This window comes from Anas platyrhynchos, chromosome 28 (genome assembly GCF_047663525.1).
Source record: "Anas platyrhynchos isolate ZD024472 breed Pekin duck chromosome 28, IASCAAS_PekinDuck_T2T, whole genome shotgun sequence".
Taxonomy (NCBI): Eukaryota; Metazoa; Chordata; class Aves; order Anseriformes; family Anatidae; genus Anas; species Anas platyrhynchos.
In genome coordinates this window covers 5,534,053-5,748,090 of record NC_092614.1, presented here as the reverse complement: position 1 = coordinate 5,748,090, position 214,038 = coordinate 5,534,053, and the positions used below count along the sequence as shown (strand labels likewise).

Here is a 214,038-nt window from a genome sequence, read left to right as displayed (position 1 = left end):
CTCCAGCTGTTTCTGTGCAATCTAGGGATGCTGTTTTTGCTGCCGTAATTGCACGGTGACTCTTTTTGGATAGAGGCACGGATGTTTTCTTATGACTCGATGACTTGTTTTGATGCATCCTTCCCATCCCTGCCCAGCCCGCCTCCAGCGCTCCCCTCAGCGCACCACAGCCCGGTGCAGGTTCACTGGCAGATCACTGGGACAAGCCTGGCTGCTGCAAAATGCTCTGTGCTGGGCCCGATCCTGCCCCCTGTGCCTCCCTAAGCTCACCAGGGACTGGGACCACCCTGCCTGCCCTGGGATTCTGCCCACAGGTGTTTGCCTGACCGAGAGGTTTTGCCTGGGGAGACCACAGGGTGAGCGGTGAAGGTGTTGGTTCTGTAACATTCACGGCTCTACAGCATCATCACCCCTCACTCCCTGCCCCACAGAAATCCAAGAGAAAGTTGTGCGGCCATAGTGTTTGGTTTGGGAAGATTTGCTTTTTTTTTTTTTTTTTTCCCCTAAAAATAAAGGTGAAATATGGGGACACTGAGGCCAAGTGACAGACTTGACATCCTACCCTTGCCATTCCCTCATGTGCCCTCTTGTTCCCCAGATCCCAGCCTGAAGCCCAAGCAGCCACAGCCCTCAGCAGCCTCCAGGCCTCCCTCCTTATGCAATCTATCTCCATGCAGTCTCCCCTCTGCATTGAGATTGGAGCTCGAGCTGGAGCAGGATCCTTCCTCCCCAACCACAGGACTACACAGACAGAGGCCAGGTAGAGCCCCAGGAGCGGCAGGCCCTGCTGGGGAGGAGCTGGAGTGTGATGGAGGGAAGGGCTCCTGGTGCTGTCCCTAACACACCAAGAATGATCCTGGCGATTCCTGCCTCCCTGTGCACTCATCCACCTCCAGCCCTCTCTTGCTTTCTTCTCAGTTCAAGCCCTCCACCTGTTCCCCTCCCTCTACCCTTCTCTCCACATCTCCATCTACCTCCACCTTCCATTCACCCATTGCTCCATCCCTTCTTCTATCCATCCAGAGCAGTAACAATCAGTGAACCAGGCTGGCACTGGATTTCCAAGGCTTAACCCACAGGTCCCAGTGCCACGAGCATTCTTCTACCATTTGCTGGAGCTGGGGGCTCTGTAGTAGTGCCCAGGCCTGATTCCGGAGGAGCTGGGCCACAAAGGCTGCCCCGATGGATTCGTTAGTGGCTGTGTAAGGGCAAAGCAGGGACTCAACAGGTATTACTTGCCAGCAGCTAGATTTTACATGACTGAACCAGCGTTTTCTGTCTTGGAGACTGCAAATTTTCTACTAAGTTAATAATAGTGCATTAAAATGGGTTGCGCACACTGCAGAATCATTTATCAGGAGCCATAAGCACATTCAGTTAAAGTAGGAAGAGTTGCTGCAAATCGAAATCTGCCCAGCAGCCTGGACTTCGGCTGGGGTCTTAGGTGTTACGAGACCATACTGTAAGTTGGCTGTGAGCTGTTGAGAGGTCCATAACAGGACTATCTCCCTGCAGATGCAGAGGTCATATTTCCTGTGCTTGTTTCTGTAAAAGACTTTTCAAGGCCATAGGGCAGAGAGCTTTGGGAAGCTCAGAGTGATGAGAAAATCCCCCCCGTTACACTGTTTAGCCAGAGTTCACAGCTCGGGGTGCAGCAGTACGGTACCTGACTCCTGCAAGGAGGACCCTTCAGGCCAGGCAGCTTTGCCAACTGCAGAGGAAAATGCTGTTTCATCTGACTGGTGTTTACATGTCAGCCTCACAGCTGGTTTTACATTTAACTGAGGCCACGAAGCAAACCCCCACCAGCAAGAACTGCCCAGCAGGTACCTGCCCTAAGCTGACAGGCTATTTGCACTACTGCAGGTGTTAGCTATACATCCAAGGCAAAATGTTTTTAGTTGTTGTTTTTATTTCCATAGTCTTGATGTGCTTGTAAAGCATCTAACTCGGCAGAGCTCATGTCCACCAACAATACACAGCAAATTGCAGCCATACCTGTCAGTTCTTAGTTGGAGATTCCTGGAGCACCAGCTTACAGTTGCCTGCTGAAGGGACCCTGTTTTCCCCCTGCATGAAGTCTGCATTCCCCGCTCTGTTACCACTGACATTACTACCTGTGCAAGGCAGCTAACTGGCAGTTAAATCAATATTAATATTTTATTATGTTGTCAAAGCCCTGCACAGGAAGTTGATGTAACAGGTTGCTAATGCACTAGAACTCGTGCCCAGCATTGATTTCCAGGCCATTGAGGTCAGCTTTGGAGACAGTATTGAACCTTGCTTTGGAGTCCAACTGTTTGCTGCCTTCCTCCTTCAAAGCAGTCAAGACAAAAGACCATAATTGGAATTTCATTCTCCCACGGAACATTACACTGGGGGATGCAGCTCTCTTCATCTCTCAGTGTGAGACAGTTTACCCGATATGATTTGTTCTTAAGAGAGAAGCACTGCTTCAGCCAAATCCCAGGATGGGGGGGCCCCATGCAGATCCATATCCAGAAGTCTGGTTGCCAAGATTCAGTGAGTACTCAAATTGGACCAGACTACGCCAGCTGCCTGTAGAAGCAAGACTTGCATGGGCTGAAAACAGCCATGTCAGGAGCGAAGGCCAAGCAACTTGCTTTACAAGCCCCTGGCCCTCCCTGCCAAAGAATGGGCGTGATTCCAGGCTCCAGCACACTGGTCGAGACTGGAGTAGTAGTGCTAAACTCCTCTTACCTGGCTTTCTGTTTGCACCCAGCTGTAATTTTTAGCACAAACCACAGCATGGCAAGATGCTGTTAGTATAAGCCATATGCAATTGAATGGAAAGGCAGTTCAAGAAAAGGTAAGTAATTGGATTTACCAATTATTGGAGAATGCCACAGCATCCCATTTAAAGTATTATCTGCTGCTAAATGATGCACTGCCTCCTAGCAGCAATTTGAAAGATTAAAGTCCCTCTTATTCCACAAAGAATTGTGAAACTGCTTATTGAAAGCTCTGTAAAACTCCTTGTCCAGGGGCCTGGAGATGTGAAGGGTCTCTGAGCCCTGCCTGACCCCTGCTGCAGCCAGCTGACCTCCTGCCGCACCCTGCCAGCCCCCAGTGCTGCTCTCTCACTCCCCCACTTCAAAGGAAGAGAAAGGAAAATCTGATGTAAAGGGCTCACAGGTTGAGATAAGGTCTGGGAGATTCCTCACCAATTATTGTCACAGGCCAAACAGATTCAGCTGAGGGAGATTAATATGATTTATTGCTTAGTACTAGCAGTAGAGCAGTGAGAAACAAAAAGCAAACTTAAAAATCACCTTTGTCCTCCATCCACCTTCCTCTCTACCTCTTTCCCCTGGGCAGCACAGGGAATGTTATTTCCTGTGCTGGGGGCCGCAGACCTGGACACAGTGCTCCCAGCGGGGCCTCACAAGGGCAGAGCAGAGGGGTCCAACCGCCTCAACACGGGTCCCCCACGGGCAGCAGCTCCCCCCAGACCCCCTGCCCCTTGCGTGGGCTCCTCTCCATGAGCAGCATCTCCCGTGGGGGCTCTCCACGGACTGCAGCCTCCTCCAGACCACATCCACCTGCTCCACTGTGGAGATCTGCTCCGCTGCGGGACCCAGGGGCTGCAGCGGGACAGCCTGCCCCACCAGGGGCCTCTCCACAGGCTGCAGGGGAACTTGTGCAGCGTGCCTGGAGCACCTCTTGCATTGCCCTCGGTGCTTGTGGGCTTCTTTCTCTCTACATTTTCCCAGCGGGCTTGTTTCTCTCTACATTTTCCCACTTCCCTGCTGCTGCCCAGGGCTTTTTTACGCTCCTTCGGAGCCGTGGGCCGATTCTCCAGCCCTTAGGGACGAAAAACCTATGGGTTTTTCGGATGCCCGCAGCCCCTGGCCCACCGCCGGGCCCCGGCTGCTTGCCCGGCGCCTGCGCTGCGCCGCCCCATGGCGGCTCCGGGGCGGGCCCGGCGCTGCGGAGCGGCTGAGAGGCGGCGCTGCGGGCTGAGGGCAGCGACAAGATGGCGGGGCGGGTGAGTGAGGGGAGGAGAAGGAGGGGGGGGGGGAACGCGGCTCCTTGCCGCCTTCGGTGCGGCCCCTTCGGGTCGCTTTTCTCCTCTTTGAGCGGTTTACGGAGGGGTGGTTTCTCGCAGGGCAGTCGCTTAGTAGGGGTGGGGTGCCGGGAGGAGGTGGTGAGCCCTCTCCTCGGATAGTGGGGTTTTGGGGGTCCCTGAGGGTGCGGTGAGGCTGTGGGGGGCTCTCTGGTTTTGAGGTCCTCCAGGGGTGCTGTGAGGTCGTGGTGACCCCTTGACGAGGGGGTTTCCTCAGGGGTACCGTGAAGCCTGGTGACCCCTCTCCCTTTGGGGTGCGGGATAGGATTTAGGATCCCTCAAGGGTGAGGTGGGGTTCCTGCGGGGGAGCAGGGGGCTGTCCTAGGGTCTCCTAAGGGTGCTGTGAAACTCTGGTGATCCCTCGGTGCTGTGGGTGAGGTTCTGGGGTGACTAGGAGCACCGTGAGGCTTTGGATGTGCCCTCGCCCTACAGGGTTTGTGGCCGGATGATTGGGTCCCCTAAGAGCCCCAGTGGTACTTTGGTGCTTGGGAGCGGCTTTAAGGTTCCCTAAGGATGCTGTAAGGTTATAATGGCCCTCTGGTGCTGTGGGGAGCAGGTTTTTGGGGTGCCCCAGGTGATCCTTTTCCTGATTGTGGAGTGTGGGGTGGGATTGTTGGGTCCCCTCGGGGTGCTCTGAGGCCCTGGTGGGATATGGGGCAGGTTTTCTGTGGCCCTACTGAGTCCTCTGGCCTGTGGGTGCTGGCCAAGCACCATCCTGTGACGTGGGTCCAAGCTATGCTGTGATAAAACATAATGTTTGTGCGGGGTTTTACTGCACGCTTGTTAAAAAAAAAATAATAAAAAAAATAATAATAAATCGTTAGTGACTGACTGCTTAGGTAAAATTAACAAGTGGTCAAAAAGGCCTTAAAATATAAAAGGACAGTCTTGTCTGTTAAATTACTTTGGTATTGCCTGGTATATCCCCTCTGTTTTCAGGTCCAACCTCCAAGAGCTGCAAGCTGCAGTTAAGGTTGCTCAGCTCTGTGCTGTGAGCTCAGTCATCCTCTGCTGGACACCAGCTTGTGAAAGGCACATTTCTCGTTACTGCCTGCTTCAGGCTGAAGTCTTCTGTCTTGACCCAACAGTCTCATTGATTGGGGAATAGGTTTTCTGGTGCTTTTTTTTTTTCCTATGGTGTTTTTGTCTGGTGGAAGCAACAGCAGATGGTGCAGTGTTGTGGTATAGAGCAGTGGGGAAAAATTTGGCCCAGTGATAAGCTATGCGTCACAGGTGAGCAGATCTGCTGGAGTGCCACCTCAAAAATGCTGCTGTTAATTGAGGAAAAAAAAGTGTTAATGCAGTCTTTCTATTATGAAGAGTTTTTCTTCTGTCCTTGCTCCAGATCTGTGGTCGCACTTTCTTCCTTCCACCTTTCTTCATCATCCCAATGTTTGCTGCAGTGATCCCAGGAGCTAATCTAGGAGGAATCTGTGTTCTGTTTGACTAACGTTTTTCAGTTTTCTTGTCTTGCCAAAATCAGGAGCCCATTGCTTTCATCTGTTGTAAGATTGTTTTAGCCATAACGAATGATACTGTTCTGATACTCCTTGTAGCCTAAACTAATCTGGCTGCTGCTGTCTTGTCTTATCCCTGCTTGCTGGGTACCCTGCTCCTATTTGGCTTGCTGAGTTGACAGAGGACCATCCACATGGTTTGCTGGGTTAGTTTTCGGTTGCCCTGGTGTGCTGGAAAGGCTTCATGAATGATCTGAGTGGTGGAGACTGATGTTGCAGGGAGTAAGGAGAGGGATCATCCCCAACTTTTCCTGCTGCTGTGAGCTCTTTCTGTGCTTTTGTGCTCGCAAGAACCTGAAAAATGTGCCTTTATTTGGCTAACTCGGATGTGTTGTGGAGAAAAGGGGGGATTTATGCAAATTTAGGAGAAAGATTGGAGCTTCGTTGTCACGTAATCTTGCAGATCAAGAGGGTGATACTTTCTTTGGGTTACCAGGAAGCCTCTTGCTATTCAGTATTCTCATGAATTATCTATAAATATAATTGTTGCGGAATTATCAGATTATTTAATGCCGTGAGGAGTGTTCTTAAGCAAAGTGTTTCATACCGTTTTCTGAGCCTGGTCCAATCTTGCACTATGGTGAATGCTGTTAATGTAAATTAATAAACAAGCTGTCTGCTCCCTCCAGCTTGCATGTGGGATAGCAGCAGCTCGAAAAATGATGCAGAGGTCAGATGAGCAAGCAACAGCATACGTTTCGGATGTGATACTAGACCTGTTGTGATCCTTGTCTATGTAAGTAAGGAACAGTGGGTAGGAGGATGGAGGTGTGTGATATCTCTAGATACAGCAGGTGAGTCTGATGCTGGAACACTGATGCTGTTCTGTTGTCAACATTTTAAAAAGGTGCTTAAACCTGGAGAATGCATAGAGAAAGCTTTAGTGAGTACACATGGCCTGAAAAAATGTCCTGCAATGCAACCTAGAGCTTAGTCTATTTTATTAGACTCCGGTGATTTGACTTCTGAATGCTTACTTCTGCAGACAGAAATGAATGACTTTCTTGAGGTAGAAGAGAGACAAAATCGTCTGCTAACGTTTTAAATAATGTATACAAATGATAGAGCAAATATTATTAATGCCCAGTGCAGTTTGAGATATATTCCTCTACTCCCTTAATTGCACTGGCTTTCCTCAGTTGCAAGGCGGATACAGTAGTTAATGGTGATGGAAGCTTACAGGAAAAATAGTTTATGCTGATTAGAAATAATGGCTGCTTCTGTTCCAATTTGTCCTGTATCTCTGCATGCAGTCACGAGGTGCGCAGGCAGCCCCTTGAGCATGCAAGGACGTCGGTCAGTATCTGCGAGAGAGGAGGGAACGCATAAAGCTGTCTGGCTGCGTCTGTGGTCAGTTCCAGTTCCCTTGCACTGAGACTGGACCTCTGGAAGATGGTTGGTGCTGTAGGCTGTCGACGTGCACCTTGTTAGGAATTACTTCTCAAAGGGATGTAGAAAGGCCAGATGATTTTTTTTAGCATGTGGTGCGTTTAGAGACTTCTCAGCCTTATTCCGGCCAGTGTTGGGCTGCTGATGCAGAACGAGCTGTGTTTCTGCTTGTATCTGCAGCAGATTGAGGAGGTACGTAGATGAGAGGCGTAGGGAATGAAGCAGGGTTACATGGCTGCAGTTCTACCCTTACAACTGGCAGGATGGCTTCTTTCAGAGAGGAAGTCATGCCTGCTGAATGTTGACCGGATAGAGTGGAAGTTGGTGATGATCCCCATCAGAGACTGGTGTGTGTCTTGTGAAGGATTATTACAGTTCTATGATAGCTGCAACTTGTGTAACCCAACCTTTGTTTTTTTTTGCTGTTTGGGACTCATATATGTAAGTTAAGCATCACACGGTATTCCCGTTGGCACAGTAGTAGGAGACACTGGCCTGTTTGCCTCTCAGAAGAAATTCCGATCTGTATTTGGTTGCAGATGATTTTGGTTTCATTCAGTTAATCGTAGCCTTTACTTTATCTTGCAGAACTGTATCATAACCTCTCTAGAAGAGCGTGTGACTTGCGCGGAAGATGCATTGCAGATATCTGTTGAAATCGACTGTCAGATAGAGAAAATATAGCGGTTGTGGGAATGGCAGCGAGGGACAGGCTGTACCCCTCGGTGTAACGTCACGCTGGAGACGTTGCTGGACTAACGCATGCTCTCCTGTACTCCATGCAGTCAAAGGACAATTTTAGGTTGGGTAGTTTGGTAGAAGCTTTGAAATAACAAGGGTAGGTTTCATGTTTATTAAAGCTATGAATTCTGATTTCTTACCTCTTCTGCTTACGTATGGAACCTCACTTCATAGGTGCAGGTGTCATTAGGCAACATAAGAAATGTTTGGGAATCAGCTTGGTTCTTTCTTAGTGTGGTACTCGTTCTTCTGTCATCACTTACACTTCTGGAAATACTAAAAAGCATAGTGTAAAGAACTTTTTTTTTTTTTTTAGCAGTGTTTTAGGGAAATGGAAGAAAACAAAATCTGAATGGTTTAGATCTCTTCTGCAGCTGTGTTCTTGTGAACTCATTGCAAATGCACTTGTGTGTTCTTACAGGACTGCTGGTTTATGAAAACCCATGCTAGCTTATTTGGAGTAAAATTCTGCCAGCTGTGAGACCACACAAATGATTGTGGCCATGGGATATCTGACCTTGTCATCTTTGATTACCTTTAATTTGTTGCTTGGCGTAGCGTTATAGAAACTGTGTCCCCAAGCTTATTCTGAGTAATACAGTGCAACAGGGAGATGTCAGTGTGGCCTCTCATCCTCTGCTTTTGAAGATGTTGGTATGTCACTTCCTTTCTTGCCAAGGCAGGCCAGAATTTGCCATCTGTAGCCAAGGAGGTGAAAAAAATCTGGAAAAAATCAAAAAATCCTTTTGTGGTTTCCTTTAAGTGTGAATTTCGTAAATGCTGCTCTCTTCCATAACAAGATCTTCTCTCTTCCTATCCTTGTTTCTTAGAGCGCAGAGGTTGTTCAGGGGAGGACCCTGTGGTCTGGGAGATGCCCTTGCTGTAAATTTGGAGGAGCTCATAACTGTTACAACATCGGCTCTGCTTAAGTCTCCAGAAAAGCAGTCCTTGGAAAATAGTCGTGGTTACATTCTGCTAAATTGCCTGCCAGGCAGGACGTGGTTTTCAGTGGAATAAAATTTTTGTTTATTCATTTTTTTTATGTGAAAATGTACTAGAAATCTGAAAAGTAAAATACAGCTTTTTATGGTAGGTCTTCATTTTTTTCTGATCCAGGTGGGAGTTGGTGGCTGCTGGCCAAACGCACTCTGAGGGGACAAGCTTTAGGAGAGCTGATGCAGTGACTGTTAGCTGACCCCTGAATGCTGTGACAGATAGTGACAAGGTAGTAACTGAAATATTTCGGAGAGACCAAGTTCAGAGTGTGGTCTCTGTGATGCAGCCATTTTCCAGGCATATCCGTCAGGACGTTGTCTCAAATCCAGGCTGTTCTCTGGCAGAGACCTGATTTTGTGAAGTTTTCCTTACTGGCCATTTCCACAAGTTTCTTGACTTTCAGGAATTGGAGAGTTGTGTTGGAGAAGAGCTGTGAACAGAAAAATTCAAGCAAGGAACACTGCCACTATGGTTAATAGAAAAGCCGTCAGCACAGTATCCTGTTCCTCTGGGTTGGAGCCAACTGGTACGACTGCTTGTTAAATCAAGGCTGAATTTATCGCTCTTCTTGCACTCTCGTGCCCTGTTCCAGTGCTGGCGTGCTCTTTCGTATGTATGTAGGGCAGGTAGTTCAGAAGGGTTAAGTATTTGCAGCATAAAAAGATAGAACCTGTTTCTGCAGTCTCCTGGGCCGCAATAAGGCAGTAACCTTCTATCAGAAAAAATCTGGAGTAAGTTATGCCCTAAAGTTGTGTGAAGTTACTTGCTTTTTCTGTAGAAATGAGCTGCTTGTAATTGGGGAGCACTTGGTACGGTTGTCAGCATCCTGGAATAGGTCAGTGCTGGATACAGCGCGTCACTGACGGGCTGAGTTGGAAATAAGCAAGGGATGGCAGCATCTCAGGCTGTCACAGGGCAAATCCCAAGTTCAAGAGAATATTTTTAGTCTTGTCTTTGTTGCCATTGAGTAATTTTTCTAAATAAATGGAAGGAATTTGCACCTAGCAGGTGTCTTCCCAGCTAGCGTGTCAGTTCTCTGACGTGCATCCTAGGCTAATATCTTATGGTTGCATAAAGTTTTGTTCTTTTAAGGGTTTTTCAAAGAGGTTTAGATGAAACACGACAAGTAGCGATTCCCTGTAATTAAATAGTTGATTGCTTGGCTCTTGGAAGAAATGTGAGGCAACAACAACTCCAAAAATGGAGGTGTTAATTACAAATGCAGGTATTCTGGGTCATTATTTCTTAATTGGAAAGTGGAGCTGGTGTTTTCACGCTCAGGGAACAGCTTTCTGATTATCTGTACCCGTGCTGCTCTACCATATATATTTTCTGATAATACTGTGAAGAACTGATACGGAGAAAGACATCTTTGTGGGGCAGAACAACCCATTTAATTAGATTATAGACACTATGCTGGTATCTTGTAGTTCTCCTTTAGCACACTTTTTCTCATGTGCCTTTTGACCAGGCAAACCATTTAGTCTTGGAACTATAATTTTTGGTTTTGATAACACTGCAAAGTACTGGCAGTAGTATAGCCAAATCCCCAAAGCTACATTCAGGTTCTTAACTGCACCCAATAAAATAGCACTGGACTAACAGAGCTCCCTGCAGAACTGACATCACCTGGCTGTAAACTATGCAAACAAAAAGTAAGCAGAAGTCACCACCCTACTAAAAAAAAAATAAAAATCCCCTAATTGCTAAGATAGGTGCCTTTGTGCTAATAAAATGGCTTTCAGGTGGTAAGATGGAAGTAATCTCTGTATTGCTGCTCAGGCCTGTGAGGGAAGCAGGCATCTGCTGTTAGATGAAGCAAATGGAAAATGTGTTAAATGTGTGTGTCGTGTATCTGTATACAGAAGAAGGATCATTGGGGTCTGTATTGCTGCCGCCCCTAATGCAATCATTCCTCCTTTTAATAGGAGAAGATCGATGTTTATGAGCTTGTCACAGAGGGAGAATGCAGCTCCTTCCAGATCTGAACAAAAGCTTCCAGCCAGCTAACCTAGCAGTCACAAGGAGCAGATGGGAAGGACGGTGCTGAGCTGCCTCAGGGCTGTCTGTCCCGGGGGACCCCATGCGTGACCCGCTGGGCGCTGCAGGGCTCTTTGCGCGGCTGTAGATCAGAAAAGGAAACTGTCATGCCAAGGTGACTCTTTCCAAATGGACATTTTTAGGTGTTCGTTCTCTTCTTGTGCAAGCAGGGCTGTGGAAGTCTGGGAGCTTCTTCAGAGGATTTTTCTGGATGTCCAGAAAAACCTTAAACTAATTATTAACTCCTTTAGAGTTTTTTTTTTTTTTTTTTTTTAATTTTAGAAACACAGCATTTAGGGCATCTGTTGCTGAGTGTAATCCCTGTTGTACGCATCATATTGTCATCCCTTTCATAATTTTCACATAATTTTAGTTTTGTCTGTACTGCTTCCTGCTATAGGCTATTACAGTGCTGCCTTCCTCTGCTGGCTAGGAACCCTTTCTTAACTGCCAGTTGTTAGCAGTGGTAGCGTTGGTATCATTCTATACCTATTTCTTCTGTCCTTTAGGGTAGAGTCATTATTTGTCTGTTATTTAGCTCTGTGGTATGTGTGTATTTAGAGAGAAAGTAGTTATAATCCTCTTCCAGCCTTCTGTGCTGGAAGAGCTTAATTTGTCTCCTTCTCCCAGGCTATTGCTGACCCAGCTCTGCCTCAGCTCATCTTTCTGCATGCTAGTGCTGGTGCTCGTCATCTGCGTGCAGCAGGCTCCTGCTGTTTGCAATTTTAATGTTCATTGCTTTGTTGTTTTCTTTCCTTGGATTCTGTTGCCACTTGATGCGTTGGATCTTTTGATACAAACTGCATTGGGCGATGCCTCATGCACACCTGCTTTCCATCAGGAACATAGTCTTACATATTGCTGTAGGGTTTTACGTTGCAGCATCTCAGTTCTCTTGTTTTTCTTCAGAGCTCCTTTAGTATCTTAAGTTTCCATTTTGATATTCAACAGATTTTATTTGCAGTGGTGAGTGAGCGTTTCCCTTCCAGCCCCTCTGCCTGAGTCAGCCGTGGTCCCACACAGCCAGCAGGCAGGAGTGCACCCGCTTCTGCCCTGGTAAGTGGGCACTCGGCTTTCTTCGTCCATGCCTCTGCTCTGGACCAGAGGCTTGAAGGTACTTTGGCACCTAACAGCTGGCACGGGAGAGCTGAGATGCTTTTTGCAACAGGCAATCCCCGTTTGTACACAGATGCAGAGGAAACTTCACTTTCTATTACTCAGAGCTGTTTGACATTGCCTAGCACTTGTTTGCCAACATCTGCGTGGCAGCTATGACGTGTATGAACACACAGATATACGTGCAGACCTCTATGTGCATATGTTTTTGCACAAAAGATTTTAAACATACAATGCTTTAACAATATTTGTCGTATAAACAACTAGTGCAGAGAGCAAAACCTGCCTCAGCTTCAGAAGCTGTTTCATAATCCCCTGGTTAGGATTAGAACGTTAAATGAGTTAAGCCGTTTCAAATGAAGAGCATCTTTGCCTTAGCATTTAACGTTTTCGCCAACAACTGCCAGGTAGTAGCTCACTGCTATTGTGTACCGCCAACTTAACCTCCTGTGGGGTCTGAGTAATGGGAAACATGTTTTTCTTTAGCTTCCTCTATCATCAGCCTTAACAATTCACAAATATTAACCATATTTTTTGTGCTCTGTGCTCACCCACGCTACTCTTCTGTAATATTCCAGAGATCTTATTATTCATTCTCTTTCCCAGTTAGTGCAGTGCTTTGTTTTTGCTTAGGATGCTGGTCTTGCAATTCAGGATGAGAAGAGGCATTTTTATCTATGCATGAAAATACCCAAATAACTTCACATTGCTTTCTGGGCTGAGCTCTCCCAAAAGACAAGGACAGCTCAGTGTCACGTTTTACTCGAGGAAAACTGCAATCAGTGCAACTTTGAAAACCAGTCTCTGAAAGATCAGACATCGTGGTATTCACTTCGGTTAGAAAGCTATTTGTTCTTTGGGGTAAGTTTTACTTTGTAAAAGTAAAACATGTCAGGATCATTGAGCCTCCCAGTGCTGCATCTTCATGGCTAGCATCAGTGGCAGAGGAATAGAGGCAACATTGCTGCTGTGTCAGAAATCCGAGGGTGAGGTCCTTTGTGTCTGTCTTTCTGCATAAGATTTATCAATGCGTTGTGCAGTCACATTTTTCTCTTGGCAAACAGGGGTGTTATTGGAGTAGAGCTCTGCATAGGTACGGTTTGGCGGCCGGTACTGCAGTACCGTAGGGGGTGATGGATGCTTCAGGAAGGAGGCACCGCCTCGAACTGGAGTCACCTCCACGGAGCTTCCCTGTCCTTGGAGTCCTCTCCCTGGATAAATCAGAGCAGCAGCTGGAGGCGGAGAAGACTTCTCTTGCTCCTTTAAGCCTGATAAGTGTCTGTTGTGGGCACGGGACCTGGGAAGATGTATGTGGGTCACCTTCAAGCCAGCGTTGACAGCCGTGGCGTGCAACAGGTGCCGTTTTCTTTCTGCTGCAAGATCAGCTCTGGTGCCTTGCTGGAACTGAGATTCATGTTGTCTTGACTAGTTCCTAGCAGTAACCTACTAACTAGCTTAAAAAGGGCTTGTGTAAATATACTTGAAGGTTTCCTAAACATACTTGCAGGGATTTTGCTCCCTCTGTTTGCTGCTGGGTGGTGCTGGGGAAAGGCACGGCCTTCAGCTTGTGCTGGGGGCACCCAAACTGTGAGAGCTCCAAGTGTTCCCTGACAGCACTGCCACTATAGCACAGGGCAGCCCGCTGGGCTCCAGCAGCTCCTGTAACGCCCTGGACTCGTGCCTTTATGCCAGAAACCCTACACAGGAGCTGCCAGTACCCACATCCTTCCTCGATTGCTGGACAGGCAAGTGCCCCTGTAATGGTGCTGAGGATATGAGTGGGGAGGTACGAGGAGGCCTCTGGAACTGTGTGTTCCTCCGTCCTCTCTGGGTGCTTTTTGGTTTAGTTGTCTTCTACGTGGCCGGATTTCCTCAAATTGTCCCTTGGACACTCAGGAAAATCTGCTTCGGTTGAGCGACATCCTTTTCTTGTGCGAGCTGCGTGGTGCTAAAAACGCTTGTGTATTGATAACATAATGAAGTTTTCTGAAATCGTTTTGTAGCTTGTGGAGGGTACGAACTGCAGAGCTGGGAGCACAGCGAAGCTGCTGGGTACAGCGGGAGATGGTGGTCAGTGCTAAGGGAGAAACGGGCTTGTGGCGAGCGCAGGAGGAGGCGCTGGGATGGCTGCCATGGGCCGTGCTGGTACTGCTGCAGAAGAAGCTCGGGTTTGCCACGCATCTGTCGTGTTGTCCAGCTGGGGAAAGGAACACTTGGTGCTGGATTTGAAATGCATTCCTTTATATTTATGCAGGTCCTTAAAGCAAAGCTTGCACGTTCTGAGAGGCGGACAGAAATAACGCAGAGGAGTGGCAGCTCTGCCAGGCGCTCGTGGTTCGTGTAGGAAGCAGTTTGTCAGCCAGGATTAAAAACGCATTTGAGTACTAGTGCTGTAAAAAGGCTTAATCCAGGAGCTCTGTGGATGGTTTTCTCCAGAAATATCCTACCTAATGCATTTATCAGGGCATGCTCTTCGGAAAATAGTCCCCTCGCAAATGAAAGGTGAACTGATAAAGCAGTGAATGCTTTTGCAGGTGATGAGCCTTAACAGGCAGGATGTGTATTTCAGAAGTCCACTGATATCCACGATTTTTTATTACAAGAATATTTAATTAAAGTCTCTTACTACACTTCAGATTCTGGTAGATAAAATGATTTCAAGGCTGAAAACAGATTTATTTTCTGTTGTCACATATGTCAAGGGCAACTAGGCATTACTCAGTAAAAATAATGAATTAATTCATTTCTAAATAGCAAATGCTCTAGAAGAGTTGCATTGTTACATAAAAAGCTGATCTGTTGCAGGGTATGCTTGCTCCAATACACGTGGAGAAAAATTTTTTGTGATTCAGTTCTCAAGTGGCTCAGAGGACTGTGGGGGTGAAGGCTGAGCAGGATGGCAATGCGTGGGGAATCAGCAAGGCACGTGTGTGTGGATTTAAGGGTATCTTGAGAGAAAACCCGTTTCAGATTGCCCTTAGCAGTAAGCTGTCACTGGCAAATGGTTTCTGTTACCCTGGCTGCAAATTTGTATTTGGCAAATAGTTGGGCTTTGACTCTAATTTAAAAAAAATAAAAAAATAAAATAAAAAGACATCCTGGGCAGTCAAATTTAGGTTTGCTCTGCATTAAAAATTTCACTCTGTAGCTAACAATAGAGATCTCACTCTTTCCATCGTTTCTTCTATTTCTAGAGGCATTTTGAGCTCAATTTTGATCTTTCAGCCATTGTTCTCTGGCATATTTCTGCAGAAGCAAATGGGGCTGGGGATGTAGGAAGGGGGTGAGGTTTCTCTTTTGTGCTCCTTGGCCACCCTGCCGAGGTGCTTTCTTGGGCTGGGGCAGCAGAGTATTGGCTATCAGGTTATTTTAGCTGCTGATCCCCTTGTAAAAGTAGAGGAAAAAGCTGAACATAGTCTCTTGAAATAGGACTGCTCCTTTGACTTAAACAAAAACGGCTGGGGGGTATACACCCCCACAAAATTTGTTGCAATAATATTTAAGTAGCGATAGGCTGGAGCTGGCAGCCTAACTTAATTTTCTTCTATTTATTACTGATCTGTAATGTTTCTTATAGAGTAGGAAATATCATTTGCATCTTGATGCATTTGTAGAGGAGTTTTATGGAGATTGAGTGGAGCTGGGGAGCAGCTGGCTCAGAACTAAGCCTTCCTGCAGCCTTTCAGCGATGCCCTGTGCTGCACTAAGTGCATACATCCAGCATGGAGGTTTCAGATCTTAGTTTGCTGAGTAATGTGAGGGAAGCAGGAAAGTAGCATCTTCATTCTGCCCTCTTTTCCCCACATTGTGCACCTCTAACCCAGCACAGCAGTGTGAGATGGGGTTACCCAGGCTTGTAGGGCTCTGCCAGCAGCTGCTGTGTTGTACCAGCTTTCAGAAAGCCCCAGGGTGGTGTTACCTGGCAAGAAACATCTGCCAGAGAGCACTTCGCTACCTTCTGGCAGGCTGCAAGGTTCATGGAAGCTCCATGAACACCAGGGTTCATTAGCAAGATAACATCATTTGCCTTGCAGGCTTTCTCCTAGGTATTTTTTTTGGTATTTTTCCTGAAATATTGGGTATACTAGACTCTAATGCAAAGGTCTTGGTTACAACCCTCTTTGTCAATCAGAAGAATTTGGAGAAACCATGAAGAGAAAGAGGAACTTATCAGTGGTGGCGGACTATGCCCTCACAGTACGTCAGTACTCGTGAGACCAGTTTGTGTTTTATGGGTTTACAGAAGCTTTGACGCTTGCCTTAGTAAAGGAGAAAAATACAATGGTGATATTTACTTTATTTTTTTTCCCCTTCCCTCTCTTTCTCATAGTCTATGCAAGCAGCGAGGTGTCCCACCGATGAGCTGTCAGTAACAAACTGTGCTGTGGTGAATGAGAAGGACTTCCCATCTGGACAGTAAGTGTGCGGCGTTGCTCTTTCAACTTTTAACCAAAAAGGGATTGTTTTCATAATTTGGGTGGAGGTGAAATGGAATTTCACGTTTGGGAATTTAAATACAGTTAGTTAATTGACAAAAGTTCTGTACCTTTAGAAAACAAAACTTTGGATGTGCCTCTTTATCAGCAACGGAGATATTAAAAAATGTTATTTTCTGTGAAATGTTTCCAGCTTGGGAACTGGAGCTGCTTAAGTAACTATAAACACTTCTTAGTGAAGGAATTCAGGCCTTTGTAGACTTTTTTTTTTTTTTCTGTTGTTGCTGTTACATAGTTAGAATATTTGAGCTAATGGGTAATATTCAAATAGATTATCGTTTAATTGTGTTACTAGGGGCATCTTCCTGCTTCCCCATCATACTGGGGTACTGAGTAGTGTCAGCAGAAACCATCTCTTATTCTAGGGGTTTGCATGCACAAGAATAACAGGGCAAGACAACCAGAGTGTGGGCACAGCAATTTGGATACTTTAATTACGAGTCTGTGTGAGTGATAGAAGCTGAGTCTGGGCTTTACTTTTCTGAGAAAGGCAGAAAACACATTAATTTTTCAGCATGGAATGTACAGAAGGGCTTTGCACTGAAGGAAGCCAATTTGAATACTCAGTTCCCTTGTTTTGCTGCAGCAGCGAGGTGGCTCTCTAAAGGACTTCCGAATGCAGATTGCAGACAAGTAATTAGTATCAGCTGAAAGAGGGAGCATCACACATAGTAGGAGGCTAAAGGGCTTGGATTTTTAAAATGGGAAACGATGTTTAACAAATGATTATGATATACTTTGGGCTTTAGCATAAAATACATGGCCCAGATAAATTCTGCTAAGGGTGGAAAATGAGTGGCTGTGAACTGCAGGGAGCGCAGGGGCCCTGCGTTTGCAGCCTTGCCTCTGTGCTGTCAGTCAGCTGTGCTGCTACCCTGGAGAGCTCCTGCATTGCACGGAGCTGGCCTGGCCTCCTGCTGCTCAACAGAACTGTGGTTGCACAACCCCACCTGCAGTGTCAAATGAACACAAACCACCTCACTCCCAAAACAGCAAAACTTTTAGTTGGAAGCAGGCAAAAGTGTCTGCTTGAAGATAGCGGTGTGCTGCTCTCTTCAAATGATGTTTTTCCCCAAGTAGATTTTCTTTTTCAAAGTAATGGACTTGGAAAAATACTTGAACTGAGCATTGTACCTCGTACATTATAAAAATCATAATTTCCTGAAGTGTGGATGTCCTAGAAGGACCCAGCTTCCAGGCCTGCAGCAGCCAGCTGTTTTCCTTTCAGTCTGAGAACCCCCTCTCATTATCCAAGCGTGCAGGCAGTGGTATCCTGAGACTTGCTTGGTAAGCAGGCTGGCCGCAGTTCTGACTGAGCTGATTCTCCCCAGGAGAGCTGCCTATTTCTAGAAATTGGGGCTTATGAAGAAAGCAGCATATGTTTGGTTGTGAACAGATGCTATAAATTGTTTGGAAAAGTATAAGACTAGAGTACAGAGAAACATCTCAGCATTCAGCTACTACTGAAAGATGTAGTCATTCTGCTGCATTGCAGATATACTGGGCAAGACCATCCTTAAGATCTGCTGCAGTACTGTGCGTGCTGTCAGCAGTTTGGGTTTGTATTGCCCTAACCATGACTGGCTGCAGAGATTATTATTATTTTTTGCTAACAGCTGCACGAAAGGCTTTGTTTTCACACTTAGGTTTGGTGCTCATGGTCTAGAGACCCTGACTTTAGATCAGTGAGATGGTTTATCCCCAGGATGCCACTGTAGATATTTTCACGCTTCATTTTCCACACCCTGTGTTTTGGGGAAGTATGAATCATGATTTTATGACGCAGGAGTTCACGGGATGCAATGCATTGCTGTAGTCGCATTGCTGGTTTGGTAAGTGGCGCTGTCTGATGTTACTGTGACATACTTCTCTCCTGAGGACTCCAGAAGTATTTTGAAGAGAGAAGCAGATGCTGAAAGCAACCGGACAGTGAATGGGACAGCAGTCTGGGAGGAGGCCAGGGTGTTTTATGTGAATGGCTTTTTTTTTTTTTTTTTTTCCCATTGACAACTGACTATTCTTACTTTTATTCCTGTCTTGTATATGGGGAAACCATTCCTATTATCTCATGCCAGTTTAGTTATCTGGGTTGAAGAACCTTGCTGGATAATTTGCATGTGTTTCTGTCATCCACCGGAAAAGGATGCCTGTAACAACATTCACTTACTGAATTCTTAAGATGCTCATCGGGTTCTTTACAAAGATGTGCAAGGTATCCTCTCCTGTACAAGAGCCGTGTTCTTTCTTCACCACCATAATATTAACCTGCGTGTCCATTAGTTGTTACCTGTTACAGTTTCTGTTGGCTTGCTCAGCCTGGCCAGCAGGCTTACTGAGTGGTGGTATTCCCTGGGAGCCCTTAAGAACCTGCATTACAGTCGTGCTTTGGTGCTGATGGTTTCAGGCAAGGCTTTGCCTGAGAATTAGAGCAGCAATTTCATCCATCAGAGCTCTTGGGAAATAGCAGGCCCTGGTGACTCATTACTCCTTTTATTAGGTTATAAGCAGAAGCTGTTAAAGAGGTGTAGATTTCCCCCACGAGTCTCTGTGAGCTCTCCAGGCTTCTTCTTGGTGAACGTCAATGTTGGAAAGTGCATTTTCATTTTCCTGCTGTTGCCATATTTTGAATGTTCTTAATACTTCAGTTGTTTGCAGTCTGTGGGAAACTCTCTGCTTCTGCTGTCGCTGAGATGTGGCTGTTCTTGAAGAGTCTGTCAGGATTTGACCTTTTCTAATCTTATTATTTGGCTATAGTGTTTTTTTTTTTTTCTAGAAAGCCGATTTATTTTTCCTTTTTCTCTCTCTCTTTTTTTTTTTTTTTTTTTTTTCCCTTTCTGGACATCTGTTTGACCTCTGTCAGGCTGTGCTGTCCAGTGTGCTGGGAGAGGTTTTTGTGAGGGCCAGGGCCTCACTGCCCTCATAGGAAATAAGTTCTTCCTTATACCTAATCTGAATCTCCTCTCTTTCAGTTTAAAGCCATTCCTCCTTGTTCTATCACCACACTCCCTGAAAAGGGTCCCTCCCCAGCCCCCTTTAGGTACAGGAAGGCTGCCATAAGCTCTCCCTGGAGCCTTCCCTTCTGCAGGCTGCACACCCCCAACACCATCACCCTGTCTCTGCAGCACAAGTGCTCAGCCCTTTGCTCATCTTCATGGCCCTCCTCTGGACTCGTTCTGGTAGGTCCATGTCCTCCTTGTGCTGGAGGCCCCAGAGCTGAACGCAGTATCTATTTCGTATTACAAATTTAAAACAAAACTGCCCTTGGAGCAACATACGGAAGCATGGTCGCCCTTGGCCTGCTGGCAGCACTCTTCTACAGCAGCCCAACCTGCTGGCGGTCATCGGTGCTGCAAGGGCACGGTGCTGGCTCGTGCTCAGCCCGGGTGCCAGGATCCCAGCCCCTTGCCTGCAAAGCTGCTTCCTGGCCAGTTGGCCCCACTCCGTGATGCTGCAGGACTTTGCGTTTCCTTTGGTTGGACTCCGTGGTGTCTGTGTCAGCCCACGTCTCCAGATGAAGCCCTGCTGAGTGGGAGCACAGCCACCAGGTGGGTCAGGCTGTCCTCCTGGTTTTGTGCCATCTGCAGACCCGCTAGGGGGGATGCTCTGTCCTGTCACCCAGGTTTAAGGTAGCTTTGAGATGGTGTTGGCCCTGGTATGGGCACCTGGGGTACACGGCCAGTGCCTGGTCTGAAGCTGGTGAGGACAGATTTCCACTTTGTAAATTCATGGTGACTACACCCAGTTGCTTTCTTGCCTTTCAGTACGTTTGGTTTCCAGGATTAGTTGCCCCATCACCTTCCCAGGTGTAAGGCGAGGCTGACCAGCCTTCTAGTTCCTTGGATCCTCCTCCTTGCCCTTCTTGAGGATAGGAGCAACATCGACTTTCTTCCAGTCCTCTGAAGGCTTCCATGATCACCACGAAGCCACCTTAAATGTCTTTTTCTCCCTTGTTAAGACTTGCAAAGAACCAAACTACCTAACGGGTTTCTGGGTTTAAGCTTGGGGCAGGAGGAAATGGGGAAGGGCACACATCCCTACCGCTGGGGATGGGGCACCAGTGGGTGACTTAGGGCCAGAACCAGTAAAGAACCAAATCACTTGTCTGCCTGATGGAGCAGGCTCAAACCTACCGCTGCATTTCTAATGTTTTCTTACCCTGTTGTGCCACCAGTGCAGAAATTCCTGCAAGGTTTCGCGAGCTGCCCTGTGTGCGCACTAAAGCTAGTGATGGCTGGTCATCCTGGTCTGCAGGCCACACATTTCCTCTAGTCTCAGAGGACTGCGTACTTTCTCCACGTGGCTGAAGCTGTCGTGCATGTGCAGTGTAGCCAACGTATGTATGTGCAGATCTGCTTTTGGATGGTGCTGGAGTCACTGCGTGTGCAAATGAAGATATGTGGAGCGTGTGTGTGTGTGTGTAGCATGTTCACTGGAGGATGGGAGGATGGCTGGGAGCACAGGCTTTGGCTGTTAGCGTGATCTGTCTAGCCCTCTGCCTCTAACCGTGGATAAGATGCTCGTGGATAAGAGGGGACACCACAGGTCACAGCAGTCAGTGGCCTTGTGCCTCCTGCGGGTTGTCGAACTGCAGGTGGCTGCAAGGAACAAACCTGATTTGGCCATTGCCCCTGCTGCCAGCGCACACAAATCCCATCTTCCTTTCCTTTTGCTTTCGTGTGCCAAAAGGAAGTCTGCCTATCATATGGTAAGAGCTATCAGGCATGGGTTTTGGGTATTTCCCTTCCTGGTGGCTTAGCCTTTGAGAGTGACAGACAGGTATGTGCAGTTGTTGCCTCTGTGTCTGCTTCTGGTGGTTTGTTTGTATTGTTCTGTTTTACCAGTAGTGTTCCTGGTCTTCAGGTCCTGTGCAAGGATCTGTAGGTCCTAGCAAATGGGAGGGACAACCTCAGTGCCTATTGGATTTTACTTTAGTACAGGACTTGCTTCTATTTTTTTCAGCGTTCAAACTTCTAACCGATGTACTAAGATCCTTTTATAGGCTTTGCATCTATTTCATATGAAAATTTCAGCTGGGACATATATACATGTATTAACTTGTGTTGGGGTAAAATCTTACCGTTTTGGTGTTATATGCTTTAGATGTGAACCTGGTGTTGATTTTAAATATAACAGCCTTTGTCTTTGTGGTTATGGTTTGGTTCTATCATGTTTGTACAGAGCAATTCCTGAAGTAAAAGGCTACTGGTGGGGGAATTTAAATAGTAATTATTAGCCTTTATTTTTTTTCCTGTTACAGGACCAGGCATAAGCTGGCTCATCTCTTTTGAATTCTCCTAGCACTGGGAGAATGCACAGGGATATATATTGGAGTAAAATATTGTTCTCTCTTCTAGACATGTTGTTGTGAAGACTTCTCCCAACCACAAATACGTTTTCACGCTGAGAACCCATCCCTCTGTTGTTCCTGGCAGCATCGCGTTCAGCTTGCCCCAGGTACTGCCTGGTTTGACTTACTGTTTTCCTGGAGAATAAGCAAAATGTCTTTTGCGTTTTGGATTGAGGAGAGCTAGACTAATTGGAGGGAGATGCCTCCGTAAATGTGTACTGCAAATTTGATTTCTGAAAGCAAAAGTTCAGAGAGGCATTTACTATAGCTGAAGCGAGGTTGTTTATATTCATTTGTATGTTTAGCATATTCTGGAAAATACTGGAAAAGGTATAATTTAATCTTTTTAAAACCCACCAGAAACTTTCAAAAAGAAAAGCATAAGCAATGTCATCTATTGGTTTTGAATTATTCTCTGGTTTTCTTTTGTTTTAGAGGGTTTTCTTTGCTGTGTTTTTCTTTCAAAGACCTGCAGGAAGTTTTCTTGACTATGTTGAGTGTTAGGATTTCTAGAGGAGATATGCAATTAAATGCATAAAATAGATTTAACTATTCACCTCTTTCTTAATTAAGTCAAGTTACTGCATGTTAACTTACTGCTTAGAATAAATAATTGATACAATTAACTTCTAAGTAGAAAAATTAATCTTGTAGCCATCAACTGACTTACACAGTGAGTTGCATAATACAGAACAGCAACAAACACGGTCACTGGCTTAATGCTTTTGTATTTGTCTGCTAGTAACTAGTCTAGAAGCTGAGTCTCTGCTGAGTGTCTGTGCTGCAGACAGACTTTTTTCCTCAACAGATGACTTGGCATAGGCCCCAAAACTACTTTTTGCTTTTTGACGTGTTGTTCAAATTCAAATTTGTCCGGATGAGTGGGTGCAGAGAATGTTAAGTTACCATATGTCCAGTTAAGATTTATGATGCCAAAACTGAAAACCAGCTATCAGTAGAAGTTATTTGTATCACAGAGCTGAAATAAATGTATTTGTAGTCTAGAATTGATTTTTTTCTTAGATTCTGGTTGATATTGTTGATATGAGAAAGCTCTGCAAAGGTATGAGGTAGTTTGCTTGCCCCTAAAAAGCGCCCCTGCTAGTAGGCGTTACAGCTGCTGGTAGATGTATATTCTGCTTGAGTGTTCTTAGTGCTGGGGTTTAACTTCCAGGATTTGTTAAACCTTTGGATAACTGCAGCCAGTGTTACAGAAAATGCAAACTTAAGTCCCATCTCATGTATTCGTGGAGGGTCACGTAATGGACACTGAGGCTCTGAGAACCTTAAGGAAGTCTGGTCTGCATTTGTTACATACATGAAGTTCATGACCACCTTCAGATTGTAATAAACTGAACTCTCAAGCTGAAATAGTAAGAACTATGGAAAATTTTGTATACTGGAGAGAGCAAAAGATGAGGGGCGGTGCGGTGATGACAAACTTCCTAGCAGAAAGGTGAACACAGGGATTGAGCTGTATCTCTTGCCACAGTGACATCCAAAACAGTAATTCTATCTGAATTTAGCTTTCCTTCCTGTTCCAAAAGCTGGTGATAGCCTTAACTTGGAGGGTTCAAGCAAAGCCCAAGAATCACAGGAGTACTGGTGTGCAGTTAAACGCTGTAAAGAATGTGATTAAGTATGGAAACATAGTTTGTTTTTACTTTCTCAGGAATACCAGCACATAAAACTTCCTGTTCTATGCTTTGGTGCTAACAGGTCAATCCCTGTTAGCCAAGGGAATTATTTCCTTAAGCCTAACTCCACTTTTGAACTGTGAACATATTGGAGAGGAAGCATGGGGGAGTTTTTCTTTTTTTTTAAAGTCATTTACGCCTTCTACCGGACTTGTTCCATCCAGGATAAAAAGTCAAATGTAAATGACCATGAAGAACAACATTTTAAACGCAATTTTGGCAGAGCCTTGTATAATGATACTTACATACTTTTGTGATTCGTGCCTCTCTAAGGTTGAGATATTTAAGAGATAGTGAATACTGCGTTGTCTGGAACGTGGACTGTAAATGCACACTAGCCAGCCTGTATCACAAGAAGCATTGCAAAAATACCATTTTTGCAATTACTGAACAGTAACTTCTGGCATTGTAAAGGTCATGGATTTTCACGTCACGTAGTTACTGAACCATTTCCCAGTTCTCATGTAGTTCTGCACTGCACAAATCTTTTTAGAGGAGTTTGAAGGAAGCTAATGGTTTTGAACAGCTCCATTCTTACTAGTTCTCTGAAAAAAAAATAATTTTTTAAAGTTATAACTTCACATTGTAACAATTTCCTGCAACTACTCTTTACGTGTAAGCTTTTAAAATAATTCACAAGTAGCCTTTCTTGCCTGTTGTGCTACCTCTTCTGTGATTGATCATCAACGGAGTTTTAGTAGGAAAGAAGAAGAATGTCAAAAAAACAAACAAAACAAAAAACCAAACACCAACCAACCAAAAAAGCCCTCAACAACAACAAAAATAACCCACAAAAAACTCTAAAACATCCTATACGATAACTTTAACATCCAAGACAGTGGGGTGATTAATAATATGAAGGAAATGGGACAGGATCACCTCCCAAGATCGGAAAATAGAATTATTAGTAGAAATGATTCCTTTATTTTGACTTGTTTCCTGTTAATTTGAGGGTCTTTATAAGGTCTGGTTCTGTCCTTTTTTCTCCTTAGGGTTGTCATGGTGGGGAGGTGGGAGCTGTTTTGATAAGTAAGGATGCTGGCTTTGAGTAGATGTGTTCTATTGAAAGACAAGGTTTCTGAAGTTTGTCTTGTTCTTACAGAGAAAATGGGCTGGACTTTCCATTGGACAAGAGATAGACGGTAAGTCAGACTGCAGCGTGATCAAAATGGATTCTGTGCTTCCATACTGAAGTGAAACTGAGGTGGAAAATCCCAGACCTTCAACCTTTCTTCAAGTAACACGTGGCCCTCGTTGGTCAGAGGGAATTGCCTCTGTGTCTGCAGGCTTCCTGTCTCTTAAAATTTGCAAAACCTAGACAAGTATTTTGACTTATCTTCAAACATCTGCCAGTTTACCTCTGTATGGAACGTCAGTGTCCCCACAGATGTGAACGTTGAACATGTACGCTGGGTAGTCTGTCCTTGTGGCTTTGGAGAACGCTTACCAGCTAGCAGAAAGCTGATGATGTAGTTGAGGATATTCTTTGCACCTAAACTTTGAGAATGGGGAAGTTTTAAGAGCTGTCAAAGGCCAGCAGTCTGCTCTGGATTTGCTGGCATGATGAGATTTGTGAATAGCACTGATGTTTTCACTGATACTGACAGGAATATTGCTTAAGGGAGAGCCTCCAGATCATCAACATATGAATATAATCTCAAAAGATAATGCTGGTTTTCTTAATGTCAGTGTCAAGCATGCTGGAGTGCAGGAAACCATGACCCTGTGCAGGAAAACACCACGGTGTGCCTGTCAGGCGACTAGTAAGAGCAGTGTATTTCTCATGCAGAGTCATTTGAATGTTGGTGTTTGTACATACTCATTTACAGAGTTTCTTGCCTTCCTGTTTTACCTGAGCTCTTGCAGGAATGTGGGAGGCAAGAGTGTTTTCTGCCTGTCAGTGATGAGGGTGGCATTTACACTTCTGTGTTTTCTTCAGTGTTTCTTGATCAGGAGGCTGCAAAATTGAGACCAGTGTGCGTAGTTCCTGTATGCTTAGGCACTTTATTAAACAAATGCCTTTCAGGTCAAAGGTCCTTCACTGTACCAGAAATATAAATGACTCTGTCAGAACACATATGCAAATTCAGCTGCAGAGTGCAGCTGCTTTTTTAAAAATAAATAAAAAGAGGATGTCTCCTCGTGCAAGTTACGCTTAAGGTATGCCACCCACAGGCCAGTGCTGCAGAACAGTGCTTTTGAGAGCCCTGAGTCTTTTAATTGTTTTGTGTTTGCTTGGTGCCTGATTGGTATTGTCTGTGTGTCTGTGTTTGATGCTCAGCTCATGGACAGACCGTCCACAAGAAGGCTGAAATCTATAGCTTCTTGCTGTCACTCCCCTTTTGAACATGTTAAGCAGTAAATGCCTTTCTGCTCAAGGATGCCATGATGCCAGTTTTGACAAGAAGTGAAGGATTCTGCGTTGTGATGAAGGGAGAGGGCTGCATCTTGAGTTCATGCAAACTGAAGATGTGTATTCCGCTGCTCAGGTTTTAATGGAGCCTGATGCCTCTTTGCTAATGTTCAAAGAGGCTGATTTGTATCTCTTGCGTGCTCTGTCCTTCGCTTGCACACAGTTACCTCTGGTAAAGCTGTGGATGTGAAGCAGTTTGGGAGGCTCACCCTTGTCTGGTCAGTTTCCCAGCTCCTTTGGTCTCAGCGAGGTCATGGGGATGGATCATTACTTGGGTGAGCAGTATGAACTCTGTCAATCCCTTTCTGGAGTGACAAGCTGGAGTGGGTCTGTTTGCCCCTGTGTACAACATGCCTCATAGGTCTTGTTTTGAAGTTGTGTGGTGTTGTTTTTTTTTTGGTAGCAAAGTTGGTTTTTTTTTTTTTACACTGAAGAATCACCCCCCTTTTATTTTCTTGAGGTTGGGGGCAGACTCAGGATTAACTTCTTTCTCACCCTTGTTTGTTTGTTGATCAGTAATGTGTGCCAGCTGGCTTACAGATAAATGCTTTTTGATATGAAAATTACTTGGGAAAATGAACACTAATATTTAGCACGATCAGTTGTTAGAACAGATTTGTGATTGGACTTGTACAAGACCCTGCTAGAAACTTACAAACCCTGTGGGAATGTGTTTTGTTTTTTAAAAAACTGAAGTAATTTCAAGCAGGGTGACAATGTCACATGGCTGCCTGCTGAGTAACTGAGTGTAAAGGATCTGTAAAGCTGTTCTGCAGATAGGGAGACATTCAGGAAATGAGTGACTCCCCAGGGCTCCCTTTCTGTCTTGTTCCCCCGATGAGGTGAGAGCTGTACTTCAAGGTGCAGTCTTGTGCTTAGTGGGATGGTGCTGCTGAGCCCCCCGGGCTTCCCAGGTGAGCGGATCTCAAAACAGCGCCTTTGGGGAAAGGGGACTCGGTGCTGAGCCCCTGAGGTGGGGGCTGGCGTCTGGCTTTAGTGCAGCTCGGCTTTGCCAGCTCCTGTGTCGTGTTGGAGGTGCTGACAGGGCCGCAGCGGGGTTCTCCTCTGTCCCAGGCCTCCCCAGCACTCAGTCCTCGCTGTGAGGACTGCCCCTGGCCTGCTGACACCTTGGTTCTGGTGTGTTCTGTCCTGAAACTTTTTTTTGACGAGGCTGTGGGGTGAGGTGAGGCGGGTGAAGGGAAGTCAGCGCCCTGCAGTGACCCAAAGGGAAAGCCCCCAGTGCTCCCTCACAGGACCCACGGCTCTCCCTCTTCAGCAGTGGCTTATGTGATTGCCCTGCTGCCATATCCCTTACCAAGCTATTAAAGACACCTCAGTTCAGGAAGGGGTTTAGTGTTTCTTCTTCACCCAGTTTCCCAGAAGGTAGCTTCTTTGGTAGCTCATTCCAAGATGGCCTTGTGTGCCAGGAAGGCTGTTAAATGTGTGTGCTGTGATGACCGATGTGTCTTCTGGTTTCATCTTAAGCAAGAGGCAGGTTCTTTTCCTTGTGTGTCCTGTCTCATAGCATGGTGGGTACGGATGTTAACCTGCCATCTTCCCAGAAGTCTGCAGGATTTGACTGGAACCATTCTGTTGCTGAGAGGTATGATGGGGTACAGCAAGCCCTGCGAGAGGTGCATGTTCCTTATTCGCCTCCTACTGCTTTACTTTAGCTGTGACTTCTGTAGCAGACAGGACTTTGTTCTCCAGATTCAAAGCAAGCCTGTAATATACTTCAGTGTTCTGGAGAAACTGCTTCCGTCCTTTGTGAGTTATTAGGAGTGCCTGCTTTGTGAGATCCTGCCTTTCTAATTGCCTCTGTTGAGGCAGTAGCCCTGACGTGAGCTGTGCTCTTCTTTCCTTTTATCCTTCTTCCTCTAGCAGCAATGATCCCAAGTGTCCTCCTGGTTTTGACCTGATGTAACTTGAGAGCTGCGGGGACTGGAGGCAGTTGGCAATGGCAGCAAAGTAACTTTGTCACTTTGCTTTCTGCCTACATCCAAGGGCTGTTCAGTTGGTTCTGGATTGCCGGAGGTGTCCTGGTGAAAGCTAGGATGGGCCCAAGTGTGTCTCAGGGGCAGGAGTTGTTCCCTGTGTCAGAGAGGAAGGCTGGGTGGTGCCTCATTCTGGGCTGTAGAAGCCTGCTAATTTATCTGCAGGTTCAAGTGCAGTAATATAATTTAAATTTCTGCCACCTAGTCTGCAGACAAGATAGTCAATCTCTTGCTACTGGAAAACAATTATGACCTCTGGTTGTTGCTTTTTCAGGTAAGACACACTTCCTTTGGGCTTTCTTAAGATATCTTCCAAAGTCTTACATGCTGAGGCTATTGTGGTTCTACAGTGTGTGTGAACTTGCTTTCACTATCCTTATCCCCAAGGCTCATGTTTGAGCTGTTTCAAAGGACATTATTAGAGACTTTAAAGAAATGCAGGGATTCTCAGTAGAGATAAATTCGCTGTAGTTTTGCTCTTGTAGTAGAAGGAGGATGCAAGAGAAATGAGATTTTCTATCTGAAATGGGATATTCAATTTTATGAAATAATCATTCAGAATTGGAAAAAATCATTCAGAATGGAAGAACATAACACTGCTAAACCTATAGCATATTTAATAGATTGTGGGGAGACCTTGCTTTATGAAATGTGTTTTTAAAAATATTTTTATATATTTTTATTTTTACAGTTTCCTTATATACTTTCGACAAGGCGAAGCAGTGTATTGGTACGATGACGGTTGAGATAGATTTTCTGCAGAAGAAGAACATTGACTCCAACCCCTATGACACAGACAAGATGGCTGCAGAATTCATCCAGCAGTTCAACAGCCAAGCCTTTTCAATAGGCCAGCAGGTGTGATTTTCTTTTGGTTCTGTTCTTTCTTTTAAAGGCTAAAAAGATCTTAAGTAACATTAAGTGCTTGTATAAGCAATGGTATAAAATACTGAAGAGTATCTAAGTAATTAGACTTCAGCTGCAGAGGTCAGCTAAGAAGCAGAAATTGTTTATTGTGTAATTGGTATCTTCTTAAACGTTGAACCATCATGATTTTCACTGAAAGCAGAAGCAGAGTGGTTTAAAATCTGCCTTTTTCTTACCTAAATAAATGTATCTTTGTGAAGAAAATCGGGAGGCTTGAGAAACCTGGGTTCTCCCTGCACCTTAGCCTGGTTGGCTATAAGCATGGCAGCTCCTGGAATCTTTTGAGAAGTGACTTTTGTCTTCCTTATATACAAAATCAGAAATGAATGCCAGCTTTAATTAATTCTCCATAGCATCTTTGGTGTGCAGTGTATTTTATTGTAACGTTCATTACTGCTCTACAGCTTCCAGTGGTAAGATAGGCGTGAAACATTTGACTTAGGAACATCAGTTTTCAGAAATCCCTTTAATAGAGCCTCTCAGCTCTGTAGCAGATGGGTTTCTGCCCCTAAGAACTTCACAGAATCACAGAATTTCTAGGTTGGAAGAGACCTCAAGATCATCGAGTCCAACCTCTGACCTAACGCTAACAGTCCCCACTAAACCATATCCCTAAGCTCTACATCTAAACGTCTTTTAAAGACTTCCAGGGATGGTGACTCCACCATTTCCCTGGGCAGCCCGTTCCAATGTCTAACAACCCTTTCGGTAAAGGGTTATTCTGCGATAGCCTCTGGTTTGTCACATTCTCAGGACAGATTGAGGGCTTTCTGTGGTGGTATTTTGCAACATGCAGGGCCTGAATCTTAAATCAGTTGGAAATGTAACCTTGGAGGAAAGGAAACAGCATGCTCTTTTCGATGTGATGGGACCCCGCTTCTCGTAATGTTCATTCTGTTACTTGTCTTAAAGTTCATTCTGTCCAGTGCCACTCTAGCGTTGTTTTTGAGGTATCCTTGTCAAACTGAAAAATGAAACATCAAAAAGATTTGAGCTAATTTGTTCTTGCAGCAAAGAAAGGAAAAGAAGTTTTTTCTTGGAAGAAGGCAATTCTTTGTATTTTTCCACTTGACTTCATGGTGTGCTTTTTTTGTTCTGTAATCCGTAAGTATGGGACATGAAAAGGACATGTTCAGTATGCCCAACCTTTACAGAATAAAAAGAAGTAGAATTTGTGGGGTGGTAAGCTTTGTCCTCAAGCTTTTTTCTCTTCATATCTTAGCAGCTTTGTCAAAATCTTATTAGCATTTTAATTACTTAAAATCAACTTCTGTTTCTTCTTTCCACAGCTTGTGTTCAATTTTAATGACAAACTTTTTGGCCTGGTGGTAAAGGACATGGAAGGTATGGATCCCAGCATCCTCAAAGGAGAGTCTGGAGCAAGTAAAAAACAAAAGGTAGGGACGCAGGATTCATGTTCATTCCCTAGGGTTTGCAGAGGCTCAAGTATGGAGCAGGTGTTGCTACAATGAGGAACTGAGGTTACTCGCATGTGGAGAAGTTATTTTGGTTCCATCTGGCTGCTGCTTTTTCCTTGGAGAAGATGAGTGTCTTCAGTTTCATGCAGTCTCGTGTGCTTGTGTAGTTGGGAGCTTAGAGTTGCACCCACTAAAGTGCAGAGCTGGGTGAGATATGAGTATGTTTTGGACATTATATGCTAATTTGTGGAAACCTTCTCTCTTGAGAAGAACAACTGTTGGTTGAGTTTTGATTTTTCTTTTGTACACTGTGCACATATTTTTTTTCTCTTGCTAGATATTGCTGAAATAAAACAGTTGGTTATGAATTAAACAAACAAGTTAAAAAAGCCAACTTATACCCAATGAAGTACTGCATTCAGAGTTAAATAATTTTTAATAAAATTGCTTTTAGAGGATGTGTTGGTATTTCACATTCCTTCCAAAAACTTTTGTACTAGAGCTCTTTCAGCTGTTTCTTTCCTGCTGAGATCTGCATGGAGATACTGAAGAAGAATCTGAAGTTGAGTCTAATAGCTTAAATTTAACTATTTGTTTTTTCCCTTTTTTCAGATTGAGATTGGTTTGGTTCTTGGAAATAGTCAAGTGGCCTTTGAAAAAGCTGAGAACTCCTCTCTCAATTTGATCGGTAAGTGCATCTTTATCCAAAGAGACAAGTACTGCTTGTACTGCTTGAAGTTTGCTGCTTTTCAGGCCTCAAGGACTTGTATACCAAAAGTTTGTTTCTTCCTATTATATGAGTTGACCTAATATATTGAAAACTGCATCTTAAAATGTCTTGTAGCAGATGATTGTACTTGATCCCCTAGGAACCTTTCACAGATCCTTTAGAATGCAGTTAGTACGTGGCCAGGTGCCTATGGGAACCAACTGCGCTGAGAAGGTGCTGTCCTTCCTACAGACTGCTGCTTCTAGCAGGGGCTGTATGGAAGCCACTGTCAGCCCACTATGTAGCTCCACAGCTGGCTGAGGGGCTAGGGCAGTTCTGCAGGCCTCTTGCCATGCTTATTGCCATGGCGTATCTGAAATACACAGTGATGCAAGGAGAAAGGTGTCCATTGTTATCGTCTGTCTCTCAACAAATTACGTCAGAAGAGAGGAGGTAAGCCTGATTGCTCTGGACTCATAAGGGTGAATTAGAGAGGCATCATGGACCAGGACTTCCACTGAAATACAGCAGCTAGTTGAAATGTTTTAACTGTTTTAAACATCAAAGAATTATATTTTTAGGAACACTAACAAGCCAACACCTGTTTAACTTTAAACTGTAGAGAAAAGGGAAAGTGAGAACTTTTTTGAACGAGAAGCAAACATTTCAGAATGAGTGCAAAGCTTCTGACAGTCCCATCTCTAATGAGATCCCTTCTCCAAGGAGAACCTTAAAAAGATGCTAGAAGGTAGCTTCGGAAGAGCACTTCATTTTTCTTGACTTCTGAAAATCCTGCTCTTCAGAAATCGATGACAGCTGCAAAATAAAGCACAGCATTTTTATTATGTGAGATTTATATTAACCGCTTGCACATTAACAAAGCATAGATTAGTGTATATTAATTAAAACTATGAACTTCTTGTTTTAAGAAGCACGTTCTAAGGTCTCAGGAAAACAAATCTTTGTGTACAATTTCAGATTTTACTGGCCAACAAATAGGGAACAATTGATGCATCCTCCTTACATTCATTTAGAAAGAAACTCATGTAGAGCTAGAGAGGAGTCTGGTGCTTTCCCACAGACCCACCAGCTTGAATGTTAGGGGACCTGGACCACAGAGTGGGCAGTGAGGGCATCTTCCCTGCATGTGGCTGTGTGCACTCCCTGGGGTCATGGTAGCTGTCCTGCAGAACAGGTAGACACTATTCGTCTGGCTGTTCCTTTTCCTATCTGTGTTATGAAGTCGACAATACTTAGTAAGCCTGTAGTTATAAATGCGTCCCTTGTTGGTAAGATGGCTCTAGGCATTCCTTGCTGAGTACGATAAGAATGCCTGCCCAGTACAGGAATATATATTTTTTTTCTTATTTTCCTTTCCTCTTTATTTCCTTTTTATGGAGCCCATGAACTAAGAAATCTTTTGGTTTTGCTACTGCTCTTCCACGGATAAGTGGCAGGACGCTTGCAGCAGATGAAGGGTGCTGTGAGTGAGGACTCGGTGAACCTGGGCAGCTCAGCAACTTGCCCAATGATTAGGGTTTTTGTAGTAGGTTTGTGTTCAAAGAACAGCTCTGCTTGACTGTGAGTACTCAGTACTTTTTGGACACTTAGGACAAGAGAATTTAACTCATTCAGCATTGCGGGAGCTGTGGCAAAGGCAGTTTTGACCCTGCACTGAAGTATTATCTTTCCTCAAGTGTGAGGCTGTGACTTTGTGCTCTCTAGTTGTCTGCTTAATAAGTAAGCTACAGTTTGTTGCAGAAGGGGGAAGACATGAAGCTGTTCTGTAACCTCACATCTTACGTGGACATTTTTATCTGAAAGCACAGCCAGTTATCTATACTGGAGAAAATAAAACAAGCACTAGAGACCTGTGGGACGGGGTTGTAAATGACTAATTAAGCGTATTAACAAGGATACAAGTTCTAAGAGCACTGAATGAAGTTTGCATGAACAGCTATTTCATGCCTGCAATTACATGGTTACAGCCCATTTAGTTTTGACCATGTTTTGATTGGACAGCTGGAGGTGAATATTAACATAATGCAATTTATTACATCAGAGCAAGCAGTGGTATTTTATTTGGTCAATATTCAAAACCATAAAATGACCTGCGATCTTCTTCCTAGCCTGGATAGGTGTGAAGAGTGGTCCTGTGGGAGTGTTAATTGATTGGAAATAGGAATCCTTCACTGTGATTTTATTCCATTGCCTGCAGACAAGACAAAAGAGTTGCTTATGCCTCAATTTACTTCCTTCTGATTGCTACTTTATGTAATCTCCTCATTGATCTGAGGCAGAGCTACTTAATGTGCTTTGTTAGTCTCTGGAGAATTGTAAAGTTGTGAATAATTAAATTCTGGGAGAGGAGATAAAAATAAAATAAGTGTCATTGAGGACTGCTTTCATTAATGGCCTTTATTTTCTTCAGCAGATAAGAATTGTGATCGTTAAAAAAAATAATGCTAATTCAGTTTCCTGTATGTGGTATGAAATTGTGTTATAAAACCAACAAACGATGATGTTTTAGTTCAATCTACAAGAATTTTATTGTGATCAGATGCAGCCAGAAGGGGGGAGTGTAGGCCAAGTTCTGGAGGAAAACATCAGCCATGCCTGGCTGAGGGGTCTGGTCTGAAGACTGCAGTGGAGCAGTGAGATGGTAAATATATAGCAATCAGTGAATCAAATGATCACTGCTGTCCTACATGGTTCTGTGTGTTAGTGCTGGATGTTAGAGCTGGTAAAATGTTGTCCCTACTGTGTTAGAGGCATACTCTCGTTTATTTTGTTGAGCTAAGTGTTAGAGTGTTTCTTCTAGGTGTATTTAGACCAAGGTTATTAGTGGTCTAGTTCAGCTAACATGGAGCTTCTGCTTAGTGTGCTTACTGCACTTCTAGATGCGTAAAATTAGGGGATGCTTTGTTCCCAGAGTCAATCCTGTAAAGCACTGTGCATATCCCAGAAAATACATGACGTTCAATTTCAGCAAGAATTAAGGAATATTTTGAAAATCTTTGATTCTTCCCTGGGCTTTTAATATTGCTGTTTGCTTCTCTGGTAGCTAAGCAAAGTGATGTAGCTAAAAGCCATTCAGACATGTTGATCTCACTCATGTGAGCATCAGTGCTTGTTTATAAATTCCCCTTGCATAAATTTAAGGCAAGTCTATGTGGATCTGTCTGGTAGCATCTCAGCTGTACTCTTATTGTAGTATTTATGCTTATTGTCTACATCCTAAATTACTTTTAAGCTTCTCTGAAAAGGGAGCAGGGAGCTCTCTAAGACTAAAACTTAGGTGGATTTTGTCAGCAAAAGGGAAAGGAAGGCTGTTAGAATATTGCACAGAGATTGCTAAACCTGTGCTTAGGGAATCTGGCTCAATTTGAAGCATCTCTAGCAGAGGTAATCAAACAAATGGGGAAAATGAGCAGTGGTAATTTGCCAGGACTGGCTTTTATTCTCCTGAGTTGTACAGGAACTCAAAGGTGAAATAGTTGAACTTGTAATGGTTTTGTGTAACCTTGCTTAAAATTGCTCTGGTGTCCGAGGACTGGAAGATGGCAAGTGCTGTCAGTCATAGAATCCTAGAAAGGTTTGGCTTGGAAGGGACCTTAAAAACTGTCTAATTCCACTCCCTGCCCTGGGCAGGGACCCCTCTCGCCAGCACAGGCTGTCCCCAGCCCCATTTAGCCCGGCCTTGGGTACTGCCAGGGCTGGGGCACCCACAGCTCCTCTGGGCAGCCTGGGCCAGGGCCTCATCGCCCTCATAGTAAAGAATTTCTTCCTAATAGCTAGCCTAAATCTGCCCTCTTTTAGCTTAAAACCATTCCCCCTTGTCCTGTCACCACACAAAAAGTCCCTCTTCCACAGCTTTCTTGTAAACCCTCTTCAGGCACTGGAGGGCCCCTGTAAGCTTTCCCCAGAGTCTTCTCCTCTCCAGGCTGAACAACCCCAATGCCCTCAGCCTGGCTGCACCATGGAGCTGCTCCAGCCACTGAGCATCCTCATGGTCTTCTTTGCACCCACTCCAGCACCTCCACATCTTTCTGGGGGCCCCAGAACTAAGCACTCTGCTCCTGGTGGGGTCTCTTGAGAGCAGAGGAGAATTCAGAAGGATTCCACAAAAGGTCTGGAAAGCTACAGATCTTAAACCTGAAATCCGCACAGGAAAAAAAAAAATCAACCCAAACTGTAATAAAGAATCAAATTCCCTGGTATCTATATAAAGGTGATACCCTTGGAAGGGTCAGCCTATCTTCCTGTAAGGGAAGTCCTACCTTGTGATCCTACTGGAATTTGTTACAGGAATAGGGGCTGACATAGTCTGCTTGTTTTTCAAAACTCTTTCAGCGATTCCTTATCGACGTTTCTTTGGAAAGAAACTAAACAGAAATGGATGAACAATGAAAAGCTAGAGGTAAATAGCCAGTGCCAGTGGAGTTCAGCATGAATCTCTGCTGGGGCCTTTGCTTTTCATTATAATTATTAAATAAGCTGGAATAAAGGCTGAGTAATGAGGTGACAAAGCTTGCTCCTGTGGGGCTGAGTGACTAAGAAATAAAATGGCAGAGGAAATTCAATATAAATAAACATAAAGTGATGCGTGGGAGGAAAAACATTCCTAACTTCAGTCAAATATAATTGCTACTTAAGGCCAAGATCCCAGGTATGAAAGATTTAAGGAAATGCTGGGCCTGTGCTCGGAAGCTGCCTGGCTCTTGTTCAGAATTATTAAGCATAGATGTTAAGAAGTATTACCTCTAATAATCAAGAAATGTGAACAAAGCGTAGCATAATTTTGCATCTATATTTAAAATGCAGACAATCCCCAGTGTGCACAGTTTGGGTCTGCTTGTCTCTCAAAGGATGTAGCAGAAATAGAGAAGACTGGGAGGAGAGCAACATGGATGCTCAAGAGTGGAGCAGCAACTGTGTAAGGACTGAAGAGCGAGTTAGGACTGTTGTGTCTGGAAAAGGTACAACTGAGGAGAACACAGGACAAGTCTGATGCTACCCAAAGTAGCCTGAAAGAGGGTGAACCAAATGCTGCAGGGTGTTCAGATTTTACATAGTTTAAAGGGGGCCTAGATAAATTTGTGTCAGAGAAGTCCATTGAGGATTATTAAATGAATAGGAACAATTTCTGGCTTGAAGTCCCTGAACAGGAACAGGTAAAGGCTGGGGAAATAGTGCACCAAGCAAGCTGAGTAGCTGGTTCAGCATCCTTGTTACAAGGAGTCCTCCAAACTAATGTCTGCAAGGGAACATTAGTTTACCTGCACACGGCTCTGACCTGGTGGAGCCTTTCTGGTGTTTGTATTTTTATTTAATGTAATTCTGCTATGCCACATGTTTAAAACGGTTTCTTTTTTTTTTACAGGTAAATCAAAGACCAAGGAGAACCGCCAGTCGATCATCAACCCAGACTGGAATTTTGAGAAAATGGGAATTGGTGGCCTTGACAAAGAATTCTCAGATATTTTCCGACGAGCTTTTGCTTCACGAGTGTTTCCACCTGAAATTGTAGAGCAAATGGGTAAGTATGATAGAGAGAAATATGTCTGGGGTAGAGGATGCAGACCCGTTTCTGGTTTGGAAAGACTGGAAATCAACTAACAACCTTATGCTATAACGTGGCAGTTACTTAGAGATCTAAAAGACTAACAAAGCCTTTTCTTCCACTGTTGCTCCTGAATGTCTTTCGTACTCCTGTTACTTGTCTAAAAAAGGGGGACAAAGAAGCAACTTGAATGCTCAACACTGTACATGAAATGTCTGAGCAAATGAAATATATGGTTTAACTGAATACTTTTCTGTTGGAACCCAAACACTGCCTATTCTTCTGCATGCTTCATTTATTCATAGCAATGAGATTGAATGCTCCCATTTCTAACTTACTGGCAATGGGCTTTCTGTACAAATCAAAGGAAATTCTGTCCTTAATGATCCTGCCTTATGTATAGTATCTATTGTTCTGGCAATTGCACTATGAACTTATGTCCTTCTCACAGCGTTAGCCCAATAAACAGAGTGTCCTGTGTGATCTTGGATTGGTCTGATTTGAAATTCTGCAGAGGATGCACAGGCCATGGCACGTCTTGGAGTTTGTGAAATAAAAGCACAGATTCTTAAATATAGCCTTTTTGGGTCTAGGGTAGAAAAGGCAGTCCCATTACTTTGTAAACATGTGCTGGCAGGCAGATAAATGGTACTGATTTTAAAAGTAATTTTATTAAGCAATATGCAGCTGCAAGTATCTTATTTTGTCCCATAAAGTAGCTAGGGATGGTATAGCTAGTCTTCATTCTCTGAAAATAATCTTTGTGGGATCATATTTAAACTTGGAATTCGGAGCTACATAATTTCTAAGTATGTTTATATTTCTTGATCCACCTTCTCTCTCCCCACAAATGAAGCAATCATGATTTTGATTACAAAACAGATTTTGATCAGAAGATATGTCCTGTTTGTGTGTGGCTGTATCAAGTGTGTCCGTTTCCAGTGTTTGTGGAATTAATGTTAAAGTAAACTTCTCTGTGAGGTGTGTTAGGTCTTTTCTTAGTGGTTTAAACACTTAAGGAGAAACATTGAAGAAACCCTGTAGGCTAAATCCAGTTAGTGCATGATTCTCTCTACTGCTGTTTTTACTTCATATTGATCTGTTAAGGACTTCTGTGGGCTGATCGTGAGTTTTTTTTTTTATGGCTGTGATCAAATCATGATGTCTCTGCCACAGCTTGAAGACAGCAACAGCTTGAATTTGTTGGTATTTATCTGCTCTGCAGAGGGAAGTGGTGTTAGCTATGGAAAGAAAAGCTCTTTTACTGGGACACTGTCCTGTTCAGAAATGTTGCTGGCAGCTGGCCTTCGGGTGGACCAGCATCCCCCCACTTGAAGTATTTCGACCTTCTGAAGCAGCTACATGTATGTTCATAGTAGCAGTGCAGAATCTTTACTATACGTGGAGGTAAAGACTTGGAATTCTCATTGGTGTCATTTGACTGTAATGAGAAATGCACTACTAGACTAGAGATAATTAGAGCTTGTTTTCGTTTTGTTATAACATCCATTATTCAACTTCCATGGCTGAATGCAATCTGGCAGCATGCGAAGCAGGGATGTGTCAAGGTTTGATTGCATTTGCTTGGTATTATTGGTGGTTGAATCAGCCTGACAGCTGGGCACTGTTTGGTAATAGCACACAGCAGCTAGCTTTGCCATGAAGGACCTGCATCTCTAACAGGTACCACTTGCAAAGGTCAGAAACCTTGCTAGCTGCATGAGGTTGTGGAGCAGCTTTGCAGGGTGTGCTGCTCAGATGGTTCCTCTCATTAATTGGGGTTGCTTAATACAGGAAGAAGAAGGCTCTCTGAAGGACCACTAGTATTTTGATTACCCTGGGCAATGAATTAAAGGTGTGCCATATTATTTATATAAATACATATACCCTTACTTGTGCATGTTTACACACATACTATGCAAAGAAACATTTTTCTGGTAAGAAGTTAAACTCCAAACAGAACTCTCTAGCTCTCCGATTAACCCTAGGGCTAAAGAGCTTATCTGAAATTTGAAATAACAGAACTTTCTGACATTCATTTTCTTTGCCTTAGTTATAACTTGCTCTTAACTATATTTCAGATCTGAAATGTCAGTGTGACAGCTGTTCACCTTTGTATATAATTTATTGGGAAAGGAAAAGAAAGAATTCGCCTGCTATCTGGTGCTCTGGTGCTCACCCACTTCTGTTTTTTGCCCAGTGCTTACAGACTGCAACTTCCATGCCAAACGCAATAAATATTTCTGTCCTGTAACTACACAGAGGCAGTGTAGACCCTTCAAAAATTGCTTGCAATTTGTGTGTGGTTTATCTAACTTCCAAGGAATGTTCTGGGTTTGCAGCATATAAATCAATGTTAGTTAACCATATCATCCGAGGGTGTAAATGCTACTCTGATGCTACAATCTCTGGTTTATCCAAGAAAAGATATCCAAGATCAACCTCAGCTGGTCATTAAACATTTCCATAGCTCCCTGCTGCCCTGGAAAGGGGCAATTTCCTTTTCGCTACCCACGCCTTTCCCATGTTCATATCCATCACCTCTGTTGTGGTGGGTTTGTATGCCGCTGTAAAGAGCCAATACATTTGAAAGCAAGAAAAAAAGCGTGTGTATGTGAGCAGTCAGCATTCGGTTCCCTGGTTGGCTTGCTGGGACACAGCCACATGGATGGCAGCAGGAGGGGTAAGGGACAGCACAGTGGGACTTTCATCAGTTTAAGCTGAGTGCTTTTTTTTTTTTAAGGCTACAGTCAATTTGCTGGAGATTCTTTAGTATTATGAACATGGTGTAGTTATCTTTTCACTTAGTACTGACTCTTAATAACCTTGTGACTGCCAAATGGAAATAAATTCTTACCTGGATGAGAACCGAAAAAGTACCTTGAAACAAAAGGAATGCTCCTTTTCAGTGCCATCCTGGAGGCTTCAGTATTGTAGGGATGATGCTTTTAAGGCAGGAAACTAATATTTGCAGGGGGCTGATAGAGGTAAGGTGGAAGTCTTTGTAACAAAGGTAACTTAATGCATGAATTACTTGTGTGTTCACTTCACACATCTTGACGGGCTTTCTGTTGTGCTTATGTGCAACTGCACAAAGGATACCAAAGTTACTCAAGTCAAAACAGCATGCAGGTAGGAGAGGGGAAAAGGACAGGCCTAAAAAGCAGTATCTGTGGGGAACTGCCCCTGTTTCTCGAACCCTTTCTGGTTCTCTATGATGTTTAACTCAAAGTAAAGCCACACAACTACATTGTGAACAGTAGCCTTACAATTGATTGATCCCCATTTAGTTCCCTTGATTTTGGTTTTTCTTTTATTGCTGTTAAAAGCATCCTCTCATTCAAGATAGAGCTCCTCCTTATTATTTGATAACTATTATATTGCTGAATACATGTTATAATCATTCTTGTCTTTTTAAAACTGTAACAGAATTGTTTTTTCTTCCTTCAACTTCAAACATTTAGATAAAATTTTTGAAATGTATATCTCCAGGCACTGAATATCAACAAGACCAAAAACGTTTTCTCAGACCTGAAAGAAAATGCCAATGCTGAACTCTGTTTTCCTTTCTAAAGAGCACTCCAGTGTCTCCATGTATTTGAAGCATGGTCTTTTAACAGAGGAGTGGTTTTTATGACTTACATGGCACATCAGTGGCCCTTGAAAAATTAGATTTCAGCTGTGCAGGTTGTTACAGTTTAGTAACAGGTACAGAAATGTTTGGTGTTACAGATCGCATTCTCTGTGAGAAATTGAAATGGAACCCAAATTCTCTGTGCTCTCCTGTTACCACCTATAAATAGGTTCAATCAGACTTCTTAGAGGTGATTTCTATTTCCTGATAACCAGCTTGTGCTCTGACCCCTTAGGATCGGTCAGGCTCAGTGCTCCATGTGAAGTACAGCTTGCTATGGTAAAGTAAGGCATTAATGAAGCACTGTGACTTGGAGATGTGTCTTTTAAGGTATCTTTAAAACTAATGCACTAATGTTCTTGAAGTACTCAGATGCTATAAGAGAAAAATAGCACTGGGAAGGATTTCATCCAGTCTATTTTTAAAATAGGATATTTGTTAGGAAAAATCCCAGTCAGACAAGTCTAACCTGTAACTGGTGCTAAAAATACCCCAACTTCATAATGCACCCTATTCCACTGCTTAGGAGTATCCTTACTGTCAAAACTTTCCAATTGTTTATACTCAGCCTTGCAGCTGTTTATTATATGTGGTAGATATGAAATGTTTTTGTTAGGTTTTTGGAGGGGACTTTTACATACTTGTTCATTTCTCTTCAGTATTCTGAAGGCTAGCACCTAGATTTTGAAACCCTTTTGCATAGTCACAATCTGTAGGTCACTGATCATTGTTATTTCTGTTCCCACACTTCACTGCTTGGCAGTGTGATGACCCAAGCAGGGCTCAGTAACTGTCAGAGGTGCTCATGAATTCTGGGTGGATTGGCAGGTTTTCTCTGTGCCTTGGTGTATGTTCTTATGTATAATCCTCAGTATGATGACATGTTTCGTTTTGCAACATGCAGGTTATTATTCCTACCCAAATGTAGAAACTTGTGCATTGAGTTACATTTAAAAAGAGAAAAAAAATTAATCTTGCCTTTCAGTGTAATAAAAACATTGTATAGTAGTAAATCCAGGAGGGATCCCTTCTCTTTGTGCTACAAAGTTGTTGTTTTGTTTTTTTTATCCACTTTTCATCTACCTTTAACTTCATTCAGACAGTGTCTTTCATACACGCTTATGAAGATGTGTAAGACCTTTTTATAGCTTTATAAAGGTTTAGATCTCCCCTCATTTTGCTCTTTTTTTTTCCCTTCAAACCCTCCGCGTGTGACTTCATACACTTAACTAGAGGGAAGTTGTCTTTAGACTGATCTAATAAATTCTTTTTGGCTATTGCTCTTATCTTTGTTTCCTTCTACCTACTTAGAAGGACATCATACTAGAAATCTCCAGGAATTAAGTTATTATAGGTCTATGGGAATGAGAAAATGAGAAAATATTTGAAGTTGGAAGGGATCTCTCAAAATTGCTTAGCCCAGCCCTACGACATCTCTTCTTTCCCCAGCTCTTCTTTCCCTTTGTAGCATTAAGGATGACATTTACTCCCCCCCCCCCCCCCCCCCCCCAGGGTCTTATCCATGCTGTACAGGTTCTCAGTGACTTTAAGATGATTTCACTTGCTGCTTCACAGTGCTCCTGGGTGAAGTTCTTGCCCAGGTATAACCTGTAAGTATCCAGTGCTCCTGTGGGCATGTTCTGGTTCTCTGCCTATTTGGTGCTTAGACCCGGCCTGCCTGTCACTGACACTAGTGTCGGCTGCCATGAGACATGAAGTCGGCACCCAAGTAGGAAGTGTTTTGCAGTTTGAACTGAGCATTGTCTGTTATTGGCTTTTCTTCTCATTTGGGAGTTGGACCAACACTTTGATGCGTCTTCTCTTCCTGATGTGATTGTAAGATGAAGTGCTCACCTCACATCAAAACACGTGGCTCCATGCGGCCATCGTGGCTGAATCTGGTTAGTGGAGCTCCAAAAATAATTGCTCAAAGCTCAGTAGGGGGTCAGTCAAATCCTGCCTGAATTCGGGAATTAAGAGCAATTAAAAAAAAATTCACAACAATATAATTATGTCATGGTATAAATCCATAATTTGTTCACATTTTGAATTTCTGGATGCAGTTCTTGTCTGGGTCTCAGAATGGATGCAGTAGAACTGGAAAAATGCTGGAGCCAGGGCATCATCGGGATGCTTTGGGAATCTCAGGGTCCTACATCTGGGCTGGGGCAGTCCCAAGCACAATCACAGGCTGGGTGTTGAATGGATTGAGAGCAGCTCTGAGGAGAAGGACCTGGGGGTGCTGGTGGATGAGAAGTTCAACATAAGCCGGCAATGTGCGCTTGCTGCCCAGAAAGCCAACCGTACGCTGGCCTGCTGCACCAAAAGCAGCTTGGGCAGCAGAACAATGGAGGGGATTGTGCCCCTCTGCTCCACTCTCATGAGAGCCCCCCAAAGCTCTGCGTTCATCTCTGGACCCCCAGCACCAGCAGGACATGGAGCTGCTGGAGAGGGTCTGGGGCAGGCCGTGAGGATGCTTAGAGGCTGGGGCAGCTCCATGGTGCAGCCAGGCTGAGAGCTGGGGGGGGTCGGCCTGGGGAAGGGAAGTCCCTGGGGAGAGCTCCCAGGGGGCTGTCAGGGCCTGAAGGGGGCTGCAGGCAGCTGGGGAGGGACAACTCATCAGCGAGTGTGGTGATAAAACAAGGAGTAATGGCTTTAAATTAAAAAAGGGTAGATTTAGGTTAGATATAAGGAAGGAATTCTTCCCTCTGAGAGTGGTGAGGCCCTGGCCCAAGCTGCCCACAGGAGCTTTGGGTGCCCCATCCCTGGAGGTGCCCAAGGCCAGGCTGGATGGGGCTGGGGGCAGCCTGTGCTGGTGAGAGGGGTCCCTGCCCATGGTCGGGACTTGGAACTGGATGAGCTCTAAGGTCCCTTCCAATCCAAAACATTCTGTGATTTTGTGATTCTATGATAATGGGCTCAGAAAAGCTTGTAAACATGGAATCAGTTGGCTTGGAGATCTTCAGCCTTGCAAAGAGACCAGTGGGTGTTTGCTTTTCCAACCTGGGGATTTGGATATCTGGAATGACGCCCAGAGATGGCAGACTTGGAACAAAGGAAGGGGATGCTTCACTGAAACTGCCACAAAGAATTTATGCTATTTTGTATTGATGGACACGGTCATCCCCAGACACTGAGCTATAAGGACTCTTGCACTTACTTTGTATGGCTGCAGTTGGGGTGTCCCTCAGCACGTGTCACTGCAGCTTGGCAAGTGCAATTTTGTTCTGGCTGGAAAACCAGGCCTTGGGACATCCCAGTGACCCTGTTATGTTGCTACTTGTTTACTCAGAGGTGCTCTGTGGGTAAGTATTCCAAAAGGCATTTGCAAATTCCTTCATGTCGACTTGAAGTAGACAGAAATGATCCAGCTTTTTTCCAAAAAGTAGAAAATACCGACGAGATTTATGGCTATTAACATGCAGGTGGGATCTGACTGTAAACATTAGCTGTTGCGTTCAGCAATCTGTCCAAGGACTCTGCATAATCTTTGTCTTCAATTGACATCATTGTTGCAGCTCTGCTCTCAGAGAGACAGAGGCATTTGCTTTTATTTTTTTGGTTGCAGATATGACTTCTTTTTAAGATGGGTTTGTTTTGTACATATTCTTATCAAAATCCCTTTTTCAGAGAGTCATGGTTTTGTTTGTGTAGCCAAAGGCATTCCGTTGGAAGCTTCTCTAAAGCTGATTTATTTTCTTTTTTTATCACATTCCATCAGAAATTGATAAATGTCCTGCCATTGTTGTAAATCTAGTTATTGCCTCTTTATACATGTACGTATTAAACTTCTCACAGCCAAACAAGACATGATGAGAAAGGTGAGGGACTCCTTTCAAAGATCTAGGAAGAACTTCCTGGCTTTGTTGTCCTCTCTTTACAGTGGCAAATGACTTATGTCAAGCAACTGGTTATTGAGAGTCCACTTAAAATAAAAGCTTCTGTGTCAGGTGTAGCCCCTTGCCTGTCTCATCTTTGAAATGAAAGCAGAAACAAGTTACTTCAGTCTTGCTGCTTGACAGTAGCACGTAAATCCTGCAGGAAGATTAACTGTAGGCAATGATGTAGGCTGAAATAATGTTGGGCTTACAGGTTGAGAGGAGGGGGAAATTCCACCCAAGAGTTGGAAAATCTTGTCCATGTGGCAGGTGAAGTCTGGGGACCGTGATCTTACTCTAACCTGCCTGAAGATTAATGTACAAAGATAAGCATCTCTCCCTGATGTATTCAGGATCAGTACTTTGCTATCGATGTAGGTTTCTGATAGGTGCATCTGAATGATACAATCACACCAGAATGCTTTGATTTTAATTAAAAGGGGAATTACAGTCCCAAGTAGAAAATCCCTGTTATACTTAAACATCTCTTCTGATCTTTTAAAAGAATGAGTAGTGAGAGTCGAACTTCATCCTGTCTCCAGGTAAATGGCATTCTGGTTCAAAATAGTATTTAATTTCTCTCAGTAATGCTCTTACCAGTTTTTAAGATTTTCCCCTTATATTTTATGTGGAAGACTTCTCATATGGGTACAGTTTAGTCCCGCTTATCCTGTTTATTCAGCCTCTAACCTTATGACATTCAATCGCATAATTAAGTATCCCATTACAGGAATGACCTTTGATTTTTAAGTCCGAATGGTAAGCTTAATGAGTTAGAGATGTCTGCACTGCTAATAATTTGTGTTTATAAGATACTCATAATAGTATTGACATTTGGCTGCATTGGTGAGATCAGCAGAGTGAAGATAAACTTAATCAAAATTCTTGTGTGGGGCATAGGATCCCACTGTGATTTGAGACGTAACATTTGTAGTTTGTCATCACCTCTCTATTTTAATAAAGTCCTGCTTGTGTTTAAAGCTTCAATTTTAGCCAGGTGAACATAGCTATACAGGAACATCTTTACTGGAGTAGCTTGTGACAATTTCATTTGAAGAGGAACTAATTACTTCAGTTTCAGGAATGCTTTTCCACCTGAGCAAGACCTGGCTCTCAGAGGTCCCCAGCAGTGTGAGCACTCATTTTTATTTTTTTTTTTAACTTATCAGGTAAGAGTTAACACTTCCTCAGGATAACTAAGTTGGAATAAGAAGAGGGGAAAATCCAAGGAGGCTTTCCAAGCAAACTTGTCCAAAGGCTGTCTGGTTTCCCCAGAGTCATCCAGCTAGAGCCCTTCGCTAAGACTGTATTAGTACATGCAGACAAAGAATATTTGGGCTCTACAAGAAGTTCTTTCTTAGAAGAAGAAAGTAAAAGAAAGCTGTAGAAGAGACGCTTCTTGGAGGTTGTATGCCTTTCTAGGAGAGTTTCTTAACTGGGAGAACTAGAAAAAAAATTTAGAGCAGTCCATTCTCTGTATCTTTTTTTTTTAAAGTTATACTAGGGAAAAGTGAGATTGTACAGTACAATTTTTCTACCTTGAGTAAGGGTGCTCCCAGGACTGTTTGTGTGCACGTGCCCCAACTTGTTGGTAGCCTTCTGATGGCCTCTCCTCTTTGAGCACATCGGAGCCTTCTGAGCACCAGTGACTTTCTTTGCTTAGGATTTCCTTTAAAAGCTTCACTCATCATCAAAATCCTGCTTTGTGCTATTTGGCTACATAGGTGATCATGTTCCTCCACAAAACATGTTAACAATACCTTTCATGACATTGATTTGACAGGAATAGCTTTTAATTTATCTATGCCTCATTCATTCCTGTGTGAAACTGGTCTTTGCTGACAGTATGTGGTGTTTGTAGTTTTTGACTTCAAGATTCCCTGAAATTTGACTGATGAATTCTTCTTAACCAGATCTTTTTTTTTTCTGCCTTTTTTTTTTTTTTCTGCGCAGAGAAGCACAGAGAAATCTTTTAGCTTTATTATTGTGCTTATCTGGTGCAGCAGGGTCTCTTTTGGAGGTTTTGGTAGGGATCAGAAGCTCTTCGTAGCGATGTTCTCTTGAGGCTTTATTTTCATGTATGAACGACCTGAAAGAGTGAGTAGCGCATGCAGATAATAGAAAACATTTTGTATTGAGCAGTTATTCAGATTGAAATTAATTCTTTATCGCTCTAAGATTTGGGAGTTAATGCAATTAAATCACACTTGAGCATTGGTAAGTTAATGAAGGAGAAAAGCACTCATTCTTTAAATTCAGGATGTTGCTGTGAGGTCTGAGAAGCAGTGAGGACTTTGCTAGTGAGATATGCAGCATGGGGGGAACTTAGCATGTAATTAAGATGAGATGGAAAGCAGGAGGGAATAGTTATTCCATGTGAATGACAACTTGATGGGCCCAAGCTCGTTAAGTTTTTGATGATGCTAGAAACTGCACTCAGGTCCCCTAAGTCTGAGCTCTGGGCCATCAGTTTGCTTTTTTTTTTTTTTTTTTTTTTTGCTGTTAATGTGTATCTTAAGCACTGCAGGGCACTTGTTGCATGTTTTACATGCTTTAAAAAGTCAAATGGCAAGAATGCAATCTAAAAATTAATGCCTTATGAGTGTTGTCTGCAGTATGGAACTGTTTTCGCTAATAAGCGTGTTTTTTCCACAAACAATTAGTATTTGAAAGTTTCTAAGTTTTAGATAAATCTAATCTTCTTGAAAGGAAACATAGTTTTTTGTCTTCAAACATACTGATATCTTGTATTCCTCACTCGTTGTCCAGAACACATGTAGGGTTTTTGCACAGAAATTGGATGGAGCAAGAGCAGAGGAGAAGGTGCCACTGGATTCCTTGCCCTGTAATGAAACACTTGTGTTCAAAGTGGGGATTTCTTGCTGATGAAAGTTGCTCTGGGCAGATTCCAACCATAGGTGACAGTGGATACAGCTTCCTCCAGGTCTTTTTCCGTGGGATGTCCTGTGGGTCTGGCAGGTGAGGATGACTCTGGAGGAAGGCTCTGCCAGTGTGTTGGTGCTGTGTCTGGCTAGGGATCTAAAACACGAGAGGGTGGTCTGCAGTCAGGATATCCAGGTATCCATGAAGAATCCAGAAGTATCCCAGAATACCAGATATCCACGCAGGCTGTTTCACTCTCTGCATGCACACCTTTATCTCTTCTTTGCCCATGGGAAAGACAGTGAGGACCTAACACTTCTTCCTGTGCTAGGAAGAAATAAATCATTAAAACACTCGCTGTGTCCTGAAAGTTCAAAATAATTTTACTTGTAGTTTTGGGTAAAAATAATAAGAAAATAGAAACATAGAGGTCTATTGGAAATACTAGGATCTAGACAAAATAAGTTACATATATCTCTCTTCTTCTTCCTTATCACTCTTTGACCAGACAACATCCAAAATTGCTCTTCTACTAAATCAGTCTTCTACATGCCTTTTAATCTGGGCAACATACATGTATGGCTCCCATGTCTTCATTTCTCTAGATGGCGTCTGTTTTCCTTTTCTGTTTTCATAGTTAGATGCCTTTGCTATAAAGCTGTGGCTTTCTGTTTATTAGAGGGGTCTGGTGCTCAGTATTTAAAATATGGTGCTTGCACATCATCATTGCTCTCCTGTTTCAGGATTTTCCAGCACTAGTTAGTCCCTTTGGATTGCTTCCAGGAGGGAAAAAAAAGTTTTGTTTTGATGCATTTGTTTTTTTCTGTCTGGGTAGATCTTGACTAAATGCTGGTAGTCCCATTAAATGACTAAAAACAGTTTCATAGCAGACGTGTTGGTACCATGAACTTCTTAGCAGAAGCATAAAATACTCAACTGTAAGAATAGTATTCAGCTGTAAGAGTAGTGTAAGAATACTGGAGTTTTTCAGGTCTTCTAGTTACATGTCAAATTCTTTTTTTTTTTTTTTTTTTTTTTTTTTTTTGCGTCTAATGGTTCTAATAGTTCCTAGAAGCCTTTTTCAGTTTTCTCAATACTTGTTCTAAAAACCTGGAACCAGACCTAGACTCCTTTAAGCCCAATGCAGGGTTAAAAAGTTAGGCATTATTACATGATATCCCATGCTTTTCTGATTCATGAATCAGATTAATCTGCTTTACTTACATCTACGTTGAGAGTTCAGCATCAGTTGAGTAACTTTGATCTGATGCTTCATTTTCTTTATGTATCTGAAAATTAAACTCAGCTGAATCTCTTCTGTAAAGGAATGCTGCTCATATGTGTTGTGTGCCCCTGTAGGAGAAGAGAGAAACGAATCAGATGTCCTAAATAGTTAATTTAATTTAATTGTCCTAAATTGTTAATGCATCTTTCCTTGGTGTTCATGGTGTATAGGTGATGTTTAAAAAAAAAAAGTTTCTGCAGCCCCTCACTATCCGGGGATGATGATCGTCCTAGAACCTACTCCGGGGTTTTGTTGAACTGAGAAGTATATTATTCACCTGCTTAGCAGGCACCTGTTTATTGAGCATTCTGCTGACAAGCAGTTATAGTTCAGGCTCTCAATCTTTAGCTCTTAATTTAGCATGCTTAATATATAGGGTGAGCATTTGTGCTGTTATGAGCTTTGGGTTATTTTTTGTTGGCCGTTGCCAGATTGGTGGAATGATTTTGATCCAGTCTGTCAATTCTATGTTTGTATTTCACTGCTAAAGATGATGTGATGCAAAGCTCAGGCTAATGCACATCTCTACAAGGTCACTGTAAAAGCATCCTTATTGTAAGCAGCAATTCCCTCTTTACTGTATTGCTCTTTCCTTTGTAAGCCTGCTTTCTAAACTTCTTCCCTCTTGTTCTAGGCTGCAAGCATGTGAAAGGCATTCTGTTATATGGACCTCCAGGCTGTGGTAAAACACTTATGGCGAGACAGATTGGCAAGATGCTGAATGCCAGAGAACCAAAGGTGGTCAATGGTCCAGAAATCCTCAATAAATACGTGGGCGAGTCTGAGGCCAACATCCGCAAGCTGTTTGCTGATGCAGAAGAAGAACAAAGAAGGGTAATGCAAACATAAATAAATAGCATGGTCAGGATGAATGTGCCTTAAAGAATGACTGGAAAGGAAGTTTATAATCAGAAAATTGCTGCTTGCATTAAAAGATTGAGTCACTGCTTCACTTGTGATTATAGTTACTCCTTGCAAGTCACTGAATATTAGTATTCTACGGATTCACGCAATTTCAGTTGGAAGAAAAATAAAACCTAAACCATTCTTAGCACCTGAAAAGGTAGCTGGTCTTCCTATTAGCTATGCCGAAGATGGACAGTTTGTTTAACTTTCATGTGGAGTTGTTTTAAGATAATACAGTAGGGCCCATCCTGCTGTGTTTTGTATTATGCAATGTGTCAGCTGCTCAGAAAGTGCTTAAAAATAGGATCATAAACATTTAGCTCCATTTTTCACTTTTCTTCTGTGTCTTTTTTTTTTTTTTTGAAACAGTCCTTTTGGAGTTTTGCTAGTAGGTTCAGGTGGCGCATAAACTAGGACAAATTTCAAGTAAGTTCTCATGTCTTCAAGTTTTTGGTTTACAGGATTATAGTGTAGGTACATTATAATAATATTAAGTGTACATTTTAGTATTATAATAAGAATTATAATCAATACACCCTTAATTTTTCTCAGCAGAAAACTAATGGATAAGAATATTGTCTCAGAACCAGAGTATGGATCTTTGAAAGTGGAACTGGAGACAAAGATTCTGTTTTTTTTTCCAAACTTTTTTTTTAGTCAATTGATTGAGCTGGATATGAGAATCCTAGTCTTTGAAGGTGTAAAAACTTTTTTTCCTTTGTGCTTTAGTAATTTTTCCTGTCACTTAATTGTGATTAAGATTTTATGGTAAAGAAGCTATATTTTCAGGTAAATTGCTACTAAATAGTGAGGCCTGTTCAGAAGACATTAGCAAAGGAGACTGTATACCTTAATTTTATTTATGCCAGACAGTGCTGCAGGTTCTGAAATTACTTAATTTTCTTCTGCAAAAGATTTATTAATCTGAGCTTTACATGGGAACACATACAGATGTAAACAATCTCCTTTTCTGTGGTTGTTGCGATATAACTGAAAGCTGTGAGCTGCTTTTCCTTTGCAATAACACACCTGTTAAAATAGACTTTATATTGGCTGGAGGGGATGGTCTTGATGACAAGTTGTGAGATTAAAAAGGTCTCAAAAAGGTTGGTATTGTAATGACTTGTGTCTGGGGCAGATTGCCAGTGACAGCACATTTACCCATTATTAGCATGGTCTCCAGTGTCCACAATAGCTGTTTTAGAGGTAGAATTTGAAGGGGAAAAGCTTCATAATATGGTCACAAAAAGTATCCTGTTCTTTTACCAGCTGCAACTGCTTCACCTGTGAGTGAACCTGGGAAGAAGCAGTTCTATTCCTGATTGGCACTGAACAAATGGACTCCTTGAAAATACTAAGAACACAGTTACTGTGGCAAGATGTGTATTTCCTAACTTTGTGACCTGGGCTATTTCCAACATTGGGCGCATCCTTCCACAGATGTATTTTGTTCTTCATCTCTTTTTCAGCTGGCTTCCACAGATACCAAGTCCTGTGACCTTTGAGCTGTGTCTTCTGCCTTTTGGGCTCGTGCTTTTCATGTTCATTCTACTCCTGTCCACTGAAACACTGCTTCTCTTAGGACTGTCAGCTGTGAAATCTTGTGTTAGGACAAAGCCCACCAACAAGACAGCAAGATGATATTATGAAAAGGGGTCTGATGCATAGCATGTGATACTAAACCACTTGCAGATATCAATGTTTTGTATCTCTGTCTGATCTTATTGAGAAATTACTGTTTTGTTTGGATTACTTTCAATGGTGACATGGCATTCCTGACATGTTTTTCTCTCCAATAGCTTGGAGCAAACAGCGGTGTTCATATCATCATTTTTGATGAAATTGATGCAATCTGCAAGCAGAGAGGAAGCATGGCGGGCAGCACTGGAGTCCACGATACTGTTGTAAACCAGTTGCTGTCTAAAATTGATGGAGTAGAACAACTCAATAACATCCTAGTGATTGGTATGATAATGCTGTCTTTCTTATTATGGGGTCTGGTTGAAAAATGTTTGCTCGCTGCAGGTCAGCTAACTTACCATTGCTGGTATTGGATGTGTTTGGACTCATCTGAGTGGCCATTATTTGACAAGCAACAGTGGCATATTTAAAGGGAGATGTAATTGACTGATATTACTGTTTTAAAGAATTTTCTCATTTCACTTTTAATAGCAAGTGTTTGGTTAAGAAAACTTGCAAGGAATAATACGCACTGGTATATTGACATATGACATATAGGACTGGGGCTTTTTTAGCTATCTTTTTGAGTTGTTGTGATGCCAGGACTTGGGTAGGTTTGATCCCTATTGCCCTGACTCTACTTTAGGGCATGGCTTTTTCCAATATTTCTCAAAATGTCTGTCCTGTCTGTTTTTCTGAGACTGAGGTCTCGTGTTAGCTTTAGGGAGTATATTCAGGAGATGGAGGCCGATTTAGTTAGCTGAGTTAATGCTTATTTTGGTTTTAATTTTGCACTTAGGAATGACCAACAGACCTGACCTGATTGATGAAGCTCTGCTGAGACCAGGGAGACTTGAGGTGAAAATGGAGATTGGTAAGCAAACTAGTATATGTCAATATATAAGCTCACATTAACTTAGTCAGCAAATTAAAATACCATTTTAGATTTACCAATTGATAAGCCATTGACCTGATCATAGAATCATTTAGGTTGGAAAAGACCTCTAAGATCATCAAGGCCAACTGTTGACCTAGCAATAACAAGTCTATCACTAAACTATGGCCCTCAGAAACACATCTGTGAGTCTTTTAAATACCTCCAGGGATGGTGATTCAACTACATCCCTGGGTAGCCTGTTCCAATGCTTTACAACCCCTTTGGTGAAGAATTTTTTCCTAATATACAACCTAAGCCTCCCCAAGTGGAACTTCAGACTTTCTTCTTGTCCTAGCGTTGGGAGAAAAGACCAACCCCCAACATGCAGCAGCCTCCTTTGAGGTACTTGTAAGAGAGCGATGAGCCTCTGCTTCTCCAGGCTAAACAACCCCAGCCCCCTCAGTGACTCCTCATACGACTGTTCACCAGCTTCGTTGCCCTTCTTTAGACATATTCTAGCACCTCAATGTCCTTCTAGTGAGAGGCCCAAAACTGAACACAGTGTTTGAGGTGCAGCCTCACCAGAGTGTATGGGGGGATGATCACCTCCCTGGTCCTGCTGGCTTTACTAGTTCTGATGCAAGCTCGGATGCTGTTGGCCTTGGCCACCTGAGCTCACTGCTGAGTCGTATTCAGCTTGCTATTAAGCAGTATCAGATTCTGTCCAGCAGAATTGGGTAGGGGTGGACAGGCAGGACCCTGAATCTCTTGCACTAATGAAAGGAACAAAGAAAGCACTGGACCAGTCCTAGGTGGAAACTGCAGAACTGTTGATCTTGTAATGTATGAGAGCAGTTCTTGACTTGGAGAAACATCCTTCTATTTGTATAAAGTGATAATGGTGAATTTAACCTTAGTAACTGCAAATGTTAAATAGCATTGGCTAAACGTTTCAGACTTGCTTATTCCAGAAGGTCTAGATTGCTTGCAACAACAGAACTAAAAACATGCGAAAGAGCGCTCTTAGCCATTTATTTTAGTGATTTGGAAAAGGTTAATATCTGTTAGTAATTTAGAAGGGACTTTTTTAATTATACACATTTACTTGATACCAACTCCAAATTAATAGATTATTTATTATAACCTACGTTCGTTTTTTTTTTTTTTTTCTTCAAGAAATTAAGCCTACATCAGCTTAGATTCAGGAAAACAAGTCTTTACTTCTGATCTTACAGACAAAGTCTCATTAGTGAAGATGAAGTCTTGAAGGGCGTTTAAAGGTTGGAAGCATGGTTTTAGATTTGTGATTTGAAAGAGTCCATAAAACATTTTCCTGTGAACTTCATACACACAAATGTTATGAAATATTTTCTGTACTCTGAGCTATGCACTGAATAGTCTAAAGGTAAGAATAAATAAAATCTCAAAATGTAGTGAACCGTATGAGAATCGCAGGCAAAGAGGGCCATTAACATTGCTAAGGTGAGTTTCCTTTCATTGCGCAAAATTAGATGGAAATGTCCATGTAACCCTAAAAATCATATGATATACTACATGGGAAGATAAGAATTTGCAATTATTGGTCTAAAATGTGGGGAAACTCTTGAAATGGAACTTTCAATGTAATGTTAAGTGTTTGCTAGGGATTTTTTTTCTTATCCTTAAAGGGTAACATCACTCTTTCAAAGATCCAGAAACACAAAGAGATTTTGTGATAGCTGAAAAGTGAAGATTGTAGGCAAAAGAAGAGAAGCTGATGACTATGAAGGCAGCCGCAGAGGTAACCTAGGCAGTAAGCTGATGCCGATGCTCCAGAGTTAATGCTAATTACTCTGAAGTTGATCACTCTAGGAAATAGTTTGTATTAGGCAGTATTGTGCATATATCTCATAGGAGATGTGAGGACTAGAGAAGCAACTGGAGCACTAGGTAAGACTTAAAATCTTGTGGAGCACAGGCAGCACAGATGGTTTCTAAAATTTAGAAGGCTTATTGAGACTAAGGTATTCAGTTGGATGTGGGGAAAAAAATATTAAGAGACTTGTGCCTATTCCTGGCATAGTATGCAAAAAAGGAAAGTTGGACAAAGAAGAGTAGAGCAGTGCATGGAGTTGTTAGTGGCCAAGCTGATGAATAATAATGAGAAAGAACTAGCACTAGCAAAAATTGTCATTTACAGTCTTTACAAAATGACACAGCTACAAGGAATTGAAGGAAAGACTCAGCAAAGAAAGTGTGTTTTAGGGATGAAGAACTATATACAATAGCGGTTGCCTTTGTGCAATCTCATGCTTAAAAACAAATGTGTAGGAGCAACTGTTTTTACTAAAACCAGGTAAGAGTTTATTTATTTATTTATTGTGTTGCAGGTGTATTACTTGCAGCTTTAGCTGACAAAATTAAATTAAATAAATTGCAGTCTGAGCAAGACTTCCATAGAACATCGGATCCTTGTAATAAAGGCTCTGGAGGAAAATGAGCTGAAGTACAGCGTGATTTTACCAAGAGAATGTTGTGCCAGATGGACTTACCTTACTTTAAAAAAAAACCACTTTTTTTGTATCTTGCACTATGTTGCTAAGGTGCAATCTGGGGAATAATCACTTATATCTGAGAAAATTAAGATTTTATGAAAACTACAAGGTGGAACTGTTTAAGGATGCCAGGCTGACCAGATTGCTCTTGTGTACGGTGAATTCCTGCTATGGAAGCTTGAGAGCAATGAACTTGGAGGAAATTAAACTTAGGCTGTTTCTCTGTGTAGCGTGGGGGTGATGCCAAGGGCAAACTGCATACTTTCAAACATTTTTTTTAAATATCCTACTTATGAATGAATTGCTTATATTGAGAAAGAGCCTTTGGAAGCAGGACCATTGAAGAGAGGGGAAGGTTTTGCTGCAGCTGCTGTGCTGAGACACTGACTGGGATGCGCTCTGTTTAAAATCTCAGGTTTGCCGGACGAGAAGGGCAGATTTCAAATTCTCCATATCCACACAGTACGGATGCGGGAACATCAGCTGCTGGCTGAAGATGTGGACATTGCAGAGCTGGCAGTTGAGACTAAGAACTTCAGTGGTGCTGAATTAGAAGGCTTAGTTCGAGCTGCTCAGTCTACTGCTATGAACAGACATATCAAGGTCAGTCCTATCATCTCATGTTGAGGGGAAGGAAAAAGAGAAAATATGTGGAGTCTTTTCTGGTATGTTTACTTCCAAATGGATAATGTCATCTCAGCTCCCTCCATTCTAGAGGAAGATTGCCTTGCTTTTTTCCATCGTTTGCTGATTATGGGAGGTCAGTGTATCTTTAAGTAGAAAGAAGTTATAAGGACCATGAAATGTCAGGTTATATTAATCCAGATGAAGAACACAGTATTCGATGGTGTTGAAATATGAGATGATTAGTTCATGAAGAAAGAGGCTGAAGGATGTAACCTCGCCAGCGGCCAAGAATTGGTGTGAATTACTGCAGAAGAGAGCCTTTGACATTAGTTGCCCAGCACTGATTTTTTTTAAATAAAAAGTCTGTTCAGCCTAAGATACGAAGAAAACAAATTATGCTTTCATTTCAGCAAGAAAAATAATTTGGTTGCTTTGACATTTATATCTATTGGGAGCTCTGGTTCTTTCTGCTTATATTTTATATAGCCAAGAAAATTTGTTTGTTTCCTATAACCAAAAGCACAAACATGAACAGTTTCTCATTTTCTTGTGTTCTGTCTCAAAAAAGAAATCACCTCTGGAGGTATTTTCATCCCTTATATTTTCATCCCTTTAAAAGCAAAGTGTTTTCCTTTTAATAATTAGTTTAACTTAGAATTGATGCATTTTCTTTGCTTGAATTTTGGGTGAATTTTGGGACTATTAGCATTTTGATATGATCCCTGCGGTGCCAAATTTTGCTGTGGGAGAGGAGACAAGGGCAATACATGAATATAAAAGAGCTGTCTCCTCCTTTAGGTGTGTATGTGATTAACATCTTAGTAATGTATGTATTACTATATGTACTATGTGTACTATTACTATGTATTAATATGTGTATTCCATATGTCAAGCAACCACACTTGTTTTTCTTCTCAAACATTTTGACAGTATTTTTGGATAATCTTACTGTGTATTATGAAGACATCGTCAGCCAAACGATACGCTGAGGTCTATCATTCTCTCCTATGAGTACTGCAAAACTTAAAATATACATCACATGCCTGACCTAGATTTCAGAAGCACTTGTGTGGAAGCCACAAAACAAATAGCGTTTGAAAATCAAATGAAATTATCCTTCTGAATCATTTAAGTTCTTCTGATATCCTTTCAAAATACTTCAATGTTAAAAATTAAAATGTACAATCCATTAAAGGTTAGGAAAGAAAGGAAGCTTCCTGTTTGTATGTGTACAACTCGAGGAATATATTAGTGTTTTGAGTACATTTGCTTCCCTCTGCAAAACAGAAGAGTGATTAACCTGCACTAAAGATCCTCTATATGCTTGGCATCCTCTATTTCTGCTGGGTGAGTGTTTTTGTGAGGAGGGACTCTATCATTTCAGCTGTTCTTGGGTTACAAATATTTTTTAGGCCAGTCTGGGTTACTGAAGTTGCTGTTTAGAAGCTGCTTTTGTTACTCTACAAGATAAGCATAATATGTTTCCTTCACATGCTCAAGTGCAGTCCCTGTTCTTGTAGATCATGCTAGTCAGAAGATAATGTCTTTTAGATGTGTTTGAGAGGGAATATTATTTGACTTACCATCACCTTGGTCTTAGGAAAAGGCGATAGAGGTTTCTCTGCCTTCTGAGAAATGCCCTGAAATCCCAAGTTTTTACCTCCTGAACAGAGAACTCATGTAGGGCCATCATACTCTCAGGTAAAAGCATGTAGTGTGGAAAGATGCAGGTAAGTTTCAATGAAAGTTGTTTTGGAATCTAGAGGAATTTCTTATGGTATAGTTTGAAGTACAGAAATTATGAAAGGACTTTCAAGACTGCACTATGTCAAGTATAGGAGAATTTAGATCTTTTGCCTCATCTCTGATTTACTTTATATGATTAAAAAAAATGTTTCTGCTTTGCCACTTAGCAGTTAGATGAATTGCTTTTCTCAGACCAACTTCTGCCCTCCTTTTGTGACTAATCCTCTTTCTGATATCTGTAACTCCACTCAGGATTCTCAGCAGACTGCACCGATAGGATTAGCTGTAATAGCCAGTGTTTGTACGACACTTAGTGGAAAAGTTGCTTCAAGTCTATGTAATTCCTGATTGTTGCCCAAGGCAATCAATATACTTGGAGATCTAGAAATAATCCTAGTAAGTGGAGCTGCTCCATATTGTAGAGCTGCAGCCATAGTCAGTAATACATCCGAATGAAGCCTACAGCTTTAAAGGCTACTCTCAATATATTTTTAATTCTTGAAAACCTCTTCTAGCTCCAGTCTGAGCAGCTTTGAGCTATCTCCTCAGTCACAACTAGAGGTACTAGAAATGATTTACAAGAAAAGATTGCAGTAGTGCTTTGTCTTCTGTATGTTTGCTTCCAGTCACTAGGTTTTAAATGCTGCTGCTGTTCCCAAACTGCCCAAAAAGGAGAGCAATGTGAACTGAGCTTTGTAGCTTACTTAGTAAACAAATTAGTAAACAAATTTAGCTTGTTTATTCCAAGTAATGCTGCTGATAGTGCTGCCTTGGGAACATTCACAGCTTCGGTTGGACTGAAGCAAATAAAGACAAACTAGTAAGAAATCTAGTATTTACCAATCCCCTTAAAGACTTTCATGAAGGGAGAGGAAAGTGAATCATTTGAAGTTGTCAAAAATGGAGCAGGCAAATCTAGAGTTGGGTTTAACCAAACCTGAATTTGTCTTTCTGAAAAAAATCACAAAATGGAAGAGACTTCACCACCTTCCTAGCTAGCACCTGGACTGTGCAATAAAGAAATATTTCTATAGCCTCTAAAGGCCGGGGGGGAGTGGTTCCTTAATCTAAAGGGGAAGCTACATAACTCCTTTACATTATAGAAATCTAAATATAAGTGAGATTAGTCTCATATTGGCACTAGTGTCTGCTTCACTGACAGATGGTTTAAAGAGGTAAGGCAGCAGCAAGGATGGTGCAGAGCTTCTGTCCTGTTCATATCTGGGGTTGCTTCTCTGAGCAGTGGGATCATGGCCATGCTCTTCACTTTTCACCCAGTGGGATGTAACAATTGTTACTCAATGACTTTTGGGGACTGGCAGATGGCTGTGGATCTGAAGGTGATGATTGCTCCAGTGGTACCCAGCAGTTGTTCAACAACTTTTAAAAAGCATTTTTGTTGTTGCATACCATCTATGGGTTTGAATCCTTGGATGGAAGCTGCTAAGGGGTCAGGTGCAGTAGTGCTGCACTTCACCGTGTTTTGTTGCCCTCTTCAGGCCAGCAACAAAGTGGAAGTGGATATGGAGAAGGCAGAAAGCTTACGTGTGACAAGAGGAGACTTCTTTGCGTCTTTGGAGAACGACATAAAACCGGTGAGTAGGCAGCATGCGACTTGGGCGATAGAGTCACGCAGTACAGTTAATGATGCAAGAGAGCAACTTCCTTCTGGGATCAGACGTGCCGTAATGCACCGTGGTCTGAGGTATTGTATCCTGTGTTGTAGGAAGGAAAGCAGGGAGCTGCTCTCTGCCTGCAACAGTAAGGCTCTATTTTATACCTTTTCTTCCATGTAAGAATCTTAAAAAGCAATAGAACAAATAAAGCAGCACAGTTTCTTCTCCTTGTTGTATGTACGCTCTCCCTTTTATGCTACTTCAGTCAATTGATGTCAGCTTTCATGCGGACTGTAACAGGAGACTTAAGCCCCATTTTTGAGAATTGTCTTTAAATGACATAGATTCAAAACACATTGGTGACTTGCACTGATTAGAATATGTGCTGAAGATACATGTAAAATAAATGCTGCCTCTCTTAATATAGGCGTTTGGAACCAACCAGGAAGACTATGCGAGTTATATCATGAATGGTATTATTAAGTGGGGTGATCCAGTAACAAGGGTATTGGATGATGGGGAGCTGCTTGTTCAACAGACCAAGAACAGCGACCGTACTCCACTTGTTAGCGTTCTTCTAGAAGGTAAAGTTATAAAAAATATGTATGTAAAAAAAACCAACTTGTGTAAACTATTTTTATCTGTTGCCCACATGGTGGCTGTTATATCCTGCTACTGCATGTAGAAGTAACATATAGGAGGAAAAATAGAATTAATTTCCTTCTCTATATTGGGTGAAATTAGTTTAGATATTAACACTGGCTTCTCAGCATGAAATTTGAGGGGATGATCTAAATCCTGGTCTTGGAACAACAGAAAAGTGAGTGTATGCGGTTGATCTAAATGTGGATGTTTTACAGTTCAAACATCTTTAGCTGAGTTAGGTATCACTATTCGATTTCAAGTCATTGGAGATCTCAACAGTGTTATCAACTGAGTTCAAACAACAGTTCATCTGGCCACTTTTAGGTGTGTACTGTTAGAGGAGGATTGCCCTCCATCAACACTGTTGTTGACCATGAAGAGTCTAGGAAGCTAGTTCAATATCTCTGTTGCAGATATTAGAGTGTATGTGATTTACCACTTCCCTCTTTCTTTTTCCTGAAGTCTAAAAGTTTGGATTGCTTCTATTGCTTAGTGGTTTGTTGCTTTGAAATTAAACCCTGAATAGCTTCCCCTGAATAATTCTGTGTTTGTGGTCAGCATATTTCAGCATGTTGCTTGCATGCAATACCTTACTGTATTCCAGATTGATTTGTACTCGGTGTATAGATTCAGATGTGTTTTGGTCTTTGAATTATCCTAGTGTGAATTCAGGCAAATTATAAGTTGTCTTTGTCAATATTTACTTGGCATTCATGCTGTTTGCTTGTTTACCATGGTACCTCCAGGAAACATCTTTAAGGGGCATGAAAGTGGTTCAGAAAGATTCTGCAAAATACCAACACGTACTAATTTTGCTGCAGTGCCATCTTCTATAAAATATGTCTCATTCTCTTTTGTGTTTGTTTCATGGCAAATCAGACTGCATGTGCTCAAATAGTTGCATTAATTTCCTTCATCTGGAGGACTGGATTGCAGAAAGAGGGCGTGTTCCTTCTGCAAGTAGAAGAAAAGGGCACTTCACACTGCAAATACCTGTGAAAAAAATCATAATCATATTTAAAATATCATCCATGCTGAGCCTTACCAGAAATGTTTTCTCCTTTGATTTTTTTAATTTTGTTTTTCCTTTGGATCAGGTCCCCCCCACAGTGGGAAGACTGCTTTAGCAGCAAAAATAGCTGAGGAATCCAACTTCCCCTTTATCAAGATCTGTTCTCCTGATAAGATGATTGGATTTTCTGAAACAGCCAAGTGCCAGGCTATGAAGAAGGTACTTCTGCACCCTCCTCTTTTGTTTGATGACAATTCAATTCTGTGTGCTGTAGTAGATTGAAAAGTGAATATTCCTTGAGATTGTGCTTTCTTTCCTCTGTAGGTCCTAAATTCCTATACACATGTTTGTTTATAAAACTAAATGAATGTGTTTGGGGCACTGACACTCAGTGACTCATCCCATGACACTTAGTTTCTTTAGGAACTCTTTTGAAAAACCCAGCAAACACTGACCAGTGACTGTTAAACAAAATTACAGCAGTTCAGTAAGCTCTGTGTATCACCAAACAGATCTTGTGAAAAAATGTAAATGGATATATTGCTTTGTGTAAAAACAGTGTTGTGTTAAAGCAGTGCTATCCCCCATCTTCTGAAAGCCTTCTGTAATAATGTACTAGGCCACCCAAATACTCAGCAAGTGCACTGTGAAATTCTGGAAGAGTAAAGTCAGTTGTTGTGTGTAGTGTCCAAATGCTTTAGATTCTACACTAGTCTTCTCTTTATATTTAATTCAATAAAAGTCTCTTCAGTTGAAGCTCCATGGCAGAATCACTAGTATTATAGATTATTCTAGCTGCAGGAAAACTTTTTTTTTTGGTATTGCTTGTGGTCAGTTGTAATTCCATATGTGATCACAAAGAAATGTTCATTGTGTGTTTGGAATTTATTTTCCTAATTAATAATCTGCTAATAAATGAATGCAGAGGGTTCTGGTTAAACTCCTGCTGCTGAACAGAAAGCAAAGAAGTGGCACCTTTGAAGATGCTACCTGTGCATGTTGCTATTGAGTTAATTAGCTGCTTTGATAATTGTGTTCCAGGCACTGAAAGATCAAAGGAAGCTCTTTAGATAGAAAGAATCACATTTGTTCTGGATGTTTTCAGGGTACCTGACAGGGTAGACCTGAAAGAAGGCAAGGATCTTGCTGAAGATAGCATGTATAAATTTATAGCTCACAGGCCTTTTGCTCATGTGTCTTCAAAGAATGTTTGCTTGCTTTGTCCCAGCTGAGGAGATTTCATGTGATCACTTTGAATAAAGTCTCAGGGTGGTTAGTGCATGGATTATGTGGTTCTGGAAGGGAAAATATCAAGGTTCTGGCCCAGTTGGGTCTGATATATAGTCATAACTAAAAATGGAACAAAACATCTGAGCAGTGATGAGCAAGCCTGGAGCTTCGTCTCCAAAGATGAAGATAGGAAAGGCTCAGGGTTGCACTTGGAAGGAGCAGATCCTGTCTGAATTAAACTAGGAACAGTTTTGAGATGACAAAGTTTGTTTAAATTAGAGGTTTAACAACTTGGGGAGCAGGGGAAATGCAGACAAATTGAACAACTTAGATTGTTTCAAGTAGTCAGGTGGAAGAAAAGAAATTTCATTTACAGAAGCAATTTACTCTTCTGGCTGAATTATACCGGATTAGGCATGTAAATGAGATATGTTACTCTAAGAATAAAGAAATAACCCATTGCAAGATTGCATAGTTTTTAAGAGAAGCAGTGTGCTCACAGCTGGAAGCCCAGTTTGTAATTTAGATTCTAAAAGGATCATTCTGGATTTCACTTGAATCCAGGGTATGCTGGAGGTAGGCTTGCAATACCACTGAAGTCCTTAGTGCTACTCGTAGTTTAAATCCAATCTTTGCAGTTGCTGCTCTATAAAGGGTGATATGGAGGCTTAATCACTAGGTCTTGTTATAACCAATATCCAGCCTGTATATAAAAACTTCATAATTGCATTATGATCGTGGTGGTGTTTTTTTTGTCTGTGTGTGTGTATTGTTATATTCTCAGTATTGCCCCAGCTCCAAAAACCAAAGGAAGGGTGCTCTGTTTTGTCTATTCTTTACAATCAAATGCAGCAGCAGCTGGCTTTTTTGCAAAATGTATTGGGTAAATAAACAAAGCTCATCTCTGAATTTGAGATCGTCAGTGCTTTATTAAATGCAGGTAGAGTCTAGTCTTGTGGTACTTATGTTCTTTATTCTCTGTTTATTCTTCTAAATATTGCTGTGCTTAGTTAAAAACAAATCAACAGTTCCAATCGTGACTATTGTAGTTTTGCTGCTGAGATTTAACAGTGAGTCATTTTGCTGTTTTTATTAGATCTTTGATGATGCGTACAAGTCCCAGCTAAGCTGTGTTGTTGTGGACGACATTGAGAGACTCCTAGGTGAGTTAGGACAATGGGGAGTGTGTTGTCCGTTGTGCAGAAATACTGAAATATTTGCAGTATTGAAATATCACAAACCAGAAGTGGTTTGGAACTGTTTACTTTAGGAGCTTTGAACTGCTTTTTGTTACTGTCAAGTGGTTTATATGTGCAACTGCTTAATGGGCATTAAAATGCATTTTTCATTTCAGATTACGTTCCAATTGGACCACGGTTCTCTAATCTGGTATTGCAAGCCCTTCTTGTACTGCTAAAGAAGGCCCCCCCTCAGGTAAGAAAGTAATCGAGGAGGGAGATGCCTTATTCCTGTAATAATTTTGACAGTGGAGGGCTTTGTGTCTTGCTGATAACTGCTGTGCTGCCAGTGGTATTAGTGCTATTGTCTCTGATTCAGACAAGTTAATCCTAGCCTGCTGCTGTTCATTCAGTTAGACATTTCTAGGATAACCACAAAGGATTCATCATTAATTATCTAATTATTTAAGGGTGAATCTTATGGAGTTAGCCCTAGAAATACTAACAAAGGAAACAGGTTAAACCTTTACCATGTAAACTTCAAACATGCAAGCAGTCAGCTTTCTGATTTCACCAAGGAGCAGTACACTCCAAATTGATCCCTGGCACAAGCACGTGCTCCCTTCTTATTTAGAATTGATTTCTGAGTAATGTATGATTGGGGATGCAAGGGTTTTAATTTGTTCTTAACTTGAAATTATCAGGTGTTAATTAAAAAAAGGTGAGTAAGGCTCCAGATTTTGCATCTCTTTCTGGCCCTGTCAATTTGTACTTTCTGACTTGACGAGATTTAAGAAAATCAGAAGCAATAATGTTTCTGAAGCTTGCACTGAATGAGACGAGCATGGAGGGACGCTTCTTTTTTGTTTGCCATTTTTAATGTCATTCACTAGAATTCTGTGCTGTGTGTGAAAGTATCTGCATGAATAAGTAACATGCTAACAGGAAAACCTTGAAAGTTGGTGTCAGGTAAAAGTAGAGAAACACAGCCTGGCTGAACTCTTTTTTTTTTTTTTTTTGTCATTTTTAATATCCTGGAAACAGTTATGTATGCATGAGTATTGTTTTCATTAGATAGTTTGGTGAAAAGACCTTTCAAATCTAGAACTTTGAACTAAATTGTAATGCCACAGACCCTGAAGTTCCCCTTGTGGCTGTCAACCTGGGAGAACAAAGATTTCTCCCAGTGAGCTGTCTGTGCCATGTGAAGCCTCTGATATCAAACTTGGATTCTGTTATCATGTAAGTTGGAACAGAAAGGCTGGCTGTATGCAGCTGCACAACCCTGTTTTTGATAGCTGTAATCTCATGTAATTGTTAACCTATTGCTAGGTATTCCCATAGTACTAGGAAATGATTGTTCCCATAGATAAGCAGGAAAAAATAGAACATGATTTGACTCAGTAGTCCAAGGAATTTATAATATTAGGCTTTGCATTTTATCACTGTCCTCTGAATGTATTTTGCTGCTTAGTTGCACTTTTGTTGGCACCCAAGTCTCCCCGAAAGCAGGATGCCGGGCTTGAAGCTCTCAGATATTTGCCAAGTTTATGCATGTTGCTAGAGATTTGTACTTTGCAATGTTTGAAATGCCCTCAAGGCTGGAAGACTTTGGGTTGACAGCCAATATTATGGTGACTTAAGCCATAAATTGTTGGAGGGTAAAGAGTTTTCTGAGGAAATGTCACTGTTTGATTGATGCTTTTTTTTCTTTTCTTTTAAGTGTCCGCTATTGGCTACTGTAGAATAGGACATGAGGTTAGAAGGGCCTTTTATGCTGACCTACTTTTGCTGTTCTGATCATAGGGCTCTTTCTAGCATGTTTGTTTCTTGTGAGCTCTCTGTGATAATCATGTCATCTGGGGATTATTTCTTTCATTAAAAAAAAACAAAAAAACAAAACACCAAACACAACTGTGTATAAGATGTGGATTCATGCAGGAAAAGGCCAAGAGTTCTCTGCTGTGAACCTTTACTGTGAAAAAGATTGAATGTGGGCAAGGAGACTCTTAAGGCTTTTAAGCTCAAATGAGAAACCCACAAGGGAGATAATACTGCTGGTTAATCATTGCCCTTCGAAGTTCCCTCTGAGATCACTAGTTCCCTTGGGGAGCAATTTATTTGGAAGGAATGGCTGGTTTCAAGGGTTTTGGTTGTAATTTGAGATGCAGATAAATGCTTTAAATGTACATGAGTAGCATCAGTGGTACTAACCTGCTCCATGAGGTCAAACCGACGCAAATCTCTGTGGGATTGGGGTCATGGTTTAGGTTCATTCCTCATTCCTTGTAAAAACAGTGTCCTGGCTCATACCATACACCATACGTGTCCCAGTGCTGGGAGAAATTGTTGGCAACGTGCTGGGGAGGCAGTACCTGGCTTCCTTTTCTGTCAGTAGTTGCAGGGGCCCAAAATACGAACGCAGGTGATTTGAAAAGCTTAAGAATGGGAACGACAAAGCAGTTGAAAGTGCAAGCAAGGAATGAGTGGGAAGCAGAGAGCATTCTGGCAGTGCAGCTTTGCTGCTCCCATCTTTGTGGCCCAGATTATGTATTCACACAGTGTTGTCACATCACTTGCAGAGTATACTTAATGTGCAAGCAGCTTCCTACAATTACTGTAGGCTATGTGTGTAAGAAGAGCATTTCTGGGATGATATCTTATTAATTATGCATTGAGGTCTCTGTTAAATTGGTTTATGAAAGCTGCTTCCCAGATTTCCCTCTTCTTATTGCAACTATGTTATTTTAACGCTGTGTGTGAAGGGCACATACTCAAACCTTCTGTTTTTCTAGCTTGTTTGTACTTTGCAGAAGTTTTGGGAGTAAACATGTTAGACTTTAAAAAAAATAAATTAGAAACGTTTGTCATTTTGCTTTAAATTCCCAGTCACTGCTCATGACTGCTAGTTCCTCTGAGCAATGCTTAAATAGTGGTATCTATTACTCGTTCAAGAAGACTGAAAAACATTGCATTTTGTTTAGCATCTTTTTTTAAACCAATTAAAAAGCTTTTCTAAAATGGACTGAAGAGAAGAAAATAAACCATGTTCTCTTGGGTCTTTATTTCAATCAAGTTTCACTGTGTTGTGCAGGAGAAGAGGCTGGGGGGGATAGAAAAACTGAAAAGGACTGTCGCAGCGGGGAGCCAAGCGGGAGAAAAGGACTTCTCTGAGAACTAAGCAGCAGCAGCTCCGAAAGCCGAAGCTGCTTCATCTACATGCAGAGTCACACAAGGCATGGAGACGCTCACCAGCCCCACAGAGGTTTCACATGTGCTTCCCTGCTGGTTCCTGTGAAAAGCTAACAATTGGCTCAAAGGGTGAAAGACCATTGCAGCATCCCCGCGCTAAGCTGGACGTACAATTTGTGCAGTGTTATGAAATGTCTGGCTTAGCGAGATGCTCTCGAACACTCTTGTGGATGCCCTTCCACTGTTCCCAGAGGCCCCCAGCCCCTTTCCTCTCTGGGACACAGGAGGCTTTTGCAGATTTATGAAAGTTGATAGGGGAAAGAGGAAAATAATCTCCTTGTTTGATATAATCCCACATACATTCCCGATTCCATGTCACTTGGTATGAATTGGAAGCAACTCCAATCAATAGAGATGTTACGCTTACACCTGTAAACCTGGGGAACTGCATTTTCTCCCATTACATGTGAAGAATCTCAAAACATTTACTTAAAAATATAGAAGGGGCCAAAGTTGAGTGAGCAGCCAATGAGTATCCAACAGAGGCACTTCAGTATCCACCAGCACTTGGCTGTAGAGTATTTTAAGCTCCCTTTGCCTGGGGCTGGTGAGATGAAATGATGTAATTTGAGACTCCGCTGACACACTGGGACTTCATTTGCTTGTAGCAGTCTATGAAATTCATTTATGATCTAGTTTGTTTTAGGTAGTCAATACAATAATCTGGTGCCTGTTAGGAAGTGAGTGCTAAGAAGAATCAATCTCGTAATGCTTGAAAATGTAGTCATTGAAAACTACTCCCTTTTCTGAACTTTGAACGCGGTAGTTGTCTGGTTATGGTTATGTCCTTTAGTCAGATAAAATCTGTGTAGTAGAGAGAGGTGAAATCTGGGGTTACCCCACTTCTAGAATGCAGTGGGGGCAAGTTGCACATCTGTGTCTCCTTAGCAGTGTGGAGGGAGCCTGGGCTTCCAACTGAGGCACCTCTATTGTCTAAAAACAGGTATGAGGAATCCAGACTTCGGTGCTGTGCTTGTATCTAATCTCCGTTAGTGAAGGAACTAGTCCTAAAACTGTCCTGATAATGAGTCTGAAATAAAATGATCTTAAGCTGTTGAAAAACCAAGTTCCTTCTTACGTGGTAGCTACGCCTAATCTTTGGAGGTTCACCTCCAACCTGATCTTTTACAGGCCAAACATGGCATATGGCCTTTGCGATGGCTGTTGCAGAAATTAAGGATCAAAAAATGTTAAGTTTCTGAAAACAGGGGCAATTTAGCAGTGCATCTTAATAGCAAGAATAAATCCACTGCTACATGGTGGTGGGTTGTCACTGCAGAGTAATTGGCTGAGGTCAGCTTTTGACAGCTTGGCCTTATTATGGCTTTGCATGCTTTCGTGGCAATGCCTGGGGCAAAACATTTCTGACTTGTAGGTTTTCCAGTTGTTTGCTGAGCAAGTTGCCTGAAACTTTGGGAAGTACAAGGGACTCCTGACACTTAATTTTCTTTTAGTAATTGGTACAGCAGAGATTACACTTGTTTTACGGTAACTGGTTTTCCAGTGGTTGAAGTTCAGAGGTAGCTGGTTGAAGTGCGTGTCTTTTGAAGAAAGCAGGGAAAACGAATGCTTTGCGTGGAACACTTAAAAACTTGAAGTACGGTTTTGCAGTTCAGCCCTCTGTTCTAACGAGTTTTCTACCATTCAGTCACCTGTGGGTCTTGAGTGTGGATCCTAACAGTCATGTGAAACCTGCTGAGGGATCAGCCCTCTCCTAGCTTGTCCTGTTACTTTTGAACCTTGTTAAACTTTTGTGTTCTTAGTGTTGGTATTGTTTACATTGAACAGAACTGTATGGTGAAAGTGAGTATCCTTTTGTTTGCTTTAAAACAAATGCATGATAATTTCATGTAGTGCTGTGTAGTTTTTATGGTGAGAAAGAGCAGTTTTACTCCCTCATCTCCTCCACTGCAGCGCTGCTGATTTTACGGACCTTTCTGTTTAACCTCTTCCCATGTTAATTTACCGAGAGTCTATTTATGGAAGTTATTCCATGTTTCTGCGTATCTTCATTGCTTTCCTCTAATTTCTCCAGCTCAGTGCTGTTTGAATTGATGAGGATTGCATACTGTCTCTGCAGTTAAGAGCACTGTGGATTCACACTGTAGAATAATGACTTCTGTTTTTCTCTTTTCCCATTCTAACAGTTTTTAAGCGTTTGCACTTTGAGTAATGCTTAGCATTGAGCTGATGCTTCCACAGAACTTGCCACAATGACTGATTCCAGTGGCTTTCCTAAACTGTAATAAGTCGCTCAGAGTCATTTTTGTGTGTCCAGTAATTGTCCTCTGGCCTGGTTTACAGCAAGTTTGGGATTCATGTGAATAAATGTGGCCATAGCAAATTTGGTTTTCTACAGCTGAACTAGTTGTTTAGAAAACAGATTGCTGTGTGAGCACAGAACTGCTCTGGGAGGAGGTAAGTGTCATCTGGGCTTTGTTAACGAAAAGGAAGTATAGAAAATGAAATCATATGTAGAAACCTGGAGTTAGAGTAGGTGGAATTTGCCTCACTGATTACATTTCGTACAGAAATGTCTTCTGTTTTCTAAATGTTTGTCTTCTGGTGAGACCTTTTAGTCTCTAGTGAAATTTCTATGGAGACTCCATTTTTGGTGTTACCAAGTATGTATTTCTTCAATGTAGAAGTTGCTCAGGTAGCATCCTTCACGTAGTTAATGTGCAAGCTTGTTACTTCCTTGACCAATGTCTTATCTGCTGTGCCATGAACATTGCATGTGCTATTAGCTGTACTTTGGCAACAGAAACTGCCTTGCTGAGTGCAGCTGAGCATTTGTTGTGGTTTTTGTTTTTCAAATACAGTGCTCGTAGTCCATGTGAAACTGTTATTAATATGTCCCTTACCCAAGCTGTTCTGGATTGTAAGAGTTGTGTAGGTTTCACATGCAGTAAAAAAATTAAAAAAAAAAAACACAACAACAACAACAAGACAAACAAAAACAAAACAAAAACAACTGCTGTAGTTTGTAAAGCAGATAGTCTTGGTGGTGTAGTTTTGTAAGAGTGGGCTGGTGCATCTTTTGGAGGTCTGGGTTCTGTTCTAGAGTCTCTCTGACTTCCTTTGTATCTTGGTACCTTATCTGTATAATGAGAAGACTGTTTGAAGGTGCATAACAGCATACATATGTCTTGTTACATTTTATTTCAATAAGATAGCAAGATTTAGGCAGAAATTATTTACTGTGAGGGTGGTGAGGCCCAGGCTGCCCAGAGAAGCTGTGGGTGCCCCATCCTTGGAGGTGCTCAGGGCCAGGCTGGATGGGGCTAGGTGCAGCCTGGGCTGGTGGTGGGGGTCCCTGCCCAGGGCAGGGGTTGGAATAAGATGGGCTTTAGGGTCCTTTCCAACCCTACCCATTCTAGGATTCTATGGTTTCTCCTAATGGGGCTTATAATTTTTACTGACACGTACATCAGATATGTCAGTATTATTTATAAATTGAACAAAAACACGGAGGGTAGTGTGCTATAGAAGAGCCATGAAGGCAAAGTAAATCAGAATTGAGATGAAACTGTCTCCATCAAATCTGCTGATAAGCTCTGTTTCTGCATTCCTCTCATGGAAGATTTTAAACATGCATCAGTTCTGCTGTCACATGTGCTGTTATCCCAAGTATATCTTAGCAAGTGGAAGGCACCTTTTAACCTTTTCCTTGGGTGGTAACTTCAGAGCAAATGTCAGAGGCACTCCGTAGTGTTTGTTATCACACTTCTATGGTGCACGATCAGATGAGGATTTTAGTGTCCTTGGAGAACTCATTTCACACAGCTTCCAAGCCTGCGTTTAAAGTCTGTTTTACCAACCCCTTCCAAAGATGAAGACCACTGAAATTTTCAGTGTGTGTAAGTGAAAAGCTTGTCTGTTGCTGAGCATCATTTATTCTTCTCAGTCTAACTTTTTCAGATGAAAATAAGAACCTGGTGGGGGTTTTGTAATTCCTCAGTTTATGCTCCTTGTAGCAGCATAGATTCAAATCCCATTGCTTACTCTCCACTGAGGGCATAGTTTTGTCATCTTTGCATTCATGATCTTACTGGATTGCTCAGACCTGGCTCCAGTTTGTAAAAGTGATAAAATATTTTTCTTTAAAAATGTTTCCCTGGCTATAGAATGACCATAAAAAAGGAAACAAAACATGCAGTTTTAAAGCTTTAGACCTGCAGAACAGAGGAGAAGCAGCAGCCTGCTGAACTGTTGTACTTTGCCACGCTTTCTGTGGATGTCATATGCTCAGGGCACCCTACAGGTATTTTTGAAAACTCAGACCTTATTCTGCTTGCTCTGCTCCCCGGTTTTAAACCTGCTATTTCTCTCGTCAGCTCACAAATTGGCTGCTTTTCCCCATTAGGTTTCTCAGGTTGTTCCCGTGTGAAGAGGTGTCTGAATCGTGAGTGCGGTACCTCCTGAGGTGTAGGCAGTGATTTCTGCACAGCAGCGTTAGCGCAGTGTTCCCCTGACCGTGCCTTTGTGCAAAGCTTGTGACCTGGGGCATGCTCTGGTTTCAACCTGCCAGACATTTCTTCCTTGTGCTGTCTGAGCTAAAAAACAAACTTGAAGTGAGCGCTTGAGTTAGTTACTGGTTCTGGGGCTTTCGTATTGTCCATCACCCAAAGCAGGAGCGTAATCTGCCCAAACACAAAAGGTCAGTGACATACAATGGCAGTCAGGGAAAAAGCATTTGTCTGGCTGTGAAGATGCCTGGTCTTCATCAAAGTTGTATTAAGTTTAAACAGGTTTTCATCCTTTGTCAAAGGAATGCAAAGCAGTTTGACTGCTCTGTAGGGATAATTTTTGTTGGTGTTTTTCTGTTGTCTTTTTTTTTTTTTAACGATCGCTGAACAGATGTTTTGTGTCCTAAAGTCAAATCTAGAACTTTGCTCTTTGGGTCTGAGCACCAGCTGAACTTCTGTACAGCAAATGAGAAGGATACTGGGCCAGCCAGGCATCCTCATAGTCTGCGGGCTTTTTGTGTGCTGAGTTGGACTGATCAAAGCTGATACACTAATGAGAGCCTTCCATCAGCCATCACCAGTCAGTGTCTGAGCACTGTGTGGTAACATTCACATGGCATATGCAGGATGGACAAGCAAAAGTTGATTTTTATTGGCGGTTGATGTTTTCTGTTCTTCGTTCCCTAACTCTGTTATTTATAAACCCTGTTATTGCACAGGCCAGCGTGGAATTGGTGTGCTTTCTTGGTTTGAGCTTGGAGGCAGCCAGACATTGTACTGTCCTTTTATGCAACCACACTGGCAATGAGAAATCTTCTGAACTTATGGCAAGCTTTGCTATTAAAGTGTGAGTTGTAAAAACATTGGAACTGTCAGTACAGTGCCAGAGAATGTCACTAAACCCACAGGATTTCTTTAAAAATAAAAATGAAAAAGAGGGGGGAAAAAAGAGAGGATGATCCTCTGAGAAGTTGTCTGTAATTGAGCTTTTGGGAGTGGAGCTTTAATCATGCTTTTAAATTTAATGAGGATTCAGCTATTTATAATGACAAATTTAGCAGAAAAGGAAAGATAGGAAAGCTGTGATTATTGGCGGATTCTGTGTACTTTAATTTTTGGACTCCATTGGTGCAATTACGCCAGACTTCTGGAATCTGATCCTAGTCTTGTATGATGGATGTTGACAACTTTCACTTACTGAGAGGTGTAATGCTATTAATTTTATTTTAAGTGGTGTTTTTAAATGGTCATTTTCTATTTTTCATTTGTTGTTAGCTGAAGCTTTCCAAGGTTGGTTCCACTCTTCTTTTGTTTCTCCTTTTGTGATACTTACTCTGTTGTGTGGACAGGGTCGCAAGCTTCTCATCATTGGAACCACCAGTCGCAAAGATGTCCTGCAGGAAATGGAAATGTTGAATGCTTTCAGTACTACAATCCATGTGCCCAACATTGCAACAGGGGAACAGCTGATGGAGGCTTTGGAGGTGAGAAAAGTTAATGGGTGACAAACAATCTCAAAACTTGCTGGAAATGAATGATTTTCCAGTAGATCTGCATTTTGGAATTCTGTCCCACTTAACTGTGTCATAACAAGTATAAAACTTCTCTGAATTACTTTTTCATATGAAAAATGAAGGCAGAATGAGAGAACAGTAGATCTAGGAAAAAAGTTTGTGGAGTGGATTGAAAGATTTGAAGGATATAGAAGTGGTTAGCGAATATCTTTGGGATACTTAAAGTGGAGGGTGCTAAGCTTTCATGAACTGGAAAGTCAAATGAAGGTGATTGGTGCTGAAGATACAGATTCTTTGTAAATCTGCGCTCTAAATGGCTTATTCCATGCCATAGTGGAAATTGTAGTGAAAATTGAAGGCTGTTAAAATAAGTTTAACAGGCAAATCTTTTGTGCAACCTGTTACCACTGTGATAATATCACCAAAGCCTGACAGAAAAGCCACTCTTGCAACAGGTTTGGAAACTTACTGTGACTTGAGCCACTGTGTTGAGCCTAGACTCTAATCTGGAGAAATCCTGGAATGAATCATAAAAGCAAATAAGTAACTGGCTGATAAAAGATGCTATGAAAAGAACAATTGTGGAATAAAAGAATTTAAGTGTTTTGTCTTGTCTGAAGACATTGCAACAAATTGTCCTTCTAAGCTAGAAAATGCACGCTAGCTTCTTGTTTGCTTTGTCCTGAGTTAGGTAGCATTATTCCTAATGACGGGATCCTGACTTAATTATTTTTCCAGCTCCTGGGTAACTTCAAAGACAAGGAACGCAGCACCATTGCACAGAACGTCAAAGGGAAGCCTGTTTGGATTGGTATCAAGAAGCTGCTGATGCTGATAGAAATGTCATTACAAGTAAGAATTTTTCTGGTCCAGGAAGGAGTGGGGTAAATATAGCAGTCTCAGGGGTTCCCACTTGTCTGCAGACTCCTACTTCAGCTTTGTGGTGGTAACCTTTGGAGAAAGGTCTTTTTGGAGAAAAGACCTTCGGTGAGAAGAAATTTTCAGAACAAAGAAATCTCCAGGTCTTGGTCCATGGAGAGATCTTTAAAAACCACAGTGCCTATAGGCTGTTTAGAGCTGCATTTCAGAGGAGAGCATCTGGCAACTAGAGGGATTGGATTAACTTACCTTTTGTGAAATTTCTTCTCTACACCCAGCATGCTAAGCTTGCAGATAGCAATCACTTAGTGTTGCGTTTTTTTCTTCTTTTTTTTCTTTTTTAAGAAAAAGGTGCCTGTGCAGGTGTATGTGCTCTTTCCCTGAAGAAGATAAATCTGTCAGGCTGTTCAGCTGCTCTTCTCTTTATTTTCCACTTTCAGCACTTTAAAGAAAATAATTGCAGAGGGTAGAAATATGTAGCTCTTAACCCTCCCCCGCACCCATCATCTATGCCTGCAAGCCAGCCATCAAGCTCGTGCTCGACAGTATATGCATGCTAAAAATGAGAGGGTGTAGCATGCAGCCCTAATCCTCTGCGGCTGACATTTCAGCGCCCTTCTGAGTCCTCCCCCCCCTCACACGCTCTCTTTTCACATCAAATGGATTTAGCGCAGCTGAGTGAACTGTCCTTAGATCTTCCTAGGAGAGGCTGAGCATAAGCTAAGAGGCATGTAGTTTAGCAGCATATAAGTCATGTATCCCTCTGTTCACTATTCACAATTCTGTTAAAACTTGCACAGCACTAAGGATATGCTCTGACTAGATGTCACCTCAGGGAATAAAGTCATTTATCTAGATTACTTTTTCCTCTTCTTCCTTGGCTTTTAATTCCATACCTACAGGCAAGTCAGTAAGTCATTGCTCACATGTATTAAATGTATTTAAGGGGTGCAGGCCTCAGGGACTGCCTGGCTCTCTTGCAGTCCATTTCACTTAGCCTTGACAATGGATTCCTTCTTCTGACGCAGGACGTTTTCTTTTGCTGCTCTGACCTTAAGTGTTTGTTTTTGTCAAAAGTGAAGGTGAAGGTTATGTAAACTGTGGACAGTTGTGTGTCTGTGTGGGTGGAGATGCTTACCCCAGACTTGTTCACAGCATCGCCCTGTGGCTGCACACCTAGGACACTGTAGACAGGGAGTCTTCAGGCCCTGGGTAGTGCGGACAGGTAAACTGGTGTTGTGCATTTTTTTTAACCAGGTAACAATTTTGTAGATGAGCCTATGACCAGTCAGGATGGGAGGAGATGGGCAGAACTCCCGTGTTCATGCCACTCCTGAAACGTGGAAGAAGTACAAAAGGAAGGGCTGTTACTGCCAGCATAGATGGCTGGTGATCCACCTGTGTTTACTATACAAGGGTGGTTGGTAGTGATGTGACTTCTGTTACTACATTCAATTTGGGTGAATAGTACAAGGAGGTTAAATACAAAGACGTAAACAGTTCAGATCTTTCACAACAGAGCATGTCTCCATCTTCAGAACTGCTATTAATAAGGAAAGCGATACAGGCTGTCACTAAATAGAAGAATATTACCACGGTAATACCCGATTTGGTTTGCTTTTCCAGGAAAGGAGAACTTTATTAAATGAGATACTTAATTTTTCACTGAGCTAGAACACAGCGTTTTAGAAACAGATCAGATCAGAAACCTGAGATCCTTAATAATTCCAAGTGATGGACAATGTTTCTTAAAATGCAAGTGATTAGGTCCTATGGTGAGTGAATTATTTGCAAAAATAGTCTTCCTTCCTTCCTTCCTTCCTTCTCTGTGGTCACTGAATTTGTGTTTTTATTTTACTAGACTCGTAAACCTAACGTGTTCTATATGTAGATATTCTTACACTGTTTAAATGACTTCCAGTTTGTTTAAAAGTCAAATCTTGCTCAACTTCTCTCAGTATCAATATCTTCTCTTGGAGTATCATAAACCACTGCGTTGCTTTGATGCCTTGGGTTGCTTTGTTACCTTGTTTACAAACCTTGTAAACCCACACTTTTTGGCAGCTTAATTTCCTTCAAACTGTGCTAATGTTTTACTTCGCTGTTTACTTTAATGTTGAACTGTTTGCATTTAGTGTCATATAGTTTGGTCATCTTGTTTGTACTGTGAGTCCTGGAATGATGTTCAGTTCTTGTTCAAAAGAAGTGTTTGATCAGTGGATACACTCATGGTCTGCCATGTGAATCCAGAAAAGTTTAGTTCAGAAGTGTGCTTGGCTGCTGTACATGGACCTCTTCATAGTGCTATCGGGTGCCACTATAGCTACACTCTGGCCTAACCCTGCAACCTTACCCTGGGGTGCTGCTGCATACATGAGCCTTCATTTTCCACAGCTAGAGGACTGGTTCTGTCTGCTTATTTTGCCTGCCCATCTTGTTGCTCTTGGATTAAATTGTCAGGTCTTGCTCCGTCTCAGAGTAGCAACCTGACTGAGCCAGGCAGCTCTCCAGAAAGCCCCTTTCTGAACCTCAAACACTTCCTGATTTGGTACCTTCTGTTTAGCAGATATAAAACTTGCATTACAGACAAACAGCTTAGATGATTTTAACATACATGGGAATTTATTTTGAAAAGCATCATAAAATACAGTGTATGTTATACTAAACAATATACTGAGACCTATTAAGAGTTTGCATTTTGTGATAGCTTTACAGGAGTACTGTGCTACCCAAGGGCATGCACATCTTGCTGGAGTATCTCTTCTTCTCATGACTGAAGATTTATGAAGTCTCTCCAGTTTCCTTTTCCTCTAAGGACTCCCAGGCATGTCCTGAAAATGGTGATTTACCAAGAAGGAGCAGCTGTTTTCTTACCACCTCTTTGAGACCTCTATGGGTTGTGTCACAGAGCCGATCTCCACTCTGTTCTTCTACAATACCTTTCACCCTGTTTGATAGGAGCATTTCTCCTTTCACAGGTCACTAGAGGCTCTGTTCAAGAGTCCTGAACCTGTGTCCCCTTTGCACTCTATTGACACCATCTTCTGCTCCTCTCAGGACAGCTAAACCTTTTGCTTTCATGTCTGTGTTTTTTGAATTAGCTGTTTGATCAGGTTTGTCTTTGTTGCCTTTCAGATCCATGCCTTAGTCTTTTGGACAAGATATTGTGTAGGTAGATGGATGCTGTTCTTCCCAAAAGATTCTGTAGAAGCTGTGTTAGTGCAGATGATGGACAAAGTGTTTTACCATAGCCACTTTCTTGTGTCTGAGTGAAATGAGTTGAGGGGGCAGTATCTTTGACTAGGAAGATGGAGCAGTGGCATTGGCAAATCTGAAGCTGATGGCCTTAGCACACGTTTTCTAGTAATAAAAAGATTTGTTTTTATAGACCCATCTCAGATTATGTTGATGTGTTTTTTTAACAACTATTGGATTGGTCCTTTGTTGTCGTTTCCAGGTTTTAAGTTTTGAGGGTTCATCTGACTATTCATGGATTCCTAACTTTGCACTATCTACCTGCATCTTCTTTGCAGGTAGATAGTACTCTTGACCCCTGTGTCGGTCACTGAGATAAGTCATCTTGGATTGAGCCAGGGCCTTTGAAGGTTCTGTGTGAGGTTGTCTTTCTGTCAGCTTCGGGCTTTTTGTTTTTGGCCAAAAGTCATGCCTTGCTCCACCTCAGTGTTCACGGTTCCTCAGGTAAGGTGGAGATGTGAAAGGTTTTCTCTTTACTTCGTAAACTGTCTGGTTTTGTGGCCCCTGTAGAAAGTGTCTTGACTCTTCACACTCTGTTTTGTGCACTAGGCTGTTGGCACTGGTAGCCAAAATATTTTTGATGCTTATACAAATTTTGTCTTTGTTGCTCAGCGATGGTTCTGTATGGGGTACAGGTATCTAAGTAGAGAATTGTTCCTCCAACCATTGAAGCTGCCTTTCTCTGGTTTCACTTATTTGCAGAATACTTAAAATCACAGTATCATTCTGGTTGGAAGGGGCCTCAGGACATCATCTAGATCAAAGCAGGGTCAGCACTGAATTCAGACCTTCATGATATGTTCATCTCACCAGCCCCTATTACCTCAACACTATATGGGAACCAGGCCCTTGTGGCTCCAACATGAATGATATATATATATATATATATTTTTTTTTTTTTTGGAGTATTGCAAGCAAGGCAATTCTTCGCAGTTCATTTGCCCAGCTCTTCTAGTTTTCTCATGGATAATCTGACAGTTTAGATCATGTGAGAAGTCAAGTCTGAGGAGTTGGTGGGCTGCCACTTGAGTTACTCCTCTGAAGAAGTCCTTTCTTTTAGAAGTGGACACGTTGATGTGATCTTTTTGGACTTCAGCAAGGCTTTTGACACGGTTTCCCATAGGATCCTACTGGACAAAATGTCCAGCATACAGCTATACAAAAACATCATCCAGTGGGTGAGCAATTGGCTGACGGGCAGGGCTCAAAGGGTTGTGGTAAATGGGACGTAGGGGTAAATGGGATGTAGGTTGCCCCTGGGATGGGGCAATGCTGGCTATACTGGGCTGGCAGACTGGGTGATGAGATGCTGGAGAGCAGCCCCGCAGAGAGGGATCTGGGGGTTGTGGTTCATAGCAAGTTTAATATGAGCCAGCAGTGTGCCCTGGCAGCCAGGAGGGCTAACCATATCCTGGGGTGCATCAAACACGGCATCGCTAGTAGGTCGAGGGAGGTGATTGTCCCGCTCTACTCTGCGCTGATGCGGCCTCACCTTGAGTACTGTGTGCAGTTCTGGGCACCACAGTACAAAAAGGACGTGAAACTGTTGGACAGTGTTCAGAGGAGGGCTACGAAGATGGTGAAGGGCCTAGAGGGGAAGACATATGAGGAGTGGCTGAGGGCACTGGGCCTGTTCAGCCTGGAGGAGGCTGAGGGGAGACCTCATCGTGGCCTACAACTTCCTCGCGAGGGGGAGTGGGGAGGCAGGTGACCTATTCTCTATAAACACCAGTGATAGGACCCACGGGAATGGTGTTAAGCTGAGGCAGGGGAAGTTTAGGCTGGACATCAGGAAGAGGTTCTTCACCGAGAGGGTGGTTGCACACTGGAACAAGCTCCCCAGGGAAGTGGTCACTGCACCGAGCCTGACTGAATTTAAGAAGAGATTGGACTGTGCACTTAGTCACATGGTCTGAACTTTTGGGCAGACCTGTGTGGTGCCAGGAGTTGGACTTGATGATCCTTATGGGTCCCTTCCAACTCGGGATATTCTATTGATCCTATTGATCTTTACTGCCAGTAGCTACAAAAATGCTATAGGTCTTACCTGAGAAGGTCAGGGGTCTTTCTCACATGCACTTCTGTACTCCTGGTCAAAGATCAGATAAAATTCATCCTTCTCAAAGTATTTCCTTTTTCCATCTGTCTTTAAATTTGTTGAGAGAGTACACGTTCTCTCTCAGGTAATTCTTTTTGTTTAAGCTTGGTCTTGGCAGCTCTGGCTCTCTGGTTTGCTTTGGCTCTTTGTGTAACTTCAGGTTTCAGCCAGTTTTGATCTTCCTCTCCAGAACTTGTATCGAGTGCTTTACCAAGCTCCCAGCTATGCATCACTGTGCTGGTGCTGTCTGGTTCTCTAGGAGAGACCGTTTGTGGCCTTCTACCCTTTGAGTGGATGCTGCTGAGTGCAGTTAGGTACTAAACATCTGTGCTCTGCTAATTGAACCTGATTCCCACTATAGTGTTTTTTTCCCATCTTTGTCTAATCCAACACCCTGATGTAAGCATGATCAACTAAAATAGGGTTCTCAGGGCTGTGCCCAGTTGGGTCTTTAATATGTCCAAGGATGGGCACTCCGTAACCTCTACAGGCAGTCCCTGACAGTGCTGAATCACCCTCAAAGTAAAAAGCTTTCTCTCATGTTTACATGGAATTTCCTGTAGTTCAGTTTGTACCTGTGATACCTTGTCCCGTTAACAGGCACCACTCAGAAGAGTCTGTCTTCTCTACTCCGTCCTGCCTTATTTTTCTGAACGTTGATAAGATTCACCCTCAGGATCTCAGTCCTGAGCCTTCTTTTCTCCATGGTCACCAATCCATGCTCTCACAGCCTGTCCTTTTATGACAGATGCTCAAGTCATCCTTGTGGCCCCTTGCTGAACTCTATCCAGTATGTCCCTGTCTCTCTTGTACTAGGAAGTGCTGAACTGGGCACTGTGCTCCAGATGTTGTCTCACCAGTGCTGAGTAGGGGAAAGAACCATCTCCCTTTGGTCGGGTAGCAAGGCCCTTCCTGACATAGCCCAGGATGCTCTTGGCCGTCTTTGCAAGGACCTGTTGCTGGTTCATCTTCAACTTCCTCCAGAGCCCTCAGGGCCTTTGCTCAAAGCCACTTTCCAGCCCCTTGTCCACCAGTCTCTACTGACCCGTGGGGTTATCCTGCTCAGGAGCAGGACTTTGTGTTTCCCTCTGTTGAACTTTGTGGCATTCGTGGCAGTCGGTATCTCTATGCTGTTGAGGTCTCCCTGAATGAAAGCACCACCACCAGGTGCATCAGTCACAGCTCTCGGTTTTGCCCTCTGCAAACTTGCTGAGGGTGCACTCTGTCCCCAGATCCCCCTCACTAATAAAGAGGTTAAGTGGTATTGGATCCCACACAGATGCCTGGGATTTACCACTAGTGACTGGCTTCCAGCTGGACTTGATGCCACTGATCACAACCCTTTGAGCCCGGCAGTTTAGCCATTTTCAGCCCATCATGCTGTCCCAGTTAGTCTGTGCTTCAGCAGTAAATGGTGCTTGGTTTGGGTGGACACCTGGAGATGCGGTCACACCTCTGTCACTGTTAGCCATTCTGGAAACATCCAGAACTAAAACAAGAGAAGTGGTTCAGCTGTCACAGGATCACAAGATAGATGGGGTTGGAAGGGACCTCCGGGCGTTACATGGTGCAGCCTCCTGCTTAAGCAGGGCCAGCTACTTGGTCAGGCCAGAGTCATTTGGATGGAGATGATCTAAGGCCACTTGCCAGGTGAAAGTCAGGCTTAGTCTTACAGTCTGGGATTACACATCTGGATTCCTCCAGAGAAAGGGGATTTTGCAGGTAACCTGTGTTTGGGATGTGTGGCTCATGTGGCTCACACTTCAGTTGTCCTCAGTCTTTGTGACAGAAATGAGAGAACAGAAATAGTGACGGATGTGCTTTCCCTTTGTGGCCAAGTGTCAGCTGGGAGAGATGGCAGAGAAGAGTTAGGCCAGAAGGGATACTATAGACACCATCTTTCTGGTTATGTGGCACAACGGTACCTTTCTTAATGCCTGTGTAGCACACATTTCAAACATTGCTTTAGGTAGGAGGGCAGCCTTTCATTTCTTCTAGAATCCTGAACATTGCATGTTAAAAACCCAACTTAGTAGCTCAATGATCCTCAGTAAGTTCCATTAAATCAACTCGTTTCAGTGAATTTATTTTTCTGATCTAAAAATAATTCATAGCTGGTATTGACCTTGCTGAGATATTTCAAAATGATAGGAAGTTACAGATTTTTAGCTTTTCTTAGCAGAAAGCAGAAATTCTCCTTAGCTGTTTCTTTCCTGCCTGCATCACCGGTAATACTGCTGTTATTTTAGGATTTGTTTTCTTCCAGGTTGTTTTTAAAGATACTTGTATTGCCCTCAATTGCAGTGGTCATGGCTTTAAATAGATGGCTTATGCACATCTGGAATTGGTGGAAATTTTCCTTTAGGGATATAACGTGATGTAGGAGCTAAATTCCCCTCTTCTGCATCTTTTGTGGGAGGCCAGGGTATACACTCAAAGTGTTTGCCTGTTGTATTTTTTCCTATTTGTTTATTTTTTATTTATTTTTATTTTTCCCCAGGATAAGTCCTGCTTTTACTTTCTAGTAGAGCATTTGCTCATTTATTACCAAGTGGTAGAGTTGGAAAAGGTCATAACAAGTCAACTTGATAGTACCACTCAATGACTGTTTTAAGAATGAACCCACTTTGTTTTTGGCAGTGTATGAAAGATGCAAAGGGTTGCTGAAGATAGAATATACAAATATAAACAGAACTTGGAGCTTCTAAGCCAAATGGCCTTAGTCTTAGGCCTGGGTCTGTCCCCTCTCAGCTCCTGCTGCACCCCCAGCCTGCCTGCTGGCAGGACAGAGTGAGAAGCTGAGACGTCGTTGGCTTGGTGTAAGCACTGCTGTACAACAATTGAAACATCAGCGTTTTATCAGCACTCTTCTCATCCTAATGCAAGACATAGCACCCTACCAGCTACTCGGAGGAAAATTAACTCTATCCTAGCTGAAACCAGGACAGGGGTGTTCCTGGTTGATGCAGCCACAGCACAAAATTGGTACTGCAAGTTCTGAAAGCCTCGTGCAGTTATTCAGCTTTCCCTAACATGCTAACCCACCATGTACAGCTCCTCTCTGGTGCTTTGCTGCTGGAGCTGTAAGGAGGAAGGAAGGCAGAGGAAAAGAACGTACATCTTCAGTTCCTTCTGCTTCTGACTTTAATCTATACTGCCGCATCTCTGCCACAGGGCAGATAGAAGCAGACTTAGTGTATGCCTGGCTTGTGCTCAGCCAGGTTAGAATCCTCTGTGAGGGATCATAGAGTTATTAAGGTTGTAAAAGCCCTCCAAGATCATATGGTCCAACCATCACCCTACCACCACTGTCACCCAATAACCATGTCGTTAAACATCAGGTCCAACCTTTCCTTGAACACCCCCAGGGATGGTGACTCCACCACTTCCCTGGGCAACCCGTTCCAATGCCTGACTGCTCTTTCTGAGAAGAAATGTCTCCTAATTCCCAAACTAAACCTCCCCTGGCACAACTTGAAGCCATTCCCTCTAGTCCTGTCACTAGTTAACTGCGAGAAGTGGCTGACCCCCAGCTCCCCACACCTTCCTTTCAGGAGTAGTAGAGAGCAATAAGGTCTGCCCTGAGCCTCCTCTTTTCCAGACCAAACACCCCCAGTTTCCTCAGCCGCTCCTCACAGGATTTGTGTTCCAGGCCCTTCACCAGCTTAGTAGCCCTGCTCTGGATGTGCTCCAGAGCCTCTAAGTCTTTTCTGTAGTGAGGGGCCCAAACCTGAGCACTTGAGGTGCAGCCTCACCAGAGCAGAGTACAGGGGGATGATCGCCCTACTGGCTGCACTATTCCTGTTACAAGCCAGGATGCCATCGGCCTTCTTGACCACCTGGGCACACTGCCTGCTCATATTCAGGTGAGCATCAGTCAGCACCCCAGGATCCTTTTCTTCTGCTCAGCATGAAGCTGGGATGAAACTACTGTGAAGATTGCAATTAAAACAGAAATACCTAATAGAAATGGTCGTGTACATTTCCAGCATGACCACGCTATGCTTGTGCTGATCAGCTTTGTCTCTTGATACGGTGCTCTGTCTTGACTGCTTACCTGTAGAACTTCTGGACAAGCAGACTTTCTCTGGCCAGGATAAAGCATGGGCAACCAAACTCGTGCATGTTTGTAGTTGTCTTTGTGGCTGCCTGGGGTAGCTTGCTTCATATACTAATGAAGATCTGTCTTGTTTGGTATGTAGATGGATCCTGAGTACCGAGTGAAAAAGTTCTTGGCTCTTTTGAGAGAAGAAGGAACGTAAGTACCTTATGTTAAAGCATTGATTAAAAATCTATTCTTTGTGCAGAAACAAGGCTGCTGCTTCCTATTAAGGGTAAACTGCACAAGAGTATATCTGATACCAGTGTTGGCCCCTCCTGTATTTACAGAACTATATATCAGTTCTTCTTACTGCTGTATGCCAGTTTTTTTGGGAGAGGGAGGTTCTGAAGACTTTTTGAGAATATGAGAATGTGCATGCCTGAATTCTTCACTTTTCTTAATTTACGTGTGACTTCTAAAGTTTAAATGAGAGACTGGACAACAATTTAAGTTAAATCAAAAGAGATTCTGCTAGAATTGAAATCCATCTGTTTATCTCAAATCTGGAACTTTGTCTTCTAATGCATGTAGGGCAGTATCTGTACTGGGGAAACTTACAATAGTATCTGTCTTGGCTACATGTGAGTGAGTGGTGCTTTTATACATGTGCATGCTTTCTTGATGGATTTGGTTTCTTTTGCTAGAGTTCCCTAAAGTGAAGATGGACCAAGTGCAAGATCAACAGCTGGAAAAGTGACCAACCTGGAGAATATACACTGGGATCTTTACTCTTCTGTGTTCAACACACTGGACAAAGTGAAATGCTCCCCTGTTTACAAGAACCCAATGTGGAATTTGCATGTTTAGTGCAATACAGTATCTTTATTCTTTGTCTTTAATATACAGATGTCATGTGGAAGTGTCTTCTAGAACACTGCTTCTGTCTCTGTGCAGGCAAGGCTGCATTCTCATTTGATTTTAGCATGAGGGAAATGTTCTGTAAGTTTTGAAGTTAATGCTCACTTGTGTCCATCATCCACTTACTAAGATAGGGAAAGAAAATGTGACTTCTAGTAAAACCCAGTAGTCTGTGGTGAAGGCTTATTAAAGTACTACTCTGTTGTTCTGATTTGATGAACACTCTCTTCAGCATTTTTCTTTGTCGTTGTATGCCTCACTGAACACTGAGGCTGCTAACCCAAAGTCAATGACCACAATAATTGAGCTCTAGAATTTCCTACATGCTAATATCCATTTTTACCCATTTTCAGGCCCAGGTATTTTGTGGCCTGATGAGAGAGAGACTGGCTACTGATATTAAGGACTGGAAGATGGCAGGAAAGTATGTTGATCAGAGTAGAGGAAACTTTCAAATCCAGTATTTTAAGGCATTAAAGCTAGTTAAATCAAAAACAGTTTTAGAGATGCTGATTATAACCTGAAAGCTCATGTGTGCAGTGTAGATGGCAGTTTGGGCATTTGCAGGTCTCCTTATTATCCCACTTTTCTGCCATGTTACCAAAGGATGAAATTCCTCCTTAGAAATGAAGAGGAAGCCAAGCTCTGTGGATGCACGAGATGTGTATTGCCATGTTTTTTGCACTGAAACAAAGGAATGTATCAAACTTTGCTATGTGGTCTTTCCCCAATAGTCATCTTGCATCAATGAGGTGCTGCTGATGATGACTGCGTGAGGATACTCCCCTCTGGTTCTTTGGCTCCACACGTTTAATAAGGTTCATGGAACATACCTCAATTTGGTGGGGCATGAAATCAAAGCCATTTATGAGATCTTAGTCAGTGTAGCTTCCTTAACTTGACTAGACATGCTGCTCAGCACTAGCAGCTTGTACCCAAAGAGGTGTTCCCAGGGAAGGAGGGTGCTTTACATTCTTTCAGGCCCAAAGGTGAAGGTACTCAAGTCCTTATTGCATACTTACAGCAATCGGAGTATTTTAGTCACTCCACTCTAGTCTCTTTTCCTTTGGCAGTGCTGTTGTATTGTGATGACATTGTGAGTCCCAGTGATTATTATTCCTCTCATTTTGTGTACGATCTTGTGACTTTTTGTTCCTTTCTTTCTTCTGCTAGTTCTAGCAGAACACATTAACTTATATTTCAGAGTAAATGATGTAAACCTTATTGTGTCTATGTCCAGAATTGATGAATAAATATCTTGTTCAATTGCACATTAATGGATTCAATAAAAAAGCACAACTATTTGTGATGGTCTGGGGGACGTTTATGTCTTTGGTGTTAGTCAAACAGAGGTGTATATGTAGAGTGCTGATGAAGATAAAGTGATTCCAGGGCTGCTGCTACCAGAGGGATGCTAAAGAGTTTGTACCTGAGTATCGATGGACTGAATAGATCCCAAAGTCTGGATAGCTTGACCACAGGTAGTCCTAAAGGAGTTGGCCAAGAAGACCATTTTAAACCAATCAGTCCATTCTAGGTTTCTGAACCTTGCACTGCTGAGGAAATCCCAAAGATGCATGTATGTGTACGTGTCTGATTTATCACTTGAAGAAGGCCACGTTGGAAAACCAGGAAGAACTGATGGGCACAACCTGTTGTGTGGGTCTCCATCTAAGGAGTTTCCTGCAGGTGGCGAAAGAGAACGAGTCCTATCACATTTTGTTTTAGATGCTGTGCCTGGGCAAGAGTTGCTTTACTGTGAGAACTACATTGCTTTGAACAGTAATGGCCAAATTCTTCATTGCCTACCTTATCCTGTTGTTGTGGCTTTTTTTTTTTCCCCATGAACCTTGCAGAAATGTGACTGTCTTACAAACTGAGCTGCTAGGCAAAGGCAAAAATGTTTGGAAGTGTTGGGGTGTCTTTTTGAGAGGCAGAATGGTGTGGGGAAAGGGATGGGATGATGGACAAAGCTTCCACTCATAAAGCTGTTAAGCGCAAAAAGCCTGACAAGGGCAGACTTCTCAGTTGTGTGGATTGTAACCGTGCCTTGCTGATGCTTGTGTAATTCTGAAGGTATCACTGCTGCTGTGCTGGAGGAGGTGGCCCTCACAGAAGTGTGCTGTGTCCAGTGTGGTGCAATGAAACAGGGCTAGGAATTGGTAATCCACAAGCAGCGCTATGCAAGAAGCAAATAGCACACTGCAAGAAGGTGAATGTGTTTGGTTTGTTTATAAATTGGGGATCAGTATAGAAATACAGATTTATTATCTTTTCTTAAGCCTTAAAATAGGGAATTTAGGCCACTGCTTTTGAAAATTGCATGCACTTAAAAGCACTAATAAGGTGTGGGAGATGTTGCAGAAACACCCACACAATTATTCATTCACAGGAAAAGAAGTTTTAAGTAAGTGACAAACTGTGGGTATCAGTCTGTCCAAAAGGTGATTCAGTGACAGCCTGCAACTGCTTTAGTGGGGGGAAAATTTGAAGGTTAAAGGCTATTTTAATCTAGTAACCTAGTGGTGTATGCACATTATGGGATTATGGGAAGTCCCTCTATAAATAAAGACCTTAGTAGTCAGCTCTAAAATCTCGTCACTGGCTGTATTTTGCCATCATTGTCTTGCATTCATGTGACTGTCCCTGTGTGTAACAGGGTGAGCAGCCACCACTCCTGTGGATGTCATTGGGCAGAATTTAAAGCACCTTAAAAGGGAAACCATACGAGCTGGCAAGTGCATTTTTTTTTTAACCTTCTCTTTAATGACGTACCACAAAAAAATGCAAGTTGAAATATATTTTTCTCCAAATATATATATTTATATAATATATAATCTTAGTTAACTCAAGTATATACATTGTATAATAAATAATGCTTATAAAAAGAGAATTTTTCTGAATATAAAATAAAAAAAAATCAACCTCTACAACTTTATACAAAACTTTGGATACAGCAGATTGATGGAAAAAGATCTTCCATTCAGTGCTAGAATACCTGGCTACAGTAAAATAATTACAAGGCAATAAATGTTCTATTTAATATTAAATACCTTTTCTCGATTAAAAACAAAAACAACAACAACAAAAAACCAACACAAAAGGAGTTTTGTTTAAAGTCAGGTACTTGGAGTCTTTCCAGACGTAGAATTTAATATATACGTTAAATAGAATGCCTGTCAGAAGATGGCTGATTTCTGGAACGTGGAGGTTTCTTAGAGCTCTGCTGTGATCTTTAATTTTAGAAAACTAATGCTTATCAGGGTGTTCAAACCCAGTAGCTCTTCATCATGCTCTACAGAGGAGGGACTAAGAATTTTGGTCCGATCACAGGTGTGAGTGTCAGGGCCGTGTACTGTGCTCTCTATATGAGGGGTCTTCCATCATTTTATTGCTCTTTGCAGGACAATCTACTACTCCTTCCTGTGGACAAAGAAATGAGTGGAGTAGAAGACACAGCTATAGAGTTTTAGACATTTTTTGCAACTTCTGTGTTAAACCACTGACACATGAGAATTGGCATGGGAACATGGTTATGTGGGTCCCCTTATATTGGAAGAGCCTGCCAGGAAGAAGAGAATTTTTGTTTTGTTTTGTTTTTTAATTTCAATGTCAATACACTGAAAACATGAGCCCAAAGCAAGGGACAATGGGGTCAAGGAGCACTGGTGAGTGGGAAGAGGGACAAATGCTGGTTCTGCACTGGGATGGGTTATGGGATGTGTGCGGCCACACCTGGGGCCCAAATCCCTGCTAATGGCATGGAGCCTCTGTGCTTGATGTGGTCCCATCATGAATGAGTTGCTGATAACTTAAATCCCAAGGGAAGGAGAGGCTGTGCCTGGGATTGTGACTATTCTATGCAGATGGATAAAAGTCTCCCTTCCTCATCTGCCCTTGCCTCTCTCATGCTGGGTGAAGTGGTTTGAACAAGTCTGTCAGCTGGGAGAAGGCAAGAAGGCTTGGGCAGGCATTTCTTCTTGCTATAGCTTCTGTCTCCATCCATTGTTCATAGCAGCTAGCCTGGCAGATACCCGGTTATCAGAGAGGTGCTCTGAGCTCGCTCTGGAACATAAAAAGTCATACTAGGGAATGCCTGGTAAATGGGTGCATCAGCGGTGTGCACCTGCCCAGATCACGTCTTCAGCTGCCCTGGAAAGATGGCAGCAAAACCTTAAAAATCTTCTCAGCAGCTGCACAGCAAAGAGCACGCTGGAGCAGTGGTGTGACCCCGCGTGAGAGATTGCAGCTTTACCACACGGGCCCTGCTCTTCCCTGGGACTTGGGCCAAATGCTGGAGGAGCATCTCTGGATTCTGGTTTCCTGCTGTGCTCCTCAGGGGAATTTGGGGAGGTGGCTTTGGAGCATGGAGAGCAGAACGAGTGAAGGAGACACTGGCTGTAAGGCTGTGAATGTACTCAGGTTTGTTTCTCCAGCATAACCTAGAGCTGGAAAGAAGGGGCCTGGCTGCTGGGGGTTGGCTCCTTCCCTGCTCCTCACCACAGCTGCTGAGGCCAGGCCAGCCCATGCCAGCAGGTGGGGGAACATGGAGTTGTTCTGCTTTCACTGTGTTAAATTCATTTCCACTTGAAACCCTGTATGAACATCTAGGTGGGCCAGACCTGCAGAGGAGGTCAGAGCTGAAAGCTGTGCGTGCTGCGTTACAGCACACCGATGGCCGTGGCTGTGCGGGCCTGTTCTGTCTCTGCTCTGTCCCTGCTTCTCCCTAGACAGCCTGTCATGCCAAGCAGCATGAGGAAAGTCAGCAGATAAGTGATCTCATGTGTCTGCGGTGTCGGGCCTAGCCTCGAACTGTCTTGTGTGGGTGAGGCTGGGTGATGCTGTGAGTCCTCTCGGCAGCGCTGCGGTTGGTGGTAGGAGGGTGTCTGCTCCGACCAAATTGGCCAAGAGCACTAGGATTTTTTTGTGCCATCCTCTGAAGTGTGAGGCCACCATGTAGAGGCTGATCCCAGGGCTGGTGACTCCCTGGCCCTGCTCTGTAGCAACCTCCCAACAGTTGGAAACCTGCCTGTGTTTACTTGCAGGTGTGGACGTCGTAGACACGTATGCACTCCTGGCAACTCACGTAGCAGCACCAGTGGAAGATGCAGTGACACTTCTCCTTCCGTTTCTCAGTTCTGGTGTTATGGCCACGACCACAGCACAGCAAGTCACAGCCGTCAATCCCATGCGAGGTGACATTGCATGTTCTGTCCCTTGTCCCAAAGGATCCTGTCTCTGGGTTGGGCTCGCAAAAATTGGGGGAGTTCTCATAGTAGACCAGATCCCGCTCTGTCGGTGGCTTGAAAAGAGCATACTTGGCCCTAAGAGTTTCTACCCATCCCCGAGATTCCCGGTGCTTTTCAACCACCATCTCAGAAGCACTGTCATATTTATCCTTCAGGTAGTCACCAATGGCCCGAAAGTCAGGCTGGGCCCACCAGCAGGTCTTGACTTCGCAGCTTCCCGAGAGACCATGGCACTTGCATTTCAGGTGCATGTGGTCCAGAATGGTCTGTCCAGGGGAGAGAAAACAGGCAGTCAGCAGTGGATTACAGTGCTGTGAGCTGGTTTTGAATCACCCCCCTCTGCTACCTGGATTCAAACACCTGAGCTTGGTCTGGAAGGTGTAGGGTAGCAGTTAATGCATGGGAGCTTTGGCATGTGGCAGAAGTATCTCTAGCTGGATATGTAGCACTGGAAAAAACACTGCTAAGGTGGACAGCTTCTCTAATCCTCAATCTAACGCCAAAGTCTGATCCTTTCAAGAGAAGTGTTGGGATCCTCCCTGTCCTATATGTTGGACAATGAGAGCCCAGAGCAGCTGAGGGCTGGAGGATGTCTCTGACACCCAGATGTGGACTGACCCCCTTGTCATGGCTTTGCTAACAACCCTTCTGCACTAGAAAAGGAACGAAGTTGTGAATCTAGGGTAATTATACAATCTCTTTCCCAGAAATCTCATCCATGTGGTGCAACATGATCACTGATTTTCATTGAAATTGTTAGACCTGTTTTGTTTTGTTGGTGTTTTTTTTTTTTTTTTCTTTTTTTAATTTATTTTTTATTTTTTAAACAGGAAACTCGAATCATTTAACACAAGTTAGAGATTTGAGCTCTTGCCCTTCCACTTCTGTCTACTGTATTATGGAACAGTGATCTCGAGAGTTTCCTCTAAGCAAGGCCTCAAGCTAATGTGGTTAAAACACACTCAGTTTGCAAACGTCCCCGAGCAGACAGCGGCACAGGTGCCTGCTTACAGCCAGAGTCACCAGGCTGGGGCTGGTTGTGCTGGGCATGAGGTGTGCTTTAGCTCTCCTTAACCTCCACCTTCAGGTTAAGAAACCTGCACCTGCAGAGAGTGGAAATGCTATGCCCTGGAAACACCCCTAGAAAGCTCCTGCTTGGGCACTGTTGCGGTCCAGTTCAGGAGCCAGACTGGGCCATCCTTGCAGGCATGGATGGCCTCCACTGGGCCCGCTGAGCACTCACCGTCCTGCCGGCCTCGTTATTGTGTCTGTTCATGGCCGAGCGGGCGTCTGGCCGGTTCTCTCGAGCATCTGCGAATTCCCGGGACACCAGTACACCAAAGTCGGCATCCTCGCTGCATCCCCCCCATTTCCAGCCGTCTCCTGGAGGCCCTTTGTGGTGGGAATCACAGCCGCAGATCGTGGACGTGCCCTCGGCACAGGAGCGGGTCACAGCGAAGGCCACACCGGCTGACGCGATGGCGTGGACAAAGGCAGACTCTCGCGTGGCTGGGAATAAAGAGAGCCCATGGGATTATCTGTCATGGTAGCACATTTTTTTTTTTCCTTCCCAACATTCTTCAGTGTCTTCCAAATCTCATTAAGTCACTAAACACTATTTTACTCATTTTGCAATGAATATTTTTGAATACAGTGCTGCTGGCTGGCATTGCTTTTTGAAACACGTAGGCAGGAGCAGCAGTTAGGAGAGAAGCGTGGCTCCAGCTCTGTGTATCACAAGTGAGGTATGTGATCCAGCACAGGGGACCCTGCTTAAACAAAATGACCGTGAGAGCTTAAAGGGCCTCAGGAAAGAATTACTGGAGTAATTAATAAATACCCTGGTCTAGTGGGAGGTCTCCCTGCCACTAATAAACTGCCTAATACCAGTTCCCAGTGGGTGGGAACTTGAGCTTTAGGGTCCCTTCCAACCCAAACCATTCTGTTATTCCATTCTGGGATTGTTTCTGGTCTGGAAACCCAAAGAGGACTAAGGGACTCAGTGCCTGGAATTAGCCCAAGGGGAGATGAAGTAACTTCTCTACATGCTGAAATGGAGAAAAGGCAGATACAGATGATACAGAATAGATGAACAAAGCCTAAGCACTAGTGATTATAGTTAAATTCATCTAGACTAAACGAAGTGACTGTACAGCAGTGGATGCTATTAGCCACCAAAAAACCTTCCTGTCACCACTGAATTCCATGCACGATGGCACCAAAGCTGTCCCAGAGATGCCGCACACCAGCCCGAGCAGCTGTGAGCAAAGACAGACTGTGGGGCTGCAGACTGGGGCCCTCCTCACACACTGGCTTGGATACACTGTCCCCATTTTAAATTATATTTCAGAATTAAGCTTGGACTTTCTCACCCAGAAAATGAGTTCTTGGATGAGGTCCCTTCTGACCTTTTGCAGGCAGCAAGAGACTGTCGAGGTGTCCAGCCTGCCATGACAGTAACAGCAGAGGTTTTTTCACCTCCTGGTGGGGAACAGACAACAGGATGGGGCAGGCTGAGAGCTCAAGATGGGATGCTGGGCCTGGCTGAGTCACTTCTGCTTCAGCTTCACGTGTCAGAGTATCTTTCCAGGCTGAAATGCCCTTGTAGAGTGGTTGAGCTGTTCACCTATGCACATTTAACTCACCTGGCTCTGTAGTAGACTAAAAACAGCTGAGGGTGTGAAGAAAACCTTGCAGTTGCTCATTAATTAGTGAACAATCCTGGAGGAAATCAAAGCAGATGAAACTCAAGTGTGATGAAGCAGGCAAAATTCTGAGTCTGTAACTATTGGCATTCTCCATGTACAAAGTCACAGGGAATAAATTTTGACAGGGACAAAGCTAGAGAACTCCTGAAAGCATTGAATGCTGAATAAAAGGTTAAATAAAATGTCCAGGATGCCCGAGTGGGCTGGGAGCTAGAAAGAGGAGCATGTGTGGATTCTCTGTGCTAAGAGAGAGGAAATGTTTCAGAAGAACAAAGATATACCCAGAATCCACATGAAGATGAAGGTGCAGGGGGTTTAATGAACTGTAGCATCTCTGTCCATCACCTCTTCCAACCATTGCCACGGCAGGGGGACTTTCAAGACCTCCCCTTCTCCGGTCGTTCTGTGGGGTCTTAATCCAGAAAGGATGTGGACTTTGGATGACAGCAGCCAAAATGCACATGGGTATGGGAAAGCCACCAAAAGCCATAAAAATGTTTACATTGACTTGATATTTCAGCTTGTTGGCTCAGAACTGGACAGTGAGATTGAGCAAACCCTCAGCAAGTTTGCCAATGACACCAGTCTGTGTGGTGCGGCTGACACACTGGAGGGAAGGGATGGATGCCATCCAGAGGGACCTGGACAGGCACCACAGCCATTCCTTCTTCACCCAGTGATGGGTTCCAGAAACATGAGGACCATCTGATTACAATGAGTTGTTCTGGGCAGAAATGAGCAAAGCCCAATATTGAAGTGCACCCCTTAGATGGCAGTGTGGGTGGCTCTCCTGAATAGCACACCCAAAGCAGTAGCTGGCATGAAGCAATCAAGACAGATTTTCCTAGCTTCCTGCTACCAGACAAAACCAAAGAAACAATACTGTAAATGAATATAGCCCTGTTGAGGTTCTCTTTGGCTGTTCTTGGTCCAAACTGCAGAGCATTTTCTGGAAAAGAGATCTCACAGCTATTCAGTCAAGACCTGGTCATGGAGAACTGCAGGACTGACTTCCCTGACTTCCCTCATGCAACTGTGCTGCTGAGGCAGGGGTGAGTGCGTTGTCTGAAGAATGAATGAAGAGAACGGGGAGAGGCCACCAAAAACACTGAAGACCTAGATCTAGCTTTAGACGATGGAAAAGCGGATGCCCTTGTCTGCTCTTAAGTGTACAAATAAATGGTGGCATTTTCCTACCATGTGTTCTTTGAGTTTAATGCCACCTCATGCTGGTGCTCTGACTGATAGCCCTTTGAAAGCAGGCAAAGGTCTAACTTCTTTGAATTTTCAACCTGAATCAGTTTTTTTTTTTTAGATCCTTTGTTCCTGAGCTCACATTGGTTTTTACTTCAAGTAGCCTTTTATGGTTCTTGCATTTATTTCATGTTTTTTTTTTTTTCAGAGCAAACCTGACATTTTACTATGTTTCAACACTTGTTTAGCTTTTCCATAACATGTTGCCTGCTCACTCATCAGACTGTCTACCCATCTCTGCATTTATTCCTGTGTTTGATTCCTCTCTCCGGAATAGTGAGGAGAAGCAAATGGTTGTGCCCAGCTGAGGACTGTGACATGAAACTTTGCTCCCTGGACTTGGGAGTCTGGGGTCTTGCTTTAGTGACCTGGATGCTCAGCTACAGGGCTCTGCTTGAGATGTTTTTGCATTTTGGAAGTAATATCTCAGTCTCATTTTTTTCCTTAGTGACATTTTTTGGTCACACTGGTTCAAAGCATCTATGGTTGAACCTTACTTCCTAGTGGGTCAAAGTCTGCATAGGTACAGCACCCTGGTGAATGACACTGGCGTGCTTTAACCACCCATGGCATCTCAGAAAGATGAGAGCTTCTCCCTCTGGGATAAGGTTGTCTCAAAACATCTCCAATGGATATAGTGGAAGTGCCTTTCTCTTCCTGAGTGCTGGAATGGCCCAAGGCAAAATTCAGCAGTCCTTGATGGCCATTTTCTCTGCCTGCACTCTCTGCACAAGGCCTTTGTCTTCTTCCTCTTTGAATTTATGCAGCTAATTTAGCACTTTTTCATTAATTCTTTTTATCTCCTTCAAAGTGTCTTTCCTTCTGCTCATTTACATTTCATCTTGTCCTCAAATATGGCTTCTAGCCCTATCTTCTGCAATGTGTGGGGTAGGAAAGGGAAGCAATAGGGATGTTTGGATGCTATCTAAGCAGCTCAGAGACAGAGTAGCCCAATGTACAGGAGAGTGGAGTTGTGCTCAAGGTGGATAGTCAGTGGCTGGGATATTCCAAATACCACTTCTGGTGCATGGTGCCTTGGGTACACTGCAGGAGACATTTCCAGGTGACTCATGAGTGTAATTTGCCTAAGTTATCGGGGCAGTATTCAATGGATGTGGGATGAAAACAGAATTTTTCCCTGACTCACGACTCTGGACACCGTCCCGTCTTCCCAGAGCAGGGGTCATGCTCTTGCCTCCTGCCCTGGGGAGGTATTGGTTGTGCCAGTTTTTGCTCCTTGGCCTGTGGTTTTCACTGCTGAGGTGCAATCTAGCTCCTGGAGCATCCAAAAATCAAGCCTCTCAAGCAAATCTAATTTCACCTCTTGTAGGCACTAGAAAGAGGCAACTCATGGGTATGTGCCAACCAAAGAAACATGTCTCTGATCTGACGTTGGGAGCTCAGATCAATGATGCCAAACATAGTCCTGAATCAGGGCTGCTCAATCCTGTCTTTGCTGGTGGGATTGTGCCATAGTTTTCACTTTCTTTTACTGAAATTCTTCTCTCCTTGCCATTCCTGCCTCCAATATGCCAGTACAGGTCCAGCCTCTGTCTGTCAAGGCAAAGCCTGTTTTCCTTAGTTATTTTTTACTGCTGCTCATAGGGGGACCACTGGGGGCTGTGGGCCACAGGTTGAAAATCACTGATCTAACTCAAATTTTTCAGCCTGACAAAGGCTATTTGGGTGGCCTGTGATCTAAAGCAGATCAGATTAGATGAGCTCGTGAGCCCTTCTGGCCTCAAACCAGGACAGCTTGGGGACAGAGGGGGAGGACACCAACCACTCTGCTTGCTGACGTGGCTTTGCTTTGCACCCTGAGGGTAGGGGAAAGCAATGGGCACAGGCTGAAGAGCCACTGCATGTTTCGAAGGTCTCTCATTAAAGAGCATGTCACTGGGACAGCGGGCTGTGTGACAGTGGCTGTGTCGGTGCTGTGGACAGTCCCCATGAGCTCAGCTGGGCTGCACAGTGCTCACCGGGCAGTGGCACAGCATGCACCAGGGGCCACTCGATGGCCACCGACCCCAACCCCTCCAAGCCAGCCCCTGCAAATGGTGTTGGGGCAGGGAGGGGGTGGCAGGGAGCGAGCTGCAAACACAAATGCGTCGCCTAGAAATTCTCCCCTGGGTCTGGGCGAGGAGCCGGGAGAATTTCCCAGAGATGAAATGAGGGAGCAGAGTTCCCAGAACCAGGGGAGGGGCTCGCGAGGGAGGATTAGAGCGATCTTGACAGTGCACCACTGCGACTGTCTCCCAGCCAGGCCCGTTACCTGCTGGGACACTCAATTTGCCATTGTTCCCGCGGTGTCACACTGTATTACCAGCATAATGCAGAATGTTTCCGCCGGCCAGCGTACCCACGGCACAGAGCACTGGCATTCCCCAGGAGCACCTCGTAGCAACGGGGCAATGTTCCCCTGTCCTGCCGTCACCCTCCAATCCCGCCAGCCGGGCTGGGAAATCCCTATTGATGGCTCTCCCCAGCCCCCCGCCACCGGATCAGAATGGCTAAAGGGCGTGTGAATGGTGCAGCAATTTGAAACGACTGCAGTGCTGGGATGGTATCGCTCGCCCTGCCTCACAGTAGGGGAGGAAGCTTAGCTCTTTCTCATCAGTATAAGCTTATTTTTCTCTCTCCCTCTCTCCTTTCCCTCCCCCTCCCTTTAAGCTGTTGAGTTTATATCAAGACGGCCCCTGATCCCACACACCCCTGTTTAGATGCAAATGACTGCAAGTGTCATGGCTGAGAAAAGCCATGGGTTATCTTGGTGCGGTCTGCCTGCCTTTTCACAGCTCGTGTCAGGGGCTTAGCCGAACGCACAAGGACCCCGAAGGCAGCCCGGGCCCAGCTGCTTTTCTGCACCTGGCCTGGCCGCCGTCACGCTCCTCACGGCCGCGCACGGCAAGCGAAGGACCGGTGGAACCTGCAGCGGGCTTGAGCCTGCCTCAGGGCTGAGGAGCACCCTCTGGAGAGCTGTCGACATCCTCCTGGAGACAGAGAGCGAGCAAAGGGTGGCTGCTTCACGAGGAGATGGGGGAAGAGCGGATCCCCTGGTGTGCAAGAGGTGGAGAAGCAGGCGAGGCCGCTGAGGCTCCTGCTGAGCTTGGTCCTGCAGGCCCAGCCCTGCCCGCAGCCTCTCCTCTGTCCTGGAGATGGTCACCAGGTGCCTGCGGTGCCATCCCGCCCCTTGCGCTCACAAAAGGCTCCTTTTGGGCCCTGTGCTTCAGCCAAAATCCCAGATTTCATCACTAACACAGGGAATTGTTGCTCGCTGTCCCAGCATGGCAGTGAGTCACGTGGCTGTTGGCTCAGCCTTGGCTTTGGTGTAGGACTTGGCTGGAACAGACATTGTCTTTTAACAAAAACTGACCTTATTTTAAGAAAAAAAGTGAGAGAGAAAAGAGAGAGAAGGAATCAGGTTTTTCTTCCCTCTTTGTCCTGAAGCTGCCCCAGACTGCACACCTGCAGTATAAATCATGCTGGAGAATTTGCTTGTAAAAACATGATCTTACCATCTTACCCCAGATTCTGGGGTTCTTTTTTCTTTTTTTCTTTTCTTTTCTTTTCTTTTCTTTTCTTTTCTTTTCTTTTCTTTTCTTTTCTTTTCTTTTCTTTTCTTTTCTTTTCTTTTCTTTTCTTTTCTTTTCTTTTCTTTTCTTTTCTTTTCTTTTCTTTTTCTTTTTCTTTTTCTTTTTCTTTTTCTTTTTCTTTTTTTTGTGGCCCAGGTTAGAAAAAAAAGACATACAAAAAAGAAAACTCTAAGGAAGATAATCAGTGGCCTGAGGAAATCTAAGGCTTGCCAGCTACTGCTGCCCCTGTGAGCTGGAATTTTGGGTAGGGCAGTGGCACATGGGTGGAAACCAGGTTGTTCAAGGCAGAGCCCTCAGCAGAGGTTGGTGCTCAGCAGCCCATGAACAGGATCATTTCAGCCCCCAAGGTTTCTGCTGTGCTGTAATGGCAATGAATTTGTGTGAAACCACACAAGAGACTGCAGAAGGAGATTAGAGTCCTATGATTCAGCTGGAATGAGAAGTGAAATGGGGATGTGATGCGAGGCTGTGAGAAGACCCAGGGGTAGGAATCCCCCTGACTGTTTCAAGGATGGATGCCAGCGCTTGAATGATGTGCCCAGAGGGAGGCAAAGGCAAGAGCAACCAAGAGGAGGCTTCAACCTGTGTGCCATGAGAGGGGTCTGTGCAGCTGAGCTGCAGCACATGGCTCCCTTGTTTTCCTGCACTGTTCTGCTCTTTAGACTAAGTTTGCTCAAATGGAAGCAACTGTAATTAATATTTTTGTAGTTCCTTTAAAATGGAATTATCCCCAATTTCTTTTCAACCTGTATTAGAAATGATTTTCTGTGCTACTATAGTGAGAAATACACCTTTGAAGTTTTTTTTCTATAATACCAATTTTTTTTCAGTCTACCAAAGGGAGAAATAAATGAGATTAACCTAAATGTCACTCTGATACTTAGAAGTGATTCCATCCAGATAGTTATCATAGCTTAAATATGGGCTATTTTGGGCTTTTATTTGATGTCTATTGGTCTAGTGTGCAGTGCAAACTGCAATAATGATTGTGATCTTAGTTTGAGCTTTACTATTAATTAATGGTTCTTAATTTGTGGGGTTACACCCCTCTGTGTGTCCTGGCTAGGACTGTGGTTACCTGAAAGCCAACAAGTTGAATGTGGCAATAATCACTACAGGTGCTCAGGGTCTGGCTGGGTGTAAAACACACAGGTGGGGGTTGTATATCTTGATTCTGGGTTATGGGCTTACAGCTCTTGAGTTTGTTGTTACTGCAGCTGGGGAAGGTGGGACTACAGCCCAGGAGACAGTGATGTTATGAACAAACCAGATGTGTCCAGCAACCTCTTCCACGGCCCCCTCAGCAGGGACAAGCAGTGTTGGTCCCCAGGTTCATCACAGCCAAAGTGTTTTATTGGCAGGACAGAAACATTTTTATTGCCAACATTAGCTCTTAATTCAGCTGAGAAAAATGGCTGAAAACATTGCATTTTTCCCTACAGCTACTCATGCTGCAAACCTTGGGAATTGCTAAGTACTACTTAAGGTTACTCATTGGTACATAAATGAAACGAATCCAAACCCTTCTCTGCTCATTAATTTTCAAGGCAGCAGTGAAAAGACATTAGCACATTTTAAAAATGTAAATAATAACCACAATCAAGTGGCTTGGACTTTGATGTATCATGATTTCTGGATGATATTGTTTATTTTTAACCGTTCTACTTACATGTTAGTAAGACGTGAGAATTAATATATTTTTCAAACTAATTCCTAGCAATACAATCTAGAAGACTATTGATACATTATGGGTTGATCAGGAAAGCTGTATAGCAAATGTGCTCAATAATTTTTCTTCTGTCAGAAGAGTTTCAGAGCTATAGGTGATATTTTATTTTGTCAGCTTGGACTGCATGGAAATGTTGAGGCATGTTAGCATATGAGGTTTTGCTCTAGTCCCTGCAGCTGAAAGAATCTTAAAATATTCTTCATAAATTCAAAGTTCAGTTTGCTCATTAAAGGGAGGATGGTTCAAATCCAAATTTTTAGTGCTTTAACGATGACAGAAATGGTGGTGAGAGATTTTTCAGTGCCTGAATGCTATAATCGTTCTTTCATAACATGCTTAAAATTTTTAAGGGAAGTTAAGAATTTCTGATCCTGTAAGTGCTGAAGTTTAGGACATGTATTTATTAGGTAGCAAGTTTGAGTGTGACAAGCCTTGGTGACAAATTGTTTGATTGTTAATATAGCAGTTATCCCAAAATCATCCTGGTAAAGCACATAAAAATTGAGTCTCATGGTCCCTATTAGCACTCTAATGTGACTTCACAATCCTCATTTCAATAAAGAATCTTATTTTAATCCAGATGAGTCATTTTCTTTGAAATATGCTACTGATATTGCAGGAAACTGCACTGTTATTGGAAGGCTGAATCTTGAAAAAAAACCATAAACTATTTACATGCAGAACATTGTAAGTTTGTAGTAAAGATTCACAGTTATGTGACACTGCAGGAGGCTATTAGGAAGTAGTCTAAAGTCCTAGCTTTAAACCCTAATTTATCCATTTTCTTAAAAGGCTGTACCATGAGGTTCCCCTTTCCAAAATAGCACTGTAAGAATAATTTATTTGAATACATGAATTCTTTGAATACATGGACTTCACTGGATTGTAGTAATTCAGGGTGTATTGACACCAATGAAGCTAAGCTTTAGAAATGATTTTGGTTGTATTTACGAAGCTATGAAACCAAGCTGACAATGTTGCTTGTCCCTCAGCATGGAGTCAAGAGAAGGCATGCGATGGACATCCTGGCTTTCATACCTCCCCTCTTGCATTTGAGCAGTTGCCTTCAGAAAGACATTTCTAGCTTGGTTCTCACAACAAAGTCTTCCAGAAGTCTCCTTTCAGACTGCATTTTTCTGCAGCTAGATAGGTGCCTAGCTATCTTGGTGCCCAATATCTCACTTTTCACAGTGTAGCACCCAGACCTCACTGGGATTTCCAACCTTGTTGTGTCTCATCAACATGTTTCCAGTGTTCCCAATCTGTGCATCTGGAAAGGTGGCCTTTCAGGAGGAAATGATGAGGAGGAGCAAGCACTTGTGTTTGGAGAGAGGAGAGGGAAAATCATTTTGTTCTATAGAAGAAAGACACTGGAGAAATTAGGGTTGAAAGCTAAGACATCAGAATATTTTCCAACAGTCTCAACGTGTTCCCAGCAGGATGTTCAGGGTGTATTGTGGCTGAAAACCAAATGGAAAGGAGACAGCTCTCTCTGCCATGGCAGTTGCATCCCCCCCAAGCCCCCGACTTTGCTGTTTACCTTTGTCCAGGACAGGCCCAAAGATTGCCAGGCTGTCATCAATGGTGGTGCAGTTCCAGCGGCGGCCTCGGAACTGGTGCTGGCACTCCTGGATGCCCAGCTTCACCCCCTCGGCCACGCTGGGCATGATTTCTATGTAGTTCCGGCAGAAGCGGAGCTGCTTTGGGACGAGGCCAGGGATGGAGCCGCAGAGGATGGGCTGGGACCCCAGGGAGCTGTACTGCTGGCCTAATGCGAGGGACCTGCAAAGGAGAGAGAACAATGTGAGGGGTGGGAAACCATGTGGCATCATTCTTCCTGCCCCTGCATCGGTCCCCAGGGGAATTCGATGTGTCGGAATGAACCAATAATCCAGGGAGAGTGAGAGTCCTGAAAAAGAGGGATTTTGTAAGAAAACAAGAGACTTCCTACTGAATAGCACAGAAGGACTTTCACACCTGAAGATACCCTGGGCTGCAGAAGTGCATGCATTAATTCATCATTCTTTGTGAACACAGAGGGAGGGATTCAGCTCCCTACATGGAAGCACCTAAAGCCATTCACAGTGGTCCCAAGTATCCAAGACTTCCCCAAGGGGCTGATGGATCTGACAAGTGCCCTGCAGGGAGCTGTACCAAGGGGAGGCTGGGCTGTCAGGAGACACTGACGTGAGGGTTTCTAAAATTTGGCCAGTGTGGAAAGTGTCCTGTCTAATGCTGAGTTCATCACCATGTACTGGAGAGAGGCTGGTCTGGAGTCAGGCATGTCAATATCATGTGGTGGAGCCTCTCAATGGTCCCAGCAGATGTTGAACCACTATGGTTCCACCCTGACGGACATCAGCCTCTAGCTGCAGCTGTGAGCCAGACAGGAGGCTGGAGATGCATGGTGAAGGTGCTGGACAGCAGATTGGACCAGATATTTTCCTACTGGTCTAAGGAGCTGTCGGGTCCCAAGCAGAAAACACGTGGATCAGATTGTTTATTTGTCCAGAAATGATCAATGCAGGGTGAAGACATATTTGCTGAAAAAGATACCTGCTATTACACAAAAACAATTATAGTCCTGCAGCTACTGCTGCTCAGCATCCAAGCCCCCTTCAGTGTATATCCAGAACATGTGATGTGGTAAAACCTGTGAATGAGCAGGCGGCTCTGTAAAGGAGAAACATGAAGCACTCAGTTGCTTCCAGTACAGAAATCTCAGTCCAGATGTTATCATGGGAAAATACCAAAGAGCTTTGACTTAATATGTCCATATCTCTCTTGTATTGGGGAGTTGAGAGTTGAATAGAGGATGCCAGATGAAGTATCTTTTTCTGCACGCTGCTTTGTAGCTGGCCTGCCCTCAGCCTGCATTGCTGCATGAGGTTATTTCTCCCCAGGTTCCTTGGTTGAACTGCACAATATGCCTGTTACATGACATTCCTGTTCCATTGCCCAGTCAGTAGAGGTCCCTTTGAATGGCATCACAGTCTGGGGTATGAACCATTACTCCCAATATTTTTTTATTTCCTGCCCACTCATACCTGAAGAATGCTTGTGAGCTAATCAATCATTTTATAACCACAGTTTAATTCACGTTGGCAGAGACCTCAGGAGGTCTCCAGTCCAATCTCCTGCCCAAATCAAAGCCAGTTTTAAAGCTAGATTATGTTTCTCAGGGCCTTGTCCTTCTAGAATTTGAAAACAACCAAGGATAGAGATAGCACTGCCTTATGGGACCTGTGGTTGACTATGCTTGTCCTGAAATGCTCATGGTAAAGCAAATGTGCTTATTTCAACAACTGCCAAACATCACTTTTCAAGAGGTTGCAAATGACTCAACAGTTAGTTCCAAATTGGTCATGGCAGCCAGAGAGGCTATTTGCACAAATATATCCTGATATCCAGCTCAAATGCTGAGATTGCACTTGATCAATATGCTGTAGAATTCTCAGCCAATTCCCAGGGTTATTACTTTGGATGTTAAACAAACAGATGGAAATGGCAGAGACCCCTGCCCCAATGAGCTGAGTGTCTTCTGCTGTTTTCCTCACGCCACATCTCACTTTTCCCCAGAGGATGCCTAGGCCTGAGGCACATCACGTAGAAACATGGGGATCTTCACCAAAACTTGTTGTAGGATAAGCAGGTGCAGTAAAAGTTGGTTTGCTGGGAACAATATTGGACAATAAATGGCTCTGGGAGAGCCCTTGTTGCTGATTTGACACCCATAAGTGGTTGCATTAATTGCACCCTAAAGATTGTAGGATGAAAAGGAAATCCCAGGGTACCAGCTATGGAGAGAAGTCACTTTGGCCCATTTCTCCTGCACCTCCCCTGCTCAGCAACCCCACAGCAGGACAGTTCTGCAGCTGCCAACCCTTCAGGGCAGAGCACAGGATATAATTTTCTGACGTCATCTCCAACATGCAGCAGAAGGACACACGGCAGAGGGGCATGAAGATACCGTTGGGAGGCAGCACAGTATAATGGGCAGTGCACGAGGACTGGTTCCCAGAGCTGCTTTGTGCTTCCAGCTCCCACCAACTGAAATTTGATCAGGGAGGACAGCATTGCTGGGAAGACCTGTCAGCTCCAAGCAACAGTTGTGAATAATCTTAACCTCATCATCCATCCAGCAGGGCCAGCAACGGTGGAAACAAGCAGGGTGCTTGAGTTGCCTTCCCCCAGACATCTGCTCTCGCAGATGGATTCATCTGTTCAGAGATTCCCTGCTCTGTTTTACACAGTGTTAGAGGTGAATTCTGTATTCAGTGTCAGAGCTCACAAGGCTGTGCCCGTGGCAGAGGTTTCTTGCAGCAGTGGTGGTGGGTTGCCCTGGTGTGCTGGCCATGGGCTCCACCCTATTTCATGCATGCAGGCTACTGGTGCTGCTGCTCACCAACAAAAATTTTGTCCTAATTTCTTATCTGGATTGTAAATTTGATCTCTGGGGTGCTTTAACACCAGTCGGCAGCTCAGCTCCACCACATCGCTCTCTCACTCTCTCTCCTCAAAAGAACAGGACAAGAAAATACAATGAAAAAAGGCTCATGGGTTGAGATAAGGACAGGGAGATCACTCACCAATTATCATCATGGGCAAAACAGTCTCAGAATAGGGAGATTAATGAAATTTATTGCCAACTAATGACAGATGAGCGTAGTGAGAAACAAAAGGCAAACTAAAAACACCTTCCCCCCATCCACCCGCTTCTACATCCTCCCCATACGCGGTGCAGGGGAACGGAGAATGGGGGTTGTGGCCAGTCTATATGCTTCAACTCTGCCACGCTTCATGGTCACCCTCTGCCCCTGCTCCAACGTGGGGTCCCTCCCACAAGATTTCGTCCTTCCTGAACTGGTCTTGTGTGGGCTTCCCACAGGCAGCAGCTCTTCAAGAACAGCTCCCACATGGCTCCATACCACTGGGTCCATCCATCAGGAGCAAACTGCTCCAACCTGGGTCCCCCGTGGGTGGCAGCTCCCCCCAGATCTCCTGTTCCTGCATGGGCTCCTCTCCATGGGCTGCAGCTCTGGCCTGGGGCCTGTTCCTGCGGGGGCTCTCTGTGGGCCGCAGCCTCCTCCAGGCCACGTCCACCTGCTCCACCGGGGGCTCCTCCACGGGCTGCAGCGTGGAGATCTGCTCCATGGGGGACCCATGGGCTGCAGGGGGACAGCCTGCTCCACCAGGGGCATCTCCACACACCACAGGGGATCTTCTGCTCTGTGCATGGAGCACCTCCTGCCCTCCTGCTGCACTCACCTTGGTGGCTGTAGGTCTGGTTCTCTTGACATTTTCTCACTCCTCTCCCCCAGCTGCTGTTGTACAGCATTTATTTATTTATTTATTTTTATTATTAAATTTGCTGTCACAGAGGCACAGCCAAGAACACTCGTTGGCTTGGCTCTGGCCAGCAGCTCCCTTTGGAGCTGGCTGGAGCTGGCCGTTATCTAACATGGTGCAGCTGCTGGACTCTTCTCACAGAGGCCACCCCTGCAGCCCCCCTGCTACCAAATCCTTTCCACGTAAACTCAATGCAATCCTTCTGGGAAACAGACCCCATACTTTCCTGTCTTTCTTTCCGTGCTGGCAGCCTTCCTTGCTATCAGAGCCTACATTTCTCTAGTTCCCATTGCATCAAAGGGAAATAGCCTTGTGTATTTTCCCAGCATCAACTCACAACCCAGACATTTTGCATGCTCGAGGGCAGAAGCCATAAAAGCCAGACAGTTCTGCCTGTCCAGGGGACTCCCTTTCATCCCTTCGTGTACAAGTGTGAGTGGACAGATGTGCACATAAAGGTAGGCTTTTGTGTGTGTGCGTGTGAGCACAGTGCACAACACAAGGAGCATGAGTGCCTATGGCAAACACATGGGAAATCCCTTTTTTCTTTCTTTGCTTAATCCCTTAAATCTCTCAGGAGTCCCGACACTGTCTGTCAGGCCAGTGACTCCTTTTGTTCCCGTCCAATAGCACTAGAGTGAGCAGAGCAGTGGATCCAGCAGCCTCGAGTTGACCCTCCATGACTCCCATTGGTCAGGGATGAACTTTTGAAGCCCTGGAAGGAGATGGACTTGTGCAGACCCTTGTGGATAGGTGCGTCTTTGAAGAGGTGACTCATGTCTTTGCACTGCCTCAGTGTGGAAGATAATGTGCCCACCTCTCAGCTTCATCCTTCCTACAGAGATGACTGACAAACTCATCTGTTTGGCCACTGGTTAGACAAACACATGGTAACGAGAAAAATTTAACCTAATAGTATTTGACAGGAGCAGGATTTGATCAGATTAGAATTGCACCAAAACATATAAGTTTTTTATGTTTGCAGTGTTTGGAATTTCTATGTTATGGAATTTTTAGGATGAACACTAAGAAAGGTTTTCTGCCAGCAATAGCAAAAGCTGCTAGGACATTTCTTTTCTTTTTTTTCTCTCTGCAAGAGAGTGGAAGCTGCATTGCCCAGGGTCCTCAGGACCGCACATTGCCCCACAGGCTGCCTGTCAGAGCTGGGTTTTGCTGCTGCAATGTGCTGTAAAGGAGCTCTTTCTAGCTCCAAACTCAGCAGCTGAACACAGCTGAATCTACATAGCACTTTTTTCCATTTTTTTCCCACAATATTGTGGACCTTACCAGCCCTCTGGCCAGCTGGGCAGGAAAGCTTTGGGCCATAGAACTCCATGTCTCCAAGGGTGCGTCTTGTCCTAAGGAGCTGGACACTCCCAACATTGCAACCCTTCCTTGTCTCCTCTGATAGATCTCCCATGGAAATGTAGACATGCTCTGGGGATCCTGTACAACATTGTGACATTTCCCTTAACTAACTCAGTAAAAGGAACTTGTGTTTTCATCCTGGGAGCTCTCAGCAGACCTAAAGGGCCATGCAGAAATACATGGTTGTGAACATCGCAGATGATGCCGGTGGTGGTGATTCCAGTACTGAAGTGAGGTCACAGCAATCTCTGGGCCTATGGGACATACATTCGTAAGTGCTATGTGCTTGGAAGCTCAGACTTTATTTGGCTGCCTCCTATCCTGGAGCCTGGGCTGACCTGCACAAAGAGCCAAGTTCATGGGTCTGCTGTGTGGGTGCTGGGGGACATGGCATAGCCACCTTTTCTCTCTGTCTCAGAACTGATTAAATAACAAATGCTTTTCCTAAACTCTTTGAGATCCATGGCTAGAAACAATCCTTGAGGGCACCAAGGACCTGGTAGAAAGGAGGCTCTTTTAAACCGCCCTCCCACAGCAACTAAAGTCACTGCAGCATAACATTACAAAGCAAATGTCTTCTTGTGCCCTCTACCATCCTTTCAGTGCCCCAGTACGGATCCCTGCAATATATATAACACACTGGGAAAACTAGGAATCAGCAGGACAAAAGCAGATCACAGTTCAGGTTTCTTGTTTGCCACCTGCTGTCTAAGAGAAAACCTTTCTCTGCCTGAAGGATTTTTCTTTGTACCATTTTCAGATGTATTTTGGCATTTTCCAGTTCTGGGCCATGTTCCGCTTAAAATGGACAATAGTACAGTCTGGCATCCCACCATTTTACAGTACTCAGTGATGTCGGGATGATACATTGAAATACACACTAGGAGACAGCAGTTTTCATTCTGTCTCTCTGTATTTAGTGCTGTGTGAGCCCTTCCCAGCTGCCAATTAAGGTATTTTGCCCTTCCTAGCAGGGGCATCATCACACACTTGCTTTCCAGGTAAGAAAGGGTTGTACAAAATTAGTGCAAGCTGATGTTACAACATTGCATGTTAAACAAAAATTTTCCAGCCAGACATCCAGACCTTGTTGGTTTCATTATGGTACATTTTTAACTGTCTGACTAGCTCAGCCTAGCTCATGGGTCTCACTCCAGCAGATGACTTTGTCAGAGGTGCCCTTATATACAAAGTGCTTCCAAGCTGCTAACTCTGTTCTGCTGCCTGACCTTAGAGGGGCTATTATGTCTGGTATAATATTCAAATATTTTAATTCTTGCAGATTGCTGACTACAGCTCTTTGTGAATAGAGTAAGACACAAATTTTGGGGTTTGTCTAAAGATCAAGAGCAGCATGAGGGATATTTTTGCAAGTAAAAACATGCAATATATATATGCACATATGAGCTTGAGAAATGCCAAGTCTTGACTGAATAGGCAGATCAGATGAAAAGACAACAGAATTTGAATACGGAACGCTATATTTTACTAGAGAACTGGATATTATTAATGATCCCACATCTTTGTTCACAAATCACCTGCTACTTAATCTGTGCTGAACATGCCTTGAGTGGGCCCTTCTGCCCCTGCTATGACATACCACAATTACTGCAGACTCTCCACCAAACTTTGCAGTCATTGCTAAGCTCTAAAAAGCAGACCGAAAATTAATATGAGAGAGAGATATTCAACTGCCTAAGCATTGGAAGCTGATCCCCCAGATGAGGGCAAGTCTCATGGGCATGAGCATGGATGTAGTTTTGCTGTATTACAGCCCTTGAAATGCTCTGTAGACATTACACGGTAGTGTGATATGAACTTTTGAACACGAGGGCTTTTTTCCACTTGGTGTGTTTCCAAATTGCCTCATTAACTAGCTTGTATGAACTGCATGATCCGCACAAAATCAAGCAGCCCACAAGGCCAGTTTCTGCCCAATTAAGATTCTGCCATAATTTAGTCACACCTGAGGACCAGAAACCTTTCTAAAACCTTTACAAAAGCAAATGTTCACTTAGAGTGAACATTTTCACTCTAAGTGAATATTGAACATGAACCCAAAGCCATGGTTGCTTAGAAATAGGCTAAGTATCCATCTGGGAGCTCTCCCAAAGGAACATCCCAGGTTGTTTCAATCCCTCTAGGTCCCTCATACATGACTTTTGTTTATTGTCCATAAAACTAAGTCGTGCTCTATGAGGTCATTGTCTACTATTTACAGCTATGGAGATCCTCTTCAAGGAGGGCTTAATCCTTCCACCAAGCATTGCAGGACAGAGACTTTCCCAGTGCTGGGAAAGTGACCCATGGGAGGATTAAGCAGAAGCCAGGGGTGGCCAGCCCATGTTGTTTAGGGGCATATGTTTCATAGCACCTGCTGGTTAGAAATTTGGCAACGTGCTCCATTCACAGAGAAATGTCGATTATTTCTAGAAGAAGACAAGGGGAAAGCTCTTAATGATTATGATCCTCTGAGAGAGGTATCGTTGATGCATGTGCTTCTATTTTGAGATATCAGAATGATGATTTCTCAGGTGCTACAGAGATGCTAAAAAGAAGGCTGCTTAGGGTTTGAGAAAGTAGAAGGAAGGGCTAGTATTTTATTTTAGTTTGCCATCAACACTGATGTTGAAACTGAAACACATCACAGACTATATCTACACAAAATCAAACAAAAAGCCTTCCTCATGTTGGCCGAATACCAAATAGCCTGGTCGTCCTGGAGTGATGGTCTAATTTCCCTGTGACCTATTACTCAAAAGTATTGCAAGTAACAAAGCAGCCAAGCTCAATAAAGCCATTCTTAGAGTTGACTAACACATGACAATGGCACTAGTTTAGGGGCTTCTCTAAGTGGGGCAAAGTACCACAATTTCACTAAAGAAAGAATTGCAAGCCCTCTGGCTACTCTCCAAGAATCTTGCAGCATGAAGCACATGAGTGTGTTGTTGCTGAAGTGTGCAGAGGTTGATGCACTCTGAATTCACACCTGGGCTTGCTGTGAGCATATTTCCATCCTGCCCGTCATCTGTGTGTTTTGGAAATAATGTCCAAGATGGTGAAATATCTTTTGCAAGAGGCTAGGGGATCAGGTCCTGCTAAGTATGAAGAGCTGCCAAATCACAGAGGGGCACTAGCGAACTGTCATCTGTTGATGTTATGCCTAACAGGAAACAAGCTGGAAAAGCCTGGGCTGTGGGACACTAACTCAATCCACTGGCATCTGCTGACAGATACAAAAGAGGCCAAACTAACTGTTCTGCCTGCTCTGTGATCCTAGGAGCTACTGCCAGATCTTGGAAAGTCAAGCAGTGCACAAGAAGGAAAAGAGTGAAGAAAAAATTAAATGCTACTTATGTCACAAAACTTGCCTCAAGGTCACCAGAGGCTGGCTTCATACTGAAGAATATACCTGGGCCAGCGGCAGCCTCTGAAGAGAGTTGGAGAGTGTGATTCCTCTGACTAGATGTATGGGTCTGCCTGGCTGAAGGGGCCGAATACCAAGCCTGACTGCAGACATGTAAAATTTGGGGAGGAAGATCCCCCTGCACTCCCGAGCTTGTGGATTTGCAGCTGTTAGCAGCAGTCATCTGGGGAGTACTCCAGTGACCCAGGAGAGAGCCCAGACTAGAGCATTGCTGGGCTGAACATGAACTGCTGCATTATGTTAATGCTGATTGCTAAATTGTCTCATCCTCAAATCTGTCAGGAAAGGAAAGACCAAGGGAAGTGTGCTTTCAAAGTCCTGCATTGGAAAGGTCTGGACCACTCAAAGTTGGACGGATGGGTGAACTCAGCCCCAACACCAACACATAAAGAAGACAAATTTTTCTGATTTCTATGAGATGGGGGGGGGGGTCCCCAGCCAGTTTTCTAAGGGCTCAGAAAGCATCGGAGTAGGGTGATGGGTCTGATAAAGAGTGGGTTGACAGAAACAGTATAGCACAAAAAAAGTATATTCATGCACTAGGGAAAAGGGGCCAATTCAGGCAATATGAATGAAGTGCCAGTGAGTGGACGGATGGAAGAGAAGGCAAGAGAAGGTTCGCCATGTAGGCAGACTTCAGGATTATTTTAACCTCTGAATATTTAATCCCAGAGAGTTAAGAATGAGAAGAATGGCAATGGGTATAGCTATATTTCAAGAAGGGAAAGCCAGAGAAGGAAAAAGGTAGGATGAGACTGAAGGAAACATCAAGATGAGCATTGGAAGGAGGTAGCAGGGGAGGAGCTTGCTATGCTCTGGTAGACCTCTGTGAGTGTTCATATTCATGTTTACATTCAACATCAACCACCATTTTGTGTAGTTCCTACTGTACATTTTCAATCATTAGAAGAAATTGCCAAATGATGCCCTGTAACAATAAAGCATCCCTCCTAAAAAGCACAGTCCTGTGTTGTTTTGTTTTGTTTTGTTTTTTCTTTTTCTTTTCTTCCTCTATTCTAAAAAAAGTCACTGATGTGAGTGAGATGTGGTTTCCCTCTTGCCCCTCATAAGTTGCATCCACACTCACAGAATTAGTGAAGCTTAAGGGCATATAGGGGTGCAAGGAAGATGCTTCACTCAGAAGCCAAACATTCATTCAGGGTTTATATCATGAAATGGTTTCTTAGCTGAAAGTAAAAGTTACACATTGATTGTGTGGTCAGTCATTTCAACACTTAATCTCCAAATATATTTTCTTCAATAACCCACTGACCTACCAAATAATCTGCAGAGTATTTACCATCTCAAATGCCTGCATTTTGCAGATAATGTCCCTTGCTAAATACAAGGTAGGAATGTGCTAATCCTCAGCTTCTGTCTGCTGGATTATTTTACAGGCAGTCAGAGGATGTAAGCACGAGGACCTGGCTGAGCTCCCATGCATTGAGCAGCAACAACGTGCTCTTCCACTGACACATTTGGTTTGGGGTGAGTGTGTGGCATGTGAAAGATGACTGAATCCCACCTCTGCCAAGGAGATGCAAACTTCTGTGTGAGGTCAATGTCCTGGAGATAGGACACTAATTCTAGGAGGGGACCATCTCCTTATAAAGTAGCTTCTCAGTATGCAAGCTCTGGGAATCAGGTGTTTTCCCACTGAAGACTGGTCTGCTCTAATTTTGAGGTTGGGACTTTTTTTCACATTCATGTTCCCCCTCTCAGACAATGGAAGTCTGTTGCACATCATGGACCATCTTTGGTAGAAAAGACTGACTTACAGTCACACCACAGTCTCCATCTAGATCACCTCCAAATGTAGGAGCCAACCCCTGGTGAGCACTTGGCTGTGTAGCTCCTGGATGCAAGGCAACCTGTCCCCCCCTGCGTCTGGCTTGAACGAAATGTACTAGAGGAAGCCTTGTGCTCTGAAACTGCTAATTGGCCAACATCATTTGAGCAAGATAAAAATGCGACTGGGTGGTGTTTGGAGAGTCATGTATTCAAATGGAAATACCTGTGACCTTTTTTTTTTTTTTTTTTTTGATGCTGCTAGCCTTGCTGTAAGGACTTTTAAGACCACTAAGCAGTGTCACCAAGTAGCTGTGTGCTGGCTGGTTCACACAGCTCCACGATGTAACAGCCCATGGTGGTCCCAAAATGCCAGATGTGAACCAAAATTATTGCACATTTGATACTTACCATGAACTGCTCCTGCCATCCCACATTGTCCATTGCAGTTGGCCATAATCTGGAGGGATGGTAAAAATACCCAGGGTGGTACTGTCTGATGCCATAGGCATCACTCCTTTTTGGGCAGGGTATGGGTACAGAGTGAATTTCCTAACATGCTTGATGCACAGCACTCCGAGGAGATCCACTCTGGTGGGCCTGGGAGGAGGCAATGACTTGCAAGCAATTGGAACAGATGCAAGGAGTGGAAGAGCTCTCACTCAAAGATTGTGAATTTTGGGGTTGAATAGAAGAGCAAGTGCAGAAAAGAAGATGGTGGCATCCAGCTGAAAAAAAGTGCCTTCATCACCATGGTGGTTCAGCCATTCAAGGGTTAAAATCCTTGCAGCACTAAATCATTTTTTAAACAGTTGATTAAAAGATGTAAAGATTGTGGGAGTTGTTTGTTTCTGAGTTCACTCATAGTTCCTACCACTGAAATGGCTCAACATGTCTGGTTTGTACCCAAATCAGCGGTTGCTTGTGACACCAACAAGGCAAACCACTTACTGGGCTTTGTCAGTGTGGGTTTAACACATCGAGGGAAATTGAGGGTACTCTCTTGGTGTTGGTGACACCAGACTGGGAACTCTGCATGCAGTTTTAGGTCCTTTTAGGTGGACTAGAGAAGTAAAGAAAGTGGTAGGTCTCCAACAGATAAGATCATGATAGTCAGGGGTTGAGAGCATGTTGTGCAGCAGGAGATAAGGAGGGAACTGAGCTAGTTTAGGATGGACAAGAGAAGGCTGCAGGGTGTCTAAAAAGGCCTGCAACTGTATGTGGGGAAATTGCAAATGGGATGGAGCCAAACTCTTCCCATGGTACTGGGTGATATAACAAGCTGAGTTTTGAAGTTCAGATTGGCATTAGGAAAAATTCCCCTTGCTGGAGGGTGCTGTTACCCTGGGCGGGGGGTCTCCATCCTAAGGGGTTTGTAGGGTTCAGCTAGACAAGACCCCAGCTGCCTTGGGATGATGCTGGGGATGGCCCTGCCCCACAGAAAATTGGACTGGAGACCCTGAGGGTCCCTTCCCACCAGCACTGCTATCCTTGACCTGTAACAAGCTCAGATTTAAAGGCAGAATGGAAAGTATCTATACCCTCAAAGGCACAGCTGTTATATCTGGGAGTGAGGCAGGAGTGTGCTGGCTGAGGCTGCATGAGAAGGAAACACAGTTTGGGACTGAGAAGGAGAAGGAAGGGAGAGCACAGCTCCTGGGACAATTGTATAGGTTGCAAATCCCTATGCCTCAACAGCTGTATGAGGACACAAGATGATGAATACCTCTAAAATAACTACAGCAGAATCTCACTTTTGGTCAGCATTTCAGTGGTACCTGCCTGTTCCCTGTGTTTGCTGCCAAGGCAAACTAGTAGACTGTATTTTGACAAGGAGAAAACAACCTCAGATTTAAACACGCATGAACTCTGTTGCTAGTTGGACACAGAATTCACACACCAGTCTATTTGCAGAGATTTATATCTCATGCCTTCTGACAGGATGGAGGTGGCAGCTCTCATCTGCGAGAAGCATCCTTCTTTAGACAGCCCTGTCAAAAATGAACACCCAGCTCTGAAATATACAGGAATTAACCTGAAGATAGCTGAAATTCAGTGCTACCATTTGTGCGCTCCTTGGTTTGGTCTGGCAGGGACGGACTGTCAGGTCCATGGGCCCTTACACTGATTGCTACCAGATTTCAGAAGAGCGTAAGTTCTTTGATATGAAAGACTTTAGGGAAGCTCAAATAGTGTCAGTACGAACAGGTCTAGACTAAGACCAGAAATAATTTGGCATGTGAAGATTCATCTGGATGATGAGATGGGTGCAAGGGCCAGGACATGCTGGGTGCTGTTATGCAGGGTCAAAGTTTCACAACACATTGATTTATCTTTCTTCCTAACCTGGCTGTCGCTCACACCAAACTGATGGGACCTCCTGTTTTCTCTGTCACTGAGACCAGGTTCACTTCTGCACTTTAAACTCCAGGTGGCTGCACCCAGTCTTACTGGGTGTAGAAAAGCGGGCACCAATGGGCCACGGTTAATCTGGTGGTGTGAAGTTACTGTAGGGAAGATGAATTATACTCAACCCCACTGACTACACAGAGACTTAGGGAATGACTATTCAAATTGGGTCAAATGAAGTTGTCCTTGAGGCCCAAACAATTCAATGCCCAAGGGTTTTTCTGAGTGATGACCAGCTACAGAGGAGAATCACCAAGGGCAGACCTCCAAGGCCTGAACAAGGGCAGATCTGCAGTGAGTTTTTTGCCACAGGAACTGAGTTCAATCTTGTTTTTATACCATTTTGTTCCTAGATCCTTTTCTCCTGTGGGCATGGGATGAGCTGCACTTGCATGTATGAACTTCCCACCCAACACCCACACCCCTGCATCTCCTCTGCCAATATGTCATGCAACTTTCACTGTAGAAGTTGTAGCTGAACTGCAATAAAATAAAATAAGATGACTTACCTGCCTTGCCTACCCAGGTGTTCCCTCTGCCAATAATTTCAATTATGCTGAGTTCTGATGACTTAGGAAGTCATTTTGTTTTTGTCTTTGATCAGAAGAGAGGAGAGACCTACCACAAGTGAAAGGGTGGGAGAGTGGCTGGCAGGGAGGACCAGGTGTTGACAAAGGGGAGAGAGATGGAGCATTGGTTGTGCCCCCTTCTGAGAGGGGTAAATTGTTAGACTGACTTTGCTGTATGAGGTACCTCCTGTCTAGGTAGAAGTCAGCTGAATGAGGCTGAAGAAATGCAAAACCTCTGGAGGACACCTAATCTGAACTTCCATATTCATCTCTTAGGTAGTGCAATGATATTTGGAACATGGAAAGCTCAGAAATATCTATTGAAAGGGTAGTGGAAGGTGCCAGATATCAAGGTTCTTCAAGAATGACCCTAGTGATGGTCATCATGTGGCTGTGATTGCCCAGCTGCCTGCTGTGGCACTCTGCTTTTTCCTTGTCATGACAATACCTCTCTCCGCTACCAAGACAGGAGGTAGGATGAACTGAGATAGGAAGTGGCTGGCTCTAAGATGAGTAATGAGTCGGAAACAGGGTCTAAGGCATCATGACTTGCTGGCACTGACCAAACCTGTAGGCAGCAACCCAGGGACAGTGCAGATACAGCTGGTGCCTGATTTGCAGCTTTCACAAAAGGTCAGTCTTTCTGCTACGCCCATTGCTACAAGACCATCTACTCAAAATTGCAATGTAAATGTACTATTGATATTGTCATATCAAATGTGACATCTAACAGCAGATGGCTTGTATAGAAGTCAGTGCAGTACTTCGTTGAAGCTTGTGTAGACTGTAAGTCGTAGCCTTGTATAATGGTATCTCCACGAGAATGCAACCATCTCCTTTTACATTCAGTAAAACTAAATAAGACGTCCAAGGGGGAAGACAGCAGTGTCATGTTTATGAAATTGGATTACTCAGCTCCCAGGCTCTGAAGGTTGCCTACAGCTTCCCTCCTGGACATGCTAAGGATGGTTTTGTATTTCTGTTGCCTTCATTGAGTTCTGGCCAAGTATATGCTCTCCTATCCAGTCAAGAGCACATGAAGCTGCAGCCATTACTGCAGAAACCAGAGTGTTTTATGCCTCCTCCTTGTTCTAAATGGGATGTTAAACATGGAGAGGGGACAAAAGAGCAATAGCAGTGAGCTGAGGCAGTGGCTTATGTTGACAGTTTGATTGGTCTATTGGAAAGACTTCTGAGAGATTATTTAGTTACAGTGAGAAGAACGGGAAGATTAAGACTTTCTGTCCAGCAGAAGAGGGCAAGACAATGCCTGGTGAGTAAGAATTCAGACCAGCAAAATACAAAGGCACAAATCAAAGAAAAAGACAAATGTCCAACACTTGTTGCAGATTCTATAACTGGATGTCTTCAGATCCAGCTTGCCCTTTTCTGAAAAAAACAGTTTGAGCCAATACAAATGAGTCTCTCACCCTTGGGGTAAAAAGATCAAATTCAGTGGTTGCAGCACACAGACCTGCCTGGTTTTGCAAAAAGGATTTTTATTTTTTTTATTTATTTTTTATTTTTCTGTCTTACAACTTCATGAAAAGGGAAAGCCCAGATGGTCCGTGTTTTGGTGGGATTTATGCCATAATGGTCCTCTGTGCTGATCTATAGTGGCTGTGCTGTCAGAAGCAGCAAAATAAAGTGAATGGTCTTGGGCAGCATTAGAGAAGCTTGGATACAGACGTAGTGTGAGGGGGACTTATCCCTTATTTCCCCTCTAAACTGAAGTTAATTCCTCAATTAGCTTTTGGTAAAATGCCATTAAGTTATTACACATGGAGGGACATAGGAAATAACATGACAACTACAGACCACACATGAATCCCAGAGTCCGTAGTGCAGGGGACAGAGGATGTTGTTATGTTCCCCACAATGGCTATGCTGAATATCCTCCCAGTGCATGCCGATGGCATGTGATGCTGAAGTGTTTTCCTCAAAGAGCACTGAGGAATGTTCCTCTGTCCCCTGATTTTTATTTGTCCTACATCCTCTGCTGGATCTGTTTCATTCCTTTTATTTTTTTTTTATTTTTTATTTTTTTATCCAAACAAGCTTTGTAAAGCAGTTAGCTTTAAGCATTTTTCATGTGCTCTGCCTGGCGTGTTGCAAAAGCATCCACAGTGAGCAAACACCAGTGGAAACCGGGGTCTGCTCCCACCATGCTAGGAGGCTGGCCAGTTACCCCCATATCCTGCAGTGTCTGTCTTCTGAGCACCTTCTTTATAGTCTCAGTTGGGTTTTGAGTCATGATAGCTCAAGAGCAGAGAGCCCTGCTGCAGGGCCCAGAGCAGACCTGCATTTCAAGCTGGGCCCTGTAGCAACTTCAACATCTCTGAGAAGAGTGTCACTGGACCAAACTTGTATTGGTTAACTGATCTAGTTCAGACTTTCTGCATAGCCTTTGCATCTTTAGTTCCCCATCCTTACTGGGTATAATTTGCTTTGGAGAGCAAATGTGTGGAGAAAGCACACTTAGGCATTAGCTATAGCTGTGCTACAAGCATGGCTCATGCCCTGCACACCCAGTTTGTAAAGCAGCTTCCACACTTTTCCCATGTAGACAAAGCCCTTTTTGTTGGAGACTAAGATATTTCCTAGATTGGGACTTTGTTTGCCTCCTCTTAGCTCATGTGAACAGTTGTGTAGCATGGAGCTAGGAGTGCATGGCTGGGAGTGAGTTGACGTGACTCTACTGAGAGCAGTCCAGACATCTGTATGTGCTGACATTAGTTTCTGACAAGAAGATGAGGAACACAAGGCATTGTGGATGAGAAAGGACTGTGGCAAAGTTATGTCCTCAGCAGGAAGACCTGCAGCTTCTGCTGAACTCCTATTGCTTTTTTTTTTTTTTTTTTTTGAGTGAAAAGAGTCCAAAGTGAACAAAATAATAATAATTTATGTTCCCCAGGATCGTTTCTTATTGTACAGACACAAACACACAAACACTGTCTCTAGTTACATGGAATTAATAAGTAGCAACCATCATTTCAAGCTAACAAGTCTTCAAAAGCATTTACCTTCTTGCAGGGGCCTGGCACCAAGGTGCACCAGAGATAGTGGTGTAGATGTGGTTGGAAATCTAGTGATGATAGTTAAAAAATCAATTAAATTCAGATGCTTGTGTCAAACGGAAGGAAGATTAAGATACTGGCGGTGTTTAAATGACATGCACAGGAGTTTCAATCACACAGGCTAAGAAGAGCTCTTCACTGCCATCAGTTCTTTTTGGAGGCAGAAAAAAGTGTGTTGCTGGACATTTCATTGCCAAAAGGAGAGAGGAGAATGTGAAGCAAACTGGCTAATGGAAAAGCAAGAACTAACAATGCTGGAAGAATGTGGTTATAAAACCAGTAAGGCTACAGCAATATTAATTCATCTGTTACAGTGAGTCATTGTCAGGTTGTATCTATCTGTAAAGTAGGATTGCCAGATTATGATTGCATTTGGTAAATGGTTTAAAATAACTTCCAGTAAAGAATACTAAAACATCCAGAAAATTCTGGATTAACAGATTAGAGCAGTTTGATCACATAGTCCCACTGTTATAATGCAGCTTGATAACATCCCATAGCCCCTCAGCTTTGGGTTCTCCGAGTCATGTTTGGTTAAAACAACAAATTGGAATATTTCTTATGTTAAAAGGTGGATGCCATGTACCTGGCCATATTTGCTCTATCCATTAGTCTGGACAGGGAAATGTGTGTGAGGAGAACTGAGCTTCTGATTAATATGATGGGCAAGGAGAGCAATACCTGTTGTGAAAAAACACAACGTGATGGCAGTAACAGACTTCTGGAAGCTCTGGCCCAACCTGTGATGTGAAGCAGGATAACCACTAACACTAGGCCTCCAAGGGTGAAACTTTCCTACCACCATAGGCACCTGCCCAACAGCTGCAGCACTTGTGCATTATCCTTTCCAGGGATAATTTCCTTTCTATGGGGCCTGATGGGATTCATACTAGGGTACTGAAAGAGCTGGCTGATGTTGTTGCAAGATCTCTCAGTTGTTTTTCAACAGTCTTGGGAATCTGGAGAGGTCCCAGTCAACTGAAAGCTGGTAAATGTTGTTCCAATTTTCAAGAAGGATAAGAAAGAAGACACTGGAAATTACAGGCCTGTAGTTTCACTTCAGTGCCTGGTAAAAATATGGAGAAAATTATTCTGGGAGTTATTGAAAGACAACAGTCATTAGTCACAGCCAACATGAGTTCACAAGGGGCAAGTCCTTCTTAATGAACTCACTTTTCTTTTACAACAAGGCTACCCATTTTATTTATTTTATTTTTTTAAATTTTGGTAAGGCTTTTGATTCTATCTCTCAAAGTTTCAGTTTCCTTCTGGACAAAATGTCCATGCATACAGCTAGACAAGTACATAATATGATGAGTGAACAATTGGCTGCTGGGTCAAGTTCAAAGGGATAGAGTAAATTGAGTTACATCAGACTGGTGGCTGGTCACTAGCAGGGTTCCTCAGGGCTCTATTTTGGGGCCAGTTTTCTTCAGTGTTATAAATTACCTGAGTGCAAGACTTGAATGCATTCTAAATAAGTTTGCAGATGACACTAAATTAGGAGGAGCTGTTGACTCCCTCAAGAGTAGAGAGGCCTTGCACAGAAATTTTGGCGGACTACAGGGCTGGGAAGTCACCAGCCATACGAAGTTTAACAAGAGAAAGGACTGCATCCTGGATTCTGGGATGGGGCAACCCTGGGTGTATGTACAGACTAGGAGATGAGAGGCTAGAAAGTAGCCATGCGAAAAGGAATATGGATGTTGTGGTCAACAACAAGTTGAACATGAGTCAACAGTTCTAAATACACTTCAAGGGTCCAGCATATTTGATCAGGTCATAAACAGCCCCCTCCAAGATGTAGCTGATCCTTGGTCTTTCTGTTGGGTGATCCTAAATATGATTAATATTACATCTTGCAACCATGGAACAAAATTGGCATATCAATAGAACCATCTTCAGCAGTCACATGTGGGAAACTACAGCATAGGTTGCAGAAGATTACAGAGCAAATCTTCTTGGAATCCCTGTCCAGACGCATCACAGACAAGAATATAATTGGGAACATCCAGCATGGATCTACCATAAGCAAATTGTGCCTCACCAATCTGACAGCTCTATGATGAGGTGACTGGCTCTGTGGTGAGGGAAGAGCAGTGAATAACATTTACTGAAGCTTTATTAAGCCCTTTGAGATTATCTTCCATAGCATCTCTATTGCAAAAATGGTGAAATATGGACTAGAGAGATAGACTGTAAGGTGTCTGTGCCACTGGGTTCAAAGGCTAGTGGCTCAAAATCTAACTGGCAGCTGACTATGGTATGCTGGAGGGCAGGGCAGGTCTTTGAAAGAATATTCTCAACAGGCTGAGAAATGCGCTGATGGGAACCTTATGGGGCTTAGAGAAAGCAGATGCAAAGCCCTGCTTCCAGGGTGGGATGGCCCCATGCAACAGGACGGATTGGGTGTTGATTCACTATAACACAGCTTTTCAGAAAAGAACTTTTGTATCCCAGTGGGCAGTAAGTAGAGCAGGAGTCAACAGTGTGTCCTCCCGTGAAAAAAAGGTCACCCCACATCCTGGGCCTGCATTAGCAAGAAAGCAACTAGGAAGTCAAGGGATGTGGTTGTTTGCCTGTGCTTAGCACGTGAGTCTTATCTGGAGAAAACTTTGGGATCCCTAGAACAAGAAAGATATAGACATATAGATGGGAGTCCAGTGGAGTCCACCATGATGGTCAGGGGGCTGCTTTGTGTAGCACCTCCAGGGAAGAAACCTACAGATGATTCTTTTAACCTAAATTATTCTATGATATGATTAGTCACTGAGCACTCCAAAAGGCTGATAACACTTGCTTGTTCAGAGTGTGGCTGTGAAGTTCTTAGTGACAGACACTTGTCTCTGAACTGTAGATATCTAAATATTAGTTGTCAAAGCTGCAGCTGGTTGTGTTAGTTCCTCCTCTGGTCAATAAAGAACAGGCACCTGTGGGAGGGTGCTTTTCATTGCACTCCAAAAAAAGTACCTGTGATTGGATGGTAACTAACCTTCAGTGATGTCTCAATGATCAATTTAGACTGAATAGATGGCTGGCTGAGGGAACTAACCCTTAGGTGTCCCCATTAGGAACATCTCCATCTAAGCTAGCCACTTAGGCTCCCTTTGTAACAAATGGAGAAAATGATGTGCTTTTAGAACATGATGCACTGACCTGTTTTACCTGTTTGCTTCTGGATGAGGTTCTCTGGACCACAGTCTAGACATGTCGTCTAGACACAGGGCTTTAAATTGTGCCTACACATCTGTCTTATATGGCTTTTACTGACTTTTGATTTCCACAAACGCTGTATGAGGGTGCAAGCAAAAAACACGAAGGGTGTTTTTTAAAAGGTAAGTAGGAAAAGCCAATATGCTGTTTAAAAAGCCACAGAGATGTTTCTCACACAAGCTAGCACAGGAACACACACCTTACCCATAGCAGTGCCCTGCAAAACCAGAGCCCTGCACACTGTTTACAGAAAAATTCAGAAAAGCTGTTTTGGAATCCTTGAATGTCATGGACTTAATTTCTCATTGCTCAGGGTGGGTTTGACTGTAACAGAAATATGTGAATGCTCAATGCTCAGTGAACAGAGTCACCCATGCATGAGTTGTGTACCATTACCTGTATCACCACAGTTCCTCTATCTGCATGCACAAATGCTGTGCAGGTAAGTTATTTAGGTAAGTGAAGTGACAGTTGAGCTTCTGAGCAACAAAAGACTTTTCTATTAAGATGAGAGCAGATTCAGAGGGTGAGGCACGGAATGGATGGAGTTAAAGGAGCCCAGCAGGTGAACGCTTAGCTCTGCCTTACAGTTCTAGACATTGTGTGGGCAGGTAAGAAGAATAAGGAGCATTTAAATTATCTCCTCATTACTCTGTGTGGAACAATGAAACAACTGTGTAGCTGATGGAGGAGCAAAGGTGTTTTGGGGCCATGATGCTGGTTAATGGACTGGAGCACCTGACACATGAGGAGAGTTCGTGAGAGCTGGAACTGTGTATCTAGGGTAGAGAAGGCTCTGGGGGGTTCTTGTCAATGTATAAATACCTGGTGGCAGAGAGAAGATACAGCTGGGCTTCTCTGAGTGTCTAGTAACAGGACAAGAGACAATGAGGACAAATTGAAACACATGAAATTCTGTCTGAACAGAAGAAAACTCTTACTGTATGGGTGGTTGAACACTGGGACAGGTTACCCAGGGAGATCATGGAGTGTCCCTTCTTGGGACATATTCATTGTGTCAGCTGGACACAATCCTGGGCAACCTGCTCTGTTTTCTATTTGACTCTGCTTTGAGCAGGAGGGTTGGGCTACCTTGTCTCCAGAAGTCATTTACAACCTGAGCTGTTCTGTGATTTTGTGACTAAATATTTAGTCCAGCAGCAACACACCATGGATTTAATGCTGATGGATTGAAAGCATTGTCATGGGGCTGCTGGGACAAAACTTACTGAAAAAGTCCTGGGATTTATTACATTGTGAGGGGAGGATGGAGAGACATATGGCAGGGGAAGACAGGACAAGAAAAAGGACGTACCAAGTGGTTTGAATGCCATTGCCACAATGGCAATGACTCTTGCAAGCACTCCCACTCATTTGCCTGTTTGAATTTTCTTAGATTGCTGGAAGCAGGAACTGGCATCTGTTCTGTTTGTCCAGAGCCAGCATAACCCAACCTGCTAAGGCTTTCCTTCTCACCCTCCTCTCCATCTCTCATTTCTCCTCTTTTCTCCCTGTGTCCTCCTCAGTCTGGCACTGTCAACACAGATGGGAACTGCCAAGGCAAAATCACAAAGTTACAAAATTATGTAAGGCTGAACCAAAATTGAAATAAATCATGCTTTTTTAACACCTGTCCTAGAAATCCTCTTGTTTCCAGTTGGGGAGTTATCACCTGACATCACCTGTTGAAAATCCAACCCTAAAATCCATTCTCTTTTTAATGGGAGAGCCTCTGATTCCACAGATATCTTTCCTTTGCATACACTTCGCTCACTCACACTCAGTCCTCCTACTCCTGGAGTTGCCTCCATTCCTTTGATCTGTTACTCGTTGCAGTCCTCTTGCCTCCTACTCTTGCCTTAACTATCCCTCCTCTTCTCATGTCACCTGCACCTTTGCTTTCCTGTTTCCAACCATCCTGTTCCCCCCTTCTCTGCCTCCAAGCCCTATTCAAGGCACTGAAAGTTTTTGTTTGTGTTTGTTTATTTTTAACCTGCCTCCTGGTATTCATGCAGCTCTTGTTTGTCACCTGAGCCATGTTACCTCCCTTTAAAGCTCCCACTGTCTCCCCAGCTCTGTTTTTCTCTCCAGAAGTCAGTCGATGTACTTTATCCTCAGCTGTCCTGCCCATGTCCTTGAAGAAACAGCTTGGTCCAATGTCCTTTTCTACTACCAACCCTCTTTACAGTCTCTCAAGTTGTCTTTACTCCCTTGAAGCCAGTCTCCTTCTGCATGATCCTGACCTCCACATCTCTCATCCTTGGTGCTTCTACATTAACACCCTGCTGACCACTCTTTGTTCTTGTGGTTCTTTTTCCTTCTTGTAGGGGGACTGCAGCTTTCTCCTGAGGTTTTATAATGCTTTCTGAGCTGGTCAAGTCAGAGACCTGGCAAAGGCCAATTTGAGTCCAGTTGGTGGGACACTCAGCTTTCCTCTGCTGCTTGATCATGAGGTGAGTGAGCAAAGAGCAATAAGTACAGTTATCTGCCAAAGCTTGTGCAACCTCCAGATGTATTTCCTCAACAGACCCACATCAGCCTACATGCAAATTTGCAAATGTTTTTCATATTACCCCACTTACCAGGCTTTGGTGATGGTACCAGCACTGTTGCCTGGCCCTGGAAATACCTTCTTTACTGCAGTGTGGGAACAAGGTGGTCCCTGGTTTGGAGCCAGGAGAAGGAGGGTTTGCAGAGGGTCATTTCGGTAGCACTGCTGGCCACAGAACTTGGTCCTGGGGGCAGGACCTGAGTGCTCCTCAGGCCAGTATGGGCACAATGTCCAGCTGAAATGTCAGGGTCTCAAGTAGCCTTGTGGAGAAGTCCTCTCCTAGCTTGGACAGAGAAGGGGACTCTGGCAAACCACCACCTAAATCAGCTCATGGTGTTGCCCAGCCAAGGTACAGGGAGCAGGGTCAGACCTGAGCCCTTTGCTTGTGCCAAGCCCAGTTCCCTCTAATGTCAGAGGCTCTTTGCTGGAGGAGTCCCCACAACAAAGTGCTTCATAACAGAGCAAGCAGATCCCTTCAGATTACTATCATTTCCTCTTGTCTGAGCATGGCGTTAAGCAAATGAATCTGCAGTTGCATCCCTCGCATTATCTCTCTGCCTACTGGTGTGTGGATTAGTGTTGCTGCAGCAACAGCAGTTTTGTCAGATGAGCCCATTTTGGGAGAGCTGCTCCAGTTTGGGTGACTCAGGGCTCTGTCATGGGCTTGAAAGTGATTTGGCATCTGCCTCCACCCCTTTGTTTTGGCATCTCACAAGGTTCAGCTCTGACTTATTTGCCAGCAAATGCTAGAAGGATTGGAGGAAGGGGGGTAGGGCCTGGGAGTTAGAATCTGCTTCTCTTCCTAATGAATGCAGCCTGAATAAAGTTGCTGACAAGGGTGTGCATCCAGGAACCGGGATCCTTTATGTTCTGTGTATCAGATATAAATGTTATGTTCAGTAATGCCTGGTCAAAGCAATGTCACTCTCAGTTTAGAAAACACAATCAAGTGATTCGCCATGGGAGAGAACGTATTCTGCATGGGCTGTGATAATATTATTCACTCTGTAATTTACATAAATGCATATAATTTGCATATGCAAATCTTTGGCTTCCAGGCTGTGCCTGCAATAAACACAGCAAGATTTTTCAGCACTGCAGAATCTTTTCTCCAAAGAGTGAGATGCTGAAATTAATCTGGAGATCCACTCACTCCAAACTGCCAGGGCTGTGGCTCTGCATATGGACTGCCTGTGACTAAGACCACCTCATTTGTTGGTGCTGCTGCTGCCTCTTCCAACACTCACACTGCCAGTCCTGCCTGAAAAGCATTTGCAGCAATGGGAGAAACCACGACTCAAATTTGCCTTCCCTTCTGCATCTTCTCCCAGAATGGTGCCACTGAAAGGCTGTGTTTCCTACCAGGGAAGAGGAGGTGGTAGGACAGTCATTCCCGAAGGGAGTCTCACAGAAATCAAGGGAAGGAAAAGAGACTTCTCAAGCTAGGTCTGCAGGGATTCTGGCTATCCCCTGTTGGTCAGCCAATCCCCTCTCTGCATGCCTCCAATTGGGGCGTTGCTTTAGAGATGCCTTGGCAGTGGTTGACTTCATTAAGTGGTTAGTACCAACTCTCTGGAAATCACCCACTGTGAGGCACCAATATCAGCATCAGAAAGCATTTGCCCAATGATCAGATACTACAAGAATATCCCATTTAACACTGTGGATGGGAATTACCATATCCACCCAACTGTCCCACAGACAGGGATTGAAGATAACAGGGGTGATTGTACTCTTATGAATGGCCAGAGGTTACCCCAAGAAGGATATGCCCAGACCTACGAGAAGACAGCAAGTGCTGTGGGCTCATCCAGTGCAATATAGCTGGGACTAAGGCACCTAACTCTGTCACATCTGGATGAACTCGCTCTTAAAGTGTTTTATGTCAGATGAAGCATGGGAAAGCCCAGCTGAATCTTTTGAAAGCCAGATCTACCATTAGTCCTTGTAGTTTATTGTTGTGATAAATGAAACCTCAGCCACTCTCCTCCCATGGAGAAGACAGCAGCACTCAGAGAAGAGGGGTGCTGTTTGCTAGAAAGATGCCCTAATATTGCAGAATATATTGAACCAGTTAACACACTGGGTCTGCTTCAAAGGTCAAGCTACCAGTATCCTGTTTTCCTTACCAAGTTATCTTTGCTATTTAGGGCAACACCATGAGAAACAAGGCAGGGGTGAAAGATACCTTTGCCTAGGTATCTGAAGGTTCCGGCAGTCCTGTTTTTCTGGATTCAGGAAATCCTCGGATTTTCTGAGCTGAAGCTAATTACTGGACTATCACGTTTAAGGGCTACCAGTGATGTGATTCTCAGTAATTTTCTCTAAGTCATTTCTTACCCCTTGATATATGTAGCCCTCAAAGCACTGCCTGGGTACAAGTTCCGCAATCTAACTACACACTCCTCCCTGAAGGTTTAAACCCAAGGGCTGATAATTTCTTTAGCAAACTTTGGTTCTTGTATCCTGAGAAATAACCTTCTTTTCCTAGGCACACAATTGTCATCATTCAAGATCTGCACGGCCTGTATTGTATTCATTCATAATTGTCTTCCCCCAAGCTAAGAATCTAAGGTAAATATTGTCTCATCATCTGAAGCAATTCAACCCTTTTGCTTGCTTGTTGCTGTTGGCTTGTCTCTGTGATTTTCTCATTTCATAAACCATTTTTGGAAAATGCAATGATCAGACTGCAAACAGACCTCAGGATGCAATAATGGACTGAAATAATGACATGCTGATACTTTCTGTTTTGAGAAAAAATCCAGCAACAGCTCCTAACAGACCTGCTGTCAATTGACAAACATGTTCATAGAAAGCTGAGCAAGGAACTGAGCAGCAAGGTGCAAAGCTTGTAGATGGTTTACAACTCTGCACATTAATTATTGAGCACTGAACTAGCAATTGCAGAGAGCTGTTCATTACATAATTGCATAATAATGGACATAATTTCCAAGATGGTTGTAATAGAAAGTTCAACCTCTATCTGTGTTGTGAAGATTAGGGATCCTTATCCCAGTTTTCATTACTTCACAGTCATTGACAATTAATCTGGTATTTTATCATCCAATGAGTGCCATCCATTCCTGCCTTCTGTGGTCACCTTTATGTTGGACCATCCTGAGTAATGTGTTACATTTGCAAACTTTGTCGCATCACTGTTTACATCTTGCAATCATTTTATGGTCAGGAAACCAATGGGAAAGAATCAATCTGAAAAATGATATCTGTTCTTAAAGGTCTGATTCTTGCTGAGAAACTTCACCCAGAAACTTGTTCTTTTTAATCACTAGGGACCTGGCATTCTTTCTGGTCAAGGTCAGGTGTATTATGCTTAACTGAGTTCAGAATATCCTGGGAAACTTGGTGGAAGATAGGAACTTCTTATTTTGTTATACAGTGCATAATGTCAGGCAGAAATGGGCTGTTGATTACAACTAAGAATCCTGAAGCCTGATATTACTTAAGAAATGTCTGAATGCATGCAGTAAGAGAGAAGCACAATTAGAACACAGGTAGGGTTGGACACCAAAGACACAAAATCTGGAGGCCATAAGACAACAGATACTGTACTGATCATTGTTAAGAATGTGTCCATAAGCCTCTGACCCAGGACATGTGGGTTAGACTAAATAAAAGTAATTATTGCAGTGCAGGTAAGTGCATTAGTACTAGCAGTATGGTGGAAGACACCACCATGGCAATGCCATGTCTACCTTGCTTCTGGTAACTGTGTTTAAAGGCAGCAAAGTTAATGTAGCAAAAGTTATTTTTGAACATCTGGGAGGACTTGTTTTTTCCTCTGGATATGAAGGGTCGATTTTCAAGAACTTCAGACCTTTTAGCGTTTAGATTATAGCACTATCATCATTGTCTCTTCCGGTTGTCTAGATATTCCTACTTTACCATGTAGTTCCTTAGCACAAGATACCATGTATCTGATCATGACACAGCTGAGGCACGGGATATCTGAACTATTGGCTGAAGCTGAAACAATATCTCCTACAATAATATAAATATTTGTGTGAGGTTTGCAGGTAGGTTGGGACCCGGATACATTGCACATGCAGATGATGGGAGTCATCTGATGAACTTGCAGACATTTCAGCTGAGACCATTGTCCTGGTCTGCCACCATAGTCCAAGGAGGAAAACAAGCTCTCATTTCATTTTAGACCTCTGCAATTCAATTCACAGAATCACAGAATTGTAGCATGATATAAATGTGTCCTTGTCAGTAAGGCAGCTAAGATGTAGCTGCAGATGTCTCCAGCAGGATGACAGGGATAAGGAGTGAGGAGTTCAGTGGTACCCAATGGGACTATGATGGAGTTGTGAAATGCCCCCTGTGACAGTTTTCAAGGATCACTGCAAATTTGTTAACTACTATTCTTCACAACTGCTAGAAAATAATTGCAAGAAAACTGGATGTTTATGAGACATAGAAATGGGATCAGAACAGAAAAAAAAATCAAGAATTTATCAGCTAACACTAACCCCTTCTGTTTTAAACTTGAAGAATCTATTTGTTGAAAAGGAAGAGGAAGATCTCTGGTGTCTGAGCCAAAGCAATACTACAGTGGCTCAGGAAAAGTATTTCTCTTTCAAAAATAAAAGGTCCAAGTACTGGGAAAGATGCCAGTTAAACTTGATTACATTTGTAAGATTAATTAAAACCAGAAAGGTTCAGAGAACTGTGAAAAAGACAAATTAGCAAATCAGGAAACCTATCTTTAGAAAAGGAATTAGAAAGAGTTTCTCTCCTTTTCTATATAAAAATTTGCTTAGCAAATCATAGTTCTTTCATGTTTTCAGAGATGGCAAAGCAACTGCACTAACAGTCCTGGAGATGAACACTTTTGTTACAGGGTAAATATTCTGTTTTTTTCAAGCCCGTGTAGCTGAAGCCCTTTCAGCCAAAGGTGGCTCACAATTTTTTCTTTGGTGACAGTTGAGATAGTAAGCATTACTTTTATTATTATTAATAACAAATGTATTTTATCAACAAACGTGTAAACTCACATGCAGTCAGAGCATGTGTAGTGTTAAAGAGGCACATTAATCATAGCACAATTTTTCTTAGCCTTTGCCCCATGGTTGGTACTAGGATGTGGTTTTTACCATGTTGCACTCTGGATGTAGCCTTTAGCCTGAAAATTCCAGGAAACAGCCTTAAATAATATAGCCTGATACCCCCATATCAGAAGCATTTCATTATGTTCAGTATTACTCTAATATTAACCTCCAAACTTGAGTAATATTAAACCACTTCCATTTGTAGATATGAAATGAATTTTAGGTCATCAAAAAAATTAAATTGCATCTGCCAGCAGGAGGCTAAAATTAAATTTTGACTAAGGGACATAAGCTAATCTGTGTGTATATGGGATATGTAAATTAAACATACAGCCAACTTTCTGACTAATACTTCCCATTTCAGATCCTTTAGGAAAATCACACATAGATCCACTGAGTGATACTGGGAACTGATAATGAATGAGATTATAGACATGTGCAGTAGCTGATTTACATCAGGTTTGTCTCATCCCAGCAACAGCCAGTGGAGAATAGGTATTTAGATTGCATAAATTGAGTGGCTCTGTCCATAGACAGAGAGCAGTAAGATGATTTCATCCTTCCCAAGATCAGATCTAAAGTAGGTTAATTTGAGGTCTTCTTTATAGAGACGCAACATCTTTCCTACAGCAGCAAATTGTGCCTTGATGATTTGCATACAGTAGTATCCTATCTTTGTGGAAGATAAATCCCATTGCACTTTTGCCATAGATAAGTATTTTCACAAGTAATTTATAACTCTTCAGATCTATGCTACATTGGGCACAGTTTCCATTACAAGCTTCATTTAGAGTCATTGCCTTTAGGAAACTGAGAGTAAGAGTGTGATTATAGAATGAATGCCAGCATACAAGATTCTTATTTCCCAAGTTTGACTGTATGTCTTGAGACATGATGGTATCCATATGGACACAAATAAAATCAGCTCAGAATCCATCTTCATAAACCTTCACCATGAGTTTCATAGTGTAAAAATGATAGCAGCAATATGAAAGTATTTTTTGGATGCACAAGAAGGCCTTCACTTTTGTCAAACACTTTGCTGCCTGGCTGAACTCTGAACACAGAATTCTTTCTATTTTAATGTTCAAAAGTGTGCACTGACACACTGTCAGATATGAAAACCAGCCAAACACTTGAAGACAACAACTTGTATGAGGACAGCAACTACCAGCTGCCAGCAACCTACCAGACTAGACTGGGATGCTTCATGAAGGCCTAGCAAAAATTTCTAAACATCTTCAAGTTGAGACAAATTGCCATAAACTCTACCTTGGTTGGACAAATCAGATCTACAATACCAAGAGAGTTAGCAGCTGGACAGTAATACCACTGCTAACCCAACTGACCAGAATTTATGTACATTAAGTATGCGCTGATTAAAGCAGCTTCATTCTCACGATGCAAAAGGAATACTGCACTCTTGTTCATATTGAGATTTCTGCTGGCAAATCGACTAACAGCTTCTGCCTAAACATTAGGTGAGATGCATTTCTAGATGACTGGCCTGTCTGCTGATGATCACTAGAAATTGAGATGTATAGCACACATCAGATGAAGACATTTTTCAGTTGAATGAATTTTCCAGTTGAATACACAACAGAGATAATGGAAAGTGTTGTGCATTATTTCTACTTATTTTCATTACACATGGCAGTTCTTCATTCTTTAATATTTTATATTTAAAGTTTTCTTTAACTTTCCTCATAAGATACTGCTTGGATCTTCTCCTGCCTTTTCCTACAAAATCCAAACACTGGTTTAAGTTAAACTGTTTACTTGGCAGTGGGATGGCCCAATGAGCATCACTGAGACCCTATCACCAGTGTTAGATGGGAGATGGCTTTCTACCTGCTGGTTAGTGTCCCTGCTTTGTGGGTAGTGTTCAGTGGACCTACATGACAGCAGTGGAAATCAAGCACCTGCAGAGCAATACCTGAATTATGAAAGTGTAATGTAAAAGTCAGAAGCAATTGAGTGACCTAGAGTCAAATCCTTTGCAGGCTCTGTGTATTGTGCCTGCAGGAAGAAAGGAAGGGCTGAAGGCATTTTTGCATCTCTCCTGGTCTTACAGAGTCAGTAAAGCAGTGACTGCAGTGCAGCAGCTTGAGATCTACAGGCCCAAAATCAAACTAGTGAGAAAACATTAGCTAAAGACCTATAATGACACATACCTGGGCACAGAAGATGTGTAGTGCATAGCGGGGGTGGCATGAGTGGCCATCAGGTTTCTTCTTGACACAGGTGTTGGGCTGTATGTTGCCATTGAAAGCCTTGAGCTGTAACATGGCTGAGTTTGCTTAAATGTGTCCAGGATCCCAATGAAATCCCTCCTGCCCACCACCACATATAGTGGGGACTCCATATTACAAGAACTGTCTAATACCGCATCTTTTGTAGCACTGCTCTTATCCCTGGCAAAGGGTGTATCATAGACTGAGAAATGATGATTGGAAGAATCCCTGGAGGTCTCTAGTCATAGAATCATATAATCATAGATTGGTATGTATTGGAAGGGACCTTATATATCACCTAATTCCAACCCCTGCCATGGGCAGGGTCACCTTCCTGCCATGGTCAGGGTCACCTTCCACTAGACCAGGTTTCTCGAAGTTCCATCCAACCTGGCCTTAAACACTTCCAGGGATGGGACATACACAACTTCTCTGGGCAACCTGTTCCAACGTCTCACCATCCTCAGAGTAAATAATTTATTTTTTACATCTAATCTAAACCTACTCTCTTTTAGTTTAAAACACCTGCTTTTAGTCCAAGCATCTGCTCAGAGCAGGACCCTCCCCTGCACCAGCCCAGAGTGGTGGGGCTTGCTGCAGCCAGGTCCTGCAAATGTCCAAAGATGGAGCCTCCTCACCTCCACGATCAGCTGGCCCAGGTTTGCACCACCCTTTCAAGCAAGGAGGGTCTCCTCATGTCCAGCAATTGTCCCTTGATATATTATCTGACACTAGGGGGAAAAGACTGTCTCCATCATGTTTGTAACAGCCCTTTAAGAAACCATAGGCTGCTACTGAATAGCCCTCAGTATCCTCTTGGCCACAGTAAATGAGCCCAGATCCCACCATCTTCCCTGGTGAGCGATGTGCCCTAGATCCTCATCATCCTGGAAGCATCCACTGATCAGCCTTTAGTTTCTCTACATGCCTCTTGAACTGGGTGGCCAATTCTCTACACAGCGTTACAGGTGCAGGTCCCTCAAGTGCCAGGCAGAGGCTAACAGCTTTCCTCCACCTGCTGGCCACACTCTTCCTCCCAATGTAGCTCATCACACAGTTCATTTTGCTTGGGATAAGCAAAACTGTGAGTTCACATTGCTGCTGGTGACTGCTGGTCCTTTTCACCACTGCTCTTACTCATTTGGTTCCCTGCCTGCATGCATACAACTGTGTTGGAGAGCTGTGACATGTCTACCTGACCACATCAAGGTGAGTGGTCACATCAAGGTGAGAGCTGAGAAGACAAGACAAGAATGTAGAATGGCTGCCATGTGAATTCTACAGCGCCCCACAGGCAGCCCTGAGCTACCAGTACCAAGGAGCCAGAATTCACCCCTGAATTTCCAGTGTTTTTCCAGAGGTTCTCTTAGACAGGTGCTTAATTTTGTCATGTACTGCTTTTAATGAACGATTCAAATGAAAAGCAATCGGCTTGCAATTAAACTGCTTTTTAAATGTTATTTGTGACCATTTAAATTTACTTCTAAATTTAGTTACAAGAATGTTAAGAGATCCCTGACTTAAGGGCAGAGACACTTTTAAGTCAATATATGTGAGTCAGAGCATTTCTCCACATGTTGGAGCCATCTGGCTCCAAGCTCATGTTGGCCCTGCAGGACAGAGTGGATCCCTGGGGCTGGGATACTCCATCTGAATGGCTAATTTTCAAGAGAATGAAACTTCCTGATGTTTAGGGAAATTCATGCCTTTCCTATTGCTCCTTACTATTGTGTTCTAGTAGCATTTTGAAGCTGTTACTGTACTCAGGACTCCAGTGCACTGCACTCTGTAATATAGGTGAGACAGAAAACTGACAAGAGACACTGACCATGATAAAACTTTGCAAAGACTTTAAATGTGTTGAAGTTCACAAGGCAGTATATCCTCAGAATCTCTCTTCTGGCAACGTTTGGGGTTGCCCAAGTGTGCTGGCAGTACAGCACAGCTGGTAAGCCTGAATTTCTGCTTGAGTGTTTGGACAAAACTCAGATATATTGTCTGATTTTTGGGTGGTCCTGTGCAGACCCAGGAGTTGGACTAGTTGGACTTGATGATCCTTGCAGATACCTTCAAACTCAGGATATTCTATGATTCTGATTCTACGATCCTGGAAAGCTCTTACTATGTATAATGGACTAATCATGCTGTTTGTCTGGGTGATGATATAGATACCTCTGGGTCATGCCTGTTTGCAAAAAAATGCTGAGGAAAACCTTTAAAACCATAAGATCTTTGTCACTTGTGTCCACTTAGTTGCTTACAGCTGTTTTCATGAGCAGCCACGCATCACCCCAGTGTCTTTCCTATTAGCTCTGGCCTCACTGCAGTCCTGGGGTAGCTTCACCTGCAGCTCTGGCAGTCAAGCTTTGACACACCTAGGGGAAACAGTCTGCAGTGTTACCCACCAGCTGCCTGCCTCTCCCTGCTGGGCAGTGTTAACACAGCAGAAGGTGGCACATGGTTATGCCTCAACTCTTCCAGTTCTGAGTTTTGTGTGCTAGTGCAAGCTGCTGGTGGAGGGACTTTGGTTTCAGGTGCCAGAACAGGAGTGGGAACAGCACCGCTGGGCTTGCAGGATAAGTGCCGTCAGCTCTGTCACTGACACTTTCCATTATTACCTTATTCATTTTCCCCCAGAACTGGATGCATTTTAAGCCATGGGAAGATTATATGTGGGGGTCTTCTATTTCCTTTGTAGTGCTGCAGCAGCTGGATTTGCATCAGGAAATCCACTCTTGTAGTGGATTCTGCAATGCAATTTTAAGTATTCCTTTTGAACAAAGCTTTAAGGGCTGCATGCATATAACCCACAGGCTACAGGATATAAATGTATGAACCTTCAGAGACTGTCAAGAGTGTGAAGTCTCCCGTTCATTCCAAAAAGGTAAGACACTGAAAGCTAAAGAAGACAAGCTACATGTCACCTCAAACTGCATCTACATGCAAATGCTTTTCACATGTGTTTTTCCTAATGAGGAGCTACTGTGGGACTAGTGAGAACATGATTTTAAGTTTCTGTCTGCCTCTTTCTAGGGGCCCAAGGCCACCGGGATCCTCAGAGAGCTGCCAAAGCCTCGAGACTCTCTTGGAAACATGTCTAAAGGATGGAAATAAAATTTAATAACATATCATGGACAAAGTGATTCTGCCAATTGCCAAATGATCTACTTAGAGGCAAAAAAATACTGGATGGGAATATGTAGGTATATGTAGGTGAGAGCCACAGCTATGGGGAGTGACCAATTGATTTTGTGTCCTCAGGAGCCCTGAGAGGATTGGGGCTGATTTCTTTACCTACTGTTTTCACCACTGGCTCCAAATCTGGCTCCTTTTCCCAGGCTAGTCACATGCCAAATGTTTTGAGAATTCTTGCCCCATTCAAAGGTGAATGATGCTGATGGAAGAGGAGAGCATTTGGTGTTTTTTTTTGTTTTTCGTTTTTTTCTCTCAGTTCATGGGTGGAGTTGTCTCCCTGATTGTCTTCTTCAGCCCCTGCACACATATTAGCATTCTGGCAGCACTTTCTAGCTGTTTCTTGGGCCTCAATATCTCTGTCAGACTGCACTGACACAGCTCTGGGCAGGGGACATATTTTCCCCTTCATCTAAATTTTTCAGGGCATTACCAGAAAGCTTTTGGTACAGCTGTCATTCTGTCTATATGCTTCATTGACAAATCTGTCATACCTTGATCCTCCCCATCTCACACATATGCTGTTATCCCTGCTGTTAGCAGAGCATTTGGGATTAAAAAAACTGACTGCAAGTGTGATTGGTGTCACCATCTTCCTGTCAGCTGGTGCCTAAGAGGTCTGTTGGCATGACCCAAGGCTGCTGGCTGTGGAGCTCATGTGCCAGCCCTGGCCTCGCTGCTCACTTTTCTTCCATCTGTGCCATCACTGCATGGCCAGGAAGGACAGCAGTCCTGGCTCTCCATGGCTTCACCACATCTCTCCATCTTTTCCTTCTTTGTCTCCCTTTTAGCAGCGGTAACCCAGACAGTGTAAGCATTGGACACATATCTGTGGAAGCTTTTACTGGCTTCAGTTCCTCATGTCAGCATTCTCAAAGGTAGCACATAGACAACCTTTTCCCATCTGTGCCCCATTTGTTCCTTTTCACTGCTGTAATAGGATAAAGGCATGTGAAAAGTTGGCCCTATGGCAAAATAGCAGCCCCTGCTCACTGAAAACTACTTCTACAGTCTGTACTACCCCTGGATCTTGCTCAGGCATAGTCTGGAAGAATTCTGGTTGTTAAGGGACAGGCGACTGAACACCACGGGCTGTGAACCCCAGGCCCTGTCCCTGTTGGCTTTACAGCCCAGCAGCTCCAACATCCCGCTGCTACCAGGAGGCCTCGGCACTGCAGACCTGGGCATGCACCGCAAAGTCATTTCTTTTGCATAACACCTTTTCAGACTTCACCTACATGCTCCCCATGCCAAATCTCTCTGCCTGGCATGTAGCATTTCACCACTGAGGCCGGGAACAGAATCCACTCTCTAACATGATGGCGTGTGAGCTGAAAGGTTGCTGTTGAACTGTGCACTCTCTAGATAGTATGACCAGAGGGGACGGATCCTTTCCTGAGCACTCAGTGAAAATAAAAGTCCTCTGCAGATTCGTCTTTTTGCTTTTACCCCTTCTATCACACTGTCACTGCTCTCCTGCTTGCCTGCATCATCTGACTGCACTGTGGAGCAGTGGGATTATTACAGCCATCCCTGAGCCCATTTAGGAGGTGCCACGACCCTGTTCTTATTGCACTTCTTCTCCTTTAGCATGTTCAGACACTTCCTCCTCACTACAGGAATATTTTTTCCCCATTTATGCCCCAAAGCAGAAATTATCCATTTTGATTTTGCTGCAGAAATATTTCCCATACAGGAGAAATATACCTAGAAAGGTTGCCCTAGCATGACTGGGCACTGTCAGCAGTTTCGGGGTTCTGCAAGCAGTACAGCATTCCCGAACATCTCGGATTAAGCAGAGATGGATTTATACAAGGATAAGAAAGCATTAATGATGTCCTGTCCAGCCTGGCTTGGACAGCTGTGGGAACCCAGTGCAGGGGACTGGGCTGATCCATTCCCCATCTTTGCTTCCCTTCCTGTGTCTTGGGGCATGTTGAACCCCGCAAATGGGATTCATCCCCCAAAGGCTGCTCTATGCTTGCCTGAAGAGCGGTGGATTGAAAAGACAACCTGAAAAGCACGTGTTTTTTCACACTGTATATCACAGTATGCTAGAACACACAATACATAAAAACTCATCTCCACAGGGCAAACATTTAAACCTTTGGTGAGACTGAAGAAGACTTCTAATTTTGCATGCTGTAAGAAGCATTGTCTCTGCCTGAGCAATCAGGAAACCATGGCCCCCAGTATTTCTCTCCTGCTCCTTCAGCCTTCAAGAAACCTTGAAAACCCTTTGCTGTTTCTGATAGCCTCTCCCTTATCCTTCAGCCCTATACAGGGCATCTCACCACACCATTTTAGTGCAGTAAAAATGCTTCAGCACTTTGGATATTGCCAGAATTGCCCCAGATACGCCAGATGCAGATTTATTGAACAAAATTCTGTGAGTAGTTTGTTTGACTCCCACCTTTCCCATGGACACTGCTTGCCATGCCCTCGGTATTTCCATCCATGACCAGCAATCTTACGTGTCCTCTGTATTGTTCATTTTGGGTGAACTTCTGCGGTTTGGGGGAAGGCACATAGTGCAGACACCTGTCTGCAGTGTCTTCTCCTGAAAACAGGGAAAAGCATTTTGGTGATGGGGACATTTTCACTTCACAGGGAAAATCAGACCTTTTTGTCAAGGAGATTTGGGTTCCTCTCTCTGAGAGTCAAATTCCTCCCAATTCAGGTGTTAAATCCTAATTTGTATCTGAGCCTGAGGCAGGTCAGGGACCAGTAAAACCCTGGAGGGCTGACGCCAGTGCCAGGAACCATTGCCCCATCCAGTTTCCAGTGGCAGATTGTTGCCTTTAGATCCAGCCACGCAATTTTGACCTGTGCTACAACCCACCGCGCACCCCCACTCAGACACGCTGGTCCCCAGATTAAGGAAAAAAGAGATACCAGGAATCAAAGTGATGTGGTCTTTATTTCAGTAGGGTCCCCTGCCCCAGGCTTAAGCCTTGAAGTTAAGCAGCCACGCTCAGGGCGAGGAAATCATTTAATTCTTTGGGAAAACATGCTGTGATTTAGCCATTTCATGAACCTGCATAGCTTTTAAACGCTTCCTGAGCGAAGACTTCTCATTGTATGCTTAGTCTTTCTCTTCTGGAACTGCACATTTTCATTCTCAAAGTCCACGATAATAAGCAGATTATTTAAAAAATTAGCTTTCCTTTCACATTTCTAAATATTCCCAGATATGGCAGTCCATTTCCAAGTTCACTCCCGCCTACTTCTTGCCATCTCCATGTTGGCACTGAAACGATCTAATTCAGTAATAAAAAAAAAAAAAAAAAAAAAAAAAAAAAAAAAAGACTTTTCTGGAAAGGCGAAAATAACTGAAGAATCTCAGTAGTGCCAATTCCAACATCTCCCTCTTTGCCCTACGGATCTTTAGGCTTATAGACCCTACCTGGCACACACAAAACTTAATGAGATATATTCCAATGAGAAATCGTACATGATAAAGACAGAAATTATCTGAAATACTCTGTTATGCAACTTGCTGTCTGCTGTGTTTAAATGACCTTAAATGTTGTAGTCCCTATTTTTTTATTTTAAACTGCTCCCAATTACCTTTTGTTTATATAGTTATTTATATTGTTTTATTTATTTTTAAAATAAGCAACTCAGATAATTTAACAGCCACATTATAAGATATAACCAATTATTTTATTATTGTTATTTTTATTGTTAGTGCAAGAAAATAAGCGAAATTTCCATAATTAGAAAGAATAAAACCCATCTTTGAGGAATTTTGCTAATGAATATTTTCTCAGGTGCCATTTGTGTTCTCAGCTTATTTGCTGGACTAAATTCACATAACAGAATACAACAAAAGAAGAGAAAGAAGTCCAAAAACTGCAGCAGCCGAAAAGAAAATAGAATATTTTTTTTTTATAAACATTGATCACAGTTTAATGGAAAAGAAGAAAATACCTGCTAAACAGTCATGCAACAGACAAAATTTATATTGCACAAGAAAATAAAAACACATCCCTTAACATTTAAAACAAATGCCTATTTCTACAGTGATGAAAATGGAGAAATTAAGAGTGGTGGGGAAGACTCCATTTGAGCAAAAGGAAACGAAGACATTGCCCTTTAAAAATAATCCCCAAACTTTTCATTAATTACCAGTCAAATCTGAAGAAATTATGCTTAGAATCAAACATGCAATCATGGCCAGCTCAGCAGTGCTAAGGTTGAAAAGGAAGGAACACGCATACACAAAAATCCCATAGCTAATAATTAATTAATTCATTAATCAATCATAGAAAGAGGGAAGGGGGGAAGAAATCTTACCACCAAATTGGGTAACCGGCTAAGACCTTTGTGCCACTGAAGAGAAAAGATAAAATTAATCCAAGCAGGTGGTAATCCATTAGTCCAGGCTGGTGCAAGGGGAAAATCTCAGCGAAGTTTTCAGAAAAACATTAAGTGTGAAAATGAAGAACAGCCCCCCTTCCAGGAAAAAAAAAAAAAAAAGGAAAAAAAAAAAGAAAAAAAAGAGTTAAACAAAGTCCCTTGAAGTGCGGATGACTTTCTGGCTTGTCAGAAACACACCTCTCCAAGCCTTTTCCCTGTAGATCATCCAAAAGCGTCTATTAAAAAGTGCAGGGCTTGGGGATGTCAGCAGGCAGCCAATCAGACCGCATGGCCCAAGGTAAGGGATGAGTCTCAGCTCAGGGCTGTCAATCATGTTCTCCTCCCCCTCCACCCCACAACTTTGTTCCTAGCCCTCGCTTCCACAGACAAACCATCTTCGCAAGAGACCTTACTGAGGCAGTGAGATTGTTGGTGGGTGTTTTCCTTTTTTTAATTTTTAATTTTTTAATATATGTTTTTAAGTTCATTTAGCAACTCAGGATGCACAGACTCTGCTTCTGACTTGGCATGCCAAGACTTTGCAAGGTAAGGATGAAGGGTGATTGTGATTGCGCTTAATTTCACGGTGGGGGTGAGATAGGCAACTTATTCTTTAGATGGAGAGGGATGTGAACATTAACCCTTGCAGGAGCACCAAAGAAGCAAAATAACCCTCTGATGGCATGTCAATATGTTGATCTGAGTCACATGGACAAAACTGGTTGTAAACTTTAAATGAAATCTGCATTGCCCAGGATTTTCAAAGTGTGTGGGTGGGATGGATGGAGGAGGGAGGCAGTGGCAGCCTGGATTTCTTTTGAGAAAAAAATGCCATGTCATGATGAACAGGAGGAAACAGAAGGGAAGATGTCCCATTATTCAGTTTCCTGTGAAGTGCATCCCTGGATGCAGAAAGATGAAAATATTAACCATAAAAAATACATGCATGCGATAAAAATAAACAAAAAATAACCATAAGCAATGTCAGTTCTCTAAAGATGTTGCATGTTCCAAATAGATTCAGCAAAGATTTTCCTTGAACAACCTTGTTATTATGTAGGGAGGCTGTTTTTACAGGAGCTATTGTTTCAGGGTAGCAGATCTAGGGCTTAACTCAACAGAAACAAGGGAGAATTCAAAAAAAGGTGTTTTTGCTCACTGAGCATCCTCAGCAGTCATGTTGCAGGCAATGAAGCTGCCCAGTTTATAACCACATGTAGATTAGCTGCTTTTCTGCAAATTTTGTGCAGAGCAATGGCTGTAACAGAGGTCCAAGATCTTGGGCAGCCCAATGCATCTCATGGTTTTGAATGTTATAGAGCTTCTCCTGCTATTAAGGCTCTGAGTGCAAATGCATTGTTTGTTGCTATTTGATTACTGGGATGCACCTGCCTCATCCTACTGTGTTTCTTGATACCCACTTAGAGATTTTAGTATATTGGGACACCGAGGTAGTGCCAAGCTGTTCTCCTAAGTGGTAGTCAGTTTCTTGACCATAATTCACCCAAGAAAGGACATCCCATAGCCGTCTTCTCTCTGCTCACCTCTTCATCAGTCCCTGCATCTGCAGCAAGCACTATCAGGCCAAGCTTCTCCAGGCTCAGTACAACAGCTTTACCAGCCCTCTATGACCCCCTGTATATAGAGATGTCAAAGCAGGCTCATTCCTCTTGTGAAATTTCAAGTCCCAAATGATTTATTAGGTGTAGTTTGTCCTGGAAAATCTCTTACCCGACACCCAGCTATGTTTTACTGAATACAATCACTTGTGTTTAATTAAACAATGATTTTCAAACAGGCATTTGGAAATAGACAGGTTTAATCTACTGTCCAGGTTTTTAGATCTGAAGCATCGACCCTGGCATGGGTCTGACCTGGCCTACTACTACTGTCCTGAACAAATTTTTGTCACAGCTTTGGGGATCAGGAACTTTTCCCCAGCAGATACTTAAGATGTAGCCCACCTTTTCTGGGCTTCAAGTAAGTTCAGTGTGATCGGTGAAGGTGGTCCTGTGTTTCTGTCCCTCTGGTCCCAGTGCCAGAGAACCATCACAGACACTTCTAATTTACTGTAACTGATACAGCCATGGAGTGGGTGAATTACCACTAATGAGCCTATAAAGATTTATCTGACAACAACAGACCGTAAATTGCAGCACAAATTTGCCCCTCTATTGGTGAATTTTTTGGAGCTCCACAAACAGAATAATGATTGAAAGTACTGAATAAAAGCACTTCAGTAATTAAAATGTCAAATTGGTGAAGAGGTGGAAAAAGGAGAGACTGAAGTGATATCTCAGGTGATACTACAGGTAATTGGCATCCCATGGGGGAAAAAATCCCAAATACTGCAGACATGCAGCTGGAGAAAGCTTTTGAAATCTGAATGGAGTGACTGGTTAGAGCATGTGTGGACACTTAGAGAGACAACAGAGAAAGAGGATTTCCCTACCAACGAGGTCTTGGTGGCTGGGAAATTTCTGTCCATCAGACACTGGGAAAAAATAAAAAGGGCTTGTTATTCACTTCCTGACACTACAGTTTATAAATCAAGCAAATAACAAACCATGAAGTGATTCTATGACCCCAAACCTGGAGACTTTATTTGCTGTTTACTCAGAAAAGTTGTGCATTGGACAGAGATGTCAGTGTTGCCTCAGGCAATGCTGTATTACAACAACGGCAGAGATGGCACCCACCCACACCCCAGTAACTGCCCAGCATCACATCAATGTGGCCACAGGCTGTTTTTGAAAGACGAATAGCATATTGGTTAAGATTTGATTCCAAGTGCACTGAAGCCAAGGGAAAGCTCTCTTTAGACTCTGACAGGTATCTGGTGAAGATTCATGTGAGTTGCTGGTCCTCCCTGCCTTTTAACTTCTCCTTCCACTGCTCTCTCTCTCTCTCTCTCTCTTTTTTTAATTTTCTTTATTTATTTATTTTTTAATTCTCTCTGAAAATCTTGAACTGTTTGCTCAGCCTCAGGAGGAAATCATGATGTCCTCCCAAAAGGGAATATGTGTTTTGAGTGTGCTTTGGCTTGGAGATCCTGTGAGATTTTGAGAGTTGAAGGTCCCTGTTGGCCCCGTACCTTTACACATGTGAGTCCTATTTGCTCCTACTGAAATGAGTAGAAAAATGAAGAAAAAAAAAAAAGACGTCTACAGTTGACTACCTTAGTTCCATGAAACGTTAAAATGGCAGTCATTTCTCACCAAGGACTATGATCCATCTCACACGGGTGAAGAATATATTGTCTGTGAAGCGAACAGACTTACTTTCAGTCTTTTCTGCTGTAAAGTGAAAATCCAATATGAACATGCTAAAATTATCCCGGGGATTTTTCATACTAACCTGAACAAATACTTCTAACTTCTACATCAAACATTAATTTGAAATGTATTTTCTAAGAGTAAATGGCAGTTATCCCAAAGGGTACAATTTCAAACTTTTACTCACAGGTATCTCCATGTGCTGCTGAGTGACGGTTTTATTTTTATTGAGGTCTCTTCAATCGCATTGGTCTGTCTGGTTTGGCAATATTGATTCTTTCAGACCAGTTTTAGTATGCTCAAAAAGAAGAAAAAAGGAAAAAAAAAAGAAAAAAAAAAAAAAGAGGCATCCAGAGGTTTGTCTACTGGCATTTCTTGAGGCATTCCTCAATAAAATTCCTGTTGCCTTTATAACATCAATATGAATGGCCTTCTGTATTGTGCTAATGCTGTGGTACAACCCACTGCAAATTTGCCTGCTGTAGGTACCGAGGCACGGAAGGGGATCCTCTGGTTTCTTCTAATAACAGTCCAGAAAAGGAGTATTCTAATGGCATTGAAAACACACTTGTCTTTCCCCTTGGCATAACCCAGAATGGTGCTATAACTTTTGTAACTTTTCCTTCTCTTATCTTCTCTTCTTTTTTTCTGTCAGAATCTACCAGCAGAAAGAAATGAAGAGCCTTGGGAAGGTGACGGGACCGTGGAGTCTCCTGGCTTTGCTCTCACTATGTGTTTCAACATACCGAGCCGCTGATGAGTGTGAGACCCAGGAACTAAAACCTTTCCTGCTGTGGTGCAGCTGCCCTTGGTGGAATTACCCCATGGTCAATGTGATGTGAAGAGGCTAACTCAAACCACACATGAAGAGATGGATGACCTGTGCTTGATGCTGATGGAGGGGATTCAGATGCCTAATTCTGTGTGTTGGGGAAGGCAGAGAACATAAGAGACCTGTGATCCATGGTGCAGCACTAAGCAATGGCACCGGAGTGCTAGATTTCCATATCAGCTCTGTTTCAGTGCTGGAGGGTGCCTTACCTGGATGCTAGATGTTGAATTGCATATTTGGGCAGTTCGGGGCATAGCCAGAAATAGAAACCGAGAAGGAGTGTGCCTCAGTACCATGGACCTTTGGGGGGTCTCAGGTCCCAGAAACCTCTGAATTTGTTGTTTTGAAGACCCATATTTTGGTCTTAGTATCTAAAATGTAGGTAAAATAGCAAATTAGTTTTTTGATGGCTCTAGTCCTCAGTCCTAAAGTAAATCCTTATTGGAAAGTATGTAAAGAGCTGAAGAAATCCTTCTCCAAACCATGAATGAACCATCTGAGTCCCTTCCATTTTAAACTGCTCAAATCCTATGTGTTTCTGAGGGTAGTGTTTACTGCTGATAGGTAATATTGACTTTTTTTCTCAGTTTTCATGGCCACATTGCTTCTCTTCTAGATCCTTATGTTTCCTCAGGCTCTAACAAACTGTCTTCCTTTGCTGCTTCCAGTTCTTCATATTCACATTTAATGTTAGCTGGACACACCAAGGCAGAGTGTCCTTTCCTCAACAAGAGACAGCATCCTGAGCAGATTTGCCTAAAGAAGGACCTCCACAGATATTACATCACTTCTGGTCTTTGGACAGGAACATATTTGCCTAATTCCACGTATCTTCTCAACATATTCCATCAACCAGTGACACGGGGAACATGCTCCAGGATGCTGATACTTCATTGACCCACCTAGCATACCACTCAATCCTGTTAGGTGCCTCATCTCTCTGTTTACTCTGGCAAAGTTTAAGTCTACCTCCAAGTAAGCCTAAGGTTTATGCAGAGCTGCAGAAAGGCTGCCTTTCATGTTTGCCTGTCTGCTACATCCAACGGAGCCCTGCCTGCAGGTGATGTGTAAAGCTGTTAGGTGCCTACAAGAAAGGTAACAGGGTACTTGCATCCTCTGCAATAGGAAGATGGATCTTTACCTGTTCAGGTGAGCAGCACAATGTTGTTGCTGCTTGATGTTTTTCTGGAAAATTCTCTTTGATGAAGACACAGGTATAAAGCAGGGAAAAGCCAGACTTTAGCTGAAGGTCTGATGGCTGCTGAAAGGATGGTGATGGAAAGCACTTAATTTAGGAAAACAATTCACCATTGTTTTTAGTGCTTTAGCAATAATTTATGACTATTATTTCTGAAAATGCCCTTACCTTACTCCCTTCATTTTTTCACACTCTTCATAACCCATGTTACAGAAATACTACGTTACTTGATCAATATTTTATGTATCCCAGAGATGCTAGAAGCTCTTTTGCACCAAACTTTCACTGAGATATCCCTCAAGGTCTCATGACCCAGAGACTGAGACTTCTGTGTTGGCTTTTGTTTTGTTTTGCTTTGTTTGTTTAGAAACAAGAGATCACATGTTCAAAACACTGGTGGAATGACCTGCTGTGGTACCTGTTGTCATATCCAAACTCAAGACACTTGGGTTGTGCTCTTGGCTTTGCCAGTTACTCCTTGTATGATTTTAAATGCACAGGTTCCTTATTTGTGCGTGTATTTATTACTTGGAAAACTTGGGAAATAACTGGTCCTGTGTGTTTCCTAATTAATTCCTTCAGGAAGGAACTGTCTCACCCTTTGTTTGTGAATACCTTAGATAGAACATCAAGGAACAGCTATGAACCACAGACTTAATAATAAAAATATTTTTATTATTATTAATAGTACCGCTGTCACTAAACATATGAGCAAAATGGAAATCCCAATCCTTGTATTTGAAGGGCAGAGGGAACGACAAATGGTGCTCCTTTGTGGTTAAGTTTTTATCTACCTATTTATTATCTTGTTCTGTGCCTATAACTTGTTTTATATCTTATTCAATACCTGTAACTTGTTCTATGTATATTCACATATATCTTATTCTACTCATATATCTCCTTCTTGATCATAGGAAATTCATGAACTGCAAATATTGACTGCTGCTTCCTTCACCCCTACCAATAAGAGAGAAATCTAAGGATGTTTTTTCTCAGTGCCTGGGTGCCACTGAACCAGAGCTGTTACAGACTTTCAATATAAACATCATTCTTTCACTGTTATTTACATAAGCACCTTTTAGCACCTAACAGTTCAAAATCTAGTTAGATTTTTCAGATATTTCCTCCATTTTGCCATGGAAATGTTCAGAGAAAAAAATCACCTAATGAAGCCCTAAGTAGTAGTTTTTTTTTTTGTTGTTTTGTTTTGTTTTGTTTGTTTGTTTGTTCGTTTGTTTTTTTAGACAACTTAGAGCACAGAGAGCTAGCACGGAAACACTTCTCAAACTTCAGTAAATAGAAGGGCATAACTACTGTGTTTAATGGCATATTTTTTTCCTGAAACAGTACTGTTCCACACTGTATGACGTCCCACACTTGCTTTAGCAACAGGCTTAAAAAGAGGCGGTAGTTGTTATAAAGCTTTTAAGTCTTCTCTATTATCTTTCTATTTTTACCACAACATCTGTACTCTCTTCTGAGGTAAGGAGGCATTTTAGTCTGGTAGGGGAGGACACTTGTCCCATCAACCATCACTTGTTAGTGGGACCATTGTTTCCAGATAATTTATAGGGTTCTGTTCAGACTTCACCTGAGTGGCTCCAGGCAGACTAACACCCAGTAGGAAAGGTCTCAGGAAGACCTCTTGCACATTGTTGTGATCATTCATTGGTTTGAAGCAATAGCTCAGGATGCAGCAGTGGCATGACTATGGTGGTTGAGTGTAGCCCTGATTACCAACATGTGTGTATGCGGTCTACATGTAGCTGTGTGTGGGCAAGCATAGATGGCTGAGGGTGGATATGTAGATCCATGATCATAGGTGTCTGTGGTCTTGTTGATGGGGAAGGAGCCTCAAGACAATTCCCAGAGCTTTCTGGGGAACTGGTCCACTATAAAAAGCACTGCACGGTTAGCGCGTGTTGTGTCTCTGAAATTATGTAGTGCAGAGCAGTTTTACACCTTCTAAACACATAAGGTGTAAAACATGAGGCCAGCCTTGCTCTACAGGAGAGGCAGAGCTGCCTTTCACAACTGCAGTAAATCTGACTAATTGGACTAGCTGAGCATATGAAGAAACTATGCCGCAGGTCTTGGGCTTGTTTGAAGACAGCTCTGTCTACCCTGACATCTGGAGGAATGCATCACAGGGATGGGGGGAAGGGATGGAGAGCAAAGGGAGCAGAGTCATTCCTCTGTCTTCTTTCCTTCCCTGGGACTCCAGACAAGCAATATCCTGGAGGCTGAAGAATACATGGTGAAAAATGAGACTAGGTATTTTTGCTGCAGGCTGTGACTTTCCACAATGTTTTAGCTGGAAAGCATGAGGCCCAGTGATGCAGGCAAGTGCTGTTGGAGCAAAAGGAGCCACATGCATTTATGTCAATATTGCATATCTCCTGGGCTGTTTGGTCAGCCATGCTGTAGGGTAACAGTAGGCATGGCCACTGGAGCAATGTTGGGGCTGGAGACCTTCTCCTTACTGAGATTCTACTACCTGCCCGGGCTGCAGTACCCATCTATACTTGTACCCATATTCTCGCACACCAAATCTGAGCATTCCAGCAGGGAAGTGTCCAGCATAGACAATACAACACAAGAGAAGGTATAAGCAATATATTTTTTTTTGCTTTTATAAATGTCTTCACGGAGCTGTATCCCATCCCAGTCTGCAAATGCTAATGGTAAAGAGAAGGTAAATGTTGATGACCTTGATCTCAGTCTTTCTTGCACCTTGGGTCATCACTTGCATTCACAAAGAGGGTGTGAGATCTGTGTTGGATGTGGCATTGCTGTGCACCACCAAGAATTTGACTGCCCAAGGCACCGCAGGCCCCCAGCAGCCTTGCTGTGCCTGAATCCTTGTTGTAGGAGGAGCTCTTCACAGACTTGGCTTGCTACGTAGCATCTAGCCACATACAGGCATGAAAGCATGGGTTCCAGGTCCAGACTGACCTATGTCCCTTCTGAGGGACATGAGCTGGGCTAGGACTGAGTCTGGGTTCGATTTGCACTGGCTTTGGGATCAGCTTTGGGCTGGGACTGGCTTTGGGCTTGGTTTTGCTGGGCTGGGGCTGGCCTGGGCTGGGGGATGAGCGAGGCGAGGGCAGCTGGCTGGAGGCTGGCAGGAGGTCTGGAGCAGTGCCTGCAGAGCAGCCTGGTAGGGATTCAATCCGGGCCTTTGGCAAGGGAAGTTTTAATGACACAACAACAACAACAAAAGAGGAAAGGGGGGAAAGGAAGAAAAGGCTCCTGCAGGGCTCGTTGCCACGGAGACCCCAAGGAAGTTTGAACCAGTCCTGCTCTTTTCACAGCCGCCTTTGAGCCAAGGAGGGAATTATGGCTGGCGATAAAAGGAGACATGTGGCCCTTTGCTCACAGGGACCGGCCTCTGCAGTTACGAGTCTTCAGCTCATTTTCTCCCTTGTCTCCTCCTGCAATTATACATTCAGATCTCAGAAAAAAAAAATCTAGGGCAAGTCGTGCACCCTTTGCCCTGGGGACCCATCCCTGGAGGGCAGGCCGCTATCTCTTTCAGCCCATTCTTCCCCCTGCCACAGCACGCCACCCCCGTTTCCTCCGTAGTTATGAAAATGTTACGTGCTCAGAGCTGATAAACAGCTTGCACTGGCTGTCATAGCATCGGCCCCATCATGAAACAGCCTCCCCAAGCAAGGGGGGCTGAAGACCTTTTCCAGGGGAGCTGCAGACAGTTTTCTTGATTGCCACAGCTCTTGTTATTGGGGGAAGATCTATTTTGATTGACCCATGGGGATGCTGGAAATTAAGGTGAAAGGGATAAATTTGCCTTGGCTAAGATCTGTGCCTTCTCTAGTTTCTCTGGTGACAGTTGTAAATAAATGCAAGACACAAAGTTGTGTTGCAGCACTCAGGTGCTTGACTCTTCTTCACTGATGTCCGAGAGCTGGGTACTTGCACTTCCAGTCAATAGTATAATATGCTGCAAAAATTCCTGCTTGGGCCTGCTTGACACTATATGCAAGGGACAAAAAAGCAAAGGGATGGCAGAGGCGCCAGCAGGAGAAATGTGTCTCTGACAGGCAGAGCCCAGCACTGGAGCAAAGCACACCTCAGCTTGTAGCTGTCATCTCCTTTCCAGCTGGACTCATCTGGGATAGCAGAACCCAATTCTCCTTTTCCATGTGCTGTCAGGGTTATTTGGCTCTTCTGTCAAAGTCTTGGACCTTTGGTGTTGAAAGTCTCATGGTGAGCTATGGAAGAGCAGGTACAGCTGGGGATGGTGAATTGGTGGTGAATAAGGCTGGGTTCTGCTCTCCCTGCAAACTCTTAGGACATTGCTCCAGAGCCCATTTCTCCCTTTTTCCACAGCTGATCTGTGGTGTTGGGTGCTGTGACTGAAGACCGAGGGACAGAGAGGAGAGGCCAGACGAGGATGGGCAACCTGCTCACAGCTTCCATCCTGCAGTGGTCTTCTGCCATTGACAGCCACTCCTGGAGCCAAGCACTGAACAGGACTGGAGGTTTCAAACTGCCAATACTGGGGCTGCACTGATGGAGTTGATATGGTTGTGCAGATTTATTTTCTTTCCATAAGCTTCCTAGGTCTCCTTTTAAACCAAGAACTCTCTTTGAATGAATATTATTGCTTGTCTAGGCTGTGGGATCTCCATCCTTGGGGGTTTTAGAGAGACAGGCAGACAAAACTATGAGAAGCTTTCTGTCATTAGCCTTGCTTTCAGTAGGAGGTTGAATTAGAGACATCCAGACATCCCTTCCCACCTGTACTTCTATGAGTTGATGAGGATATTGTATTAACTGTTTAGTTTATTTTGTGTGTGCGTGCACGTTTAATAATTGTAATACCAAACATTTAAATAGTCCAGAAAAACTTCACAGGATTCATATGACTGATATGACAAAGCCAAGATCACATGTATTTACTCTCCCTGGCTTCATGCAGCATGCAAGGAGTGTGGTAGCCCATCTAAATACCATATAAGTATTATATGCAAAATGTAAGCAAAAGTTTGTCCTCTGGAAGCTGTCCTGAAAGAGGACATCACAGTATAAATTTGTATGTGAATCCTGCCCAGAAGCTGAGTGGAATCTGGTCAACTTCCCATTCCCACTTATGAACCTCTCTGCCAAGAAGAAACATTCTCTGAATGAAGCGATGTTAATATCATTAACTGAAAAGCAGCTGGAACAATTGAGAATTACTTGGACAAATGTTTGCAGACATGTTTTAGCCTGCCTTTGCCACATTTTAGCCTTCTGTGTAGCTACAACTTTCATACCCTCCTCTGCTCCCCAGACATACAATCATGCATCCCACCTTCTTAACTCCCAAATGAGCCTTTATTTCTTAGCTCCTACCATGGACCTGTTTTGCAGAGCAGCTGATAATTTCCAGGCTTTGTGCTTAGTGCTTTCACAGTGCCTGAGGACACCCTTTCCTGCTTTCTTCAGAGGAAAATAAAAGGAAATTGCACGCCTTAGAGTGTATGAGCATGATTTTTCATCATGTAGTTTGGAAAATGTGCTGCTCTTGAAGGTTGTGTGGCCAGGGGAAGCTGCTATTGGAACCTTGTTTTTGATCCCTGTAAATCCACTTCTGTTCCATAAAAAGACAGAAAAGCCCACTGGAACATCCCCCAGCCAGTGTGATCCTCTCTGTACCCACCCTGTGTTGTTTCCCAGTCCCAGACAGAGCAGCGAGGGTTTCTCAGGCTCGCCTTGGTGACTGTCCTAATTTAAATTTCTCTGTCACAGTGTTGTAATTATCCTTCTGGGCTTACCCTCTCAGCTATCCTGGTATCCTGTTTGTGGCCTATGTGATGAATCACAGCAAAGGACTACTGAACTGGTGTAAAAATACACACTGTCCCTTTTTTTGTGTGTGAATCTCTGTGTATAACAGGGTCATCTTCATATATTGCTTGCTTTGTTTTATCACATTTCACATTACCACATTAACACAAAGTGCATACAGGAATTAGTTGCTTTTCCCTGTATCAGAGTAGTGATACAGGGAACAATCTCTACAATCACAACTGTATCAGAGCTGGGATGTGCATCTTATTGTCCCTGCTTATACTTTTGCAACCAGTGACTGATACTCAGTTGCCAGTGTTTCTCAAAGACCATCTTTATTTTAAAGGAAGACTGTTAAAACATGCAGTGCAGGCAGCACAGTAATTAATGGTGACCTGCAGACCATCTGCAGCTCACGAATGCTCTCTGTGGGTTGTGATCTGGGGAATAAACATAATTGGAGGGGGGTGACTTGCCAGAAGAGAATACATGTAGGAGCATAGGACACAGTGCCATCCAGTGGACCTGCCACAGCTGACCATGTAGCATTAAGAAGTAGTGTGACCATTTGCGATGTGTGTTTAAGATCTGGGCTTTATGTGATGTTTCCCTGGTACTGCTGCAAACAAACATGGGCTTCTCAGCAAAGGTATGCACAGGTATCATATTATAACTCTGAAAACATCTTCCCCGTGGCTTTAGGTACCTAACAGTGCTGGTCATTTAAGTATGGGATATTCTGTAAGGATGCAGGAGAACAACTCTTGTGGAAAAAAACATACACAAAGGACTGGTTCATTGCATCCTGTCTCCATCACTCTGTGATGGCACTGCTCCAGGGGATGCAGGGGTAGAAAAATCCAAGTTAACACTCACCTGTGTGCTTAGTAGCACTGTGAGGGCTGAGAGATCTCCCTCTGCAAATAGACACCTACATGCCTCATCTTAGATTTGGGGAGAAAAGGACTCCAGAAATGGTACAGTGGGTGGGAGAGGCAGAGGAAAATAGCAAGAACCTTTGCAAATTGCCTGGAAAGATTTCTCCTGGAAAAGGCCCTCCAAAGGAGGCCTTGCTCCTTGTGTGATTCTTGGGGGCACAGTACCACCTGCTGGCAACGCGATGGATGGTAGCATAGAGAGGGATGGGATACAGTGAAAATAAAATCCAGCCCTGGCAGCTTGCCTTTTTTCCAGAATTAGAGCAGTCCTCACATTTGCTATTCACTCAGTCTAGTTTTAAGTATTTAAGTTGTAAACTTAGGTGTTAAAGTCAAGTTGTCTTTGTGAGGGTGATTTATCTCACAGATAGTCAGAATTGCTAATGTTCAGGCTACAACATTTTTCCATCTGCCAAAGGAAAGGAACACAAATTACAAAGCAGAGTCCAGTTCACCAAATCTCTGTGAAGAGTTTAATTTAGTAGATTTTAATTGCTTTTTACTTGGAGCTTTATTACACTGTAGTTCAAATTGTAACATTTTCAACCCTTACCCTTTTCTTCACCTGGGTGGCATTGCATCAACACTTCTACCTTCCCTCTTGGCCCGAATTTATTTCTATTCTGTCCTTTTCTATTAATCTCAGCACATTGTTTAGCCTCTAATTCTCAAAGGCTCTATCACATTTAAATTTATTTGCCTAAGAAATAGGAGATTGATTTGAGACTGAACAGCTAATAGTTCATTCCTACTCTCAGAACACTCAAGTTTAGCAGGCACGTTCACTCTTTGTTTCCTCTTAATCATTTTCTTGCTCCTGTTCATTGCTGTTTGTCTTGTCCTTGGTTATTTCACAGAACAGTTTCTATCTTCTAGAGTGTGTAGCTGATTGCAAATAAAGCTACTATCCCACACAATGTGGCCAGGAAACTGTGGCTTAAAGCAAACCCAGAGGATTTAAAACACAACTTCTGAAAACATTTATTAAGCTCTGTGGGCTCAAATATGATCTAGGACTTGGTCCCACGCTTGGAACATGGCCCCACTGGTCAAGGATAGGGAAGTGCCAGGATGCTTCATGGTTGGCTGACTCTCTGGATTTTGTTTTCTTAAACCTGACTCAGACTATCTAAGTGCACCTGACTGATGAGTTGTATGTTAAGTGCTTTGAAAACAGTGATTTGTCCATACCTGCAAAATTATCCACTTGTACCAATGCACCAACTGGCAGTTGTGGGCATACCTGGCAAAAGTGGAAAAGGGACCAAACTGAAGACTACAGAGCTGAATTTAAGATGCTTTGGGTAAGGTCCAGCTCACATAAGCTCAGAAGCTGACAGTTCAGGAATCAGTTCAAGCAGGTGGTCTAAAATATAGTTCATGCTGTGGCTGAAGGCTTTGTCTACCAGACTATATGTGAGTCTGGGGCTGGATGTTCCTGGAGAAAACTCCATGAGACATTGTGAGCCCAGCTAACTATTGACAAAAGATGACTGTTCTCCACATCTTTTGTCTCTCCACCAAGGGTTGTGCACCCACACATCCCACCAGGAGCCAGCATGATGCCCTCAGGGCCCTAAAAAGGACCAGTTCTGCTCCTTGATTTGGTAGCATATGGCAACAATAGCCTGTCCAAAGTATTGGTAAGGAACATGCTGTTGGGATCAGAAGGGGGATGGAGAAAGCAGGGGTAGAGTGATTCCTCTTTAGGCAGCAGTGAAGTGTGAGACTGGCTGTTTCTCCTTTATTGGCACCTTCAGCTTCTCCTGTTGGAGCCCAGCAACTCTACATGGACTGCTTGAATATTAATTAAGATCAATAACTATTTTTCATCCACCTGAGACAGCTCCGTTTAGACCCTTCTAAACTGCTGGTCTTTCCCTAGGACCCTGGCAAAACTGACAGTGTTTTGGCATGACTAGACCTTCCATGGACAGCAAGATGGGTGAAATCATCCTTTCCAAGTTTCTGTTGTATAACCTGTCTTCCTGGGCAGATGGTAGAGATCCCCTCTCTGAGATGGACTTTGGTCTTGGTGGGGCTTACTAAGACTTAAAAATCCTCAGCTAGGGCTGGTGGGGCTCTCCCCTACTGGGTGACCTCTCCTCTACTCTCCTCTTTCCTCAAGGAAACTTACTCTCCTTTCCTATCTTGAGCAATCACACAGAAGTGTAGGCTCTGCTGACCCCTCATTTTGGTTCTGCATGCTTCATTTTTAGACTTCAGTGTCACCAGCCATCCTAGCTGTTCCAACACACCATTTTGTCTGGACAAACAACACCCAGATGGCTCACTCCAAGCTGCATCCAAGGAACACTCCATCTCCTTATCCTGAATTGCTGCACTAATGTAGAATGGCAGGATTTTTACTGTTAAAAGGAGGGGAGGAAATCTAGGGTTTCAGTTTGTATTCAGGTCCAGACTGGAAATTAGATTGTAAAATCCAGCATAGAGTAGTGGAGGTGGGTGTGCTCACAGTACAGGTCATAGCACCTTTCACAGAGCTTCTTACTGTGGTGAGAGAAAGACTCTGGAGAACATGTACTTCAAGGCTGCAAGCCATCCTCCAGGTCCGGAGATTCCTGTTGATACTTCTCCCTTTTGCTTTATCTGCATGTATCTCAACTATTGCTTCACGGGGTCGTTGTCTTCCTTGTCAGTGTCCCCCTGCCCTGGCCAAGTTTCTGTCCATGGGTCAACCATAAGCCTGTAGCTACCCACCACTATGGGTGACTGTAGATCCAACTATTGGTCCATGGCCCTGTTGCCTGTCCAGACAAGACTACTCTAGGAAGTCTCCACCAGCTGCTTGGATGCCCTCAGGGAGTGGTGAGCATTTTCAGAGAAATTTCATCAGTTTCCCTTCTGCTTTTCCCTTGATTTCAGTTTTACAAACTTTGTAATTTGATTTTACTTTTGATATATTTCCCAATTTTCCCAATTTTCTGTTTTGATTTTCAAATTGGGCTCATGTCCAGCAGGGACAATGTGCAAAAGCAGATTCCTTGGGAAAAGTACAAGAACAGAATGTGCAAGTAGAAACACTTCCCCTGAAAAATGGCCTAGATAGTAAGAATTTGCAGCTCAGGGACTTCCCCAGCCCAAGGTGGTGTTGATGGTTTTAGTAACAGTATTTGTTCTTTTCCATAAACCTACGTGGTTTCCCTTAAACCACAAGCAAATTCTTTGCTTTTATGACACAGTATAGCCATCAGTCCCACAAATCCTGGTGACAATATCTTGGTTGTGTGAAGAACTGCATCCAGCGATTTATTTATTTATTTATTTTAAATACCAGCAGCTGCCTTAATTTGATGCCACAATAGTTACCTGTTCTTGCTCACTCTTTTTCAGCCACTGAAAGACCGCTACTCTATTCCTATCAATTGCCTTCTTTCCAAACTGAAGAATCCCAACCTACTCAGTAGCTCCTTCGACAGATGCCCTTATCTGTCTTCAATCACCCTTCCTGTAATTTTCTGAACTTTTCCTAGTCCTATTGCACCGTATTTGAGATGGAAGTGGGGGCTGACCTATGCCTGTATTTGGACTTAAAGCACCGTGAAATCAGACTGCCTACAGGCAACAGTTACTGTTTCTTCCCATTCCTTCTTACATGAACTAAGGAATGTTATAAGCCATGCAGATACATGATCAGCTGAGTGTTAGCAAAACTGCAGAGCAATGCTTAGTCAAGAAGTAAAATTCAGTTATTGCCCTAAAAGATTACCTGTGATGGGCTGAGGATTTAGTCACTCTTTAGTTGATATCTGGGGAAAAAAAGCACCATTTTTATAGGATGATGCAACAAAATGGGACATAGGATGTCTACAATTTGAACATCCATATCTGAGCTAATTCATTCATTTTTCTTTATGGACAATGAGTTTCCAGTATACAATAGGTGTTTAATTAAGTACAATCTTCTATAAAAATATCATCTCAAATCTCCAGGATGGTCATCATGCTGGGTAGAACATCAGGAATTACTGCTAGAGACCAAGACAGGAAACATAACTGGAATACATGCTCTTCTAGTCTCCCCACTGACAGTGAATAACCTGGAGAATCAGAGCATGTACTGGGAAAAATGAAGATAATCAAAAGTACTGAATAATGACATTACTAAAGGAGGACACTTCAGCTGGAAGACCTGGGATCTGTCAAAATGGTGAATACAATCCTTACTTGGTCAGTTGCCAAGTTGTCCGTGGTTGTAATTCCTAACAGCCATGGAAAAGATCACTTGGGCAGTTCAAGCACACTCTGTACATGCTGTGGCCTGGAGTTAGGAGGTTTGGTGGAGTCCAAGCATGGCTACTCACAGTATTGGTGCTGGCTCGACTCAAAGCTTCCTTCTGCTATGAAAGGAAGGGGTTTTTGTTTCACAGGTTAAGATACCTGTGCAAGCCATGGTCATTCCATGGAGTCTTAGGTACCTTCCTCAATGTATGGGACCTGCTGTCAGGCTCTTTGATCAGGAAAGGGTTAGATGGACTAATGTACAACTTAATGAAGAGTAGGGTGGGTTTTGCAAAGCCCCTGGGTGGCAAAGTGTAAGCATTGGCTTTGCCAATGTGAATGATCAATGTCTGAGTATCCTACGAAGCCAAACTCCAGCATAAAAATACTAGGAATTTTTCTTTATTTCTCATGAATAAAAATAACATTTCTCCAAAGTGTTACAATTTGTGCCTCTTTCTTCTCTGTCCATTAATATCTAGTGGCAACTGAATTTCAATTAAAAGCTCCTTAAAACTCCATAGATGAAAAAGCTATATGAATTGTGGGTATTAACTACATACTAATATCTCTACACTTGCTATGAATGGCCACAGGACTGTGAATAGAGCTCAACTCAACAGTTGATTGAATTTACAAAAACTATTTGTTTTAGAAGAAATATGGCTATTCTACCTTGGCAAATGTCATCCCTGAAACTGCTTTTCAAAACAGCACAGGTCAAATCATCTCTGAAATAAAATAATTTAACTGGACAGAGATCTACAATTACAAGTCCTGAAGATTCCTTGCTAGGAATTTACATAAAGCAACAAGCCAAGACAGAAAACAACTGTTCTTTCTCCAGTCTTCTCTGAGTTTTACTGGCTTGTCAACTCCATGACAAAAGCTAAGCATTGACCATGTATTGGGCAGGTGGAAGAAGTGGAGCAGTTAGAACAGTGTTCTCACCTATACAGATAGACATGTTCAGGCACCCTTGCTACCCTCCTACTTTTCCTCATTTTCCTTCCCCCGATGTTCTGTTGTGCCCTTCTCCTCCCAAGTCCTCAGCACACCTGACCCTGCACCCTTCCTCTCAGAAAGCCTTTTCCATTCCTTCTGTCAGCACAAAGCATTACTTGGCAGATGTGCTAAGCCACCCATGTCTCTAGTCTTGGGCTTGCATCATGCCCATCTCCACTACCAAGTTCTCCTTCACATCTGTCCTGTCCCTCCTGACTCCTTCTCTGCTTCAGACTCCAACTTACTTTTCACTTGATCCTCCATCTGACCCAGCTCTTCATTGATAAACACAAATCATGCAGGCCCACTGCATTTTGCACCACAATTATCTTTACAAATGTACTCCTCGCTCCTTGCATGAGCCACCTTCCCTCCCCATGCTGGGCTCTTTCACACCTTGTGCACTGGACAGATGTTACTGGAAGAGGCCCTGCTGCAGCAGCTCTCCAGTAAGCCAAGAAGGAAGAAAGATCTGGGGACAATGTGACCTCTCATATCATCCCCTGTGCTATCCCTTTGACATCTCCTGCTGAAGACTTCATCTGCAGTAATTCTGTCACTGTGGCTTGGAAAGCAAAAAAGCAACAGGTACACAGGTACAGGTAGGAAAAGCAACAGGTACACAGGTACAGGTAGGGTTGTCCTTCCTTAGCCCTCTTCCAGGTCTCCCTTTGCTGGCAGAATAGGGAGAGGAGGAAGAAGAGGAGGATGCCTACATGAAAGAAATGGGTACAAAAACATGCACAGCTTGTCCGTAACCTTGACTTTTCCTTCCCTCAGTTCTTCACTGTGGGCATTTTCTCAGCAGGACTATAACATGCATGATCAGCTGTGACTTCAGGGCCACAACTATAACACCATGAAGTAAGTTTGCTCCCTCCATCTGCCCTGCAGTTCCCTGCTCCTCCCCAGATGCTTATATGCAATTTGAAACTACCCCCTTCACACCAGCAAAATATCTTCTGCCTACCCCAACTCTCTCAATATAAATAACTACCATCAAAAATGTGAAAATCTGGCTGTGGTTGTAGCCTCCAAGTTGTACGGGAAGACTCATTCCTCTTATCAGAGACACTTTTCAGGAGGCACAAGACAGATGTTTGTGTCCTCCCCACAACCATTTTTTGGCTGCCTCCTGTGACAGCCCTCAGTAAGCTGGCCTTTCCTTAAGTATTTTCTGCCTAGGATCAAAAGATGTACATACCAACACATCACACTCTTCTGCTGACACTCTCTCACCTGGATCCTGTCCACTCCTTTTCATGCTTCCCCAGCAGGTTCCTGTGGGATTGCATAGTCCTATGGGTTCTATGCTTTTTTCCTCCCTATGCTAGTCTTCGCAATGTGCCTGGGGAGCTGTCCACAGGCCTTGGACATAGCAGCATTGGACTTCCAAGAACTGCCAGAATTGCTGTAAGCACCTTATTAGCTGCCATTTTCTCCAGGAGCCATCAGCCCTCCTGCCCCCTCTGATCTGCTGAAAGAGGTGCTGCATGAGATCTGCCCTGCCCACCAGCACTCACAAAGCAGACTTCCCTAAGCTAGTTCACTTGGACTGAAGCAGGTCAGGGAACACCCAGGCAGCTCCATGGGTACTCTGGGAAGCTACTGGCAGTGCTGAGCATCTAGGAAGAGGTAACAGATTCTTGTGCACCAGAGCATCCAAATTTGGAAGGCAACTCCCAGCTAAAGAGTTCTGCAGATCACCAGAGGCTGCATTGTAGATATCAAGAGTTGCTTGTGACACTGGCAACCACAGCATGGCATTCCCAATGTGTTTCCAGAATCAGACTTTGAGGTAGGCAGCTGCCTTCTTCCTGAACTGCTCCCATGATCTGGTGGTGTGTGGCTGGGAGTGTCTCTGCACTATGGCTGTGTCTGAAAAATAATCCCAAATGCCAAATTGTACTCTCTGGTGTGCTCTCAGCAAATGCTAATGTCCATGCTTCCTTGATGCTCAAGCTTCTATACTCTGCTACCATGACAGCAAGAATTGATTCAAGAAATGAGAAGACTATCAAAACATTTCCCCTGCCCCAAGTCATTCCTATACAATTTAGTGAAAAATAGCTTTGGAAGACATTCCTATACCGACGCTCCTGAACATAGTTAAGAAAATCAGTGAGTTTCTATATTGTACCTAGTGAGTCCTGAGATGAGCAGAAATGGAAAAGAGCTTCTCAGAGGGGTAGGCAAAATTGAACTGATTCACCTTGAATAATTTGGCAACAAGATTAAGATTTCAGGCTGCAGCAGAGCAGGCTCAAAGGGAAGATAATGCCAAGTCAGTGATGTCCTAGGACTACTGAGTAGTAGGTGTTTGGAACTCTGTAAGGGATGAAGCCAGTTGGGTTGTTCATCCCATTTTTCATGGTGTCTGGAACTCCCATCCTACCTCCTTTATGGGACCACAGACTTTTCTGACATGCAGCCACATATCTTCCTCTGCTTCTCTTTCCAAACAACAACCCTATTCAGCCTCCTGTTCCTCCATGCTTCAAGGGGTATGGCCCAGCTCAAGACTGAACAAGGGAGGACAGCAGGGCTTTCTTGTCTTACTGTAGCTGGTGTGTGATGGTGACTGTTGATGTTCTCCCTACTTACCTTGATCTCTCTCCTAAAACCATGAGTCATTGCAGTGGGTTGTGGGGCAGTCCATCACTGTCTTCCAGGCAGAACAGGCTAGAGTCTGCAATGCTGCAGCAGTGCTGAGGAGACAATCAGAGCACAGCATCATTCTGATATGTCACCTATGTGGCCGTAAAGCAAGACGTGGAGATATATCACCTCATGTGCTCTAGTGGTTCTACCATGCAATGTTGTCTTTTGCCCTATCAATGGGTTCTGAAATGAAAATGTCAATCTTCCACCCTCTACCAGCCTTAGGCAGAAGTATGGTTGCAGAGATGTTCTGCCCTGGGAAAATTCCATGAGCTCCTATGTAGGAAAACAAAAGGGAAAAGCCCAGGTACATACAGGAGAACACTACCCTAAGTAACAGAGGTGTCAGTAGTACACATCATGAGACATTTGAGGATATTGCTGCAGGGACAGGAGTAATTACAGATTGAGCTTGAGTTCTTTAGGTGTCAGTAGAAAGTGCTGTAGTTAAAAATCTTGCCCAAATGCTTGCTCTGTTTGCAAAGCAAACTTTACAGGCACACAGGAGGAGGGTGTGAAATGCAGCAATGCACCATCAGCTTGGACAAGTTGCTGTTCTCATTTATTGGCTGTGCAGATTGGTTGCAGCCCTCTGCATGTGGCTATATGCCCATCTAGAGCCTTGCCACGCGTGTCTGCATAGCCTTTTATTGTTACATGAAAGTTTCCAGAGCACACTGGTTGCATCTTGCTAACATTGGTCCCAATGGTGACTATTGGGTTCTGGAAATTTGTTGCTGAGGTTTTCCATGGCTGTTTGTGTAATTGCACTTAGGGATGATAAGGCTGGACATTAAACAATCTGGAGGGCTGTGTGGCCATAGAAAAAGTGCCCAGAGACATGTGAAATTCTCCATCTTTGGGGATCTGCAGGATGCAGCTGGACAAAGTTACAGCCCGCCTTATCTAGATTTGATAACAGCTTGCCTTGGGACAGGAATTTGGTCTGGAGACCTCTAAAGGGTCCTTCCCACCAACATTTCCATGAGATGTCTGCTTGTACAATGCAAGTTTGGTTATACATGTTTTTGAGTGTGTGCTCCAGGCCTTGTGCTGGAATCTATCCGCACATCCATGAACATTGGTGCCCTTGGCAGTGAGACCAAGTGGAAGCAGGAATGTGCTGTGTGAACATGGGAGCCTGGGCACAGCAGATTCCTCTTTCCTTCATCTTTTCCCGGAAACCTCAGTTTGGTCTCTTGCACAACCAGCTGCCTGCAGCCATGCTCCGTGGCCAAAGGCAGTGGTAAGGCTTGGAAGTGGGATGGTCTCCACCTGCATCCACTACAAGTATTACACTGGACACCACCAAGCATCCTCAGGCCCAGTGTAGAGGCTGCCAATGCCCTGCCACGGCCTGCCAGCACCAGGCGTGGGGACCTACAGAGCCCCAGGGGCTCGCAGGGCTGGAGAGGCTTGGTGGGAGCTCCCTGCCCCGGGGACGAGGCGAGGGGCTGGCGGGTCCCCGCGGAGTATCGGGGATGCCCGGCGCCGTCCGCCACGGTGTGCCCGGCGGCTGTGGGACGGGACGGGACGGGACGGGACGGGACGGGACGGGACGGGACGGGACGGGAGGAGGGGGCCGCCCCGCCTCTCGCTTAAAGAGCCGCGGCGCCGGGCGGCCGCTCAGCAAGCTGCGGAGCCCGGCACCATGCGCGCTGCCGCCGCCGCCTGCAGCCGCCTTCTCCTCCTCCTCCTCTTCCTCCTCCTCCTTCTGCCGCCGCCGCCGCCCGCCGCCGCCTACTTCGGGTCAGCGCCGCCCGCGGGGCTCAGCTCCTGGAGCCGCCTTCGCGGTGCGGGGAGCCCGGGGAGGGGGCGCGGAGGTTCCGCGGGTGCTTTGCCAAGGGGAGGGGGCGCACCGAGGTTCCGCGGGGGCGCTCGGTCCCTGGGGAGCGCACCTGCAGCGACAGCCGACGCTGCGGGGACACCCGGCGGGGCGTCCTGGGGGTAGAGGCGGAGGCAAGGGGCGAGAGGGCCGGGGAAGTATCAGTTTGTGCGAGAGTGGGAAGGAGGGACGGGGTGGAAGATGCTGTTAGCTGGGAGCAGTTATGCTGACTCCTTGAGCCATGCTTTGCTTCTGTTCAGGTTTTGAAATTAGTTCCGGATGGGTCGCTGGCTATAATACCTCTCCAAACTGTTACCCTGGAGGGAATAAAGTGGGAGAAGGGGGCTGGCAGAGAGAGCCAGGGCTCAGCAGGCAGGTGCGAGGGACTTGCTGGCGTTGCAGGGTCCCCAGGATGGCAGGGGATTAAGGCCAGTCCAGAGATGAAGGATGCACCTGCATGCAGAGACTTGGTGCTTCAGCCTGGGATATCACATGGGTTTGCTTCAGCACAGTTGCCCTTAGGTGTAGGTCCTTTCCTCATGTTTTACTGTTCTAAAGATAGGTTTTTAACAGGTCAGGTCAGCGCAGAATTTCCCCTGAAGAAATGTTTTGTTTTCTCAGTAAGCTGCTTCTCGGAGAGTTTTTCAGACTCTCTTATGGTAACCAGGGCTGTTAGTGCATATATCACGGTGAGCGTAGGAGAGGTGCAAACACTAATACATTCAGACCCTGCTGTGGGTGATCAGAATGCTCCAGGCAGAGCTTTGCTACTTTGCTAACTTACACATGTGGAGGATCTTGGTCCCTCTACCAATCCTTGCAAGACAATTCTTCCTAAATTTGCATGCAAGTGTCTGCTGGCTTGGCACTGCTTACCGATGACCACAGTTGGTGTTTCATTTGTGTTTCAAAGCTTCCTTAAAATACCTGTTTTAAAATTTTTCCGTTGTATCATTTAGCTTATTTCATATCTAAATGTCTGTTGACTGTGGAAGACTATAGCTTTCTTGGTCATTCAGAAAGGAGTTGGGTTGCTGTGAGTGTTTGGCTTTCCAATTACAGGGGCATGTACACATGATTGTACTCAGTGGAAGTGAGCATGTTCATGTTTTCCTTTCATATAAGTAACACAAAGCAGTTGCTATTGCTCTTGGTGGGCTTGTTTGTTAAAGAAACCTGAATGATTCTTCATTCTGTAGCAATGATCTGTTTGGTATGAATTGCTTTCTGGTCATAATAAATCTGTGAGTGCTGCCTTTTGACAATGTTTAACTCAGGATCTGAGGTTGGAGTTTTACTTTTTTTTTTTTTTTTTTTTCTTGAGGGTTTTGACACAGGTGTGTCTGGCGCATTTTCACCTTTTCATTTTCATCTGTTATTTAAAAGTTTCAAGAAGGAGCTCAAGAAAGAAAGTCAAGTCCATGAACTCAGTGAGTGTCTGGTGGTGATTAATAATGAGATATGTGGGTGCTTTCAATTACAAATTGGAATTGATAGAGTAGGGAGGAACTTGAATATCTTGGAATTTCTGATGTAAATACCTATATGACTTAGCTTGTGAAAAAAAAGTTTCTTGCATCCAAACTACTACTGAATTGGAGGGGCCCTGGGGCCCTGGTTCAATATTCTACCTCTAAACTTTGCCGAGTGCTAGAGGCATAAAGACATGAGCCTCAATTGTGCTTTCCAATATTTATTTATTTATTTTTAATTGTGGAAACCTTACAAAGATGTAATAAAAAGTGAAGGAGGCATTTGGGTGGCTAGCGACAGCAACAGGACCCGAGTCCTTTCTGTTGTGTTCAGTGGGCTTGGAAAAGGTGAAGTATTGCAAGTTGGCAGCAATGAAGGAAATACCAAATTTTGTTCTATCAGGACAGAAGTAAGGCATGAAGTATACAGAACAGTCCAGCAAAAATACGCAAAGGGCCCAGGGAAAGATGAAGGTCACCTACAAATGTACGAAGCAGAAGTTTTGCTGTGGTGAACACAGCCTTACAATGGAGTTATAATGGCAGCTGTGGGTGTATCTCAGAAGACCACATTCTTAGTATTTGGGATTGTTTGACTGCCTGGTGTCAGTACATTGGGTATCTTGAACAGACCTTGAACTGCCAGTACTGGGTCCAGAGAGGGGAAAATCACAGCCAGTTTTTAAAGGAGGACAAGTAAATAAACTGCAATGTGGTCCGGCTGTTGTTCAGGTTATATTGGGCTTGCCTGGCTCATTAGTTGCAGGAATCCAGGAGTGGCCGTCTCCCTTGCATAGACAGCGTGTACTTCTTAACTTCCTTCATGCTTGTTTGTCTTCACCTTTGCTTTACAGCCCATGCTATAGCCTCCTGTAAGTAGCCCCATTTTTTCTTTCAGGATGTACAACAACTTTAGTGGATGGGAGTATCTCTAGACCTCACTAAAAAGCTCTTGGCCTCCCCTTACCTTCTTAGAGAGCCTTTCATAAAGTGAAAAATAGTCTAGGGGGTACTGGAAGGTATTGCTTCCCACACAGTCTAAGAGGGCAGCAATTGCCCTCTTCCTAGAACTAGGTCAGGGCAGAATTCCGAAGAGACCCAGCTTGGGTAGGATGTTGTTGGGATGGCAGAAGCAACAAACTTGAGTAAAGCCTTTTCTTGGGGAGATAAACAGGAAGCGGGCTGCAGCATGTCTTATTCATTGTCCAGTTTGGCTCGTGCTCTGCGGGCAGCCAGATCCACTGGAGCATTTCCTTATAACTCAACCTGAAATACCTGTGGTAGGTACAGAGGCGCCAGGCTTCCTGGAGTTTCATGTTATGTGCTGTCTTGTTTTGCAGCTCCTCTTAACTCTGCTATCTGTGTCCTCCATTTTTTATTTTTATTTTTATCACTTTGTGTTTGGGAAAAGTCCTAGCTGTACTCCTGTCAAAATTAGTGGTACGGTTATTGTTCATTTCATGATGGAATAATATTTTTTGGCCCTTAGAGGTTAAGAGAAACATGTGAGAGAACAAAAGAACATGTGACTTGCAGGTCTGTTGAAGTATGGGCTTGCATAATTTTGAAAAGAATGTAACACATCAAATGACACTAATGAAAAAATTAGTACCTTCAAAAGCTCTGTCCTCACTTCCCCCGTGTCTTTCTAGAGATGGCAAGTGAGCTTTGTTTTTCATCCAGTTAGCTCAGCTACCTACATTCCTATGTCCTCTTTGGTAACTGTTTGCTATTGCAACTTTTCTGTGATCAGTCTAATGGACTAAATCTACAACAAAAAGAGACTCTGCTGTCCAGTTCTGAATGGTCCTGGAATGATTTGTGAAGATCTTTCTCCTCCTGTTGAGCTGTACCTCTGACAGATAAACTAAATGCCCAGAATACATATGGGTCTCACAACCATTCCTCAAAGTAAAATGTATCAGGAGGGTGTATTGCAGCATCTCTTTTGCATTGTCATTTTAAAAGAGAATATTAGCAGAAAGAGAATAAAAATGGAAAGGGAGGGCAACACTCAGCCGAGTCTTGAAGAGATGGAGTCTGTAGATGGAGTCCATAGTGACTGGCATGACAGAGAGGATGTGGGGCAACAGAGAAGATGTTGGACTACAGATGCAATGAATATGTAAGGGCTTTCCATGGGTGCTTTTTGATTATTTAAAGTTCCTGGCTTGTCTTTAGTTATTATCTCAGGGAATCATATTTTCTAAAAAACCATCCTGCTGGGTGATGAGTGTCTCATGTGGGGAACAGACGAGGGTGTGTGGCCAGTCCAGAGTTGGACTGAAAATCTCATCTCCTGTGTAATGACTGACTTCACTGCTAGCCTAGGCTGGATAGTCAGTAGCAGGAACTGCACTGCCCCTGAAATCAAGATCTAGGTAGACACAATGTTGCTTCCTAATGGTTTAAAACTATTCCACTGAGCTGCCAGGGAGAGAGGAGAGCTGTGGACCCATTGTGCACCTGAGGGGCCTTGGTTTGATCTGTCGTCATCCAGTATTCTCTTAGCCTTCCCAGAATTCTTGTTGTAGCTATCTGTGGGGTGTGGATATTTCTGTGGAACATGAAAGGCCTGTGAAATCAGATATAGAGTGCTGTTGTGGCTCCCTTTGATTTCTCTCCTTTCTGGGAAGAGAGAGAAAAGGCATATTTTTAAGGGTTTTTAAGACTTTTCAGATCCAGGGGACATTAGGCATTGCACAGGAACAGACTCTCATTAAAAGTCTCTTAAGCAGCTGGAATGTGGCTGGAAGGAGATTAAAGGAAAATGATGAATTTAGTAAAGTGCTTAGACAGAAAACTAGAGAGAAATAAAAGTTTGAGATCCTTATTGTTTTTCCAGATTGCTAGCAGGTGTGCATTAATTCAAAGATTTTACTTTTTTGTTATATGATCTGTAGATAATAAACTCTAAATCATCTAAAAATGACATGCAGTTTGCCTAACTGCAAATATCTGCGCATTTTATATTTAATTTTATGAGAATGTTCTCATACTGTGATCTTGATATGATTGTATGTTAGTTTTGCCCTAATAAAACAGTTATAGCTAATGTAGTCAGAGCCTGCAAGCTTCTGCTTACATATATATGAGTAATCTTAGTCATGTCTGTTATGACTCTGAGAGTGATGGCTTCTAATCCCAGCTGTGCCACTGGTCAACCATGTGACATTGGGTAACCCTAATTTCTCTGCCTACTTCTCTAAATTGAAAGTTATGTGAGACTAGTTTTGAGAGTTGCTTCTGTGCACCAGTCCTATGCAATGAAGCCCAATCACTGAAGAAACCTCTAAGCACAGACTATTATTTTTTCATTCACGTCTCTTAGGTAACAAGTGTGACAGTTCACATACTGAAGACTTTCACAGAAAGGTATATTCCAGATAGCTTTTGCCACGTATCTTAAATTAACCCACTTGTTGCTTGTTTTGTTTACTTCCCAATGTGTTATTTCCATCCGGTTATTTTCATCTTCCACTTTTAGAGAAAAAAACAAACAAACAAAACAACAACAACAACAAGTTATTTTGTATGTTGGAACTTTAAAATTTCACAAATCAGTAAAAAAAAAGAAGTAGCAAGAATTAAGTTTGCCTATGCTACTGGCTATTTGTGTAGGATGTTGTATTGCATCAACATGAATTTAAACTATTGCTAGGTGCAATTCTAGAAAGTGCATTTCCCACAAAGCTTTTGCTTTACATAGTGTAAAAGATAAATTATACTTGCTATCTTTGCTCTCTGTATGGTTGTGGTTTAACTCTGGTTGGCAGCTAAACCTCTCATAGCTGCTTGCTCACTCCCTTCCATTGGGATGTGGGAGAGAACTGGAAAGGTAAAAGTGAGAAAACTCATGGATTGAAATAAAGACAGTTTAATAGGTAAAGCAAAAGCTTCTCATGCAAGAAAAGCAAAATATGGAATTAATTCACTACTTCCTGTCAGTAGGCAGACATTCATACATTTCCAGAAAAGCAGTGCTTCATGATGCATAATAGTTACTTGAGAAGACAAATGCTGTAACTCCAGGTGTGCTCCCTTTTCCTCCTTCTTGTTCCCAGCTTTTATCAATGAGTGTGGCATCATATGGTATGGAATATCCCTTTGGTCAGCTGGATTCATCTGCCCTGGCTGTGTCCCCTCCCAATTTCTTGTGCACCTCCAGCCTACTCGCAGGGGGGGCAGTGTGAGAAACAGAAAAGACCTTGACTGTGCAAGCACTGTTTAACAATAACTACAACATTGGTGTGATATTAACACAGTCTTCATCACAGATCCAAACCATGTCACCATATGAGCTGTGAAGAGAATTAACTCTATCCCAGCCAAAACCAGTACAGTGGTCTCAGGTTGCAGTTGCTGTGCACTATTGAGATTGCTCTGAAAATGAAATCAAATTCTTCAAAACTTTTTATATGGTGTCTATCATTATCTTCACTAAGTTTTTCACAAATAATAACATCTAACATTATTCAGGATTTGGAGAATGGCAATATCAGCTTCTCCCAAATCTCACTGGCCACTGGCAGGTCATTGGATATCTTTGAGATAATCCCTGTCCAAGATTGCAAGAATGGCTGTCCTTCATCAGACCAAAGGTTCATGTAGCCTCACAATATGCCTGGAACAGATTTCTCCTGTTCTGTGTAGATCTTCACATCTTTCACCATTTGAATTTGCCACCTTTTCTCCCATTTACAAGTTTGTGCTTTTAGGCAATAGGTATAACACCAAGTCCTTTGTGTACTGAGTGTTTCAGCCCTGTCTGTGCAGTCTTTGCCAGACTTGGTTTTGAACTGTGCAGTCTGCATTGCATTCGGAAAATCATTAAGCTCCGTTAATTCCAGTTTCTTAGGCTGAATCTGGCCTCAGTTTTCAGTATTGCCTATTTTTCCCTTGGCTTTCACTATTAGTCTTATGTTTCTGTCCCCCATTTCAGCAATGACAACAGGTTAAGAGATTCTTCTTGGTTTCTTAAGTTTAATATTTGTTGTATGATTCATAAAGATTCCTTGTTTCTTGGTTAGTCTGCTGGTCTCTGGATGATTTCCCAGGGTTAATTAATCCTACTTTACACAGTTATGGAATGGTGAGTGTGTGGAGGTTGCAGGTTGCTGTGACAATGAGTGCAAAAGTGCACCGGGCTTAGGTCAGCTAAGTTGTACTCTTAAGTCCCATGCCTGGGTAGACTGGATTGACTACAGAGATCTAGACAACTAGCTCACAAGGAAATGTCTATAAAGTATGTGGGGAACTAAAACAGCAGCTGCAGTACTTGATTTACATCCTCTGTAAGGAAGGTTATAGTCTTCATGAGAGTTTGGACTTGCTTGAACAGTTGAGACCAGAGTGTTAGAAATGTCTGTTTTTTGTGGAGCTAGGTAAGTCTTCAGTCTGGTCTCCTCCATTGGTTAACATTCTTTGCTTGTGAACTGGAGTGTGGTAGAGAATGTGGATTTCTGTGTTTGCTGACAGACTATTGTCTTCTCTCTGCCAGTGCAGACTGGTATTTATTGTACAGAAACATACACCTGGAGACATGACCAGTCAGACCTGGTCAGATAATTCAGCTGCAAAAGAACCATGGTTTTAGAAGGAAGCCAACAATGGTGCAGTGCAGTGAATAACCTCACATCCTGCTCTGCTCTGAGGATTTGCCTTTTTTGGTGCTGTACCAAGGTCCCAACCACTGTTAGCAAGGCATCTCCATTTGTCTTGGTCTGCACAAAAGCTGAGCTGTGCTGGGAAGATGATGGAAGAGTTGCTACACCACTGGTGAGGTGCTAGCAGCAAGGTAGTCTTTGTCAATGTGCTTCAGAGATTGCTCCTGTACATCCCTCCCTATCCAGCTTTGCTTGTCCAACTCCCACACTTGCTTTGTGGAGCAGCACAGCCCAGTTTGCCTGACTGGGGAGGAGGAACAAGAACCAACTGGCTCACATATTTTTTGTCCATGTTGAGCTAGCTGTGGACTTGCAAAGAAAACAGTGGCATTTGGGGAAGTCTGCAAGTGGTAATGCCAGGGCTGAGATTGATTGAAGAATAAAGATTTTCAAAGGTTTTCATTTATCTGGATGTTTCTGGTTTTGGGGGGTATTTCTGCGATTCTTCCCTGCTTGGCAGTCAGGAGTGGCGCTGCAGATAAATGTTGTGCAAATGCATGATTCTTCCCAGTTTGTTTGCAGCCTTCAAGTTGTGCCTCAAAGTAAAATAATTCCGTCATGTTTTCAGGCATCCAAAATATGCCAAGGGAGATAAATTTGTAAAGAAAAATACTGTCTTTCCATGAGAAGTGAAACTATTTTCAGATGTAAATCCCTGTTTTTCTCTAATTCAGAATTTAACCCTAATTTCTTGTTTAAAAAAGCTACTTACCAACCAAACACAATACATTTTAGTTGACCCCTTCTTCCTTTCTGACAAAAGTTGTGCTTGCTCTAAAAAGCTGTTTGTTAATATCTCCCTATTGGTCTTTCCTAGCTACGTCTAGTAGCTACGTCTAGTGGTACCAGTGTACACAAAACCCTGAAAGGATGTGGTTAATGTTTTATGGAGCAAGCACAGTGCTGTGGCATACAGTGAATTGCAGCACCATTTAGAAAAATGTAGGCTAAGAAACAGGTCTGTGATGGTGGAAGAACTGCACAGGAAACAAAACTAGAGGTGTGAAAACACATCCTCATGGAATCAAAAGAGCTTCCCACCTGAGGTGCATTGCTGTTGCCAACACCCATGTGTTTCTTCTTTCTCCCCGCTGTGTTAGTCTGCTACTTTGCCTTGGTGTGCAGTGGAGAGGTACAAAATCTGATCAGTTTGTACTGATTAAACTTTTGAGCTGGTAAAATACCCTAACCAGGAAATTTCTGAGTATCATTTATCCTTCCCTCTGATCACCTTTCTCTTCCATGACCGCTGTCTTCCTTGATTCAATGCTCTTTTGCTTTTTTTCAGCCTGACCGGGAAAGAAGCTCTGACCCACTTTCCTTCCTTGGGACCCTCAACAAACTCTGCCCAGGGAAAAGTTCACATGAAGCAGTGTGACTTGCTGAAGCTGTCCCGCAAGCAGAAGAGGCTATGCCGGAGGGAGCCTGGCTTGGCAGAGACGTTGCGTGATGCCATCCGGCTTGGGATCATGGAGTGCCAGTACCAGTTTCGCAGTGAGCGCTGGAACTGCAGCCTGGAAGGACGGACTAGTCTGCTGAAGCGAGGTACAAGGTAGTCCTTTGTTTGCAGTATAAAATCTCACTTGGTGCTGTATTGCCTGGAATATGCATCTCACAGTCAGCAAAGGACATGGGGCATTAACTGGGTAGCTCAGAGATTATCTGGTTTGCCTAGGAATGAGAGCGGGGAATATAATGCAATTTGGGCTCTTTTGCCACAGAATAGACAAGTGCCTTATCCTCATCCTTCCTTAGTGGTTTGACATGGTTTGAAATATAAAAGGAAGTTCATACCCTTGTCTTGTGGAATTTTGTCCAAAACTGGAGTTTCCTTTGTTGATCATCTTTCTTGGCTGTCAATCAGGAATGATGCTCTGAAAAATAAGAATTAGTGCTTTATTTCAAGGGAAATTTTACGACAAGACTTTTTTTTTTTTTTTTTTTTTTTTTTTTTTTTTTTTTTTTGAGGTCTTTGGATGTAAACCTTGGCTGTTCTTGGATACAGAATTTAATCCTAATTTTCAATTTAAAAAGCCATTTATCAGCTCTAAGGCATTTCAGTGCACATTTACAGATATCTCGTAAGACTTTTTGTCATATATTTGGAGTTTCCACAAAAGTTCAGATATAGCAAACAGAAGAGTCAATGGCTTCTGCTTCACAGAAGGCTTTAGGGGAAGAAAATGTCCTGTAAGTGCTGTATTTGAGGTAGGAGTCAGCATAATAAATCTTCTAAATTAAAAGAAGTTGAGGTAAACTAAATGAGGATAGATCCTGAAAGCATTTCTTAATGTGGTTTCACAGAGCATGCATATACACTCTTCTGAATCTGTCCTCATCCAAATACTACCTGACCAACCTATTACTGAGCTTCACTTCTTCAGTAATATTTAGTAACATTATGCTGAGTTTCAGACTTCAGTATTACCCAGTTTCAGCCCCTCAATAATATTAATGTATAAAAGTTAGCAAAAAAGCAGATGAATAACTTTGATGAAATTAAAATGTTAATTAGCATTGGAATTGAAACATTATAACATTTCAATTTAAAATTATCAAATTTTATTCAATTAAATATATTAATATTTTAGTAAACTTCAGCACATACAAGATTAGATTTAGTTTATTGCAAACTTCTATTGTGAATTTTTAAGCTCATGAAAAAGCTGTTCATGATCATTTTGAGTGACTTTCTGACATGTCTGCCTCCATCAACCTCAAAGAACTTGAAAATGACAATTGAATAATCCTCATCTTCAAATAGCTGGAAAACATTTAATTATCTTGTGGTGGCATGCCTCAACATTTCCATGGACTCCAGATTGACAAAATAAAATATCACCTGTAATTTAAAACCTGTTTTGGCAGATGAGGATAAGTGTTTGAAAACTTTTATTGCACAATCTTAAGGATCAAATGATGATTTAATACAGTAAAGTATGCTGTGTACATCCCCTGTATGAGAGGACAGTTGGCTGGAAGCAATTATTAGTTCTCATTTTCCTTTAACTTGCAAACAGGTTAGTTTCACAAAGAAGACGAACATTTTCAGCTGCTGCTTTTGATGTGTTTCTCACAAATTCCTAATGCTGTTTTGTTGCTGCTTTGGAAATCATCAGTCAGAAAATGGGCTATTTTCCTTTCACCCAAGTAGTGATGAAGAGTTTTAGAAAAGATTAGATAATTTGATATTGTCATGGTTGTAGAGAAGCCATCAAGAAAAGCATTCACGTAACAGTCTTTAATGGTCCTACCAGTGAAAGAGAGGAGAAAAGATCATGTTCTGGTGAGACAGTTCATTTTTATAGTAGATGAAAAGCCACACTTAATTTGCAGTCACAACTAAAAAAATTCAGTGACTGGCTAGGATCACAGATGTTTTTCCTGCTTCTCCAGATGCCACCATCTTATTTTTTGTATTTACATATTTTTTATATATATATGTATATGTATACCATGGGTTTTCTGGTTTTTGAAATGCCAGCTTTATTTTCACCATCTGCTTCATTTGTTGCTTTATTACATAACTACAATAGTCACACAAGGATTGCAGGTTATGCAAAAGAAGTTTCCTGGTTGTATCCAGAAGACTGTCAATGTAAAGCAACAAATGAAGTAGATGGTGAAAATAAAGCTGGCATTTCAAATACATAGCATGTATATATACATATTTACATATACACACACATCATCCTTCATACCATACCTACAATCCTTCTATGACTATTGCAGTCATGTACAGTTGCTATTGCTTTCTGCTGATCCATGTAAAATTTCCCTTCATTCCTTCTCCACTTTTTAAAAAAATCAGTGAAAATAGAGGGATTTAAAATGATCCCAGAAAGACATTGAAAGCCATCTTTTTGCATGGTGGCAGTCGGTGTCTTTATGTAAAACTTGTGAAATAGTGATGAGTTTTTTGGTTTCCAAGGTATGGCATAAATGTGGTCAGTTGCTGCTGGAGGTCAGGCAGGCTATATTTCATCTCAAACAAAATGATGATTTGGGGAAAATAATACCTATAGCAAAGACAGCTCAGATCTAGACATTCAGAAAAATCCTTGAGAACTGAGCACTCCACAATCCTCTCTCCATTTCTTTGCTTCATGTTGTTCAGATTATTTGATGTTCTAACAGTGGTTTCACTGGTGTTGTGAAGAAGTTGGAATGATACAGCACAGGAGCAGTGGCTCAGAGAGGTCGTAGAGTTTCCATCCTTGGAGACTTTCAAAACTCAGTTGGACAAAGCCTTGGACAACTTGATTGGAGTTAGTCCTGCTTCAAGCAGGAGGTTGGGCTAAAGATCTTGAGAAGTCCTTTTTTTCTAAAGCTTTATACAGTTCTATACCTCTCTGGTCTTTGGTTGTTGGTGTATTTTTATATATATATATGTATTATTTTTTTTTCCCAGAGAGTTGTTTCTTCCACTTGCTCTGAAATGTTCACACTGTCTTTACTGTAGTATCTTCAAATCTTCAACCTTGAGCATCTTTCCTTTGGCAGAATCACCGTATGGCTAAACTCCTCCCATTACAGTTTTCATTGTGGTCTAGAGCACACCATACCACAGACCAGTGTCTTACCATCACAGCAAATGTCATTCTGTATTTATAGGCTGCTAAGTTAGAGAAATAATTCAAGGGAGCTCAGAGGAAGACTTGGAAATCTGCAAGGTCCTAACAAGAGTAGATGGCTTGTTTCAGCATCTTGAAATTCAACTTTGTGCTGTTTGTTTGTAATTGAACCTACTACTGCCCCCAAAAGATGTCTGTGTTTAGATGTTCCCCCTTGCACAGTGTGTTTAAGATTTTATTATAGTCACTAGCCACCTAGTGAATATAGGGGCAGGAGAGGGAGTCATCCCTTAAACAGACTCTGACAGCCAGGTTCCACTGGCTGTGGTTACAAGAATGCCATTGACATAGTGGGAGGATAGATACCCAGCACACATGTAGAAAGCTCCATTTAGATCTTCTCAATAACGTGTTTGTTGGAGTTGATTCCTGCTCATTTGTGCTATACCCTTCTGAAAATACATTTTAAACAGCTGCTCTGTTGTTTATTGTTATTCAACAAAGACTTAAGGATGCTTCATTTTCTCTTTACTCATGTGCGTGTGAATTAATTAAATGGGGATCAGTCCCTTACAATGAATGAGAAGGAATCATAGATTTTTCAGACAAGCATTTGATACTGAACCTCTGCCATAAAAGGAGATGGGAGGGAGGAGAAGAAGGACATGATTTGAAAGTATGCTCGTTATCTTCAGTTACTGCTGTCTGCAATGGTCTGACCACAAGCAATGGTCTCTGATTTCAAGAGGGTTGATATCTGGCCAGCAGTTACGTGGAATACCACAGAAAGAACCAAACCATCACTACTCAGAAATAGCAGAAGCAGTGTGGTGTTCCACAAAGTCAGATTTAGCAGAGTATGTGGAGCTGACTGGTACTTCTAGCTTTATATGGTATGAGAAAGTGTTTCTAAAATGCACTCCTCTCTTCTGGTATTAGTATCTCATATAGGATATTGGGAATCTGGTAAGGATTTGGAGATCAGCTACTGGAACTGTTTTTCAAGTTTAGGATCCCAAATATATCTCATCCTTTCTTAGCTTCTTCTTTTGAGTTAACCAGTGTTCAAAAACGTGTGAGCATTGTTTTGCTATTCAAAATCTGTAATGACTGAATCCCATATGAGTTTTTCCAAAACTTTAGATGGATTTGGTGACATTTTTCCATTATTCTTCCAGTACCCTCAAACATTTACAGAGCATTGTCAATCAGAGAGCTTAGCTGGAAGTTACTTGTCCCTTGTTACTTGTGATACAACAACTTACATGTGGAGGCAGGAAGAAGTTTGTTGATTGAACTACTTGACTTCCTCAATATTTTCTTGTCTCTCTCATGTCTGGACTGTTGCTAGATATTTCTTTTAAAATTTCTGAATTTGAACAATCGCGTATGAAGTCTGTCTTGAATTTGCAAATACAGCCTCTCCATTATGTGTATGATTAGTCAATTTGTCATTCTTCTTACTGATAGTTATCAGCAGAACTATTTGTCCTCTTCTGTGGTCAGATTTATGGTGACCTCACCCGGATCTCAACAGTCATTGGTCCGATCTGTTATTACAGCTGGATGGGAATTCTTTGAGGGAATAGAATGATGGAAAGATTTGAGGTTGGACTGGATGAATTCTAGAGGTCCCTTCCAACCTTTTAACAAAGCAGGGCTCACTGCAGACTAGATCAGATCTCTGTGGTTCTCTCTTTCATGTTTTTAGGGGAACAGATTTGTTTCCTTCTGATGTGGAAAGAAATTTGGAATTTTCCAGTGTGGAATATTTGTTTTCTTCAATATGTTTCCCTCCATGCAATGTACAAGTGTATTTTTCATAAACCAACAGTTGTCTGGTTTTGGCCAGTCTTTTCCATTCCTGCATTCTGAGATATTGATTAGTTGCCTTTCTCATCCTTGGTCTGCTTCCTAAATTATGGACTTGTTAAACAATATTCCATTCAAAATTTTCCACTGGTTTTAATTTTTGCAGATAAACTCTGGAGGAAATGTTAAGATTTTCCAATGAGTTAAACAGGAAAATAAAATATTTTGGGGTTTGGGTGAGGTATGTGCCAATCAGTGCTTTCTGGGACATCTGTGGAGCTCATGGATATCATGTCACATGGCCATTCCTATCTGATCTTATGTCATCAGGCAATTTCTGTTCAGGCATTGTATTTTCTTACATGGTTTATATATTGTGGTGTGTCATGGTCATATCTATCAGGGTGAACATAGCCTGTCTGGGAAGCCTGGTTTAAAAAGGAGAACAGCTTCAGAAAGCAGCACCACAGTCGCTGGGAGTCTCTTTACAGAGAAGTTATAAAATCCACTTATATGCTGGAGATTCTGTCCTTGCCAAAGATGTTCTTCCAACATGTAACCTTTCTCAATCAAACTACTTGTCATCTTTCAATATGAAATACCACTAGTAAGTCAAAATAGTCCCAAGTAAAAACATTTTGAAATAAATGATATGTATATTAATGTATTTTTAAAATACTTTTTTCAGTCTCTACTAAATAGTTCATGATTTTAAACTTGATTATATGAACACAATGGTTATGATTACGTGAACATATTATGATTATTATGTGAACATTATTATGAACAATAGTTTGTTCATGATTTTAAACTCTTTAAAATAATTCATGGTTTTAGACAACATGTTTTCAGTGACTGCCCCTATTCACCTATCAGCTCTGTGGTGAGGAAGGGGGACAAATAGAGTTTCATGACTGTCACTTTTTGTAGTTGCACATTTTCCCAGGACTATTTGCATATTGCCTTTCTAATTCCTTGATTCATGAGTGGTCTTCTGTCTCCATGTTGAATCAGTCTCAGTCACCAGGTGAGACTGGGATGTTAATATACCAGTTGCTTCAAACCTGATATTGGCCTTCTGTGATAGGATTTATGTGCAGGTAATGGAATAATTTTGTCTCTTTTGTCTGTAAGACAAGTACTGTGCTTGGTATTAGCTCATGGACAGACAGGAGAGCCAGTGAGGTGGATGAACACCTTATTTTGCCTTTCTTGCACCTACCTTCTCATAATCCTTCTCCTGTGCAGGTTTTAAGGAAACTGCCTTCCTATATGCAGTGTCTTCTGCAGCTCTCACCCACTCATTGGCCAGAGCATGTAGTGCTGGGCGCATGGAGCGCTGCACCTGTGATGACTCCCCAGACCTGGAGAACCGCAAGGCCTGGCAATGGGGTGTTTGTGGAGACAACCTCAAATACAGCACAAAGTTCCTGAAAAAATTCCTGGGTCAGAAGAGGATTGGCAAAGACCTACGGGCCAAGGTGGACATCCACAACACGAATGTTGGCATCAAGGTGAGGAGTTGCAGCAGCAGGCCTAAAGAGAATTTAGGGTTCAGTGCAAGTCTTCCAACCCATCCTCAGCCAAGGTTGTTTGTGAGAGGAGTATTTACTGCCCTTAGTCAGAAACCAGACCCTTGTTTACCTGTGTGTTTTGGCTCTCAGTTTTGTAGAGAGAGCTCCCTGGAAAGTCTCCTGAATTATGATATAAGGAGTTAGATGTTTGGAATAGGAGAGTAGCAAGCTATACCCTCTACCAATATCAAAGGCTGAGTGGTAGTAATATGCAGTACAGTAACAGCTGTGAAACTCACTGGCTGAATTACTGTGTTGGTTATGTAATGGCCAGAGGGAGGTTTGACAACAGGAGAGCTTCAGTGCTGGTATGAAGTATGAAGCAGATCAAGGGTTGATACTATTGAGATCATTTATGAGTCCAGAGGAGATTTGCTATGTCTGTGTGATTTGCTATGGACCTAGTCATGTTACAGTGTTGGGTTAGGGAGGCCATTAGATCAAGCATTTTGGCTTATATATTACAGGCTACTGACTTAACATTATTTCTATATATTGAGTCCAATTACTTGTTTGATTAGAGCACTGTCTTGATTTGAATATGCTAAGAGCGGGAACTGACCATGCTGGAGATACACAGTTTCATGGTTGACTACTCCTGCTGTTCCAAACGTATGCTTAGTAAGAATTTGACTAGCTTCAATATTCAGACATTTATAATTATTCAAGCTTTAACTTTCTGACCAACTCTGTAGAAATTCCTTTATTTTTTCATTTTCTTTCTGTAAAATAGGAATAATGCCAATAAAACTGAAGTACTCTCAGGCTGCCTGCAATTGAGGTGTAATCTCTACCCAGAACCAGGCTCGTGGTCCTGGCAGATAATGATTACTGCTTCTCTTCCTCATCAGGCTGTGAAAAATGGTCTCAAAACCACATGCAAGTGCCATGGCGTCTCTGGTTCATGTGCTGTCCGGACATGTTGGAAGCAGCTTTCACCTTTCCATGAGGTTGGACGACTGCTCAAGTTGCGCTATGATGATGCTGTCAAGGTCTTCAGCACCACCAATGATGCTGTGGGCCACTCAGAGCTGGCCAGCCCACAGAGACACAGCCATTCCACCAAGCACCCTGCTTCGCCCCGTGCCACTGACCTGGTGTATGTGGAGGACTCCCCCAGTTTCTGCCGGCCCAGCAAATACTCCCTGGGAACTGCTGGGAGGACCTGCTCTCGCGAGGGCAACTGTGACAGCATGTGTTGTGGACGAGGCTATAACACCCAGAGCCGGTTGGTTACCTTCTCTTGCCACTGTCAGGTGCAGTGGTGTTGCTATGTTGAGTGCCAACAGTGCATGCAGGAAGAGGTGGTCTACAGCTGCAAGCAGTAAAATCAGCTCTAGAGGGTCCAAACAAATCCTAGAGTACAAGAAAGAAGTATGGAGAATGGGACATAATTCTCTACTGTGGGGTAAGGGAAAAAGCAAGCACCAAAAATGTCTAGTGCTCCTGTTATCGCAGTGCTGAGATCCCCAAATCTGGGGACAGCCCCTATATGAGGGGTGAAAACCAGAAGTTTTGCCAGGTAACAGATCAGGAAGGAGGGAGAGAGAGAGGTAGCAATAAGGGGGCAGCAGAACCACTGAGGCAGTCAAAATCTCTCTCTTGAGCTTGTACTCACAATTGCAGGAATATTTCCCCCCCCACCATCCCTCACTTGCACAAATGTAAATGCATTGTAGTGGTCAAACTGAAATAATGAGGGCTTGCACCTTGTTTCGTGGAGACAAGAGAAGAAAGGAACTGGAGAGGCAACTGAGCAGAGACTGCATTCTGATGTAGCAGAGACAGGCATGTTCCTGCACCAAGGCAAAATGACTCTGGCAACAGGGGATTTTAAGTTATGTTCTCTGGAAGCTGGTTGAATCTTCTCTGCTTTGAACTCAAATACACTGTTGAGTAGCTTCATTTTGATGCAAGAATTGTGCCTCAGAAATACCACTTTACAAAGAAATGGAGCTCATGTCCATCATATGCACAATATGGGCATTAGACTTCAAGCACATTGTAACCATGTTTTAACCTTGCTGTACACAGGAAACTTGGAACTGTATCTGATAAAGTGCATGTATCACAGAACTCAGCTGAGGTCCGTGAAGTAATAATCCTTTGCAGCATACTGCCTCGCAGGAGGTTGTTTTGTGGTGGTGGATCCAGGGTGATGGTGCTAATTATGCATCTATTTTGGTTTTGTCGCTGTTGTTGTTTTTCCTGATCAAACTTTCATTGCCTCTTTTGTCTTAAATGTACGACTCTGCCCTGGTGCCCAGTGTGCATCACATCCCACAATTCTGCCCTTTGCAAATGAGAAGTAAAATTTCTGAAAGGGAATTAAGAACTACAGTAACCAGAGCATTTAAAAAATTTGCAAGTCATAAATGACAATCCCTGCACTGAGAAGCTAGATATATCTAGACAATAGAGGCATCTAACATGAGAGAAGGTGACCTGTGAGAAGAGCACTGTCCAGAGAAGCACAGAACCACAGACTGGTTGAGGCTGAAAGAAACAACAGTTGCAGCTCTGTCAGCCTTTCCTGAGGAGAAGATGCTCCAGTCCCTGGAGAGTTGCTCCAGTCCCTTCATCATCTTTGTGGCCTCTTTGCTGGACTGTCTCCAGTATGCCCATGTCTCGCTTGTAGTGAGGAGCCCAGAACGGGACATGTTGCTCCAGATGTGGCCTCACCAGTGCTAGGATCACCTTTTTCAACCTGCTGGCAATGCCTAATGCAGCCTAATGTTAGCCTTCTTTGTGGCAAGGGCACACTGGCTATTCATGTAATCCTATTACAGAATTGTCATACCTTCGCATCGAGTCGTGTTTTTATGGTTAACTTTAAGTTGAGCACAATGGAAGCAGCCTGTTTTGTGTCTTAGTTTGTGTCTTAAAATACAGTCTTGGGAATGGCAGTGAGGCAGTCTCTGACCTGGCCTCCATGCACACATAGAGGTGTGGAGCACAACCTGAGTGCCGAGTTTACAGTTAGTAAGAGGTTCCCAGTTTGTATGGTGAGCAGCTCTGGAGGGTCCCTGAGAAAACAAAGGTGCTGCATTTACTTATCCTTGGTAATGGTTATAAGTCGGTGAGCAGGATGCTGCTGTGGAGTTTGGATAATGCTAAAAAGAATATTTAAATACTCATCCTCAGATCAAAATTCAGAGGCAATATAATGGATGAAGATGCTGGTTTAGGTCATCTGGATCAACTGAGCCATAGGCTGAATTGGTCAGGGTTTCAATGGGATTCAGTTCTCCTAAAGTGCAGTGAGATCTCACCTGTGTGCTCCAGCTTTTGAGTGTTCATTTACACATTGAAAAATTACTTTGCAGTGGTAAATGTGTACTCACATTATCTTGACATTGTTTCTCTTTGGTTTTTACAACTATTCTTGATTTCTGCTTCATAAAAGGATGGGAGAGAACTGGCTCAAAGCAGATCTAGCCATTAACTAACTGTTTAGAGGCCATTAACACCTTTCCTTTGGCTATCTACAGGTCTCTTAATGGGCTTATTACTCTTTACCCCTTGTTCTGGCTTAAGTTGACTTGGACTGAATCAAAGTGTTTATGACAGATATAATGCTGCAAATTGGGTTAATTGGCCTTTTTAAATACCCCAGAAATTAATATTGAGCAGACCATTATTTACATGTTGCTTTAAATCTTTTTGGAGTTGAAATCTTCCCACGGGTCTCAATGTTCTTGATGAAAAAGTATCCCAATGAATTAAAATTGTTAGGAACAGGAATCATAGGTGAAGGGACAAAGGAACTAGCTCTCATCTGTACTATTTATCCCAGGCAGTTTGCTCTACTGACCTCCTGGCTTGCACAGCATCTGAGGGCAAAGAAGTACCCTGTCACTTAAGGTTTATTTGTCAATGTTATATTGACATATTTACTATGTCATTACATGGAGTGTTCTCATTTAAACAGGGACTGGGACATGGGCAGAGGGAGAAAGCACAGTTGGATACCAAAGAATGATATCCAACTGTTAGTGGATAAGGACTTGTTAGTGTTAGGTCAGAGGTTGGACTAGGTGATCTTGGAGGTCTTTTCCAACCTAGATGATTCTGTGGTTCTGTGATGCACCACTCTGTCCTTTTGCCTTAAAAAATTACATTTCTTGGTTGCCCACTGGACCAGTAAATTCTGGGCATGCACTAAATACTCTCTACACTGAGATCTCATAATCTGAGGGCAGGTAGGATGCTCCTAGGTGGTGGAAACTATTCCTGATGAACTCATTCCATTTTATTCCCTCTTTGAGCTAATGTTGACAGAGTGAACTAAGGGGATTCCATTAGACACTATACTATAGATTGGGATTCACACATTATGTAAGTCGTGCCTGTCTAATCAGCAGTCACTGCAGGCAAGAGCTCAAGATGGAACTGTTTTTCTACAACAGTACATTCTGTCTCCAGCTTTGCCATGAAATTGTTTTAATAAAAAAAATCCACTTCTTTAATCTTCTAGTAATGTTATCTGAGTCAGTGTTAGCTGCTGACAGATGGATTTCAGGAAGGGGTTGTGAATCTGCTCTCTCATTTAGGAAAAGAGTAGGCTTTTTATGTCTCAAGGAGTGTTAGGTCTTCACTTCAGAGCTTTGTGTTTAGTGAGCTCTAGGTGACCCTGCTGAGTAGCGCTGTGATTGACCCTTGCAGTAGGAACAGTTAAGCTGTGCACTGGGAGCTATGGTCAATGGAACTCTGATGCATTCCTGCCCTGCAAAACCAACAGGACCTACTGAAGAAGATCTACAGTTCATCTCACGTATAACTGAAAGTCTGCTTTCTCCCCTACCCACTTACTCCAGTCACAGAATAGAAGTTGAAAGCTGGTTGAGGTGGCTGATGGGCTACAGGCTAGATGGTAGCCTCATTGGACCTGGCTGGAGTTTGTAGGGCCCTTGAGGTCCTCCCCAGTTACCTGCAGAATGAGCTCATTTCGAAGTGAACCTTTTTGCCTTGCTCAGACTTGCTTCTCTTTTCTACTCCTGAAAAACAAACAACAACAACAAGAAAAAACGCACTGTATGCAAGTCAGTTGGTCTTCTCCAATGACCTGGTCCTGCTCTGCAATGAGCATGGAAGGAAACACTTTTCACTTTCCTGTCAAGAGCCTTTTAAATTGGTAGGCTTCTTTCACCCATCCTAAAGGCAAGTCTGGCTTTCACACAGTGAAAAGTGTTATTTTAGTAATACCCTTTTTCTGTCTCCCAAGTGTAATGCTTCAAGCAGGGGGTGAGTGCATTTCAGAGGCATGTTAGGTGTTGTGCACAACAGGCTAAAAGACAAGACCAGAAAGATGGTAAGATGATTATTTAGGCAGAGAGGAATATGGTCAGACTGGTAGAACTTGCAGCTTAGGTTATTTGTATCTTTTGTGGCTGAAACACTGATGTTAGTGGGAAACAGAGGATAGACTTGTGGCAAAAGGACTAGATGCCTGTATTTAGGCAACTAGATCAAGCCCCCTCAATGTGGATATTTTGGGCTCAGTTGGGCCTCTGACGCTTTTTCAGGCAAAGAGAATATATTCAAGGCAGGATGAATCCTTAGTATGAAAAGATCTTTTTTTTTTTTTTTTTTTTTTTTTTTAATGTATAGCTCCTGTCATATGGACATTCATGCTTTTGAGATGGTGTCACCAAGTTCCTTGTCACTGAAAATCCTGGATCTTTTGAAATGTGCAGGGATTACCTCTAGTTATTTATTTCATTTTTTTTTTTTCCAAAACATGATCTATTTTGCCATTTGACCCATGAGCTATTGTAACTGGCATCACATTGTTTTTGTCTAGTCTTGCTACCAGGGATTATGAGATGACATTGCCCTTTGTTTTGAGTATTGGGTTAACAGTCCCAAGGGGATCTCACATAAACTTTGTAGTGTTATAATCAAAGAATAATGTAAATAAAGTAAATTGAAAGGTAAGGTTGTGCCTGGAAGCCCTGGCAGCACAGGCAAAATGTTGATTAAGAGCTGGACAAAAGATACTTGAGAGGAAAATTAAGGACTGGTTTCTCATCTACCAGAGGGGACTTCTGTGTCTGCAGCTCTATATCCTGCAATGCTCAGTGCTGCTTGTTAAAGTGGTAAAGATGGAAAAGACCTGAGGAAGAGACGGTTCATTCTGTGGTATGATTGGTTTGAATTTGGCCTCAATGGAATACAGAAGATTGGCATCTGGCTGAATTAAGTTTTGGTTGTTAACTGAGCTGTCAAGCCAAGTCTGGACAAGGAAGTCTGATATCCTCCTGGCTTTGCTCTGCAAGCTCAGCTCAAAACCTATTTCAACTCTTTCCTGTCACAGTTTAAAGGCTTTTTGGTCAGCCCCGGCCAACCAGAATAGACAGCCTTTCAATGTTTGGAAACCACATGATGTGTACGGATGGGGAAATAAATAATTATTGCAAATGCCACATGAGGCCTGGGGAAAGGACTTGAGCATATTTTGTGTTTAAGGCAATGTTGATATCCCTCCTTTTGGTATCCTTGAATTCTAAGAGTGAGGAATTTTGCCTGAGGCAGATAGCTGTTTTTTCCTTTTTTTTTTTTTTTTTTTAAATATTAATTTTTATTTATTTCTCCATTCAGTTATCTGTAACTTTTTTACTGCCTAAACTTGAGATGTATTGGGTTGATGTTCAGAGGTATACTTTAGTTCAGTTAACACCAGTGAGACGCTTTATGTTGCCAGGGAGCAAAACATGGTTCTGCTTGGCGTTCACTATTCTCAGGTTTGAACTGTATTTTCTTAAAGAATCAAGACCAAGCAACATAATCTTGAGCAATGCTCTTCTGCCATCTCCTGGAGATCGGAGATGTAAAGAGCTGGGCCTCCATTTGATGTGTGTGTGAACTTTTTAATTATACTGTGCACCTTACGGTGCACTACAGATCCAACAGATGTGCTGCCTCTTCTCTTATATGTGCCAAGAAGTTCCTGAAATGACAAGCTGGAGATACAAGGGGTTCATATTTACATTAAAGTCTTTTTAGCAGCATAGGTGTATGTATGACATGGCTATAAAGCAATTATATTCCAAGCACAAATGTACCTTAGTATGGCTACTGACACTAAAAATCTGAGCTGCACATGTTTTCCTGTATAGTTTTTTTTTTTTTTAATTATTATTTAGGATGACTTCTTTTCTCTGTACCTAAGATCCAAGAACCCTGAGAAGTGACAATTCTCAGTGTTTCCTATGAGCTAGCAGGAATCCTCACTACTATGGAAGGCTACTTTGCAGTCACAGGTTACTCCCTATCCCTGTGTGCTTGCTTGTACAGTTTTTGTTGCTGGTCCTGGTGTTTTGTGGTGCTGGTTTGGGTAGAATTGTGTCCAGCATGCTTAGTGCAGGAGGGAGATAATAATCAGAAAAGGTTTAGTGAGGTGTGTTTAAGTTCTGGCGTGGATTTAACCCACTGTCTCCAAGTTAAGAATTGACCCTGCCTGGGAAGAAATCACATATCTGGAGAATGGCCAAAAAATGATTAGACACCTTAAGGATCTATGCAACACTGTTGCTGTGATGGAGGGGCAGCACAATGCTACTTTTGGGGGTGCTTTATTAGATCAATAAAAATAACGACTTAAGCCAAGAAACATTAATGAACAGGGTAACAAACCCCACTCATGCAATAACCACTTCTGTGCCCTTGGGCACCATGTGTAAGACTGGAAGGCCAATTTGCAACAATATAATGTCGTGAAAAAAAGCTGCAAATGACTCAAAAGGCAGTGGTTTAAGGGAAACAAAACATTTGACTACCTCAAGATGTTCAACTTTTGTGACAAGAAGTATAGATGTTATTTATATTTCTTTTCTATCTTCTAGAAAGAAAATGGTGCTGTGGGTTTTAAGTTGCTTTATGGTCCTGCTTGTACCCTGTCCTAGTTTTTATATAATGTGTAACTGATTTTCTTTTGATTATAAAATGCATATTTGTGTGGCTGGCTGTGTTGTCCAGTATTGCACTAGTGTCTGCTCTGCTGATGTTCTTGTCAGTCAATAAATACCAGTTGATTTCGAAAAGTGTACATTTCTTTTCAAGGAAAATCACTGGGAAATAGCTTTGAATAACTCCATTCCTCCACTGACACATTAACTTTATTCCTTTAGTTTTTCTTTACCTGTACCCTCCCCAGAACCTACCTGGAAATGTCCATTTCTACCCATCCAACACTAAGGGCTGCCCAGGCATGCTGAGTTCAGGTACGTTTGTGTTAAAAAGACGTGACTCTAGTGAGACAAATCCTGCCATAATTATGGCTGGTTCATTTCCATAAGCAGCAAAACTGTTGCTCAGTTCTGCCCTGGTGCCCCTGGTGGTTCCTTGTAGGTTGTTTGCATGTGACTGGGCAACTGGACTGACACAAATGTTGCTCAGCCTGGAAGATTATGGGTAGCCTTTGTTCCTCATACTCTTCCTGGGGCGGTTGTCTGAGGGAAGCCTGTGGATGTGTAGAGGAACACCAGATCATACCTTCTGCAGGGAGGGATGACACCAGAGCAGTAGTTATTCTTGCCCTTCAGCTTGGGCACATGGGAGCTGCTGGCACCAGTATTCCTGAGCAATGGCTGAGAGTGGGTTTACCAGATGATCCCAAATAGCTTCCCCAGACTTTGATCTGGCACCAGGCCACCGCAGCATGGAGTCACCTCATTACATCATGGTGCTCAACAGTGACCACACAAGACCAGAGGAAGGGCCGTGGCCACAGGATGCATCTGATGCATGTGCCGAGCTAAGCCCCACAGACAGCATGGATAGCTGTTGTGTCCAAGGCTCGGCACAATCCATGGCCAATGCATGTAGCTGTCTGGGCACAGGCCCAGAGGTGCCAGTCATGGGCCACAGCAGAGTCACTTCATGCTGTGCTTTGCTTTCTTGTTGGGATCTTTTTGCCCCATCCTTCCCCCACCAGCTCACTTGTCAGCTTCTGCACATAACTTCTGAGTTTCAGTTCTGGCCTGTTAGAAAGAAGGATGGCGTTGCTCAGCCCTAAAGTTCTACACAGAGTTGTCCAGCTCCTTGGTACATACTGAGCTGGGTTCTCCTAGGTAAAGCATGCCAGCGCATTGGTGAAGATAAATAATTCAAGACACTCATGGGTCCTCTCCCAACCTTTTGCTCTCCTCTGGAGGTTCCTGTTGTCTCCTAAGGTCTGCCATAGGCATGGGTTCACCAAAGTCGTGAAGTCCACATGAAAAGCAATACTTCTGTGTGGACAGGCTTGATGAGGTTAGTGACATTTTCTGGGGAACTCAATGAGACAAAGAGTAGCAGATCAAGCAAAGGCCCCCGCCTAGTCATGGCTCATGACCAGCCTATTTTCCCCAGGAATCCCCCTCCACTGTTCTCCTTCCCCCCTCAAACAAAACAAAACAAAACAAAACAACAACAAAACAAAACAAACAAACAAACAAAAAAACCAGCACAATTGTAATGAGGTAATCACTGGAAGTCTGGGGAGAGCCACGCAGTGCTTCCACAGCAGCCTCTGGCTTCTTCACTGATGGCAACATGTGGCTTCTCAGGGACATGCCTGGATGCCTTTCTTATGGCTGGTTTTGCATCCCCATTTTTTCCCACTCCTACCCCACCAAGGCAGTGGTATCTACTTAACCTGCTTCTCAGTGGAGGAGGTGCTGATCTCGGGGATTTTTGGGGTAGTCTGTGTCAACATGTGTTAAGAGCTCCTTCCTAGCTTGTCTCTGCTATCATATGAACTGCAGTGTCTGCCATACTCTTCCTAGATGCTCAGCAACACAGCACAGAGACAACAAGAAATTGACTTTCAGGCAGATGAGGAAAAGATGCTGAGGGGAAGCAGGCTTGACCTTGTGCTGTTTTGAGTCATTTGCAGCCTGAATCTCTCCCAGAATATGGCCTTAAGCATAAGTATCCTAACAGGATAGTTTTGGTGTCAGCATTTTCATGGCACCAAAAGGCAGCAAGGCTGTTAGGTCCAAGGCCAGGGACTAAATGGAAACTTCAAATTTTGCTGTGAGAGGAAATGGCTCTAGAAGAGAAGGACCACCTGTGGAGAACATGTGAGATGACATGGTCCTTCAGCAGTGCCAGGCAGCACAGTCTGGTCACACACGGGGCAAGGCAAGCCCCGAGCAGGCAGGTCATCTTCCTGGGATCATCTGTTCCTGCGCTCTGTTAGCTGGGCTAATCATGATGTGAGGTCTTTGTTTTCTCAGTCTTATCAGGCATACACACAGTGGAGCGGAGGGGTTGTTCATGTGCCACACTGGGTGGGTACAATGAAACCTCCTTGTGCTGCTTGTTCCTGTCACGGTGGGATTAAAATGTCATGGGAAAGAGCTTCTGGCAAATGAGGCAAGTAGGATGCCTGCTTGTTTGTGCGGCCATGCTGAAAATCCCCCACCTTGCTGGATGGAGAAAAGCTGGACCATTACGGCCAGACAGGACTCCTGCTTTTTGGAGGTGTGCTGTGTTTGGGGCAGACATGCTGCCGCAGGTCTTGGCCAGCCCTGCCATCTCTCCCAGTTAGTGGAGACCTTCAGCAAACTCTTTAGAGGCACAGCTCTCACTAGGCAAGAGAGCAGCAGGGGCCACAGGCACAAACAGCATGGGCTAGTATGCAAGTCACATCTTAGGTACAGACAATGACAGAAATACCTATTCTTGATAGATTTGTATCTTCTAGGTCAGATTGGCTCTCTCTGTAGCATCATGGACAATCAATGTCCCATTGCTTTGGGGGAGCAAGCAGCTCAGTGTCAGCAATTAATAAATAGCACAGATCAGGTTCCTGTTTCATGTCAAGGGGATTACCAGCACTGCATGACTCTGGCAATTCCCAGTCAAAATGCTTTCCCTCTCATCCACAACTGCATCTAAACAACTGTGCAAAGCAAACATTCAGGGACAGCTGCAAAGTGTGAGCTGTGTGTACTTAGCACAGATTTGCTAGTGTTCGCATTATCATTCCTCATGCTGAAATATGATGATGCTGTAGCTTCTTCATGCTAGTGCTCTAACATGGGGTAATGCAAGCAACCCCATAGCTGGAGGTCAGCTTAGTTACTACTAGTTACAAAACCTACTTACTACTTTTACAAAACCCCTCTTTTTGTGCTCTGGTTTCTGTAATGGCAAAGAACTTCCTCCCCAGTACTCAAGACATTCTGGAGTGTATGTTTGTACTTGCTTCAGATTCTAGTTTTATAAAGCTGAATGCTTCAGAGACTTCCAACCTAACTTTTGAGAGCTAAAAGCTTGAGCTGTAAATCTGAGTTAGTGAAAAGAAACAGACACCTCCTGGATAAGGCCATCTATAGTAAAAAAAAATAAGGCAAATGAACTCCTGTAGCTTTTCCAAGCTTATGCTAGGTGTAAGTCATGTAACTGTGCCTGAGATGGTATACCTTCTGCGGTCTGTGATATATTTGCTAGTGCCTTTCTTCTGAAATTGTCTCAAAGATTTTGTGAAAACTTTCTGCCAGGACTTGTTTTTGAAATGTAAAAGTCATTATACCTTTTGCAGGCATTTCGGGACCTAGTACGAGTTTCTTAGTTCCACACACCCATGTTGTATAACAGCTTCCATCAGAAACCTGAGCTGACAGTGTTGGATGATATTATTTCCATCAGCTCATAGAGAAACTACCTATTCCTATCAGCATTTAATATTTTGCAGCACATTTTAAATGTCAGAGCCTTTAGATAAATAGAAATTACCCATCAAAATAAACAGTTCTGAAACCTATGTGTTCCTTTTAGCTGTGGATAGAGGCACATGTCACTTGTTTTCTGTGCCTACTGATATTCCTCATTTCCCATCAAGGTGCATGGTTTTCCCCTGAACTTACATTTCTCTTACATTTCTCAAAACGTTGTCACAAAAGTTTTTCAGAGCATTTTGGAGATTCTTCCCTTTTTTGTTTTAGTAGAATATCAGGTCTGAAAATTTTGATGCCTCATTTATCTCGGATATTGAGGATATTGACAATATCTGTTGGTAAAACATTTTGGATGCAGAAATAACCCTAAGACTACATAGGAAAGGTCTCTTTCAAAGTTGTAACTGCTCAGCTGCTAACCTTGTTTTAGAGGCCTTGCAGAACCAAAATTAACTACCTACAGTGACACCTTTAACTGAATGTACAATGTGGCACTTAGATTGTCAGCTTTGCTCTATCTGCTGCTAAGTTCTTTCCTATATCATTACAGGCAGCTGGGAATTGATCTTAGATATTAGATCCTAGGTCCAGCACTGCATGTGTTGAGCTAGAAGACACTTTTACTTTAGTGCCAGGTGCGATATCATTTGTAGTGGCATGTGTGTTCTCATGTTTCTTTTGCTTTGCACCTCGATAGAGCCCTGCTTATGTAGAGATATTGTATATGTCTGTGCAAAACTCTGTGCGTAACAGTTTTGTTACATTCTTCCCTCTGCCCTCCCCCAGATCACTTCTACACCTCCAACTACCTATACTACTCTTGGAAGTTTTGCAAAGACCTGTCTGACCCTGATAGGTCAAGTGACAAAATTTTCTGTATGCATAATGCAGAAGCTAACCAAGAAAACACCTTGTGCTGCTGAAACATCTCCAGAAGGAGGTTTTCGTGGATTCAGCTCTTACACGCTAAATTAGTTATTCTTCTGACTCACACATTGGCTGTTGGAGGAGCCTTTGGAGTCCTGCTGTGATACTGCTGTACTGATATAAATCCATGGCCTGTAGATGCCTTGATACCACCTTCTTGACTGCCATTTGAGCTGATTTGCTGGCTTTGCTCCAATGTCCCTTACCTTTGCTTTTTATTGTTTGTGTTCCCTCCCTCATCCTTAATTCAACCCAATTCTTTATCGTTCCCTTGCTGCTCTGGCCCAAACCCACCTGTATCTTCCATTTCTCCATCCCCTCTTGCTTTTAGTAGGAAAGTTATTCATGGCATTGTACTGCCCCAGGCAAGCTCTAGTGCAAAAATACCTAGAGAGCATGGAGGCATGGCTGGGGTTAGCAGGGTAAGCTGGGCCAAATCCAGATATACCTTGTAAGGCTGCTCAACCATGCAGGTAAAGACATATTATATGATGAAAAGGAGAACAGTTGTTGTTGGTCCCCCAGTTTCCTGTATTTATGCTCTGGTTTATGCTCATCTGCAGGGCACCTCTGGGACTTGAGAAGAGCTGTCAGCAGGGTGTAAGCTTGAGTACTCACATAGTCACTCCAATTCCCATCAGAAAGTCACCTGGTCTCTCAGAGCAGGAAGATATATAAAGATACCTGTCTTTTTTGTGTTCCTCAGTTACAGTCCAAAATATAAGCCTGTTTTGATTTTCATCTCTCTCTCTCAATAATGGAATAATTTCTCCTAGCATTTAATCCTTTTACTCCTCCACAAATTCAGAAGATCTAGAGATGGGGAGAAAGAAACGGAGGAAAGAAAAAAGAGCAACAAGAATGTGTCTGAAAAATCGGACATAAAAACTGGCGATAAAAAATATCTATGGGCACAAGTGACCCAAAGAAGAGCATAAAACAGGAGATAAGTGTAGATAAGATGAAAAACCTTTCCACAGTTATGTTTGCCAGCAGATGTTTGCCTGTTTTCCTGGAGAAGCCCAGCAGCATGGAAGTCAGAGAAATAAAGATTAGCAGCTTGCTGTCATCCAGGTTGTAACTGCTGTGTCACTAACTTGGGAGTGGGGGAGAATGATCCCTTCCCTGCTATCCAAAAACACCCTGAGGTCATCTGAAACCAGCACATTTTTATTAAAAATCTCCTTAAACATGTTTTCCCCTCCTCTTTGCTAAGCTGCTCTCGGCTCGCCCTGCGTGCCCAGAGGCTCTGAGAGCCACAGCCTGTGCAGGTGTTGTGGAGGACAGAAGGCTCTTCTCCCACCCTGGCTTTGGAAAAGATGGGGGAATTGCTGAAGGGGAAGGGTGACACACCTCAGGAACCAGAGCTGCCAATGTTAGGCTCACATTTCCTCCTGCTCAGGCTGTGGAAAGAGATGGGTCAGGTTTGAACAGGAGGTTTAGTCTGTGGCTCATAGCCCAAGGTCATATGAGATTTCTGCAAGACAGACAGTGGCATGTTGTATTAGGTTGTTTTTACAGCAATAACCCAGCGCCCTCCCCAACCCCCAGCCCCCAGCATCTAAGCATAGGTTTTCAGGGGCACAAAGCAGCATGTCCAGCGTCTCCTCTGCCTCATGGCACAGGAGTCCAATGTCATCTTTGTAACTCCACTGTTGATATGTCTGTGACCATGGGAAGCCCCCCATTCCCACCCCCCAACTATTACTGTTTTGGGCAGCACTGTACAAAGATGCCCAGGCTGCAAGTAAACTTCCAGGTGTTGCCAAAGAGCAAATATTAATTCTCAATAACATTATTAAACAAGGGCATGCACATAGAATCCTCCTCAGCTTTCCTGTAGATCCCCATTAGGCACTGGAAGGCTGCCATAAGGTCTCCCCAGAATCTTCTCTTCTCCAGCATGAACAGCCCCAGCTCCCTCAGCCTGTCCTTGTAGGAGAGGTACTCCAGCCCCTTGATCATCTTTGTGGCCCTCCTCTGGACTCATTCTAGTACTTCCATGTTCTGTTTGTGTTGGGGGGGGAGGGGGGGCGCAAAACTAAACAGAGGGCTCCAGGCAGGGTCTGACAAGAGTGGAGCAGAAAGGGAGAATCACCACCCTCACCCTGCTGCCCATACTGCTTTTGGTGCAGCCCAGGATATGATTGGCTTTCTGGTCTGTGAGCACATATTGCCAGCTCATGTTGAGCTTCTTGTCCACAAACACCCCCAGGTCATTCTCTTCAAGGCTACTCTCAATCCATTCTCTGCCCAGCCTGTATTTGTGCTTGGGATTGCCCCAACCCAGATACAGGACTTTGTAGTTGGGGAAGTTTTGGGTGCCACAATATAAAAAGGATTGTGGGATACATTGTAAGGAAGTGTAGTGATAGGACAAAGAATAATGGCTTCAAACTAAAAAAAGGTATATTTAGATTAGCTATAAGGAAGAAATTCTTTACTGTTATGGTGATGAGGCACCGGAATAGGTTGCCCAGAGAAGTTGTGGATGCCACAACCCTGGAAGTGTTCAAGGCCAAACTTTGAGCAACCTGGTCTAGTGGAAGGTGTCCCTGTCCATGGCAGGGGAATTGGAACTAGACGATCTTTAAGGTCCCTTCCAACCCAAACCATTCTATAATTCTGTGATCCTTGTGGGTCCCTTCCAATTTGGGATATTGTATGATTCTGTGATTCTTGAGACAGAACACAGCCAGGACAGCTGAACCCAACTAACCAAATGAATAGTCTGTGCCATATGACACCATGGTAATCAATAAAAGCTGTGGGGAAAGAAGGAGGAAAGGGAGTAGGTTCAGAGTGATGTCATTTGTCTTCCCAAGAAAACGTTATATGTGATGAGCCCTGCTTTCCTGGAAATGGCTGAATATCTGCATGTTGATGGAAACTACTGAATGAATTCCATATTTTGCTTTTCCTTCACACAAAGCTTTTGCTTTACCTATTAAATTCTTTTTATCTCAACCCACAAATGTTCTCAGATTTTACCTTTTTGATTCTCTCCTGGGCAGTGAGTGAGCAGCTGTGTAGGGTTTAGCCGCCCTACTGGGGCTAAACCACATTAACAAATCTTGGGTTACTGAAAGAGTTATGGGGAGGAGGGGAAAGCTGCTGATTTGTGGACTGGTTTCACTCATGCCCAAAAAATGATTGGAAAACATACATGAAATCTAATGTAAATGTCTAGCTTTGCCTTCATAGTCCATTGCCGGTTAGAATAAACAGACATCTGTTCTTGAAAATCTCTTCCTTATAGGTCTGCCTTTTAACTCTCGCTTTGATAAATTAAGTAGGATATGATTCTCTTTACTAGTTATGAAGGACACATTCCACATCTTGAATCATTCATTTGATGCAGTGACAGAATATGTTCCGTTTAAACATTCAATATAATTACTGCCCATTCTAACTCATTGAAAATGACACTGAAAAAGCAATTATAGGGGAATTATTCTCTAATAGGGATGTTCATAAAGGCATTTATTCCTGCAACAGTGATGTTAAAAACATGCTGGTGACTTGACTAGTATAAATTATTATCAGTAAAAGCTGCAGGAGACCTAAATAATCTCACATATTAAAAACAGAAGCCAGGTGTAAAGAGTACTCTAGATCACATTGTAATAGCTTATTTGAATTACATGTTTGGGACTCATCCACTTCACATTTTGAAAAAAAGTGCCTGTGCCTCTTTTTCCTTACATCAGTGATCTGGTCAAAGCAAGGGCATTCAGACTAGTTTGGGGACTGTTCTGGCATCCTCAAGGGAAGAGGATTCGGGAGAAGGTGAGCAGGCTCAGGAGCATCAGGGAGTCAGAGAGGAAAATTGACTGGTGGAGGTGTACTCTACCCTCTCTGAGACAGACTCAGGAGCCTGCCGCAGCAGAGGTGCCTCCTGCTATGCAGAAGACAAAAGTCCCCTCATCCCACCAGGCAGTAAGAGGGGACCTAGGCCATGGGGGGAATGAAGGCAGGCTCCTGTTTGGGGTGGTATCCGAGCCCTGTCCCTGCCCACCTCACCGTCCCATCTACCCTTATATAACAGGTACGAGGCTCTAGAACACCATAGTCAGAACAATGAAGTAGATGAAAGCCCGTCCCAGTTGGAGAGGGTGCCTAAGGCAAGGCAACCTTCCCCCCACATTGCTACTTTGTCTGTCAAGAAAGACAGAAGGGTTATTGTCATGGGGGGGGCTCCCTTTTGAAAGGGACAGAGGGCCCAATATGCTGACTGGACCCAACCAACAGGGAAGTCTGTTGTCTCCCCGGGGCTTGGGTGAGAGACTTAGCTAAGAAAGTCAAGCACGTGGTACGGCCCACCAACTACTACCCCCTACTGGTCTTTCAGGCTGGTAATGATGAGGTAGCAACGAGAAGTCCGAGAGCGATCAAAACAGACTTTAGGGCTTTGGGGTGACTACTTAAAGGATCAGGGGCATAGGCTGTGTTTGCCTCTGTCCTTCCAATAGGGTGATCAATGCTGGCAAGTGGGCTCACCACATTAACACATGGTTTCGGGACTGGTGCAACTGACAGAACTTCAGGTTTTTCAATCATGGGAAGGTCTATGTGATGCCAGGCCTGATGTCACCAGATGGGATGTGCCTCTCTCAGAGAGGGGTAAGGATTTTGGCTCAGGAGTTGGCAGGGCTGATAGTTAGGATTTAAACAAGCGTTGAAGGGGGAAGGGGATAAAACCAGGCCCAGTCCCACAGCTACAACATCATTGGCATAAGCAAAACCTGGTGGGATGAGTCCTGTGGCTGGTGTGCTGCAATAGATGGTTACAGGCTCTTCAGAAGGGACAGGCAGGGTAGGCAAGGTGGCAGGGTGGTGATATATGTGAAGCATGGGCTGGACTGCATGAAACTTCAAGTTGGGGATGGCATAGTTGAGAGCCTCTGGGTAAGGATTAAGGGATGAACAAATAAAGGGGATGTCGTTATGGGAATCTATTACAGACCACCAGGCTAGGGTGACAACACCGATGAATTATTTTTTGCAGATCTAAGAGATGCCTCGAGATCAACTCCCCTTGTCCTTATGGGAGATTTCAACTTGTCAGATGCCAACTGGGATCACCACACGGCTGACATGAGCACGTCCAGGAGGTTCATAAAGCACCTAGATGATAAATTCTTGGTGCAGGTGCTAAGGGAGCCAACTAGGAAAGGTGACCTCCTAGATCTGTTGCTGGAGAACAGAGAGGCTCTTGTGGGGGACATGGCAATTGGAGGCCGTCTCAGTCATAGTGACCATGAAGTGGTTGAGTTTAGAATTTCTGGTGACAGAAGGAAAACTGCCACCAAAAATTCAGCCCTGGATATGGGGAAAGCAGACTTCAGGCTGCTCAGGGAACTAGTCAGCAAGGTCCCCTGGGAAGCTGCTTTCGAAGACATTGGCATCCATCAGTGCTGGTCGATCTTGAAGCACTGCCTCCTAAAAGCACAAGATCAGGTGATCCCAAAAGGCAGGCAGGTGGGGCAGAAGGCCAGCCTGGATGACCAGGGATCTTCTGCTGGAGCTTAGATGGAAAAAGAAAGTGTACAGCTGCTGGAAGGAGGGTCAGGCGACGAGGAAGGAATACAGGGATGCTGTTCGTGTTTGTAAGGAGAAAATTCATTGGGTCAAAGCCCAACTAGAGTTGAAGCTGGCCATGTCTGTGAGAGACAACAAAAAAGTTTTTTTTTAGATATGTTAACAGAAAAAGGAGAACCAAAGAAAACATAGGTCCGCTACTTGACGGGGAGGTCTCCTCACAGACAATAACATAGGCAAAACAGAGACGTTTAATGCCTTCTTCACGTCTGTCTTCAATGCTGATGATGGGCTTAGGGACCCTGGGTGCCCTGAGCTGGAGGACCATAATGGTGGGAATGAGAAACTCCCAACAGACCCTGAACATGTGCGGGATTTGCTGCTCCACCTGGATCCATACAAGTCCATGGGTCCAGATGGGATCCATCCCAGGGTGCTTAAAGAGCTGGCTGATGCCATCGCGGGACCTCTCTCAATTGTTTTTCAATGATCTTGGGAATCTGGAGACGACCCAATAGACTGGAAGCTGGCAGATGTACCACTTTTCAAGAAGGGCAAGAAAGTAGACCCTAATAATTACAGGTCAGTCAGTCTCACGTCAGTGCCTGGTAAAATTATGGAGAAGATTATGCTTGAAGTTATTGAAGTACACCTGGGGGACAACGCAGCCATTGGTCACAGCCAACATGGGTTCATGAGGGGTAGGTCCTGCTTAACAAATTTGATTTCCTTTTATGATAAGATCACCCATCTAGTTGACCAAGGGAAACCAGCTGATGTGATCTTTTTGGACTTCAGCAAAGCTTTTGACACGATTTCCCATAGGATCCTACTGGACAAAATGTCCAGCATACAGCTAAACAAAAACATCATCCAGTGGGTGAGCAATTGGCTGACGGGCAGGGCTCAAAGGGTTGTGGTAAATGGGGTCATGTCTGGCTGATGGATGGTCACTAGTGGGGTCCCCCAAGGCTCCATTTTAGGGCCAGCCCTCTTCAATGTTTTTATAAATGATTTGGATGTAGGACTAGAAGGTATTTTGAGCAAATTTGCCGACGACACCAAACTTGGAGGAGTTGTGGACTCGGGTGAGGGTGGAAAGGCCTTGCAGAGAGATCTGGACAGATTGGAGAGCTGGGCGATCACCAACCGCATGAAGTTTAACAAGAGCAAGTGCCGGGTCCTGCACCTGGGACAGGGCAACCCTGGCTATATGTACAGACTGGGCAACGAGATGCTGGAGAGCAGCTCTGCAGAGAGGGATCTTGGGGTTGTGGTTGACAGCAAGCTGAATATGAGCCAGCAGTGTGCCCTGGCAGCCAGGAGGGCCAACCGTATCCTGGGGTGCATCAAGCACAGCATCGCTAGTTGGCCGAGGGAGGTGATTGTCCCGCTCTACTCTGTGCTGGTGCAGCCTCACCTCGAGTACTGTGTGCAGTTCTGGGCACCACAGTACAAGAATGGCATTAAACTGTTGGAGAGTGTTCAGAGGAGGGTGACGAAGATGATGAAGGGCCTAGAGGGGAAGACGTATGAGGAGCGGCTGAGGTCACTGGCCCTGTTCAGCCTGGAGAAGAGGAGGCTGAGGGGAGACCTCATCATGGCCTACAACTTCCTCGCGAGGGGGAGTGGGGAAGCAGGTGACCTATTCTCTATAAACACCAGTGATAGGACCCACGGGAATGGTGTTAAGCTGAGGCAGGGGAAGTTTAGGCTTGACATCAGGAAGAGGTTCTTCACCGAGAGGGTGGTTGCACACTGGAACGTAGTCACTTCACCAAGCCTGTCTGAATTTAAGAAGAGATTGGACTGTGCACTTAGTCACATGGTCTAAACTTTTGGGCAGACCTGTGTGGTGCCAGGAGTTGGACTTGATGATCCTTATGGGTCCCTTCCACCTAGGATATTCTATGATTCTCATGTAGAAATTATTTCACTTAAGGGAATTTATCTTTGTTCTAGCCTCTAGGAAGCTTTTGCACTGTAACAAAAAAATCCCACATGGACATGATAGCAGTGGAATTATTCATCTCTCTTTTTAGCTCCTTCATCTCTTGATTTTTCTTTCTGATTTCTTCTTCCACAGTTAGGTTCTCACTCCCTAAGCATAGATGTCAGGCAAATTTACACCTGGAATTTTTGAGGTTATGTGTTAGTGTCTGAGTGGAGGTGAGGGGCTGTGAAGTTTAGTTTGGACCGTTGTCCTATTAGTGCAAGAGCTAGTTCCATGTTGTACAAGATGGGAATCACAGGAAGGAAGGGATCTACAGAAGCTCTGAAGGGGCTATGTGAAGGACATGCTCATTCATCCCTCCCCCATTCCTTATTACACTAGATACCTAAGAATAGCCAAATTGAGTCAGGGGAACAAGAACAGGTAGGGCAGGTCTGCTGTGCATGTGGCTTTTTCATGTGCCTGCACCCAGGAGAATGAAAGGTATTGCATGCCCCTCCATCGTAAGCTGCTGCTAATGATTCCTTCTGCCCGGAGGACACGGTCAGGATCGATGGAGGGTCAGCCATTAGACATACATTTCCCAATGCCCAGCATAGCACACGGGGTCAGGGAGCTAATCATCACTCCTATCTTGCCTGCCTGGCTGCGGTGTCCAGCCTAGGGCAATTGGAGGTGCATTAAAGATTAAACAAGAGGTGGGGGGTCTAGTAAGTGTGTTGGAGTAATTCCAGGGTGGGTGGGCAGTGGTTGGCCCAAGCAAGTGGATTTCTGCTGCAGCGGCCCCTACCTTAGATCTTTCAGCCGAACAAACTGGCGGCATCTCTGTTGAGACAAAGAATGCCTCTAGCTAAAATTCCACTATCTGACCTCAGAAGGGCTCCAGCTGTTTCTGCCACCAACATAGCAGCTAGAAGAAGAGTTTTAAAGTGGTTGGCCAAGCTGAAACAGAAGCCCACTTCTTAAGAAGGCTGGGCACAGAGCCTTCCTAGCTCACCATTTTCAACAAAAGTATGAACACAGCAAGCGTGGAATGAGTGTTGGCTCCGCTGAGTGTCTGTCACTTACCAACACCAAGTCACATAGATTTTTCTGCAGGACCTGTACCTCTCTGCAACTCCTGACCCTGTTGAAGTAAAAACATTTTAATGGGAATAGGAAAATATTTTCCATTTGAGGTGTCTTCATGGCAGAGGAGCTTATCCCATGGCTCTGAAAACTCTGGTGTCAGTTTTGGAGATGACTTAGTGTCCTTTGCAGGGCTCATCAGTGTGTTTCATGTTAGTGTCTAGTGTTAATGTGTTTATTCTGACTCCAGAGGCCATGGGAGTACATTCATATATATGCCTGGATTTCTATGAGTTGTCACCAGTAGCTGTGCTTTTAGAGGCTGACTGCAAAGCTTGGCACTCCAGGGAAATAGGAAAATGGCATGCCTTACCCTTACCTATACAGTCTGGATCTGTATGGGCTGTGGTGGCTGATAGCCATCATGCAGACCCTGCCCTTTGGTTTCCCAGAGCCATAGCTTTTCTTTGAGCCTTGAATTCACTGCCATCATTGTGTAATTAGCAAAAGAAGATCTGGGGAAGAGATGAATCTAGAATAACGTGCTGAGTGATTAAAATAGCCATGAAGAAAACACGGGACTCCTCATTCCTTCTGAATGAGAAGGCTTCAGTTCCTTCTGAATCGAAGACTTCCCATTTCAGGGATACTCAGTTTTAAGGCTTGTCATCTAGTCAAACATCTGTCTTAAGGAGTCCTGACAAAGTAGGGGCTTTTTTCCAGAGCTTCTTCGATTAGTATTTCATTGTCCCTACCTAAGCCAGTTACTCTGTGCTCCCTTTATTGTTAATGGAAGGACTGGACCCTCGAATGATAAATGGCCTCTACAAAGAGCCAAATGAATTGCCCCAGGCATTTTTTTCTTCTCTGAGCATGAACAGAACCAAAGGCCACTGACTTATACTTGACGTCTCATTTTCCAGCTCCAGAACTAAGATGAATGCCAGCTGCCTGGTCTCAGGCCCCGGATACTCACCTACCTATCTCTTCCTCCGGTTGCTGACTGAGGGTAGCATTAGGTAACATGAATTGAAGCAATTTTCACCTGTGCTGATTATGTAGGATTTCTTCTGATCTTGGGACTTCATCCTCTTCAGCTAGGCTGTGCTTTAAAGGTTTCCCCTCGGCAGCCTCCATACAGGTTTGCCATTGCCAGGAAAACAATTCAGACCATGGGCTGCAGTTGCTATTATTATGAACTGAGCATTATGTATTTTGTGTGTGTGTGTAATACAAGGTAAGTGTTATTCATTTACTGGTATTATCCTTTTATCAAGTCAGTTTCCTATTGCATTTCACCCTTCATTGCACTGGCGGTTCATTCTTTTAACAAAGCTGTTTCTATTCTTGAAAATATATTCAAGAAGTTTTGCCATTTTACTATGAAATACAGAATGCTTCATTTTCTTTTCAAAAATGCGTTCTAAGCACCCTTAAGTTCTGGAGACCTTGGAACAACAATGAACAAACATATATTGAGATTAAAAGATAATAGATGAGGCCTCACTAATTCATTTCTATATTTTCAAGCACTTTTTACTTGTCAGATTTTTGTTTTCTGTTTCTTATTTTAGCTTTTCTTTCCGAGTCTTGACTTGTGCTGGAAATCTGTTCCTGAGTCCTTTTTTAAACTTCTGACTAGACTCATGAGAGGAAATCTGGTAGTGCTGAACAAACTGTGCAATGTGCAATTCAAGGTGTTGAATCATGTGCAATTCCAAATGCAGCGTACATGGAGACTGTGTTGCTTACAAAGTAGGATAGTGTGAGGTAATTTATTAGGCAACAGGCAATGCTAGAGCAAAGAAATAAAAATCCTGTCTCTCTTTTGGGAATGAGGGTGATAGGCAGATAATGGGGACAGTGCTGAATCCATGAATTAAGTCAGGACAGGAATCAGTGAGTGGAGTTGAAACCATAAAATATATTGCAGCTTTCTAGTAGCTTATTGAGAATAGCAGCAGATGTTTGCTAATCAAGCATGGAGACAAAGTTGCAGGAACGGTAAATTTGTCCCAGTATAGGTAAGCCCACAGTTCTGCTTGCTCTGCAACACAGGTGAAGAAATTTCTTCATCACAGATGTTTTCTGGATATTTCATAGGGTCTTGTAAAACTGCTTTTGAGATTCTTAGCTCTGATGTCCCTGTCAAGTACAGATTATAACTTGTATCAGATTTTTTTTAAGGTCAGTCAAAATTTTTTTCTAGGGCCTGATCTGTCAGTGGTTTGGGTGTGTGGACAGAAGTTTATCACGCGAGCTTTTAACAAGACATGGTTAAGGTATTAGGTTAAGACATGGTTAAGGTATTAGGTTAAGACATTAGGTATATCTTCATGGAGTAACAAGATGGGATGAGCTTTTTCTTTAAGCTAAGATTTTATGATGATAGACCAACATGGTGGAGAGTACTGTGTTGGAGATTGTGTGGGTGGACTTTAGTTCTGGCTGCTAAGCCATAACTGGTAAATGCATCCTGTGGATCTTTATCTATGTATTTTTGGCAGTTCTTATTGACCCATGTCTTAAATTCCCCCAACTTTCCTGGCCTCTTAAAACATTGTACCAGATAAGCAGAAGCCAAAAAAAAAATAAAAATCCTGCTGTAGGAATATTTGAACCCACAGGTGAAAATTAAATTTGAAATAAAAATGTGGTTTGCTACACAAAGGAATCTAGAGTTATAAGAAAATTCAGCTAGTATTACTTAGCAGATAATTTAATTTGATATTCTTCTAAATTCAATTAACCCGATCCAATAGTTTTCTCTAAATTGGATGAAATGCAGTGAAATTTTGTCCCAGGGACTGGACATATGCTGCATGTGTACTTGTCTGTATGAGTCTTGTGAGTAGCAAAACAGCCTAAAGAACATAAGAGTTACCCTGGATCAAAGGTCCATCTCTGGAGTGACTGAAACTTCTTAAATAAAGAGAAAAAATAGATCCCTTTTGTCAGAAGATCAGGCATGGATATCTGGGATGAAAGTGCATAATGGAGTTAATGTTAAGAACTAAATTAAATATTTTCTGTGGTTACCATGGCTATGGAGAGGGGCAAAGTGGAAATGCAGTAAGTATGTAGTAAGTTGAGCTACCACCATGCTGCAGTTACAGATGCAGAGCAAGCAGTATGACAACCCTGGGTCAGTGAAAGTTGCAAGTCAACGAGAAAGGCTCTTCATGAGAGGAAAGTACTCAGTCAGAGGAGAGTAATGATACAATTTAAATCTTCCCAACAGTTATGTCTCCTTTGGCTCATTAATACACAGCAAATGTTGGCCAATTGCAACAGAATGTGGCAATTTTTTCCATTGAGGTGAAAAGCCACCAAAACATTTTCAGTGTTTCCACCCATGGCTGAAGGTTATGGACTTGGTTATTAACACAGTACAAAACATTTGTGCTTTCAGGAAAAAGCCTCTGGTTTACTATGTTTGATGGCTGGCTAATAAACCAAAGTGAAGTTGATCCAGGCACAGATTAGGGATGAGTGGACCTGGCCCAGATCTGGACTTGTAAACTGAAAATGCCTTATGGATATTTGTTGCTCTGTGAAGACACCAGACTATTTATTTCCTTCATTGCCTGAGTAATCTAATTTGGCAAACAGTTCAGTGGTATTTCTAACTATTCTCTGTTCTTCAGAGCAGCTCAAGGTTTATCTATTTATTATAATAATCCTAAATAAAGTTAATAAAGTTTCATAATTCACAGCCAGGTACAAATTTCTATCCTTTACTAGAATGAAAAATATTAGATCCCGAGCTGATATGTATGTGTATAAAACCACTTGTTCAGACATTTCCCCAGGTATTCCACAAAGTCTTGGTTAAACAGGGTTTAAGTCAATGCTAAGGAAGTCAAGGCATTGGAAGGAAATTTCATGAGATACTAGTTTTGTTTTGGAGGTGGCAGCTGTCAGATTAGCTTCTCATCACAAACTTACACTACATTGAGGTACTTTACCAGGAGGGGTGGCTCTGTAAGGGGTGGCAAGGCCAGCAAAGCTGGACAGTTCTTTCTTGAAACAATCACATAAAGTATGTGGGGGCTTATGATATGTCAACAGGAAATTGGATCTCAAAGCAATCATCAAGCTCTCACTGTGTTGACTCAAAGAGGACCATGTCCACTCCTATGGTGTGAAAGGATTTTGCACCACAGGATACATCACATACCTAGACATTTTTGGTTCATAACACTGGGACTGCCAGTACTTCTACTTGGGTATGTCAGGAGTGACAGGTTCCTGTACTGAGGGACAGGTGGATCTCTGCTGATACATGGATAGCCCTTTTCTGTGTTGGTTCTTTCTCAAATCCAGATTCACTGCACTTATGGAGGTTCCAGAGTCCCAGCTACCACCTGCTATGCAAGTGTCCTGGTGCTTCATTGTCTGGGCTTTATTCTCTACTCGTCCTGTTCTTGTCCACATTTCGTAGTTTTCTACTGATCACTGCCAGGGAAACAGCATTGGGCCAAATGGACTTGATTCACATTTGACAGTCCTGTGCCCTCATATCTAAATCAGCAAGCAGTGTGTATAGGGAGAGCCCTCACTGTCCATCTCTTGGGTATGTTTAGGTATATTATGCAGGCTTGATTTCATTCTGGGAAGAAATAGTCAGCTATCTTGCTGCTTAGACATGTGATGAGAATGTTTTTCAAAACATATCATTTGTGATGTGTTTCCACAACCAAAAACATTGACCAGATAAAATATATCCCACTTTGTCTAAATGAGAGTGAATAAATAGTTGGCGAGACAAGAGAAGAGCCTTCTTACAGAACTGTATAAAAAAATAAGAGCTAAATGAAAGTAGGATCTTAGACGGGAAGATAAATTGGAGATCCCACATCTACATTTCAAAGACTTTGTTGTCCCAAGGCAAGCCAAACAAAATGATATTTGCATATTCACTGACACTGGAATAGTATCCAAAGACATCAACCAAACTGAAGAGGAAAAGTGAGAGAAGGGAGTTGAAATTAGCATATGATCTATTTCCTCAGATTGAAAAATGAGTTGAAGGGAGTAGGAGGGGAAGTTCCTTATAGAGTCCTTTGATGCTTGCTTTATCCTGAAAGAGTATATGGGGAAACTGTGACTTAAAGCTGCAGTTCAGTGATACGCTAAATCTAACTTGAGGGCTTTTAGTACTGCTGTAGAAATGCCATAGCCTCACGACTCAAATAATTCATTTGGAACAAACTTTCTGTGCCGGCCCAGATCTGTTCAAATAGGGCTGATGGCTTAACTTTGTGCCAGCATGTTTTATGTCATATATGCCATCAGCATATGAACAGAAACAGCATGTTGTTGGACCTCCCTCAGCTTGTCTTTATGCCTTTTCATCAGTCCCATCTTGCTATCTTCCAGCTCATATAATCTTCAAGTCACTGCCCTACGTCTCACCACAACCTCCATGGGTAGCTTGGAGCCTTATATGTTTCTTCCATTTTGGACATTCATCATCTTTGGTCCTGACATTGCCATGGAAATTCCCATGAACTTTGCCTTATTCATTGCCCCTACACCATGTTTTACTGTCACAATTCTCTTGACCTTCTGATACTGCCGTTTATTATCTTCTCCAAGCCAGATTCACACCCCAAGCCAAGGATCTCCATGGCATGCAGTATGTCCTTCTTTTATCTCCTGCAGATATAATTCTGTTCATCGCAGTTCTGACTACATCCAGGAAATTTCATGTGGGATGGCTGCTGTGCTGCAGGATTGGAGAAGTGTGGGACCAAGGTCAAAGCCTTAGAAAAAGCCTATCGGGATGCTGCAAAACAAGGATCTAGCTGGAACTTGTGACGGGGCAGAGATTGTGTTTGGAGTGTGTGGGAGAAACCTTGCAAGAGTGTTAAAGTAAGTCCTCCTCCATAAAAGAGTGGCAACCAAAAGGAAAAATGTTTTTCCATAGGAAAAAACTCCAAGAAATTGAACTAGAGGAATTACAATAGTACTGGTGGGAAGGGATGCTTGAAAGTCTCCAAACAAACCTCCCCTGAAGCAGGATGATCCCCAGCACTAGATCAGGAAAAACAGGGCTTTATACAACTGCATCCTGTACACACCGAAGGATAAAGACTCTCTTGGCATCTGGCCAAGGGCTGCATCACCCTCTTGCGGTCAGAGTGCTTTCTAATGCCTGACCCAAACCTCCTAAGCTACAGTTAGTTGACCCTTGCTATATTGTCCGGCACCACTGAGAGAAGTTTGGCTCTGTCATCCTTGTAACTGCCCCTCAAAAACTTACACAAGCTGATGTTAGACACTTCTCAGTCTAGTTTCCACCAAGAGAAGAACTGAAGCCTTTTCTCCACTTCTCTACAGTATCAGTCCTGCTCCCTCTACCTCTCCTGACAGATCACATGCCCCAGCCTTGATTATATTTGTTGCCTTCACTGGTCTCTCTCCAGCTTCTGTACAACCTTTTTGAACTGGAGCCTCAAAACTAGATGAAGAGTTCCAGGTGCAGCTTTCCCAGAACTCAGCACGATGAATGTAACTTCCTTCTACTTTCCGACCATGCTCCTTCACATGTAGTTCAGCAAGTAGTTTGTCTTGTTTGCAGAGAGAGTGACTGCTCACTCACATTCACCTTGGCACCCACCGCCACCCCTGGTCTTTGGCAGCAGGATTGTTGCTTGGACAGTTTTCTCCCAGTCTGTAGCAATGCAAGGCATAATCATAACCCTGATACAGAATGGGTGAGAAGAAAACTAAAGGATGACAGTATAACAATGGGTGGCTCTTCCTTAATTTCCCTCATCAGGCTTTGTTTGTCCTTCTGCACTGAGATTCAGTCATTCAGCCTGTCAGCAGCTCACGTTCCTCCTGCATTCTGACCTGGGTTGGACTCATGAAACAAAGTCAAGCAACAAGAAGCTTCATACGTTCATTACAGTGACTCTGGTAGAGTGACCCTTCAAGAATTCTTTTATCCCCTCCAGTCCACTTTTGCATATCACTTGCTTTGGTTCTGGCACTTCAATGCCAGCAAATATTTCAATTCTCATGTGAGTTGAGATTATTTCTGTAGCTGGAATTTTAGAAGTCACAAGGGTTGGGTTGGCAGAGCCTGCAGGGCTGATCCAGGGGCCCGCAAGGGAAAATACCACCTGCCAATAAGAAATGTAGCAAAATCGCAAGTTTATTGTTTCTGTCCAACCATGCAAAATGTCAGGTTATATCAAGCATCCCTCAGGGAATCTCTGTAAATCAATCATGATGATTTTCCTTCTCAGTTCTCAAAGCAGAGACACCCAACAAAAGCTTCTGTCGTTACTGGTAGTTTCAGCTCACCTCCCTGACCCTAATCCTACTTCTTCTGCTAAATGTTCTGTTTATTCCCACTGTTATGTGCTGACAAACACTACTGGGTTACGAAAAGGAAGAACAACCTTAAATCTGATACTGAATGCCGTCCATCAGATGATCACTCACACTGAACAGTCATACAGAGGTGGTATGTAAGGAAGTCCAAGGCAGTGGGGCACCTGGTGGGCAGGATGACTGATGTTAAAAGAAGAGTAGTGGATCCTTGATCTAGGTGGGGTTAACAACAGTTGCTATTGGTGTGACACCCCATTTGTAAGGCCCAGTGACAAGTTCATGTTGCTTGATCTCAACAGTAGGCACTCCAAGATATGTATTAAGCTTCAATACTCTTGATTTGTTTTGCAGTTCAGTGGCACTTCAGAAAACTTGCAGAGTCTCCAAGTTTCCCAGGAAAACAGACAATAGGCAATAGGCTCATGAAACCACATACTCATACTTTAACCACAGAGACAAGGAAAAGCTAGTATTTGTGTCAGAGAGTCACCCATCAGTCAGTCATTTCCGGTTGCTGATTCAGAGGGATATATGGGATATAACCTTGTTTCAGGTCTGGGGTGAGCATTTGGGGACCTTGGACTTCAGCACCATGGGACAAGTGGGCTTAATGAGTAGCAGTTGTGTAACAAAAGGAAGAAGGATGTTTCCTGCACTTCCCTTCGTGTACATCTTTGTGAATTTCTTCATTTGGAGGTTGCAAATCTTTTGAAGAATCACTTGTGTTTAAATTGTGATCCTCTGAAACCATTCTCTAGTTCCAAAAATAGCAGGTGTTACAATGCATACAACAGAATCCACGCCTGAATTGGCCCAAGCTTGGAGCCTTTACTGTTTCTTATTCACTTTGACCAGGTTTCATCCATGATACAATGTCATGGAACATGGTGCATTCCTTCTTACTCACTTGTTGCTCATTTGACTCCTTTCTGTAAAGTATTTTTTTTTTCCTGAAATTCTCGGTAGAAGACATTGGACAAAAAGTCATGGAGACTGCTGTTATATCATTCCTCAAAGCTGGCCAGACATGGGCATTATAAATGGAGACAGCATTGCTCTGTGGACAGTAAGAATTAGGACTGGCATTGGCGGTAAAAATTAGAACTCATTTTGGATCAATGGCTTTGCCTTTGGCTATTAGAATGATTTGGGCATGTCAAAAGTCTCTTGAAAGTGCATAGATTTTTAAAAAGGGAAAAACTGAAATGCCTGACATGGAAGACTAGTAAAGAGGGCACAGAGGTATGGCTACTGTGAGCAATATTTAGTTGGGAGCTCCAGGAGCATCCAGTCTGACAGAAACTGCTTGTGGAAATTTCTGCAGTGAACATTTTTAAGGCAATCAGCACACGTGTCCATGCTGAACTTCAAGTCCTCAAGTGACAGATTCCTGGGGGAGTATAAGCCCTGGTATATCTTTAGAACATGGAAAGCAAACTGCCTCCTTTCATACTTCCTCAAAAGGCCAAGCCAGGACCTAAGCCCCAGATATTTTATTGCTTTCTAAAATTTGCCAGGAGCAGATGGAGCTTTTCACAGTGACCAGGGCTGAAACAGGTTTGTTTCCTTTGAATTATTTATTTATTTATTTATTTATCTTTAGGCATCCAGGGACATGGCATTTTCTCTGGCTCAACATCATGCTTTGGACTACGTTGATGATTGTACAGAACAAGTGCACTCCAAAGCCAGGTGTAACCCCCATTGGTATCTGCTCAGTTACCACATGACAGGCAGAAGAGCTTGCTGGAGGTTAAGCAGCAAAGCTTGACAGTTATTGTCCACTAAAGTGAGCAGCCAGCCTAATGCGTGGTCATTCATTACAGACTTTCTGAATGGTCAGCTGCAGTATTAGAGCTGGTCAAAGGTTTCTCCAAACATTTACCATCCATTAAAAGCTAACCTTTCTGTGTGTATATTTGAGCTTTGAATTCTCGAATAGCTGCGGGCTATGCATAAGATTCAGTGCTTCTCTGGGGGTCTATTACACTGTCAAACACAGATCAGCCTTCCTAAACACCCTAGCAGCATTCCTGAAGTGGACTCTCCCTCCCCGCCTCCCATCACTCCTCCAGGAGGCTGAAAGCCGTGAACAGCTCGCTGGCAGCTGGACATTCCTTATGGGCACTGTCAAGTTTGCTGGTCTTCTCCTTCCAAAAATAAACAGCAAAATGTATTTGAGATTAGAGCTTAGTAGGTTTTATTTCCTTCCTAGGGCATTTTTTCAAGATTTGGATTTTTTTTCCCCCATCATATATTGTGATCAAAGCTAAAATTGTGGATTGTCAGGGTGAGCTGACAGCCTGCTTTTTCAATGAGTTCAATCAAATTTGTCATTCTGGGGTTTTGGGAGCATTTTAAATGGAACAAAGACAACAAGTATTTTTCAAAACCTGGAGAGATGCTGTTTTTGGAACAGTGACTTTTACTAAAGGTTGTGCTTTCCAAGCTCTGAGATGACACATGACTTCTGATGCCATGTGACAAAGCCAGGCAGTTCCTCTACGTTTCTCCAAATCTGAAGTTTATTGTGAAAAAGCCAGTAGCCTCAGGTTTGCCTCCTCTCTCTCCTGCATTCTGCTTTGCATTGTTTTTTTTTTTTTTTTTTTTTTTTTTTTGTTTGTTTGTTTTTTTTTTTTAATCCTCTGTCAAAAGTCATGCTGTCCACTTTTGCTTTACAAATGGAATTTCTTTTGTCTTTCCCTTCCATCCACTTCTTTTCCACTCCCTAGTTCTTCCTCATTTAATCATCTCTTTCCTATCTTAAGATTTTAAAAATGCTCCTGGCAAACAGCTAGTATGCCTTACTTTGCAGGCAGCATTAAATCACCTGGCACTTCTTGGTGTCTAGTCTGGAGCTAGTTTGCATTTGGTGATTTTGGCTGGGAGTGTTGGCATAATGAGGCAGCATTTGCCTGAAAATAAAGCATAATGTATCTTTAGGAGTACTTAACAGCTGACAGTTGTGAGCAGCCTTGAGAAGGACCTGGGGGTATTGTCTGATGAGAATTTTGACATGAGCCAGCAATGTGCACTTGCAGCCGAGAAAGCCAACCATAACCTAGGCCACACCAAAAGCAGCATGGGCAGCAGGGCAAGGGAGGGGATTGTGCTCCTCTACTCAGCTCTCGTGAGACCCCACCTGGGGCCCTGTGTTCAGCTCTGGGGGCACCAGCAACTGCAGGACATGGAGCTGTTGGAGCAGCTCTGGAGGAAGCCACAAGGATGCTCAGAGGGTGGGGTAGCTTTTCTGTGGGGCCAGGCTGAGGGGTTTGGTGGGGTTCAGCCTGCAGAAGGGAAGGTTCCAGGGAGAGCTGATGGCGGCCTTCCTGTACCTGAAGGGGTCTACAAGACAGCTGGGGAGGGACAACTTCTCCAGGAGTGTGGTGACAGGACAAGGGGGAACAGCTTTAAGCTGAAAGAGGGGAGATTTAGTTTAGATATTTGGAAGAAATTCTTACCTATAAGGATGGTGAGGCCCTGGCCCAGGCTGCCCAGAGGAGCTGTGGGTGCCCCATCCCTGGAGGTGCCCAAGACCAGGCTGGATGGGACTGGGGGCAGCCTGGACTGGTGGTGGGGGTCCCTGCCCATGGCAGGTGATGGCACTTGATGATCTTTAAGTCCCCATCCACCTCAAACCATTCTGTGTTTCTATAATTGTACATGTAAGAAAACGGATTGCTTCCTGGCAAAACTACCTTGGCAGGGACTTGGGTACTGGGAATTCACACACTATGCAGTGATTTTCTCATCTTGATTTCTCAGACCTTTGAAGCGAATTAGGTTAGAGGTTGGACTCGATGATCTAGAGGTCTCTTCCAACCTAGAGATTCTGTGATTCTGTGTGATTCTGTGTGAATGGTTTGAGATCTGAGTCTTTGAGCTAATTAATTCTTTTTCTGGCTTTCAGAACCTTTGGAGTTAAAATAAAGCATTGCATAGATACAAAAATAATGTATTTGAGCTTCAAAGATGCTGGACTGTTCATCACACTGCTGTTACTGGTTTTATCCTCACAAGAGGAGAAAATAAATGTGCATACCAAACTCTTCATACATCTTTAATGTTAATATTGCTCTGGTTGAAGTGAGCTATAACAAGCTTAAAAGAGGAAGAACATTTTTGCACCTTGGAAAATGGCAAGTGAAAGGAACAGAAAGCTTTACACATTGTGGAATGTCCTTCCAGAGAACTAGCACCTCAGTGAATAAAGGAGGCATTAACAAACACAGGTCCAATGCCCAGAACAAGCATCTATTCAAGGTCTGGCCAGGAGAGATCAGCAGAGTTCAACTGCAGGGACAAACAAAGCAGCCACAGCATTAAAACAGGCTAGCAAAATAAGCAAAAAGTATCCCAGAATGTCCTCATCAAAGCCTAATTATCTGCTGACTTCTTAGACATGCGAGAATTTTCCTTGTCTATTTAATTTCATGCTTATCATCAAACTAGTCATTAAATGGCTGAGTATTAGGGGAAAAATTCAAGGCTTTCTGGTCTGTCCTGTTTAATCCTTCAGCTCCTCCCTTCTCTCCTCCCCATTCCACTTTCTCTCCACAATAGTCAGGCAAGGGAAAGGAGGCAGGGTGTCATGCTGGGCAGCGTGGCACAGTCTACGCAGTGTGGTCTGAAAGTGGGCAGGATGTGAGGTTGCATAATGCCAGATAAAGGCTAGGATGGACAACACTCCAGTGCCATGCCAGACCTCAGTAATGCAGCTCTGACTGCTTGCAGTATGTCCCATGATATACAGCAGAATTGCAAAGACCACCAAGAGTGGGATGAGACCTAGAGTTCTGACCATCATAATCAAAATTAATGGTCTGGGAGTCAGGTAAATTGTTAAAAACATAACCAAAATGATTAAATGATACTGTGCTTTCTCATCTCATAACATATTTTGGGGGAATATGCATGAAACTAGAAAATAAAATCCATTGAAAGACTTATGTATGTAGGACTAATCAAGGATTCAGAACTACTGCTTTGGGATATTTTTGATACTTACTTTTGAACTTAGAAATATTTAAGTAGAGATTGACTATTTAAACTGATGGGAAAACTATCTCACCGTAATGAATTACTACTTCAGGCCTCAGCTGCTCTTCAGCTGGAGTGTATGGAGGTAACAGGAATAGGATATAGCCTGTAACGTGTACTTGCAGCTTTGTCTGAAAAACTTTGTTCCGGTTGTTATAGGATTTTGAACTAAGTAGACCTGGATTCAAAACTCCTAGGTTCACAAATACTTGTGGCAATATCCCTTCTACATCTCCAATGTGATGCATTTCCTTCTGAGGGGACATCACTGCAAGAATCAGTGTCCAGTAAGACTATACAGCCCTGTCAACAGGCTACTTAATTAAATATTTTGCCTTAATGCCAGATACTGCTGCTTTCTGCAGTTTTGTTTCTAATGTCCAGGAGGGACCATTTCTCCAGTAGCAGTCTCCAAGCCTTAAACTTTTGACCTGAGCTAATTACTGAATCCACTTTATAGAAGTAATGAGGTTCTGAGCCTCTGCAATGCCTTGGAGGCTCTGGAGAGTCTGAGCCAAAACCTGAGCTCCCTAATCAGTTCTGACTCTGTTTTTCATTCATTTACTGAGTGCCCCGAGGCACTGCTGCACCTTGAGCTCTCTGGGAAGAGCTGCAGTGCAGCTCCTGCCCAGTCTGCAAGTGGGCAAAGTATCCCAGTTCAGGGCTGCAGGTCTAGCTGGCACCTTAGTAATGAGGGCAGGAGGTTACAGTGAGGATCAGTGGCCAGAGCAGCAGGGACTAGAGGGCTGTGGTCTAGACTTCCCTCAGGTTTCTTATTAGACAACTTGTGTCTAATTCTTTTGCCTCAAACTCTCCCACAAAGAGACTGATAGCACTTTGATATCTCTGGATGGTGTAATGATAAAAGAAGGCAAAGTGCTGCTGTACAGAACCCTGTGTTGACACTGGCAGCAAGAACACAGAGGTGAACAGGCTTGCACACTGCAGAAATATGTTCCTGTGCTCTGGTCAACTTGCGCAGTCACCATCTCCTTCCTTTTGATGAGCATTTCCCACCCCGTGTGGACAGGCCTTAACCAGATCTCCAGAGCAGAGCCCATCCTGTCCTGCACAAAGAACATCCAGCTGACAGCTTCTTGCCAGCAGCTGGAAAACTGTACCGAAACCCTCAGTCACTGATCCCTGGCTGTTCACAGAGCTCATGGTCCTGGCTTCCCCTCTTAAAGGCATTCTCTTGCCCCTGTGTTTACCCTGTTTGTTCTTCTCCCTCTTACACATAGTGGCACCCACAGGACTGAAACCTTGCTGACGGACAGGAAAATGTGAGTGTCAGCCAGGTAAGTATGCTGCTGACCAAGTTCTAGCCCAGCACTTAACTCCAGCAAGCAACTTCTCACTCTGGGACAGTGTCTAGATAAGAGCATCCCCACTTCCTAAGAAGTGTTTTGAGGAAAGAAATAGTCTGAGGTTCTGCAGAGCTGCCCTAGCCGTGGGCAGCATGACTAGGGAAGTAAACACCCCTGGTTAGTTTCATGAGACATTAGTTTACGAGAGTCTAATGGGATTATGTATTCCTCCCAACATGAACAATCCAAAATCACTTGAAGACTGTAATGAATATTGGTGCTTTTGTCCCAGTCTATGCCACCCACGTGCTACACTTAGTTATACCATGATCCTTGGATCACCCCAGCAGTGTTGGAAAACTTGAACAAACAGTAAGTTAAATCCATTTTATTTAAACAGCAGAGACTGCTAGATGTAATTTTGCAGACTTTATTTGTTGTTAAATAAACCTGCCTTGTACTGTGGCAAATATAATCCTATTGCCAGTGCAATCAATGAATGGAGCAGGCAAGTGAAACTGAACCTGGAAGAAAACTGAACAGTAACATAAGAGATCACAAGCCAGCCACGGCTGGCTGCGGGAGGTAGACTTTTTTGCAATTATATGAGCTAGTCTGGTCAGGAAAGGAAGATAAGCTTTAGGAAAAACAAGGCCTTCTTTGAATTTGAAATAGAAGTAGCAAACTGACAGATAGCTCAGGATAGTGAACAGAGCAGTGCAACAGGGCCAAGCTAATCACTGGAGATAAGATCTCCAACACAGTGATGCAATAGGCAGTCTAACAACTCTTGCTGTGGCACCCTCCTTCTCCCTGAAGACATCCTGGCAAGCAGGTAAATGCCTCTGCACCAGTGGGGTTACCTCACTTCCAAGAAGACATCTGCAGCTGCCTGCATCAGCACCTGGTCCATTCCTGCTGTTGAGGAGGCTGAACCAAACTGATGCAAACAATACTTCTCAGCCTTTGAGGTGTGCCTCGCTTCAAGAATATAAAAGCCAATGCAATGCAGCCTACTTTTCTTCTCTTTTCAGAAATATGTGAGAGCTTTTTAGCTCCAAAGAGAGATCTATATAGTATATATTAACCAAAACCATCTTTTGAGAAGATGGCAAAATTAAACCCCCAAAGGAGAAAGTCTGCAGAAGCACCAGGAAAGTCAGCTTTAGGGACAGATTTTCTGTAGAGCTCAACACATTGGATGATGAGTGTGGGCTTCATAGAAAGAAAACTTCCTGAAGAGACAGACCACTGTTTGTGCTGCACAGCCTGTTTGAATGCCATTCCTAAATGCCATATTTGGTGTAGCAGTCTACATTTTTTGGACTACATATAAGGAACACCTGGGAACCTACTGAGTGCCCCTAGAACATTAGTCTTACTTAGGCACTGGAAAATGACCTGAAAAACACCACACTATTGCACCTTACACTCTAACTGAGCAACACCCAGTCAGGCTGGCTACAATGGACTCTTTGGAATAGAAGTTACTGAACTGAAAACTGGGTCAGCCCTCACACTTTCTTCTGGCCTTTGTTAACAGCAAAAGACTTCGTAAGGTTTTGCCCAGACTACTGGAGTTTTTAGGAAAACTCCTCTATTATATTATTTAGAGGACTCTCCCCACACTTCCCTCACCCTTACAGACAACCCATATGTCCCTCTTGGGGGGACTCCAGCCTGGCTGGCAGAAGAATACACCTATCCCACGGGTGAATGCAGCTCCTGGGGCCTCTCTGTGTCAAGCTGTTTTAACAACAAACATGTCACAGCCCCTGGAGCACCCAGTCCAGCATATGAGAAGCAGGGAGGGGAAGTCTGGCATGCCTGTCTCTTTATGCCTTGATTACCCCGTTTATGAAATGTGGATTAAAAAAAAAATTATTGTTTTTAAATTTTGAGATCCCCCATATCAACAAAATGTGAGCATGAGCCAGATTGAATCTAAGACTTGGAAATCAGTTCAGAAGTAATTTATGAAACAAATGAAAAAAGCAGTATAGTTATCTGGTTTGGTTTGCCAAAATTTGACCTGGCACATGGGTGTTTATACATCAGAAAGGAATAGCACATAAGAGATCTGTGCCTCACATTTCCAAAATAAGTTGATAATTTTGTCTAATTCTAATGGCATTTTTAGCCTGGCCCATTTCAGAGAGATTGACTGTCAGGTACCTGACCCCAGAAAAACAAACAAACAAACAGACAAACAAAAAACAGGATAATGGTTTGGCTCACCTATTTTAATTTTTTTCTATGTAAATGTTACATTATACGTAGAGTTTAGGACTACACTGGTGCTGAAACAGACTCCTTCCTAATCCATTTATGTATCTATCAGGGCTGTCCAGTAAATAGTTCATGTTTTCAAAGCTAGAGCTTTTAAAACTTGGATCCAGAGATTGCCATTCTGAATTCTAAGGAAGCTCTTTGGGATTATAAGGGGAATGCCATGTCAGTAGAAGTTATCTGAGGCTTGTTACAGGTTCCTGGTGCTGGGCAAATTAACACAAAGTGGTACATTTCTTGGCAGGATTATAATTCATTTGTTCATTGGCTGGATAAGGCAATGTTGTTTCTTGTCCTATCTGCTTCCTTTGCTTTGTTGGAGGAGGTTCTTCTGTTCCTGTTTTCGGAATTTCATTGAAATGGTCAAACAGGTGATCAGCAGGGAGAAGGCACAGGGAACTTAGTCCTGCATGGATAACTGAGTCATGTTTAATCATTTTTATAATAATATAACACATTCTACAGTAATGGAGGCATGGAGATACCAAAGATATTCAATGTACTGCATGTACCACAAACCAATCTAGGTTAGTATTTCACCTCTAGCAATGATCTGTGTCTGACACCCAGGACAGAATTAAAGAATGAGGCAAATATGCTTGACCTGGATATTCTCTGAACCTCCGGCTCTTTGTGCCTCAAAGATCCTTAATACTGGAAGATGCTATAGTATTTCTTAACCCTGGGTGATGTTTTTATTTCCTTCTGTCATATTTTCCTGGCATCACTGTAGAAGGGAGGGAGCTAGTGAAGTGGTGGAGATGTTGCACAAGTTCTTCTTAGGCCTCATCTCCAAAACCTTGCCATATCCCTTTACCAGGTATGTTTATGAACAAGGGAATGATGATCTAAGTATCTGTGGCTTCCTGCCATGCTGTGTTATCACAGGTCTTTCACAGCAGCCACAGCTCATCTCTGCCTGTTTTTGACCTACAATATTCTTAGTGCACACACCACAACTCTCCCCACTGCTCTCCTTTCTGATCCACTGATGTCTCTTGCATGATGGCAAAGCTGTATATGTCCTGAATGCAGGCTCTGCTGGTCATGGATCAGTCTCAAAACTGACTGAGATAGAATTAGGGCTTAAATATTATTAATTTGGAAAGATAGAAGGAAGTGCAATGTGTCTTTAAAAAGTTTGCTGCTCAGGAAGATTTGAAACCAGCACATCACCCAACAGTTGAAGAAATTTGATAGATGAGTCTCCGACATTCTTGTCATGTCTTCCCTCTCTTTTTCTCCACTTCCACAGTCTCAAAATGCTGTGAGGCGTGCTGTGAGGTCTGGCTTATGTCAGAGAGTCTGTCAAAGTTCGGACATGCAGGCCCCATGGCCTGCAGCTGGACTAAGTGAGGAGTCTCCATCAAGAATTCATCTAAATGTCTTGCTCCTGCAGCATGCCCTCAGGTTCAGCACTCCTTTGTTTTTAAAGCCACAGTTATTAGTATCAAGAAAGCATGCAAAGAGCTGGGGAATACTGTGTCTGTGTGCCCGAGAGAGAGGGAGGGAGGGAGAGAGGAGGGGGAAGGAAAGAGTTTCTACACGTATTGGGAATCATGCTAAGAAAAAGAGACAGACCTACTATTAGGGTCTGGTTTTAAGCAAAATATCAGGGTCTTTCCTTCACAGAGAGAACTCCCACAGCTGTGAGGGGAAAACAGACTGCTATAGGCAGAACAAAGGAGGCTGTATAAGGATCCATCTTTCCTTTGGTGCTGCAAGGCTTTAAACTACAAGCCAAACAGAGGCTAAGAGAGAGTACACCAATGGGTGTTTAAACTCCATTGCTGAATGCACATAATACCTGTAAATTGTTTGATAGAGAAAATCCCCATAGTTGGCTGGGAGTTTTGGAGTGAGCAGTGAATATGAAATCCTGTTTCTCCAGTAGGTGCTACAGGGGAATGACCTGGGGACACATTAGACAGTGATAAGTGACTCTTTCCACCCCCCTTTTATCCTGTTTACAATACAGAGGCTTTCCTTGAACAAAACCCTTTTTTTACTCTCCATGCTTCTGGCTGTTGTGTCTAAATGAGCCAATTTGCTGAAGGACTCCTCCTGGAAGGACTTGAAGTATAACAAGAATAAACGTTTGATTGCAGCATGTTTTTTTTTTTTTTTCCTGGCAAAAATCAGATTCTTCAGAAAAGAACAGAAATTCATTCAAAAGCATTTCAGTACTTGCCACTTCATCAAAACTCCTGTGATACTTCTCAAAGTCTTGGCCAGCAGGGAAGTCCCAGCATCTACTTTCATTCAAGGTTTCTATTTGCATACAGTGTTTGAAAACAGCTTATAATAACTCAGATAAAAGAGAGCAAAGAACAAGAACTGAATGTGTTACTGCTGTAGTTAATGTTTTTATGGATACACTTTACTCTTAGACTGACGTTATTTCTGTGGCTTGAGTTACTATTAGAAATCCAGGGGTTAATCTTTTGCCAAACACCTGGCTGGCTGCATGGCAGAACAGGATGGTCCAAGAAAGTTTCATGCATCATTTGAGATACAAGGGATGCATCTTAAGCTTCTCCCCTCTTAAAATCTTTTGATTTTTCCTCCAACATTTGTCATCCTTAAGTATCTTGAATTTTTGCCATAAAGATATTTAGGCTTTGCCTAAGTGAAAAAGCAAAACAAAACAAAACAACAACAACAAAGCAAAGAATAGGGCTGAGGTGCTGAGGACTGATTATGATCCTAGATTTAAAACTTTGTATTCAACTGTATCAGAACATTTTATTCAGATGGACCCAATTTACCACATTATTCCTTGTGATACAGCAGGTTTCTTGCCATGCCACAAATGAGATGTAGCATAAATCCAGAAAAGTGTAGCATTAGCCCACCATCAGGGAGATTTAATAGTCTCAGGAACTAACATAAAAAGACGAAGTTAAGAGACAGAAGAAATAGTAGAGTAGAGCTGACTACCCTACTTGCCTGGTCTGTGAGGGCAGGGCCTACTTCTGTTAGGTAAACTGTTTTGCTGCTTTATACAAGTAGTGCTGAGATCTCTTGACTCTCAGAAGAGGGAAAACCAAAGATGGATGATTAATTACTGGGTAAGAAGTTAAAATTATGAGTTACTGACATGGCTGAAATCTTCCAGCTGTGCAATCCTTCCTCAAGCTGCATACATCCATTGCCTTCTTTGTGCTGGTAGTGGTGTTCATCTGAATCCAAAGTGAAGCAATTTAGAGTTACATTGAAAGCAAGCTTTTTGTTTTGTTCTGATTTTAGAGTGTTCAATTACTCCATGTTTCTAGACTCTAGTATCTCTCTAGTGCCAGTTCAAAGGGGGAGCATTGAACCGCATAATTAAATTATTATTTAATTAAATATAATTAAATTAAAGCTCAAGTGGCTTGAAGTCCTTCTCTTGCCCTACAGCTGCTTACCCATAACAGGTTTCCTTCCTACTCTTCATCTGTGACTTTCATATTCTTATCAGGATGAAAATTGAGTCTTCAAAAATCTCAATTTTTTTAACAGAATCCCCCTGAAAGTGGTTTTGGAGATTTGCCATCTAGCCAGTTCTCAAATAAACTAACATTTTACTGATACTGCATGTTGTTAATCTTTAAATTACTGATCTTGTGCTATTAATTTGAATGCTTTATAAAATATCTTTCCATGAGGGATTGATTGAAGAGGTTGTGGAGTCTCCTTCTCTGGAGATACTCAAAACCCGCCTGGATGTCATCCTGTGTAATGTGCTTTAGGTGATCCTTCTCAGCAGGGGGTTGGACCAGATGATCTTCAGAGGTCCCTTCCAACCTCAGCCATTCTATGATTCTGTGATTTCCAATCAAGCCCAGTCTTACTAGCATGAAGTTGTGTTTCTGGACAAGGATTATTTTCCACTGAAGTACACTGATGATAGCAAATTATAGTCCTAACTTTAGTTTAGTAATTTATGTATCAGCATTTCTACTCTTCTGAGGCCCAAGACAAACAGCCCCATATCAACCTACTTATCTACCCTTTTTGGATAATACACCTTCCCACTATTTATTCCATAAAGTTAAAAGGTTGAAGGAGTTCTTGAGACCCAGCAGGCTACCACTGTAAAAGTACATCAGTTTTTGTAGTCCAGCACATATAAGAAGGGGTTGTGGTTGATTATCTTGTCAAAATAATTAAGAAATTATGTACAAATGAGATAACCGAAAACAGTTTTTCAGTTTTTCATACAACCCCAGAGTAGGGACTAAACTGCCAGCCCTGCAAAAACCTGTGGAGAAAACTGGTGTTATAAAGTTAAT

At 43.3% G+C, this 214,038-nt stretch overlaps 3 protein-coding genes across 3 annotated transcripts; 2 read left to right on the top strand and 1 right to left on the bottom strand.

The window, feature by feature from the left end:
* The first annotated feature begins 3,883 nt into the window (after window positions 1–3,883).
* NSF (N-ethylmaleimide sensitive factor, vesicle fusing ATPase) lies at window positions 3,884–83,912 on the top strand. The gene is made up of 21 exons (XM_038168731.2): window positions 3,884–4,009; window positions 16,217–16,302; window positions 21,737–21,836; window positions 24,529–24,568; window positions 28,525–28,691; window positions 30,050–30,157; window positions 30,791–30,866; window positions 36,271–36,426; window positions 48,765–48,964; window positions 50,836–51,001; window positions 51,516–51,590; window positions 54,543–54,730; window positions 58,000–58,095; window positions 58,544–58,700; window positions 59,859–59,992; window positions 62,100–62,166; window positions 62,358–62,437; window positions 71,252–71,386; window positions 72,155–72,268; window positions 81,851–81,906; window positions 82,395–83,912. The coding sequence occupies exons 1-21, from the start codon at window positions 3,998–4,000 to the stop codon at window positions 82,402–82,404; spliced, it is 2,223 nt and encodes a 740-aa protein (XP_038024659.2). The 5' UTR covers window positions 3,884–3,997; the 3' UTR covers window positions 82,405–83,912.
* Window positions 83,913–85,672: 1,760 nt separating this feature from the next.
* Window positions 85,673–136,115, bottom strand: WNT3 (Wnt family member 3). The gene is made up of 4 exons (XM_005027845.6): window positions 135,693–136,115; window positions 98,682–98,923; window positions 89,101–89,366; window positions 85,673–88,123 (listed from the first exon to the last, which is right to left on the bottom strand). Exons 1-4 carry the CDS (start codon window positions 135,770–135,772, stop codon window positions 87,644–87,646), a joined length of 1,068 nt encoding a protein of 355 aa, XP_005027902.1. The 5' UTR covers window positions 135,773–136,115; the 3' UTR covers window positions 85,673–87,643.
* A 21,208-nt stretch (window positions 136,116–157,323) lies between these two features.
* Window positions 157,324–175,429, top strand: WNT9B (Wnt family member 9B). Its single transcript, XM_021277711.4, has 4 exons — window positions 157,324–157,451; window positions 165,954–166,210; window positions 172,300–172,565; window positions 173,477–175,429. Exons 1-4 carry the CDS (start codon window positions 157,354–157,356, stop codon window positions 173,951–173,953), a joined length of 1,098 nt encoding a protein of 365 aa, XP_021133386.2. The 5' UTR covers window positions 157,324–157,353; the 3' UTR covers window positions 173,954–175,429.
* Window positions 175,430–214,038: the final 38,609 nt, after the last annotated feature.

Coding starts and splice junctions, on each gene's coding strand:
- WNT9B (XM_021277711.4), top strand. CDS start 157,354: ATGCGCGCTGCCGCCGCCGCCTGCAGCCGCCTTCTCCTCCTCCTCCTC. Junction 166,211..172,299: donor GACTAGTCTGCTGAAGCGAG/GTACAAGGTAGT, acceptor TCTCCTGTGCAG/GTTTTAAGGAAACTGCCTTC. Junction 172,566..173,476: donor ACACGAATGTTGGCATCAAG/GTGAGGAGTTGC, acceptor CTTCCTCATCAG/GCTGTGAAAAATGGTCTCAA.
- WNT3 (XM_005027845.6), bottom strand. CDS start 135,772: ATGGATTACCACCTGCTTGGATTAATTTTATCTTTTCTCTTCAGTGGC. Junction 98,924..135,692: donor GCCGGTTACCCAATTTGGTG/GTAAGATTTCTT, acceptor TCTCCTTTGCAG/GTCCCTCGCATTAGGCCAGC. Junction 88,124..89,100: donor ATAACGAGGCCGGCAGGACG/GTGAGTGCTCAG, acceptor TCCCCTGGACAG/ACCATTCTGGACCACATGCA.
- NSF (XM_038168731.2), top strand. Junction 58,701..59,858: donor TGTTAGCGTTCTTCTAGAAG/GTAAAGTTATAA, acceptor CCTTTGGATCAG/GTCCCCCCCACAGTGGGAAG. Junction 71,387..72,154: donor AGCTGATGGAGGCTTTGGAG/GTGAGAAAAGTT, acceptor TTATTTTTCCAG/CTCCTGGGTAACTTCAAAGA.